This window comes from Ranitomeya variabilis, chromosome 4, assembly GCF_051348905.1.
Source record: "Ranitomeya variabilis isolate aRanVar5 chromosome 4, aRanVar5.hap1, whole genome shotgun sequence".
NCBI classification, from domain to species: domain Eukaryota; kingdom Metazoa; phylum Chordata; class Amphibia; order Anura; family Dendrobatidae; genus Ranitomeya; species Ranitomeya variabilis.
The window spans coordinates 200,634,127-200,868,377 of NC_135235.1; the positions used below are offsets into that span (position 1 = coordinate 200,634,127).

Below are 234,251 nucleotides of genomic sequence, written 5' to 3' on the forward strand. Positions count from 1 at the left end.
AAGGTCAGAGGGAGAGGAACCAGCAAAAGATACAGTGAAGGAGCGGTCAGGGAGATAGAAGGAGAACCAGGAGAGAACGGTGTCCTTGAGGCCGATGGAGCGGAGCATAGTGAGGAGGAGCTGATGATCCACAGTGTCGAATGCTGCGGAGAGATCCAAGAGAATTAGCATGGAGTAGTGACCCTTAGATTTAGCTTGTTAGTAGATCATTAGAGACTACAAATTAGATGTACTGTATGTCCAAAATCATATGGATTTGCCATAAATGTTTAGTAATGTGCAAAAGTTTTAGGTAGGTGTGTAGAAAATGCTCCAAAGTAAGCATGCTTTCATAATAGAAGTGTCAATGGTTTATTTTTATCAATTAACAAAGTGCAAAGTGAATGAGTGAATAGAGAAATCTAAATCAAATCAATCTTTGGTGTGACCTGGATCTAGGAACGTCAGGTCAGGTGAAGTGATATTTTAGCTTGCTTAAAAAATCATCATCATGCAATAACAGTCTAAGCACAGAGATCTACTACTGATTGCTTTGTACTCATGGTAGAAGCGGTCGGCCTGTCTAAATGGACAATAAAAGGTCCACCAAGTGGCCACAGACTGTTGAGTGCGATTCGCCCTTTTAAAATTAGACATTATAAGTGGGTCAAATTTATTATAGTGGCTTGAGATGGTTGAAAAATATTAGACTAATGACACACAGATACTGATTGATCCGGTAGGTGGTCTAATTTGTATGTTGGCACCGGCCAACTAATGGTATGGGGAATTGTCAATTGGGCATGTCAGATTTTGGATTGACGATCACATTGTACCTCCACAGATAAGCCGTTGGTTGACGTGTGAGATGGCGGCTTTCTCATAGAAAACACAGGATCACTTGGATGATTGAGAGCTCTTGTTTATGTGAACGTCAGCCGAGAATGATATCGGTCGAAGAACCGATTAATTGTTCGATTGACAGTCATCTAATTTGCATGGGGACCTTCATTTCACATCGTCTTTTTTACTGGCTCATTTAATTTAGCTTAAAAACTTTTATTTTCATATATACTGATCATAAAGAAGTTAAAGAATAAATAGAAATATATGTTTAGACACTGCCTAAATAACTATGATCAATTGATTGTAACTAGACATTGCAGGTCCAGTGGCCACGGCTGCCAGACAGGACCTGTGCGAAATACGAATGACTGCCTACCTGCTTGAATCCCCAGCACTTCTTCTGATTTGCAGACTTGGCGTAGCGCCATTGTTGCACATGACCTTGCGACGGACCATCAAATCAAAGACGCCCCGGGATTCCAATAGATAGGAGTTGGTTCTCACGGCTCCTGTCCGGTGCCCACGGACACCTGATGTTGCAGCTGGACCAATATCCTGTGAATCGATTTGCTCACTTCTAATAGTAACCTGTTACTCTCCTGTCACACCTTCCAAATTATATGTCTTCTGTTGTGAATTCTGCTCTTGGGCTCCCTCCGGTGGTTGTAAGTGGTAGCGCTGCTGTCTCTGAATCGCAGCATTTATCAGGTGTGTTCACTTGCTGCAATTGTGACTGGGCTATTTAGTCTTGCTTCACCCTTTAGTCAGTGCCAGTTGTCCATTGTTCCTGGAGGATTCACATCCCTGCCTGGTGTCTTCTGCTTTGCAGTTCATTTCAACAAAGATAAGTCTTGGCCTTGATTTTGCTGTCCACATGCTGTGGCCTTATTGTTCAGTTTTTTTCTATGTTTTGTCTTGTCCAGCTTGGCCTGTAAAAGGATTTGTTTTGCCAAGCTGGTATCTCTGGAGATGCAGATATGCCCTCCATATCTTTAGTTAGCTGTGGAGTTTTTGTATTTTCTGTGGTGGATATTTTCTAGTGTTTTAATACTGACCGCATAGTACTCTGTCCTATCCTTTCTATTTAGATAGAAGTGACCTCCTTTACTAAATTCTGATTTCAGTCTGTGTATGTTTTTTCCCTCTCCTCTCACAGTCAATATTTGTGGGGGGCTGCCTATCCTTTGGGGATTTTCTCTGAGGCAAGATAGTTTTCCCTTTTCTATCTCTAGGGGTAATTAGTCCTCCGGCTGTGTCGAGATGTCTAGGGAGCGCTAGGTACATTCCACGGCTACTTCTAGTTGCGGTGTTAGGTTTAGGGTCTGCGGTCAGTACAGGTCCCACCTTCTCCAGAGTACGTCTCATGCTGCTCTTAGGCCACCAGATCATAACAGTCTTCATAGAATTCAAAATCTCCCACCAAAAAAATAATTATAAACATGTATTTGAAAAATTATATCTTAAAATATTTAATTTTTCCAATTAAAGGCAATAAGTTTTTTCTCGTGTTATTTTCTCCATATCAAAGCTGCCCTCTACTGGTGCAATGTACTAACTCATTTATCTTCTTAATTCATTTAGTTACCATAAACGTTTTTGTTAAAAAGTTTGTACATTATTGTACTAAAATCTAAATATTAGTTTAGGAGTTAGCATACCGGTTGCCCAAACTATTGTACAGAGAATCTACCTTGTAGGTAAAGAGAAAAGGTCTCTAAACGGTTTACCCCCTTTGGTAGAAAATCTCCGCGTAGGGTCAGGGCTGAAAGAACAAACAAAACTGAGCTCTTACTAACTTTCCTGGAATCAAATACTGTGTCTCCACCACCACTCCGGTCTTTGTTGAATTGCCACAGCACTGCAGCCAATCACTGAGTCTAGGAACAAATTGTTGAGGTCAGTGATTGGCTGCAGTGTTTTTTACTTAAGTCACTGCTGCAGCTGACTAATAAAGACTAAAGCGGCAGTAGTAGGCAACACTGGACCCCGGGAAAGTGAGCAAAAATTAAGTTTGTTTGCTTTTGTGACCATGGGTTTGGGCAGAAATAATCTTTGATAAATGGGCAATCCTTTTAATACAGTCTTTGATTAAGGTGTGGTGATCCGCCTAAGCTCCAATATCTCTGGCAGAACAATAGGAATGGCTTAGAGTTCGTGGTCTTCACGTATGGGCCAAAATGACCTTTTGGGCCACTCAACGGTCCAGGAGTGACTGCAACCCTGCACCGACTATTGTCACAGTATGGTCTTTGGTGGCTCTATCCAAAACCTATTGTAGGTCTAAACGAGACCATCCCTTACCACATCATACCCCACCTGGGCATTACTAGTGGAATTACTTAGTGGAATTAATCCATTCACTTGTCTAAAGTTGGCCATACACATGGCTGTAGGCCAAATGATGATTCAGCCGGTTGTTCAGCCAACAGCTATCCAACTGACTCTTCCATATGAAGGGACGCTCTATGAGAAAGTTGGCAACTTATCTCTGGGAGAACAATAAAATCGGCAGCCCAAAATTGGGAAAAGTGGCTTGAGCCAAGATTTTCACTTTACCTTTGAATGTCTACTTTAACTCCTTGGAGAAGGAGGGCAGCTGCAGACTCTGATTTATGGATCAATTTGTTGATTCTTTTCTTCCTCTCGAAAGCTTGCAATTTGTTACCATCTTTTCAGTTAGCCATTAAAAGGTATCAACCACCGAGGACTCTCAATTCTTAATATTTTTCTTCCTCTAGTGAGTGCATATTCTCTTTCATGGTCTTTACTTAGCCCAGTGCTAGACCATGGAACAATAAGTTCTAAACGCCTATGTACAGAGATGTCAGCCAAGTTGATTTGTAAGCAGCAGGTTACGGCAATATTAAGGAAGAGACTTTTTTTAAGTCATGGCTTATATACATTAAAAGATCTTTATCTATATGTATACACATTAGAAAAAAGTTGACCACAGCTACAGATTTTGGTGGGATTGGCTGACAATTGATTGTGTATGGAAGCCTCCCTATCCTCGAAATTCAAGAGCTGATCTTTTTGTTCAGAGGGGAGATAAACCGTTATTACAGGAACCCTCGTTCCTACACACGGGAAAGGTTGGGTGACATAGCTGCTGACCTGAACAATCGTTCAGCCGACAGCTATCTAATATGAATGAGCATCTTTAATTAAGACCTACAAGATGCCCCTGAATGTGATAATATAATAGCTGATTGGGGGGAATGCTAGGTGTTGGACTCAGACCGATCTAATATTGATGACCAATCCAGACGATAAAATTATTGGAAATCCCCTTTAACTAGCATTCAGTTAGCAATAATAATAAAAAAAAAATCTGTTATGTCTAAAAGACGGAACCTGGTTTTTAAATGTCATACACAACGCTAATCATTAACCATCATCTTCATAGTTACTTGTAAGGACTCTTTTAGAATAGACATTTAGGAGGTCACGTTGCTCCTTCTTGCATTAAATCCCCTATACACATTGCATTAATGTTGGCTGAACCCGCCAATATCAATGGGTTTGGACGATGGTCTACTGTGTATGGGGGCACCGGCCGACTGAGTGGCATAACTAGATTCTAATGAGCCCCAATGCGACATTTGGACCTGCCTCCCCTGCATGTTTGTCAGATGTATGGGCTCTTTTAATATTCTAGATCCTATGAAGACATATGTGTTCACCCTCTCATGCAACAATGTCCCCTTTTCTATAAAAAGGTTCCTTATCCTGTGCCGCTTTCCTGTAAAAATGTCCTGTATCCTGGCCCCTTCCATGTATAATGTCCTTCATCTAGGACCATGTTTTGGTATAATTTTCACAATCCAGTAATAATGTACCGCATCTTCAGACAAACTCCTAGTCCACTCTCTGTAACCACGATCATTATGTCCTTGGTTGGGGGAGATGTTGATTGCGCGTGCCCTATTTCAGACTGAAGAACGCATTGTTCTTCCTGAGATATGCCTCCAACCGACGTGTTGTCAAAAACAACATAGGAGCATTTGGCCAAAGGAATTCTCCTGTGTATGGGAGAGTCAACTGAGAGGTCTGTCAACTGAGCAATCGGCCGAAGCATTGTTCGACCTACAGACATCTAATCTCAATGTCCAGCCGTACACAAAATTTTCTAGACTCTAGATTTTGTTTTTTTTGCCTTTGGGCTTTTGATGAGTAGATTTGTTTGTGCTAGATAAGACCCAACACAGGTGAAATAGGACATCTTCCCCCAACGCCATACTTTATCAAGAAACCCCCAAGGCACAGCAATTGCACACTTCAATGATCAATTGTTTTGTTCTCACATGCCTTTGCCCTAAAGGTAGGGTTGGTTCATTTGTCTTCAGCCAGTTTGCCACTTTCTTCCCCTCTCTGAAATTTAGATTGTCTCGGCCTGGCCCCAGGCACCAGTGTAATGTCAGTCACAAGCAAAATGTGAGTATTTTCAAAGTATTATTTTTTTCTGTAGATGAAGGGTGGAAAACAATCTCTCTTTTCTTCTAATTGAAGAAAACAAATTTTACGTGTTGAAAAATTCTTTTTATCACAACGTTGGTAATGACCATAAAGTATGATACAGATGTGTTTCTTGAAGTTACTGTAATGACTGACATTGGAAGTGATTGCAATTAAATAGTTGTAAATTCGGGGGATGAAAACATTCCAGAACTTATGCAGTCGACTACATAAGCAAACAGTCAGACAATATATTAGAACTGTATGAAAAATACAATAAAAAAAAAAAAAACAGAGGTATTTCCTCACTAAGATTTTTTTATCGATCAAATACATTTTAAGTAATCAAAAACACTATTTCTTCTATAATTATGAATGAATAAAATCCTCACCGTGTGCCTCTTAGAAAATAGGCAAATCTTACCCCAGCACTGCCTTCAATAAGACTGGTGTACTAAACCACAGTCTTAATGAATTGGGCCCACAGGACCTTAACACCTGTGCCCGCTATTAAGGAAACTGAATATTCACTGCTCTTCACTTCCATAGTCACACCCACCTCCCAATGTTGGCTTCAGTGCAGAGAGGTAGGTGGGATTATGGGTGTGGGGATCAGTGAATATTCATTTTCCTTAATACCGGGCACACATGTTAGCCGCCACCACTGGCTTCCTAAAGCAACTGGATGATCAGTGTCAGCCAGAGCCGTCAGCTTCCTGCCTTCTGTCACCCTGCTCCTCCTCCACTGCCGCCGCCCCTTCCTCCCCCCACAGCCACAGCTGGACTATCTTTTTTGCTGCCAAAGTGTGCCCCCTCAGGGAGGCAGGAGGTAGCACCCTAGGTGAGTACATACCTTGCCTACCACTCATCTTGGCACTGTCTGTAACTGAGCACTTCCGGCAGCCACCGGCACTGAGAACGGTTGATCAGCGAGGGTGCCAGTTGTCGCACCTCCACTCATCATCGTAAAGATAGGTCATCAATTTTAAAGTAGTGGACAACCTCTTTAAGTGCTTGTATTTGGGGCAAAAAGTAATTTTTGCAATTGAGGTTTATTAAAAGTTTGGCTTTTACAGGATCTTTGTTTTGTTGCACATTCAACTTTGCTGTGGTCTGTAGTCATAAAAGTCAGCTGACAAGAGCTCAGAAAAAGACATATAAGAGTTACAAACTCTCCTGTCAGACGTCAGAACGACCACAGTAAAGCTGGTTGTGGTTTGGCTTTTATCCTAAGTCATGTGGCAGGCTCGTAAAAGGGTCGATATTAACTTTTAGGATTGCTACATCCAATAGGTGACATTAGAGTTTAAGACCTCTTCCTCTGTAAAGAGACAATTTCCATATTTAATTTCCCAGAGGAGCATTACATGGCCTATAAGTCTCCTTACACAAGCATACCAGGCATGCCACTCTCTACAAGGACAAATGTTACCCTTTAGACCTTAGATAAAAATGGACATGTCTATGTGATTTTTTTGAGTATTTGAACAAAAGTGGGCATATTTTATCCAGGAAAAAAAAGACATCTGAATGAGGCCTACTAGATCAAGGTTCTAAATGGAAGATACCCCTTCTAAATGGTTCATATGCTGCAATAAAGACAAGCCCTAGAATTGAGACTTTGAACAGAATGCATGTCTCAAGTTTCTAAACCAATTATCTTTTTTACACTCTCAAACATTTCCATCTCATAAGTATGAAGGATCAGGAGAGCAAATATCAGCAACGTAATAGAAGAAATTCTATTTAAATTGTCCTGCAATACAGTCAAGCAGTGCATCTTGAAATTCCTGACCTTCATCAAAGGAAACCTGATGCCATGTATTTCTCTTACCAGTATACCAGGAAATGACAAGGTGAAAAATGTTTGATTTACTGCTTTCTGGAAACATCTTGGGGCTATGACTACACAGTAGGTGCTAAGAACATTTTATCATCAGCTGTTAGGAGATACAACTTAACTCTAAATATTACCATAAATGAGATCTTAAATCTCAAGATTGGGATCAATGCAGTTCATGAAAACAAATCCCTAGAAGGATGGTTGTATTGTAGCTAACACAGATGGCCAAAGCAAGGAATTGTCACTTTTACAGTGGGTGCTCTTGAACATCTTCTGGTGAACATATATTCATATGACCAGTGCACCTAAACTGCTAAAAGAACTTGTGGCAAAATATGGTTCCTAAAACAGACCTATTAAAGGCCCCAATGCCGATCCTCTTTGCCAAAGCCATCACTTGGGTTCCTGATGAGAAACTGGCAAAGAAGAAATCCGTTCAACCATCCTGCTAAGTTTTCAGACAACACTTATGGCCAATCGTAAGATCTGACTGGCCCACAAACCAGGAGAGCAGGTAGCAGACCATTAGCAGGTGCTTTAGAGGCCAATCGGGGCCGGAGTGCTCTATATAACAACCTCAAAAATGTAAGACTGTTTCAGCTATCGGATGTTTTATATTTGCCTTTTTTACACTAGGGTTCTCCTTGACCGTTCATCTGGATTAAAACCTTGATGTCCACTCTGGTTGGACATTAGGCTTCCTAACGACTGTGTCTATCCATTTATTCTTCCTGTCTGGACTCTGACATTGCTATCCCTGACCATGGAAGTCTGCATTGAGCTGATGGATTGTTATAAGACTGAAACCGTGCCACAGATGGAAAAGTCATGGAATGCTGCAAAAGCGCTGACACTACACTTAAGATTTATTTCTGAGTGTTTAGTATGTTCTGGAAGCTATTACAAGAAGATTACACCAGAATTGCACAAGTTACTTGGCAGTTTGCTCTGCCAGTATCAAAAGATGCTCTGAAAAACCTGTTAGTGTTCAAGGAACAGAAAAAGAAGGGGGCTCCTATGGTTACATAATATCACTGTATATACCGGTATGTATTTTACCTGGATTAAAGTGTTTTTGCAGTGAAAAAAGTTATCACTCATCCAGAGACTACAGAAAGTGATAACTTGTTGATCTGTGGGCGTCCGACTGCTGGGACTCACACCGACTGGAAGAACGAAGAACTTTTATCCACGCTAGAATGGAGCCGCAATGTGCTGTTCCATCCGCTTTTATTTTCTGGAAGCCTGATAAAGAATGAATGGAGCGAGGATCGGACATCTACCTTCATTTTGGACGACACTCAGATCTACTTCTCTGGCCCACATGTCACCTCTCTGCTGTCCAGAATCCCGAAGTGTCTGTCAGCCATATCCTCCTTCTTCACCTCTCGCTTCCTAAAACTCAATGTAGACAGAAACCGAACTCATCATCTTTCCCCCATCTCACATATCCCCCCTACCTGACCTATCTATTATGGTAAACGGCATCACGCTCTCTCCCGCACCTGAAATCTGCTGCCTCGGGGTAACGCTCGACTCTGCACTGTCCTTCAAACCGCACGTCCAAACTCTTGCCACCTCCTGTCGCCTCCAACTCAAAAAATATTGCCAGAATCCGTCCCTTCCTCAGCCCACAATCTACCAAAACTCTTGTGCATGCCCTCATCATCTCCCGCCTCGACTACTGCAACACCCTCCTCTGTGACCTCCCCGCTAACTCTCTTGCACCACTCCAGTCTGTCCTCAACTCTGCTGCCCGGCTAATCCACCTCTCTGCTCGCTACTCCCCTGCTTCTCCCCTCTGCAAATTTCTCCACTGGCTCCCAATTCCCCAACGAATCCAGTTCAAACTACTAACACTGATCTACAAAGCAATCCACAACCTGTCCCCTCCCTATATCTCTGAACTAATCTCCCAATACCTTCCCTCACGTAATCTCCGATCCTCCCAAGACCTCCTACTCTCCTCCACACTTATTCGTTCCTCACACAACCGCCTCCAAGATTTCTCCCGAATATCCCCCATCCTCTGGAATTCCATGCCTCAACACGTCCGACTATCCACCACCCTCGGATCCTTCAGACGGAGCCTGAAAACCCATCTCTTCAAGAAAGCCTACAGCCTGCAATAACCATTCTGCCGCCTCGCCATCGCCAGAGCAGCCGCCTCACCACCACCAGAGCTGCAGCACCTCTGACCTTCTGTCTCTTCCCCACTATCCCATAGAATGTAAGTCCGCAAGGACAGGGTCCTCTCTCCCCTCTGTACCAGTCTGTCACTGTAAACGTGTTTACTGTAAATGATATCTGTAACTCTGTTTGTAACCCCTTTCTCATACAGCACCATGGAATTAATGGTGCTATATAAATAAATAATAATAATAATAATAATAATAATAATAATAATTTTGTAAGAGGGATACAAATGATTTTACTAGGGATAAAAATTCCCAGTTTGCAGATTGTTATCTATCTATGATTGGTGGAGTTCATATGTCTGGAACTTCCACCAATCTTCAAAATGAAGGGGATGGAGTTCCAGAATTAGTACTTTCCCCTTGTCCCATTTTTCCGTATAGCATCATCCTGCCTACAAACTGCCGGGGGCCGGCATCAAAGCCCTACTCAACTAAATGGCGCTGACTGTAACTCTATAGAAGGCTGGCGGGACACCATGCAGATAACAGTGGTGGTCCAAAATATCTCCCAGGGGTTGTTGTCACTTTGTTGCCCTCTTGGAATGGGATTTAGCCCTTCTTTGGGCTGGTTGTTAAACTGACAGCCGGTTCAGAGAACAGGTAAAAGCCTTACTCCTTGCAATTAATTGCACCTGTATCTTTAAAATGCAAGAACAATTGAAGCTTTGAATCACTGGCACTTTTGGGGTCAAGGTGACTTGTAGCAGCGTGATGAGGTTACATAATCACACTGCTGATGTCACTCCTAAGCCACAGAGGAGGAGGGCGACAATAAGGCAAGTTCTCCAAAGAAGCAGTCTTTCTTTCATAGAGGGGTATCTGTAGCAGCTACAGTCACCACTCAGTATGTAAGGAGATGGACACACTGTCCGCTTTGAAGACACGTGTATAGGTGTAAATTTACCTTGATATGTAACGTGTATTATGATATGCGTTATTAGCAGTAGCGTAGCTACCAGGGGGGCAGAGGGGGCCATCACCCCGGGCCCAGCGCTCTGATGGGGCCCATCCAGAGCTACACTACTGTAACTGTATCGGCGCGCGCAGCACGCTGATAGTTACATTCTGCGGCAGAGCAGGGAGAATTGATCTCCCTGCTCTGCCGCTATGGGAGCCCCTGAACAGGCGGGGGGCCCCCTGCCATCATCACATGGTGAGCTGTATCGGCAACTAGCCGATACAGCTCTCCGCATTAATGAGGGAATGAGTGTCTGACATCACTCGCAGACGCCTACACTGACGGTGGGCGTGGTGACGTCACTGCCCTGCGCCCGCTGTCAGGACATGAGCGGGAGCAGGGAGCGCCACTGGAACAAGGAGGAAGAGAGGTGAGTATTGTGTTTTTTTTATGAGGGCTGACTTATACACTACAGGATCTGCCTATGGGGGGGTACTGCATTATACACTACAGGGTCTGCCTATAGGGGTACTGCCTTATACTACAGGGTCTGCCTATGGGGGGTACTGCCTTATACTACAGGATCTGCCTATGGGGGGGCGCTGCCTTATACACTACAGGGTCTGCCTATAGGGGTACTGCCTTATACTACAGGGTCTGCCTATATGGGTACTGTCTTGTACTATATTGAGGACTGTCTGGCACATTATACTACATGGAGGTTATCTATGGGGCCATCATACAGTGTGGGGATTACAGTGAAGGGACCATCATACAGTGTTGGAACCATCAAACAGTGTGGAGGCTACTAAGGAGTCAGTATACAGTACTGTGTGGGTGGTGCTATACAGTGAGGGGGCATTATACTGTGTATAGGGGAGCTGTACAGGGGGAGACTTGGGACATTATTAAATGTAAAGTGGGCACCTATTGTTATAGGGGAACTCGGGTTACTGACTATCAAAGGGGCACACAGGGCAATATTACTTTCTAGGGGCAAAATATGGGCAGTGTTTTCTAGGGCACTTGCACCTGGCATTACTATATTATAGAGGGGGTGCTTTAGAATTTACACAGCAGGTGCAGCAACATATGGCAGCATATGGCAGCAGCGGCTCAGTATTGGGGTATAAGGTGCAGTAATAGGGACACATATGACAGCAGCGGCTCAGTATTGGGGTATCAGGTGCAGTAATAGGGACACATATGGCAGCAGCGGCTCAGTATTGGGGTATCAGGTGCAGTAATAGGGACACATACGGCAGCAGTGGCTCAGTATTGGGGTATCAGGTGCAGTAATAGGGACACATATGGCAGCAGCAGCTCAGTATTGGGGTATCAGGTGCAGTAATAGGGACACATACGGCAGCAGCGGCTCAGTATTGGGGTATCAGGTGCAGTAATAGGGACACATACGGCAGCAGCGGCTCAGTATTGGGGTATCAGGGGCTGTAATAGGGACACATACGGCAGCGGCAGCTCAGTATTGGGGTATCAGGTGCAGTAATAGGGTCATATACGGCAGCAGCGGCTCAGTATTGGGGTATCAGCCGGATGAGGAGTTTGTGCAGGTTGGGAATAGATGGTGATGGGGCTGGAATGTGAGAAGTGAAATGTGTCTTTGTTGTATTCTCTGCAGACCAGTTGTAGCTGGAAGAAGTTTTCATGATGGTCTGGGCCAGATGGAAAAGATGGGAAAAGTGAACGATTCCATCAGAAAACATAAGCGGTAAGACATTATCTGTAACTGTGCTGTGATCTCTTATATGTTCTGTAGGACTGCATTTACCACTGACTGTATGGTGGTAATATCTATGTTGGTTCTCCTCCACTCCTCCACTATTAGGGAGCGTCACCGAATTGTAATCAAGGTTACCTGTTTAGGGGCCCACTCAGAAGCTTCGCCCCCCCTGAACCAAAACCCTAGCTACGCCTCTGGTTATTAGTGATGGTGTTATATTTTGACCGACAGTAGGGAGAGTTAGGGTTAATGTTTGGGACTAGCCCAGATTGGGAGGGCTAGAAGGAAGGGAAAGAGACAGTTTCCTGTCAGGAATTTAGATAGGCCTTCTTCTGGCACATGCTGGGCCCTAAGTTATGACAAGTCAGCAGAGACATGGGTGTCCCTGACGTGAGTGGAGACCAAGACTGTAGATAGTGAGATCCAGAATAAAAAAAGGAGAAGTAACAGAAGGACAGAGTGATGTGCGTGAGACAGGTCCTGGCACAGGACACCTAGCAGAACAGCCCCGAGTTTATAACTCAAAGAGGTAACATTTTAGGACAGATCAGAGGACGTGAGACGAAGCGAGTGCCCCATATGGTAGTTCCAAGGCATCGGCAAGCTGAGAAGCTAAGTACCGGCCATATTGGCCTTAAGATGGAAGAGGACATGGTACCACAGGTTGAGAATAAGAGTCTTGTTATCTGGACTGTAGCAGTGTGCTGGGTGGTGGTGAAGACAGAGAAATGTGAGGCAGGAACATGTAAACTTGAAGTGGTAGAGAGACTGTGTGTGAAGAGGTTTCACATTGTAAAAGAAACGTTTGTGAAGTTATGCCCCCTCTATCTATTGTACATAATTCCCACCAAGTTAATGTTAAGTAAGAGACTGTTTATTTTTGGGTGGTGGTCTCTCAACTTCCGCTCCTGGCCAGCCGAAATCACTGGCATTATGCGGCTTTGCAAGAGCATAGTGCCCCTTTAGATGAAGTCCACACACCCAGCCAGAACATTCATGTAACATGTTGGGGCGTAAGAGATGAGTACCTCGCCCACACCTACCGTCCCACGCCATGTTACAAGTACAGTGAGCAGCATCTGTATGCAATCTCTGGCACTTTAATTGACATCTATGCAGAGCAACCTGTCAACCAAAGTGCTAGCGCATGCTTCCTGCTGACACTCACAGGCAGCCTCTATGACTGAAAGCTAGTGGCTCCCGGTAGGAATAAAGCTAATTTCCTCCCATTATTGTGCTTTCAGTAAGGTGACCGGACAGCATTGTAATGCTATTAACCTGCGGATTAACCCAACATCTGCAATTTAGCAGCATTTGTTTACATGTTTCCTTAAAGCAGTGTATATAACTGGGCACAGGGCCGTATTTAGGGTTTCTGCTGCCCTAGGCACTTTTAGTGCTGCCTCCCCCTTTGGTGAGTATGACACTATCGGCAGTGACTTTAGCAAGAATCGCTGATGTGAAAGTCGCCTTTTGCAGCAGATCCGTCAGTTTTTCTGCATCTGCCGCGTAACGGATCACTTACAGCAACACTGCGTTCGGCCTCATTCATTCCCTATGGGATTTGCGGCAGTTGCCATGATCTGGCAAATGCGGTACCATACCTCCCAACTTTTGAAGAAGGGAAGGAGGTATAAAGTGTGCGGCGCCCGTAGTGCGCCGCGGCAAATTTTAGGCCACGCCTCTGACCACACCTATTTCACAACTAGTCACACCCATATCCACGTCCCAACCACAGCCATTTAGCACTGCTGATCACACTGTTTTATATACAATAATTATAAATGGAACAATATGGCCACAGTGCTCCATACTGTATAATGGCCACACATGATGCTCCATACTGTATAATGACCACACATGATGCTCCATACTGTATAATGGCCACACATGATGCTCAATACTGTATAATGGCCACACGTGATGCTCAATACTGTATAATGGCCACACGTGATGCTCCATACTGTATAATGGCCATTGGCCACACATGATGCTCCATACTGTATAACGGCCACACATGATGCTCCATACTGTATAATGACCACACATGATGCTCCATACTGTATAACGGCCACACATGATGCTCAATACTGTATAATGGCCACACATGATGCTCCATACTGTATAACGGCCACACATGATGCTCAATACTGTATAATGGCCACACATGATGCTCAATACTGTATAACGGCCACACATGATATTCATTACTGTATAACGGCCATACATGATGCTCAATACTGTATAACGGCCACACATGATGCTCAATACTGTATAATGGCCACACATGATGCTCCATACTGTATAATGGCCACACACAGTTCTCCATACTGTATAATGACCCCCCTCCTGTATGCATGGCTCATATTCCCCCCCTGTATGCATGGCTCATACTCCCCCCCCCTGTATGCATGGCTCATACTCCCCCCCTGTATGCATGGCTCATATTCACCCCCCCTGTATGCATGGCTCATATTCCACCTCCCCCTGTATGCATGGCTCATCTCTCCACCCCCCGTATGCATGGCTCATCTCTCCACCCCCCCAGTATGCATGGCTCATAATTCCCCCCCCCCCCGTATGTATGGCTGATGGCTCATATTCCCCCGTATGCATGACTCACAATTCCCCCCCCCTGTATGCATGGCTGATGGCTCATAATTCCCCCCCTGTATGTATGGCTGATGGCTCATATTCCCCCGTATGCATGGCTCACAATTCCCCCCCTGTATGCATGGCTGATGGCTCATAATCCCCCCCTGTATGCATGGCTGATGGCTCATATTCCCCTGTATGCATGGCTCATAATTCCCCCCCTGTATGCATGGCTGACGGCTCATTCCCCCCCCCCGTATGCATGGCTGATGGCTCATATTCCCCTGTATGCATGTCTCATAATTCCCCCCCCCATATGCATGGCTGATAGCTCATATTCCCCTGTATGCATGGCTCATAATTCCCCCCCCCCCTGTATGCATGGCTGATGGCTCATAATTCCCCCCCCTGTATGCATGGCTGATGGCTCATATTCCCCTGTATGCATGGCTCATAATTCCCCCCCCCTGTATGCATGGCTGATGGCTCATACTCCCCGTATGCATGGCTCATCTCTCCACCCCCTCCCCCGCTCCTTCTCCCATCTTGCATGGCTCGGGCGGCTTACCTTCCTCCTTCATCCCCCCACCCCCCGTCCCCCGTCTCCCATCCCCCATACTCACCTGTCAGCTGTCCCACACACTGAGTGGCTGCGCCGACATCCTCCCTCTGGCTCTGTCCCGCCGCAGCGCCTTCTTCCTGAGTGAGCGGTCATGTGGTACCGCTGATTAAGGTCATGAATATGCGCATATTCATGACCTTAATCAGCGGTACCACATGACCGCTCACTCAGGACGCACTACAGACGCTGAGACCAGGCATTGCTGGAGCAGGGTGAGTATCGTCTTCAAGGAGGGTGGATGGGACTCGGAGGCGGGTGGGGGCGGGAGGTGGGGGGGCGGGGCGGTCGATCGCGTTTGTGACCCGGGACTTAAAAAAAAAAAAACCTTGCTCAGGTGCCGCCCCCCGCAATGTCGCCGCCCTAGGCACATGCCCTCGAGTGCCTAGTGGCAAATACGGCCCTGACTGGGCATCAAACTGAAATTTTGCCTCCTGGGACAGGAACACCTAGAGTTACCTCTGCTTATATCCCCTTTATTCACAGGATTGGTCCCAGCAGTTGGACAAACAGAAATCATACAGTGATTACATACCCCAGAGATTTGCCATTACTTCCCAAGGTGAAGTACTACTGATTAACCCCTTCCCGACATGCGACGTACATGTACTGCTCTGCAGGAGCTACATTCTGCAAACAGCAGTACAGGTACGGTGCACTGATTGCGCGGTGGCGATCGTGTGCAAGTGTCAGCTCTGTGTGATAGCTGACACCCCGCAGCAACGCCAATGATCGGTGCTAGCACCGATCGCAGGCATTCAACTCCTCTGATGCTGCTGTCAGTAGTGACAGCGACAGAGGAGCATCGCGCAAGGAGGGGGCTCCCCCCGTGCTTCCATCAGGACAACGCGATGCAATCGCTGATGGTCTCCATGGAGATACCCGGCCCCAAGATGGCCGTGGGGTCCTTCCGGGTCCTGCAGTGAAGGTGGCTTGTGAGCGCCTGCTGAGAGCATTAGCAGACATACCTCCTTCCCTGCCTGTCAGATGCTGATGTGATACTCTGCAGTGCATGTTGGGTATCAGCAGGTTCAGGATAAATTGCACAACAAATTATATGGTCAATTTTCTCCTGTTACCCTTGTGAAAGTAAAAAAAATACTAGGTCTAAAGGAAAATTTTTGCGAAAGAAAAGTAAATGTTTAGTTTTTCCTTCCACATTCCAAAAATTCCTGTGAAGCACCTGAGGGGTTAATAAACTTCTTGAATGTGGTTTTGAGCACATTGAGGGGTGCAGTTTTTAGAACTGTGTCACTTTTGGGTATTTTCAGCAATGTACACCCCTCAAAGTCACTTCAAATGTGAGATGGTCCCTAAAAAAAATGGTTTTGCAAATTTTGTTTTGTAAAAAATGAGAAATCGCTGGTCAACTTTTAACCCTTATAACTTCCTAAAGGAAAAAAAAAATATTTCAAAAACTGTGCTGATATAAAGTAGACATGCGGGAAATGTTATTTATTAACTATTTTGTGAGATATGACTCTCTGATTTAAGGGCATGAAAATTCAAAGTTGGAAAATTGCGAAATTTTCAAATATTTTGCCAAATTTCCATTTGTTTCACAAACAACCGCAAGTCATATCAAAGAAATGTTACCACTATTATGAAGTACAATATGTCACAAGAAAACAGGCTCAGAATCACCGGGATCCATTGAAGCGTTTCAGAGTTATGACTTCTTAAAGTGACAGTGGTCAGAATTGTAAAAATTGGTCTGGTCAGGAAGGTGAAAACAGACTACGGGGTGAAGGGGTTAAAAAAATAAATCACAAAAGTTTTTGTCCAGCATCAAATACTTCATAAAATCCACAAAACTGCTTTATAATGTGAACTTTTACCAGATGCAAAATACTGAACACAGAGAACAGAAGAGATTAAAAATAAAGTCACATGTAGCAGATTTTTAAAAGTAAAAAAATAATAATAATAATTTAGGCTTTGTTACGTTCTCTAATCTAATAAATGCATTTTATACAATTTTTTTTTATTGTCCAGCAATCCAAAATAGTTATTAATCCAACTGACTCATAATTGTTTCAATTTTATTGGCCAGATTGACGCTGAGCCACTGTGTGTAGGGTGAAATGAATGAGCATGTGCACTGATAACTGATGGCCAGCAGGGGGGGCTCTACCGGAGAAGCCGCTCATTCATGCATCCTCCATTGGAGAGAATTGCTTGCAGAACAGCTGTGCACTAGAAACACTGACATCCCCCATAGACCGGCTGAGGATTCAGCTGCCAGATTATTGTTCCTATGCGTTTACATTATACTTATACATATATGGCCTATGATTAAGCATCGTGCTGTATCCCCCACTGCCTGCTGGAGGACATGCCTCTCCTGCTGCCTGCCTTCCTCCTCATCATTCTGAGCACTGCATTTATTGCATCTTCCCCGTCTCCCCTGGACCACAGCCAGTATGATGGGGACAGAAATGGGAAGACGGAAAAGGTAAGGAGCATGGCAAACACTGAACCCGGGAACGTAGATGAATCATCCAATTGTATAACCCAATTATATAAAAATAATACAAAATAAACCTAATAATATGTCTAATTTATTGCATCAATGATGGTGATGGTCATAATATATTAGAATTCCTTTAATCCGACACTAACAGGACCAGACAAGTTGCAGATTTTCAATGCTGGGACTGAGGTGCCAGAAGACCACCGGCAACCTTGACTCTGGTGGCCGACTCTTCAACTACACGCAAATATCACATTAACCTAATTCGCAAATTTGATGTGTTTCTAAAGAATAATAAACGGGGTAGTTTGTTAAATGAATGTTGAGATGATTTCTGAAACAAATGTATTGTGCCAATTACTTCTCATATAGGTGGAATAGAGAGCCTATTCCTGCAGGGCGGCCCACCGGAGGATTCTCCTGCTCTCCAGTGGGCCAGTCCGAGCCTGATTATATAATGTAATGCAAAGATAAAATATACCAATGTAACCTAATATTTATGCTGTTTGAACTTTATCTTTAAGGGAATGTGTCAGCAGAAAATGAGCGATAAGTTTAAAATGAACCGGTCACCAGGTTTTCCCAATATAAAATACTGCCAGCGCCTTTAAGCCCTCTGTAATATACTAGAATGCTGTATATATGTCTCCAAAAAAAAGAGCTTTGATTATACTCAGATGGGGCGGTCCGGTCCGATGGGCGCCTCTGGTCTTGATCCGGCGCCTTATCTCTTCTTACGATTGGCGTCCTCCTTCCCTACTTCATGTGGATGATGTGTCCTACGTCGTCCACACAGTGTCCCCCATCGCTCTCTGCACTGTGGGGGGCAGAGCAAAGCACTGTAGTGCGCATGCACATGGAAAGGCCAAAGTTCACCGATGACCCGTAGGTAAAGCCGGCGCATGTGCACTACAATACTTTCCTCTGCTCTCGGCAGGGCAGACAGAAGTATGGACGTGTAGGACGTGTGATCTACATGAAGCAAGGAAGGAGGACAGCAATTGCAAGAAGACAGGAGGCGCTGGATCAAGACCAAAGATGCCCGTCACACCGGACCGCCCAATCTTTGAGTATTATTAAAGGTCTTTGTGCCTTGTAGAGGGGATTGGGGACATACAGACAGCATACTAGTACAGTATTCTGTAAAACAGGGCTTAAAGGGGCTGACCGTACTTCATACTGGGAAAACATTGCGAAAAGTTCCCCTTTAAATCAGGTTTCTTTGATAAAAGTATTAAACATTTTTAATAGGCATTATAAAACATTTTTAGGCGAGATAAAATTTTTAACACCTTTCCAAAATTGTGGGTAAACAACTAATGTTTCAATCATGTGATGCTCGTTCAAACTCACTCATGTCAAGTAACAGGTGTAGGCAATATAAAAAAAAAAAATCACACTTGAAGCAGATAAAAAGGGGAGAAATTGACTCAATCTTTGTGTGTGTGTGCCACACTAAGCATGGAGAACAGAAAGAGGAGAATAAAACTGTCTTGAGGACTTGAGAACAAAAATGGTTGAAAAAAAAAAATCCACAACTCCAAGGTTACAAGTCCATCTCCAGAGAACTTGATGTTCCTTTGTCCTCAGCGTGCAGCATAGTCAAGAACATTAAAACCCATGGCACTGTTACTCATCTCCCTGGAAGTGAAACTCAGAGAAAAATTGATGAAAGGTTGCGCTCATGATAGTCTGGAGGGTAGATAAGTAGCCCTAATCAAGCTGTCCTGCAGGCCAGGGTGCATCAGTGTCAGTGCGAACCATCCGTCGATATTTGAATGAAATGAAACTGTATGGCAGGGAACCCAGGAGGACCCCACACAGACAAAAAAAAGCTAGACTGCAGTTTGCTAAAATGTACGTGAGTAATCTGAAATCCTTTTGTGAAAGCATCTTGGGGACAGATGAGACCAAGATAGGGCTTTTTGGTAAAGCACATCATTCTACTGTTTACTGAAAATGTAATGAAGCCTACAAAAAAAAGCAGTACCTATAGTCAAATATGATGAAGGTTCAAAGATGTTTTGGGGTCATCTTGCTGCCTTTGGCATTGGATGCCATGACGTTGGATCGCCCCCACATCAGGGCAATGGGGTACTCGGCACCGGGTCCTTCGGTTCGGGGGATGTCACGGTGGCCTGACCCGGTCCGTGGCCCTTAGAGAGGCGTCCAATGAAAGGGAGAGTTTGTATAAAGTTCGTGACGCCACCTGTGGTATTCGGTCAGGGTGACCGACGCTGCTTAGGGGTCCGCTGGAGTGATGTGATGGCAGCTAGATTGTATACCTTCCCACAGGTGAAGTGTATCCCCAGGGCTTCCCAGAAGTGTGTATGGTGATGGTGGGTGATGTAAGGCGCAGAGAATACCGAGGACACAAGGTTGCAGTCTCTTTGCCTACCCTGTGGTCTGTGCCCTGGACTGTGGATGCTGAAGCCTCCAGTAAAAGGTAGAGTCCAGCCGGTCCGAAGGCAAATCCAGAGTCCCCTTATCCAGGAGGAAATCAGTAGCCTTCCTACTGTGTGTTGTAGTACCTCCCTGCTGAGCTTCCCGGTAAGGTCCTCACAACTCTTGTAGATGTTCTAGATGTTATTTCTTCCACTCTGTCCCCAGATCGTGTGGATAGGACAAACCCGTATGACTGATGGCCTGAGGCTTGTTTATAGGGACCCTAGAGACACCCCGACCCCCACAAGTTGCCACTGTGTCTTCTTAGGTATTAAGGTCGGGCAGCCAACTTGGAATTGACTGTCCTGCCGGTCTCTGAAGTAAAGCGTAGAGACAATTACTCCCTCGGTGTTCCAGCCACCGGCTACGCGCCTCAGAAGGAGGCAGCCTTTACAGGGCAGAACTCCTCCTTGTGCTTTCTCCTTGTGCTGTGACTTCATTTCTCACCCTCTACAATACAATTCTCTTCGTGTCCTTTCTTAGGATGCTGCCGCACGTGGGGCAGGCGCAGCTCCGTAACTTTCTGTCCCGCTAGGCCTCTGTCAGGATCCCACCCCTGACAGGGACCCTCTGTCTGCAGTTCAGATGTTCCTCCTTTCCCCCTGTCTGCCTGACAGGTGTTGCCTGGGCAAAGCCCAGTCAGCATCTCTCTAACTTTCTATCCAAACCACCAGTTTTACCCTTCTGTGAGGAGTGCCCTAGTAGATAGGAGCAAGGCTCCCCCTGGTGGTCTGGAGTGTGAAGTGTGGTGTATGGTTTGTGATACCTGGTAGGAAGATCTCCTTTATTACCTTCAGACGTAATATCACTCCCCCTGATGGAGGAATGATATTACTGCAACGACCAGGACTCTTGGGGCGCTGCAACTGTATACAAGGCATCATGAAATATGGAGATTACCAAAGGAATGTAGGTCGCAATGTAGTGCCCAGCGTTAAAACCTGGGTTTGCGTTCTAGGTCATGGTTCTTCCAGCAGGACAATGACCCCAAACGTACTTCAAGAAGCCCCCAGAAATGGATAGAAACCAAACGCTGGAGAGTTTTGAAGCAGCAATGAGTCTGGATCTAAGTCCTATTGAACACCTGTGGAGAGATTTTAAAATTGCTGTTGGGAGAAGGTGCCTTCACATATGAGAGACCTGGAGCAGTTTGCAAAAGAAGAGTGGGCAAAAATTCAAGTTGAAAGGTGTAAGAAGCGATTGATTGCAGTTATTTATCCCAAAGGGTGTGCACCTCAAATACAGGTGCTTCTCATAAAATTAGAAGATTATCAAAAAGTTAATTTATTTCAGTTCTTCAATACAAAAAGTGAAGCTCATATATTATACTAGATGGTGGCCCGATTCTAACGCATCGGGTATCCTAGAATATGCATGTCCATGTAGTATATTGCACATCCCATGTAGTATATTGCCCAACCACGTAGTATATTGCCCAACCACGTAGTATATTGCCCAGTCACGCAGTATATTGCCCAGCTACGTAGTATATTGCCCAGCCACGTAGTATATTGCCCAGCCACGTAGTATATTGCCCAGCCACGTAGTATATTGCCCAGCTACGTAGTATATTGCCCAGCCACATAGTATATTGCCCAGCCACGTAGTATATTGCCCAGCCACGTAGTATATTGCCCAGCTACGTAGTATATTGCCCAGCCACATAGTATATTGCCCAGCCACATAGTATATTGCCCAGCCACGTAGTATATTGCCCAGCTACGTAGTATATTGCCCAGCCACATAGTATATTGCCCAGCCACATAGTATACAACACAGAGCCACGTAGTATATTGCCCAGTCACATAGTATACAGCACAGAGCCACGTAGTATACAGCACAGAGCCACGTAGTATACAGCACAGACACGTAGTATACTGCACAGATACGTAGTAATTGGCCAGTCACGTAGTATACACCATATCCCTGTTTAAAAAAAGAATTAAAATAAAAAATAGCTACATACTCACCTTCCGGAGCCTCCGGATCGAAGCGTCTGGTTACCGATGCTCCTCGCGCGCTCCGGTCTGAAGAGTCATTGCGGTCTCGCGAGATGATGACATTGCGGGTCTCGCGAGACCGCACGTCATCATCTTGCGAGACCGCAATGCATTCCGGAGGCTCCGGAAGGTGAGTATGTAACTATTTTTTATTTTTTTATTATTTTTAACATTAGATATGTTTACTATTCATGCTGCATAGGCAGCATGAAAAGTAAAAAGTTGGTCACAAAGGGTTAAAAGCAGCGTTAACCGAGTGCGTTACACCGCGGTCAACGCTGCCATTAACCCTGTGTGAGCGCTGACCGGAGGGGAGTATGCAGGCGCCAGGCACTGACTGTGGGGAGTAAGGAGCGGCCATTTTCTTCCGGACTGTGCCCGTCGCTGATTGGTCATGGCTGTTTTGCCGCGACCAATCAGCGACTTGGATTTCCATGACAGACAGAGGCCGCGACCAATGAATATCCGTGACAGACAGACAGAAGGACAGACAGACAGACGGAAGTGATCCTTAGACAATTACATAGTAGACTATCACATCGGGTATTCTAGAATATGCATGTCCACGTAGTATATTGCCCAGCCATGTAGTATATTGCCCAGTCACGTAGTATATTGCCCAGTCACGTAGTATTTTGCCCAGTCACGTAGTATTTTGCCCAGTCACGTAGTATTTTGCCCAGTCACGTAGTATAATGCTCCATGCAGTTATGGCCCCATAGATGCCCCATATAATGCTCCATGCAGTTATGGCCCCATAGATGCCCCATATAATGCTCCATGCAGTTATGGCCCCATAGAAGTGCAGCGCCCCAGAGTCCTGGTCGTTGCAGTATCATGGCTCAGCCACTATGGGGGGCCATGGTGCGTTCGATGGCACTGAAGGAGTTCTCTGAGCAGGTATCACAGTCACCAATACATTTCACAGCTGGGCCTCCGGGGGGAGCTAAGGGTGCTATTCATTAGGCCACTCCCCACCATAGTGGGTAAACTGGGGGTCAGGCAGGAAGTTAGAGAGAACGCTGACGGGATTGAACGGAGCAACACCCTGTGGCAGGGGGTGTTGTGAAGGGAGAGACTGTAGGGTCTCTGCCAGGGGTGGGATCCTGGCAGAGGCTTGGCATTGAGAGAACGTAACGGGTCCGCGCAGGCTCCTGGAAGCGGCGGGACTCAAGAAAGGACTAGAAGCGAGATAGATTGTGCTGAGTGAGAAACGAAATCAAGCGAAAGGAGATACCAGTGAGGGTTGTGCTGAAAGAGGCAGCACCTTACTGAGGCGCACTACCGGTGGCCGGAACGCCGAGGAGGTAAAGAGTTTCAAGCCATACCTCAGACCTACGGCAGGGCAGTTAGCTTTAGGCGGACTGTCTCACGCATCACCCAGGAAGGCAAAGGGGGGGTACCAACAGGAGAGGGGCGCAGATAGAGTCCCGGAAGATCTCCGAGCCTCCCCGTCATACGGGTGCGTTCCTACCATAGTATCTGGAGGGACGAGGAAGATCATTGCGAATTAAGTTGTTGTGAGGGAACACGAGAAACAGACACAACAGTTGTGGGGTACTTTCCGTAAGCACAGCAGGGAAGGACTGCAACACATAGCGCTAGAAGGAAGGCACCGATTTCCACCTGCAAGGAGAGCTCTGGAAGTGCCATTGGACCGGCCGGACTTGCGCAGCCTGGTGAGCCGTATTCTGGACTGAGGACCCAGAGAGCTTCAGTAAAGAGGTAAAGAGACTGCAACCTGGTGTCCTCGTTATTTACCGCGACCTGCACCCCACAACTGCACCGCTACACCGTTACTACACCACTTATTGCACCGGACGTCCCCCACTGACAGGCAGGGCCACGGACCGGGTCTAGCCACCGTGACAACCCCAGGACTGAGACCTAGAGGCCCGGCTCCGGGTACCCCTCGGCCCTGCGGCGGTGTGGGGGCGCTCCAACTTGGCGTCACGAACAGGATCTACTTAAGCCTGAGGAATCAGGTCATGTGTGCCTAGAGACTGTGATTTACTGTGCTTGGACTGTACTTTATTGCAAGACTGTGTGCTGTGCCATTTGCCGCCAAAATCCGCCGCCATTGCAGCGCTGAGGAGAGCGCAGGAAGAGAAGAGGGGCGTGGAGTGGGCGTAGCCGAGCTGGAGAGCGCGAACAGTAATGGCCGCCCAGTCTAAATATTTCTGTGCAGTGAGGACGTGTCCGTCAGCAGCAGAGATCCGCCTCCTGATCCTTAATGGGGGGCGGAGGCAGAGAAAACGAAACTGCTCACGTAGGAGAGAGCGGGAAAAAGACCAGGAAGCGACCCACGTGGAGGACGCTATGGCCAGCAGCTCCGAACCCGACAGCGGGGTTGAAGTGGAAGTCTCCCCTGACTACCCGGACGAGCCCAGCAACCTGTCCTCTGTGGATAACACCAAATTCCTGAGAGCCGAGATGGAGGATTTATATACCCGGCTCCTCCAACTGAATGTGAGAATCCAGGCCCCGCATCAGGCGGTGCCGGCAGCGGGTTCCCGGACATCGGAGGAACCAGCGGGACCTGTTGCGGAAAGTGGATTCGTACCGGTGGGTGAGTCCTCCGGTCCTGCCCCACCAGCCGAGGGTGTGTTAGTGGGTCCCGTAGCAGCACCGCCTCTCCCGGGGACCCATAGACTTCAGCGCCTGTTACCATGGGAGGAAGCCACGGGCATGGAACACCGTATGCGAGCCCCTATCACCCCTACTCCCTTGCCGTGTGAGGTCAGTGCGGAGCGCACGGTGTGCCGCTGGGTGAACCCTGGATCCAATCTCATGGGGTTCCCCGGGGTGGAGACCCAGAAGGGAGAAATGGTACAGGCCCTAAGCTGGGAAGAATATCAGACCCAGCTAGAACAGCGGTGGCAAGAGGAAGAGAGAATACATCAGGCCAAACGGGAGGCCTACCATCAAAAAGATTTGGCGGTTAAGGATCGGGCCCGCAAGGACCCCACCACCCATCAGGCCCCGCGCAGGCAGGGCATTGTCACCATCTTCAAGCTCCGAGGAGGCTGGGGCTTTATCAAGGAACCGGGGCTGTATGCGGAGGTCTTTGTCAATCGCCGGGATGTGGAGTCGCACCTCAGAGAAGGTCACCCGGATCGGGACCTCTACCCGGGGGACAGCGTTACCTACACCCGGCACTTTGGAGAGAAGGGGTGGTTTGCTCTGAATGTGTACAAGCAGGAGAGGCCAGCCCCTGTAGCCAAGGTGTCACCGTGTGATCGATCTGAAGCCACTCCGGTCGCCTCCACCTGCCTGGCTGCGGAACCTGGAGCCCGCAGGTTGATCACCGCCACCACAGCAGTGGCCAAAGGAGTGCCTCTTCGGGTGGTTGAGACTCCTGAGGAGCCAGCGCAGAGAGCAGTGGGAACCCAGACCTTCATCGCTGCGCACGATCTGGTCATACAACAGACCCGAACACATGGGGTGTACCTGGCAGTAGGAGTGGATCTGAACCCTGAACTGCAGGGATCCACCTGCCGGGTGGTGCCTCGTGGAAAGTTTTGAAAGTACTATCATTGGATGGAAAATGTAAATAGTTAACTGTTCATTCCTTTAACTGTTCCTGTTTGCTACTAAACCCGTCTAGGGTTAAAGGTGACCCCTTGTTGACCCGGGGCCACTATTGTTGTTCTCAAAGTTTTGCACAAGTTTAAAGAACTGCAGAAATCATGGACTGTGCATGATTCGAACTTCCCTTGTAAATAGTTGCACCTTCTTAAAGGTGCTCCCTACTGGTTTTAGCCAAAGACACTTTGCGAAGATATTTGCCCTATTGGTTTGAGCCAAAAGACACTTTGCGAAGATTCCTTCTCTACTGGGTTTAGTTAAAGACACTTTGCGAAGAAACCTTTCCTACTAGTCCTAGTTAAAGACACTTTGTGAAGATCCCGGGCTGGAACTTTGCATAAGACTGGTAGGCTGAGAAGACGAGCTACCTCAGAAAGACTTGGTCCCCTCTTAAAGGGGATGTGACGAAGTAAATTTGAAAGAGATACTGTTACCGAACAGTAATGTGATAATGATGCCTTGAAAAAGAAAATGTAACTGTTTTACATGCCGAGTTATATGTGTTGAAGTTGTTGAAATGTGAAATCTGAATAATGTTTTGTAGAAAGGAAAGATGCAGAGAGCCCGTAGGGGTAGATGTAGAAGCCTGCATAGTTGAAAGTAAAAGAAGTAATAATGAAGGTGAGGATAGAAGGTAAACCCCGCGTCCCCATTGAAAAGTTACTTTGTTACTAAGGACAGAGAGTGAACCCGTAGGGGTTAGAGAGTGAGTCCTTAAAGGAGCCGAGTAGAGCGGGCTCAGAGTTCTTTAAATGAAAGGAATGTTATGTCTATACTGTGTATAGTAGCAAAAGGCAGTAGGCCCTGGCTGAACAGGGCGGTCCTGTAGAAGAAAGGAGAGGCAGTAGGCCTGGTGCCGTAGGGACAGGCGGTCCTGCAGGTTCACAAGAAGGAGAATGTAAAGTTGATATGCCTTATAATGTGATTATAGGAAGGCCTTTGATAGACTAAGAGTGTGAGTTTCTTAAAGGCAATGTTAAGTTATTGTTCCAAAAATTGCACTAAGTAGAATACCCGGTTGGGTAACAGAAGTTATTTATGCTCTGTAATTTATAATGTTGATTATGTTTGTAACGTTAAAAGTGTCCTCACCTCCCATAAAGGGAAGCTTACTTAAGTATACTTACTGTTATTTGCACTCAACAAAATTGTATGTCTTTTTGCTAACCTGTATTGTTGTTTTTCTTCCCAGTCCCGGAGTACTGTGTTTAACCAGGGGGGAGTGCAGCGCCCCAGAGTCCTGGTCGTTGCAGTATCATGGCTCAGCCACTAAGGGGGGCCATGGTGCGTTCGATGGCACTGAAGGAGTTCTCTGAGCAGGTATCACAGTCACCAATACATTTCACAGCTGGGCCTCCGGGGGGAGCTAAGGGTGCTATTCATTAGGCCACTCCCCACCATAGTGGGTAAACTGGGGGTCAGGCAGGAAGTTAGAGAGAACGCTGACGGGATTGAACGGAGCAACACCCTGTGGCAGGGGGTGTTGTGAAGGGAGAGACTGTAGGGTCTCTGCCAGGGGTGGGATCCTGGCAGAGGCTTGGCATTGAGAGAACGTAACGGGTCCGCGCAGGCTCCTGGAAGCGGCGGGACTCAAGAAAGGACTAGAAGCGAGATAGATTGTGCTGAGTGAGAAACGAAATCAAGCGAAAGGAGATACCAGTGAGGGTTGTGCTGAAAGAGGCAGCACCTTACTGAGGCGCACTACCGGTGGCCGGAACGCCGAGGAGGTAAAGAGTTTCAAGCCATACCTCAGACCTACGGCAGGGCAGTTAGCTTTAGGCGGACTGTCTCACGCATCACCCAGGAAGGCAAAGGGGGGGTACCAACAGGAGAGGGGCGCAGATAGAGTCCCGGAAGATCTCCGAGCCTCCCCGTCATACGGGTGCGTTCCTACCATAGTATCTGGAGGGACGAGGAAGATCATTGCGAATTAAGTTGTTGTGAGGGAACACGAGAAACAGACACAACAGTTGTGGGGTACTTTCCGTAAGCACAGCAGGGAAGGACTGCAACACATAGCGCTAGAAGGAAGGCACCGATTTCCACCTGCAAGGAGAGCTCTGGAAGTGCCATTGGACCGGCCGGACTTGCGCAGCCTGGTGAGCCGTATTCTGGACTGAGGACCCAGAGAGCTTCAGTAAAGAGGTAAAGAGACTGCAACCTGGTGTCCTCATTATTTACCGCGACCTGCACCCCACAACTGCCCCGCTACACCGTTACTACACCACTTATTGCACCGGACGTCCCCCACTGACAGGCAGGGCCACGGACCGGGTCTAGCCACCGTGACAACCCCAGGACTGAGACCTAGAGGCCCGGCTCCGGGTACCCCTCGGCCCTGCGGCGGTGTGGGGGCGCTCCAGATGCCCCATATAATGCTCCATGCAGTTATGGCCCCATAGATGCCCCATATAATGCTCCATGCAGTTATGGCCCCATAGATGCCCCATATAATGCTCCATGCAGTTGTTTATGGCCCCATAGACGCTCCATACAGCATTGTACCAGATGTAATGCTGCTGCTGCAATAAAAAAAAAAATTAAAAAAAATTACATACTCACCTCTCATCGCTGCTCCTCAGCGTCCCGTCTCTCCGCACTGACTGTTCAGGCAGAGGGCGGCGCGCACACTAATACGTCATCGCGCCCTCTGACCTGCACAGTCAGTGCAAGAGGACGGGAAGACGGAGCGGCGCCCGGCGGATGGAACGCGGACAGGTGAATATGAAATACTCACCTGCTCCTGACGCTGTCCCTGCCTGTCCCATGGTACCGCAGCTTCTTCGTGCAAGGCCTGTGGTGACGTCGCAGTCACATGACCATGACGTCATGGCAGGTCCTTGCCGCACACCAAACTTAGCACCGGAACCTGCCGCTTGCATGGACCGGTCACCGGAGCGTCGGAAAGGCGGCGGAAGGTGAGTATATAATGATTTGTTATTTTTTTGTTATTATTTTTCACATTACATGTTTTTACTATTGAAGCTGCATAGGCAGCCTCAATAGTAAAAACTTGGTCACACAGGGTTAATAGCGGCGGTCACGGAGTGAGTTACCCGCGGCATAACGCGGTCTGTTACCGCTGGCATTAACCCTGTGTGAGCCGTGACTGCGGGGAGTATGGAGCGGGCGCCGGGCAGTGACTGCAGGGGAGTAGGGAGGGACTAATCGGACTGTGCCCGTCGCTGATTGGTCGCAGCAGCCATGACAGGCAGCTGGCGAGACCAATCAGCGAATGAATAACCGTCACGGAAGTTGCCGACAGACAGACAGAAGGACAGACAGAAAGACAGAAGTACCCCTTAGACAATTCTATATATAGATAGAGTCATTAAAGAGTGATCTATTTCACATGTTTATTTCTGTTAATGTTGATGATTATGGCTTACAGCCAATGAAAATCCAAAAGTCATTATCTCAGTAAATTAGAATAATTAACAAAAAACAACTGCAAAGGCTTCCTAAGCATTTATAAAGGTCCCTTAGTCTATTTCAGTAGCTCCACAATCATGGGGAAGACTGCTGACCTGACAGATGTCCAGAAGGCAGTCATTAACACACTCCACAAGGAGGGTGAGCCACAAAAGGTCATTGCTAAAGAAGCCGGCTGTTCACAGAGTGCTGTATCCAAGCATAATGATGGAAAGTTGAGTGGAAGGAAAAAGTGTGGTAGAAAAAGGGGCACAAGCAACCGGGATAACCGCAGTCTTGAAAGGATTGTTAAGAAAAAGCCATTCAAAAATTTGGAGGAGATTCACAAGGAGTGGACTGCTGCTGGAGTCATTGCTTCAAGAGCGTATCCAGGACATGGTCTACAAGTGCGCAAACTCTGTCAATGCCAGTGAGTTGAGTGAGGCTGGACACGTCTAGTCGGAATGTGACTGGAATTATGCAAATCGTATACTTCCGATCACATGACCACTCACTAGAGATTATTGTGAGTGCTGTGAGGGTTCACAAGTCTACGGTCACATGAAATGACCCCAGACTTGAGCCTCGACAGCCCCTTTAATAAATCTTTAAGAACTGTTTTTCATGGGGTTTGGGTCAGGACTCAGGAGACCTCATCGGTTATAAGACTGCCATGGTTTATCTTCTAAAGTGCACTATTCCCACTCTATGTAAAACCATATTAACCCTACATTGCCAGGTGCTTTTTAACATTCGTGCATTTTGTATAGACAAATATTATGGGACCTGTAATTAAAATTCTTACCAAGGAGGTAAAAAAGGGTGAGAATATTATTACAAAGTCTCATTGTCCCCGAGTCATTCATGAGTCATCGTATCCTCGGAATAGTCGTGTGTTGTGCATACCGTATCATTATGTAAATGGGGAGTTGTCATTTTTTCTATATAACAGTTGTCAGGTGGCAGGAATTATAGTAGTCATGTGACTTCACTATCGGGCTCCCAAGAAGAACCGGCGGAGCTTGTTTAACAAGGGCAGTGGTGAATCAGAAGGATCCTGTCACCATATGGATCCTCACGTGCATATTTTCATTTACGTATGAAGGGAGATGTAAATAAAAATAAATTCAGAATTAAATTTAATTTGTGAAATTATACCTGTGCCTTAAAGGAAAAATCCACAATAGTCAGAGAGGTAGCGAAATAGAAATCCTAAAAGTCAATAGTGATCTTGCCCTTTGTCTTACCATTTCATTAATGCACCATTAGACATTCTAAAAGTCAATAGTGACCCTTTGTCTTGGACCATTAGACATTCTAAAAGTCAATAGTGACCCTTTGTCTTGGACCATTAGACATTCTAAAAGTCAATAGTGACCCTTTGTCTTGCCGATTAATTACTGAACTATTAAGATGGGAAAAGTAGAGAAGACTTTTCAGCACTCTCATTTTCATCACAGACTATGACTGATATCACAGCATATAACAAAGTCCATCATTGACACTGGGTGAAGTCACAGGTTCACCTCCTCTCTCCCTTTACAATGACTTTTGCACACACTCATTAGATGCTTCAATAGAATAGATAGGGTATGAGTCAGTCTGTTGCTGCTAATTTACATGTGACTTCTCTAAAATAACAAGGTGTATTACTGTAATATAAATCAGGTGTCAATGTGAAAATTTCAAGCTTTTTTTTAAATTTAGATTGCTATATGAAAATAAAAAAATATGAAAAAAAAATACCAAAAATGATTAAAAAAACCCATAAAAATCTGATTTTAACAATTTTTTTATTACATTTTTCCAAAACGTGTTGATGGCACAGTGGACCAAAGCATCAGCGGGTACACTTAGATGCCGGCATGTGGGACTTTACAGTCATCTCCAGGGACCACAGTATAGTCTCAAACTATACATATGTTTGAGTGTGTGTGTGTGTGTGTGTGTGTGTGTGTGTGTGTGTGTGTGTGTGTGTGTGTATAGGTGCCAATGGTCCTAGGAAGCCAAAAATACTTGGCTTCCTAATTTTCCCAGCAGTCCTTCAAATGTATCAATCTCATTAAAGACTTATATTACTCTGTGAAATTGTTTTTTTCTCTTTACATTCACGCTACAGGGGTGCAATGATTCACGGGACTGCCCAGAGAACCAGTACTGCCATTTTTCACCTTCTATGTCAACGTGCCAAGACTGCAAAACCAAAGAAATGGTAAGAAACTAATTTTGCTATACTGCCTTAAAATGAACAAGAAACCCGACATTTTATTTTAACTTGGGTAAGTTATATTCAGTATGGGCGCAGTCAGACAATTGTATAAATCGGACCAAGATCGGAACGAAGCGCATGGACTGGCCGGCGGCTATTCTGACCCAACTATGACAGCTACATAGAAATACCTGCTGCCAGGCTTAGATATGGAAAGCCGCCAGCCAGTGCGAGCAATGGGTTATTATTATTTATTTATATAGCACCATTAATTCCATGGTGCTGTACATGAGAAAGGGGTTACATACAGAGTTATAGATATCGTTTACAGTAAACAAATTTACAATGACAGACTGGTACAGAGGGGAGAGGACCCTGTCCTTGCGGACTTACAATCTATGGCATAATGGGGAAGAGACAGAAGGCCAGGGGTGCTGCAGCTCTGGTGGTGGTGAGGCGACAGCTCTGGTGGTGGTGAGGCGGCAGCTCTGGTGGTGGTGAGGCTGCAGCTTGGGTGGTGGTGAGGTGGCAGCTGGAGTGGTGGTGGGGCGGCAGCTCTGGTGGTGGTGAGGCGGCAGCTCTGGTGGTGGTGAGGCGGCAGCTCTGGTGGTGGTGAGGCTGCAGCTCTGGTGGTGGTGAGGCGGCAGCTCTGGTGGTGGGGAGGCTGCAGCTCTGGTGGTGGTGAGGCGGCAGCTCTGGTGGTGGGGAGGCGGCAGCTCGGGTGGTGGTGAGGTGGCAGCTAGGGTGGTGGCGAGGCAGCAGAATGGTTATTGCAGGCTTTAGGCTTTCCTGGAGAAATGGGTTCTCAGGTTCTGATGGGTTCTGATCTCGGTTCGATTTAAACTGCCGTCTAAGTGGGCCGTAATAAGGCGAGTATACATACTTTGGGGATAGGTCTCCTGAGGAAACACACGATTAGGAACTTCGAAATCCCAACATAGCATAATAGAAATACGTCAACAATTTTGCATTTTTCACCCCATCCTAGTTTTGGCTTATAAATACTGATGTAAAATACTCACCAAACACTGGCCATAAGACCCCATTTACCAGACATAGGCCAAAAATGTGTTCTTTCAGCCTCCGCCTGGCCAATAGGAAACTGTGTACTATTTGCTCACCTTGGCATCCATCTTGAAAGTGGCTAGCATTGGGCACATTCCTCCTGAATGTATGCCCCCAATAATGGCCTCAAAAGTAGTGTGTACCTAGCTTAAGGCTGTGCTTGTGTTACGAAGTTTGAAAGGGGTTGGCTGCAGTCCTAATAGACCTCAGAGTATTACACATGCTTTTTGAGGGCATCTGTCATTTCCATTTCCTTCACAATTTATTGTAGACCCCCTAGTTCATCTTTTTCCTCTCCCCTTTCTTGGAAGACACCATATTCTACGTTAGAGCTGTATCTTGAATTTACCGGTAAATAATATTAATTTGTCAAGATGACATGTCGCCGGTTTTGCTATGTTGGAATGTCACCCTGCCAGTAAATATTCTGCCTCTGAGCATTTCATATAATGTATAAACCATATAATATTGTTCTTTTATCTCCGTATCAGCCTTGTCAGCAAGAAGAAGAGTGCTGTCATGGGTGGGTCTGTGCCCTGGGCAAATGTACTGAACGTCTGAGCACCGAAAGTAGCAGAGCAAGGTGTGATCTGGCAGAAGATCAGTGCGCTCTTGGCTTCTGCTGCTCCAAAACGGCGAGTAAGTTAACCCAGTCATATCTGGAGTGTAGTAAGTAAGGTGAAGGAAGCCAATAAGGCAAACCCTAATGATAAAGGGCTTGTCCAGTGAAAAAAAGACATCATCTTTCCAAAGAATAGGTGATAACTTACTGATCAGTGGGGGTCTGACTGCTGGGACCTCCACCGGTTGGTAGGCTAGAGAACTTTTATCCCATTTACAAAACGCAGCAGCAGGTTGGACACCTTACTGTTTAGAGCGAGCGCAACGCTCCACAGCTCCATAGGGAATGAATGGGGCAGCAGTGAAATGAGTGCACTGCCACTCCTGTCTCTAACAGGGATATAAAGCTTCTTGTTCGGCCAATCAGTGTGGATCTCAGCGTCTGGACACCCCCTGAGCAACAAATTATTTCCTATGTCTCGGATAGGTGGCAACGAGTTTTTAACATACAACCGCTTTAAATTTGGTTTCCGTTAGCTTGTCAGAAGTGCAAATTCTTTTTTTTTTATCCTTTTCCAGCTTTCCTAAAAATTGTTTTCCCCAAGATGGGGAATATTTTTGCCACAGACCCTTGAATATTTTTCTGGATCACAGGACTTTGCCTAGGTCTTAGTCATGAGTCAGATTTTTTACACAGCCGAGAAAAATCGATTATTGTGATCAGTAATAAATGGAGTTTCATCAAGGCTTCATTAAAGTGTGGTCCCAGTTTCTTTTTTTTTCTCATACGTGGAGAAATGAAAAAAAAAAAAAGTTTCTTAATTTTCTCCATTCTGATAATCCATGAAAAATCGGGCAGCACTCTGAAAAAAATCAGACCGCCCTTGGATGACATCAAACACTCATTGACTTGTATTGCCGATTTTGATCCAACCCTCAGATCAAAATCGGATGTGTCTCTGCGAAATCATGGACATGTGAATGGTCACAGACTGTCACAGGTATGAGCGCTATCAGTGAAAAACACAGAAAGCAATCGTGACAATCGGATATGTGAATGAGTCCATATAGCAATAAAAATGGATGGGTAAACCTTGCTTTTCAGGAGGTTCGCCTTAGAGAATTGTCAGCTCTTTAGGGGGTGAGAGGAGTCTGGGAGGATGCCCCTTTTTCTGGAGGCCTGAATAACTTTTTTCATATATGGAGCATTATATGGGAATCATTCTGTATAGAACATTATATGGGATCCATACTGTATGGAGCTATATATGTAGGGCCCTTTCTGTATGGAGCATTATATGAAGCCCATTCTGTATGGAGCTATATATATGGCCCATACTGTATGGAGCATTATATGGGATCCATACTGTATGGAGCTATATATGTAGGGCCCTTTCTGTATGGAGCATTATATGGAGCCCATTCTGTATGGAGCTATATATGTGGCCCATACTGTGGGAGCATTATATGGGGCCCATTCTGTATGGAGCATTATATGGGGCCTTTCTGTATGGAGCATTATATGGGGCCTTTCTGTATGGAGCATTATATGGGGCTCATTCTGTATGGAGCATTATATGGAGCCCATTCTGAATGGAGCTATATATGTGGCCCATACTGTATGGAACATTATATGGGGCCCATACTGTATGGATGGAGCATTATATGGGGCTCATTCTGTATGAAGCAATATACGTAGCCCATACTGTATGGAGCATTATATGGGGCCCATTCTGAATGGAGCAATATATGGGGCCCATACTGTATGGAGCATTATATGGGGCCCATACTATATGGAGCATTAAATGGGGCGCATTCTGTTTGGATCATTACATGGCGCCCATAATGTATGGAGCATTATATGGGGCCCATACTGTATAGAGCAATATATGTGGCCCATTATTTTGTATGCAGCATTATATGGGGCCTATTATTCTGTACAGAGCATTACATGGGGCTCATTCTGTATGGAGCATTATATGTGGCCCATTCTGTATGGAGCATTATATGTGGTCCATTATACTGTATGGAGCATTATATGGAGCCCATTATTCTGTATGGTGCAACACATGGAGTCCATTATACTGTATGCAGCATTATATGGGGACCATTATTTTTTGTGCAGCATTATATGGGGCCCATTATTCTGTATTCAGCACTATATGGGGCCCATTATACTGTATGGAGCAATATATGGGGCTCATTATACTGTATGGAGCAATATATGGGGCTTATTATACTGTATGGAGCATTCTATATATTATGTCTTTCTTCTTGCGTGCTGCTTCGTTTGCTTCCAACACGTCCATTTCCACCTTCTTGTGCACTGCGCTTGTTTCCATCTCTGCCTTCTCATGCACAAAGGCAGTTTATATCTTAGTAACCTTGGCTTTTGCACATGCCCTTATAAGCTGCTCAATGAGAGTTGAAGATTTCGAAGAGCGTGGCTTAGATGATCGTTTTGACTGATTAAGATGACATCTCTGGAATGTATGCAATTCTTACTTCTGTATCTGACTTAACATTATGTATTTTGCAGCATCTCTCATAATTAAGCTGTTGGAAATCTCATAGTTCCTCAAGAGAATTATGTGTATTAAGCTTCTGCAGAGTTATAATGTATTCATTCGCCTTTCTGGTATAGATCTCAGAACTGAACATAGTTGTCCTAGGGCTCCCTCTAGTGGTACTTCATGAGAAGCTGCCTGAGAGATGAGATGATGTTGATGTGACTCAGCAATTTTTGCCATAAGTCTGATACATTGCCAAGAAAGTTCATATTTAACATGTTCGAGGCTTCCTCTGACTTTCTATGTTAGTTTAGTAGCGTGCTTAGTCTTCTCACTGGATGGTTGATTAAACTCTACAGATTCTTCATCGGATTGTGGGTCTTGCAGAGACTATAGTGTTCCCCTCAGCCATTGTACTTCACAGGCAGAATGGATCTGTATTGTGATGTGAGCTGCTGGATTCTAGCAGGGTGAAAGCTGGGGGAGGAGGCTGTGCTGTGAGCTTTACACACGCTGATAATTCCTATATGCTGTGAGCAGACATTATGATCCCTGTGCCGTATCTCTATAGTACCTGTAATATGGCTTTATAAATGTATCGGAGAAAAGTTATTTTTATTGTTCTGACTCCATAACTAGGCTGAGTGTGGGGGGCACTTGACAGACTGTTTCTGTGGCTGTCTCTATGTACCGATCATCACAAAGTGATTTCATCAGATAGCTTGAACTCGACTGCAGGAGGCACGTATGAAGATTCGAGCAGAAGGTTTATTTTCCAGATGAATTCTTGAAGTTATGCACAATTACAGTAGATAAAAATAACTTATTCTGAACCAAAGATGGTGACACGTATGCTTTTTAACAAGGCTTACATACAGAAAGAGAAAGAAGAAGGGAGGGATTCCTGACATCAGCACTACATCAGAGTCACATGGAGAGAGGGAGGGCAACTTCTAAAAAGGGCAAACCCTATTGCAAGGCAGCATTGTTGTGAATTTGGTTTCTGGGCTCCCCCGGTGGTTTCTGGTGGTACTGCACTTATGTGCTTCATCTCCTCTGTTCACCTGTTTCCATCAGGATGTGGGAGTTGTCTATTTAGCCTTGCTCCTCAGTCATTTCTATGCCGGCCAACAATGTTACCAGAAGCCTTTCTGTTGCATGTTCCTGCTCCTAGACTACTATCAGCTAAGTTGGACCTTGAGTCCTAAGTTTGTTTTGCATTTTTGTTCCAGTTCTCTGTGTTTGAATTTTTCTGAGGCTGGAAGCTCTTGTGAGCTGAAATTGCCACTCTGGTGTCATGAGTTGATATTAGAGTCTTAAAGTAATTTCAGGATGGTGTTTTGAAAGGGTTTTTCAGCTGACTGTGTAGTTCCCTTTTCTGTCTTCCTACTATCTAGTAAGCGGACCTCAATTTGCTAAACCTATCTTCATACTTCGTATGTCAATTTCCTCTAAAATCACCGACATTATATGTGGGGGCTACTGTCTGCCTTTTGGGGAAAATTTCTCTAGAGGTAAGCCAGGTCTGTATTTTCCTCTGCTAGGGTCAGTCAGTTCTCCGGCTGGCGCTGGGCGTCTAGGGATAAAACATAGGCACGCTACCCGGCCACTGTTAGTTGTGCGGTAGGTTTAGCTCACAGTCAGCTCGAGTTCCCATCTTCCAAGAGCTAGTCCTTTGTATGCTTTACTACGGTCTCTTGCCATTGAGAACCATGATACAGCATAATAGAAACACAATGATAATACAATACTGCCTGTATGATTCCTGAATGATGGGACATGACAAAGAATGACCCGACAAGGTCAATGTTATAGAAAGAAATGTCAATGGTATAGTTTTATCAATTGAAATATGTCAAAGTGAATGAACACCATCTAAATCAAATCAATATTTTGTGTAATCATCCTTTGCCTTCAAAACATCATCAAAGCATCAATTCTTCTAAGTACACTTGTAATCGGCAGGGAGATTGTACCAAACATCTTGGAGAACCAACTACAGATCTTCTGCAGTTCTCGCTTGTAGAAATTCTTGAGTGTCTTCACTTAATCCCAGACAGACGCAATGATGTTGAGATCAGGGCTTTGTGGGGCCATATCTTCATTTCCAGTGTTTCTGGTTCTTCTTTATGCTGATGAAATAGGGCGCCTGCAAGTGTTAGGGACATGGAAGGAGCCCCTGGTCCCGGTCACCCAACAGCTGTGTTGTGACACCATAAGTCATCGAAGGCATACAATTCCCGGACGCTAGCTGCTTGGATTGTTCATAAATGCCACAAAATCATTGTTGTTGACAGTGCATCATCTTGTGTAATCCTGGGATATGCTGCCAACAACATACGTGCTGTTTGGGACCCCATATAGTTTTGTCGGCCCTTGTGAATTGGCCATTAAATGAGCGCTGCTCTTGTACAGGTCTTTCTCAAAAAATTAGCATATAGTGTTAAATTTCATTATTTACCATAATGTAATGATTACAATTAAACTTTCATATACTATAGATTCATTATCCACCAACTGAAATTTGTCAGGTCTTTTATTGTTTTAATACTGATGATTTTGGCATACAACTCCTGATAACCCAAAAAACCTGTCTCAATAAATTAGCATATTTCACCCGACCAATCAAATAAAAGTGTTTTTTAATAACAAACAAAAAAACCATCAAATAATAATGTTCAGTTATGCACTCAATACTTGGTCGGGAATCCTTTGGCAGAAATGACTGCTTCAATGCGGCGTGGCATGGAGGCAATCAGCCTGTGACACTGCTGAGATGTTATGGAGGCCCAGGATGCTTCAATAGCGGCCTTAAGCTCATCCAGAGTGTTGGGTCTTGCGTCTCTCAACTTTCTCTTCACAATATCCCACAGATTCTCTATGGGGTTCAGGTCAGGAGAGTTGGCAGGCCAATTGAGCACAGTAATACCATGGTCAGTAAACCATTTACCAGTGGTTTTGGCACTGTGAGCAGGTGCCAGGTCGTGCTGAAAAATGAAATCTTCATCTCCATAAAGCATTTCAGCCGATGGAAGCATGAAGTGCTCCAAAATCTCCTGATAGCTAGCTGCATTGACCCTGCCCTTGATGAAACACAGTGGACCAACACCAGCAGCTGACATGGCACCCCACACCATCACTGACTGTGGGTACTTGACACTGGACTTCAGGCATTTTGGCATTTCCTTCTCCCCAGTCTTCCTCCAGACTCTGGCACCTTGATTTCCGAATGACATGCAAAATTTGCTTTCATCAGAAAAAAGTACTTGGGACCACTTAGCAACAGTCCAGTGCTGCTTCTCTGTAGCCCAGGTCAGGCGCTTCTGCCGCTGTTTATGGTTCAAAAGTGGCTTTACCTGGGGAATGCGGCACCTGTAGCCCATTTCCTGCACACGCCTGTGCACGGTGGCTCTGGATGTTTCCACACCAGACTCAGTCCACTGCTTCCTCAGGTTCTGGTCACCTCTTCTCGTTGTACAGCGTTTTCTGCCACATTGTTTCCTTCCAACAGACTTACCATTGAGGTGCCTTGATACAGCACTCTGGGAACAGCCTATTTGTTGAGAAATTTCTTTCTGGGTCTTACCCTCTTGCTTGAGGGTGTCAATGATGGCCTTCTTGACATCTGTCAGGTCGCTAGTCTTAAGGTACCGTCACACTAGGCGATATCGCCAGCGATCCGTGACGTTGCAGCGACCTGGATAGCGATATCGCTGTATTTGACACGCAGCAGCGATCTGGATCCCGCTGTGAAATTGCTGGTCGCTGCTAGAAGGTCTGCACTTTATTTGGTCGCTAGGTCGCCGTGTATCGCCGTGTTTGACAGCAAAAGCAAGGATACCAGCGATATTTTACACTGGTAACCAAGGTAAACATCGGGTTACTAAGCGCAGGGCCGCGCTTAGTAACCCGATGTTTACCCTGGTTACCAGCGTAAAAGTTAAAAAAACAAACAGCACATACTCACCAGTGCGTCCCCCAGCCTCTGCTTCCTGACACTGACTGAGCGCCGGCCCTAAACTGAAAGTGAAAGCACAGCGGTGACCTGTGCTGTTAGGGCCGGAGCTCAGTCAGTGTCAGGAAGCAGAGGCTGGGGGACGCGCTGGTGAGTATGTACTGTTTGTTTTTTTAACTTTTACGCTGGTAACCAGGGTAAACATCGGGTTACTAAGCGCGGCCCTGCGCTTAGCAACCCGATGCTTACCCTGGTTACCCGGGGACCTCGGCATCGTTGGTCGCTGGAGAGCGGTCTGTGTGACAGCTCTCCAGCGACCAAACAGCGACGCTGCAGCGATCGGCATCGCTGTCGCTATCGCTGCAGCGTCGCTTAATGTGACGGTACCTTTACCCATGATGGGGGTTTTGAGTAATGAACCAGGCAGGGAGTTTTTAAAAGCCTCAGGTATCTTTTGCATGTGTTTAGAGTTAATTAGTTGATTCAGAAGATTAGGGTAATAGGTCATTTAGAGAACCTTTTCTTGATATGCTAATTTATTGAGACAGGTTTTTTGGGTTATCAGGAGTTGTATGCCAAAATCATCAGTATTAAAACAATAAAAGACCTGACAAATTTCAGTTGGTGGATAATGAATCTATAATATATGAAAGTTTAATTGTAATCATTACATTATGGTAAATAATGAAATGTAACACTATATGCTAATTTTTTGAGAAGGACCTGTATAGTCAATCAGCGCTCACTTATTGGCAGAAATCAACCGGTGTATAAATGGGCCTTTCCAGTGACGTCCTAGTGATTATTTTAGTCCGGCAGGAACATTTATCACCTTAGGACATAACACTCCTCATTGTGTTCGCCTGTTTTGACAGGAAATAAAACCACGTTTGTAAGATGTGAGCTTTGCAAACAGAGAAATCTGATATCTTAACTTGTCGCTCTGTTGTTTCTTTTGCTCTGTTTACAAGTCAAATGCAACAAAACCTGATGTATCACCTGAGATTAGGATCTGTCCATTGTGGGTGCGGAATATCAGGGATATTTAGTTTCATTGCCTCCATTATTTACTGACACACTTAAAAGATTTGTTTCTGAAACATGAGAATCGGATTCTTATAGGAAACTGTCCCTACTCAAACAAGTGACCTAGCGAGCTGACAGGCATCAGCCCCACTGCCCCTAATATAAAGCATGTAATATTAGGTCTATGGTGACTACAAGACGAGGCTCCAATGTGATCACTCCTCTATTTAGAATAGAACCTTTACTCCTGCTCATTCACAGCTTCTTTGTGCATGGTTAGGATAAATACTACAGAATTTGTAGACTTATGTGCCCATTGATATCGGATTAAACCAGTATTTAATGTTGGTGTCCAAACTTTCCATCCCAAACAGTGAAAAAAGGATTGGGCTTGTAGGATCCTTTGTTTCCTTTATTCCGATCTCCCTAATGAAAAAGCTGTGCATTCATCTACCTAAAGGGGTTGTCCAGCCACCTTAAAAAAATAGCTTAAAATGCTGTAAAATAATGGAACAGGTAATATTTGCATAACAGATCTCCCGCTGGTCTTCACAGATTTCCCTCTGGGGCCAACACTTCTTGGATCCCACTGTTTTATTGTTCTCTCTTTTCCTGCACTAACACGTTGATGGTTGTAGTCAATCACTTGTTCAAGTGGTAACATGTCACCCATGCAGCCAGTGATTGGTCATATATCAGTATCAACATCATCGCTGGATCAAGAAGGACAGACCGGCGATAGACCCTGGAAATAGTGGAATGGGAGCAATCGGTAAAGTGGTTATTACTCCTATTCTAGTTGTCACATCTCCACCAGGATCTGCTCCTGCGACGTCTTCTTCTGCCGCCAGGTTCCACCACATTCATTCTTCCGGTAGTGCTGGCGACAAGCTCTATACAGACATTTAGATTAGGGGCAGGCTCTATCTGACCATGTAGATTAGGGTGGCTAGGACCTTAAGTGCCACCCAGTCAGACAGTATGGGTGTGTGCTCTCCAGCTGGAGTTATCAGCTCCCTGCTCCAGCCAATTGGAGAGCACCACACCCTACTGAAGCTTCCAGCTTACTGCTGGAAGCTGCCAAATATAGCCTTATGCTCCCCTGGTTTATTCCGGTCTGTTTTGTTTCTTGTTTTGATCTTGGCTTGTTTCTGACTAATCTTACGGATTCTGATTTTGTACCTTTGGTGCCTTCTTGGTTCTGTTCCGGGTACCTGACTATTCCTTCCAGCCTGCTCCACCCAAGAGCAGTTTATTCCATGGCCCCATCCCAGGGGCCCCCATTTAAGCCCAGGTCCTTGCACAGGGCAACCCCTGGTACATAGTCAGTGGAGTAGCTTACATGAAGCCAGTCGATGGTAGCCATTTTAATGCTGCCAGGCGACCACTGACAGAACTCCATTACAATAGCATTCTAAACGTGGTTTGAACATATATTTTTTATAGGTGACTGGACAATTTCTTTAAAAATATTCCATACAATTTATCAATGACAGTAGATCAATATTGTAATTTTTCATTCCTGCTTATGATTGCATACGTTACATTTACTTGTAATTCTTCTGCTATTCTCTATGCATTAACTCTAGAATTTTTTCTTTTCACAGCACTTCCATTCCCAATATGTTTACCGTTTCCATCTGAAGGAGAACAGTGTCGTACCCAGACCAGTAGCCTTTTAAAGTTTATAACCTTTGGGGCAGATTATGATTTGGGTTTGCCACGCTGTCCTTGCGCTGAAGGTCTGGTGTGCACCAGAAAAGGGTATGCTTACTAATAAGGCTTCTGTAACACAGACATTTGTGAAAATATACATTAACTTAGCATTATCATTACTAGGTACTAGAGACTTTGGTATTCACATGCAAAATATGTAAATTATCATACTATTGTTTTCATATGTGACAGAAAGGCACTTAGATTCCTCAAACACCAGAGTTGCTTATGTCACGGTAAAATTTGGTCTGTTACTTCCACTAGGGGGAGCTGGTGTGCTTACCATTCATTTACATATTGAACTCAACAATGTGCTCCCTCTAGGGGAACTCAACAATGTGCTCCCTCTGGGGGAACTCAACAATGTGCTCCCTCTGGGGGAACTCAACAATGTGCTCCCTCTGGGGGAACTCAACAATGTGCTCCCTCTGGGGGAACTCAACAATGTGCTCCCTCTAGGGGAACTCAACAATGTGCTCCCTCTAGGGGAACTCAACAATGTGCTCCCTCTAGGGGAACTCAACAATGTGCTCCCTCTAGGGGAACTCAACAATGTGCTCCCTCTAGGGGAACTCAACAATGTGCTCCCTCTAGGGGAACTCAACAATGTGCTCCCTCTAGGGGAACTCAACAATGTGCTCCCTCTAGGGGAACTCAACAATGTGCTCCCTCTAGGGGAACTCAATAATGTGCTCCCTCTAGTAGAACTCAATAATGTGTTCCCTCTAGGGGAACTCAACAATGTGCTCCTTCTAGGGGAACTCAACAATGTGCTCCCTCTAGGGGAACTCAATAATGTGCTCCCTCTAGGGGAACTCAACAATGTGCTCCCTCTAGGGGAACTCAACAATGTGCTCCCTCTAGGGGAACTCAACAATGTGCTCCCTCTAGTGGAACTCAATAATGTGCTCCCTCTAGTGGAACGCAATGTGCTTGTAACCTTTTTTGCTTCATGGGGCAGAAATGGTGCGGGAAAATCTGCAACATCAAAAACTCATCAAAAGCGCATCGTGAGAACATAATCTTATTCTACAAAGATGCATGGTTGCATTTTTTATTGCTTTCTATGGATGCAAGAATTGACATGCCACAGATTTAAAAAAACTCTGCAGTTTTCCTGTTAAGTTGGGCAAAAAAACAAGTATGTGCTTTAGATTTCTGATTTTTTTTTTTGCTGTCTTTAAAAAGTAGCTTTTAATTTGCATTAAAAAAACACTGGGGAAATAAAACACTACAAAAACGCAACTTATGAACATAGCCTTAACTCCTGTAGCCTGATGCACGGCCCTGCGTCAGGTGCGATCCCGCAAACCGCCCATACATATATTGCGTGACAATAGCACAGGCTCACAGCGAGCTCCTAAATGATCAAATGAGGGTGTCAGCTCTATATGAGGGCTGACCTTCTGGGGCAATGCCCACGAACAGTGCTAGCGCCTATCACAAGTGTTTAACCCCTCTGATGCCTCTGTCAATGGTGATAGCGAATATCGATCAGCATAGCAGAGGGAGGGAGCTCTGTCTCTGCTTCCATCTGCACAATTGCAATCGCGTTGTGCCAATGGTCTTCATGGTGACAACTGGCCAAAAGGTGGCTACAGGGTCACCCAGGGACAGTGGCCTGTAAGCTCCTGCTTAGGGCAGGAGCTGACATGCCTCCTTTCTGCCTGTGATGCACTGAGCTAATGCCCTGCAACGCAAAAGCATTGCATATTATTAGGGTATGTGTCAACGTTCAGGAAACGCTGCATAGAGCCGCAGCGTCAAACATGCAGCATCCAGATGTTACAGCATAGTGGAGGGGATTTCATAAAATCCCTTCTCCACTATGCAGTAAAACACGCAGGCGGCAGACCCGCATAAACGGACATGCGGCGTGTCTTTTCAGAACGCAGCATGTCTGTTTACAATTCGGCGACGCTCCGTCACCGCACCATAAATTTACCATAGACTATCATTAGATGCGGTTAAACCGCATCTAATGATTAGTGAAATGCGTAGAAACTGTGTTAATGCAGCTGACTACCCATGTCACATGCGGTCTTACCTGTCCCGCCGCCGGAAGCCCCACATCCACTGCAGTTCTCATGGTAACATAAGTTCTCACGATAACTTAGCTTACCGTGAGAACTGCGGTGCACGTGACCGGGGGTTATCTCCGGTCACACTAGGCTGGTTCTCACGATCAGCTGACTGTGAGTGCTAGAATGTAGGTGATCGCTGGACAGTTATCTCCAGCGATCATCTACAAGCTCTGCTATGTCTGGATGTCAGGCATCTACATGTAGCAGAGCTGGACCTGTCGTGGGACACTTGTTATGGGATATATGCGGACAGGGAGTATGAATTTGTTTTTTTTGTTTTTTTTTTGCTTTTCTGCAGGACAAGGGTCTTCAAGAGGATTGAGCGTACAATAAAGATATGGTCAAAAAGTGTGTGTAATCATTTCATTAAAATACTTTTTTCTAGTGTTTTATTTACACTTTACTAGGATTAATAATGGATAGGCGTCTTATTGACGCCTCGCCATTATTAACCGGGCTTAATGTCACCTAAGGTGTCATTAACCCCTTATTACCCCATATTCCAAGTCTACTCGGGAGTGGGAAGAGAGGCTAAGTGCCGGAATTGGTGCATCTTATAGATGCGCCATTTCTGGGGTGGCTGGGGGCTGGTATTTGTAGCTGGGAGGGCCACAATATCCATGGTCCCTCTCTAGGCTATGAATATCAGCCCGCAGCTGTCTGCGTAGCCTTTCTGGCTATAAATTTTAGGGGGACCCCGCATCATTTTATTTTTGGGGTCCCCCTATTTTTTATAGCCAGTAAAGACTACGCAGACAGCTGTGGGCTGATATTCATAGCCTGGGAAGCTTCATGGGTATTAACCCCTTCCCAGGCTACAAATATCAGTCCCCCAGGCACTGGCTTTCCCTCTCTGGCGCAGAAAATTGCGCGGGAGACCACGACATTTTTTTCAATTTTTATTTATTTATTTATTTATTTTAATTAAACATATTGCATTTAAGGCCAGAGTAAATACCCGACACTGCTGCGGGCACTCAGGACCAGAGCGTTCAGCTGCATAGAAATACATGCAGCCACACACTCCGGTCCCGAGTGCCCGCGGCAGTGCCGGGTATTGAAGCGAGAGACTTGTGTGAGTTTCTCGCGAGTGTGACCCCAGCCTAATGCAGATTTCATGGATGTATGTGTCTTTACTTAAGGCGGGGATCACACATGTGAGAAACTCAGACGAGTCTCGCATCTTAATACCCGGCACTGGCGCCGGCACTCGGGACCGGAGCGTGCGGCTGCATAGAAATACATGCAACTGCAAGCTCCGCTCCTGAGTGCCGGCGGCAGTGCCGGGTATTAAGATGTGAGACTCGTCCGAATTTCTCGCATGTGTGATCCATCTATCGTATCCATCCATCTATCGTATCCATCTATCTATCGTATCCATCTATCGTATCTATTAATCTATTATCTATCTATTATCTATCTATCAATGTATCTATCTATATATCTATATATAGATAGATATATCAGTAGATAATAGATAGATATATCGATAGATTAGATTAGATTAGATAGATATACATCTATCATATCTATCTATCTAATCTAATCTATCAATATATCTATCTATTATCTACTGATATATCTATCTATATATAGATATATCGATAAAGTCCAAAAAAGAAGGCAGCACTCCATTTTCCATATAACTGTGCAGACTCAGAGTTTAATCAGACCACATGTCTGTGCAGCTACGTTTCGGCTCTGATTGAGCCTTTCTCAAGCAGTGGTTACATCAGCTGTGTGCATATTTATACCTTTTTAACATGATCCTTAATAGGTGCCATTTGTGTTCAATAAAATGCAATACAATTCTAAAATCCTTCACATGTTCAATTTGCCCTCTAGTGGTATCTTTGTAAAGTGCATATGTGCTTTTGTGTAAAATAGGTTATATATTAGTAAACTAATCCATCCAAACATTGTACTGTATATATTATGTTCATATTCCACTTGTTCTTACCCCCAGTGTGACCCGCTACTAATGGAGGACAGCATTTTTCTCAGCGTTCCTACAATTCAACTGCGCATGTCCAGCGCGTCAGATAACTATGTCGGGCTGCCGGCCAATCCAAGTATCAGAATACCGGCGCATGCGCAAATGCGCTATATGTCGCCATCTTTGTAGTGGATTATGGATTAGCATAGGATGATATGCCACTACAAAGATGGCGACATATAGCGCGTTTGCGCATGCGCCGGTATTCTGATACTTGGATTGGCCGGCAGCCCGACAGTTATATGACGCGCTTTTTGGACTTTATGCATTTGAGTTAACCGGTGAACAGGTTACCTGGAGGAAATTGCACCCGGAGATAAGTTTAAAGTTTGTGCTGTTCCTTTTTTGTGAATAGATATATCGATAGATACATTGATAGATAGATAATAGATTAATAGATACGATAGATGGCTACGATAGATAGATATGATAGATATCTATCTAGCTATGTGTGTAAACATTATTCTTCAATGGAGTATGTAAATGAAGAGGTTGGACAAGAAATGACATCACAATTTTTTTTTGTATATCTTTATTTAGCTTACAAAAACACACACAAATCCGCATGAAAAACGCAGGTGACCTGCCAGTGACCTCAGGTGCAGATTTGGTGCAGATTTTACCTGTGTCAAATCCAGAGCAAATCCTGATGCAATCCTGAACGTGGACATATACCCTTAGATCAGCGTTGATGTCCCATCCTGGGACAAGGTAAAAAAGTAAACTAAAAAGTTTAAAAAATATTAAAAAAAATAAAAATCACAAGATAAATCAACAAAAAAAAAGTGAAACAATATTAACCAAATAAATACATTTATGTAAAAACAAAAAACTAACAGACATATTTGGTACTGACATGTCTGGAACAACCTGACCTATAAAACTGTCCTACTAGTTAACCCATTTAGTGAACACTGTAAAAAAAAAAAAAAAAACTATGCTTTTTCATCATTTCACCACACAAAAAGTGGAATAAAAAGCGATCAAAAAGACAAAGGTAAATAAAAATTGAATCTCTGAAAACGTCATCTTGTTCCGCAAAAAATAAGCAGCTCCATCAGCGGAAAAATAAAAAGTTAAGTTATAGCTCTCAGAATAAAGTGATGCAAAAAAGTTTTTTTTTTTTTATAAAATAGTTTTTATTGTGTAAAAGCGCCAAAACATTAAACATTTCTATAAATGTGGTATCGCTGGAATTGTACTGACCCGAAGAATAAAACTGTCATGAATTTTACCATAAGTGGAACAGCATGAAAAAATAAACAAATAAAATATATCCTGAATTGCTAGTTTTTGTTCATTCTGCCTCCAAAAATTGGAATAGAAAGTGATCAAAATATTATGTGACCAAAAATGGTACCAATAAAAATGTCAACTAGTCCAGCTAAAAAAAAAAGCCGTTGTATGACTGTCAGGAAAAATTTGGAAAAATTCTAGCTCTCAAAATATGGCGATACAAAAACTTTATTTTGCAATAAAAAAAAAAATCTTTTAGGCCGGCCTCACACTAGCGAGTTTTACGGACGTATGAGCGCATAAACTACGTCCGTAAAACTCGCAAAATAAACGGCACAATTATTCTCAATGGGGCTGCTCCTATTAGCCGTATATTACGGTTCAGTATTATACGGCTTTCTACGGCCGTACAAAATCGCAGCATGCTGCGTGTCACCGTATTGCGCAAAAAAAATCGCCAATGAAAGTCTATGGGGGCGAGAAAAATACGGATTCCACACTGACCACCAGTGTGACTTGCGAGAAATACGCACCGGTGTTAGTGAAAAGTCGGTAATTCAATTGCCAGCTTTTCATTTCTCCTTCCCAAACCCGACAGGATATGAGACATGGTTTACATACAGTAAACCATCTCATATCCCTTTTTTTTTTGCATATTCCACACTACTAATGTTAGTAGTGTGTATAGTTACATAGTTACATAGTTATTAAGGTTGAAGGAAGACTGTAAGTCCATCTAGTTCAACCCATAGCCTAACCTAACATGCCCTAACATGTTGATCCAGGGGAAGGCAAAAAAACCCCATGTGGCAAAGAGTAAGCTCCACCATGGGGAAAAAAATTCCTTCCCGACTCCACATACGGCAATCAGACTAGTTCCCTGGATCAACGCCATATCAAGGAATCTAGTGTATATACCCTGTAACATTATACTTTTCCAGAAAGGTATCCAGTCCCCTCTTAAATTTAATTAATGAATCACTCATTACAACATCATACGGCAGAGAGTTCCATAGTCTCACTGCTCTTACAGTAAAGAATCCGCGTCTGTTATTATGCTTAAACCTTCTTTCCTCCAGACGTAGAGGATGCCCCCTTGTCCCTGTCTCAGGTCTATGATTAAAAAGATCATCAGAAAGGTCTTTGTACTGTCCCCTCATATATTTATACATTAACATAAGATCACCCCTTAGTCTTCGTTTTTCCAAACTAAATAGCCCCAAGTGTAATAACCTATCTTGGTATTGCAGACCCCCCAGTCCTCTAATAACCTTGGTCGCTCTTCTCTGCACCCGCTCCAGTTCAGCTATGTCTTTCTTATACACCGGAGACCAGAACTGTGCACAGTATTCTAAGTGTGGTCGAACTAGTGACTTGTATAGAGGTAAAATTATGTTCTCCTCATGAGCATCTATGCCTCTTTTAATACATCCCATTATTTTATTTGCCTTTGTAGCAGCTGCCTGACACTGGCCACTGAATATGAGTTTGTCATCCACCCATACACCCAGGTCTTTTTCATTGACGGTTTTGCCCAGAGTTTTAGAATTAAGCACATAGTTATACATCTTATTACTTCTACCCAAGTGCATGACCTTACATTTATCCCCATTAAAGCTCATTTGCCATTTATCAGCCCAAGCTTCTAGTTTACATAAATCATCCTGTAATATAAAATTGTCCTCCCCTGTATTGATTACCCTGCAGAGTTTAGTGTCATCTGCAAATATTGAAATTCTACTCTGAATGCCCCCTACAAGGTCATTAATAAATATGTTAAAAAGAAGAGGGCCCAATACTGACCCCTGTGGTACCCCACTGCTACCCGTGACCCAGTCCGAGTGTGCTCCATTAATAACCACCCTTTGTTTCCTATCCCTGAGCCAGCTCTCAACCCACTTACACATATTTTCCCCTATCCCCATTACTCTCATTTTATGTAACAACCTTTTGTGTGGCACCGTATCAAAAGCTTTGGAAAAGTCCATATATACTACGTCCACTGGGTTCCCTTGGTCCAGTCCTGAACTTACCTCTTCATAGAAGCTGATCAAATTAGTCTGACATGAACGGTCCCTAGTAAACCCGTGCTGATACTGGGTCATGAGGTTATTCCTCTTCAGATACTCCAGCATAGCATCCCTTAGAATGCCCTCCAGGATTTTACCCACAGTAGAGGTTAAACTTACTGGCCTATAATTACCGAGTTCAGTTTTTGCCCCTTTTTTGAATATTGGCACCACATTTGCTATACGCCAGTCCTGTGGTACAGACCCTGTTATTATGGAGTCTTTAAAGATTAAAAATAATGGTCTATCAATGACTGTACTTAGTTCCTGCAGTACTCGGGGGTGTATCCCATCCGGGCCCGGAGATTTGTCAATTTTAGTTATTTTTAGACGCCGCTGTACTTCCTGCTGGGTTAAGCAGGTGACATTTAATGGGGAATTTTTATCACTAGTCATTTTGTCTGCCATGGGATTTTCTTTTGTAAATACTGATGAAAAAAAGTCATTTAGCATATTGGCTTTTTCCTCATCCTCATCCACCATTTCACCCAGACTATTTTTAAGGGGGCCAACACTGTCATTTTTTAGTTTCTTACTATTTATATAGTTAAAGAATATTTTGGGATTATTTTTACTCTCTCTGGCAATGAGTCTCTCGGTCTCAATCTTTGCTGCCTTGATTTGCTTTTTACAGAATGTATTTAATTTTCTGTATTTATTTAATGCCTCCTCACTACCTACTTCCTTTAATTCTCTAAATGCTTTCTTTTTGTCCCTTATTGCGCCCCTTACAGCTCTATTTAGCCATATTGGTTTCCTCCTATTTCTAGTATGTTTATTCCCATACGGTATATACTGTGCACAGGTCCTATCCAGGATGCTAATAAATGTCTCCCATTTTCTTTGTGTATTTTTGTGTCTCAGGATATCGTCCCAGTTAATTGCACCAAGATCCTCTCTCATCCGTTGGAAATTTGCCCTCCTGAAGTTTAGTGTCCTTGTCACCCCCCTACTACCCATCTTATTAAAGGTTACATGAAAACTTATTATTTTGTGATCACTATTCCCCAAGTGACCCCCAACCCTTATATTTGATATGCGGTCTGGCCTGTTGGTTAATATTAGGTCTAGCAGTGCCCCCCTCCTTGTTGGGTCCTGAACCAGTTGTGAAAGGTAATTGTCTCTCATAGTTGTCAAAAACCGATTACCTTTGCTGGAACTGCAGGTTTCTGTTCCCCAATCTATTTCAGGGTAGTTGAAGTCCCCCATAATAATGACTTCTCCTTGAGTCGCAGCTTCATCTATTTGCTTTACGAGGATATTCTCCATTGCTTCCATTAGTTTTGGAGATTTATAACAAACCCCTATCAGTAATTTATTATTTTTTCCCCCTCCCCTTATCTCCACCCACAGAGACTCTACATTTTCATTAGATTCACCTATATTATCACGCAGGATGGGTTTTAAGGTCGATTTTACATACAGACACACCCCACCCCCTCGCTTATCTGTACGGTCATTTCTGAACAGGCTATAGCCCTGCAAGTTAACAGCCCAGTCATGGCTCTCATCCAGCCACGTCTCAGATATCCCCACCATGTCATAATTATGCTCCAACAACATTAGTTCTAATTCATCCATTTTGTTGGCTGGGAACTTTTTCCCACGCTCCAGGTCATATGAGGACATCCACCAGGGGGCGCATCACCGCGACTGAAGGAAATGTAGGTCAATGACCTACATTTCATTCATTCGCTGGGGAATTACAAGCACGGAGCACAGCTGCATTTAGCAGGGCTCCTGCCTGTAATATTAGTTAACCCCTTCAGATGGATTACTTCGTGGGACGAGACGGTTCACCAGAAGGTATGTATCTTGTGCGTTTATTATTTTTCCAAGCGAGGGTGTTCCTGATGGATTGAGAGAACAATAAATTATTACAACAACCGCTGTGTTTATTTCATTAAAAAATGGTACCAATAAAAATGTCAACTAGTCCAGCTAAAAAAAAAAGCCGTTGTATGACTGTCAGGAAAAATTTGGAAAAATTCTAGCTCTCAAAATATGGCGATACAAAAACTTTATTTTGCAATAAAAAAAAAAATCTTTTAGGCCGGCCTCACACTAGCGAGTTTTACGGACGTATGAGCGCATAAACTACGTCCGTAAAACTCGCAAAATAAACGGCACAATTATTCTCAATGGGGCTGCTCCTATTAGCCGTATATTACGGTTCAGTATTATACGGCTTTCTACGGCCGTACAAAATCGCAGCATGCTGCGTGTCACCGTATTGCGCAAAAAAATCGCCAATGAAAGTCTATGGGGGCGAGAAAAATACGGATTCCACACTGACCAGCAGTGTGACTTGCGAGAAATACGCACCGGTGTTAGTGAAAAGTCGGTAATTCAATTGCCAGCTTTTCATTTCTCCTTCCCAAACCCGACAGGATATGAGACATGGTTTACATACAGTAAACCATCTCATATCCCTTTTTTTTTTGCATATTCCACACTACTAATGTTAGTAGTGTGTATAGTTACATAGTTACATAGTTATTAAGGTTGAAGGAAGACTGTAAGTCCATCTAGTTCAACCCATAGCCTAACCTAACATGCCCTAACATGTTGATCCAGGGGAAGGCAAAAAAACCCCATGTGGCAAAGAGTAAGCTCCACCATGGGGAAAAAAATTCCTTCCCGACTCCACATACGGCAATCAGACTAGTTCCCTGGATCAACGCCATATCAAGGAATCTAGTGTATATACCCTGTAACATTATACTTTTCCAGAAAGGTATCCAGTCCCCTCTTAAATTTAATTAATGAATCACTCATTACAACATCATACGGCAGAGAGTTCCATAGTCTCACTGCTCTTACAGTAAAGAATCCGCGTCTGTTATTATGCTTAAACCTTCTTTCCTCCAGACGTAGAGGATGCCCCCTTGTCCCTGTCTCAGGTCTATGATTAAAAAGATCATCAGAAAGGTCTTTGTACTGTCCCCTCATATATTTATACATTAACATAAGATCACCCCTTAGTCTTCGTTTTTCCAAACTAAATAGCCCCAAGTGTAATAACCTATCTTGGTATTGCAGACCCCCCAGTCCTCTAATAACCTTGGTCGCTCTTCTCTGCACCCGCTCCAGTTCAGCTATGTCTTTCTTATACACCGGAGACCAGAACTGTGCACAGTATTCTAAGTGTGGTCGAACTAGTGACTTGTATAGAGGTAAAATTATGTTCTCCTCATGAGCATCTATGCCTCTTTTAATACATCCCATTATTTTATTTGCCTTTGTAGCAGCTGCCTGACACTGGCCACTGAATATGAGTTTGTCATCCACCCATACACCCAGGTCTTTTTCATTGACGGTTTTGCCCAGAGTTTTAGAATTAAGCACATAGTTATACATCTTATTACTTCTACCCAAGTGCATGACCTTACATTTATCCCCATTAAAGCTCATTTGCCATTTATCAGCCCAAGCTTCTAGTTTACATAAATCATCCTGTAATATAAAATTGTCCTCCCCTGTATTGATTACCCTGCAGAGTTTAGTGTCATCTGCAAATATTGAAATTCTACTCTGAATGCCCCCTACAAGGTCATTAATAAATATGTTAAAAAGAAGAGGGCCCAATACTGACCCCTGTGGTACCCCACTGCTACCCGTGACCCAGTCCGAGTGTGCTCCATTAATAACCACCCTTTGTTTCCTATCTCTGAGCCAGCTCTCAACCCACTTACACATATTTTCCCCTATCCCCATTACTCTCATTTTATGTAACAACCTTTTGTGTGGCACCGTATCAAAAGCTTTGGAAAAGTCCATATATACTACGTCCACTGGGTTCCCTTGGTCCAGTCCTGAACTTACCTCTTCATAGAAGCTGATCAAATTAGTCTGACATGAACGGTCCCTAGTAAACCCGTGCTGATACTGGGTCATGAGGTTATTCCTCTTCAGATACTCCAGCATAGCATCCCTTAGAATGCCCTCCAGGATTTTACCCACAGTAGAGGTTAAACTTACTGGCCTATAATTACCGAGTTCAGTTTTTGCCCCTTTTTTGAATATTGGCACCACATTTGCTATACGCCAGTCCTGTGGTACAGACCCTGTTATTATGGAGTCTTTAAAGATTAAAAATAATGGTCTATCAATGACTGTACTTAGTTCCTGCAGTACTCGGGGGTGTATCCCATCCGGGCCCGGAGATTTGTCAATTTTAGTTATTTTTAGACGCCGCTGTACTTCCTGCTGGGTTAAGCAGGTGACATTTAATGGGGAATTTTTATCACTAGTCATTTTGTCTGCCATGGGATTTTCTTTTGTAAATACTGATGAAAAAAAGTCATTTAGCATATTGGCTTTTTCCTCATCCTCATCCACCATTTCACCCAGACTATTTTTAAGGGGGCCAACACTGTCATTTTTTAGTTTCTTACTATTTATATAGTTAAAGAATATTTTGGGATTATTTTTACTCTCTCTGGCAATGAGTCTCTCGGTCTCAATCTTTGCTGCCTTGATTTGCTTTTTACAGAATGTATTTAATTTTCTGTATTTATTTAATGCCTCCTCACTACCTACTTCCTTTAATTCTCTAAATGCTTTCTTTTTGTCCCTTATTGCGCCCCTTACAGCTCTATTTAGCCATATTGGTTTCCTCCTATTTCTAGTATGTTTATTCCCATACGGTATATACTGTGCACAGGTCCTATCCAGGATGCTAATAAATGTCTCCCATTTTCTTTGTGTATTTTTGTGTCTCAGGATATCGTCCCAGTTAATTGCACCAAGATCCTCTCTCATCCGTTGGAAATTTGCCCTCCTGAAGTTTAGTGTCCTTGTCACCCCCCTACTACCCATCTTATTAAAGGTTACATGAAAACTTATTATTTTGTGATCACTATTCCCCAAGTGACCCCCAACCCTTATATTTGATATGCGGTCTGGCCTGTTGGTTAATATTAGGTCTAGCAGTGCCCCCCTCCTTGTTGGGTCCTGAACCAGTTGTGAAAGGTAATTGTCTCTCATAGTTGTCAAAAACCGATTACCTTTGCTGGAACTGCAGGTTTCTGTTCCCCAATCTATTTCAGGGTAGTTGAAGTCCCCCATAATAATGACTTCTCCTTGAGTCGCAGCTTCATCTATTTGCTTTACGAGGATATTCTCCATTGCTTCCATTAGTTTTGGAGATTTATAACAAACCCCTATCAGTAATTTATTATTTTTTCCCCCTCCCCTTATCTCCACCCACAGGGACTCTACATTTTCATTAGATTCACCTATATTATCACGCAGGATGGGTTTTAAGGTCGATTTTACATACAGACACACCCCACCCCCTCGCTTATCTGTACGGTCATTTCTGAACAGGCTATAGCCCTGCAAGTTAACAGCCCAGTCATGGCTCTCATCCAGCCACGTCTCAGATATCCCCACCATGTCATAATTATGCTCCAACAACATTAGTTCTAATTCATCCATTTTGTTGGCTGGGAACTTTTTCCCACGCTCCAGGTCATATGAGGACATCCACCAGGGGGCGCATCACCGCGACTGAAGGAAATGTAGGTCAATGACCTACATTTCATTCATTCGCTGGGGAATTACAAGCACGGAGCACAGCTGCATTTAGCAGGGCTCCTGCCTGTAATATTAGTTAACCCCTTCAGATGGATTACTTCGTGGGACGAGACGGTTCACCAGAAGGTATGTATCTTGTGCGTTTATTATTTTTCCAAGCGAGGGTGTTCCTGATGGATTGAGAGAACAATAAATTATTACAACAACCGCTGTGTTTATTTCATTAAAATACTTTTAAATCATGTGTGTGTGTGTTTTTTAACCCTTTCGTACTATTGGATTAATAATGGATAGGTGACATAATTGACGCCTCTCCATTATTAATCTGGCTTAATGTCACCTTACAATAGCAAGGTGGCATTAACCCTTCATTACCCCATATCCCACCGCTACAGGGAGTGGGAAGAGAGTGGCCAAGTGCCAGAATAGGCGCATGTTCCAGATGTGCCTTTTCTGGGGTGGCTGGGGGCAGATGTTTTTAGCCACGGGGGGGCCAATAACCATGGACCCTCTCCTGGCTATTAATATCTGCCCTCGGTCACTGGCTTTACCATTCTGGCGGAGAAAATTGCGCGGGAGCCCACGCCAATTTTTTCCGCCATTTAACCCTTTATTTCAGCAGCTACAGCGCTGAAATTTTGCACATACACACTACTAACATTAGTAGTGTGGAATATGCAAAAAAAAAGGGGATATGAGATGGTTTACTGTATGTAAACCATGTCTCATATCCTGTCGGGTTTGTGCAGGAGAAATGAGAAGCCGGCAATTGAATTACCGGCTTTTAACACATATCGCGCTGAATGAAATCTAAATACAGAATATATATATATGTGTCTCAATGACATATATATATATATATACTGTATATATGTTTTCCCGAACATTTGAGCACATAAATCCATTAGATGTCGGTTTTGCAAGCCTGCGCGAAAATCTCGCAGTACGGATGCCATACGGATTACATACGGAGGATGCCATGCGCAAAATACGCTGACACACCCTGACTACGGATCAATATTTTGGGAACATTTCTCCGTATTACGGCCGTAGTACGGACGTATAATACGTGGCGTATTGTCTTACGCCCAGTGTGAGGCCGGCCTTAGTGTGTGACAGCTGCCAAACAGAAAATCTGTAATCGCAGCGACCTGATGAATAGTCGCCTAATCACTTACACCCATGAGAAATGGTCTCCCAAAGATTGCAGTAAGGCTAGGCGCACATTTATCCTGCGCTCTGCGCTGAGCACTTACTTTGGTGTTTCCGTGTTAATCTCTGAAATACGTGATTCAGACAGAACCTCTGGCGGAAGATTCCCTATAATGAGGCAGATGGAGGCAATGTGGACGCTGTCTGGCCGCTTATGATCCAGCGGTTTCTGTCTTTTTAGGCGTGCATAAAAGCAAAGTCTGCCACAGATTTGTGCACTTCTGAAAAGGACACCACTGACCAGAGGTCAGACGGCATACAGAGTAGCTCTGCTTCCTCATTATAGTGAATGGATCCCTCAGGGGTTTCATCTGAATCACATAATTTGGAGATTTATTTGGAAACCAAGATGTAAGTGCTCAGCGTAGAGCGCAGGATAACTGTGATCCTAAATGTTGTCTAAAATGTTCAGAACAAAAGCTTCAACTCAATCCGCAAAAAATAAGCAAGTCCCCACTCAGGTCTGTTATCTGTTAACAGAAATATAGGGGCTTCTATGTTACTGGTAGTACAAAGGCTCTGAAAAAGTTCTAAGGCTCCACTCCCCCAAAAGAAATCCAGTTAATTTTGCTTTCCCAAATCCTTCTCTCCCTTATGGACTCCACAGTGTGCCTAAACCGCAGTTAGCATCCACGTTTGGCATTTCTGTAGTAATGAGAGCCCGCCTAATTTACGAGTGCATGTCTCCAGAAGCATGGGCTGGGCACAACGTGCTGGTCATTACATTGGCAGATTTGCAATTTTCACTCAGCAATATTTATTACTGCTTGCTGCTGGTAAATACACGTGGAGTCACCTGTAGATAAATTCCTAGAGTGATGTAATTTCTAAAATGGAGTCACTTGAGGGGGCTTCTGCTCTTCTGGCACTTAGGGGCTACAATAACGTGTTTAAGAGTCAGATAGCCCTCCTTCCCTCCAGAGCCTTGTCGTACGATTAAGTAGCACTGTACAGCCATTTATGGAGTATTGCCACATTCAGCAGAAATTGTGTGACAAATTTTGGTGCAATTTTTACCCATTTACTTATAAGACAATGTAAAATCAGGAGCTAAAACAACATTTTTATGGTAAAAATGTAATTATTATTTTTTCACTGCCCAATTGGGTCTATGACACACCTGTGGTGTCAATGTGATCACTGCACCCCTAGATGAATTAATTGAGGTATAGTTTATGACATGAGGCAATTTATTTTTTCTGGGGGGGGTTCTTCTGTTCTGGCTCTTCAGGGGCTCTGTCAATATAACATGGCACCTGCAAATCATTCCAACAACATGTACACTACAATATGTTGCTCCTTCCCTTCTGAGCTTTGCACTGTGCCTTAAAAGTAGTTTTTAACCACATATGAGGTATTGGCGTACTCAGGAAAAATTGCGTAGCATATGTTGAGGTCTATTTTATCTTATTATCTCTTTTGAAAATTGAAAATTTGGGGCCAAAGTAAAATTTTAGTGTAAAAAATGCTAATTTTCCATGGACTCTTTATACTAACAATTGCTCATTTTGCCCTTCTACCCAAATAATTCTTCTCTTTTCAATTTAGTCTATGACATCACGTGATTAAAAAGTGATGAGCTGGATCCTTGTGAGCTCTATCCTTGTGAGCTCTATGTAGAAACAGGAGGTCAATTTTCCCTGTATGAGTCACTGCAAAAGTCAATGGCAGGGAGAGGAAGGAGAAGCTGGGTCAGGAGTTGAAGCGGGGAATGATAAAGGCAGGGACAAGAAACTTCCTGTTTCTACATAGAGCAGAGAAAAGAGAAGAATCAACTGGGTAGAAAGACAAAACGAGCAATTGTAATTACACAATGCTATAGAATATGATGACTGCAATATATTAAGAGGATACAAACGTTGATGGGAAGAGGAGGATGAGGGCTTCTTTAACTGTAATAGTGTTCTTATCATTAACAGAACCATGTTCAGTCTGCCAATTTTATTTCTTTTTTGCCTTCTACCATGTCACATCAGTGTTCCTCATGTTTCCATTTCCAGAAACCTAATATCTACTTGCGAGAAGCCAGATGAAGTTCTAGACTTCACAAACTACAGCGAAGACTCTTTATTTCAACCGATGGTCCGAAGAGATGAGGAGTTGAACTACTATGACGCAGATCTTGTCCCTTGGCCCTCCCAAGATGACCAGATAGCTTTTGCTGACTTTCCAAAGACAGGTGACGTGAACAAGAGATACATAAGAAGTAACTTTCAAATATTCAATACTGACTCGGGTGACGACTTGAAGGAAGAAAATCTTAATTTCGATGATCGTGTAGATGAACCAGGTGATCCAAGTGAAGCGGATTTCCAAGAGCTCAAACAACTTGCTAGTGAAATGGGACAATATTTCAGTCCTGGTTTCTATTAGTTATATTTTTAATTTTAGTTTATGGTGTTATTATGCTGCTGTTTTGTCACAATTTTGTTTTAATTTTATAAAATTGATACATTTGCAATAATTTGTTGTATGTCATGTGGGCTGAATAAAATGTTTCCATCACATCAAAAGATATGAGTAATGTAATTTTTTTAAATCAGAATGTTACTGGCTCATTGGGTGGAAAAAATGCATTGAAATACAGGGTCGGACTGGCCATCCTGCATTTCTGGCAAATGCCAGAAGGGCCTGTCTGGTCGTGGGCTGCCTTGTCTGCTATGTTGTTAACAGAATCGGTGTTCTCAAGACACCCATACTGTTAAGAGTTGGGATGGAGCACAAAGTCAATGCCTCCGTCACTTACCCCAGCAGGCCATTCTTGCTTTCCTCGATCCATGATAATATTAGTAATATATCCCATCTGGTGCTTGGAAACGGGAACAACATCGGCCTGTATGATTGCAAATGCCAGGGCTGAATTTCAGTCCCAGTCTGTACCTGTTAACTTAACTCCTGGCACACCCACAGATCAACAGCTAGGTAGTTTCCACTGGCTCCGGACCGGTGTCTGCTCCATTTGGAAGTCCCAGCACCACTGCTGCCTTTTATTGACCGCAAAGGTCAAGTGACTATAAAAGCGCGTCACCAGAGAGACAACTAATAATGCCATCCTGTACTCACTCACTTGACTGCTATTATAGGCCACTGCACTGCTTTGACAACGCTTCCGGCTCGAATACCTCGAGAGCAGTTTGCGCTTGATTCAACGGGGCACCAGAAAATGGCCATGTTCGCGATTTTCAATAAAACCATTGATATTTTTTTCTGTTGGATAACCCTTTCAATTCAATTGATGGAACTGTATGAGGATCTTCTGCTTACTACTACTTCCAGACCACACAAAAGCGATAAACATCTGGCCGGTCCACGTTTTACTCTGCGGTGACATTCTAAAATGTCCCTGCACAGAAAAGCTTCTGCACACAATTGTGTAGCTGCAGGAGCTGGCTGTCATAGCTGAGCTCCCCATAGAGAAGGCAAGGAGGGTTTGTTACCATCTCTCCCTTCCCTATTGCTGTATACAAAGCGCTAAACAAGCATTGCATACACAGCATACAGGAAGCACTGACAGTGCTTCCTCTTCAGGACCCAGTGGTCATGTAATTACTGGGTTTAGGATGGAAGCAGGAGCTGCTGAATCCTAAGAGACTCAGTCAGCTCTGTTATGCAGCCAGGAGGCTGCATTTCCACTATGGCTGATGCTAATGTACTTTTCCCAGTTAGAGTAAATCAAATTTAAGAATGATTGTTACACAAAGAGGAACACGTTTTAAATTGTGGTTTAGTGGTTGTTTGTGGTTATAAAAGAAAAATGTGAGACCAAGAGGAAAAGGTTGCTATATTATGTGAGCACTGCTGTGAAGGAGGAGGAGAGGCCGGTTCCAAGTACAAAAGGAGTTATTGAACTATGCATTTCACGGACAGTCCATCTCCTTCATTAGGTGTGGTCAAACAGGAAGTCATTCCTGACCCCAATAAACGGCGAAGATGATGTGACATTTACATCTAGGCCACTACTCCCTTGCTTGGACAAACTTCCAATATGGTGTGTATGTATATGTATGTGTATATGTATGTATGTATGTATGTATGTATGTATGTATTATATATATACATAGTGAAAAATAAAGTAAATGTCTATTTTTCCTTAAACATCTGATAAAAATCAAAAAGAGGGTATGAAAATAACAAAACTTGTGCTCCACGTATCATAAAAAAATTATTTGAGTATCTAAATGAGAAAAAAAATGTTTTAGCTTTTTAAAACTGCATGAATGAAAAAAAAAACCCTGAAAATGTGTCTGGCCAGGAATGGGGGTAGACATAATTTCTCATGAATAATCTTAATGTAATCACAAGCAGGATTATAGATTAGAAATAAGCAAAAAGTATTGCATTGTCCTGGTCCTACATCCCGTCCAATCCTCCGTGGCAGCCTGAAAAGGGCAGTTTTCAGTTCTGTGGCTCCCATCATGAGCCAGGGATCCTGGGTTCCTCTGCCATTCACCAGACCTCATCAGTCATCATGATGTGCGTCACACAGTAAGTGCCAGTGGCGCCCAGGATGCCGGGTCGGAGAAGCTGGCCGCAAAAATGAAGATTGCCCTCATCCTGCTACCACTTAGGACGGGACCACAAGCCACGACTGGACCACAAGCCAGGCCAGCACAAGTGTTTTGCTGAACTCTAAAATATATACCAGCTGAAGAGCCCGGCGATGTCCGGACATAGTAACCAACTGTGGGTAGTTATAACAAATTATAATGATTATCCTCCATCCCATAGTCCAGTGCCCATATACCCATTCTGACATCGTCACCATGGCAACTTATTATGACGTCACCATGGCAACCTATTATGACATCACCATGGCAACCTATTATGACATCACCATGGCAACCTATTATGACAGTTACCATGGCAACCATTATGACATCATTGTTACCATGGCAACCTAGGACATCACCGTCACCATGACAACATATTATGACACCACCGTCACCATGGCAACCTATCATGATGTCACCATGGCAACCTATTATGACATCACGTCACCAAGGCAACCTATTATGACATCACGTCACCAAGGCAACCTATTATGACATCACCAAGGCAACCTATTATGACAACTTTAGTTTCAATGGCTGCCAGGGGCCTAATGGGGGGCCCTGTCGGTATTATCTTTGTACTTCTATGAAGCCCAAACTATGGAGATTACTATATAGTGCAGTATAGTAATGCAGTATAATAAAAGCAATCAATTATAGACAGGGGTGGGATTCAAATTTTTAACAACAGGTCCTCTAAGTCGCGGCGGCCGGAATTTTGGCCACGCCCATTTTCAATAACCCCGCCCATACTAATAAGCCATGCCCAGTGGCACGATTCATATTTTTTGAAGCAGTTTGTCTCCCTTAATGACAAGAATACGTTGTGACATACGGTATTAAAGTCATTCAAAGAAACAAACGACTAAAGCAAATGTACTGCACAGGACAATTGTCCGTGTACAAGCTCTATAGAGCGCCTGTTCTCGAGATCATGGGGGTCCCAGCGGTCAGACTCCAGCGACTACAAAGCTCTCGGGAATGGGGATTACTTGGCATAATCCATTTAAATGGGTTTTCCAATATAAACCAATATTAACCCTCCCAAAGATCAATGTCGCCTCTCCAAGAACAGGACAGGAGGAGTGGTACTGTGCAGTGTATATATACAGGACAGGAGGAGTGGTACTGTGCAGTGTATATATATAGGACAGGAGGAGTGGTACTGTGCAGGGTATATATACAGGACAGGAGGAGTGGTACTGTGCAGTGTATATATACAGGACAGGAGGAGTGGTACTGTGCAGTGTATATATACAGGACAGGGGGAGTGGTGCTGTGCAGTGTATATATACAGGACAGGAGGAGTGGTACTGTGCAGGGTATATATACAGGAGGAGTGGTACTGTGCAGTGTATATATACAGGACAGGGGGAGTGGTGCTGTGCAGTGTATATATACAGGACAGGAGGAATGGTACTGTGCAGTGTATATATACAGGAGGAGTGGTACTGTGCAGTGTACATATACAGGAGGAGTGGTACTGTGCAGTGTATATATACACAGGAACGGAGGAGCGGTACTGTGTAGTGTATATACACAGGACAGGAGGAGTGGTACTGTGCAGTGTATATATACAGGACAGGAGGAGTGGTACTCTGCAGTGTATATGGACAGGAGGAGTGGTACTTTGTAGTGTATATATACAGGACAGGAGGAGTGGTACTGTGCATTGTATATATACAGGACAGGAGGAGTGGTACTGTGCAGTGTATATATACAGGACAGGAGGAGTGGTACTGTGCAGTGTATATATACAGGACAGGAGGAGTGGTACTGTGCAGTGTATATATACAGGACAGGAGAAGCAGTACTGTGCAGTGTATATATACAGGACAGGAGGAGTGGTACTGTGCATTGTATATATACAGGACAGGAGGAGTGGTACTGTGCAGTGTATATATACAGGACAGGAGGAGTGGTACTGTGCAGTGTATATATACAGGACAGGAGGAGTGGTACTGTGCAGTGTATATATACAGGACAGGAGAAGCAGTACTGTGCAGTGTATATATACAGGGCAGGAGGAGTGGTACTGTGCAGTGTATATATACAGGACAGGAGGAGGAGTATTGTACAGTGTACATATACAGGAGGAGTGGTACTGTGCAGTGTATATATACACAGGAACGGAGGAGCGGTACTGTGTAGTGTATATACACAGGACAGGAGGAGTGGTACTGTGCAGTGTATATATACAGGACAGGAGAAGCAGTACTGTGCAGTGTATATATACAGGGCAGGAGGAGTGGTACTGTGCAGTGTATGTATACAGGACAGGAGGAGTGGTACTGTGCAGTGTATATATACAGGACAGGAGGAGTGGTACTGTGTAGTGTATATATATACAGGACAGGAGGAGTGGTACTTTGCAGTGTATATATACAGATACTTAGATTTACAGATTTACACCACGCAGGCAATATATACAGTCATATGAAAAAGTTTGGGCACCCCTATTAATCTTAAGCTTAATGTTTTATAAAAATTGTTTTTTTTGCAACAGCTATTTCAGTTTCATATATCTAATAACTGTTGGACACAGTAATGTTTCTGCCTTGAAATGAGGTTTATTGTACTAACATAGAATGTGCACTCTGCATTCAAACACAATTTGACAGGTGCATAAGTATGGGCACCCTTATCATTTTCTTGTTTTAAATACTCCTACCTACTTTTTACTGACTTACTAAAGCATTTTTTTTTGTTTTGTAACCTCATTGAGCTTTGAACTTCATAGCTAGGTGTATGCAATCGTGAGAAAAGCTACTTAAAGTGGCCACTTGCAAGTTGTTCTCCTGTTTGAATCTCCTCTGAAGAGTGGCATCATCGGCTCCTCAAAACAACTGTCAAATGATCTGAAAACAAAGATTATTCAACATAGTTGTTCAGGGGAAGGATACAAAAAGCTGTCTCAGAGGTTTAACCTGTCAATTTCCACTGTGAGGAACATAGTAAGGAAATGGAAGAACACAGGTACAGTTCTTGTTAAGGCCAGAAGTGGCAGGCCAAGAAAAACATCAGAAAGGCAGAGAAGAAGAATGGTGAGATCAGTCAAGGACAATCCTCAGGCCACCTCCAGAGATCTGCAGCATCAACTTGCTGCAGATGGTGTCACTGTGCATCGGTCAACTATACAACGCACTTTGCACAAGGAGAAGCTGTATGGGAGAGTGATGGGAAAGAAGCCGTTTCTGCAAGCACGCCACAAACAGAGTCGGCTGAGGTATGCAAAAGCACATTTGGAGAAGCCAATTTCTTTTTGGAAGAAGGTCCTGTGGACTGATGAAACCAAGATTGAGTTGTTTGGTAATACAAAAAGGCGTTATGCATGGCGGCAAAAAAACACAGTGCGTTGTATAGTTGACCGATGCACAGTGACACCATCTGCAGCAAGTTGATGCTGCAGCTCTCTGGAGATGGTCTGAGGATTGTCCTTGACTGATCTCACCATTCTTCTTCTCTGCCTTTCTGATGTTTTTCTTGGCCTGTCACTTCTGGCCTTAACAAGAACTGTACCTGTGTTCTTCCATTTCCTTACTATGTTCCTCACAGTGGAAATTGACAGGTTAAATCTCTGAGACAGCTTTTTGTATCCTTCCCCTGAACAACTATGTTGAATAATCTTTGTTTTCAGATCATTTGACAGTTGTTTTGAGGAGCCGATGATGCCACTCTTCAGAGGAGATTCAAACAGGGGAACAACTTGCAAGTGGCCACTTTAAGTAGCTTTTCTCACGATTGCATACACCTAGCTATGAAGTTCAAAGCTCAATGAGGTTACAAAACAAAAAAAAATGCTTTAATAAGTCAGTAAAAAGTAGGTAGGAGTATTTAAAACAAGAAAATGATAAGGGTGCCCATACTTATGCACCTGTCAAATTTTGTTTGAATGCAGATTGCACATTTTCTGTTAGTACAATAAACCTCATTTCAAGGCAGAATCATTACTGTGTCCAACAGTTATTAGATATATGAAACTGAAATAGCTGTTGCAAAAAAAAAAATTTTTATGAAACATTAAGCTTAAGATTTATAGGGGTGCCCAAACTTTTTCATATGACTGTATATATATCATAACTGAGCAGCACCAAATCTTTAAGGGGTTGTCTGCTACTAGGACAACCCCTAAATGTTTGGCCCTGATAAAATTATAAAGCCTACACTTGCCTCCCGTGCCAGCGTCCAGGATCAAGCAGCTCATCCTGGACTTCCTCTTCATGTTCAGTTTGTCTGAAGGCAGAGACAGTGACACCAGCGCTGATTGGCGCCGGGCATCACGTGTCACAACACATCACAGCCACTGTGGGAACGGCGCTGGCAAAGGAGGTGAGTATAGGCTTTAGTTTAAGAAGAGGTTGTCCTAGTGGGAGACAATCCCTTAAAGCAGTGGACGCTTTATTGGCCCATGTGGCAACATTTCAGTTCCATATCAGAGAAATGCTCTGTTATTGATCCGAAACATTGCCATTTGGGCCAATAAAGAGTCCGCACTTTTTTCACGATTAATCAGAGTGGTGTGTGTCTGTGTATGTATGGGTATAATATACACACACACACATAGACACACACTCACACACACATTACATAGGTGAAACTGCGACTATGGTATGTACGTTATATAGGTTATACCACTAATATACTGCGACCGCTGTGTATAGCCCATATAGGGCAGCTACAGAGAGTGTGTGTGTGTGTGTGTCTGTGTATATATATGCATACACACACTGCGGCTGGCCTATATGGGCTATACACAGCGGTCGCAGTATATTACAGTGGTATAACCTATATAACGTACATACCGTAGTCGCAGTTTCACCTATGTAATGTGTATAGACTGATAGACTGCTGTACATACATTATATAGGTGATACTGCTACTGCGGTATATAATGGCAGTATCACTTATATACTGTATATACAACAGTCAATATACATTAGACAGGTCAAACTGCAAATGCTGCATATACAATATATAGGTGATACTATGATTGCAGTGTATAGTTCCAGTATATATATACAGCAGTATCACTTATATAATGTATATACACATCAGCTGCAGTATCACCTATATAATGGATCGGATGCCGGCCGGGGATTGGTGAGGAGAGCGCTGTTCTCTTACACTGGCTCTGGCCAGCGTCAGATACAGTGAGGCTCGGGCGTCTGTGCACGCAGTGGCGGCCTTTTCAATCTTCTGCACAGGTCCAGGTGCGTGCGCTTTCCTGTTTTCCCTCACTGACAAAGGCCGCAGCTACATACGCAAGCACGAATGAGGGCTGCCATGGCCTTGGTCAGCGTGGGCACCGAGAGAGTGCGCACAAAGGCCTGTGCAGAGGATTTGAGGGGCAGGCGACCCATTTTGTAGCTCAGAGTGCTCCAGGCCCTTGATAGTTGTATACTATGGGCACAGATACACAACATTATATACACTGGATGGATCCATCCTGCACCTGGCCCTGGACATACATGCACTGTATATATACAGGGCCATGTATACAGCATGTGATGTCCAGTCACCAGGTTCAGGAGTGATCACTCCAGTGCTGGATTCTGCAGACAGTCTCTGCTCACTCTCAGTATAGGGAGATTTATTGCAGGAGACTGAACTTTCCTGGAGCCGATGACCTGGCACTGACAGGGTGACCCTGAAAGTTCAGACTCCTGCAATAAATCTGTGAGCATCAGCAGAGCGCCCGCTAATACTATAGAGGGACCGGCCCTGGACTTATCACCGGGAGGTGAGCAGCAGCGTCCATCTCCTCACCGCACACAGAGCTGAAGCTCCCCCTGATGTCAGTCTGAGTCATCCACTAGATCCTCTCCTGCAGGTAGATGCAGCCATGTTCCCTCTTCAGGAGGCCGCACACAGGGAGCAGGAGGGGGCGTGTCAGCTCCACTGTGAGTGTGATGATGCAGCTGGCCGGACATAGAGAACAGCGCCGGCCACCAGCAGCCCGAATCGCTGCTAAGTGACCGGCCCGGGGGGCACATGCCCCTTTGCCACCCCGCGCCTGGCGCCGCGCTACCCCGCATTATTAAAAAAAAAAAAACAAAAAAAAAACACACCTTGCTCAGGCGCCGCCCCCCCGCATCCTCCCGCGGCCCTGATTACCGGAACGCTGGCAGATAGAAATGTTAGTAAACGGCTGCCCCGTACCGGGTCGTACCGGCTGAATCCCACCCCTGAATAGATTCACGTTCCCTAGAAGGAACTAAACGTGATAAAAATTCTTAAAATATGAAAAGTTTGTGATGAGATTGTGGCTTCTTCCTGACATGCGCAATTGACCTCTTAGGACGCTGGTAACAGCGTTATTAAAAATGGGGCGAGTCGGGTGGCATTATAATCCCTCACAGCTGTGCAGATTATAATCAATTGACTTATTTATTAATTTTTTATCTTAATATATATATATATATATATATATATATATATATATATATATATATACCGTATATATGTGTATGTATGTATGTATGTATGTGTATATATATATATATATATATATATATATATATATATATATATATATATATATCTACACACACATAGGGATGGGGGCCTCGTCCAAAGTTTGCACTGGGGACCAATTGGATTCTAGATGCGTCGCTGCAGGACAATATATGCCATAGCAATAGAAAAAAAAATCAATGCGTTTTTTCCCCCAATTTCACCCCATTTAGGGAATTTTAGATCACCTTTTTCAATACATTATATGATAAAATAAATGGTGTGAAAACTACAACTGGTCCTGGAATAAAGCAACAGCTCCCGCTATGCCAACTTAATAAAAAAGATTGTATGTGTATTGGAAGAAGGAGGAAAAAAAGAAAATTGTCCGTGTCATGAATGGGTTACGTGACACAGATTGTTCTGGGTAGAAATTAATAAAGTTTTTACAAAAAACAAAAAAAAAGATCCTTATGTACTGTGTGCAGTGCTGTGAGGTTGTCCTTGCGCTGTCTCTCCTGAGGTAATTCTCGCCCTTCTTAGTGATACGTGTATGTCTGGTAATATCTGTCCCTGTGGAGACCTATTTCCTCTCAGCCCCAGAACGTACACAAATCTACACTCTAATGGCGGCTTTACAGACAAGGGCCGGCGGCCATCTTGCTCAGTGAAATATGAGGCCCATTATCACTGGTTACCACATAGCCTGTTGCTAGGCAACTAGCCAGTATTACACGGATGCGGCCTACAGATATGTCTAAAATAAAAAATATGAAATTATTAGATTTACACGTAGAAAGACTTGGATGAGATTTGTTCAGGCCTCGTCTGCTTTTATAATTGGCAGCAGATTCTTCAAATAAACATCAGAAAATTTGCAGCATTTCCAAATCATTAGGATATCCATTTTCCGGGTTGAAAAGGGGCTACTTTTTCCTAAATTCTAGCATTTGGGGGCTAAAAAAAATAATGTTTGCTAGCTTTTTATTAAATGTTTAGCTCCTTCTTCCATCTATAGTCTCCGTGCTGCGCTGGGTAAATTTTATATATATATATATATATATATATATATATATATATATATATATATTTTTTTTTTTTTTTTTAATTAAGTCCATATATATTTGGACAGAGGCAACATTTTTCTAATTTTGGTTGTAGACATTACCACAATGAATTTTAAATAAAGCAATTCAGATGCAGTTGAAGTTCAGACTTTCAGCTTTCATTTGAGGGTATCCACATTAAAATTGGATGAAGGGTTTAGGCGGTTCAGCTCCTTAACATGTGCCACCCTGTTTTTAAAGGGACCAAAAGTAGTTGGACAGATTAAATAATTGTAAATAAAATGTTCATTTCTAGTACTTGGTTGAAAGCCCTTTGTTGGCAATGACTGCCTGAAGTCTTGAACTCATGGACATCACCAGACGCTGTGTTTCCTCCTTTTTGATGCTCTGCCAGGCCTTCACTGCGGTGGTTTTCAGTTGCTGTTTGCTTGTGGGCCTTTCTGTCTGAAGTTTAGTCTTTAACAAGTGAAATGCTGCTCAATTGGGTTGAGATTAGGTGACTGACTTGGCCATTCAAGAATATTCCACTTCTTTGCTTTAATAAACTCCTGGGTTGCTTTGGCTTTATGTTTTGGGTCATTGTCCATCTGTAGTATGAAACGGCGATCAATCAGATTGGCTGCATTTGGCTGGATCTGAGCACACAGTCCAAATATAATATATTTATATATATATATATATATATATATATATATATATATATATATATATATATATATATATATATATATATATATATATATATATATATATATATATATTCCAAACATACATATCCTAATCATACTAACAAAGAGAACCATAATGCCGGGTCATATTTTTGACACACGATAAATGTTGTAAAATACAATAGAATAAAAAACATTCCTCTTGTAAAAAAAATAATAAAATAAAATTAAAAGCTACATTAGCGGAAAACAAACAAACAAAAAATCGCCCTGTTACAAAGGCGTTAAGATGGAGATGGAGAAATATCACGTTTTCTTCAGTATGCTATGTTAAAGTAAAGAAAGTACACTTGTAATGATGGAGAAAAAAATAAATAAATCAGTCCCCTTCTCACTCTGGCAGCTGAAAATCTGTTCCAATCACACTCCCTGACTGAACAAGTCAGTACTTTACTGTCTTATACAGCATATGCTCCCCTCCTTCATTGACAAAAAGGGTAGAAGGCGATCCCTATAGGATACTTTGCAGTAAGCGCTGTCTGTATGTCAGGAGAGCGACTGAGCAGGTGTGTCCCTCCAGCACTGGATCAATTGGTGGACATACTTTGAACAACAGGTGGTGTCATACTATTTAATGTCATAAGTAGGGATGAGCAGACCAATGGAAGTTTGGGTTCGTCATGAACTTTAACCCGAACTTTAACCAGAACCCGAACCCCACAGAAGTCAATAGGACCTAAACTTTGGTGTTGTAAAATGGTTGCAGTGAGTGCTAGATGGATGCCAATGCTCTCTCTCTCCTCCCGGACTTCCCCCAGAACTACGAACACCAAAATGGACCTTTCAGAGTTCACCATCAGCCATTAGGTGACCGGTATGAAACCCCAAACTTTAAAGTTCGGGTTCGCTCATCTCTAGTCATAAGCTTTCACTCAACTGTTTCTTTATCATGTAAATGGAAAACATGGCTTAATTTTTTTATGATCTTTGAAAATAGAATTTAATGGTGTACTTCATGAATGGGTTTTGTCGGACAGTGATTGAGCACTTCTGCGATTTGTCGCTTGTTAAAATTTTTTTGAGATATTAACACTTTTCTTTTGTTTACAAGTAGTTGCCTAGGAGACCGACCACTGCTGCTGTCTGGCACTGCGATGAAGCTTGCCAGCATTAGGAGGGAACAGCGAGCTCCAGTGATCCCGGACAACTTCAAAACTGTGCTTTTAGGCTTAATAGAAAAGAGTGTGCAACCACTCGGCATTTTCTGCTGTCTAGCAGCAGTGGTCGGTCTCCAAGGCAACAAGATGTGAACAAAAGAAAAGTGTTAATAGTATGGTTGAGCGACTTTTACTTTTTCAGGATCGAGTCGGGTTTCGCGAAACCCGACTTTGTCAAAAGTCGGGTCGGGTGAAATCGACCGATCATTGCGAAAAGTCGGGGGCCGACTGAAACACGAAACCCAATGCAAGTCAATGGGGAATAAAAGTCGGCAGTGAGTGGAGGACAGGAAAACACCTACAGAGCCCATTTTAATGTCAAAAACATCAATTATTGTTACTTAAGCTTGTCAATCTTAATTAACCTTATAATAATAGTTAGGTTTTGAAAATTGGGGGTCATTTGGTTAAAGTTGTGGGGGGGGGAGGGCTGGCTCAATTTTTTCTTGGGCCCAGGAAATGTGGAATACGTCATGGCGGTGGAGCAGGGAGAGGTAAGTATTTCAACTTTGCAGGTGCTGTGATCCAGAGCAAGCAGGGGGGCCCACTCGTTCGCATTGGCACTGGCACAGGGCCCCTCAAAGTACGGCGTTGTGTTTGACGGCGAGGCGCCTCCCACCGGCAGTGACACTTTTGCGTACTATGACGGGCCCTGTGACAGTGACGTCGCCAACGAGTATGCCCCCCCACCTGATGAAGGAACCTGCACTTTCATATGCACCTTCCTCTTTGTCCCCGTGTAAGGTGGTATAGTATGCGGGAAGGGGGACCTGACTTTCAGCAGGGTCAGATTCTGGCTGTGTAGAGTGCAAGGGGAATGTAGTGGTCTGGGTCAATGTACCAGCAGACCCATCAAGCAGTGGCTGGGTAATAGGCAGGATGAGGAGGAAACACAGATATAGGCCCAAAATAAAAAAGGAGGCTTAAAGCAGAAAAAAATTGGTAACAGGAGTAAACAGGCAGCATTGCTTTGTTCAGTGGAGGACAACAACAAGCAGCAGCAGACACTGTTAGTAAGGCCCAACCAAACTAGTAGGGCAAATACAGTTTCAAATTCTAAATACAGGCCGAAAGCCTGTAGATTGAAACTCAGCTTTGTTTCTTTGAGGAAACCAAGAGGCAGCAGCAGACGTCACTAGGCCCAAACCAAGAACCAGGCCAAATGCAGTTTCATATTGTTGATAGAGGCCGAAAGCCTGTAGATTGAAACTCAGCTTTGTTTCTTTGCGGAAACCAAGAGGCAGCAGCAGACGTCACTAGGCCCAAACCAAGAACCAGGCCAAATGCAGTTTCATATTATTGATAGAGGCCGAAAGCCTGTAGATTGAAACTCAGCTTTGTTTCTTTGAGGAAACCAAGAGGCAGCAGCAGACGTCACTAGGCCCAAACCAAGAACCAGGCCAAATGCAGTTTCATATTGTTGATAGAGGCCGAAAGCCTGTATATTCAAACTCAGCTTTGTTTAGTAGAGGTAGAGTGGGCGCACCCACCTGTCCAGGCTAACGGCACTTGCACGGGTGCTTGCGCCAAGTGGTGACCACGGTCCTGTGGGGGGAGTCAGCCCATTTAGGGAGGTATAAAAATGGCCTACGGTGGACATTCAGCAGCTGCAAATGGAGGAATTGGCAAAGTCAGTAAGAGGAGGGCAAAAGCGAGTCATTTATCACCCAAGCTACGTGTCAGCAGGGGAAGGTGGGGCAAAAGAATTGGCACTCCATTATTGGTTCATTTTAATGAAGGTTAGATCATCTACATTTTGGGTAGCCAGACGTGTCCTTTTTTCAGTCAGTATTGAACCAGCAGCACTGAAGACTCTTTCTGAAAGCACACTGGCAGCAGGGCAAGCGAGCTCCTGTAATGCATATTCTGCCAATTCGGGCCAGGTGTCTAGTTTAGATGCCCAGTAATCAAAGGGGAATGACCTGTGAGGGAGAACATCGATAAGGGATGAAAAATAGTTTGTAACCATACTGGACAAATGCTGTCTCCTGTCACTTTGAATAGATGCAGCAGTCCCTGTTGTGTCAGCGGTCATTGAAAAATCACTCCACAACCTTGTCAAACAAACCCCTCTGTCCAACGCCACTTCGGATTTCGGCACCTCTAGCACCTCTGTCATGTTGCCCCCTACGGCAAGTGTGAGGACCATTACCGCCTCTGTGTGCTGGGAATGCCTGAACCAAACGGTCTACAAGAGTTGCTTGTTTGGTAGCCAATATTTGCTCAAGGTTCTCATGTGGCATGATGTTTTGCATTTTCCCTTTATAGCGTGGATCCAGGAGGCAGGCCAACCAGTAATCGTCATCGATCATCATTTTGACAATGCGGAGGTCCCATTTTAGAATACGCAAGGCATACTCAGCCATGTGGGCCAATGTTCCTGGTGTCAATTCACTGGTCCTGCTGGGTTGAGGAGCACTTTCTTGGAAATCCACATCACAAGTGTCCCGCAAGAAACCTGTACCTGACCTTGCAACGCCACCAGTTTCAAGTGGCCCCTGAGAAGCATCCTCCTCCCATACATAGTCATCCCCATCATCCTTCTCCTCATCCTCTTCGACCGCCACCTCGTCCTGGACAGTTCCCTGACCAGACAATGGCTGACAGTCATCAAGGATTCCCTCCTCATCGGCTGCAGACGCCAGCTCCTTGATGTGCGTCAAACTTTGCATCAGCAGACGCATAAGTGGGATGCTCATGCTTATGATGGCGTCGTCTGCACTTGCCAGCCATGTGCATTCCTCGAAACACTGAAGGACTTGACAGAGGTCTTGTAGCTTGGACCACTGCACACCAGACAACTCCATGTCTGCCATCCAACTGCCTGCCCGTGTATGCGTATCCTCCCACAAATACATGACAGCACGCCTCTGTTCACACAGCCTCTGAACCATGTGCAGTGTGGAGTTCCACCTTGTTGCAACGTCGATAATTAGGCGGTGCTGTGGAAGATTGAGCGATCGCTGATGGTTCAGCATACGGCTGGAGTGTACGGGCGACCGGCGGATGTGCGAGCAAAGTCTTCGCACCTTCAGGAGCAGGGCTGGTAACTCCGGATAATTTTTAACAAAGCACTGTACCACCAGGTTCAAAGTGTGAGCCAGGCAAGGTATGTGTTTGAGTTGTGAAAGGGCTATGGCAGCCATAAAATTCCTTCCATTATCACTGACTACCTTGCCTGCCTCAAGATGTACACTGCCCAGCCATGACTGAGTTTCTTGCTGCAAGAACTCGGCCAGAACTTCCGCGGTGTGTCTGTTGTCGCCCAAACACTTCATTTCAAACACGGCCTGCTGACGCTTCCCACTAGCTGTTCCGTAATGGGACACCTCATGTGCAACACTGGCAGCTGCGGATGGAGTGGTCGTGCGACAGCGCTCTGTGGATGAGCTTTCGCTTCTGGAGGAGGAGGAGGAGGAGGAGGAGGAGGTGGGGTGGCGAACGTCTACAGCCAACTGTTTCCTAGATCATGGGCTAGGCAGAACTGTCCCACTATTGCTGTCCCCTGTGGACCCTGCATCCACGACATTAACCCAGTGCGCCGTGATGGACACGTAATGTCCCTGGCCATGCCTACTGGTCCATGCATCTGTTGTAAGGTGCACCTTCCCACTGACAGACTGCCTCAGTGCATGGACAATGCGGTCTTTGACATGCTGGTGGAGGGCTGGGATGGCTTTTCTCGCAAAGAAGTGGTGACTGGGTAGGTCATAGCGTGGTACTGCGTAGGCCATCAGGGCTTTGAAAGCTTCGCTTTCAACCAACCGGTAGGGCATCATCTCTAACGAGATAAGTCTGGCAATGTGGGCGTTCAAACCCTGTGTACGCGGATGACAGGATGAGTACTTTCGTTTCCTAACAAGAGTCTCTTCTAGGGTGAGCTGGACTGGAGAGCTGCCTATGGTGGAACTAGCGGTGGTGGTGGTTGTGGACATGGCAGATTGAGAGTGAGTTGGTGATGTTGGCCTACATACAGTGTTTCCTACCAATAACCTTCTGACTCCCTGACTGCTTTGGCCTAGCGACGATCCCTCTACATTTGCTGCTGGTGTCCTAACCGGTGGGCCTACAGTGAGGGAAGCAATGTTGTGGTGCTGACTACCTTCATTCAGACCTGGTGCACCAACGGTATGGGACGTTAGGTAGTTAGTCCAGGCTTGCAAGTGCATGCTGTTTAAATGTCTACGCATGCACGTTGTATTTAAATTGTTAAGAATCTTCCCTCTGCTAAAGGTCTTTGAGCATTTTTTACAGATCACTTTTGACTGATCATTGGGATCTTGGTCAAAAAAATGCCACACTGCACTCTTCCTACTATGGAATTCCTTTTCAGGCATTGCACGCTGTGCAACTTTCACATGATGGCCACGCTGTCCTAAAACTGGTTTTGTCAAACGTTTTTTGCCTGATACGGGCCTGCCAGATGACAGCTGTTGCAATGTAGATTGGTGCTGCTGTGGATAACCCTCCTCCGCTTCTGAGCTACTGGCAGCGCCACCCTCTTCCCCCAATGGCTGCCAATCTGGGTCAACAACTGGGTCATCTATCACTTCCTCCTCCTCAATGTCATATGCACCTTCCTCAGTGTCACCGTGTAAGGTGCTATAGCGTTCGGGACAGGGCACCATAGTCTCATCAGGGTCAGATTCTGGCTCAGCAAACTGCGAGGGCAATGTAGTGATCTGACTCAATGGAACAGCATCATAATCTAGCTGTGGCTGTGCATCAGTGCACTCCATGTCCGATTCTTCTAGTAATGGGCAGGGTACAATTTCCCTTTCTAACCCAGGCACGGTATGTGTAAAGAGCTCCATGGAGTAACCTGTTGTGTCGCCTGACGCATCCTTCACTTTTGGTTTGGGAGAAGGACACAAGGAAGCGTCTTGTTCCTGACCGGGAGCATCCACTGACGACTGGCTGCTGTGACATTTTGAACTTTGGGAAGAGGAGGCCAAAGAGCTAGAGGCTGAGTCAGCAAGGAAAGCCAAAACTTTTTCCTGCTGCTCCGGCTTTAAAAGCTGTTTTCCTACTCCCAGGTAAGGGAGCCTTCGAGGCCTTGTGTAGCCAGACGATGATGCAGGCTCAACACCTCCAGCCTTAGGTGCTACTGTGCTTTTGCCACTACCACCAGATGCAGCACCACCATCAGTACCAGGTGACAACCCCCGCCCACGGCCTCTTCCACCAGACTTCCTCATTTTTTGGGGGGAGACACAGAACCACAACTCTGGCCCTGTGGTATAACAGTAAACTATGAACGTGGCAGAAAGTGGCTGCCTGATATATATGACACACTAGCAGTACAGCAGAATATACACTGTGTGCGAATTTTAATCTCCCTTTTTTGGGGGGGGAGACACAGAACCACAACTCTGGCCCAGTGGTATAACAGTAAACTATGAATGTGGCAGAAAGTGGCTGCCTGATATATACGACACACTAGCAGTACAGCAGAATATACACTGTGTGCGAATTTTAATCTCCCTTTTTTTTTGGGGGGGACACAGAACCACAACTCTGGCCCAGTGGTATAACAGTAAACTATGAACGTGGCAGAAAGTGGCTGCCTGATATATACGACACACTAGCAGTACAGCAGAATATACACTGTGTGCAAATTTTATTCTCCCTCTTTTTTGGGGGGAGACACAGAACCACAACTCTGGCCCAGTGGTATAACACAACACTATGAACGTGCCAGAAAGTGGCTGGAATTATTATTTTAAAAAAAACAAAAAACAACAAGCTCCCTACAATGAGCTCAGGACAAGTATGGCAGCAATAAAAAGGACTGCTGAACACAAAAATGTGGACAAATAAACAAGATAGGTAACTGTGCAGAAAGGAGCAACAGGAATTTTGCTTTTAAAAAAGCAGTTGGTTTGCACAGCACCGTGCACACAGCTATGCAGGTGATGCACTAAAATACGACCTCCACTGTCCCTGCACAAAAAGGTGGTGTGGGACAGTGAAAATCGCTCCAGCACAAGCGATTTGGGGGTTTATATTTCCTCCCTAACTCTGTCCCTGCTTCTGACTAACTGCAGCAACACCTCTCCCTATGCTCAGATCGGCAGAAGTAAGATGGCGGTCGGCGTGCATGCCCCTTTATAGCCCCTGTGACGCCACAGACAGCAAGCCAATCACTGCCATGCCCTTCTCTAAGATGGTGGGGACCGAGACCTATGTCATCACGCTGCCCACACTCTGCGTCCTCCTTCATTGGATGAAAAACGGCGGTGACAGCGTAATATGAAACGCGACTTTGGCGCTCTGATCGTGTACCGCATGGCCGATCCCACACTAGGATCGGTTCGGGTTTCATGAAACCCGACTTTACCTAAAAGTCACCGATTTATGAAAATGACCGATCCGTTTCGCTCAACCCTAGTTAATAGCTCAGGAATGGTTGATAATTTTAATAAGCAGTAAATTGCAAAATTGCTTGTATTTACAAGAACTATCCAGCAATACTCTTATGGAGATGGAAATTACCCTTTAAGGCTTAATCTAATTAAAACAAGAAAAGCTTAACCGACAATGTACTGTAGACCGCTGTACGTCTTACTGGTCCGAGAGGCAACTGAACTTATTATATGTAATAGGTTTTGTTTTTCAGGATTATACCATTATAAGGAACAATGACTGAGGAAATTATTGACAGCGAGACCACCATGAACATAGCAGCATCATCTAGAAATCATAGTGAGCTGACTGTACTGGAGTCTGAATGCTGGGGTACAGACGATTCCTCAAAGCTCGGTATGAAGCCCATCAGTGAAGATGGAATATATTACACATATTTATAATCATCATTAACAGGACTTAATATATGAAGAATAAGAAGTTGGCAAATAAAACTTGTTTTTAAGCATAAAGCACTGAAAGTGATTGAAAGGATACTTCACATCTTGTACATTTATGTATACCTCCCAACCATCCTGAATCTAGCAGGACAGTCCTGAATTTGGGAAGCTGTTTCGCTGTCCTATGGGGTCAGGGGTACGTGCAGTCTTCAACTGCATCTTAATATGGCTATGGGGACATCATATTGTGTGGAAGGGACTGTGGGAACATACAGTAAGACTGTGTGGGAGGAACTATGGGGAAATCATCCTGTGTGGGGAGGAACTGTAGGGGCATCATACTATGTGAGAGACGTGTGAGGCACTATGGGGACATTTTACTATTACTGGATGTGGGGGAATCATACTGTGTGGGAGTGCTGCGGTGACATCATACTTTGGGGGCATCATGAGTGATTGACTTTGGGGACATCATAATGAGTGTGGTGGACTCTGGGAACATCATTCTGTGGAGGGGAGATTCAGGGGAATAATACTTTGGCTGGGGAACTGTGGGGACTTCATACTGTGTGGGTGGGACTGTGGAGACATCATATTCTATGGAGGGGAGATATGGGGACATACTGTGTAGAGGGAAAATGTGGAGGCATCATATTTTGCTTTTGAGTATGAGGGAGCATCATACAGTGGGTGGGGGAGGCTTTGGGTGCATCATACTATGTGAAGGGGCTGTAAGGACATCATATTGTGGGGGCAGCATACTATGTGTCCCTCCTTCATGACTTTTAATGTTGGATGGTATGCTTTTATGGTCTATCCAGCAGAGCAGTGGTCAGAGATAACTATTTGACATTGCATTTTGGCATTGAAGCTATGCTGTTCACGTTCAGTCAGATAGTTCCCCGCTAGGGAGTCTCATTTTTAATCTCTTCTTTTGGTGGATGCAAAATATTTGCTCTCTTCCTTTGGTCCCTGGCTGGATCTTCAAACTAACAGTCTTGCATCCAATAACTGATTCTTGCTGACACTGGTTTTGGCAGTATGGATCTACTGACAGGTTCCCTTTAAACAGATGAACAGTTCCACTGCATCTTCAGATCATATAGATGTGTTCCTCCTACGCAGTGGTTGAGTCTCTCCCCATTCATTACAAATATGACTCTATAACATAATCTGCACCAGTGTGACATGTGTATAATCTAATGCCCTTTTGTAAGGAAATTGCTCCTGTTATCTTGTTGTAGAGGTCCAGTAATGAAGGATCTTCTTCAACTCTCCTTATAGATGCTTCCCAGAAATACCTTGGGCAAACAAGCAATTTCAATTTATCCTTTATTTATGAAGAGGAGATACTTGACAGTGTTTTTCAAGCGTGTGATGTAGAGGAAAGAGGTAAGAGATTCATATCCAGGCCAGAGATGTTTCCACGACCTTCATATCATGAATAATCTACACTATATGTAGGAAAGGTAAACTGGGATGACACAATATACAGGTCCTTCTCAAAAAATTAGCATATAGTGTTAAATTTCATTATTTACCATAATGTAATGATTACAATTAAACTTTCATATATTATAGATTCATTATCCACCAACTGAAATTTGTCAGGTCTTTTATTGTTTTAATACTGATGATTTTGGCCTACAACTCCTGATAACCCAAAAAACCTGTCTCAATAAATTAGCATATCAAGAAAAGGTTCTCTAAATGACCTATTACCCTAATCTTCTGAATCAACTAATTAACTCTAAACACATGCAAAAGATACCTGAGGCTTTTAAAAACTCCCTGCCTGGTTCATTACTCAAAACCCCCATCATGGGTAAGACTAGCGACCTGACAGATGTCAAGAAGGCCATCATTGACACCCTCAAGCAAGAGGGTAAGACCCAGAAAGAAATTTCTCAACAAATAGGCTGTTCCCAGAGTGCTGTATCAAGGCACCTCAATGGTAAGTCTGTTGGAAGGAAACAATGTGGCAGAAAACGCTGTACAACGAGAAGAGGTGACCGGACCCTGAGGAAGATTGTGGAGAAGGACCGATTCCAGACCTTGGGGAACCTGAGGAAGCAGTGGACTGAGTCTGGTGTGGCTACAGGTGCCGCATTCCCCAGGTAAAGCCACTTTTGAACCATAAACAGCGGCAGAAGCGCCTGACCTGGGCTACAGAGAAGCAGCACTGGACTGTTGCTAAGTGGTCCCAAGTACTTTTTTCTGATGAAAGCAAATTTTGCATGTCATTCGGAAATCAAGGTGCCAGAGTCTGGAGGAAGACTGGGGAGAAGGAAATGCCAAAATGCCTGAAGTCCAGTGTCAAGTACCCACAGTCAGTGATGGTGTGGGGTGCCATGTCAGCTGCTGGTGTTGGTCCACTGTGTTTCATCAAGGGCAGGGTCAATGCAGCTAGCTATCAGGAGATTTTGGAGCACTTCATGCTTCCATCGGCTGAAATGCTTTATGGAGATGAAGATTTCATTTTTCAGCACGACCTGGCACCTGCTCACAGTGCCAAAACCACTGGTAAATGGTTTACTGACCATGGTATTACTGTGCTCAATTGGCCTGCCAACTCTCCTGACCTGAACCCCATAGAGAATCTGTGGGATATTGTGAAGAGAAAGTTGAGAGACGCAAGACCCAACACTCTGGATGAGCTTAAGGCCGCTATTGAAGCATCCTGGGCCGCCATAACATCTCAGCAGTGTCACAGGCTGATTGCCTCCATGCCACGCCGCATTGAAGCAGTCATTTCTGCCAAAGGATTCCCGACAAAGTATTGAGTGCATAACTGAACATTATTATTTGATGTTTTTTTTGTTTGTTATTAAAAAACACTTTTATTTGATTGGACGGGTGAAATATGCTAATTTATTGAGACAGGTTTTTTGGGTTATCAGGAGTTGTAGGCCAAAATCATCAGTACTAAAACAATAAAAGACCTGACAAATTTCAGTTGGTGGATAATGAATCTATAATATATGAAAGTTTAATTGTAATCATTACATTATGGTAAATAATGAAATTTAACACTATATGCTAATTTTTTGAGAAGGACCTGTATGTTCTGTTAAAGTTCTATATAATCTTGTAAAAGTAACAAAACTTTTTTTAATCTACAATTCATTACAATTTCTGCCTTTGAATGTGATTTTCTGAGTTTTATACCTAGAACGAAGGCCATCTTCCCTGCGTAAATGCAAGGAGTGTAGCAATATCCGACAACACAACACCAGTCATGTCAACCTCCATTACAGTAATAAGCAACCTCAATGCACTTACCACACGTGATGACAATATACACATCTAGGCCACGTTCACACTATCAGTATTTTACATCACTATCTGTAAGGCTTCTTTGACACTTCTGTTTCTACAATCTGCACAAGATCCGTTAAAATGTTGAAGTGACGGATCCTGTGCAGATTGTAAAAAAAAGGGTGCACTGGGCACGTTTTTCTGACGGACCCGTCGAGGCTATGTGCACCTGTTGTGTATGCGTCTTCGCAGCGGTTTTCCAACGCGAAAACGCATACACAACACAACCCAGGTAAAAAAAACAAAAAAAACCCCTCAATATTCTTACCTTCCAGCGTCCTGCGCATGGTTACCGATGCTCGCGGCAGCTGGTGTTCCCAGTAATGCCTTGCGTTACAATGACCTCTGTTGACGTTGCGGTCTCACCAGCTGTGGGAAGGCCAGCTGCCGCGAGCATCGGTAACGCTGCGCGGGACGCCGGAAGGTAAGAATATTGCGATTTTTTTATTTTTAACAGTATATCTTGATACTATTGATGCTGCATAGGCAGCATCAACAGTAAAAAGAGAGAGAAAGCGAGAATTTCCCTGACTGGAAATTCTTCCACACATGCTCAGTTTCAAAAGACGAAACCAGTCACTGGATTCCTGCTTTTGACAGTCAGCGACGGATCCTGTGTCCATAGGTTTCCATTATAACCAATGACGGGCAGTGCAGGATCCGTCGCTGAGCGATTTTCCGACATCCAGTGCATGACTGATGAAACGGATGGCCATCTGTCACAATCCGTCGCTAATACAAGTCTATGGGAAAAAACAGGATCCAGCAGAAAAATTTGCTGGATCCTGTGTTTTGAAAAATCGACGGATTTCGAGGGGAGCTCAAAGACGGAAGTGTGAAAGAGGCCTAAGACAAAACCAGGAGTGGAACAATCAGAGGAAAAATGTAATAGAAACAAGTCACCACTTCTGCATTTTTCACCCACTCCTGATTTTGGCTTACAAATTCTGATGTAAAATACTGACCAAATACTGAACGTGTGAACATGGTCTTAGTTTGGGACTACAGGGTAACTTTATCCCAAAGGTTTCAATTTCTGGCAACTTGCATTTTGCAGTCACCACACAACGTGAACAGAATTCCTTTCACTATGTGGAATTGCAATACCGTGATCTTTCATTAAATGTCATACTGTGATCCTTGGCCAAAGTCGTTGGGTAGCTCTGGCCATTATTTTATGTTGAAATGAAATATAATCCGACATACAAACCAATCAAATCTTTAAAGGGTTTTTTCCGACATTGGACAAATATAAACCTAGAACCAGAATAGTTGCTAAAAGTCTGATGACTGAGATCTCTTCTGCTATGCCCCTTTTGATCACCAAGATGGGGCTCAAGCTTCAGTTTCCTCCTCACTGTACTCATTTGAACACTGCTCTGGACAAGCAATGTGACCTGCTCAAGATACAATGCTAAGCAATGGACAAAAAAGAAAGGAGTGAATGCAAGAAAAAAAAAATAAAAAAAATAAATAAATAAAAAAATAATAATATAGAACTGCAGAACTGGGCCGACTTCTCAGTGGGCTACAGGCTCTACGCTAGGGACGGGCTGCACCTCAATGGGGAAGGTGCAGCTGTGCTGGGGGAGAAAATGGCTAGAAGGTTGGAGGAGTGTTTAAACTAGGGATTGGGGGGGAGGGTATTCAATTTATAGGAGGGGAAGATAGGGCAGATAGAGACCTGGGTACAAATAAGGAAGTTGGGGGTGGCGGTGGCATGGGGGGGTGGGGTTAGAACAGTTAATAATTTAAGAAAGAATAGAGGTACAGAGAGGAACATCAAGTGCATGTATACTAATGCGAGAAGCATCGCCAACAAAATGGATGAATTAGAATTAATGTTGGAGCATAATTATGACATGGTGGGGATATCTGAAACATGGCTGGATGAGAGCCATGACTGGGCTGTTAAATTGCAGGGCTATAGCCTTTTCAGAAATGACCGTACAGATAAGTGAGGGGGAGGGGTGTGTCTGTATGTAAAATCGTCCTTAAAACCCATCCGGCATGATAATATAGGTGAATTTAATGAAAATGTAGAGTCTCTGTGGGTGGAGATAAGGGGAGGGGGAAAAAATAATAAATTACTGATAGGGGTTTGTTATAAATCTCCAAAAGTAATGGAAGCAATGGAGAATATCCTCGTAAAGCAAATAGATGAAGCTGCGACTCAAGGAGAAGTCATTATTATGGGGGACTTCAACTACCCTGAAATAGATTGGGGAACAGAAACCTGCAATTCCAGCAAAGGTAATCGGTTTTTGACAACTATGAGAGACAATTACCTTTCACAACTGGTTCAGGACCCAACAAGAAGGGGGGCACTGCTAGACCTAATATTAACAACCAGGCCAGACCGCATATCAAATATAAGGGTTGGGGGTCACTTGGGGAATAGTGATCACAAAATAATACGTTTTCATGTATCCTTTAATAAGATGTGTAGTAGAGGGGTGACAAGGACACTAAACTTCAGGAGGGCAAATTTCCAACGGATGAGAGAGGATCTTGGTGCAATTAACTGGGACGATATCCTGAGACATAAAAAATATACAAAGAAAATGGGAGACGTTTATTAGCATCCTGGATAGGACCTGTGCACAGTATATACCGTATGGGAATAAACATACTAGAAATAGGAGGAAACCAATATGGCTAAATAGAGCTGTAAGGGGCGCAATAAGTGACAAAAGGAAAACATTTAGAGAATTAAAGGAAGTAGGTAGTGATGAGGCATTAAATAAATACAGAAAATTAAATAAATTCTGTAAAAAGCAAATCAAGGCAGCAAAAATTGAGACAGAGAGACTCATTGCCAGAGAGAGTAAAAATAATCCCAAAATATTCTTTAACTACATAAATAGTAAGAAACTAAAAAATGAAAGTGTTGGCCCCCTTAAAAATAGTCTGGGGGAAATGGTGGATGAGGAAAAAGCCAATATGCTAAATGACTTTTTTTCATCAGTATTTACACAAGAAAATCCCATGGCAGACAATATGATCAGTGATAACAAAAATTCCCCATTAAGTGTCACCTGCTTAACCCAGCAGGAAGTACGGCGGCGTCTAAAAATCACTAAAATTGACAAATCTCCGGGCCCGGATGGGATACACCCCCGAGTACTGCAGGAATTAAGTACAGTCATTGATAGACCATTACTGTATTTTTAATTTTTAAAGACTCCATAATAACAGGGTCTGTACCACAGGACTGGTGTATAGCAAATGTGGTGCCAATATTCAAAAAGGGGACAAAAACTGAACTCGGTAATTATAGGCCTGTAAGCTTAACCTCTACTGTGGGTAAAATCCTGGAGGGCATTCTAAGGGATGCTATACTGGAGTATCTGAAGAGGAATAACCTCATGACCCAGTATCAGCACGGGTTTACTAGGGACCGTTCATGTCAGACTAATTTGATCAGCTTCTATGAAGAGGTAAGTTCCGGACTGGACCAAGGGAACCCAGGAGATGTAGTGTATATGGACTTTTCAAAAGCTTTTGATACGGTGCCACACAAAAGGTTGATACATAAAATGAGAATAATGGGGATAGGGGAAAATATGTGTAAGTGGGTTGAGAGCTGGCTCAGGGATAGGAAACAAAGGGTGGTTATTAATGGAGCACACTCGGAATGGGTCGCGGTTAGCTGTGGGGTACAACAGGGGTCAGTATTGGGCCCTCTTCTTTTTAACATATTTATTAATGACCTTGTAGGGGGCATTCAGAGTAGAATTTCAATATTTGCAGATGACACTAAACTCTGCAGGGTAATCAATACAGGGGAGGACAATTTTATATTACAGGACGATTTATGTAAACTAGAAGCTTGGGCTGATAAATGGCAAATGAGCTTTAATGGGGATAAATGTAAGGTCATGCACTTGGGTAGAAGTAATAAGATGTATAACTATGTGCTTAATTCTAAAACTCTGGGCAAAACCGTCAATGAAAAAGACCTGGGTGTATGGGTGAATGACAAACTCATATTCAGTGGCCAGTGTCAGGCAGCTGCTACAAAGGCAAATAAAATAATGGGATGTATTAAAAGAGGCATAGATGCTCATGAGGAGAACATCATTTTACCTCTATACAAGTCACTAGTTCGACCACACTTAGAATACTGTGCACAGTTCTGGTCTCTGGTGTATAAGAAAGACATAGCTGAACTAGAGCGGGTGCAGAGAAGAGCGACCAAGGTTATTAGAGGACTGGGGGGTCTGCAATACCAAGATAGGTTATTACACTTGGGGCTGTTTAGTTTGGAAAAACGAAGGCTAAGGGTTGATCTTATGTTAATGTATAAATATATGAGGGGACAGTACAAAGACCTTTCTGATGATCTTTTTAATCATAGACCTGAGACAGGGACAAGGGGGCATCCTCTACGTCTGGAGGAAAAAAGGTTTAAGCATAATAACAGAGGCGGATTCTTTACTGTAAGAGCAGTGAGACTATGGAACTCTCTGCTGTATGATGTTGTAATGAGTGATTCATTACTTAAATTTAAGAGGGGACTGGATACCTTTCTGGAAAAGTATAATGGTACAGGGTATATACACTAGATTCCTTGATAGGGCGTTGATCCAGGGAACTAGTCTGATTGCCGTATGTGGAGTCGGGAAGGAATTTTTTTCCCCAATGTGGAGCTTACTCTTTGCCACATGGGGTTTTTTTTGCCTTCCACTGGATCAACATGTTGGGGCATGTTAGGTTAGGCTATGGGTTGAACTAGATGGACTTAAAGTCTTCCTTCAACCTTAATAACTATGTAACTATGTATATATATATATATATATATATATATATATATAATATATGTAATAAAAAAATAAATATATAATATATAAAATGAGATTGTCAGCTCACCTCCTCCTCTGATTAATGTGTCCTCCAGGCTACACGGATCCACTGGGTGAAGGTTGAGGAGACTCTCCTCCAGGCCCTGGGAACCATATTTGGGGTAAAAAAAAGAATAAAAATAAAAAATCATGTTATACTCACCTCTCAGCGCTGCACGCGGCCGGCCGGTCAGAGTTGCTGTGCGAACAGGACCTGTGGTGACGCCAGGGTCACATGACCGTGACGTCACGAAGGTCCTTCTCGGCACAGCATCTTTGGAACCGGAGCGCTGCGTGCAGCGCCGAGGAGATCCGGACATCGGAGGGTGAGTATAACCAATTTTTATTATTTTTAACATTACTATTGATGCTGCATATGCAGCATCAATAGTATAGGAGTAAACCCGCAGCGGAAACCGCAAAACAAACCGCGATAAATCTGCAGGGATAACTGCAGCGGTTTTGTCCTGCAGATTTATCAATTCCGCTGCGGGAGAACCCGCAGAGGGACGCCGCAAAGTGTGAATGTGGCTTTACAAAGAAGTCAAGGTTTCACAGTTTGTTTTTTTTCCTTTTTCTTCCAGGGAAAAGGAACCACCTCTTTCCATTCCAATTGAACTCCTCATCATCTGAGTTTCATCAGTCCCTATTCTCATTAGTTTAGGCAGTCCTCCTATTCTTTTACACAGTTTCATGAATCACCTCTGTACAAAAATATAGAAACCGAATTATTATCATTCACACCATGAATGGAAAATTTATATATGCGTGCCCTCAGTTTCTCATCTTTTTTTTATTTCTTAACCACTAGGGAATAAGAAACACATATTCAAGCATCCACATTTAACTCTTTTAGGATTTAATATCACAAATACTCTATAAATATACGCAGTGTTTCAATGCTATTTGCTATTACATTCATTATATCTAGCATATTATGTGTCTGCCTGTCTATCACTGTCAGATGCATTCAATTTCACAAAAAAACAAAAACGCCCTTTTATTTCATTAAGCTAAGAGTAGCAAATGTGAACGTGGTCCTAGCATTTCTATATTTTATTTATCCATCTATCACTTTCAAACACATACTGATGATATAAAATACCCCACATTTTTTAGCTCAACATAGCAAATATGAACATGATCCTAGCGTTTTCTCTGAGTGATTATATTCTTAATCATATCTGATGTTAAGCCCTACAGGCACCCTTGTATTGAGTTTAAGGGTATGTGCACACGCTGCGGATTATGCTGCGGATCCGCAGCGGTTTCCCATGCATTTACAGTACCATGTAAACCTATGGGAAATGCAATCCGCAGTGCATATGTTGCAGAAAAAAACGCGCAGAAACGCAGCAGTTTATTTTCCGCAGCATGTCAATTCTTTGTGCGGAATCCGCAGCGGTTTTACACCTGCTCCAATAGAAAACTGCAGGTGAAAACCCGCAGCGGAATCCACAATAAAAACCACGATAAAACCGCAGGAAAAACCGCAGCGGTTTTGCACTGCGGATTTATCAAAACCACTGCGGAAAATTCCGCAATGGAATCCACAGCGTGTGCACATGGCCTAAAGATCCAGAAACTTTCCCTGTTCAGGATTTTTCTCTTATGATCCCCTCCTCTCTGCGGTTTAAAAACCTTTTCTATAGCACACAATTTCAAGGCAGATGTATCCCCCCCATGGACATTAGCAAAGTGCTTAGATACAGCCAAGGTGTTTACAACCCCTGGCAAAAATTATGGAATCACCGGCCTTGGAGGATGTTCATTCAGTTGTTTAATTTTGTAGAAAAAAAGCAGATCACAGACATGGCATAAAACTAAAGTCATTTCAAATGGCAACTTTCTGGCTCTAAGAAAGACTAAAAGAAATCAAGAACAAAAAATGTGGTAGTCAGTAATGGTTACTTTTTGTAACCAAGCATAGGGAAAAAATTATGGAGTCACTCAATTCTGAGGAAAAAATTATGGAATCACCCTGTAAATTTTCATACCCAAAAATAACATCTGCATGAAATTAGATCTGCTCGTTAGTCTGCATCTAAAAAGGAGTGATCACACCTTGGAGAGTTGTTGCACCAAGTGGACTGACATGAATCATGGCTCCAACATGAGAGATGTCAATTGAAACAAAGGAGATGATTATCAAACTCTTAAAAGAGGATAAATGTTGCAAAAGATGTTGGTTGTTCACAGTTAGCTGTGTCTAAAATCTGAACCAAATACCAACAACATGGGAAGGTTGTTAAAGGCAAACATACTGGAAGACCAAGGAAGACCTCAAAGTGTCAAGACCGGAAACTTAAAGCAATATGTCTCCAAAACAGGAAATGCACAACAAAACAAATATGGAACGAATGGGTGGAAGCTGGAGTCAATGTCTGTGACCGAACTGTAAGAAACCGCCTATAGGAAATGGGATTTACATACAGAAAAGCTAAATGAAAGCCATCGTTAACACCTAAACAGAAAAAAAACAAGGTTACAATGGGCTAAGGAAAAGCAGTCGTGGATGACTGGATGAAAGTCATATTCAGTGATGAATCACGAATCAGCATTGGGCAAGGTGATGATGCTGTAACTTTTGTTTGGTGCCGTTCCAATGAGATTTATAAAGATGACTGCCTGAAGAGAACATGCAAATTTCCACAGTCATTGATGATATGGGGCTGCATGTCAGGTAAAGGCACTGGGGAGATGGCTGTCATTGCATCTTCAATAAATGCACAAGTTTATGTTGATATTTTGGACACTTTTCTTATCCCATCAATTGAAAGGATGTTTGGGGATGATGCAATAATTTTTCAAGATGATAATGCATCCTGCCATAGAGCAAAAACTGAAAACATTCCTTGAAAAAAGACACATAAGGTCAATGTCATGGCCTGCAAATAGTCCGGATCTCCAAGGCTCCAACCTGCAAAGCTGATCTGGCAACAGCAATCAGAGAAAGTTGGAGCCAGATTGATGAAGAGTACTGTTTACACGCATTAAGTCCATGCCTCAGAGACTGCAAGCTGTTATAAAAGCCAGAGGTGGTGCAACAAAATACTAGTGATGTTTTGGAGAGTTTTTTTATTTGTTTGTTTTTCATGATTCCATAATTTTTTCCCACATAATTGAGTGATTGCATAGTTTTTCCCCTATGCGTGGTTAAAAAAAAGTAACCAATACCATTACTGACTACCACATTATTTGTTCTCAATTTTTTTTAGTGTTTCTTAAAGCCAGAAAGTTTCCATTTGAAATGACTTTAGTTTTGTGCCATGTCTGTGATCTGCTTTGTTTCTACAAAATTAAACAATTGAATGAACATCCTCCAAGGCCGGTGATTCCATATTTTTTGCCAGGGGTTGTAGCTTCAAATGGCCTGTAGAGTCAGAAATGTACCTATGTATTCTTTTTTTCAAGTGGCCCGAGGTACATCCCACATATTGGACATTACACGTGCAGCATTCCTTCTATGCCTTTTTAAAAAAAAATCATGAGTGTATCCAATCTGCCTGACCTTTTTTGTTACCTGTTTTTAATATGAAGAAATAAAATAGATATTTCAAGAAACCTTGGATTTCCTGGGATCATTCGTCCAAAGAGGCGCTGGATGTTAACTATTTGATAAATGCATGAATAAACTCCTTTCATGTCACAAAAAATGCAATAAAAAGAGATCAAAACATTGTATGTAGTGATGAGCGAATATACTCGTTACTCGAGATTTCCCGAGCACGCTCAGCTGTCCTCCGAGTATTTTTTAGTGTTAGGAGATTTAGTTTTCTTCGCCACAGCTGAATGATTTACATCTGTTAGCCAGCATAAGTACATGTGGGGGTTGCCTGGTTGCTAGGGAATCCCCACAAGTAATCAAGATGGCTAATAGATGTAAATCATTCAGCTGCGGTGAAGAAAACTAAATCTCCGAGCACTAAAACATACTCGGAGGACAGCCAAGCATGCTCGGGAAATCTCGAGTTACGAATATATTCGCTCATCACTAATTGTATGCATGCCAAATCTTGTAAAGGAAAAAATGTAAACTTAGGGCACAAAAAAAAGCAAGCTCTGATACAGCTCCATTGATGGTAAAATAATGCCACAGTGGGTACAGAAAATATTCAGACCCCTTTCAAATTTTTCACTCGTTGTTTCATTGCAGCCATTTAGTAAATTCAAAAAAGTTCATTTTTTTCACATTAATGTACACTCTAAACCCCATCTTGACTGAAAAAAACAGAAATGTAGAAATTTTTGAAAATTTATTAAAAAAGAAAAACTGAAATATCACATGGTCATAATCATTCAGACCCTTTGCTCAGTATTGAGGAGAAGCACCCTTTTGAGCTAGTACAGCCATGAGTCTTCTTGGGAATGATGCAACAAGTTTTTCACACTTGGATTTGGGGATCCTTTGCCATTCTTCCTTGCAGATCCTCTCTAGTTCCATCAGGTTGGATGGTGAACGTTGGTGGACAGACATTTTCAGGTATCTCCAGAGATGCTCAATTGGGTTTAGGTCAGGGCTCTGGCTGGGCCAGTCAAGAATGGTCACAGAGTTGTCCTGAAGCCCCTCCTTTGTTATTTTAGCTGTGTGGTTAAGGTCATTGTCTTGTTGGACGGTGAACCTTCGGCCAAGTCTGAGGTCCAGAGCACTCTGGAACAGGTTTTCATAAAGGATATCTCTGTACTTGGCCGCATACATGCTTCCTTCAATGACAACCAGTCATCCTGTCCCTGCAGCTGGAAAACACCCCCATAGCATGATGCTGCCACCACGTTTCACTGTTGGGATTGTATTGGGCAGGTGATGAGCAGTGCCTGGTTTTCTCCACACATACCGCTTGGAATTGAATTGCCACCAAAATGGTCTATGTTCGTCTCAACAGACCAGAGAATCTTATTTCTCATAGTCTGGGAGTCCTTCATGTGTTTTTTAGCAAACTCTATGCTGGCTTTCATATGTCTTGCACTGAGGAGAGGCTTCCGTCGGGCCACTCTGCCATAAAGGCCTGACTTGTGGGGGGCTGCAGTGATAGCTGACTTTGTGGAACTTTCTCCCATCTCCCTACTACATCTCTGGAGCTCAGCCAGTGATCTTGGGGCTCTTCTTTACCTCTCTCACCAAGGCTCTTCTCCCACGATTGCTCAGTTTGGCTGGACGGCCAGGTCTAGGAAGACTTCTGGTGGTCCCAAACTTCTTCCATTTAAGGATTATGGAGGCCACTGTGCTCTTAGGAACCTTGAGTACTGCAGAAATTCTGTTGCAACCTTTGCCAGATCTGTGCCTTGCCACAATTCTGTCTCTGAGCTCATTGGCCAGTTCCTTTGACCTCATGATTCTGAGCAAAGGTCTGAATACTTATGACCATGTAATATTTCAGTTTTTCTTTTTTAATAAATTTGCAAACATTTCTACATTTTTGTATTTTTTCAGTCAAGATGGGGTGCAGAGTGTACATTATTGAGAAAAAAAATGAACTTTTTTGAATTTATCAAATGGCTGCAATGAAACAATGAGTGCAAAATTTAAATGGGTCTAAATACTTTCCATACTTACTGTATGTTCCCCAGATGAGCGTCAGGTGAGTTTTTGATGCTGCAGAATTTCTGCACCTATTATTTAAATTTTGAGAAAGTTCAGATTCTGGTACCCAACCGAATTTTTGTCAAAAGTTTGGTTTGCGACCCAGAACTGTACCGAAACTTCAATCTGAATCTGTACCCAATTGAAATCTATGGGGACCTAAACTTTGGAGCAGGAAGATCTCCCTCTCTCTTGGGTTTGCTCATCTCTAGTTACTTGCATTTTTTTTCATTGCATTTTCTGTGCATTTTTTAATATGCGATTCTAGGGTATGTGCACATGCTGCGGAAAGGTATGCGGATATTTCCGCATTGATTTTGGTAAATCCGCGGGAAAACCACACTGCGGATTTACTGCAGAATTACCATGGATTTACCAAGGTTTTTCTGCGTTTTTTGTGCGGATTCCACCTGCAGTTTTACACCTGTGGATTCCTATTGAGGAGCAGGTGTAAACCGCTGCGGAATCCGCACAAAGAATTGACATGCTGTGAAATGTAAACTGCTGCGTTTCCGCGTGTTTTTTTCCGGAGCATGTGCAGTGCAGATTTTGTTTTCCATAGGTTTACATGGTACTGTACACTCATGGAAAACTGCTGCGAATCCGCAGCAAAATCCGCAACGTGTGCACATAGCCTTATAGTTTTTATCTCTTTTTGGCGTGTCATGCTTTAAATAAAGCTGCCTTGTTTTTTATATTTCCTGGTATTTGGCTTTGGCAGAACTTTATTGACATACTTAGGTGCCGATTATATGTGTTTTTGAGTCATTTCCCCTGCACACATGCACTAAAAACACATTTGCGTTTTTTACCTGCAAGTTTATGGGGAACTGCTGTCCACCCTCTCTATCTGATCTAATACTTGAGATACTAGGGATGCTGAGGTAAGACTAGGCTGCCCACACTGCTGTCCACCCTGTCTATCTGATCTAATACTGGAGATGCTAGGGGTGCTGAGGTAAGACTAGGCTGCCCACACTGCTGTCCACCCTCTCTATCTGATCTAATACTGGACATACTAGGGGTGATGAGGTAAGACTAGGCTGCCCACACTGCTGTCCACCCTGTCTATCTGATCTAATACTGGAGATACTAGAGGTGCTGAGGTAAGACTAGGCTGCCCACACTGCTGTCCACCCTATCTCTCTGATCTAATACTGGACATACTAGGGGTGCTGAGGTAAGATGAGACTGCTCACACTGCTGTCCACCCTGTCTATCTGATCTAATACTGGAGATACTAGGGGTGCTGAGGTAAGACTAGGCTGCCCACACTGCTGTCCACTCTGTCTATCTGATCTAATATTGGAGATGCTAGGGGTGCTGAGGTAAGACTAGGCTGCCCACACTGCTGTCCACCCTCTTTATCTGATCTAATACTGGACATACTAGGGGTGATGAGGTAAGACTAGGCTGCCCACACTGCTGTCCAACCTGTCTATCTGATCTAATACTGGAGATACTAGGGGAGCTGAGGTAAGACTAGGCTGCCCACACTGCTGTCCACCCTATCTATCTGATCTAATACTAGACATACTAGGGGTGCTGAGGTAAGATGAGACTGCTCACACTGCTGTCCACCCTGTCTATCTGATCTAATACTGGAGATACTAGGGGTGCTGAGGTAAGACTAGGCTGCCCACACTGCTGTCCACCCTGTCTATCTGATCTAATACTGGAGATCCTAGGGGTGCTGAGGTAAGTCTAGGCTGCTCACACTGCTGTCCACCCTGTCTATCTGATCTAATACTGGAGATATTAGGGGTGCTGAGGTAAGACTAGGCTGCTCACACTGCTGTCCACCCTGTCTATCTGATCTAATACTGGAGATATTAGGTGTACTGAGGTAAGTCTAGACTGCTCACACTGCTGTCCACCCTGTCTATCTGATCTAATACTGGAGATATTAGGGGTGCTGAGGTAAGAATAGGCTGCCCACACCGCTGTCCACCCTGTCTATCTGATCTAATACTGGAGATACTAGGGGTGCTGAGGTAAGACTAGGCTGCTCACACTGCTGTCCACCCTATCCATCTGATCTAATACTGGACGTACTAGGGGTGCTGAGGTAAGATGTGACTGCTCACACTGCTGTCCACCCTGTCTATCTGATCTAATACTGGAGACACTAGGGGTGCTGAGCTAAGATGAGACTGCTCACACTGCTGTTCACCCTGTCTATCTGATCTAATACTGGAGATACTAGGGGTGCTGAGGTAAGTCTAGGCTGCTCACACTGTTGTCCACCCTGTCTATCTGATCTAATACTGGAGATATTAGGGGTGCTGAGGTAAGAATAGGCTGCCCACACCGCTGTCCACCCTGTCTATCTGATCTAATACTGGAGATACTAGGGGTGCTGAGGTAAGACTAGGCTGCTCACACTGCTGTCCACCCTATCCATCTGATCTAATACTGGACGTACTAGGGGTGCTGAGGTAAGATGTGACTGCTCACACTGCTGTCCACCCTGTCTATCTGATCTAATACTGGAGACACTAGGGGTACTGAGCTAAGATGAGACTGTTCACACTGCTGTCCACCCTGTCTATCTGATCTAATACTGGAGATATTAGGGGTGCTGAGATAAGTCTAGGCTGCTCACACTGCTGTCCACCCTGTCTATCTGATCTAATACTGGAGATACTAGGGGTGCTGAGGTAAGATGAGACTGCTCACACTGCTGTCCACCCTGTCTATCTGATCTAATACTGGAGATACTAGGGGTGCTGAGGTAAGTCTAGGCTGCTCACACTGTTGTCCACACTGTCTATCTGATCTAATACTGGAGATATTAGGGGTGCTGAGGTAAGAATAGGCTGCCCACACCGCTGTCCACCCTGTCTATCTGATCTAATACTGGAGATACTAGGGGTGCTGAGGTAAGACTAGGCTGCTCACACTGCTGTCCACCCTATCCATCTGATCTAATACTGGACGTACTAGGGGTGCTGAGGTAAGATGTGACTGCTCACACTGCTGTCCACCCTGTCTATCTTATCTAATACTGGAGATACTAGGGGTCCTAAGGTAAGATGAGAATGCTCACACTGCTGTCCACCCTGTCTATCTGATCTAATACTTGAGATACTAGGGATGCTGAGGTAAGACTAGGCTGCCCACACTGCTGTCCACCCTCTTTATCTGATCTAATACTGCAGATGCTAGGGGTACTGAGGTAAGACTAGGCTGCCCACACTGCTGTCCACCCTGTCTATCTGATCTAATACTGGAGATGCTAGGGGTGCTGAGGTAAGACTAGGCTGCCCACACTGCTGTCCACCCTCTCTATCTGATCTAATACTGGACATGCTAGGGGTGATGAGGTAAGACTAGGCTGCCCACACTGCTGTCCACCCTGTCTATCTGATCTAATACTGGAGATACTAGGGGTGCTGAGGTAAGACTAGGCTGCCCACACTGCTGTCCACCCTATCTATCTGATCTAATACTGGACATACTAGCGGTGCTGAGGTAAGATGAGACTGCTCACACTGCTGTCCACCCTGTCTATCTGATCTAATACTGGAGATACTAGGGGTGCTGAGGTAAGACTAGGCTGCCCACACTGCTGTCCACCCTCTCTATCTGATCTAATACTGGAGATGCTAGGGGTGCTGAGGTAAGACTAGGCTGCCCACACTGCTGTCCACCCTCTCTATCTGATCTAATACTGGACATACTAGGGGTGATGAGGTAAGACTAGGCTGCCCACACTGCTGTCCACCCTGTCTATCTGATCTAATACTGGAGATACTAGGGGTGCTGAGGTAAGACTAGGCTGCCCACACTGCTGTCCACCCTGTCTATCTGATCTAATATTGGAGATACTAGTGGTGCTGAGGTAAGTCTAGGCTGCTCACACTGCTGTCCACCCTGTCTATCTGATCTAATACTGGAGATATTAGGGGTGCTGAGGTAAGACTAGGCTGCTCACACTGCTGTCCACCCTGTCTATCTGATCTAATACTGGAGATATTAGGGGTGCTGAGGTAAGACTAGGCTGCCCACACTGCTGTCCACCCTCTCTATCTGATCTAATACTGGACATACTAGGGGTGATGAGGTAAGACTAGGCTGCCCACACTGCTGTCCACCCTGTCTATCTGATCTAATACTGGAGATACTAGGGGTGCTGAGGTAAGACTAGGCTGCCCACACTGCTGTCCACCCTGTCTATCTGATCTAATATTGGAGATACTAGGGGTGCTGAGGTAAGTCTAGGCTGCTCACACTGCTGTCCACCCTGTCTATCTGATCTAATACTGGAGATATTAGGGGTGCTGAGGTAAGACTAGGCTGCTCACACTGCTGTCCACCCTGTCTATCTGATCTAATACTGGAGATATTAGGTGTGCTGAGGTAAGTCTAGGCTGCTCACACTGCTGTCCACCCTGTCTATCTGATCTAATACTGGAGATATTAGGGGTGTTGAGGTAAGAATAGGCTGCCCACACCGCTGTCCACCCTGTCTATCTGATCTAATACTGGAGATACTAGGGGTGCGGAGGTAAGACTAGGCTGCTCACACTGCTGTCCACCCTATCCATCTGATCTAATACTGGACGTACTAGGGGTGCTGAGGTAAGATGTGACTGCTCACACTGCTGTCCACCCTGTCTATCTGATCTAATACTGGAGACACTAGGGGTGCTGAGCTAAGATGAGACTGCTCACACTGCTGTCCACCCTGTCTATCTGATCTAATACTGGAGATATTAGGGGTGCTGAGATAAGTCTAGGCTGCTCACACTGCTGTCCACCCTGTCTATCTGATCTAATACTGGAGATACTAGGGGTGCTGAGGTAAGATGAGACTGCTCACACTGCTGTCCACCCTGTCTATCTGATCTAATACTGGAGATACTAGGGGTGCGGAGGTAAGTCTAGGCTGCTCACACTGTTGTCCACCCTGTCTATCTGATCTAATACTGGAGATATTAGGGGTGCTGAGGTAAGAATAGGCTGCCCACACCGCTGTCCACCCTGTCCATCTGATCTAATACTGGAGATACTAGGGGTGCTGAGGTAAGACTAGGCTGCTCACACTGCTGTCCACCCTATCCATCTGATCTAATACTGGACGTACTAGGGGTGCTGAGTTAAGATGTGACTGCTCACACTGCTGTCCACCCTGTCTATCTGATCTAATACTGGAGATACTAGGGGTCCTAAGGTAAGATGAGACTGCTCACACTGCTGTCCACCCTGTCTATCTGATCTAATACTGGAGATACTAGGGGTGCTGAGGTAAGTCTAGGCTGCTCACACTGCTGTCCACCCTGTCTATCTGATCTAATACTGGAGATATTAGGTGTGCTGAGGTAAGTCTAGGCTGCTCACACTGCTGTCCACCCTGTCTATCTGATCGAATACTGGAGATAATAGGGGTGCTGAGGTAAGTGTAGGCTGCTCACACTGCTGTCCACCCTGTCTATCTGATCTAATACTGGAGATACTAGGGGTGCTGAGGTAAGTCTAGGCTGCTCACACTGCTCTCCACCCTGTCTATCTGATCTAATACTGGAGATACTAAGGGTGCTGAGGTAAGTCTAGGCTGCTCGCACTGCTGTCCACCCTGTCTATTTGATCTAATACTGGAGATATTAGGAGTGCTGAGATAAGATGAGACTGCTCACACTGCTGTCCACCCGGTCTATCTGATCTAATACTGGAGATATTAGGGGTGCTGAGGTAAGATGAGACTGCTCATACTGCTGTCCACCCTGTCTATCTGATCTAATACTGGAGATATTAGGGGTGCTGAGGTAAGATGAGACTGCTCACACTGCTATCCACCCTGTCTATCTGATCTAATTCTGGAGATATTAGGGGTGCTGAGGTAAGATGAGACTGCTCACACTGCTGTCCACCCTGTCTATCTGATCTAATACTGGACATACTAGGGGTGCTGAGGTAAGATGAGACTGCTCACACTGCTGTCCACCCTGTCTATCTGATCTAATACTGGACATACTAGGAGTGCTGAGGTAAGATGAGACTGCTCACACTGCTGTCCACCCTATCTGATCTAATACTGGAGATACTAGGGATGCTGAGGTAAGACTAGGCTGCCCACACTGCTGTCCACCCTGTCTATCTGATCTAATACTGGAGATATTAGTGGTGCTAAGGTAAGACTAGGCTGCCCACACTGCTGTCCACCCTGTCTATCTGATCTAATACTGGAGATACTAGGGGTCCTGAGGTAAGATGAGGCTGCTCACACTGCTGTCCACCCTGTCTATCTGATCTAATACTGGAGATATTAGGTGTGCTGAGGTAAGTCTAGGCTGCTCACACTGCTGTCCACCCTGTCTATCTGATCTAATACTGGAGATATTAGGGGTGCTGAGGTAAGTGTAGGCTGCTCACACTGCTGTCCACCTTGTCTATCTGATCTAATACTGGAAATACTAGGGGTGCTGAGGTAAGTCTAGGCTGCCTACACTGCTGTCCACCCTGTCTATCTGATCTAATACTGGAGATACTAGGGGTGCTGAGGTAAGTCTAGGCTGCCCGCACTGCTGTCCACCCTGTTTATTTGATCTAATACTGGAGATATTAGGGGTGCTGAGGTAAGATGAGACTGCTCACACTGCTGTCCACCCTGTCTATCTGATCTAATGCTGGAGATATTAGGGGTGCTGAGGTAAGATGAGACTGCTCACATTGCTGTCCACCCTGTCTATCTGATCTAATACTGGAGATATTAGGGGTGCTGAGGTAAGATGAGGCTGCTCACACTGCTGTCCACCCTGTCTATCTGATCTAATACTGGAGATATTAGGGGTGCTGAGGTAAGTCTAGGCTGCTCACACTGCTGTGCACCCTGTCTATCTGATCTAATACTGGAAATACTAGGGTTGCTGAGGTAAGTTGAGGCTGCTCACACTGATGTCCACCCTTGTCTATCTGATCTAATACTGGACCTACCACAGTAAAAGAGGCGGCTCGCAATATTGTTCACCATGTCACACTGAATCTGTTGTATATGTATCTTCAGGTCACAGCAGTGGATTTGTAAATACATATACCCCTGCTAGCAGGCTCCTGTCCTCTTAGTCGCCTAGGGATGGTTTCTGTCAGTGTAACAAGACAGTATTCATTTTAATCTTACAGTGATTATCTCCCTGAACAAAATGATTGTGATTTACTAATTAAAAGTATTTAGAAATGTAATTATAATGACATTTCTTTTAGCTGTTTATTTTTTTCTATCCCTGAAGAAAAATACTATATATCAGAGTAATCCAACAAGTATGGTGGCATCCTGACTGTCCCTTCTTCATGAAAAGACCCTTCTATTAAGGAATGAGCCAATGTCAGATAGTTGCGGCAGTCATTCTGTTTGTATGGCCAACTCCAGAGTGTGGAAATTTCCTGCACAGAACCAATGAGTCCAAAGTTAAATCTTTAGTTTGGATTGTAAATTCCAGCAGTGAGACCCTGCAGAACCTCAATTAAGTTATTTTTGTAGTGGTTTACACAGATAACTCATGTATTCTTTCTCTGGATGGAAAGTACATGTAACTTTCTATGATGTTTTATAAACTTTGGTTAATGTTGCTCATCTGGAAATTATCAACCTGATTGTGCTTGATGTGCAGCCGACATGGTTAGCCGCAGGCACAATCCTGTATTGGAGGCACAACAAAGACATTAGAACATGTATAGCTTATATTCTAAATGCTTGAGGTACATAGATATAATAAATGTTAATGTAATAGATTGGAAAACAACACCTGTTACTATATTAATATGTTCAGATTAGAGTTGAGTGAATACATTTTCAAGACCTTCATCCATCGGTAAGGAGGCTTGCGAACTGCCTCCTACCTGCCAGTATCCCAGGCTTCTCTTTTTAAGGGAACCTGTCAAGTCAGATAACACTATTAACCTACAGATATAGGGTTAATCTGCAGGTTAAAAGTGGGAGAAAGGTGCCCGGCCACTGTTCTGAAAGCACAGCTCCTGGGAGAAAATGAACTTTGCTCCTCCCAGGAGCCGACGACTTAAAGTCAGAGGTTAGTCGGGAGGCGCAGCGGTAAGCACAACCTGGCACTTTGACTGAAGCGCGGCGGTAAGCACAACCTGGCACTTTGACTGACAGCTCGTTCTGCAGTGTATCAATGCAGAGTTGGCAGTCATTCTGAATGTCGGGGTGTGCTTACAGCTACCGCACTCAATGCTGTGAGCGGATTGGTGACTGTAGCCAAATCGGCATGCCTGTATGACTGAAAGCCGGCTGCTCTTGAGACCAATAAACTTAATTTTCTCCCGACGGCCACGCTATCTGCAGGTTAATAGTCTTATCCGATGTGACAGGTTTAATTTGCCTTCCTGGTGCAACATTGTGTGTGTATCACACTTCAACTATGATGATTTGCTCATCTCTACCATCTTAGATAATTACCGCAGATTTTGTTGCGTAAAGTTCTGCAACTCTCCAATTCATAAGCCACAACCCCATTCAGAATCTGCAGCATGGGATTCAACCCTAAGCTTCTTTCAATTAGTTTGTTTTGCAACCTTTTCATTTTTACACTGTTAAAAATGCCTAACTTATACTTTTAAAAATGGCAAAACCTTTGTTTGAGCGCTTTTCCATGATGTGTTCTTTTTTTAATGCATTTTTCATGGTTTGTCCTATAGAGAAGCTGGTAGGAAAATGCTTGAACTATCGATCTGATAGACTTTTTTTTAACAACTACCATATCTATGCCTGCTCATAGCAGGTGTATAAGTCATTATTTATCTTTAGTGACTCCATGATTCTCCACAATGGCGTGTGCGTGTGGGTTGGGTCCCTATGGACTATCCTAACTATAGGCCATCAATTTTTGGATCCATGTTTTATTTTAGAATTTGCACCTCTAGCTTACAGCTGTAAATATAAATTTGAGATGGTCGTGTACTCAAGATGAAAATCGACTCCTGACTATGGTGCTGGGTTTTGGCACCCTGAATAAAGAGCTCTGTTTATTTCCTATTATCTTTCCTATCCATTATCCAATATCAGATCCCGTGTTTGCAAACCTGTACATGATTGGCATTATTTAAGTTGGTAAGGGGGGTGAGTATTGACTTGCACCTACACAAGGGTAGACAGTGGTCATAGGGTGTGGCGAAATGGGGTCAGTGGGTGCTCTCGTCCGCTGGCCCGGCTGTCTTTAGCAAGACTGCATGGACCACGGCTCATACCACTGAACGCCCGCTCTATCTCCCCGTGGGCAATACACTATACAGTCAACACAGGGTTAAGGTAAAACAGTGTGGCAATACTTTATTGAACCACAACACACAATAGCAAACAGAAAAATCCCACCATGGCTGGAATTGTTTGGTTACATGGGCGCATATAAAATATCACTGCGTCTCCACGTATTTCCAGTATGACACGATGTCAGAGCTCCCAGGGTCACATGGCGCATATAAAAGATCACTGCGTCTCCATGTATTTCCAGTATGACATGATGTCAGAGCTCCCAGGGTCGCTACTCCATCTGTGGTTGAACGCACAGAGAAGGGGTAACAACAAGCATAGGGAGATGACCAAGAATTGTCCATAGAGTCCATACAAGATCCAAAGCCAGTTGACATGATGTCAAAGCTCCCAGGGTCGCTACTCCATCTGTGGATGAACGCACAGAGAAGGGGTAACGACAAGCATAGGGAGATGACCAAGAACTGTCCATAAAGTCCATACAAGGTCCAAAGCCAGTTGACACAAGAGTCACCACCTGGCTTATCTGACCATCTCCATGGAACTAGGCGACCAGCAGGTCCCCAACCTGGCTTTCTCCAAACATATCCATGGTTCAGAGATGGTTACTGGATCAGATCTGTGTCCTTCCAACTGGAGCCGACAACCCCTAGGTTGTTTCCTATAGAATCATAGATCATTGTCCCTCGTGATGGTGCCATGATGAATTGGCTGCAGTCCTTTCTCTTGTCTCTTGCGTGGTTTGCAGAATGTCTGGCTGGTAGCTCTGTGTTACTTCCAACTCCCAGGATGTGATCTCTGAGTCTTTTTATACCCAAGGCATGTAAGCTATTTTTAGAATTACCCAGGGTCTTTCAGTCCAACATCAAGATAAGGTAAACAATGGTGATGGGATTAAGTAGCACTATTAGTATATAAGCACACATCAATAAACAAAGCTTAGCACACTCAATGTACAGTCACTATTACAGACTTAAGGTACCTTCACACTAAACGACGCTGCAGCGATACAGACAACGATGCCGATCACTGCAGCGTCGCTGTTTGGTCGCTGGAGAGCTGTCACACAGACAGCTCTCCAGCGACCAACGATGCCGAGGTCCCCGGGTAACCAGGGTAAACATCGGGTTGCTAAGCGCAGGGCCGCGCTTAGTAACCCGATGTTTACCCTGGTTACCAGTGTAAAATGTAAAAAACAAACACTACATACTCACCTTCATGTCCCCCGGCGTCCGCTTCCCTGCACTGACTGAGCGCCGGCCCTAACAGCAGAGCGGTGACGTCACCGCTGTGCTGTACTTTTACTTTACGGCCGGCACTCAGTCAGTGCAGGAAGCGGACGGCGAGGGACGTGTGACAGACATCAGAAGGTGAGTATGTACTCTTTGTTTTTTTTACTTTTACGATGGTAACCAGGGTAAACATCGGGTTACTAAGCGCGGCCCTGCGCTTAGTAACCCGATATTTACCCTGGTTACCATTGTAAAACATCGCTGGCATAGTTGCTTTTGCTGTCAAACACAACGATACACGGCGATCTGACGACCAAATAAAGTTCTGAACTTTAACCAACGACCAGCGATATCACAGCAGGATCCTGATCGCTGCTGCGTGTCAAACTCAACGATATCGCTATCCAGGATGCTGCAACGTCACGGATCGCTAGCGATATCGTTTAGTGTGAAGGTACCTTTACACAGTATGTTAGACAGTATATGAGCCGGCAAGTCTGTCCTCCCGACCCACCAGACATAAACACTTAAATTCACAAGCCAATATACAGATAAAAAGCCAGTTCTTTTGGATTTGCAAAAACATGGTTGTCTGGGAAATTAAGATACAATCTGGTTTCTTCACATTCCTCCCCCATCTTAATTAACCAGACATGATAGGCTTCCGATCATCCAGTTTCCTTAGAGCATATTCCATATGCTCCTTACAAAAATAAACTCCATACGTAATTGAAGAGTAACTACTGGTATCCATTGGATCCACGCATGGCTTCCTCCACATTCCGTAGTTCCTGTATTAAATTCTATTCAATATGTTGAAGCTGGAACATCTCCTGTAGTTTCCATTTCTTGTTGAGGTAATAAAGCCACTCTGGTCCTCTTCCGAAGGCCGATTTGGCGGGGTTGGATATAGTGGCATCCAAAACCTGCTGTGCATGCCTCATCAATGGTCTGCTGGGTCTGTCTGTATACCTCCCTTGTTGTGGAGCCCTGGATGAGGGGTGAGAACACCAGTCCCCTGCAGCTCCCCCAGTTCCGCCGGGGTGAGTAGTATCCCACTGCTGCCACCAATTGTGGAGAAACAGGGTCAGTGGGTGCTCTCGTCCGCTGGCCCGGCTGTCTTTAGCAAGACTGCATGGACCACGGCTCATACCACTGAACGCCCGCTCTATCTCCCCGTGGGCAATACACTACACAGACAACACAGGGTTAAAGTAAAACAGTGTGGCAATACTTTATTGAACCACAACACACAATAGCAAACAGAAAAATCCCACCATGGCTGGAATTGTTTGGTTACATGGGCGCATATAAAATATCACTGCGTCTCCACGTATTTCCAGTATGACACGATGTCAGAGATCCCAGGCTCACATGGGCGCATATAAAAGATCACTGCGTCTCCATGTATTTCCAGTATGACACGATGTCAGAGCTCCCAGGGTCACATGGGCGCATATAAAAGATCACTGCGTCTCCATGTATTTCCAGTATGACATGATGTCAGAGCTCCCAGGGTCGCTACTCCATCTGTGGATGAACGCACAGAGAAGGGGTAACGACAAGCATAGGGAGATGACCAAGAACTGTCCATAGAGTCCATACAAGGTCCAAAGCCAGTTGACACGAGAGTCACCACCTGGCTTATCTGACCATCTCCATGGAACAAGGCAACCAGCGGGTCCCCAATCTGGCTTTCTTCAAACATATCCATGGTTCAGAGATGGTCACTGGATCAGATCTGTGTCCTTCCAACCGGAGCCAAAAACCCCTGGGTTGTTTCCTATAGAATCATAGATCAGTGTCCCTCGTGATGGTGCCATGATGAATTGGCTGCAGTCCTTTCTCTTGTCTGTTAGGTGGTTTGCAGAATGTCTGGCTGATAGCTCTGTGTTACTTCAGTCTCCCAGGATGTGATCTCTGAGTCTTTTTATACCCAAGGCATGTAAGCTATTTTTAGAATTACCCAGGGTCTTTCAGTCCAACATCAAGATAAGGTAAACAATGGTGATGGGATTAAGTAGCACTATTAAGGTACTGTCACACTCAGCAACTTTGCAACAAGAACGACAACAATCCGTGACGTTGCAGCGTCCTGGATAGCGATCTCGTTGTGTTTGACACGCAGCAGCGATCTGGATCCCGCTGTGCCATCGCTGGTCAGAGCTAGAAGTCCAGAACTTTATTTCGTCGCCAGGTCGGCGAGTATCGTCATGTTTGACATTAAAAGCAACGACGCTAACAATGGATGTAATGGAGCTAACAACCAGCGAGAACGAGAAGTGAGTCGCCGTTACGTCACTGGATCGCTCCTGCATCGTTCTGGAGTTGCTGTGTTTGACGTCTCTACAGCGACCTAAACAGCGACGCTCCAGCGATCTAGTTTAGTTCGGCTCGTTGTCTATATCGCCACAGCGTCGCCGAGTGTGACGGTACCTTTAGCATATAAGCACACATCAATAAACAAAGCTTAACACACTCAATGTACAGTCACTATTACAGACTTATATTTAAAAAATGGAGCGCACTCAGCTCACTAGGTGGTGCAAACAGCCGCACTCTCTCAGGATAAGTCTTGCAAAAGGTGAAATTTTTATTCACACGTGTTGAAACATATATATATATATATATATATATATATATATATATATATATATATATATATATATACACACACACACACACACAGCAGGATAAGGTAAATAAATGGAGTACAAATGTACATATAACCCTATCTACTATCAAAATTAAGAATCTTATGGATCCCGTTATCAAGGAAAAGTTAATGAAATACAATAAATACATTGAAATCCTCTCCTTGGTCTCTGTTTAGTCAGGTAATACTTAATAGCGATTAAAGAGGCTTGGAACGGAAACATAATGGTAAAGTAATTTAGATGGCAGATTCAAGGTCTTTACCTGCAGCCCTTAAAGGGACCACACTTCATTTTTGTCTACTACCCATTACACAGGTCAGTGCTTATGTGGTATTATATACCAGTACACATCATGTCCACCACTAGGTGTCATTGAATCTGCCATCTAAATTACTTTACCATTATGTTTTCGTTCCAAGCCTCTTTAATCGCTATTAAGAATTACCTGACTAAACAGAGACCAAGGAGAGGATTTCAATGTATTTATTGTATTTCATTAACTTTTCCTTGATAACGGGATCCATAAGATTCTTAATTTTGATAGTAGATAGGGTTATATGTACATTTGTAAATTTTGATTTATATGCTTTATTATATGTACATAGCACTAATTGTAGTTTGTGTTTGCTTGCAGTTTGAGAAAGACCCGGAATAGGGTCGAAACGTTACTCCATTTACCTTATCCTGCTGTGTGTATATATATATATATTTATTTATGTTTCAACACGTGTGACTATTACAGACTTACACAGTATGTTAGACAGTATATCAGCCGGCAAGTCTGTCCTCCCGACCCACCAGACATAAACACTTAAATCCACAAGCCAATATACAGATAAAAAGCCAGTTCTTTTGGATTTGCAAAAACATGGTTGTCTGGGAAATTAAGATACAATCTGGTTTCTTCACATAGGGTATCATAGGAACCTAGCAGTAATGTACCCTCAGCCTCAATCACAGATAAGGTGACTCTGAATGATAGGTCTCCTTTATTGTCCTCTAGGTAGGAGTAGAGGATCAATGACTAAATGGAAGACTATGCCATGTACTTATGCAATAAGTCTCTTTATCTGAAGGAATAGTGCCAGCTTTCCAGATCATTGATTACTTGAAGAGTGTGACAGACCCCAGCCGTGATGAAAATCGCCTTCAATCCCTGAGTAACCTGTTGGACCCACAAGGTCAGAATACCCTGGTAGATCTAATGACATTTCGGAAGACCATGTCCAGGTGGATTGAAAGCTGCTGGATGGAAAGGTACAACATAAAGCACTTATTGAGAGGACAACATGATAACATTTCACCACACCACCACCTTTTACAACATCTACATTCTGTCACTGGAGAGAAGCTTCTATGATCACGGTGGCCTTTTTCGTGCTCTTCCTCAGTACAGAATTCGTTTTTGCCTGTAAAGGTTAATGCACATTTTTCCCTTTGCACTTTTGATTCAGTTTTTCTCACGTGCTTTTCTTAACCAAAGCTAAGAATTCTATTGGGAGGAATCAAGATAGATGAAGTTTCTGCTTGTCATCATTGGCCCTTGATTCATCAAAACTGTAATTTTGTATTATAGCCTTGATCAAGTGTGTGCGGGAGTAAGATGCTCCAAATTCATTAATAGACTTGCACCTCCTAAACATTTTTGAGCATCTCCCAGCTGTATCCCAACAGTTCCATGGCTTTTGTATATTCTTGCTACAATTTATGACACTTTCGGGGCTTTAAATTACAATCATCACCTCAGCCGTGCCTGACCTTGTCTCCTTCCCACTAAGGTCCATCAATTTAAAGAAAAACACTGTCAGGACTAGCGTAATTTGCCACATTTGAAAAAGCTTTACTCCAGAATTCTAATAAAATCTGTCTCTTTTATAAGAAGTCATCTATTTATTTGCTACCTTTAGGTTAGTTTTATGTGAGATCTAATGATAACACTCAGCTTTCAGTGCACCCTGTCAAAATGTGGTCACCGGACAACAGGTAACATCAACCACTGAAAACGTAATATTTAACATTATTTTAAATTTTAAAAAATCACCAAGGTTCATTTAGATAAAAAATAGTTTATACTGCTTGTACTGATACAGGTCAAGTCCAAAAGCCCATAAAACAATTGCTAGTAATGTAGAGTATCCCAAAACAGTAACAATATTCCAAAACTAGAAAAACAATACAAAAATGGCAAAAAAATTTAAACATAATATAAAAATAAGATAATTTGTAGTTAAGATAAAATATAACATGCCACTTGAAATAGGATAAAGTGTCAAAAAGATCACATTGCAAAACAGCCATTATCGAAAAAATGTATACATACACCCACCTATGGGAACACATCTGATGCAGGTTTCGCTGATGTTTCATCTGGAGTCACGAACAAGTCAAATACAGATAACGGTAAAGGATAAAAGAGCTCCCTTAGCCTAGTTGATTATTTATTAAAAAGTAAACTTATAAAAAAAATTAAATATGTTGTATTCACTGTTTAGTAATTTTGATCAGTGGGGGGTCTGGGTCTTGACACTCAATGATTGCTCAAAGGAAATGTCAGAAGCATTCAGATGATCATTGTAGCAGAGTGCTATAGAGATCTATAGACTTCTTATTTAATCGTACATATTTATGATCGCACTCAAGAAGCTGAGCTGCTGAGCTCTAAATCCCATTTTATTTAATTATTAATGCTACGAAACAGTGGCTAAAACATAACAAAAGTTTTTAAAAAGGATATAACAAGACACATTTATTAATATTTCAACATACACTCCTCAACATTGATATTATAACAAGGAAAAGTTGTGGAATTATGGAAATCACAGGATTAAAAGACATGTTAATAATATATAAATTATGAAAAAATTGAAAAACAATTCAAAACGTCTCATTTATTCAGTGTGGAAAGAGCTGAAATCCACACACTTGCAACCTTGGCTACTATCAATGAGGTTATTAATGGCTGTCTAATGTTCTGCCATGCCAAATGCACTATGGCAAATCATCAAGAACCTTGAGCACATCTGGGACATCATTGGTCAGGAATTGCAAAGGTAGCTGCCAGCCGCGGATCTTGATGATTTTCTTAAGTGCATTCAGTGCAGTAGAATATTCCTAAAATGACCATTAATGACCTCACCAGCGAAGGCTGTAAGTGCCGTGATTTCTGCACGATTTATCAAAGTGGTTATACATTTGGTAAATCTTTAGGCTGTCTATTCTAAATTAATGTACAACACCTATTAATTGCTTCACTATATGCTAGAAATTTGTCAAAATTTTGGAAAAAATGTTTGGTGCACAGTATCACATTTAGGTCATTCTACCTTTCTGCTAGACCATGCTGTCTTTTAAGTGATGTCACGTACCTTATTGGATAAGTCATGGAAGATAATTTTTCATGCAAATTGCTACAGAATTCTGGCACATTAAGTGTAATAATTGTCCTCCAGTGTTTTTTTTTTTTCGGGCATAACAGTTCAACAATACAAACAGAATTTGTACAGTACCCACTACAGTCCTTGTTTTCAAGTTACACATGTACAGTGATACTCTCTGAATCTTCCCAACTGGTTGATCTCTTCTAAAGCAAAACATTTGTTATACGTTCCTTCCAGATTGATCAGTCAGGTTGTTTAGACTCAATAACTAAAGTGCTATCTTTTGGTAATTAGGGATGAAAAAGGTACAACTGAAGATGACATTTTTATAAAAGATTTACAGTCTACTGGTAAGTAAAATTGCAGAGAAAATTAATTTAATTTCTGATTTTATAGCAACAAAATATACCTATTATCCAAGAAGAATTGTTTCTCCTTGCGGAGAGTGACATGTTAAACATGTTGAGATGAGGAGACTTAAAACCGCAATGCTCCTCTGGAAAATATGCAAATTGTCTCTTCAGAGAGGAAGAGGACTAGAACTCTAGTGCCACCTATTGGAAGTAGCAAAACTAACAGTCAATGTAGACCCTTTAATGAAACTTGTCACATGACTTAGGATAAGAACCAAACCAGAATCTCAATTTGCAGGCACTGTGTTTTGGGGTACTGCCCCTCGTCAGTGCAAAGTGGAGATCTGGTTTTGGCTTGGTGAGAGGCGTCCGACCGGGATCCAAGAAGTATCTTTTTTCCTTACGGAGAGTGACATGTTAAGCATGTCGAGATGAGGAGACTTAAAGCCGCAATGGATTGCTACTTCCAATAGGTGGCACTAGAGTTCTAGTCCTCATCCTCTCTGAAGAGACAATTTGCATATTTCCCAGAGGAGCATTGCGGCTTTAAGTCTCCTCATCTCGACATGCTTAACATGTCACTCTCCGCAAGGAGAAACAATACTTCTTGGATCCCGGTCAGACACCTCTCACTCAGCCAAAACCAGATCTCCACTTGGCACTGATGAGGGGCAGTACCCCGAAACACAGAGTCTGCAAATTGAGATTCTAGTTTGGTTTTATCCTAAGTTATGTGACAAGGCTCGTTGAAGGGTCAACATTGACTGTTAGGATTGCTACTTCCAATAGGTGGCACTAGAGTTCTAGTCCTCTTCCTCTCTGAAGAGACAATTTGCAATATACCTATTAAAATGACAAGACACAACATATACAGACGAACGTGTGCATTAACCAACAGTTAATCAGACAACAAGCTGATTATAAGTCAAGAGACCAAAAAATATTAATTCAGACAGACTGGTTCTCTGTACTCCCGGGGCAATCATTCAACCTTATTGGTTACTCAGGCACCGCAAAGAAGCCAAATGCATAAATCCATAAAGGTATTACTGCTACTGTCAATGCCAGCATAATTTTTCTCAAATATGTGAAGCAGATCAGTACCACTGATGATCACCCATAATATGCTGGCAAGAATAAGTGGGGGTACATAATAAAATAATATAGAACGATCTCACCAAATGATGAAGAAACCACATGGAAGATGCACCCTCCTGTTATGTTAGTCAGAAATCCAACGGATCAATACATGATTCCATGGACCATTCCTGCTAAGGACCACCTCCCTACACGTTTCATCCCAAGAGGGGAATCATCAGGGGAAAGGGCAGTCAAATAGTGGTCTTGATGATAAAGTGCTCCACCATCATTGGTATTCACATATAGCCTATCATAGATGGATTCCATAGAGACATCTCTTAAATAAGGAACTCATATCAGAAGTACTGCCCACTCATCAATTACCTGCCGATCCGCAACCTATCAAAACTCAGCATCCCAGCAGGTTTCCAGTAATTAAACTCACCTCATTGGTAGCTCCGAGGATTAATCGATTAATCAACTGATAGAGGTTTCGGACACAGAGGGTCATCTTAAAACACAGAGGGAGACAAAGGGGACGTGGGGGTAGTCGCAGTAGAGGTAGGGATTGTAGACAACCTCCCCCACTCCTTTTTTAGATCAGTCTTACCCCCTATGAAACAGACTGAATCTAGGGGGGGACACTGAATCCAGGTGCAGTCCCCAGGTCCTGAATCTATCATCTCAGACTTTAACAGGAATGGTCTATGGAATCATGTATTGATCCGTTGGATTTCTGACTAACATAACGGGAGGGTGCATCTTCCATGTGGTATATTCATCATTTGGTGAGATCGTTCTATATTATTTTATTATGTACCCCAATTTATTCTTGCCAGCATATTATGGGTGATCATCAGTGGTACTGATCCGCTTCACATATTTGAGAAAAATTATGCTGGCATTAACAGTAGCAGTAATACCTTTATGAATTTATGCATTTGGCTTCTTTGTGGTGCCTGAGTAACACTTATTGGTCAAATGATTGCCCCGGGAGTACAGAGAACCAGTCTGTCTGAATTAATATTTGTTGGTCTCTTGACTTATAATCAGCTTGTTGTCTGATTAACTGTTGGTTAATGCACACGTTCGTCTGTATATGTTGTGTCTTGTCATTTTAATAGGTATATTAAATACTATGTTTTAGGTCCCCTTTTTTGCTATTTCTAAAAAATATTTTGTGGGTACCATTCCTTTCTAAATATTGGTTGGTAATCAACCCTTTGATTTTTTCATTACTAAATAGCAAAAACTTTACATTTTGAAACCTTAAATTCTTTATGTTCCTCGTAAAGACTAAGCATGGTGTTGAAAAACTTTAATGCCTTCTCTACCACCCAAAAAAAGGACTAATTGTTTGGTTACATAGTAATTGTATTGGTGTATTGGAACAGGGGAAGACATGGACAGCAAAGGGCCCCAGGACAAGTGTTTGCCCCTCTTCCCCATTCCTTATACCCCACCTATGTATGCAGCTGTAGACAGGGCTGTTAGCAGATATGTTCAGCCAAGATGCAAGTGCTCTATGATTCTATGCTCACCCTCCCCCTAGAAAGTGTATGCAAAATTCATTCAGACCCCATAATCAATTCTAATTAATTCCATACATCTCTTCACTTCAAGCACCATATCAGCATCAGGTTGTTTGGTGAACTTAAAGGTGGTTGTCCGGTCAGAACTGATAAGTCTGCAGTCACTGTGTGTGACTGCAGATTTAAGAATCCCCCCAGCGTATGCAATATGTTATGTGGGGACCGGAGGGTATGTATGCATTATACATACTCCCAGCCAGTTAGCATGGCCTCGCTCAATATACTTGTATTGAGCAAGACCTAGCCCCATCTAGTGACAGGGCCTAGTGTATATAATGCATACACATACACTCCGGTCCTGGGTCTGAAATCGGCGAATCCCCGCACAGTGCGTTCGCTGGGGGAATTCATAAGTCTGCAGTCACATAGATTATCTGCAGACTTATTGGTTCTGACCGGACAACCCTTTAATCACACTGTGATACATAACTGCTTAGATCTTCACTTTTGGGGCAGCAGGTCTACAGTTTACCAGAGGACTACCCCCGTGGAGCCACTAAGCACAGCCCCCAATTTAATGCCAGGAAGGCCCCATTAATTCTCAGCTATAACTTTTGTATTTTTTTTATAAACATCTATATATGACGTCTTGTTTTTTTGCATTCACGTTATTGTATGGGTTGTTATTATTACTAGGACACCAAGTATGTCCTTGTTATTTACTAGTTTGTGGCTTTCATTTAAAAAAGTGTATAAAAATGCAATTATTGTAATAGTTTTTGTGCCATTTTTATTAGTAAGTTTATGTGATAAAAATCTCTGACTTATTTTTCTTTGACCCATTATGTACTCGTATTTTAAGACATGACTCTATATACTAGTGCATCATTCCTATGTCAAAGAAGATTGCTACTTAGGTTTTTATATAGAGTAAATTAGGAAGCCTAAGATAGAGGCCTTTAGATAGAAGCCTTTAGACAGAGTAAATTAGGAAGTTCACTGTTAGAGTTTCTGCCTTCCATATCAGAGGTCCTTAGTCTGATCCTTAATTTATAAAGGTATCCATTGATTACAGTCAGATGCCAGTGGTGACCCTCTCCCCCAGTGTTCTGTTTCCTAGGCGGAGAATGTACATTGGAAGCCGATGCACCATGTACGTGGTGTGGGTCTTTTTTGATTGTTTATGGGGTTTTTTTTATCCTCCATTGAAAACCACTCTATGACTATTTCCTGGGGCTCTTCCAGCAGGGTTGATATTATACTTCTCTTTCTGCAAATTGAAAAATTGTATTTTCTAAGAACTGTCTATTTTTTCCACCGCAAGAGACCCAAGGAACATCACTGCTCAATGAATATGGAGGTGAATGCAATCGAAACACGTAAGTGCCCTGCAAATAATGTAATGTTTCAGCTGGTGCATCTAGATGGGATATGAGACCCCAGATCACTTCTAACTGGTTAATCTCACCACCTGTGGAAACAATATCATTTTTAGACCCTCCAAAGCCTCAGCAGTCTCTCTTTTTCCTAACCATGTGACTTCCACACTCTCTTCCTACTTTGCTATTCTATTGTCTCCAGGTCGAAAAAAAGAAACAAGGGATTCTAGAAGCTACATTACAACACAATTCAGTAAAAGTAATAATGCCTAGTGTTGTAAATCCCTGGCATAAGATGTGAATTAATAGTGACAATATTACCACTTTTCCTGTTGTCAATTTTGCTGAGCTCCGATCGCTGCTGTTAACCATTTAGATGCTGCTGTAAATCTCTCACATTGGCTCCCATGATGAGTTCTCAACTCGACCGTGGAGTACTGCTTGGTTACCAAAATCATTAGCGATTAGAGAGTATGACTTTCTCTATATAGTGCAATACTGTGGTATTATAGTATATAGTAAAATCAATTAGATGATTCCAGGTTCCAGTAAATGCAAAAACTAAGTATTTAAAAATCTAAAAAATGTTTTACATCTATAAAAATTTTAATCACCCCTTTTTCACCGTTAAAAAATAAAGAACTTATAAAACAAAAAATTATACACGTATATGTTATACTAACAGTATCCATAAAAGTCAGGTCTATTAAAATATAAATTAATTAACCTGTAGCGAAAGCGACATAAAGATAAAAAAAATTTAAAAAGCCAAAATTGCGGGTTTTTGGGGCGTCACCACATCTCCCTAAGAAATCAAAACATTGTAAAAACACAAACATGGTATCACTGTAAACTATAGCTTGCCATGCAAGAAAAAAACGTCCTCTGACAACTCAATCTATGGAGAAAGAAAAACATTATGGGTCTCAGAAAATGGCAACATACACCCCAATCAATTAATTAATTAATTAAATTATTTTAATTTATGCATTTTTTTCCACCACCTACATAAAAATAACTCTATGTAAGTCTGTACTGCCAAAATCATACTGACCTGGAGAATCATGTTTCCAGATCATTTATACTATAGAATGAATACCATAAAAAAACAAAACCCCAAATGACAATTGCGGAATTGCATTTTTTTTTCAGCATTTTACCGCATTTGGAATTTTTTTCCCGTTTTTTGGTACATTGTAAGGTAAAGTGAATGATGTAATTCAATGTTACTACTCATCCCTCCAAAAACAAGCCCTCATACAGCTATGTCTATGGAAAAATAAAAAAGATTCTTGGAAGAAGGGGAGGAAAAGATGGAAACACAAAAAATGTGAAATCACTCCCTCATGAGATGGTTAAAGAGGACCTTTCACCAAATGTTTCTTGCTGATCCGTACACACAATAGAATAGTGCCTACAGAGCAGATTTTTTTTTTTTCACCTCTCCATTGTGGAGATATTCACAGTAAAAGTAATTTGTATCTAATGAGTTAAGTCCAAGTGGGCATTATTAGAGTGTTTTCACTGGGGGCGTGAAATTTCTCCCCCTGCATGACATTGGCAAATCATATGCAGGCAGCATCAAACAGGAGAAAAAGAACACACCCCACAATATCTTAGAGCAAGTTTCTCAGTTTGTGTAATGTAATGACAGACAACTCTGATTTCCTGGACTAACCTTGTGGATAATTAGAAAGTGCTGTGATTAGAGCAAAGATAATTTACCCCTTTTAGATTAGGCCCAGCAGTCAGTGTGGAGGAGGGGCAACACAGCTGAGTTTAGCTGTGTCACATTACAAACCCGTCGAGTAGCTCCCCTTCTCTTATAGACTGTTAGTTCTGCTGTACTTCCCCCTCCCCCACACTGCCTGTCCAAAGATGATAGCTCCAGCAGGAGTAGCGTGCTCTAAGCTCTGGTGGGGGCATTTTTTTCCCATTTCTGCCTTATTATGATTTTGTAAGGCAGGGATTTGGCCAACTTCAGTTTCCTCCTCCCAAAACACCCTGCTATGGTAGCCCTATGTGGGCATGTGCTTTTTGGGGACTTGTGGCTTACCCTTTTTTGGCCACAAGTGGTATGATGGTATGGATACTTTATGCTTTTGCAACAAATCAGGAGAGCAAGAGTCAACTGTTAAAACATTTTTGCTGTGAAGTTTTGAACATAGTAACACCTCTTGTTAGAAAACATGGTAAATCGTCAACATTTCTTCTGCTTTACGAAGAGGCTCATACTCAGTTGCAGTCACAGGTGGCATATCTTGATGTTATAAGACATGACAGCTGTCCAGCTCTGACTTCCCACTCTCAGTATCCTCCACGATGGTGCAGTAGCCCGTGCTCCTCTCTGGCCAGAATAGGTTTCCAACTTTCCATCTCTAAACCTCCAGAGCTGGTTTCACACATCTGTAGCTCACTCCTTACTAGCTGCTTACGGGAACACACCTCTGTCAGCTCTATTTATTGCCACTGCAAGTACTCACTGCCAATGAAGAATCTCCTCTCTATTAGTCACATGGCTCAATGTGACTTCTGTTGTGAATCCGCTTTTGGGCTCCCCTGGTGGTTGCTGGTGGTACTGGTGACTTGTGTGTCTTTGCTGTCTCAGTTCACCTGCTCCCATCAGTGTTTGGGAGTTTCCTATTTAGCCTTGCTCTCCAGTCATTTCCTTGCCGGTCATCATTGTAACCAGAGCCTTCGGTTGCATGTTCCTGCTACTAGTCTGCTGATCAGCTAAGTGGACTTTGTCCTTTTGTTTTGTATCTTTTGTCCAGTTTGCAGTTTTGTTATTCTCTGTAGCTGGAAGCTCTTGTGGGCTGAAATTGCCACTCCTGTGTCATGAGTTGACACAGGAGTCTTAAAGTAATTTCAGGATGGTTTTTTGATAGGGTTTTCAGTTGACCGTGAAGTCCTCTTTTGTATCCTTCTGCTATCTAGTAAGTGGACCTCTCTTTGCTAAATCTACCTTCATACTGTGTATGTCTTTTCCTCTAAACTCACCGTCATTACATGTGGGGGGCTGCTATCATCTTTTGGGGTATTTCCCTAGAGGTAAGCCAGGTCTGTTCCTTCCTCTACCAGGGGTAGTTAGTCCTCCGGCTGGCGCGTGGCATCTAGGGTTAATCAGGTATGCTCCCTGGCTACTATTAGTTGTGTGGTAGATTTAGCTCACGGTCAGCTCGAGATTCCATCACCCAGAGCTCGTCCGTTATCTTTGTGTTTTGATGTTTCCCTGCCATTGGGAATCATGACAGACTTCCCTACTTGTCGCTGTGCTCCGGCCATAACGATGGTAGCAGTTTTCTTTGGTATTGGTCTGAACGCTGTTCTTGACTCCTACTTGCTGCATACTCCTCACTTGTGGTCAGCTGTCCTATAGTAGCTCTTATTTCCTACAAAATCTCTCCATAAACTCACTAACAGGAACTAACGCTCTGTATAAAATGTCTCAGTATCTCCTCCCCACCTGGGCTGACATTGGCTGTTAACCCTGTCACAGCCTACCAATTGTGGCAGAGTACAGTACACATAACAGGGTGTTTGGACGACTCCTCCACCTTTACAATTGGACAACATCATACAGGGTGAAAAAGAACACGCCCCCATTGAAAAATCTGATAATGTCCACTTGGACTTAACTCACTGGGTGCCAAATACTTTGACTGCTAATACAAAAAAGCAAACATTTTATTCTGCTGTGCAGCCAATATCACATCATGTGTCCAGTCCGATAAGCAACATTTAGTAAAAGGTTCTCCTTAATGCTAACACATCAATAACAGGTAAATGGGGTATGACTCCCACACCAGTCACTGGTCTGTGCGTTTGTTAGTGGTTGTGCCTGGTTTGGCAGCTCAGACCCATTTCAGTCAGTTGTTCGGTTGCAGTGTCAAAAGTTGGATATGTGGTTAATATGACAGTCCCAGATAACTCCGTTAACATGGTAACTTGAGAAACCTCAGTACCTTCTTGTTCTAAAGGGGAGAAATTACAGATCTAAGCATCAAAATGGCTGAGCTCGTCTGTTCTAACAAAAAGTTGACTGACCAGAAAACAAAACTACAAAGGAATCTTGATTTAGCAGAAGAAACCAACACTCTTCTGGCCGAAGAGATATCTGACCTAAAAGGCAAGTTAAAAAGGTGAGTATTTATTTTTGTTGTGACCAGTTATTATATAGTCAGGTTTTCATGTGTACGTAAAGAATCAAAACAATTAAAGAAAGGAGGTATTGTTAACTCCTTAAAGGGAGCCTGTCAGCACAAAATGACTCTTCAAACCAAGCACAGCTGCTCAGTTCACCCTTGGCGTGACCAAACCGTGCAGTGCAGCTTGTCACTTACTCGTTTTTCATGAATTTCTGCCCAAACTTCCTTCATTGACAGCTTTGGCTTTGCAAGATCCAGAGAAAGGTGGAGAATTGATGGAAAAAAAAGTAGTTGGGTAGGTGCACTAGACTGTATGGCCACTCCAATTGTGTACCGTGCGCCTTTGCTGGGTTTGAAAAGTCACTTTGTGCTTTCAAAGCATCATGTAATGCCTTTAGTCAAGGCACCAAGATCTACTATATCACTGTGATCTGATTGGTTCAGAGACTGATGGCGATTGGCAGCTGTCTATTTAACCATTTTGATACCGCACCATTTAGGTAGTTAGACGGAGGTAGGGTGCTCCTTCCAGCACTTAATTAGCCCCAAAGTATATTCATGTGTTGCTGTTCCAACCAAAGCCTAACAATGGCCTCCCAACTAACAATGGTGTGCTAGCTATGGAAATCTACTAGGCTCTGACATTTTTTTCCCAAGAAATGAAATTTATAAAATTATCAAAAATGTATATTTACCCAAACATAGAATTCAGCAAAAATCAAGCCCTCACACAGATCTGTCAACCACAAAAACAGTATGCAGCTAAGAATATGGGGACACAAAAACATTTTTTTTTAAGTGGAAACATCTACAGACTGAATAATTTACAAATTAGACCTCTTACACCTGATGAGGCTGTTATATTTACTTTTATCTACGTGAAAACCTCTGTGAAACACCTGGGGGGTTCAAGGTGCTCAACACACATCTAGATACATTCCTTGGGGGGTCTAGTTTCCAAAATGGCATTACTTTTGGGGTTTCCACTGTTAACACACACCAAGAGCTTGGCATCTGCTTACAATTCCAGCCAATTTTGCGTTTAAAGGATTATAAGGAGCTCCTTCTCTCCGAGCATTGCTGTGCATCCAAACAGTAGTTTTCCTCAAGATATGGGATATCAGCAGTATCAGAAGAAATTGAACAACAAATTTTGGGGTCCATCTTCTCCTGTTACCCTTGTGAACATAAAAAAATGGGTCTAAATTACAATTTTTGTGAAAAAAAATGAAATGTTCATTTTCTCCTTCCACATTCCATTAATTCCTGTGAAGAACCTGAAGGGTTAATAAACGTCTTGAATGTGGTTTTGAGCACCTTTTAGGGTTAGTTCTTGAATGGTGTCACATTTGGGTATTTTCTGTCATATAGACCTCTCAAAATCACTTCAAATGTGAGGTGGTTCCTAAAAAAACTGGTTTTGTAAATTTTGCTGCAAAAATGAGAAATCGCTAGTCAACTTTTAACCCTTATAACTTCCTAACAAAAAAAAATGGTGTTTTAAAAATTGTGCTGATGCAAAGTAGACATGTGGGAAATGTTATTTATTTACGGTACTATTTTGTGTGATATAACTCTCTGGTTTAAGGGCACAATAATTCTAAGTTTGAAAATTGCAAAATTTTAAAAATTTTCCCCAAATTTCTGATTTTTTTTACAAATAAACACACGTCATATTGAACAAAATTAACAACCAGTATGAAGTACAATATGTCATGAAAAAAATTGTAAAATTTGGCCTGGTCATTAAGGTGAAAACAGGTTGGGTGGTGAAGGGGTGAAAGGAGTTGTCCAGGCTTGAAGTGCTCAAATCTGCAGCTACTCCATGTGAATGCAGACTTGTGAATCCGTACAGCGTCCACTGTCAGAATTCGTCAGTGCTGGTCCAAGCTTGGACAACCCCTTTAAGTTAATTTTGAGGCTGGAAAATGAGTTTTAAGGGGTTAATGTATATAGGATGAAGTCTGAAGCAATTAGGTTATGATAACCCATACCTGTACTGTTGTACTACTTGCATGTTTGATGGTGTGTTGTATGTTTAGTTCCCAGCAGGCCGTGCAGCACGCCCGCTCTGTTTGCAATGAACTTGAAGATACGAAGATATTTGTGACAAATCTAGAAGACAAAATGAGTGTTGTGATTGCTCAGAAAAAGCAGCTGGTTAGTAAACCTCAGTAGCAAATCACATACTTTCATACTGTATTGTTTGTATATACTCTCCTGCTAGACTTTCACTCTTTAACCTCCTCTTCCCCAATTTTCGTTTTTGCGCTTTTGGCTGTCCTTCAGGAACCATACCTATTGTATCTCAGTGTCAGCATAGCCGTAGGAGGGCTTTGTTTTTGGGGAACGAGTCGTAGTTTTGAACGTCACCATTCAATTTACTGTATACTGTACTGGAAATAGGAAAAATTCAGAGAAAGGAGAAATAAAAAAAAAATTCTGCCATTGTTTTCAGGGTTTTGTTTTTACTGAGTTCATTGTGCGGTAAAAATGATGTGGCAGCATGATTACCCCATTCAGTACAATTACAGAAATATCAAACTTACATGATTATTTTTTATTTTAGTGGTGAAAAAAAAATTGAAATTAAAAACAAAAAAAAAATTGTTTCTGAGACGCATAACTTTTTAAAATTTTGCATTGATGGAACTACGGATCTGTGTGAGGGTTTGTAATCTGCGTGGTGAACTGATTTTTATTGATACCATATTGGGGTGAACACAATGTTGTGATTGCTTTTTATTGCTTTTTTGTGAGAGCTGCAGCAAGTGAAAAATTGAATTCTGGAGTTTCTATTTTGTTTTGCATTACAGCATTTATCAACGGGTTAAATAATTAATCATATTTTACAGGCATGGCGATAATGAATATAATCTTTATTTTCAATTTTCTAATATATTTATTTTTAATGGGAGAAAAATAGGGTTATTCACATTTTTATGATTTTTTTTCTTTTTAATATATTTTTATACAATTTTTAAATTTTTTTTTACTAGCTTTTATTTTCCGTCCACTGAGGGGACTTGATTCTACAATTATCCAATCGCTTGTTGTATATACTTCAATAAATATGTATTGCAGTATATAGGTACAGTCAATGTCTCCTGTGAAGCCCTGTGTATGGCTTGGGGCTTGGCTTCACAGGTGTATCAACATTGCAGGCTTTCAGCAGACGCTTGGCTGCCATGGCAAACCATCGGCACTCCAAAATAAAGTCTCGGTGTCAACGGACAGCTCTTTGGACAGATGAAACCAAGATCAACCTCTACCAGAATGATGGAAAGATAAAAGTATGGCAAAGGCGTGGTACAGCTCATGATCCAAAGCATACCACATCATCTGTAAAACACGGCGGAGGCAGTGTGATGGCTTGGGCATGCATGGCTGCCAGTGGCACTGGGTCACTAGTGTTTATTGATGATGTGACACAGGACAGAAGCAGCCGAATTAATTCTGAGGTATTCAGATCCATACTGTGTGCTCAGATCCAGCCAAATGCAGCCAAACTGATTGGTCGTCGTTTCATACTACAGATGGACAATGACCCAAAACATAAAGCCAAAGCAACCCAGGAGTTTATTAGAGCAAAGAAGTGGAATATTCTTGAATGGCCAAGTCAGTCACCTGATCTCAACCCAATTGAGCACGCATTTCACTTGTTAAAGACTAAACTTCAGACAGAAAGGCCCACAAACAAACAGCAACTGAAAACCACCGCAGTGAAGGCCTGGCAGAGCATCAAAAAGGAGGAAACACAGCGTCTGGTGATGTCCATGAGTTCAAGACTTCAGGCAGTCATTGCCAACAAAGGGCTTTCAACCAAGTACTAAAAATGAACATTTTATTTAAAATTATTGAATCTGTCCAATTACTTTTGGTCCCTTTAAAAACAGAGTGGCACATGTTAAGGAGCTGAAACTCCTCAAATGAAAGCTGAAAGTCTGAACTTCAACTGCATCTGAATTGTTTTGTTTAAAATTCATTGTGGTAATGTCTATAACCAAAATTAGAAAAATGTTGTCTCTGTCCAAATATATATGGACCTAACTGTATGTTGTGGCAGACAGTTCCAGAGTAGGGGTGATGCACGGGAGAAGTCTTATATGCGATTGTGGGAAGAGGAGATAAGAGGGGAGTAGAGAAGGAGATCTTGTGAGGATCGGAGGTTGCGTGCAGGAAAGTATCGGGAGACGAGGTCACAGATGTATGGAGGAGACAGGTTGTGGATGGCTTTGTATGTCATGGTTAGGCTTTTGTACTGGAGTCTCTGGGTAATGAGGAGCCAGTGAAAGGATTGACAGAGGGGAGAGGTCGAGGAATAGCGGGAGGACAGGTGGATTAGTCGGGCAGCAGAGTTTAGAATAAATTGGAGGGGTGTGAGAGTGTTCGAGGGGAGGCCACAGAGCAGGAGGTTGCAGTATTCAAGGCGGGAGATGATGAGCACATGGACTAGGGTTTTTGCAGATTCTTGGTTTAGGAATGTACGGATTCGTGAAATATTTTTGAGTTGAAGGCGGCAGGAAGTGGAGAGGGCTTGGATATGTGGTTTGAAGGAGAGATCAGTGTCAAGGATTACCCCGAGGCAGCGAGCTGGTGGGACTGGGGAGAGTGGGCAGCCGTTTACTGTAATGGATAGGTTCGTTGGGGGGGTTGCATGAGATGGGGGAAATATATGAATTCTGTTTTGTCCATGTTAAGTTTTAGAAATCTAGTGGAGAAGGATGAAATAGCAGACAGACAGTGTGGGATTCTGGTTAGTAGGGTGGTGATATCTGGTCCAGAGATGTAGATCTGTGTGTCATCAGCATAGAGGTGATACTGAAAGCCGTGAGATTCTATGAGCTGTCCCAGGCCAAAGGTGTAAATGGAGAAGAGCAGGGGCCCTAGAACTGATCCTTGCGGGACTCCGACAGATAGGGGGCGAGGTGAGGAGGTGGTGTGTGAGTGGGAGACGCTGAATGTTCTGTCTGTTAGGTATGACGAGATCCAGGATAGGGCCAAGTCTGTGATGACAAGGGATGAGAGGGTCTGTAATAATAGGGAATGGTCCACTGTGTCAAAGGCAGCCGACAGGAGGAGGACAGAGTAGTGTCGCTTGCTCTTGGCGGTTAATAGGTCATTGGTGACCTTAGTTAGGGCAGTTTCAGTGGAGTGGTGTGACCGGAAGCCTGATTGTAAGCGGTCGAAGAGGGAGCATGAAGAGAGATGGGAGGACAGTTTAAGATGGACGTGTTTTTCCAGTAGTTTTGAGGCAGAAGGGAGAAGTGATATAGGGCGATAGCTAGATACAGAGGATGGGTCAAGAGAGGGCTTTTTGAGGATAGGTGTGATTGAGGCATGTTTAAAGCTTGAGGGGAAAACACCAGCTGTTACTGATAGGTTGAAGAGATGGGTTAGGGTTGGAATGAAGACTGTAGTGAGGTTTGGGATGTAGTGGGAAGGGATCGGGTCAAGTGCACAGGTGGTGAGATGCGATCTTGAGAGTAGAGTGGAGAGTCCATCTTCTGTAATGGTGGAGAAGTTGGTTTTCGAGGTGGAGGGCTGGGAAGTTGGGAGGAAAGACTCTGGGGGTTGTCGACCAAAACTGTCTCTGATGTATCAAACTATTTAGACTTTCCTGCCCTACCGCATATCAATAATAAATTACAAACAGTGTGAATAGATCCTAAGTCGGGGGATTCACATCACATCTGTGTCGCCATTCATGAGTCCATCTGGGGCTTGCATCAATCCCACCCATCCATCTGCGAGAAATAAGATTCAGACATACCCCCAATGAAAGGCAAACAGGCTCCAAAATATGGGACGTCTTTCTGGCAGTGTTAGACTTTTTAGCCCAACATAATAGACAAGATCACCTTCTTATCAAGATTAAAATAAATTATATTTTTTTACATACATCTACAGGAAAAAGATGAATTTTTGCTAAGTAACCAGAAGAAGAAATTACAGGAGGAGGTAATGTAAAAGAGCATGGAAAGAAACAATGCCAAAATGTTTGGTACAGATGTAAAAAATCTAGAACGGCATTTTCTTGAAAAATTTGGCACCAAAAGCTGCTATTTGGTGCAGATTTTGACAGAGTATTTCACAACTGATTATTTGCTTCATCTTAGGAGGATACTTGGCGCATAAATTTGATGTGTGTCCAACAGCCATGATAATTTGATTGTCGTTGGCTGCTCGGTAATCATAAATTGTCCAATTTATGGGCTAAGTACCTTTGTATTTTATAGATCAGTAATGCAATAAACATTTTCTATATCCCCTGTTTGTATAGTGTTACAGAGTGCTACTTTATTTGTTAGTTACATATGGAGGTGGCAACTCTTAGCTCGCACCTGTTCACACCTGTTCTCTGTTTGGAAGTGACGGTCAGTCTTTGATATTGGTATGAACAGCTGTCCTGAGTAGAGATAAATGAATTTGCTTTTAATTTTCTTGAGATTTGCTTTGCGCCAATCCAACAAAAAGACAAATAGCTAGCTGGCATTTTGCTGGATTCTAGAGGGGCAGGAATAGATTGAAAAAAATTTAAAAATCATACTCACACAACTCTAGTCCGGTCGTCTTCTTCAATCAACAATGACATCTTTGGTGCCTCCATCGCGGACTAGTCCCAGGGTCTAATCCAGTATTCCCCAACTCTGGTTCTCAAGAGCCACCAACAGGTCATGTTTTCAGGATTTCCTTAGTATTACACAGGTGATAATTGCATCACCTGGACAGGCAAGCATTCAATCACCTGTGCAATACTAAGGAAATCCTGAAAACATGACCTGTTGGTGGCACTTGAAGACCGGAGTTGGGGAACACTGGTCTAAGCAATTCCAGAGTCTCCAAAATTGAATTGGACTGTGGAACAAGACAGGGCCTGTCGTATGTACATTTTTGGGGGGCTATGTTTGTAATGCTCTGGGGTCTGGAAAGACCTGAGAATATAATAACTTACATTTTATTTGTATTTCCTGACCGAATTCAAGCAAATTTGCCGATTTCAAATTTTGGCAAATCCATTAATTTTTAGTACTGAGTAGCGATGAGCGAATACGCTCGGATAAGGTGTTATCCCACCATGCTTGTGTGCCAAGAGTGTCTTGGGCGTGCTCGAAAAATATGCTTAAGTCACTGCAGCTGCATTTCTCATGGTAGTTAGCCACAATATGCAGGGATCACCTGTTTGTTAGACAATCTCTGCATGTGTTGCGGTTGCCTAATATCATGAGACATGTAGCCGCGGGGAGTCGAACATATTTTTCAAGCATGCCCAAGACACTCCTGGCACATGAGCATGGTTGGATAATACCTAATCCGAGCACGTTCGCTCATCACTAGTCTTCCTGAGCATTGTTTTTCTGTAAAATATGGGGTGCGCTTTTTTAATAAAAACAAATATGTCTTGTAGAATGATAAGCTGCTTTCACAAAATGAAAAGGTCAAAGAGAAGCTGGATAGTCTCAGAATGGAAAACGCCAAGTTACTGGTGAGTGTACACTGCAGAAGTGGATGGTGGAGTTTATCTATGGAAGCTCTGCATGCTGTGACTATCTTATTTGTGTCTATTTTATTAACAGCAACAACTAGACGAATATGAAAACCTACTAGTACAGAAAGATGAAATACTGACGCAGGTGAGTTCATCAGGAATCATGTTTATACAGTATCTGGACTTTAGCAACCATTTTTTTATTATTATTGGTCTGATGCATCTAATATACAGTAAAAAGTGAAACAACTTCAGACTCAAGCCATTGTACGACCTTTCATCTGTCACCTTCTTTTGCAGTTTATATGGAGTATTGGTCACCATCAGTGGCCTAACTAAAGTCCGAGGGGCTCCAGTGCAAAACTTGGACCTGGGCCCATACCTCCATGTTGATCAGATATATGGGCTCTTGTAGCGTCCTATATCCTATAAAGACATACATGTCCACTCTCCATGAAATAATATCCCCATCCTGGCCCCTTTCTGTAATAATGTCCCCATCATGGGCCCCGTCCTGGTGTAATGTCCCTCTTTCTGATCCACTTCCAGCAATATTGTTTCCCATCATGGGCCCCTTCTTAGTATAATGCCCCCCATCCTGAACCCCTTCTAATAATAATGTCCCCATCCTAGCCCCTTCCTGTAACAATGTCTCCCTTCCTGGTATAATGACCCTCATCCTGGTGTAATGTCCCCCATCCTGGACCCCTTCCTGGTGTAATGTCCCCCATCCTGGACCCCTTCCTGGTGTAATGTCCTCCATCCTGGACCCCTTTCTGGTGTAATGTCCCCATCCTGGATCCCTTCCTGGTGTAATGTCCCCCATCCTGGACCCCTTCCTGGTGTAATGTCCCCCATCCTGGTGTAATGTCCTCCATCCTGGACCCCTTCCTGGTGTAATGTCCCCCATCCTGGACTTCCTGGTGTAATGTCCCCCATCCTGGACCCCTTCCTGGTGTAATGTCCCCCATCCTGGACCCCTTCCTGGTGTAATGTCCCCCATCCTGGACCCATTCCTGGTGTAATGTACCCATCTTGGACCCCTTCCTGGTGTAATGTCCTCCATCCTGGAACCTTTTCTGGTGTAATGTCCCCTATCCTGGACCCCTTCCTGGTGTAATGTCCCCAACCTGGACCCCTTCCTGGTGTAATGTTCCCCATCCTGGACTCCTTCCTGGTGTAATGTCCCCAATCCTGGACCCCTTTCTGGTGTAATGTCATCCATCCTGGACCCCTTCCTGGTGTAATGTCCTCCATCCTGGACCCCTTTCTGGTGTAATGTCCCCATCCTGGATCCCTTCCAGGTGTAATGTCCCCCATCCTGGATCCCTTCCTGGTGTAATGTCCCCCATCCTGGACCCCTTCCTGGTGTAATGTCCTCCATCCTGGACCCCTTTCTGGTGTAATGTCCCGATCCTGGATCCCTTCCTGGTGTAATGTCCCCCATCCTGGACCCCTTCCTGGTGTAATGTGCCCCATCCTGGACCCCTTCCTGGTGTAATGTCCTCCATCCTGGACCCCTTCCTGGTGTAATGTCCCCCATCCTGGACTCCTTCCAGGTGTAATGTCCCCCATCCTGGACCCCTTCCTGGTGTAATGTCCCCCATCCTGGACCCCTTCCTGGTGTAATGTGCCCCATTCTGGACCCCTTCCTGGTGTAATGTCCTCCATCCTGGACCCCTTCCTAGTGTAATGTCCCCCATCCTGGACTCCTTCCAGGTGTAATGTCCCCCATCCTGGACCCCTTCCTGGTGTAATGTCCCCATCTTGGACTCCTTCCTGGTATAATGACCCCATCCTGGTGTAATGTCCCCCATCCTTGACCCCCTTCCTGGTGTAATGTTCTCTATCCTGGACCCCTTCCTGGTGTAATGTCCTCCATCCTGGACCCCTTTCTGGTGTAATGTCCCCTATCATGGACTCCTTCCTGGTGTAATGTCCCCATCCTGGACCCCTTCCTGGTGTAATGTCCCCCATCCTGGACCCCTTACTGGCATAATGTCCTCCATCCTGGACCCCTTTCTGGTGTAATATCCCCATCTTGGACCCCTTTCTGGTGTAATGTCCTCCATCCTGGACCCCTTTCTGGTGTAATGTCCCCTATCCTGGACTCCTTCCTGGTGTAATGTTACCGTCCTGGCGTAATGTCCTCCATCCTGGATCCCTTTCTGGTGTACTATCCCCATCTTGGACCCCTTCCTGGTGTAATGTCCTCCATCCTGGACTCCTTCCTGGTGTAATGTCAACTATCATGGACTCCTTCCTGGTGTAATGTCCCCATCCTGGACCCCTTCCTGGTGTAATGTCCCCCATCCTGGACCCCTTACTGGCATAATGTCCTCCATCCTGGACCCCTTTCTGGTGTAATATCCCCATCTTGGACCCCTTTCTGGTGTAATGTCCTCCATCCTGGACCCCTTTCTGGTGTAATGTCCCCTATCCTGGACCCCTTCCTGGTGTAATGTCCCCATCCTGGCGTAATGTCCTCCATCCTGGATCCCTTTCTGGTGTAATATCCCCATCTTGGACCCCTTCCTGGTGTAATGTCCTCCATCCTGGACTCCTTCCTGGTGTAATATCCCCTTCCTGGACCCCTTCCTGGTGTAATGTCCCCCATCCTGGACCCCTTTCTGGTGTAATGTCCCCATCCTGGACCCCTTCCTGGTGTAATGTCCCCCATCCTGGACCCCTTCCTGGTGTAATGTCCCCCATCCTGGACCCCTTTCTGGTGTAATGTCATCCATCCTGGACCCCTTCCTGGTATAATAACCCCATCCTGGTGTAATGTCCCCCATCCTGGACCCCTTCCTGGTGTAATGTCCTCTATCCTGGACCCCTTCCTGGTGTAATGTCCTCCATCCTGGACCCCTTCCTGGTGTAATGTCCTTCATCCTGGACCCTTCCTGGTGTAATATCCATTCTGGACCCCTTCCTGGTGTAATGTCTTCCATCCTGGACCCCTTCCTGGTGTAATGTCTTCCATCCTGGACCCCTTCCTGGTGTAATGTCCCCCATCCTGAACCCCTTCCTGGTGTAATGTCCTCCATCCTGGACCCCTTCCTGGTGTAATGTCCCCCATCCTGGACCCCTTTCTGGTGTAATGTCCCCTATCCTGGACCCCTTCCTGGTGTAGTGTCCCCATCCTGGACCCCTTCCTGGTGTAATATCCCTATCCTGGAACCCTTCCTGTCGTAATGTCCTTTATCCTGGACACCTTTCTGGTGTAATATCCCCATCTTGGACCCCTTCCTGGTGTAATGTCCTCCATCCTGGACCCCTTTCTGGTGTAATGTCCCCATCCTGGACCCTTTTCTGGTGTAATGTCCCCATCTTGGACCCCTTCCTGGTGTAATGTCCTCCATCCTGGACCCCTTTCTGGTGTAATTTCCCAATCTTGGACCCCTTCCTGGTGTAATGTCCTCCATCCTGGATCCCTTCCTGATGTAATGTCCTCCATCCTGGATCCCCTCCTGATGTAATGTCCTCCATCCTGGACCCCTTCCTGGTGTAATGTCCCCCATTTTGGACCCTTTCTTAGTATATTACCTCCCATCCCGGTATAATCTAGAGGTCTGTTTGAAGGCCAGAACACTAGATCATTTTATTTTTCTGTTGGTAAATTAAAATAAGGGAGCCAAACCCTTTTTAAAAATGTAATGAAAACATAATTAAGTATGCATAATCCCCGTTATATAAAACTAAAAATATATGATTAAAGATTTAAGTCTGCCTTTTAATGAGTTTTCCAAAATGTCCTCCCCTTTTCCTTAAAAAACTTGTAAAAACTTGCTTATGCTAAGCATGAGTGTTATGACCCCAATGGCGAGGGTCTCAGAGAAACAAGTAAGTCTGCGACGTACAAAAATCCAGCTCATAGGGCAGTGGTAACTGGGTTGACCATATATCTACTCCTAACGCCAACACTAGAAGTAGCCGGGGAACATGCCTACGTTGGTCGCTAGATGTCTCGCGCCAGCCGGAGGACTAACTACCCCCTAGAAGAGGAAAACAAAGACCTCTCTTGCCTCCAGAGAATAGACCCCAAAAGTAGGATAGTAGCCCCCCACAAATAGTAACGGTGAGGTAAGAGGAAATGACAAACACAGAGATGAACTAGATTTTAGCAAAGAGAGGCCCACTTACTAATAGCAGAATGTAGTAAGATAACTTATATGGTCAACAAAAACCCTATCAAAATCCACGCTGGAGATTCAAGAACCCCCGAACCGTCTAACGGCCCGGGGGGAGAACACCAGCCACCCTAGAGCTTCCAGCAAGGTCAGGAAACAGATTATATACAAGCTGGACAAAAATGCAAACCAAAACAAATAGCAAAAAGCAAGAAAGCAGACTTAGCTTAATCAAGCAGGAACCAGGATCAGTAGACAAGAGCACTACAGATTAGCTCTGATATCAACGTTGCCAGGCATTGAACTGAAGGTCCAGGGAGCTTATATAGCAACACCCCTGACCTAACGACCCAGGTGAGCATACAAGGGATGAATGACATACCCAGAGTCAAATCACTAGTAGCCACTAGAGGGAGCCAAAAGGTAAATTCACAACAGTACCCCCCCCTTAGTGAGGGGTCACCGAACCCTCACCAAGACCACCAGGGCGATCAGGATGAGCGGCGTGAAAGGCACGAACTAAATCGGCCGCATGCACATCAGAGGCGACCACCCAGGAATTATCCTCCTGACCATAGCCCTTCCACTTGACCAGGTACTGAAGCCTCCGCCTGGAGAGACGAGAATCTAAGATCTTCTCCACCACGTACTCCAACTCGCCCTCAACCAACACCGGAGCAGGAGGCTCAGCAGAAGGAACCACAGGCACAACGTACCGCCGCAACAAGGACCTATGAAATACGTTGTGGATGGCAAACGACACCGGAAGATCCAGGCGAAAGGATACAGGATTAATGATTTCCAATATCTTGTAAGGACCAATGAAGCGAGGCTTAAATTTGGGAGAGGAGACCTTCATAGGAACAAATCGAGAAGACAGCCATACCAAATCCCCAACGCGAAGTCGGGGACCCACACCGCGGCGGCGGTTGGCAAAACGCTGAGCCTTCTCCTGTGACAACTTCAAGTTGTCCACCACATGACCCCAGATCCGCTGCAACCTATCCACCACGGAATCCACCCCAGGACAGTCAGAAGGCTCCACATGTCCCGAGGAAAAACGAGGATGGAAACCAGAGTTGCAGAAAAATGGCGAAACCAAGGTGGCGGAACTAGCCCGATTATTAAGGGCAAATTCAGCCAACGGCAAGAAGGTCACCCAATCATCCTGATCAGAAGAGACAAAACACCTCAAATAAGCCTCCAGAGTCTGATTAGTTCGCTCCGTTTGTCCGTTAGTCTGGGGATGGAAAGCGGATGAAAACGACAACTCAATGCCCATCCTACCACAAAAGGATCGCCAGAACCTGGAAACAAACTGGGATCCTCTGTCCGACACAATATTCTCAGGAATGCCATGCAAACGAACCACGTTCTGGAAGAACACAGGAACCAGATCAGAAGAGGAGGGCAGCTTAGGCAAAGGAACCAAATGGACCATCTTGGAGAAACGATCACATATCACCCAGATGACAGACATGCCCTGAGACACCGGAAGATCAGAAATGAAATCCATAGAGATGTGTGTCCAAGGTCTCTTCGGGACAGGCAAGGGCAAGAGCAACCCGCTGGCACGAGAGCAGCAAGGCTTCGCTCGAGCACAAGTACCACAGGACTGCACAAATGACCGCACATCCCTTGACAAGGAAGGCCACCAAAAGGACCTGGCCACCAGATCTCTGGTGCCAAAAATTCCCGGGTGCCCTGCCAACACCGAGGAATGAACCTCGGAAATGACTCTGCTGGTCCATCTAGCAGGCACAAACAATCTGTCAGGTGGACAAGAGTCAGGCCTACCAGCCTGAAATCTCTGCAACACGCGTCGCAGATCTGGAGAAATAGCAGACACAATAACTCCTTCCTTAAGAATACCCACAGGTTCAGCGACTCCAGGAGCATCAGGCACAAAGCTCCTAGACAGAGCATCGGCCTTCACATTCTTAGAACCTGGTAAATACGAGACCACAAAGTCAAAACGGGAGAAAAACAACGACCAGCGGGCCTGTCTAGGATTCAGGCGTTTAGCAGACTCGAGATACATCAGATTTTTGTGATCAGTCAAGATCACCACACGATGCTTAGCACCCTCGAGCCAATGACGCCACTCCTCAAATGCCCACTTCATGGCCAACAACTCCCGATTGCCCACATCATAATTTCGCTCCGCCGGCGAAAACTTCCTAGAGAAAAAGGCACAAGGTCTCATAGTAGAGCAACCAGGGCCTCTCTGCGACAAAACGGCCCCTGCCCCAATCTCCGAAGCATCCACCTCAACCTGAAAGGGAAGTGAGATGTCAGGCTGGCACAAAACAGGCGCCGAAGTAAACCGGCGTTTTAACTCCTGGAAAGCCTCCACGGCAGCAGGAGCCCAGTTAGCTACATCAGAGCCTTTCTTGGTCATATCCGTCAGCGGTTTAACAACGCTAGAGAAATTTGCGATAAAACGACGGTAGAAGTTAGCAAAACCCAAGAACTTCTGAAGACTCTTAACTGACGAGGGTTGAGTCCAATCATGAATAGCTCGGACCTTGACTGGATCCATCTCCACAGCAGAAGGGGAAAAAATGAACCCCAAAAAGGGAACCTTCTGTACACCAAAGAGACACTTTGAGCCTTTTACAAACAAAGAATTTTCACACAGAATCTCAAAAACCATCCTGACCTGCTCCACATGCGAGTCCCAATCATCAGAAAAAAACAGAATATCATCCAGATAAACAATCAAAAATCTATCCAGATACTTCCGGAAAATGTCATGCATGAAGGACTGAAAAACTGAAGGTGCATTAGAGAGCCCAAATGGCATCACCAAGTACTCAAAATGACCTTCGGGCGTATTGAATGCGGTTTTCCATTCATCGCCCTGCCTAATGCGCACAAGGTTGTACGCACCACGAAGGTCTATCTTGGTGAACCACTTGGCACCTTTAATCCAGGCAAACAAATCTGACAACAGCGGCAAAGGATACTGAAATTTGACAGTGATCTTATTTAAAAGCCGATAGTCAATACAAGGCCTCAAAGATCCGTCCTTTTTGGCCACAAAAAAGAATCCCGCACCAAGAGGGGAAGAAGAAGGACGGATATGCCCCTTCTCAAGAGACTCCTTGATATATGAACGCATCGCGGTATGTTCAGGTACCGACAGATTAAACAGTCTCCCCTTAGGAAACTTACTGCCAGGAATCAAATCTATTGCACAGTCACATTCCCTATGAGGAGGCAGTGCACTGGACTTAGACTCGCTGAAGACATCCTGATAATCAGACAAATACGCCGGAACTTCCGAAGGCGTAGAAGAAGCAATAGACAAGGGCAGGGAATCTCCATGAATTCCATGGCAGCCCCAACTTGACACTGACATAGCCTTCCAGTCCAAGACTGGATTATGGGTCTGTAACCATGGCAAACCCAAAACAACCAAATCATGCATTTTATGCAGAACAAGAAAACGTATTACCTCCCGATGTTCGGGAGTCATGCACATGGTAACCTGTGTCCAAAACTGCGGTTTATTTTTTGCCAATGGCGTAGAATCAATACCCCTAAGAGGGATAGGATTTTCCAATGGCTCAAGAACAAATCCGCAGCGCTTGGCAAATGACAGATCCATAAGGCTCAGGGCAGCACCCGAGTCCACAAACGCCATGACAGGATACGATGACAGTGAGCAAATCAAAGTTACAGATAGAATAAATTTAGGTTGCAAATTACCAATGGCGACCGGACTAACAACCTTAGTAAGACGTTTAGAGCATGCTGAGATAACATGTGTAGAATCACCACAGTAGTAACACAAGCCATTCTGGCGTCTATGAATTTTCCGCTCATTTCTAGTCAGGATTCTATCACATTGCATTAAATCAGGTGTCTGTTCAGACAACACCATGAGGGTATTAGCGGTTTTGCGCTCCCGCAACCGCCGGTCGATTTGAATAGCCAGGGCCATAGAATCATTCAGACCTGTGGGAATGGGAAAACCCACCATCACATTCTTAATGGCTTCAGAAAGGCCATTTCTAAAATTAGCAGCCAATGCACACTCGTTCCACTGGGTCAGCACGGACCATTTCCGAAATTTTTGGCAATACACTTCAGCCTCGTCCTGGCCCTGAGACATAGCCAGCAAGGCCTTTTCTGCCTGAATCTCAAGATTGGGTTCCTCATAAAGCAAACCGAGCGCCAGAAAAAACGCATCAATGTCAGCCAATGCCGGATCTCCTGGCGCCAGCGAGAAGGCCCAATCCTGAGGGTCGCCCCGTAAAAAAGAAATAACAATTTTTACTTGCTGAGCGGAGTCTCCAGATGAACAGGGTTTCAGGGACAAAAACAATTTACAATTATTCCTGAAATTTCTAAATTTAAATCGGTCTCCGGAAAACGGTTCAGGAATCAGTATCTTAGGTTCTGACATAGGACTTCTGATAACATAATCTTGTATGCCCTGCACACGAGCAGCAAGCTGGTCCACACTTGTAATCAAGGTCTGGACATTCATGTCTGCAGCAAACACAAGCCACTCAGAGGTAAAGGGGAAAAGAAAAAAAAATGAGAGAGAGAAAAAAAACCTCAGAACTTTCTTTCTTATAATCCCGCTTCTGCAATGCATTTAACATTTAATACTGGCCTGGCAAACTGTTATGACCCCAATGGCGAGGGTCTCAGAGAAACAAGTAAGTCTGCGACGTACAAAAATCCAGCTCATAGGGCAGTGGTAACTGGGTTGACCATATATCTACTCCTAACACCAACACTAGAAGTAGCCGGGGAACATGCCTACGTTGGTCGCTAGATGTCTCGCGCCAGCCGGAGGACTAACTACCCCCTAGAAGAGGAAAACAAAGACCTCTCTTGCCTCCAGAGAATAGACCCCAAAAGTAGGATAGTAGCCCCCCACAAATAATAACGGTGAGGTAAGAGGAAATGACAAACACAGAGATGAACTAGATTTTAGCAAAGAGAGGCCCACTTACTAATAGCAGAATGTAGTAAGATAACTTATATGGTCAACAAAAACCCTATCAAAATCCACGCTGGAGATTCAAGAACCCCCGAACCGTCTAACGGCCCGGGGGGAGAACACCAGCCACCCTAGAGCTTCCAGCAAGGTCAGGAAACAGATTATATACAAGCTGGACAAAAATGCAAACCAAAACAAATAGCAAAAAGCAAGAAAGCAGACTTAGCTTAATCAAGCAGGAACCAGGATCAGTAGACAAGAGCACTACAGATTAGCTCTGATATCAACGTTGCCAGGCATTGAACTGAAGGTCCAGGGAGCTTATATAGCAACACCCCTGACCTAACGACCCAGGTGAGCATACAAGGGATGAATGACATACCCAGAGTCAAATCACTAGTAGCCACTAGAGGGAGCCAAAAGGTAAATTCACAACAGTACCCCCCCCTTAGTGAGGGGTCACCGAACCCTCACCAAGACCACCAGGGCGATCAGGATGAGCGGCGTGAAAGGCACGAACTAAATCGGCCGCATGCACATCAGAGGCGACCACCCAGGAATTATCCTCCTGACCATAGCCCTTCCACTTGACCAGGTACTGAAGCCTCCGCCTGGAGAGACGAGAATCTAAGATCTTCTCCACCACGTACTCCAACTCGCCCTCAACCAACACCGGAGCAGGAGGCTCAGCAGAAGGAACCACAGGCACAACGTACCGCCGCAACAAGGACCTATGAAATACGTTGTGGATGGCAAACGACACAGGAAGATCCAGGCGAAAGGATACAGGATTAATGATTTCCAATATCTTGTAAGGACCAATGAAGCGAGGCTTAAATTTGGGAGAGGAGACCTTCATAGGAACAAATCGAGAAGACAGCCATACCAAATCCCCAACGCGAAGTCGGGGACCCACACCGCGGCGGCGGTTGGCAAAACGCTGAGCCTTCTCCTGTGACAACTTCAAGTTGTCCACCACATGACCCCAGATCCGCTGCAACCTATCCACCACGGAATCCACCCCAGGACAGTCAGAAGGCTCCACATGTCCCGAGGAAAAACAAGGATGGAAACCAGAGTTGCAGAAAAATGGCGAAACCAAGGTGGCGGAACTAGCCCGATTATTAAGGGCAAATTCAGCCAACGGCAAGAAGGTCACCCAATCATCCTGATCAGAAGAGACAAAACACCTCAAATAAGCCTCCAGAGTCTGATTAGTTCGCTCCGTTTGTCCGTTAGTCTGGGGATGGAAAGCGGATGAAAACGACAACTCAATGCCCATCCTACCACAAAAGGATCGCCAGAACCTGGAAACAAACTGGGATCCTCTGTCCGACACAATATTCTCAGGAATGCCGTGCAAACGAACCACGTTCTGGAAGAACACAGGAACCAGATCAGAAGAGGAGGGCAGCTTAGGCAAAGGAACCAAATGGACCATCTTGGAGAAACGATCACATATCACCCAGATGACAGACATGCCCTGAGACACCGGAAGATCAGAAATGAAATCCATAGAGATGTGTGTCCAAGGTCTCTTCGGGACAGGCAAGGGCAAGAGCAACCCGCTGGCACGAGAGCAGCAAGGCTTCGCTCGAGCACAAGTACCACAGGACTGCACAAATGACCGCACATCCCTTGACAAGGAAGGCCACCAAAAGGACCTGGCCACCAGATCTCTGGTGCCAAAAATTCCCGGGTGCCCTGCCAACACCGAGGAATGAACCTCGGAAATGACTCTGCTGGTCCATCTAGCAGGCACAAACAATCTGTCAGGTGGACAAGAGTCAGGCCTACCAGCCTGAAATCTCTGCAACACGCGTCGCAGATCTGGAGAAATAGCAGACACGATAACTCCTTCCTTAAGAATACCCACAGGTTCAGCGACTCCAGGAGCATCAGGCACAAAGCTCCTAGACAGAGCATCGGCCTTCACATTCTTAGAACCTGGTAAATACGAGACCACAAAGTCAAAACGGGAGAAAAACAACGACCAGCGGGCCTGTCTAGGATTCAGGCGTTTAGCAGACTCGAGATACATCAGATTTTTGTGATCAGTCAAGACCACCACACGATGCTTAGCACCCTCGAGCCAATGACGCCACTCCTCAAATGCCCACTTCATGGCCAACAACTCCCGATTGCCCACATCATAATTTCGCTCCGCCGGCGAAAACTTCCTAGAGAAAAAGGCACAAGGTCTCATAGTAGAGCAACCAGGGCCTCTCTGCGACAAAACGGCCCCTGCCCCAATCTCCGAAGCATCCACCTCAACCTGAAAGGGAAGTGAGATGTCAGGCTGGCACAAAACAGGTGCCGAAGTAAACCGGCGTTTTAACTCCTGGAAAGCCTCCACGGCAGCAGGAGCCCAGTTAGCTACATCAGAGCCTTTCTTGGTCATATCCGTCAGCGGTTTAACAACGCTAGAGAAATTTGCGATAAAACGACGGTAGAAGTTAGCAAAACCCAAGAACTTCTGAAGACTCTTAACTGACGAGGGTTGAGTCCAATCATGAATAGCTCGGACCTTGACTGGATCCATCTCCACAGCAGAAGGGGAAAAAATGAACCCCAAAAAGGGAACCTTCTGTACACCAAAGAGACACTTTGAGCCTTTTACAAACAAAGAATTTTCACGCAGAATCTCAAAAACCATCCTGACCTGCTCCACATGCGAGTCCCAATCATCAGAAAAAAACAGAATATCATCCAGATAAACAATCAAAAATCTATCCAGATACTTCCGGAAAATGTCATGCATGAAGGACTGAAAAACTGAAGGTGCATTAGAGAGCCCAAATGGCATCACCAAGTACTCAAAATGACCTTCGGGCGTATTGAATGCGGTTTTCCATTCATCGCCCTGCCTAATGCGCACAAGGTTGTACGCACCACGAAGGTCTATCTTGGTGAACCACTTGGCACCTTTAATCCAGGCAAACAAATCTGACAACAGCGGCAAAGGATACTGAAATTTGACAGTGATCTTATTTAAAAGCCGATAGTCAATACAAGGCCTCAAAGATCCGTCCTTTTTGGCCACAAAAAAGAATCCCGCACCAAGAGGGGAAGAAGAAGGACGGATATGCCCCTTCTCAAGAGACTCCTTGATATATGAACGCATCGCGGTATGTTCAGGTACCGACAGATTAAACAGTCTCCCCTTAGGAAACTTACTGCCAGGAATCAAATCTATTGCACAGTCACATTCCCTATGAGGAGGCAGTGCACTGGACTTAGACTCGCTGAAGACATCCTGATAATCAGACAAATACGCCGGAACTTCCGAAGGCGTAGAAGAAGCAATAGACAAGGGCAGGGAATCTCCATGAATTCCATGGCAGCCCCAACTTGACACTGACATAGCCTTCCAGTCCAAGACTGGATTATGGGTCTGTAACCATGGCAAACCCAAAACAACCAAATCATGCATTTTATGCAGAACAAGAAAACGTATTACCTCCCGATGTTCGGGAGTCATGCACATGGTAACCTGTGTCCAAAACTGCGGTTTATTTTTTGCCAATGGCGTAGAATCAATACCCCTAAGAGGGATAGGATTTTCCAATGGCTCAAGAACAAATCCGCAGCGCTTGGCAAATGACAGATCCATAAGGCTCAGGGCAGCACCCGAGTCCACAAACGCCATGACAGGATACGATGACAGTGAGCAAATCAAAGTTACAGATAGAATAAATTTAGGTTGCAAATTACCAATGGCGACCGGACTAACAACCTTAGTAAGACGTTTAGAGCATGCTGAGATAACATGTGTAGAATCACCACAGTAGTAACACAAGCCATTCTGGCGTCTATGAATTTTCCGCTCATTTCTAGTCAGGATTCTATCACATTGCATTAAATCAGGTGTCTGTTCAGACAACACCATGAGGGTATTAGCGGTTTTGCGCTCCCGCAACCGCCGGTCGATTTGAATAGCCAGGGCCATAGAATCATTCAGACCTGTGGGAATGGGAAAACCCACCATCACATTCTTAATGGCTTCAGAAAGGCCATTTCTAAAATTAGCAGCCAATGCACACTCGTTCCACTGGGTCAGCACGGACCATTTCCGAAATTTTTGGCAATACACTTCAGCCTCGTCCTGGCCCTGAGACATAGCCAGCAAGGCCTTTTCTGCCTGAATCTCAAGATTGGGTTCCTCATAAAGCAAACCGAGCGCCAGAAAAAACGCATCAATGTCAGCCAATGCCGGATCTCCTGGCGCCAGCGAGAAGGCCCAATCCTGAGGGTCGCCCCGTAAAAAAGAAATAACAATTTTTACTTGCTGAGCGGAGTCTCCAGATGAACAGGGTTTCAGGGACAAAAACAATTTACAATTATTCCTGAAATTTCTAAATTTAAATCGGTCTCCGGAAAACGGTTCAGGAATCAGTATCTTAGGTTCTGACATAGGACTTCTGATAACATAATCTTGTATGCCCTGCACACGAGCAGCAAGCTGGTCCACACTTGTAATCAAGGTCTGGACATTCATGTCTGCAGCAAACACAAGCCACTCAGAGGTAAAGGGGAAAAGAAAAAAAAATGAGAGAGAGAAAAAAAACCTCAGAACTTTCTTTCTTATAATCCCGCTTCTGCAATGCATTTAACATTTAATACTGGCCTGGCAAACTGTTATGACCCCAATGGCGAGGGTCTCAGAGAAACAAGTAAGTCTGCGACGTACAAAAATCCAGCTCATAGGGCAGTGGTAACTGGGTTGACCATATATCTACTCCTAACACCAACACTAGAAGTAGCCGGGGAACATGCCTACGTTGGTCGCTAGATGTCTCGCGCCAGCCGGAGGACTAACTACCCCCTAGAAGAGGAAAACAAAGACCTCTCTTGCCTCCAGAGAATAGACCCCAAAAGTAGGATAGTAGCCCCCCACAAATAATAACGGTGAGGTAAGAGGAAATGACAAACACAGAGATGAACTAGATTTTAGCAAAGAGAGGCCCACTTACTAATAGCAGAATGTAGTAAGATAACTTATATGGTCAACAAAAACCCTATCAAAATCCACGCTGGAGATTCAAGAACCCCCGAACCGTCTAACGGCCCGGGGGGAGAACACCAGCCACCCTAGAGCTTCCAGCAAGGTCAGGAAACAGATTATATACAAGCTGGACAAAAATGCAAACCAAAACAAATAGCAAAAAGCAAGAAAGCAGACTTAGCTTAATCAAGCAGGAACCAGGATCAGTAGACAAGAGCACTACAGATTAGCTCTGATATCAACGTTGCCAGGCATTGAACTGAAGGTCCAGGGAGCTTATATAGCAACACCCCTGACCTAACGACCCAGGTGAGCATACAAGGGATGAATGACATACCCAGAGTCAAATCACTAGTAGCCACTAGAGGGAGCCAAAAGGTAAATTCACAACACATGAGCCTCAGTCAACAGAATTCTCTTACAATGAAAAATTATAAAATAATACAAGTTACAAATGCCCCCTGAAAGAATAATACTGCCCTAAGTGCCCCTTACAAAGTAATAATTTATAAGGCTTCTTCCCCTTAAAAAGTAGCACTGACCTGATTGCCACTTAAAAAGTAATAATGACTCCATGTTTCTTAAGTGCTCTCATAATTATGCCGGTAGTGCCTGTTATTATGTAATATGTAAGATGTAGCTCGCGAGACACTTGTTATGGAATCCTGGTCTAGAAGTTCACCATTCCCTGTAAGAAATGTGATGAAGAAAGAATAGGCCGGATCTCCTAAATGCAGAACAGGCCCTGGCTGGATATTCCCTAATCAGGGGAGCGAGAAAGGAAAGACAACTAACCGTCTCCGCTGCGCTCTGCTTTTACTTTACAGCCGGCACTCACATTCAGTGCGGGAAGCAGACGCCGGGGGACGTTACACCGGAATGTGAGTATGTAGTGTTTGGTTTTTTTTACATTTACGATGGTAACCAGGGTAAACATCGGGTTACTAAGCGAGGCCCTGCGCTTAGTAACCCGATGTTTACCCTGGTTACCCGGGGACCGGCATCGTTGGTCGCTGGAGAGCTGTCTGTGTGACAGCTCTCCAGCGACCACACAACGACTTACCAACGATCACGGCCAGGTCGTATCGCTGGTCGTGATCGTTGGTAAATCGTTTAGTGTAACGGTACCCTTATGTCAACTTTTATCAGTCTTGACTTTTTTCTCATGAGCCATTCCTTTCCAGCTGCTCTCTCATTCTCGATGGTGCTTCTCACCCTCACTGTCTCAAACTGGCCTCGCTAGTGTCTGCCTCACTCAGGTCCCTTGCCCCATCTCTTCAACCTCACGGTCCTTCAGTTAGCACCACGTTGTACATCACCCATTCTGTCATTGTGGATGGCTCCTCATCCAATAATGGATGGACATTTGTCATTTGTTTTAAAGTTATATTGTTTGTAAAGATCCGGGGACCAAAGCCAGAGACAAAACTAGTCCAGCCCCGCCTCTGACCGACTCCTCCGCAGGTGATTGACAGGTCTGTCCCACAGCAAGAAGCCTGTCAAATCACCTATGGCGGTGCTGAGAAAAGCCATCTGGGGCAGCACCGGACTAGTGTCATTTCTACCTATAGTCTTCAAAGTATACACTATCTGAAACACAGGAGCGTTTCACGGAATAATTATACCTGGCTGCCGCTATGCAAGATGGGATCTGACAACCAAAAGTAGGGAAAGTCGGGTAGTAAAGAGCCTGATAACTGTCAGTTTTATTAGTTTTTATAAACAGTATCATTTAGAAAACTATTTAGTCTGGGGCTAGGTAATAAGGGTTGTAGTGATAGACAGGAGGTATGTACTCTATATCGCCACGTTCAGTATTTGGTCAGTATTTTACATCAGTATTTGTAAGCCAAAACCAGGAGTGGGTGATAAATACAGAAGTGGTGCATATGTTTCTATTATACTTTTCCTCTAATTGTTCCACTCCTGGTTTTGTCTTACAAATGCTGATGTAAAATACTGACCAAATACTGAACTCCTGTATGTAAGGAAATCTCAAGATACATAGAATATAACCAGTAGATGTCACTGGAGCCTCAAAAGACTTGCTCTGCACTTCAAAATCCTTCAGAAATAATGAGTCTTGAAATCATATTTCTTTTCACAATATGTCCAAGTTAACATAAGATTTAACAACCTGCATTCTTATTATTGAAGAAGAAGAAAAAGCCATTGTTAGGTGCTAGACTTTGTACTGTGTATAAATTAGGGGGTATTCTCATCTCCAAGCTCCTATCCCAATATGAAATACAATTATAAAGACAAAGGTACATTCCAAACAGCGCTCAGAGTATACAGAGTAAACAGCACTGAGTGAGTATACAACAATACTCCCGCTGAGTTTAAAACCCCGCTGCGAGAGGGTGTCCTTAATTTCACAAAAGTGGCAGTGTATATAGGTCAAGATACCACCGACCTCACATAAATTGATCCAAATGCATAAGCATGTAGTTCTGTACAACAACCTGCAAATATGCCCAGAATTTAGGTTGTTAGGAAAGCTGGGTGCACTGATCTTAACAGGAAAGCTGGGTGCCTTGTGTCCAGGACCGCAGTGTATTTAAACAATACATACAGCAGACTGCCAGCACATGTGTATAAATGCTGCTAATTAAACATATAAGCGGGGTTTTAAACTCAGCGGGAGTATTCTTGTATACTCACCGCAAAACCCTACAGGGGGACATATCTTCTCCCTTTTTTTCTTTTTCCCCCAATTCTCAGCGCTGTTTGGAATATACCTTTGTCTTTTTTCTACTTTATCTGATAGCAGGTGGTTACTGTCACCCAAACTTAACAGCTAGAAACCCAGGAGTTTGTCAAAGCGACAAATATATGTATATTTATAAAATTTGCAAATATCTTCAATTAGAAATGTATAGTGTTTCTGATTCACTATGTCATTCCTCATGTGCAGGCATTGCAGGACCTTATGTATACATGGTTACGACCACTGATGTAGTGACAGTTAGTTTGCTAGTTGCTTGTGGTCATAACCATGGATACCTGTCATGCTGTAATGGTCTTTGGTTAAGAAAGGGAGCCTCAAACTGTCTCTGGAACTGGAACTCTAACTATCCCTGTCCTGGGGGTACACTTGAAGGTAGAGACGCCTGAGACTCTGACCTTACTATGCTCTTGTTAAACCCTGATCTGTCCCTCCCCAACCTCAGAAATGTAAGGTAAACATGACACAAAAACAAAACAGGGATAATAGAAAACCTCTATCATACAAAAGCACTAACCAACAATAGGGAGGAGGATAGGGACAGGGAGGAATAAACTAAATGGGAACAGGGAACAGGAAATAAACGCACACGTACTACAGCAAACCACAGATAAGTACTACAATAGCTCTACTCCAATCACTTAACTTTAGCACACAGCACAGGAAGACAAATATTTCACCGGCAGGGACAAGAATCCTGGCCAATTTTTATAGGAAGAGGTAATGACCAGATCAGAAGCAGCGTAAATGGAGCTGCATGTTTCTGACCAGCTGGGTTTCAGGGTGGGTGATAGCGAGTAACTTTGCCTGGTTCAAGATATTTAGATACAGGGTGGGGGCAGCATATTGACCGTTGCCCGAGGTGACGGACAGCGTAGCCACGGCTCAGGATAACAAAATATGCATATGAAAACTATTAATTTCAACTATGTAAATTTTTATAGAAAATTATCCAATTAGAAGAACTAATGGGACTAGTGGAAGAACAAAAAACATTGTTACAGGTAGGTCAGCTCATTTTTTGCAAATATTTACGTCTGTCTGTTTAGTTACAATGGTTTCAAGTAGTGATGAGCGAATATGCTCGTTACTTGAGTTTTCCGAGCATGCTAGTGTTGTCTCCGAGTATTTTGTGTGTGCTCGTAGATTATGTTTTTGTCTTCGCAGCTGCATGATTTGCGTCTGTTAGACAACCTGAACACATGCAGGGATTGCCTATTTGCTAGGGAATCCCCACATGTATTCAGGCTGTCTAGCAGCCGCAAATCATGCAGCTGCGGGGACTCAAACATAATCTCCGAGCACTCCCAAAATACTCGGAGAGCACCCGAGCATGCTCGGAAAACCCAAATAACGAGCATATTTGCTCATCACTATTGTCAAGTTATCATTTCTGCATAAATACACATATTGTCTGTCTAGTGTTGCCCATCGACAGCCCAGGCGATTTCACATGTTCTGTTCTGTTTACCTGTGACAAGATGAGTTGCTCCAACGGACGTCAAGTTAATAACATTTTCACTTTGTCTTCTTCTGTAAAGCTAAATGAAATGTGTGTAGTTTCTATCCTGTACTTGGACAATATTAAAGACAAATCACATCACTCTGGACCCATTGACCCACTTTTGTTGGACAATTAGTCACCACAAACTCACCTTCTTCCAGTCTTCCATCTTTTTTTCAGCATGGCAGAGCTTCAGGCTTGTATCTGAGATCCCTCAAAGGACAGATCCCTCAAAGGAGAGACCCCTCTATTTGGTTCTACCATCATTTGGCCTCTAAATCAGCTGCGTGCACCTTACAAGGATTGCCTCATGTAGCTCATCTTTATTATCACCCCACACCACCATGAGACATCAGTTTGGTCCTTAAAGTACTGCAGTCAACTCCTTTTGAGCTCCTTCGCTGTATCTCTTTACGCCTGCTTTACTATAAGTTTCCTTTTGGTGGTCATTACTTCCATTACTCCCCTTTCATGGTTTTTCACCCACAGAAGGTAGTTCCCCATGACACGATCCCATCTATTTTGCCCAAGGTTGTATTGACATTCCATCTCAATGAGGATATCATCCTGCCCTCCTTTTGGCCTTCTCTTTTCTATCCCTCATAATTTGGATACAGTCTGAACATTGCGCATCTACCTCTCCCAAACCACCTCTTTTGCTTGGGCAGATTTCCTTCTTTTATTCTTCCAGATGGTCCCAGGAATGGGTCCACCAGAATTAAATGCCAGAGTGGACTGTTGGTGCTGGTCAACCATTAAAGAGGCTAACCAATTGGAGGGCAAAGTACCACCCTCCCATCCTGGCAGAAGGAGCATCATAGCCTTTCCATTGGAAAGCCTTTGCCTTACAGGTGTGTAAAGTAGTCATATGCTGTTGCATCAAATTTTATAGCATGCATACACTATGCTATAATTTGCCGATGAATTTCTAGATCGCCTTTTCATGCAGGTAGCTGTTTTAAAGATCTGCCTGACTTCTCTGTTGTTGTCTCATGCCTAAAGACGTCTCTGGATCATCCTAAAGTCCTCTGTCCTCCAATGCCTTGGATGAAAACATTGGCTTTTTGTTACTGGCAAAAGCCGATTCTTGTATCATACATTGAGAGACATAGCACACATCAATGAAAAGTCTTTCTTTCTACAGTTTTGCTCTTTCTTTACAACATGTTTCACATTTCTTAGGCTCATTTATGGTTATTGTTTATTATGTTTAATACATATGTATTTTAATTAGGTATAGCTTCTCATTCGGTTCTACGAAATTATTTAAAGTTTGCGCTTTTCTAACGTTTATTATTGGTCTTGATGGATTTATAGTTTTTTAATATAGAACCTGATTTCGAGCTCTCCCAATGTTTATTAAGATTTTTTCCCAGTCTAAATCCCCTTAAAAAGCTGCTCCTATAGCATGCTTGCAGATTAATTTTTCTTAATTCTTCCACGTTCGTTGTCTATTTGATAGAGTGTGGGTGTGAGCTACAATATATTGGCAGAACAACTCAAATTCTCAGGAAAAGATTGAACAACCATTTTTTTTTTAGAATTTTTAAATCACAGGCTATCTTCTCAATTTGGAAAGTCTGTGATTAAAGGGGTTATCCTGAACTATTACATTTTTTCACTATAAGTGTAAGAAGTAAGTTGGTAACTACCTGTCTGTTGTGCCCAGCGCCAATTTCTGCTGGCACAGAGGAGTCACAGACCGCTCCTGCCAGGGATTCAATGGCTTCCGCTGACATCACGTTCTCATCCGCACTGCTCTGACAAGGCATGTGTCATGCTTCCACTTGCCTCGCCGCCTGTATCCTGCTATACTTACCACTCTGCGGCGTCCCGGCGCATTCCTGCTCGTTCCCGGGCTTCTGTTCCTCTCGCGCGGCTGGCTCCTGGTCCTCGTCGGGTGCGCCCCCGCGCTGGGTTCTGCGACGCACGCGTACACCTCTCTTGCTGATCCTGGCCGCTCCTTCTTCTCCCCTCTGTGCCCCAGGAGGACTCTGACCCGGAAGGTATGCTGCCGCTCTCCTTATCAGGCGGCCTCTTCCACCTGGCGGTGCCTGATTGTCATTTGTGTTTCGCATTTGATTCTGGCCCCACGTCCTTCTCACACCTCGTCCTCCAGCCTGTCCTTTTAGCCTGTAGTCCTTTGCTTGCTCCCTTGCCTATTTCCTCTCCTGCCCTTTCTCCGTTTCTTTATAGTGTCAGTCTCCCAGTGTCTCCTGATTGTCCTTGCTGCCGTGCCTCCTTCATACCAGTCAGTCTGCGTCTCAATCCTCTCCTGCCAGCCTCCCAGTGTCTCCTGATTGTCCGTGCTGCCGTGCCTCCTTCATACCAGTCAGTCTGCGTCTCAATCCTCTCCTGCCAGCCTCCCAGTGTCTCCTGATTGTCCGTGCTGCCGTGCCTTCATCATACCAGTCAGTCTGCGTCTCTATCCTGTCCGTGTGTCCTGTATCCCTGCCGTCCCCTCCATTAATACCTTCGTCTCTGTTCTTCCCGTCTACCCTGTGCTCTTTCCGAGTCTACCTGCATCTCTGTCCTGTCCATATTCCTGTGCTCCAGCCGTGTTACTTTCACTCCTGTACTTCTTCTGTAGATACTAGCTGCCGTGGCAGTAGTCTCCCTTGGGCCTGCCCCCAACGCCCCCTGTATAGGGGTGGTCCATCGGGTCTACTCGACCTAGGAAGGTTTACTGTCGCGGTACAGCGGGTCCACCTTTGGAGTTCCTCAAGCGTTCTCACAGCATGATTGCCAACATTATACTGATTTTATCCGGCTCTCCGCTGCCTAACTGCGGGGAGCCAGCTGCTGTCAATCACAATGACATTAGCAGGCACACCCCATCGACTGAGCAGCCTGGAAGAAGAGCTGATTTGTTGACGTGGAGTAGTTGAATTGCCGGCAGGAATAGTGAGAGACTGCTCTGAGCCGGTGCTGGGTAGAACAGGCTGAAAACCTAAACAAAATAATATAAGTACGATTGGTGAGGAGCTGACCATTGGAACCCTCACTATTACAGGACCATGATCTTTGGTTCCAGAACACTGCACTACTGCTATATATGAATGCCGTCAAGAGATACAACAAGTGTCATTCATCTACGACAGGCAATGTTCGGTTCAGGACCCATTATAGTAGAATACAATATTCTACAAATAAATAAAATCCAAAGCACTAGAATTCACTCTTCTATAAGCCTATATGTTTTTATAAAACTTTATATCACCAAAAAAGCTCTTACCCATTGAGTAATGTAATCCACAAGACCCCTAGGAGTGTCCTGTGGTTGTTTAGTTGTGACTCTGTGGATTGGAGACATATCAAAGATTCTTCAAGGGTCTAGAACCTGTTACTGTTCCGGACTTGTCCCTCCTTGGACCAGTTTTGGTAGGAATTAATCACTGAACAACAGGAAGCGTTCACAAGACCTGCCGTGTTGGGGATGTTCTACCACATTTCATTTGGGACATCGTCTTAGTTGCTCAGATTTTTACATTTGCCCTTTTGTCCTACACCTTTTTTTCATTTTCTTTCCTGAAATATTTCTGTAATACATCTTTTCTATTTAACTGGATTGTGTAATAACATAGCTATATTCTGTCACCATGTGCCTTTCGCAGTAGGAAGATGAGTTTTGCAAAGACTCTTCTAGTTCGTTTTCGATGCTGACCATGGTGTTCTTAAAAGTCTTAACACAAAACAAAGTTCAAAGCCATAGACACTCTTCTCATACGTTTTATCTAGTTTAGCCTTCATATGCCTTAAAAACATGGATCACAATTGTCATTGCTGGATTCTTTTTTGTTTCTTTACATCATTACTTCTGAAGATCTTTTCTATTTTTTTCATCTTGGCTCGACCAAGTGTCAGTCTGTGTCACTTTTCTGGTTAATCACTAAGCCAAGTAATCAAGAATCTTCTTATTCGCACTTCATTAGTATTCTCAAAGCCACATAAGTGTTCTATTATCATGATCTTTGCTTTATTCAGAACTAAAGCGGTTCTCTGCTTCAGACGATTCCTCTTTTGTTAGAAGGGTCTATCTTTGATAAGCAGATCACATGGTAGATGGGGACAGGTGTACAGTTGTCATCCGTAGTACAAGTGTTAGGTTTCCATATGGCACCAAGACATGAAAAATGGAGAATGACATACAGTAATTCCTATTGAAATTAATTTGTTGTGTTTCCATGTACCTTACCCATTCTCTTGTATTAGCTCTACATATTTCCTTTTTAGTCTCTTTGGCCAGAACATAGCCAGAAACCTCACCCAGCCTGAAAAATATTCCGCAGACTCACAAATCGGAGAAATGGGGAAATTTTGTTCTCCATCTTCTCCTGACAGTGTGCTCTGTTTGACTAAGGTTACACTATATTGACACTTGGGACACTCTGACCAGCGTTTCATTCATTCATCAGAGTTTAATTTGTATAATTGGCCTGATTCTCTCAGACAACCATAGTCTGGCTGTGGCCAATACTCACTTTCCCACAGCTGGCCAAAGGCTGCAGGTTAAGACATCAAGATCATGCGGCCTTTGGCGACCAAGCGTGAGCAAGGCTTTGGCCCCAGCCATGGCCAAACTGTCACTATGGCTAGAACCCTGGCCAAACGCAGTTGCACCAGTAGGTAAACCATTTTATGTGCATGCCATGAAGAGAAACATGAGCCACTTGACAGCTGAGCCAACAATTTTAAACGTCTACCTTTGGTCTAAAAATTTCCACAGAAAGATAATAAATCTGGGTGATTTTTAGATTCTTCAAAGCCAAACCCTCTTTTTTAGTTTCTTTCGAAATTGATTTGCATCAAACATAAAGTGAAAATTATGTGAGATGAATTTATGGAGATGTTTGTACATTTTTCTACAAACCGATGTTCCTTTATTTCTCTTTTCTTTCTTTGTAAGGAACTTAAAAATGAAAAGAATGATCTACAAGAAGAACTTTTACAGACCCATGCAGACATTGCCACGTAAGTTACCAGAATGCTATTGATGAAAGTTATAAGGAATACAGTGATAACATAACAGTACGGTAAACCTTGGAAATAGCCCAGGTAAGCATTGATGAGGATGCAGAGGAAAATCTGAGAACAGCGTGTCTAAATGGACTTTCATAAGTTCACTTACAACTTTTTTACAACATTTTACATTGCTGTATAGCCCCCTTAAAGGTAATTTGATAAATGGTTTTTGCAGCATGCTGTCAACAAAGAGACCCTGAATCCAATGATGTATCATTTAGTTTACTAGGTGCAGCCGTTCTGACACAATCAGAGTTCTTACATTTAGCAATATAGCAGAGCTAAGAAAGTCTATAGACAGTGAGCTTCTTATAACAGGAGGGGTGGAGTCAGACTAACATGCATGGGCTGCTGTAGCTGCTGTAGTCCAGGCAATGATAATCACCAGGTGATAAAACTTTCAGTGTAAGTAAACTACATTACACAGCCTGACATGTGACACATCATTGAAATCTGTGTTTAAACCCCTACCTCATGCTGTCCTCGGATTACATAGCAAAAACCTTCTGAGAGACTCCCTTTAACCCCTTTCCGACATCGGGCGCAGTAGTACGCCAATGTCGGACCCCCCCTCAGTGCCGGAGCCCGACCCTTTCTGGGCACATGTTTGCTAATATATAAAGCTGACATGTGCCCACAACAGCCGCAGGTGGAATCGCGATCCACCCACAGCTGTTAACTAGTTAAATGCAACTGTCAATTTCTGACAGCAGCATTTAACTACCCCCATAACTGACCCCATCACATGATCGCGGGTCACCAATAGGTCCGCATGACAACCAAAGGTCTCCAGCAGACCTCTATGGTTGTCAGTGCACTCAACTATTTTGTGCTATTTTCTGAACTCTTCATTTACAGCCGCATAAGACAGTCCCAGTTTAAGGGTATGTGCACACGCTGCGGATTTTGCTGCGGATCTGCAGCGGATTTGACGCTGCGGATCCGCAGCAGTTTTCCCAAAGTTTACAGTACCATGTAAACCTATGGGGAAAAAAACCCGCTGTGCACATGCCGCGGAAAAATCCGCGAGGAAACGCAGCGGATTATTTTCCGCAGCATGTCAATTCTTTGTGCGGATTCCGCAGCGGTTTTCAACCTGCACCAATAGGAAAGTGCAGTTGAAAATCCGCAGAGGAATCCGCAGAAGAAACCGCGAGAAAATCCACAGTGAAAACCGCAGTGGTTTTGCACTGCGGATTTTCCAAATCCGCTGCGGAAAAATCCGCAGCAGAATCCGCAACGTGTGCACATACCCTAATAGGTAGCAGGTCTTGAAGATGTCTCAGAGATATTCAGTGCATATACCATAAATGTCTGAGACGGAAGAACCCCATTAAATATTTAATTTCTACATGCATCACACACAATAGCTGCTTTTTTTCCCGAAGAACTTAGCTTTTTCTACTAAAATGACCATATTGCTTTGTTTTGACGGAAAGACACAGGATCTGGTTCTATTCTGCAACCTTACCATTGAGTCAAGAGGATACCTGTAACATGGCACAGGGTGGTAGCCAGTGGCTTATCTAGAGTCCGATGGGCCCCAGTGCCATATTTGGACTACCCACCCCATCTTGGTATATATAAATGTCCTCCATCCTGGTATATATCTCGCTCATGCTGGCCCTATCCCATTATACAGTATATACAGTAAGGAAAATGAAAATCACACACAGGAAGAAACAACAGTATACTGTGCTATAAAAAGAATAACCTTTATTAAACAAATACTACAGAATGTAGCCAAATCATTTACATTGATATCGATTACCAACAGGTATTAGTACATGACACTACTTGATAAATTAGGAAAATACATCAACGTAGGTCTGGTCTACCCTCCATGAAAAAAGTGCACCATGCTACTCTCATTGCTAACCCTGGTGGTGTCCTCGCAAGATAGACACCTAAATCCCTAGAGGGTTAAATAAAGACATTAGGGTAAGCACTTACTGGAGATGTGACCTGATAAACGTGGTTTTCCACAGCGGCGCTGTGGAAAACCACGTTTATCAGGTCACATCTCCAGTAAGTGCTTACCCTAATGTCTTTATTTAACCCTCTAGGGATTTAGGTGTCTATCTTGCGAGGACACCACCAGGGTTAGCAATGAGAGTAGCATGGTGCACTTTTTTCATGGAGGGTAGACCAGACCTACGTTGATGTATTTTCCTAATTTATCAAGTAGTGTCATGTCATGTACTAATACCTGTTGGTAATCGATATCAATGTAAATGATTTGGCTACATTCTGTAGTATTTGTTTAATAAAGGTTATTCTTTTTATAGCACAGTATACTGTTGTTTCTTCCTGTGTGTGATTTGCATCTTGGTCAGTTATATGTGCCACTATATGTTAAGGGGATTTTGTATTGTAGTAAGGAAAATGAGTATTTAATTTGCTGCTTATTTTGCAAGTTTTCCCACCTACTAAGAATGGAAGAGGTCTGTAATTTTTATCGTAGATACAATTCAAGTGAGAGAGACAGAATCTAAAAGTAAAATCCAGAAAAGCACATTGTATTGCATTGCATTTCTTGCATTAAATAAGTATTTGATACAATAGTGAAACAGAACTTAATATTTGGTACAGAAACCTTTGTTTGCAATTACAGAGGTCAGACATTTCCTGTAGTTCTTGACCAAGTTTGCACACACTGCAGCAGGGATTTTGGACCACTCCTCCATACAGATCTTCTAGGTTTTCAGGTCCCTCCAAAGATTATTTATTGGGTTCAAATCTGGAAACTAGCTAGGCCACTCCAGGACTCATGTGACCACATAACCTTCTCCCATGCGTCCTCCGGATCATCCAGATGCTCACTGGCGAACTTCAAATGGCCTGGGCATGTGCCGGCGTGAGCAGGAGGACCTTGCATGACCTGCAGAGTTTAATCTATGATGGCATAGTGTGTTACTAATGGTAATGTTTGACACTGTGGTCCCAGCTCTCCTCAGGTCATTGACCAGGTCCTTCCGTGTAGTTCTGGGTGGATTCCTGACCTTTCTCAAAAGCATAATTACCCTACGAGGTGAGATCTTGCTTGAAGCCCCAGATCAAGGAAGATTGACAGTCATCTTTTGTTTCTTCTATTTTCTAATAATTGTGCCAACAGTTGTTGCCTTCTCACAAAGCTGCTTGCCTATTGTCCTGTAGACCATCTAAGCCTTGTGCAGGTCTACAATTTTGTTCCTGGTGTCCTTAAGACAGCTCTTTGGTCTTGGCCATGGTCGAGAGGTTGGAGTGCGGTTGATTGAGTGTGTGGACAGGTGTCTTTAATACAGGTAATGAGTGCAGAGTAGGAGGCTTCTTAAAGAAAAACTAAGAGGTCTGTGAGAGCCAGAATTCTTACTTTTTATTTATAGGTTCTATCTCTCACAGTTGTAGTGTACCTACAATAAAAATTACAGACCTCTCCATTCTTTAGTAGTAGGAAAACTTGCAAAATTGGCAGTGTATCAGATACTTATTTTCCCCACTGTACAGATGTACTCTATCCTGGTATATATGTATGCTTTCCTGACCCCATTCTGATATATCTATATATATAATTGTCTAAGGGTTTTTCCGTCTGTCTGTCTGTCTGTCCCGTTTATTCATTCTCTGATTGGTCAGCGACGGGCATAGCATGGCGACGATGATGTCATAATGGAAATCCCGCGTCTCTGATTGGTCGAGGCCGCCAGGCCTCGACTAATCAGCGACGGGCACAGTATCGACGTAGATGTCATAATGGTTGCCATGGCGACGATGATGTCAAAAAGGTTGCCTCGACCAATCAGCGACGGGCACAGTTGGAATCATCATTGTCCATATACTACGGGGACATGCATATTCTAGAATACCCGATGCGTTAGAATCGGGCCACAATCTAGCGACGGGCACAGCATGGCGACGATGATGTCATAAAGGTTGCCTCGACCAATCAGCGACGGGCACAGTCTGCCGCGAATTTGCCTCGACCAATCAGCGACGGGCACAGTATCGACGTAGATGTCATAATGGTTGCCATGGCGACGACGATGTCATAAAGGTTGCCTCGACCAATCAGCGACGGGCACAGTCTGCCGCGAATTCTGGAATCATCATTGTCCATATACTACGAGGACATGCATATTCTAGAATACCCGATGCGTTAGAATCGGGCCACAATCTAGTATATATATATATATATATATATATCCCCCATCCTGGTATATATGTCTCTTATCCTAGGTCCCATCCTGGTATATACAGTATATCCCCCTTATGTCCATTATCCTGGGCCGCATCCTAGTAGATATATCCCCCATCCAGGACCTCGTCCTGATATATCCCCCATCCATGAATATATGTCTCTTATCCTGGGCCCCATACTGGTATGTGTCCCCATTCTTCTCTGTTCTTTAATGCATAGAAAGAAATAAACCATTTTACTCACCTCTCATCCGCTCCCATGCCGTGCGGCGTCCACTTCTGAAGCCGGCAGCTGACTTCAGCATGCAAGTGACGGGAGCGCATGATGTCACTGCTATAGGCCCCAGTCATGTGCACGTCAGCATCAGCTGCTGGCCTATGATTGACCAGCAGTGTATATTGACACACACAGTCCCGACGGGTCTCTGCACCACATACACTTCAGCTGAATGTGCATCTGAGGATGCACATCCGGTTGAAGATCGTGTTGTTATCGGCGAGCCCGGTAGAAGGCCGTTGCTCCCCACCTTTTCTATGCAGCCATTGTGATTTTTACACGTTTTAATGGATTTAAATTAAAGAAAGAACTAATTTTACCTGATGCTGGAACAACAACCCTTTTTATTTTCTTTGAGAAGGCCCTAGGGGGTAGCCATCGGTGAGGCACTTGTCTGTGACAGTCTTGGCTGGGTGTGTGGACTTGTGATGTGAGGGCACTACAACCGTGCAGACTGCATGTAACCAATGTTGCTGGTTTGCCAGGACCAGATGTTTCACAGTTCAGTGAGGGAGACCATCATTCAAAAATAAACTTTTTACTGAATGGAATCTTGGTAGGGAATATATACAAGAAATATTGGGTACACACAGTCTTATGAACGTTTCCTTTTCAACGTGAAGCATTTTCCACACAGTTTCCTTCCTTTGTTTCTCTATTGCTCTCTATGTCCACTGTTTCTCACTACTCCACCACAACCCAGCTTTAATGTTACAGTGATGCTTAGAAAGTGTCCTTTACTCACCCCGCAGTTCGGCGTCTTTTTTACCTTAAGGGTGCTAGTATGGCCGGACTTAGCTTCAACCTCCCTGTTGCTCTGGAACTCCCACCTGAGACAAACTATTTGTCTCTTGTACTCAGTCCTGCCAGGCCCATTACCTTGAGAGCTCTAAACTGTAAGCCTTTCTTCAAGGCGTCCTCTCCCATGATCTGTCTCCAGAAGGTCAGTCTGTCTCTTAGTCATTTCTGCTCTGGATCTCGCTATCTCTTTCCTTCGGTCTCCTCTCATTTAGGGTCACCCCAGCATGCGGCACCTTTAGGTCCACTTGCTAGGCACTCCAGGCCCTATCTGACTCTCGGACAGGAAATTGTCACTTTCCCTGCAACTCACCCCTCTCACTCTGGGCTAGTCCGAAGCAGTAACTTGAACTGTCACTACGGTCAAACTACACACACTATCAGCAACGCCATTGACGCACATCACAAGTCATACTGAGGATCACTGTTAGCATCGCATTGTATAACATTTTATAACAATAAACATGTTTCTTTTAGAAGGAAACGTGGGCAGCATGCCCATCTCCTTACATATACATGAAATAAATGTGAATGTGACTGAAGGCCATGTCTTTATACAGGGAATTAAAAGGAGTTATGCATGGTGGGCAGTTCAGAACAGCGAGGGAACACATTTGTCCTTTTCTGTGTCTTTACAGACATTCAAGTCTCTCCCACAAGCATCCTTCCAGCTTGCTATCCGTATGGTCTGTGCGTAACGAAATAGAGGAGATTCAAGAGGTAATGCAATATCATTTACTACATCCGGGGCTCGCTTTAGAAACATCTATACTTTAACCTTGAAAGTCATATTGAAAAAGAAAATCCGATATGGAAAAGAATTCACGTAAAGAGATTTGTGTGAATGGTCTCCAAGGCGACTCCAAAGGCAGTAATGTAAAGTCCAGATACAAAAAATGGAGCCGGAAGTATTTATTGGAAAAGGTTAACGAGTTTAGAGGAATTTAATTGTGTTTTCTTTTTATGCGGTATTGTCTGTACGGAGGCAGCATCTCATCACGTCTTTAGGACTAATGCAAACAGTCTCTTGAGAGGGGAAGAAGGCAGGAACACTAGTGCCAACTATTAGGTATTAAAGGTATTAAAAGTCAAAATACGCCCTATAAAGGGCCTTATAACATGACTTTGGATAAGAAGCCAAACCAGAAACTCCATTACCAGACACATGTTTTGTGGTGTTTGCCCCTCATTAGTGCAAAGCAGGAGAACTGGTGTGGCTGGGTGAGGGGCTTCTGGCAGGGCTTCTAAGACATAACGTTACTCCTTGTGCAGAGGTCCAGGTTGCTACAGGGAGACTTATAGGCAAAGCAGTGCTTGCTCCCTTACTCCATCTGTCAGAGGCCTCTCACCCAGCCAAATTAGTTCTCCTGCTTTGTACCTCAAAACATATGTCTAAAACTTGAGTTTCTGATTATTCTAAGACATGTGGCAAGGTCCTTTAAAGGGTATAGAATACAGAATACAGCGTGTCGCTTCAAAGCATTTATTCAAGCTTTCATATAAAACAAGGCTATGTATTGTGGCACTGAACTAGTGTCTGCCTTCCTGATGGCCTGAGGAAGGGACTGATTCATTGCTGAAACGTAGACCTATTTTATAAAGATGTTTGACTTAATGCTTTGAAGTGCACTCTGGATTCTTCCGATTCTTCAACAGCACCAAGTTACTCCCGAGCTTCTTCCTTCTCAATTATTATTGGAATCAAAAGCAGCATCTTCTAACTGACTGGTGTAGACAGGAAGAGCTGCTGCTGATTCTTACATATCTCAAGGTATCGAAACAGAGTTGTGTCTGGTAGAGATGAGCATCACACTTCTAGCAAACTGTTTGTCCGCATATTTGTAACACATCCTTTTAGGTACGGTTCTGCAGTATGCAGCACCCTGAGTTTTTTGTATTTCTTTTTTCGGTAATATTGACTTTTACGATTGCTTCATAAATAAGTGGCACAAAAGTTACTGTTTTCTTCGTCTCTGATGAATCTATTTGCACATTTACTGTATATTCCCAGGGGAACCTTGAATGGCTTATAAGTCTCCCTACACCAACTTGGCTCTCTCTACAATCTTTCCCTATAATGTCTACTGTATATACAACTTTTCGTACCAAGCCAAGAAACAAGCAGGGATATCACTCGGGAGGAGGGGGGGATCACTCTAAATAAAACCAAGTCCAGGTTTCTACTTCAATAATATTAAAACGTGTATTCCAACAAGAGCAGACAACACAATTCAAGCTCAAGAGCTGAGCCCACTCCATCCCGAGCAGACACGGACATCATTATACAGCCAGCATCTGCCTTTAAGCTAGCTCCAATCGCTGCTGCTTAACCACTTAACTGCTGCTGTCAATTGGTCTGTATACACCAGCATCTCATCCTGTCTGCCCGTCTATATATGCCGACATCTTATCCTGTCTGCCAGTCCATATACACCGGCATCTCATCATGTCAGCCAGTCGATATACACCGGCATCTCATCATGTCAGCCAGTCGATATACACCGGCATCTCATCCTATCTCCTGGTCTATATACACCGGCATCTCATCTTATCTCCTGGTCTATAGGCACCGGCTTCTCATCCTATCTCCTGGTCTATATACACCGGCATCTCATCCTATCTCCTGGTCTATATACACCAGCATCTCATCTTATCTCCTGGTCTATATTTACCGGCATCTCATCCTTTCTCCTGGTCTATAGACACCGACATATCATCCTATCACCTGGTCTATATACACCGGCATTTCATCCTATCTCCTGGTCTATAGACACCGACATCTCATCGTATCTCCTGATCTATAGACACCGGCATCTCATCCTATCTCCTAGTCTATAGACACCGGCATCTCATCCTATCTCCTGGTCTATAGACACCGGCATCTCATCTTATCTCCTAGTCTATAGACACCGGCATCTCATCTTATCTCCTAGTCTATAGACACCGGCATCTCATCCTATCTCCTAGTCTATATACACCGGCATCTCATCTTATCTCCTGGTCTATATACACCGGCATCTCATCCTATCTCCTGATCAATAGACACCGGCATCTCATCCTATCTCCTAGTCTATATACACCAGCATCTCATGTCTGCTGGTCTATATACACCGGCATCTCATGTCTGCCAGTCTATATACACAGGCATCTCATCCTATCTCCTGGTCTATATACACCAGCATCTAATGTCTGCCCGTCTATATACATCGGCATCTCATCCTATCTCCTAGTCTATAGACACCGGCATCTCATCCTATCTCCTAGTCTATAGACACCGGCATCTCATCCTATCTCCTAGTCTATAGACACCGGCATCTCATCCTATCTCCTAGTCTATAGACACCGGCATCTCATCCTATCTCCTAGTCTATATACACCAGCATCTGATGTCTGCCCGTCTATATACATCGGCATCTCATCCTATCTCCTAGTCTATAGACACCGGCATCTCATCCTATCTCCTAGTCTATAGACACCGGCATCTCATCCTATCTCCTAGTCTATATACACCAGCATCTGATGTCTGCCCGTCTATATACACCGGCATCTCATCCTATCTCCTGATCAATAGACACCGGCATCTCATCCTATCTCCTAGTCTATAGACACCGGCATCTCATCTTATCTCCTAGTCTATAGACACCGGCATCTCATCCTATCTCCTAGTCTATATACACCGGCATCTCATCTTATCTCCTGGTCTATATACACCGGCATCTCATCCTATCTCCTGATCAATAGACACCGGAATCTCATCCTATCTCCTAGTCTATATACACCAGCATCTCATGTCTGCCGGTCTATATACACCGGCATCTCATGTCTGCCAGTCTATATACACCGGCATCTCATCCTATCTCCTGGTCTATATACACCGGCATCTCATCCTATCTCCTGGTCTATATACACCGGCATCTCATCTTATCTCCTGGTCTATAGGCACCGGCTTCTCATCCTATCTCCTGGTCTATATACACCGGCAAATCTCATCCTATCTCCTGGTCTATATACACCAGCATCTCATCTTATCTCCTGGTCTATATTTACCGGCATCTCATCCTTTCTCCTGGTCTATAGACACCGACATATCATCCTATCACCTGGTCTATATACACCGGCATCTCATCCTATCTCCTAGTCCAGTGATGGCGAACCTATGACACGCGTGTCAGTGCTGACACGCGTAGTCATTTTCAGTGACACGCCGGCCGCGGCCCCATAGAAATTGCTTCTTTCCCAGGGTCTGAAGGAGAGGAAACTCTCCTTCAGGCCCTGGGAACCATATTAATATGTAAAATAAAGAATTAAAATAAAAAATATTGCTATACTCACCTCTCCGACGCAGCCTGGACGTCCGCGAGGGAACTGGCAGCGTTGTTTGCTTAAAAATCGCGGTTTTCCTTCCTTACTTGAAGTCCCGGCTTGTGATTGGTTGCGTGCCGCCCATGTGACCGAGACGCGACCAATCACAGCAAGCCGTGACGTAATTTTAGGTCCTTCAGGATTTTAAAATTACGTTCCGGCGTTGTGATTGGTTGCGTCGCCCATGTGACCGCACGCAACCAATCACAACGCCGGAACGTAATTTTAAAATCCTGAAGGACCTAAAATTACGTCACGGCTTGCTGTGATTGGTCGCGTCTCGGTCACATGGGCGGCACGCAACCAATCACAAGCCGGGACTTCAAGTAAGGAAGGAAAACCGCGATTTTTAAGCAAACAACGCTGCCGGTTCCCTCGCGGACGTCCAGGCTGCGTCGGAGAGGTGAGTATAGCAATATTTTTTATTTTAATTCTTTATTTTACACACATTAATGTTGTTTCGATACCGATACCCGATACCACAAAAGTATCGGATCTCGGTATCGGAATTCCGATACAGCAAATATCGGCCGATACCCGATACTTGCGGTATCGGAATGCTAAAGTAAACAGTGGCATCCGATCCGATTTTTTATCGGATCGGATGCCATGCAGGAGGTCTGTGGGTCCAAACAACAGAGCTCCGGTGCAGAGCGTCTAGGCCTGGGACTTCCGGTAGGCCAGGCGCAGCTCCCGGAAGTCCCAGGCCTCTGCGTCGGATCTGTGTTGTTTGGGCGACATTGCGCTGCTCCCTGCTGCGCCGACCAGAAGTCCCAGGCTGCACCGACCAGAAGTCCCAGGCTGCACTTCTGAGGCCTGAGGAGATAGCTGTCTGGAGGCCCTGTGATAGCTGTCTGGACTCAGGCCCTGTGATAGCTGTCTGGACTCAGGCCCTGTGATTGCTGTCTGGACTCAGGCCCTGTGATTGCTGTCTGGACTCAGGCCCTGTGATAGCTGTCTGGACTCAGGCCCTGTGATTGCTGTCTGGAGGCCCTGTGATAGCTGTCTGGACTCAGGCCCTGTGATAGCTGTCTGGACTCAGGCCCTGTGATAGCTGTCTGGACTCAGGCCCTGTGATAGCTGTCTGGACTCAGGCCCTGTGATTGCTGTCTGGACTCAGGCCCTGTGATTGCTGTCTGGACTCAGGCCCTGTGATTGCTGTCTGGAGGCCCTGTGACTACTACAGCAACCATCATCCAGTGAACTGTGGGGTGTCATTGGCCATTACTGAGATAAGTGAGAGGGAGGCATCAGTGATGGCGAACCTGTGGCAGTCCAGCTGTTGCAAAACTACAATTCCCATCATGGCTGGACATTCAAAGCAAAGGCTTTGGCTGTGAAGACATGATGGGAATTGTAGTTTTGCAACAGCTGGAGTGCCACAGGTTCGCCATCACTGGAAGAATTCCCCCTCCCCCTCACTTATCTTAGTTCACGGCACCCCACACAAGTTAAATAATAGCAAGACCAACAAAAGAAACCAACTGACAGATGAACAAAGAAGTCACTAAGCAGGTAAGTTAATTCTAATTATACATATTTGTTATTTAAACTATACATGTCGCAAAATTATGTTTTTTTATCAAGGTGACACACCACCCAAGTTATGCTCGGTTTTTTGGCGAATTTTGACACACCGAGCTCAAAAGGTTGCCCATCACTGTCCTAGTCTATAGACACCGGCATCTCATCCTATCTCCTGGTCTATAGACACCGGCATCTCATCTTATCTCCTAGTCTATAGACACCGGCATCTCATCTTATCTCCTAGTCTATAGACACCGGCATCTCATCCTATCTCCTAGTCTATATACACCGGCATCTCATCTTATCTCCTGGTCTATATACACCGGCATCTCATCCTATCTCCTGATCAATAGACACCGGAATCTCATCCTATCTCCTAGTCTATATACACCAGCATCTCATGTCTGCTGGTCTATATACACCGGCATCTCATGTCTGCCAGTCTATATACACCGGCATCTCATCCTATCTCCTAGTCTATATACACAAGCATCTCATGTCTGCCGGTCTATATACACCGGCATCTCATCATATCTGCTGGTCAAGATACACATAAGGGAGACCTCTAGCAGGCGGCTCTTTGGATGGAGTTTTGGGGATCAAACAATGTAATGTTTAAATAAATTGATTTGCTGATTGTTTATTTATCATATTATCAAATAAAGTCAAGTTGTCATAAAGTCCAGATATTTAACAATGATTTATTCGCATTATTTTATCATGTACATCAGGATATGTGGGTTTTAGAGGAGATAGTGTTCTGGTGATTTCACCATTAAATCCCTTTCGATGCATTACTGTAGCTGAAATCCCATAAAGTCTAAATGTATGACTGCATTAGGAATTAACAAATTCTGTACAACTAATAGCTGTGATAAAAAAACAAAGGACATTTCATTGAATTTTGAGTTTTTCCAGTCTAGCTCCAATCCAGACTTACAGCTGCCTGATCCTGTGTATCGTACATCTGATTGTTCTATTGAGATGGACAAAATTGACGAGGATATCTGGACAGACACGGAAACAGAGGTAAAGGAATCCTTTTTTCTTGCTATCTACAAGAATTTAAAGCAGTACTGGCAATGATATGTTCCAATAGAGAAGGCAGCACTTCAAAGCTTCTTAGTTAAAAAAAACATTTTTCTTTTATTGTATGCCCATTGTCAAATCTCTATCCGGACCTGCACAATGAGCATCTACTTCCATCACCAGATTCATTCTGGAGATGTCATGGCCTGGGAGGTGCAGGTGCTGACTAGTTTGGAATATTGGTGTGGTTGGGATTTATCATGCAGATAAGCCAGGCAGAAGGGAAGGGGATGTGTTGCTGTCCAGCAACTAAGCAGGAATAATCAGCTGGCCAAAAGGGGTGTACCACACTCTACTTAACCTCCCAGCTTACTGCTGGGAAATCTAGATATGGTGCTTGGCTTACTCATTGTACTCTATTCTACCGTTGTGTAAGCCTGACCTTGCCCCGGCTTGTGATCCTGACTACATCTGACTTCATGATCTCCCAATAGTGGATTTCCCTTGAGGGAAGACAAAGAAAAAATAGCACTTTCTGAGTAGTATAATAAAAAATGTTAAAATTAAAGAAAGGGTCATTTCCCACCTGATGAAATTTTGCATATTAGGGCACAACTACAAAAATACATAAGCTAGATTCAACAGGTGTAGCCAACCTGGTGTGCTGCTGGAAAATCCTCAAGTGCAAATAGCGGATGAAAATTATACCAAAAAATAAAATGTATTAAAAAAACACGACACATTTTAGCTTTATGAAGCCTACCTCAGTTGTCTTAAGCTTTAGGCACCGGAGGAAGGTAGGGTACAGCCAGAACGTGTTGTGTTTTTTTTTTTAATAAATTATTTTATTTAATTTTAAAGTTTTACACATTTTTCAACCGCTATATCCGCTCCACAGGAGCGCCGTTCACCTGGTATCTGCATCATATTCAAGACCTCCCTTGTGTTTAAAGTGAACCTGTCACCAGGTGTGACCAATATGAGATAAGGCCTCCACGTTTCAGGCCTGATATACAGCAATCTAATATGCTATGTATATGCCCCCAACCCGACCTCCAAGACAAGAAAAAGATCTTTTATTATATTCACCTGCGGGATGGTCCGGTCTGAGGGGTGTCAATGGTCTTGGTCTTAAATCTAAATATTGGCCTGCACTCTATGGTAGGTCGGGGTGCTGGTATGACAGACCGTGAGGTCTAATAACAGGGTGACATCACACAGCAGGACGCAGGAGCGCCGCTCATTCATCTCACAAGGCTTTCATTTCTATAAGCAAGACGCAGATGCGCCGCTTAGACCAAAGGCTATCTATTAAGGTTTTCATTTTGAACGGATCACCAACCAGGTCGCACATTCAATCAGCTATAACCGCCCCTGGATATTACAGGGACACCTTGCTCCAAAAAGAGTCACTCACAGTACCTGGATTAAGCGACCTTAGACTAAGACCCGGGAGGGTCGAAACGACACCATTTTGTGTTGCATGTACATATTGTATTAGCTACCCTTTGTTTGATCCGATGTATATGATTGATTCTATTTGTATTTGAATAAATTAGCATTTCAAAATCTACATTTCTGCATAAGATATTCCACTTAGGGAGTGCGGTAAATTTACTATACAATGGTCTTGGTCTGGCACCTCCCTTCTTCTTGCGATGCTATCCTCCTTCGTGCTTCGCGCGGATAACACATCCTTACTAGTGATGAGCGAGTGTACTCATTGCTCGGGTTTTCCAGAGCACGCTCGGGTGACCTCCGAGTATTTATGACTGCTCAGATTTAGTTTTCCTTGCCGCAGCTGGATGATTTGCGGTTGCTACACAGCTTGATTACAAGTGGGGATTCCCTAGCAACCAGGCATCCCACACATGTATTCAGCCTGCCTAGCAGCCGTAAATCATGCAGCTGAGGTGACAAAAACTAAATCTCCGAGCAGTCATAAATACTCGGGAGACCACTAGAAAACCCAAGCAACGAGTATACTCGCTCATCACTAGTCCTTACGTCATCTACACAATTTCCCCAGCATCGCGCTCCTGGGCAGGCGTACTTCTCTGCCCTGACTAGGGCAAAATAAAGCACTGCAGTGCCCATGTACCGGGACAGGTCGAAGAGCGCCTTCACATGTGCACTATCTATTCTATCTATTATCTATGTGTTATCTATTTCATATCTATTATCTATCTATCTATCTATCTATCTCATATCTATCATCTATTTCATATCTATTATCTATCTATCATCTATCTATTAACTATCTATCTAAAGCATGATTTAACCCTGAAGATCTTAATGAAGTATCATCATTTACAAATAGAAATATTTAGATTTATTTTTTTTATTTCTTATAGCTTATTCAACTAAAGCAAGAAGTTGATCTATTACTGACCAACTTGCATCAAATCACTTCTTCTGGTCAGCAAGCTACATACGTAAGTTTATATAAAAAGAAAAAGCTGCCACAAGTAAGGGCTGGAGTAAATGATCTAGGCCAGACAGAAAACTACATGAAACATTTTCAACAATTAACAGCACCCCATGTTTGTTAACCCTCAGTAGGGATGTATGCAAGTGTTATGGGGTCAATACAACAAGCCCTTCTTCTACATCTTAGTCATTGTTGGATAAGCAGGAGAAAATAATAAGGCAGTGTAACCAAAACTCCGTCCGAGAACACAACAGTGACTGTCTTTCTCTTATTTCTAATCTGTGATGAGACTTTAGGCTAGGCCTTAATTTATAAACTGCCATCTACGGAGATCATGGCACAATGACATGCTCCTTCCATTTTAGCTCCACACCTTTTTAAAAAAAAGTTGGTGAGGCGGTTCTAAAAACACCAAAAGTTGCATCGTTTTTGTGTTACTACAAGATTCACAACAGTTGAAACAGTTTTAGGGTCTTTTAAACCCAAGTGAACCCGATGAGTTTCTCAAGCAGGACACGCTTTAGGAAACTTTGTTTTTTCCCTGAAGAATCTTTTGTGTTCTTCTTTTTTGTCGTTTCTCGGGCATTTTTCCGTTAATTTTGCCAATCTTTGCAGTAGTTTGTTTTATTCCTATAAATGAAAAAGAAACCGCTAGAGTCTTTTGGAGCGTTTTTACTTAAGAAAAACATCTAGGCATCCATTGATCTTTCCCGTTGACTAGTATTGTGTTTTGAGCAAAAAATGCTTCTTTTAAATGCTTGGTGTTTTTAGAAACCTGAAGTGATTAAAAGACACTCAAAAGCCTGAACATGTGCACCGCAAGTTGTTCTTACATAGAAATGGATATGTTTATTCTTTTGAGTGTTTTCTGATCTTTCATGGGTTTTCATGGCTGCTTCTGTAGTGGAATTCGTCTCGGCAAAAGCCACATATCGGTTTGTCACGGTCTGATCACGGACAGTGATGCACGGAGCAACCGGGGGTTTACTGACCTGGACGCAGCAACCTCATATATACTTATGAAGCTGCTGCCATAATAACGTTTGTGGCTATTTCTAGCCTGTAAAAAGAACATTTTGCACTAGAAACTGGCAAAAAATAAGTTAAAGACAAAAATAAAGAGCAATTTTGAACCAGGTGTGCCATTTCGAAGAAGTGAATGAATACCACAAGACAAACAAAAAGTGACTTGGAAAAAAAACCCCGCAAATGAGGATTCAGGCCCTCTGTCTTTATTACCAGACTATGTGTTATGTGATGATATAGTAGTGCTAACAGTATACTTGTTTCTAGGCTGTGTTTTACTGTGTTTGTCATCAGTTATAGGCTGTGTTTTTGTTTTTTTTATGGTGTCACTATACACTGCGTCTTTTTTGATTTATTGTTTGGAGTAGACTTCGGGGTCCGTGAAAAGCTTTAAAGGTCCATTTACACCGCACAATTATTGCGAAACAGAAAAACTTGTTTCACAATAATGGTGCAATCCAAAAATAAATAATGCACTGATGTTTGGTGCTGAACAAAAGATCTTCATTCTCAACAGTGCATCGTCTCGTGTAAACAGGATGACAGCGTATTGAACAAACCGTTCAGCACCCTTCGGATGCACGGTCGGCCTGTGTAAACAGGTTATTAAATGATCACCAACCAGAAGGCACGTTGCTAGATGACGGTCGTTTAACAGTGCGCGTTGTGCGGTGTAAACGCTCCTTGGGCCCGCGCAGACATGTTTGCCCACAGGTCTCTACAATCCTGTTAGAAAACTTAACCTGGATTGTTTTGTAAGTTTAGGGTCAAGATCAGTAAGATCTTGCAAATAAGAAAGAATTGTCCTTATGGAATAAAGAGATTTTGTGGGTTGCAAGATAAATGATCTGTGGAATAATGTAAGTACAATAAGTGACTATTGCACTGGCTGAGTATTTATGGAGAATATATCAGTATAATATGGTCAGTAGCTCAATGAATTGTTCATGTTCATGCCTCTTTTTCTGAAAGTGCAGCTGGAAGAGGACAGCGCTATCTTGCTAAAAGGCCTCAGCTGCTTGACCCATCTTAAGTGTGCGTGGGAAACCTACGTAAGCAAGATAAATGGAGCAAAGAAGATCAACACTAAAAACAAGCTGTCCCTCCCGCAGAACACAAGGTATCATCTCCAACGTTCTTCATTCTGGTTCATTAGGTTCTTTAAAAGGAAATGTAGTGGCTAGATTTGTTTCTTTACTAATTAAATATGCAAATTGTCTCTTCAGAGAGGAAGAGGACTAGAACTCTATTGTCGCCTATTGGAAGTAGCGATCCTAAAAGTCAATACTGACTCTATAACAAGCCTCGCGATATGTGTTAGGAAAAAAGCCAAACCAAAAACTCAATTTGCAGACACTGTGTTTCGGGGTATTGCCCCTCTTCAGTTCAAAGTATGAGATTTGATTTGGCTAGGTGAGAGGCTCTGGACTTGGACTAAGGAGTAACGTTTCTCCTTGTGGAGAGTGACAAGCCGAGCCTGGCATGTTAGAGTGAGGAGACTTATACGCCATGCAAATTGTATCTTTAGAGAGAAAAAGGACTAGAACTGTAGCGCCACCTATTGGAAGCAGCAATCCTAATAGTCAATATGGACTATATAACAAGTCTTACAACACCAAGAAGGAAAAGCTATGGTATGATGGAAATCACAGGATGGATACATTACTGATCGGCAATTAATGAAAAAACTAAAACAAAATTTACCAAACATTTTGATTTATTCATTATGGAGTATGAGCGCCACCAAGTTCCCACAGTTACAGTTACGCTATCAAAGAGGTTATTAATCATTGTCAGAGGAATGTTTAGCCTCTCTGAATGCAATTGGGCAAATTATTAATATTTGCTGCTGGCAGCTCCTGTGCACTTGCTGACCAATGATGTCTCATATGTACTTGAAGAGAAACAAGTCCAGATCCTCCTCAAGCCATGGGAGCACGTGTAGTCCACGCAGGCTGCTCACAGTAACACGAGCAACATGGACATGGCGTTCTTGTGTTGAAAAACAGCTCCTGGAACACTTTGGAGAAATGACCGCACCACTAGTTCCACAACCAAACCAATGTAACGCCGAGCTGTTACAGTACCTGGAATGAAGACTAGAGGGGTTTGACTACCGTACATTATGCCACCTTACTCCATAATCCCGGGAGTAGGACCTTTGTGATGCTCCCTCATGAAAGTTTCTTCAAGACGTTCTGCTAAAGCTCTCAAAGCCTCTGTCACATTTCCTGCACCTGCTCGTGCGATGTATGCTTCTGTCACCAGGCACCACTATATTCATTCTGTGGACGGAGATGGTAATGGAGACGATGTTAAGACTCTGGGTGTTAAGTCTTGGTCCAGCCTCATAGACTAGTGGTGCAAGCCAGTCTGGTAGTATGGGTGTGTGTGAAATGGTTGGAGTAATTCTCTCCCAACTGTTGTTAATGGAACATTGCTGCTCATCTCCTGTTCTGCTTATTTCATTCCCGTTCTGACCTCGGCCTGTTTTCTGACAATTCTTCTGACTTTAAATTTTGTTTCTCACTTTGACTTCCTGGTAATGACCTTTCTTTCGACCAGCTTGCTCCATCAGCCATTAGCCTATTACTTGGCCCCAACCCAAGGATCCTATGTAAGTCTAGATCCCTATACAGGGATGAAAGGTTGAAGGCCAGGGCAGCCCCTGGAATCCAGTAGATGGACTGACTGGGTGCCAAGCTTGTCCATGCAAACACTCTTAACAGTGCCCACGTCAGTGCAGAGGTTGGAATAGAGGTTGATTCTCTTCAGCGATTAATCTTGCTTTTGTCTTGAATGCAATATTAACTGTAGATTGGTCTGGAGACCATGTGGGCAATGCCATAAAAAGGCCTTAAAGGGAACCTGTCATCGGGTCTGACCGAGCTGATGTACAGCCACCACTTTTCAGGCCTGATATACAGCTTTCTATAATGTTGTATATATGCCCTCAACCCAACCTGCAAGAGAAGAGAAAGACCTTTCATTATACTCACATGCGGGCAGGTCCGGTTTGAGGGGTGTCACTCTTCTTGGTCCGGTGCCTCCCTTCTTCTTGCGATACTGTCCTCCTTCTTGCTTCGTGTGGATGACGCGTCCCTATGTCATCCAGACCGTGTTTCCCGACAAGTGTGCTTCTATTCCCTGACCAGGTCAGAGCAAAGTCCAGTGGGGCGGAGGCTCCGGTGCTCTTTGACCTTTCCTGGCATCTGCATCCTGGAAGACACCGTTTCGCTCAGTCCCTTTCTATACTTTACCATCCTGCAGTAGATCACTCCTCTCTTCTCAAGCCCTCTATATATGATATCATCCTGCAGGACATCGCTCCCTTTAGCCAATCTCTATAGGGTACCATTCATTTTTGGATATTTGAGTAGAAGTCAATACCACTCAAATAAATTTGAATATCTCTACTGCTAAAGTAATTAGAGAGCAGCATGATGCTGGGGCTGAGAGTCATATCCCAGCGATGTGTCACTTACTGGGCTGTATGTCGCTGTTTCAATACAAACAATGTTTTATCAGGAGATTATCACTACAGGACAAGCTGTATAAAATTCACCTAGGAAATGTGTGAACTGGCATGTACCCAACAATAAATCTAGTTCTAGCACCTTTAGGCCTTTTGTAAGGAGAAGTATTAGGGCAGATATATGACCTCCATTGTACCTTCACATGCCCCAGATTCTTTTTATGGAGGATTTTTCTATTAGTCTGTACCACACAATAGAACATACATATATGTGGCAGGCAACACGTGCAGTATTTGTTGGAATCCAGAAATTGAGTATTGTGAAATCTGTTTGCATTTCATATACCGCGTCCGCTTCTATACTTTCTAGTGCATCAGTGACAACTGAGAACTAAATTGATATCGTCAACATCCATTGTTAAAGGAAAAGTGTATGCATGCAGTAAACCATTCTATTAACAAACAGGTTGTCTACCGAGTGGTCATTGCTGCCTGTGAACAACCAGCTTGCTGTGCCCCAGAGACATCGGCAGAGAACACAAGATGGTGTATCATCTGGAGACTGTATCACCTGGTAAGTGAACGTTTACATTCAGAGTTGTGATACGTCAGCTTCCATGTAAGGATTGAATTTTTTTTGTTCATTTTTAACTTACTGGGTGTTTTTTGGAAAACACTTTACAGTCGTAGTTGCAGTTTTCAGCAAGCAATGATCATTAAGGAGATACCCCGTGACAAACTTTCCACAGGATGTAAAAGTTTGGGCACCCCTGATCAAAATTACTGTTATTGTGAACAGTTATACAAGTTAAAGATGAAATGATCTCGGGAATGCTTAAAGTTAAAGATCACACATTTCCTTTTATCTTAGGCAAAAAGTAAAAAATATGCATACAGTGGCGAAAATAAGTATTTGATACACTGTTAATTTTGCAAGTTTTGCCACCTACAAAGAATGGAGAGGCCTGTAATTTTTATCGTAGATACACTTCAACTGTGAGAGACAGAATCTAAAAATAAAAAACAGAAGATCACATTGTATGATTTTTACATAATGAATTTGCATTTTTGCTACAATAGAAAAACAGAACTTAATATTTGGTACAGAAACCTTTGTTTGCAATTACAGAGGTCACACGCTTCCTGTAGTTCTTGGCCAAGTTTGCACACACTGCAGCAGGGATTTTGGCCCACTCCTCCATACCGATCTTCTCCAGATCTTTCAGGTTTTCAGGCAGTCACTGGGCAACATTGAGTTTCAGCTCCCTGGAAAGATTTTCTACTGGGTTCAGGTCTGGAGACTCGCTATGCCACTCCAGGACCTGGAAATGTTTCTTACGGAGCTACTCCTTAGTTGCCCTGGCTGTGTGTTTTGGGTCATTGTCTTGAGGAAGACCCAGCCATGACCCATCTTCAATGCTCTTACTGAGAGAAGGAGTTTGTTGGCCTAAATCTCTCAATATATGACTGCATCCATCCTCCCTTCTATACAGTGCAGTCGTTCCTGTCCCCTTTGCAGAAAAGCAACCTCAAAGTAGGTTTCCCCCACCATGCTTCACGTTTGGGATGATGTTGTTGGGGTTGTACTCATCCTTCTTCTAAACACGGCGAGAGGAGTTGATGCCAAAAAGTGCTATTTGGGTCTCATCTGACCACATGACCTTTTCCCATGCCTCTTCTGGATCATCCAGATGGTCATTGGTGAACTTCAAACGGGCCTGGACATGTGCTGGCGTGAGCAGGGGGACCTTTGTGCCCTGCAGGATATTAATCCATGACGGCGTAGTGTGCTACTAACGGTAATGTTTGATACTGTGGTCCCAGATCTCTTCAGGTCATTGACCAGGTTCTCCTTTGTAGTTCTGGGCGGATTCCTGACCTGTCTCAGAATCATCCTTACCACACAAGGCGAGAACTTCATTGGAGCCCCAGACCAAGAAAGATTGACAGTCATCTTGTGTTTCTTCCATTTTCTAATAATTGTGCCAACAGTTGTGGCCTTCTCACCAAGCTGCTTGCACATTGTCCTGTAGCCCATCCCAGCCTTGTGGGGGTCTACAATTTTGTCCCTGGTGTCCTTAGACAGATCTTTGGTCTTGCCCATGGTGGAGAGGCAGGAGTGTGATTGAGTGTGTGGACAGGTGTCTTTTATACAGGTAATGAGTGCAGAGTAAGGGTATGTGTCCACGTTCAGGAAACGCTGCGTTTTTGACGCAGCGTTGAGCCGCAGCGTCAAAAACGCAGCGTCCAGATGTTACAGCATAGTGGAGGGGATTTAATGAAATCCCGTCTCCACTGTGCATTAAACAACACATGCGTTATTCCCGCAAAAACGCACATGCGGTGCGCTTTTTCAGAACGCAGCATGTTGCTACAATGAGCAAAACACGCAGGAACACCGCAGGTGACCTGCCAGTGACCTCAGGTGCATTTTTGGTCAGGATTTTACCTGCATAAAATCCTGACCAAAGCCTGAAGCAAACCTGAACGTGGACACATACCCTAAGAGGGATTTTTAAAGAAAAAATAACAGGTCTGTGAGGGCCAGACTTCTTGCTGGTTGGTAGGTAATCAAATACTTATTTCAGGCAATAAAATGCAAATTCATTATGTAAACATCATACAATGTGATTTTCTGTTTTTTATTTTTAGATTCTGTATCTCACAGTTAAAGTGCTCCTACGATAAAAATTACAGACCTCTCCATTGTTTGTAGTTAGGAAAACTTGCAAAATCGGCAGTGTATTAAATACTTATTCTTCCCCTGTATCACGGTAAATGGAAGGTACTGCTTCTTCATTGCTGTGCTGTCACACACGATCTGTAATATTTATTCAGTATTTTATAGCTTTCTCTCCATATCTCTGTTATAAGCTTTATGAACAATGATTTAGTATCCAATTAGAAACTTCCCCACATGGAGCTTGATGGGAAGTTTAAGGGTATGTGCACACGCTGCGGATTTTGCTGCGGATCCGCAGTGGATTTGACGCTGCGAATCCGCACCAGTTTTCCCAAAGTTTACAGTACCATGTAAACCTATGGAAAAAAAAAAACACTGTGCACATGCTGCGGAAAAATCCACACAGAAACGCAGCGGATTATTTTCTGCAGCATGTCAATTCTTTGTGCGGATTCCGCAGCGGTTTTCAACCTGCACCAATAGGAAAGTGCAGTTGAAAAACCGCAGAGGAATCCGCAGAAGAAACTGCGAGAATATCCGCAGTGGTTTTGCACTGCGGATTTTCCAAATCTGCTGCGGAAAAATCCGCAGCAGAATCCGCAAAGTGTGCACATACCCTAACTCTCCAAAAGACTTCAATGGTAAATTGCCATGCAACATAATCAACTGTGTTCCAGAAATGGTGGTCCAGGCTACATGGGTAGGTAGCATAGTGGTTAGTCATTTCCCAATCATTTATCACACATAGAATTGCATGTGTATTCACTTAAAATCCTGTGTCAATATATCAGCTAATAGAGATAGCAGTATCCTGTGTACACACAGTGCTCACATCCAGCCTAAAGGCCCCGTCTCACATAGCGAGATCGCTAGCGAGATCGCTGCTGAGTCACTAGTTTTGTGACGCAACAGCGACCTCCATAGCGATCTCGCTATGTGTGACACGTACCAGCGATCAGGCCCCTGCTGTGAGATCGCTGGTCGTGTCGGAATGGCCTGGACCTTTTTTTGGTCGTTGAGGCCCCGCTGACATCGCTGAATCGGTGTGTGTGACACCGATCCAGCGATGTCTTCACTGGTAACCAGGGTAAACATCGGGTTACTAAGCGCAGGGCCGCGCTTAGTAACCCGATGTTTACCCTGGTTACCAGCGTAAATGTAAAAAAAACCAAACAGTACATACTCGCCTTTCGGTGTCCAGGTCCCTTGCCGTCTGCTTCCTGCTCTGACTGAGCAGCCGTACAGCGAGAGCGCAGCGGTGACGTCACTGCTGCGCTCTGCTCTCACTGTACGGCCGGATCTCAGTCAGAGCAGGAAGCAGACGGCAAGGGACCTGGACACCGAAAGGCGAGTATGTACTGTTTGTTTTTTTTGGTAACCAGGGTAAACATCGGGTTACTAAGCGCGGCCCTGCGCTTAGTAACCCGATGTTTACCCTGGTTACCCGGGTGCTGCAGGGGGACTTCGGCATCGTTGAAGACAGTTTCAACGATGCCGAAGTCGTTCCCCTGATCGTTGGTCGCTGGGGAGAGCGGTCTGTGTGACAGCTCCCCAGCGACCACACAGCGACTTACCAACGATCACGGCCAGGTCATATCGCTGGTCGTGATCGTTGGTAAATCGCTTAGTGAGACGGGGCCTTAAAGGTACCTTCACACGAAACGACATCGCTAGCGATCCGTGACGTTGCAGCGTCCTCGCTAGCGATATCGTTTCGTTTGACACGCAGCAGCGATCAGGATCCTGCTGTGATGTCGCTGGTCGCTGAATAAAGTCCAGAACTTTATTTGGTCGTCCCATCGCTGTGTATCGTTGTGTTTGAAAGCAAAAGCAACGATACCAGCGATGTTTTACACTGGTAACCAGGGTAAACATCGGGTTACCAAGCGCAGGGCCGCGCTTAGTAACCCGATGTTTACCCTGGTTACCAGCGTAAAAGTAAAAAAAACAAACAGTACATGCTCACCTGCGCGTCCCCCAGCCTCTGCTTCCTGACACTTACTGAGCGCCGGCCCTAAACTGAAAGTGAAAGCACAGCGGTGACGTCACCGCTGTGCTGTTAGGGCCGGAGCTCAGTCAGTGTCAGGAAGCGGAGGCTGGGGGACGCGCAGGTGAGCATGTACTGTTTGTTTTTTTTACTTTTACGCTGGTAACCAGGGTAAACATCGGGTTACTAAGCGCGGCCCTGCGCTTAGCAACCCGATGTTTACCCTGGTTACCCGGGGACCTCGGCATCGTTGGTCGCTGGAGAGCGGTCTGTGTGACAGCTCCCCAGCGATCAAACAGCGACGCTGCAGCGATCGGCATCGTTGTCGCTATCGCTGCAGCGTCGCTTCGTGTGAAGGTACCTTAAGACACTCCCGCAAAAGATTGAAGTTAAGATCAGACTGCAAACTGCATTTAAAAAAAAACAGAATGAAGATTGCAGTCAGAAACCTAATAAAATTGCATTAACTAAAGCTAACTGCTAACATATGTAACAGAAAGGTGTCCATAGCCTTCAAGACAGTTTTAGCGAATTTACCCCACTGTTCCCATATGGCAGCATAAACACATTAACAATACATTCTGTGATGTGTCCTGTGACAGCACGCAGCTCTCCAATACACTCTGAGGAGGCGGTCAGACGGCCGTACAAATCGGGCCGAGATCAGAATGCAATGCTTGGACTGGCCGACAGCTCTCCAGACCAGAGTGTGAAAGCTGCATAGAAATACAGGTGCTTCTCACAAAATTAGAATATCATCAAGAAGTTAATTTATTTCAGTTCTTCAATACAAAAAGTGAAACTCATTATAGAGTCATTACAAACAGAGTGATCTATTTCACGTGTTTAAAACCAGCAAGAAAAAATGGAACGCACTCACCGACCTGTTGATTCTGATCCTTTATTCAAACATGGACAAACTCGGCAGGGAGGGGTGTGTAGGATGAAGGACAACGGCCGTTTCGCGCACACAAGCGCTTCTACGGGTCCTAATGACGACAGGAAGTGGGGAGGTCTTTTTACCTGTCCAGGTTCATAGTGAACTCCCACACAATCAGCGTTGTAGCAATGAACACCGCCCAACAGAATGACAAAGAAAATACCGTGAAACAATTGAAAAACTCTAAAAACAATAAGCACATTCAACATGTCACAGAATACAGATAAATCGTTTACATGCCGCATCATAAAAAGACTGCCATATCAATTTTATCATTGAAACCCGTGGGTCCTGTTGCGCATGCGCGTAGGATCCATCTGGCCTCCCTTCTCAGGAGGAGTCTATGCCAATCTCCTCCGTGTTGCGGTGAGTCGATTCTTTCCAACCCTGCAAAGCGTAATAGTTTTGCATTACCCTCGTGTATCTCTCTTACGTGTTGAATTAATCGGGGGACCCCCTTTCCTGTGCATATAGAATTGAGGTGTTCCCTTATTCTTACAAATAAAGGCCGAATCGTTTTGCCTATGTAAAAGAAACCGCACGGGCAGATAATTGTGTATACGACATGTGTGGTCCTACATGAAATAAAATCACGTACCTGGTGAAGGATAGAGCCAACTTGTACTGTATCCCTTATGAGATGAAGTGAACAAAAATTGCATTGGCCACACTTAAAGTTGCCCTTAGGGGTACCAGTTCTCAACCAATTTTCTCGTTTTGTCTCAAAACTGTTACGTACCAGACAATCTTTTATGTTTTTGCCGCGCCTGCAAGCAAACAAAGGACCCCTATCTACTACCTCCTTTAAGTCCGCATCTTTTCCCAATATGTGCCAATTTCTTCTGACAGCTGACCTAATTTGAGCATCCATTGGTCCATATTTAAAACAGAAAACAAACTTTTTTCCATCATTGTCCATTTTTGTTCTATTCCCCACGCTACTAGAAAACTCCTTGTCATTATTCTGAGTGGCCCTGTCTAGCGCATGATCCAGTACCAGTACCGACCGAGTATAACCACGTCTTACGAATCTCTTGTATAATTCCTGGGATTGCTCTCTGAACCCAACAACACTGCTATTAATTCTTTTGACTCTCAAAAACTGGCTGTATGGGAGAGCATGCTTAGTGTACACCGGATGTGCACTGTCATAGTATAGTAACGAATTCGAGGCCGATGGTTTTCGGTATATCTCAGTGTGGATCCCATTGGGCCCTACCTTAAGTTTGACATCTAAAAACTCCAATTCAGAGCCCCCGAAATGCGACGTGAACTTCATGTTCATGGTGTTGGATGTCCCCAGGCAGTCGATGAAGGCTGAAAAAATCCGTATTGGATCATGGGCTAGACAGGGCCACTCAGAATAATGACAAGGAGTTTCTTAGTAGCGTGGGAAATAGAACAAAAATGGTCAATGATGGTAAAAAGTTTGTTTTCTGTTTTAAATATGGACCAATGGATGCTCAAATTAGGTCAGCTGTCAGAAGAAATTGGCACATATTAGGAAAAGATGCGGACTTAAAGGAGGTAGTAGATAGGGGTCCTTTGTTTGCTTGCAGGCACGGCAAAAACATAAAAGATTGTCTGGTATAGACTCCTCCTGAGAAGGGAGGTCAGATGGATCCTACGCGCATGCGCAACAGGACCCACGGGTTTCAATGATAAAATTGATATGGCAGTCTTTTTACGAGTATGATGCGGCATGTAAACGATTTATCTGTATTCTGTGACATGTTGAATGTGCTTATTGTTTTTAGAGTTTTTAATTGTGTTTCACGGTATTTTCTTTATGTCATTCTGCTGGGCGGTGTTCATTGCTATGACGCTGATTGTGTGGGAGTTCACTATGAACCTGGACAGGTAAAAAGACCTCCCCACTTCCTGTCGTCATTAGGACCCGTAGAAGCGCTTGTGTGCGCGAAACGGCCATCGTCCTTCATCCTCCACACCCCTCCCTGCCGAGTTTGTCCATGTTTGAATAAAGGATCAGAATCATCAGGTCGGTGAGTGCGTTCCATTTTTTTCTTGCTGGTTTTGGACATTTCATGTTTGCATCCTCTCGGATACTGCACCCGACCCTGTTGCTGCACAGGGTATTCCACTATAGTGCAGCACTGTTCAGCAATAAGATATGGTGGTCTGAGCTACACGCAGCTGTGCGGAGGTGCTGTTCTGATATATTGCACTATTTCACGTGTTTACTTCTGTTAATGTTGATGATTATGGCTTACAGCCAATGAAATCCCAAAAGTCATTAACTCAGTAATATAGAATACTTTATAACACCAGCTTGAAAAATGATTTTAAAATCCGAAATGTTGGCCTACTGAAATGTATGTTCAGTAAATGCACTCAATACTTGGTCGGGGCTCCTTTTGCATCAATTACTGTATTAATGCGGCGTGGCATGGAGGCGATCAGACTGTGGCCCTGCTGAGGGGTTATGGAAGCCCAGGTTGCTTTGACAGCAACCTTCAGCTCATCTGCATTGTTGGGTCTGGTGTCTCATCTTCCTCTTGACAATACTCCATAGATTCTCTATAGGGTTAAGGTCAGGCGAGTTTGCTGTTGTTTGTACCAGGTATTGGTACTTTTGGCAGTGTGGACAGGTGCCAAGTCCTGCTGGACAATGAAATTTACATCTCCAGAAAGCTTGTCGGCAGAGGGAAGCATGAAGTGCTCTTAACATTTCCTGGCGGACGACTGCGCTGACTTTATCAGAAAGATCTGTGTTAATTGGTGGGTGGTACTTTGTGTATGTAATGGTGGTTAGAACGCTGTTTAGTGTGCTTGAAAAAGGTCTCCTGACCGAAACGTCGCCACAAGAGGCAGAATAAATGTAAGATTGATCTTTCACCATTTGTGAGGCGCTGTCTTTTGATCTTTCTGATATGGAATACGCTCTGGGATGAACTCCCCGGTTTTGACGTGCGCCTTTTGTCCTTAAAGGACATAGTTAGTTTGTGGGGTGCGGTTTAACTTTTTTTGTTTAGACTGCGCTGACTTTAGTCTTGATGAAATGCAGTAGACCTACACCAGCAGATGACATGGCTCTCAAAACCATCACTGATTGTGGTGGAAACTTCACACTAGACCTCCAGCAGCTTGGATTGTGGCCTCTCCGCTCTTCCTCCAGACTCTGGGACCTTGATTTCCAAATGAAATGCTAAACTTACTTTCCTTGTGGAGTGTGTCGATGGCTGCCTACTGGACATCTGTCGAGTCGGCAGTCTTCTCCAGGATTGTGGAACTACTGAAACAGACTAAGGGACCTTTTTAAACACTTAGGAAGCCTTTGCAGGTGTTTTTGTTAATTGTTCTGATTTACTGAGATGACTTTTAGGTTCTCATTGGCTGTAAGCCATAATCATCAACATTAACAGAAATAAACACTTGAAATAGATCACTGTTCGTAATTTCTCTATATAGGAGTTTCACTTTTTGTATTGAAGAACTGAAATAAATTAACTTTTTGATGATATTCTAATTTTGAGAGAAGCGCCTGTACATGAAGCTTTCATGGTCGGGAGAGCTGCCAGCCAGTCTGCACCGTGTTACGATCTCGAACTGATTTATACGGCTAACTCTGCCCTTACTCATAGCTATGCCGTTCGTTATTATAGTGGATTGCTTTACCCTGGTTCTCATCTTTTTTCCCTTATGCCATTACATTTAGGTTATTTCCAGAGATAGGCTGCTTGTTGGCTACACTCTTGAGAAAGCTAAGCCCTTACTTCTCCACTCGGAAACTTCTCCTGACGATTTTTCTCAACATCTTGATCGTTTTCATGTGGTCTGGAGGAAACATCGGCCCTATTGTACCAACGACTCTATGGCTTCACTTCAAACTGCTACATCTGGAGCCTCCACCAATGTAGAGTCTTGATCTAGATTGTATGAAGAGGGATAAATACTATAAAAGGGTACGTCCAGGGATCAACAAACCTAACGGTAGGATAGGTCATCAATATGAGATCAGTGGGAATCTGACTCCCAGCACCACCTCCGGTGAACTGAAATCTATCCCGCAGCTCCGTACATTGTTTGGAGTCTGCTGCTGTTTATCTCCCATTACTTATATCCGGCCACTACAAGAGCAGATTTCAGCTTATCAGTGATTGCCAACGATCTTATACCAATGGCTTATCATACCATCGTTCACGGACAACCTCTCTATCTAATGTACTGCACTTAGATCCTAAATGGTAGAAGATAAACTAAAATAAATGTGGTACTTGATGTTTAAATATGTTCCTGTTCCATAGCGTTTCATGTGTAATCTCTAGTATCTTCTTAATTTCCTCTTTCATATTACCTGGATTTGAAGTTTTCCCAATATTAACAGATTAGAGATTTCGTTCCAGAGGGTATAGTGTTTACCGCAAAACATTTTAACTAAAAGGGTGCAATAAAATGGAAAAAAAACAACTTTTACTCACCTTCGTAAGGAGCTCCACTCTCAGTGCAGTGTCCTCTATTGCTGGACTTCCAGCACCATGATCGCGTGGCAGGCATCACATGGCAGCTGTAGTCACCGTCTGTACACAGTTTTTTTTATTTTATTTTTTTTGAAGTGATAAAAAAAAAGATGAGTTTTCTAGTGGAAACTCCTTCAGAAAACAGTTTTTATGGTGTTGTGTGAGTTTTTACAGTTCTTCAGGTGCTTTTGGAGAGTTCCCCCCCAGAGCATTTTCTTAAGCCTTTTGATTAGACACTAGTTTGAAATAGATCCTGATAGAATCTGCTCCTAAGAAGTGACATGCATGTCCTTTATTACCAGCCGTAATTTTTCAAAACTTTGGAAACAGAGAGAAGAAAATAAAAAAACAATGCTCAAAAGATTTAATTTATGAGCAGCAAAGCGGTTTAAAAAGCATTTTTTAAGCGATTTTTGAGGCTTTTCCTTTTGGAGAACCCAAAAATTCGGTCCACATACCCTCAAGAATTTATGAATGTATGAGAAGGCTGTGGCTGCATCAGTCACGTGACGCCTCCTGCCAGATTTCGGCAGTGACAGTGCACTTCTCAGAAAGTAGAGTACATGATTTATTTTTTTTTCTTCGCAATCAGGCCAGACAAGCTTCTACATGCATTGAAAATAATCACTTTAAAGGGGCTCAGATTGCTTACGAAACCATAAATAACACCAATCTTACAGTCTGTGTTTCAAGAGTGATTGCCCACAATCGTGATACACCTCAACCGGAGTTTGGCTGAGTGGGGATTTCATTTCTGGAGTGCAGAGACCTGCGGACCTGAGGACAGTCCCAGTCCTGTGAGCTCATTCCTTACCCATGCACGTCCATCAGCAAAATGTATGGAACCTACTATGAAGCTCCAGTGCGGCCATAGAGGTTGCACAGTATATTGTAAGGGACTACATTTTCAAAGTAAAATAAGTCCCATCCAACTCCGAAAACTCATCAGAAAGCTGAAATATAAGTGCAGCAAAGAGCGCTGTGCAGAAAGGGAAGGGGCTACATAAAGGGGGGCATTCATAATCAGAATGAATGATGACGAGTAGGGTTGAGCGAAACGGATCGTTCATTTTCATAAGTCGCCGACTTTTGGTAAAGTCGGCGTCTCATGAAACCCGACCCGATCCCTGTGTGGGGTCGGCCATGCGGTACGCGATCTTGGCGCCAAAGTCGCGTTTCGCGCCATTTTTACAGCCAATGAAGGAGCGTGGGCAGAGTGATGACATAGGGGTTAGGGCGTGCACACCTATCATCATTTTATCGCTTGTGCGCAGTAGCGATTTGGAATGTGTAAAACGAGAGAGAGAGAGAGAGAGAGAGAGAGAGAGAGAGAGAGAGAGAGAGAGAGAGAGAGAGAGAGAGAGAGAGAGAGAGAGAGAGAGAGAGAGAGAGAGAGAGAGAGAGAGAGAGAGAGAGAGAGAGAGAGAGAGATTAAAAAAGGAAAAAAAAAAAAAAAGAACCCCATTGACGTGCATAGGGTTTCGTGTTCCGGCCGATCCTCGACTTTGCGCAGCAATCGGCCGATTTCGCCCGACTCGACTTTTCCAACAGTCGGGTTTCGTGAAACATGACTCGACCCTAAAAAAGTCAAGGTCGCTCAACCCTAATGATACATTTAGGAGGCTCAGTGCTCCGAAGAACATACAAGCTTGTTTGGGGATTGACAATTTTTTTTTTCTCTTTAACATTACATTAAGTTTAAAATATTTTCAGGAGTGTCCAATGATTTTTATTACACCAGTGATATCAATTTACCCTTTTTTTTATTTTTACTTATGGCAAATGACACATTACGCAACGTATGGGCATTGTCAGTCCGCTGGGGATCTCTATGGGAATCTTTATGGGAATATCCAGTCTTGAGTGCAGAGCTTTTCAACTTAGGCAAGTAGGAAAAACCTGTATATTAAAATATCAGTGCAACTCAAGCAAAAGTTATACGTGGAATATTCTGCAAAAGAATTAATGATTTCGGTGATTTACCGCTAGAGTAGTCGGCTTCGAAAATAATCCCCAAAATTATGTGAAATATATTTTTTCAATTTTTCGTTCACAGTGAGAGAAACTTTGGGTGAAGAAGCCATGTCCTCAAGGTGAATGGTACACAAGACCAGAACATGATAAAAAAAAAAAAAGTAATCTTTAACTACTTCCTTCATTTGTATCTGTCAAATTCCTTTTACGACGGTGTTCAAGACTACAGTTAGGCTACGTTCACACAAATGTATTCGGTCTGTCGTTGGTCAGTGGCCCACGTATCCTCCCAACAAAATATTTTGGGGTTTTTTTGCACTTTCATTTTTTTCCCTCCCTTTCCTCCAAGGGCCTTTTTTTTTTTTTAAATTTCTCCCTCGACATAGCTATGTGAGGGCTTGCTTTTTTTCGTGGGGCAAGCTGTAGCTTTGAATTAAATAACTTATTTTATCATGTGATGTACTGGAAAAAGGGGAAAAAAAAAATCCAAATATGCTGAAATTACGGAAAAAAAATATAAAATCGGCAATTGTGTTTTGATTTTACAGCATTCATTACACAGTAATAATTACGATTCTCCCGGTCAGTGCGACCGCGGCGATTCCAAACAAGCATAGTTTTGCTTTTAAAGTAGTGGGAAAAAAAATTGAAAGAAAATTCTGAAAAAAAAAACAAAAAGTTGACATTTTCCAAGACTTGGAACATTTTAATTTTCCAAGACTTGGAGCTGTGTGACGGATTGTTTTTTTTTTTTTTCTTTTTTTAACTCCTTGAGATGACATTTTCATTGATACCATTTTGTGATACATAAGTTTTGATTGCTTCTCGTATTTTCATTAGTGGTATTGCAGATGCTGAAACATCGAAATTCTGGTATTTTGATTTTTTTCTCATTACGACATTCACTAATTAGGCTAATTTTATATTTTGATAGATTAGACCTTTATGGAGTTAGCGATACCACAAAGGAAAAAAAAAAATATATATATTATATATATATATATATATATATATATATATATATATATATATATATATATATATATATATTTTTTTTTTAAATGGGGGGTGAAGGGTGATAAAACAGTTTTTTTTTTTTACTGTATTCTATAGTTTCCCGATATATAGCAATACCAAAGTATTGCTATAAATGCCAAAAATCCCATCTTAAAAGTCTACTATGAATTTCAGCCAAAGGCATGACAGATACTGGGGTCTTCGGCAGACCTCCAGCTGTCATTGTACTCATCAGCGCCCCGCTAAGGTGTTGCCGTCAACACGTACTTACAAAGGCACAACCCCCCGGGCCACACGCCGTAAATGCCACTGTTAAAAGCAGCATTTAACAGGTTAACAGTTGCAGGTGGTGATGCACTCCACTCGCGGCTTTTAGAGGCAGATGATGGCTGAATAACACAGCAATCATCTGCCGGGAAAACCGTAGGCTCAGCTGCTGAGTAGGACACCAGACATATGATGTTGGGAAGTGGTTAAACTGTCAGTAGTTTTCCAAAACTGGAGAACCCCTTTAACATGACAAGGTGAAATCCAACGCTATCCTCATAACTAAAGTAAAAAGGCAAAATAAAAACTCACACCTCAGTTTTGAAAGACGTTCTTCCTTTATTTCATTCTAGCACGTTTCCCCATTGTCAGACTATGTTCACGACTAAGGCTTCACTCCTCATAGTAACTTTCTAGGTTTTCCTCCGTTTAGATGAGTTTTACATTACTGCTGAGCAGATTACGGACTGGTTTACTCTCAAAGCCAAGGCAGATCTGACACACTAACTTCTCCCAGGGGGTAAAAACAAAAAAAAAGAAAAATGAGAATCTGGTGGCAGAGGTCCTTGGTGGTGGAGATTCCCGTGGGTGCCGCAATAGTCTTCATGAAAAGTTTAAGGTTTTTTTTAATTTAATTTCTATACAAGAGAGCGGGCTTCGAAAAGTAGTATCTTTGAAGATAGCCGTCCCAACATTTTGTGTGAATGTGCTTCCTATAATAAAAAGACAAAAATGTACGAAGGGAATTTGGAATTTCCTTGCAATCGCTTCCCATCCACTGCAATACTAAAGTCCACGCAATCTGCTGGGTATGAGTTGGCACACAGGCTGTGGCTTTGCTGGCGTTCCTCGGGAAAGATGGCACTTGTCTTAAAGAATCACGCACTTCCTTTTGGAGGATTTCTTCTTTTTCCCGTTGTTGATCTTCTCTTTGTGCTTGCGGATTTCACGGACGAGGGTGTAGAACGCGTCTTCAACTCCCTTGGGTGTTAAAGAAATAAAATCATGAAAAATTGGGAGGAAAGAAGCAGAATGAAGAGTAGGTTAACCATGGATAGGAATTCCCCCCAGACTAGTAAAAACAGGATGGGAAAGTCATGTCTGCTTACAGAATCCTTTCCCTTTCTATAAACACTTGAAGCCACCAAACAATGCAGAGCCATTCGTCACGCCTTGTAGCGTTCTTGCACAGTACAAAAGTGAGCCTAGCATGATGGAAATTGATCAGGGGGGGCAATATAGCTCTGCTTATAGGTTACACCATTAATACAAATTATACAACAAAGTGTGAATGTACAGTTTATATACTGGACAGTTTCCGTTGCCCCACCTGTTGCCTCTACGATCTTCTGATGGGGCCGCTGCTACAGGTACCACGATATGCAAGTCACTAAAAATCCAAGTGATTCCGATATTTTGCAACTTGATTGTCAAGGACCTTTCCAAGTATCATTGTGACCACTTTCACTAGAATTTACGCTGCAATGTAGCAGCCCTTTGGGCAGGAGCGTAATGTTTGCGTTCAAAGAGGGTGCGACTGTGACTGAGCCTGTGTAGGAGACCGCCAAGTGACTTTCACCTGGATGTGCTTCCTTGGACGCACATTCAGCTGAAATATATTGCAACACAGAAACCCACTGCTGGCCAATCAGAAGCCAGTAGCAAACTGCTTTCCCGTGTCATGCGCTGCCCATGCCGGCAAGCCGAAGTCAGCTGCCGGCTATGGAGGAGAAAGGTGCGCGTCAAGGGAGCAAGGTAAGGTAAAAATAAATGGTTTGTTTCTTTTTAAAATGTGCTGGAGAAGAACAGAAGGGGTCCCGGAATAAGAATTCTAATACCAGGAAGGGGCCCAGGAAGTATGCATTAGGTCTAGAAGGGGGCATTATACTAAGCAGGGGCACATTACATGATGGGGAACATTATGCCAGGAAGGGGCCTAGCATGGAGGACATTGTTGTACCAGATTGGGAGGCATTATTACTGGAAGGGCCCAGGATCTGGATATTATTACATAGGGGGTGAACAAGCATGTCTTCATAGGATCTACAACGCTTCAAGGGCCAATACATCTGACCAACATGTAGGAGGGGGCCCACGTCCAAATTTTGCACCAGGGCCCATCAAACAATAGTTACGCCACTGAAAGTAACTGTGAAGCCCCAGCCAAATTCCTGTCTCAGCCATAAGTCAGAGGTGGGAATAACCCTGTAAGCGATGGCAAAAAAACAAACATTGACTCATATGAGCAAGAAATAAAATAAAAATGTGCAGCTATCAGAAGGCAGAAATTATAAAATTGTTTTAGGATCAGATCAGAATGGGGTTTACTGGCCAAATTTCATAGGCTTTCTAAACATTTGGGCCCTGGGCTAAATTAGTAAAAGATTTACTAATGCCCCCAAGGACAAATATCTACGAATGTTCTAAAACCTCCAGAAAACTGATGAGAAAATGTGCTGGGATAAGGTGTTATCAGAGCATTCTCGGATGCCAAAAGTGTCTTCGGCGTGCACGAATAATATGTTCCAGTCGCAGCGGCTGCATGTCTCGTGGCTGTTCGACAGACGCAACACTTGCAAGGACTGCGTAACAAACAGGAAAATCCCTGCATGTATTGCGGATGTCGAACAGCCACAGGGGACTCAAACACATTACGAGCACGCAGACACTCGGTTAGCACCCAGGCATGCACAGATAGCATCTTATCCCAGCATGGTCACTCATCACTAGCAATAATTAAAGTTGCTGATCCACAATCCACAAGCTATGCAGCCAGATCCTCCTAGTCCAGAAAAAAAAAAGATAATATGGCAGCACATTTCAGATAACATGTACATGTGGACAGCAAGCATAAATCCTAGCAGTTCCTCCAAGTACAAACCATTACTTCCACACTACACGTCTGCACGCAGGCTTACCTGTCTTGTTTTGGCAGACGTTTCTATGAAGGGAATCCCATAACTCTTTGCTAGATCCTGTGCCTGCTTTGTGTCCACTGTCCGTGAAGGGAGGTCACATTTGTTACCAACTAAAACCATGGGGACATCATCCGAATCTTTTACCCTGTTAATCTGTTCTCTAGAGAAATAGAAAGGAGACATGCAATTTTTGATAAATATTAAGATATTTAAATAATGTAACAAGGTGCAAAATATAAAATATATACAGTTATATGAAAAAGTTTGGGCACACCTATTAATCTTAAGGTTTTATAAAAATTGTTTTTTTTGCAACAGCTATTTCAGTTTCATATATCTAATAATTGTTGGACACAGTAATGTTTATGCCTTGAAATGAGGTTTATTGTACTAACAGAAAATGTGCAATCTGCATTCAAACAAAATTTGACAGGTGCATAAGTATGGGCACCCTTATCATTTTCTTGTTTTAAATACTCCTACCTACTTTTTACTGACTTACTAAAGCACTTTTTTGGTTTTGTAACCTCATTGAGCTTTGAACTTCATAGCCAGGTGTATGCAATCATGAGAAAAGCTACTTAAAGTGGCCACTTGCAAGTTGTTCTGTTTGAATCTCCTCTGAAGAGTGGCATCATGGGCTCCTGAAAACAACTGTCAAATGATCTGAAAACAAAGATTATTCAACATAGTTGTTCAGGGGAAGGATACAAAAAGCTGTCTCAGAGGTTTAACCTGTCAATTTCCACTGTGAGGAACATAGTAAGGAAATGGAAGAACACAGGTACAGTTCTTGTTAAGGCCAGAAGTGGCAGGCCAAGAAAAACATCAGAAAGGCAGAGAAGAATGGTGAGATCAGTCAAGGACAATCCTCAGACCACCTCCAGAGAGCTGCAGCATCAACTTGCTGGAGATGGTATCACTGTGCATCGGTCAACTATACAACGCACTTTGCACAAGGAGCTGTATGGGAGAGTGATGCGAAAGAAGCAGTTTCTGCAAGAACGCCACAAACAGAGTCGGCTGAGGTATGCAAAAGCACATTTGGAGAAGCCAATTTCTTTTTGGAAGAAGGTCCTGTGGACTGACGAAACCAAGACTGAGTTGTTTGGTCATACAAAAAGGCGTTATGCATGGCGGCCAAAAAACACAGCATTCCAAGAAAAACACTTGCTACCCACAGTAAAATTTGGTGGAGGTTCCATCATGCTTTGGGGCTATGTGGCCAATACCGGCACCGGGAATCTTGTTAAAGTTGAAGGACGCATGGATTCCTCTCAGTATCAGCAGATTCTTGACAATGTTCATGAATCAGTGACAAAGTTGAAGTTACGCAGGGGATTGATCTTTCAGCAAGACAATGATCCAGAACACCGCTCCAAATCTACTCAGGCATTCATGCAGAGGAACAATTACACTGTTCTGGAATGGCCATCCCAGTCCCCAGACCTGAATATCATTGAACATCTGTGGGATCATTTGAAGAGGGCTGTCCATGCTCGGCGACCATCAAACTTAACTGAACTGGAATTGTTTTGTAAAGAGGAATGGTCAAAAATACCTTCATCCAGGATCCAGGAACTCATTAAAAGCTACAGGAAGCGACTAGAGGCTGTTATTTTTGCAAAAGGAGGATCTACTAAATATAATGTCACTTTTCTGGTGAGGTGCCCATACTTATGCACCTGTCAAATTTTGTTTGAATGCAGATTGCACATTTTCTGATAGTACAATAAACCTCATTTCAAGGCAGAAACATTACTGTGTCCAACAGTTATTAGATATATGAAACTGAAATAGCTGTTGCAAAAAAACAATTTTTATAAAACATTAAGCTTAAGATTAATAGGGGTGCCCAAACTTTTTCATATAACTGTAATACACAGTACAGACCAAAAGTTTGGACAGACCTTCTCATTTAAAGATTTTTCTGTATTTTCATGACTATGAAAATTGTACATTCACACTGAAGGCATCAAAACTATGAATTAACACGTGGAATTATATACTTAACAAAAAAGTGTGAAACAACTGAAATTATGTCTTATATTCTAGGTTCTTCAAAGTAGCCACCTTTTGCTTTGATGACTGCTTTGCACACTCTTGGCATTCTCTTGATGAGCTTCAAGAGGTAGTCACCGGGAATGGTCTTCCAACAATCTTGAAGGAGTTCCCAGAGATGCTTAGCAATTGTTGGCCCTTTTGCCTTCACTCTGCGGTCCAGCTCACCCCATACCATCTCGATTGGGTTCAGGTCTGGTGACTGTGGAGGCCAGGTCATCTGGCGTAGCACCCCATCACTCTCCTTCTTGGTCAAATAGCCCTTACACAGCCTGGAGGTGTGTTTGGGGTCATTGTCCTGTTGAAAAATAAATGATGGTCCAACTAAACGCAAACCGGATGGAATAGCATGCCGCTGCAAGATGCTGTGGTAGCCATGCTGGTTCAGTATGCCTTCAATTTTGACTAAATCCCCAACAGTGTCAGCAGCAAAGCACCCCCACACCATCACACCTCCTCCTCCATGCTTCACGGTGGGAACCAGGCATGTAGAGTCCATCCGTTCACCTTTTCTGCGTCGCACAAAGACACTGTGGTTGGAACCAAAGATCTCAAATTTGGACTCATCAGACCAAAGCACAGATTTCCACTGGTCTAATGTCCATTCCTTGTGTTCTTTAGCCCAAACAAGTCTCTTCTGCTTGTTGCCTGTCCTTAGCAGTGGTTTTCTAAGCAGCTATTTTACCATGAAGGCCTGCTGCACAAAGTCTCCTCTTAACAGTTGTTGTAGAGATGTGTCTGCTGCTAGAACTCTGTGTGGCATTGACCTGGTCTCTAATCTGAGCTGCTGTTAACCTGCGATTTCTGAGGCTGGTGACTCGGATAAACATCCTCAGAAGCAGAGGTGACTCTTGGTCTTCCTTTCCTGGGGCGGTCCTCATGTGAGCCAGTTTCTTTGTAGCGTTTGATGGTTTTTGCCACTGCACTTTCAAAGTTTTCCCAATTTTTCGGAGTGACTGACCTTCATTTCTTAAAGTAATGATGGCCACTCGTTTTTCTTTACTTATGGCAAGAAAAAAGCAGCTAATACAAATTGTAACTGTCTATTCAGTAGGACTATCAGCTGTGTATCCACCAGACTTCTGCACAACACAACTGATGGTCCCAACCCCATTTATAAGGCAAGAAATCCCACTTATTAAACCTGACAGGGCACACCTGTGAAGTGAAAACCATTCCCGGTGACTACCTCTTGAAGCTTATCAAGAGAATGCCAAGAGTGTGCAAAGCAGTCATCAAAGCAAAAGGTGGCTACTTTGAAGAACCTAGAATATAAGACATAATTTCAGTTGTTTCACACTTTTTTGTTAAGTATATAATTCCACGTGTTAATTCATAGTTTTGATGCCTTCAGTGTGAATTTACAATTTTCTTAGTCATGAAAATACAGAAAAATCTTTAAATGAGAAGGTGTGTCCAAACTTTTGGTCTGTACTGTACATACACACACACACACTGCTACTCATTAAACATTGAAGTTGCACCACCAAGAAGCCAAAGTCGTCGCAACGGTCCTACTCCCGGGATTATGGAGTGGGGTGGTTTAATGTACAGTAGCCGAACCCCTCTAGTCTTAATTCCAGGTGCACTAACAACTCTGTCACTTTAATTTGATTGTGGAAACAGTGGTGCTGCCATTTCTCCAAAAGTGTCCCAGGTGACGCTTTTCATCACGACCACGCCAGGTCGCATATTGCTTTTGCTACTGTGATTATCATGTGTGGTCTAAACGTGCTCCCATGGCTGCTGCGTCGAGAACTTCTCGGACGTCATTGGTCGGTGATTACACAGGAGCTGCCAGCAGCGGATCTTGATGATTTGCCCAAGAGTATTCAGTGGTAGAACCTTCCTCAGACGACCATTAGTATCCCAAAGGCTCTAAGTGCGCTCATACTCCAGACTGAATAAAATCAAGAGGTTTGGAAAATTTTGCTTCCATTTTGTCATCAGTAACCTGTCTATCCACCCTATGATTTCCATAATTTCACAACTTTTCCTTCTTGGTGATGCTGCAATAAATTTAAAACCGACTCTCTACAATCAATGTCATGTGCAATGGAAACCAGAATGCCGAACAACAGGAAGAAATCTGTGGACTGAAACCGGTGCAGGAATCTGAAACATGAGCAACAATTCTTTTTTGATCCTTTGATCCTCAAATTCAAAGAGCTATACCTTTATCTTGTGGTGAATGTAGCTAAAAGAGGGCTTGTTAAGGGTCAAGGTTTTTTTTAATTCAATTTGTACCATTTTGGGGCAGGAATATTTCATTAATTTTTTGGGGTGAAGACAGAAAAAAAATTCTATTTTTTAAGCCACTTAGACTAAGGTATAAATAACATTTATAGGTTTTCGCTTTAGCAGGCATTTCTTTATTGTGAAAGAAAAAAAAGGCACCAGAGGCATAGATTTATTTTATTGTTTGACCACATAGCTCGTTGCTATACTTTTGAACCAGAACCATTTTGGGGTACGCATACGCTTTCCTTTTTTTTTTTTGGATAATTTTTCGCTATAAATAACAATTTTTGCACTATGTTGGGATTTTAATAGAGGAAAAAAATACAAACTACCGTACATAGCACCGGCTCCGGTAAAGGTGACCAAAGGGGATTAAAGGAAAAGGTGTCCCAAAAATCTGTCTTCTGGTTCTTGTGTAGTCAGTGTCCCGCTTTGGTCCACAGGCTTTGTCTGGCAGCTCAGCCCCATTTAAGAAATACATAATTAACCACGTTAGACACGGGCTTGCATTAATAAGGCCTCTGACCTGTAATGGTGGACATCCTCAAAGGATTTTGTATTGTTAATTGCAAAAACACACAGAAAGCCTTCTCCGGTCCGCATGTACTGATCCCTCATGGCACTATACTCTTCTTGACCTGCAGTGTCGAGAATGTCCAAGAGACATGTTTCACCATCTATGACAACCTGCTTCCTGTACGAGTCCTGTAGTAACGGGAGAGATCAACACAAAGTACACGGTGAAATAGTGAGATACTCAGGCGTGCCCTGTCCACAATTCCTATAGGACATGTGCCATTCTGATCTAAAGGGCACACACTTAGGGCTCATTCACACTTCCAATTTTCTTGTACGAGTGCAATCCAGAGTATTCGCAGATAGTACTCATATCTATGATATTTTATGACCAATTTCTTCCTCGGACTGGGTGGTCCACAGATAACATCAGAGACATGTCGGATCAAAATTGACAGTGGAAGTCTATGGGTGCGTGAAAATACCAGCCTGCACATTGATGACATCCGAGAACGGTCCGATTTTCACGGACTGTCAAAAAGAAGGTGGTAGAGAAACGTTTTTTTTTTTTTTTTTCCAGGTATGAGAAAACCAAACCACACTCCCCCCGACCAGACCAAACCACACTCCCCCGACCAGACCAAACCACACTCCCCCGACCAGACCAAACCACACTCCCCCGACCAGACCAAACCACACTCCCCCGACCAGACCAAACCACACTCCCCCGACCAGACCAAACCACACTCCCCCGACCAGACCAAACCACACTCCCCCGACCAGACCAAACCACACTCCCCCGACCAGACCAAACCACACTCCCCCACCCGACCAAACCACACTCCCCCCCACAATGATCTAACTAAAATAATTGTCTCGTACGTTGACAAATTGGATGTATGAATGAGCCATCAGATGTGTATAATCTGTCTGTGTATAATCTGCCTGTGTGCTGTACTCATGCAAAACAGAGATTATACGGAGAACAAAAAAAAAAATAATAATAAAGAAGTGGCATGTGCTGCTTTGATCCATTTTTCCTCAATGAGTGCATTAAAGAATACTAATGCCATTTGGACACCATCGGTATGGCAGTTTTTTATGGATCAATCACGATTAACGTAGAAGTTTGTATTTGGACTATTAGTTTTAAAATTGCTGATGTATAAAACGTATGCCATGGATGTAAAACAAAACGAAATAAAAAAAATAATAGAAATAAGGATGACAAAAAGGAAAAAAAAAAAAATCATCTGTTGGAAAGGAGTGTCGAGGAAGTGGCGGACACAGCCCTATGCCATGATCCATAGGCAGCAGGGGTCTTTGAAATGCAGCGCAGAGTTAAGTTGTGGCGGTAATGTGGTACATGCACACTGCGCTTTTTTTTTTTTATTTGTTTTTTAGGAGGTCAACACAGAAAACACTTGGAAGAATCTTCCTATTAAATTCAATTAAAAATTAGCTTTTTGTTGTTTTTAAGCCACCTCAGTCTTCCATAGACGTCAAGCATTTAAAACAAGTGATGTGACCATTCTTCAGGAGATTTCCTCCATGAAGACACTCCACACTTTATAATACAAATCAATGGGAAGAAAAATAAATAAATAAATTAAATTAGAAGATGATCTTTTCAGCATTTTCTCAGCGTTTTCTCCTAAAAAAAGAAAAAAAAAATCTATCATTTTATTCATTGTATAAAGGGTTTAAAAAAAAAAAAAAAAAAAAAAAAAAGAGAAAAAGTGCCAAAAAAGCTTAAGAAAATTGCTAAAAACTATCTATATCTATATCCATACTAGATGGTGGCCCGATTCTAACACATCGGGTATTCTAGAATATGAATGTATGTATATAGCAGCCACATAGTATATATCACAGGCCACATAGTATATAGGAGCCATGTAGTATATATCAGACAAATAGTACGTGGCCTGTGCTATATACTATGTGGCTGCTATATACATACATACATACTGTAGAATACCCGATGCGTTAATACAGGCCACGCAATATATAACAGTGGCCACGCAGTATATAACAGCCCACGTACTATATAATACAGCCCACGTACTATATAACACAGCCCACGCAGCATATAGCAGCCACGCAGTATATAACACAGGCAACATAGTATCTAACACTGGCTACGTAGTATATAGCAGCCACACAGTATATAACACAGCCCACGTAGTATACAGCAGTGTGGGCACCATATCCCTGTTTAAAAAAATAATTAAAATAAAAAATAGTTATATACTAACCTGCCGAGATCCAGCGAAGCTCTCGCGATGAGCGCGCGGCTGCTGCCATTTTCCGTTCCCAGGATGCATTGCGAAATTACCCACATGACTTAGCGGTCTTGCGAGACCGCTAAGTCTTCTGGGTAATTTTGCAATGCATCTCTGGGAACGGAAGATGGCGGCAGCCGTGTGCGGCTCGGCGGACTACGGAGGGTAAGAATAGCAGGTTTTTTGTTTTTTTTTTATTATTTTTAACATTACATCTTTTTACAATTGATGCTGCATAGGCAGCATCAATAATAAAAAGTTGGGGACACAGGGTTAATAGCAGCGATACCGGAGTGCGTTACCCGCGGCATAACGCGGTCCGTTACCGCTGGCATTAACCCTGTGTTAGCGGTGACTGGAGATATATATATATATATATATATATATATATATATATATATATAATTGTCTAAGGGTCACTTCCGTGTGTCACTGATATTCATTGGTCGCGGCCTCTGTCTGTCTTGGAATCCAAGTCGCTGATTGGTCTCGCCAGCTGCCTGTCATGGCTGCCGCGACCAATCAGCGACGGCCACAGTCCGATTAGTCCCTCCCTACTCCCCTGCAGTCAGTGCCCGACGCCCGCTCCATACTCCCCGCAGTCACCGCTCACACAGGGTTAATGCCAGCGGTAACGGACCGCGTCATGCCGCGGGTAACGCACTCTGTAACCGCTGCTATTAACCCTGTGTCACCAAGTGTTTACTATTGATGCTGCCTATGCAGCGTCAATAGTAAAAAGATCTAATGTTAAAGGATGGTTTGCAAGAAGGACCTGCCATGACGTCATCACAGGTCCTGCGAGAAGTACCTGCCATGACGTCACGGTCATGTGACCGCGACATCATCACAGGTCCTGCGCTCATACCAACCGTGGGACCGGAAGCTGCCGCGTGCACCGCACACAGGCCAGGACTTCAAAGGGCCTTCGGAAGGTGAGTATATGTTTATTTTTTATTTTAAGTCTGTATACTACATGGCTCTGTGCCGTATACTCCATCGCTGTGCAATATACTACGTGGCCGGGCAATATACGTGGCCATGCACATTCTAGAATACCCGATACATTAGAATCGGGTATATATATATATATATATATATATATATATATATATATATATATATATATATATATATATATATATATACGCAGTACAGACCAAAAGTTTGGACACACCTTCTCATTTAATGATTTTTCTGTATTTTCATGACTATGAAAATTGTACATTCACACTGAAGCATCAAAACTATGAATTAACACATGTGGAATTATATACTTAACAAAAAAGTGTGAAACAACTGAAGTTATGTCTTATATTCTAGGTTCTTCAAAGTAGCCACCTTTTGCTTTGATGACTGCTTTGCACACTCTTAGCATTCTCTTGATGAGCTTCAAGAGGTAGTCACCGGGAATGGTTGAATTGTACATTCAGTGTGAATGTACAATTTTCATAGTCATGAAAATACAGAAAAATCTTTAAAAATGAGAAGGTGTCCAAACTTTTGGTCTGGTCTGGATGTATGTAATACATATGTATATGTATATATATATATATATATATATATATATATATATATATATATATATATATATATATATATATATATATATATATATATATATATATATATATATATACATATATACACACGCATGTACGTATGTGCGTATGTACACACACATATATATATATATATATATAATTTATTATTATTTAAACCGCTAACAGAGATGGCCAAGAAAATATTAAAATGCTTTCGGAAGAAAAAAAAACAAACCTATAAACTAAACAAAAAGTATAAAACATGGTGGCTACAAGACTCACCCCTCCGTTCCTTCCTAACATAAGTGGTGAACGGTGTTTTTCAGCTTATTACTCTCTTCTAAAAATTACTTAAAAGCCCAATGCCCACAATCTGGAAATAGCAGCGCATGTTCGCAGCACCGAAAGCACCGCCGTCTATTGAATGCAGGTAAATCCGAACCCGTCAGCAGGATTCTGCTAAGTAAACTACAGGCATTGTCATGTTGCCTCTGTTACACTGATTAATACCTGATTAATATTAATATATTAATATATGATACCTGGGGTGAATAAATCTGTCTTGTGGTTCTTGTGTAGTCAGTGTTAATGAGATTAATTAGACTACTCTTAAGGTACCTTCACACTGAACAACTTAACAACGATAACGATAGCGATCCGTGACGTTGCAGCGTCCTGGATAGCGATATCGTTGTGTTTGACACACAGCAGCGATCAGGATCCTGCTGTGACATCGTTGGTCGGAGCTAGAAGGCCAGCACCTTATTTCGTCGCTGGCTCACCCGCTGACATCGCTGAGTCGGCGTGTGTAACGCGGATTCAGCGATGTCTTCACTTGTAACCAGGGTAAACATCGGGTTACTAAGCGCAGGGCCGCGCTTAGTAACCCGATATTTACCCTGGTTACCATTGTAAATGTAAAAAAAACCAAACACTACATACTTACATTCCAGTGTCTGTCGCGTCCCCCGGCGGTGACGTCACTGCTCTGCTTTCCGGCGGCGCTTACACAGGATGCAGGAGGAGTGCAGGGAAGCGGACGCCGGGGGACGTGACAGGCACCGGAATGTGAATATGTGTTTTTTTTTTTTTTTACATTTACAATGGTAACCAGGGTAAACATCGGGTTACTAAGCGCGGCCCTGCGCTTAGTAACCCGATGTTTACCCTGGTTACCCGGGGACTTCGACATCGTTGGTCGCTGGAGAGCTGTCTGTGTGACAGCTCTCCAGCGACCACACAACGATGAAACAGCGACGCTGCAGCGATCGGCATCGTTGTCTATATCGCTGCAGCGTCGCTTAATGTGACGGTACCTTAAGGCAGAGAAACCAAGGAAAGATCTGCTCACAGGACGCCCCGAAGCACAAACATGTTCCTCATCATAGACACAGAGCGAGAGAGACTGTTTGTGCTTTTCCTTTAAATAAATGATGTCAAGAATAAAGGTGTAATACAAACGCCCCCCCATGACATATTTTGAATTGCAATCCATTCTAGTCACATGGCAGGACGGGTTGCAGACTGGAGAAACATAGCTTGAGAAATCTGTCTCAACTGACAGAAGAGCAGTATCATAAATCACACACAAACTCACTCAGCCTTCAGAGCAGGGCTGCGAGAAGAAATAAATCTCCTTGCTGACTGAGCACAAAAGAGGTTTTTCTTTTCTCCAGCTTCCTTTTTCTCCTCCATGCTTATTTCTGTACATGCTCTGCTCTGTCAGACTGCTTTATAACAGGGTAGAGAGAATGACTTAGTAGAATGAGTACAGAAATAGGCATGCAGGTGGATGATAAAAAAAAAATCTCCAGAGAAGATTTATTTCTTCTCACGTCACAGCCCTGCTCCAGAGGCTGAGAGGTATGTGTACGATGCTGCTCCTCTGTTAGGCTACGTTCACATTTGCGTCGGGCGCAGGTTCGGCGACGCATAGCGGCGCATGCGTCATGCGCCCCTATATTTAACATGGGGGCGCATGGACATGCGTTGTCTTGCGTTTTGTGACGCATGCGTCATTTTTGGCGCAAGCATCAGGGCGCACAGGACGCTGCATGTTGCATTTTTTTTGCGCCGAAAATCATGCCAAAATTGGACGCATGCGTCACAAAAAGCTGCTTTTTGCATGCGTTGTGTACTGCGTCGCCAACGCTGCGCCGCACAACGCAAATGTGAACGTAGCCTTAGGCGAGACTCATCCAAAGCTGTTTCTTCAGTCCACAACCTGTAAAAGATGGGCTTCAGTTGGAAATATGTCATGAAGGCCATAGAGAACCCTCTCTAAGCCACATTGTTATATAAAATATTTTATCAAGACTGACAGATGTCTGGCTTCTTTAACTTCAAACAATCAGCTGTTATGGCCAGGGACGCCTGCCTGCCCTCCCACTTGTCCTGACGTCTGCTGGGTAACTCCGTTTTGGCTCAGAGGGACCTGAAAGGACATCTTGAAGAGACAACCCTCTTAAGGTCCTATAGTGACTGGCGGGAGGCGATGTCAGGCACTACTCTGCATACACCATAAAATCTAAGCTGTTCCAATGTAACCTCCACTACTGATCGGACAACAGAGAGCAAGCGATGGCACCCAGTGTCAAAAGATAGCTGTTGGTTCCAAAAGATAGTGAGGTCTTCTGACAAAAGCCAGAAGGATCCCAACTATTTACAAGGCTGAGAAATAATAAGGAGGGCATTATGGGGAGGCCGAGGTGTCCTTTTAATAAACCCTGATGTAACAGCCACATTACATGCTGCGTACCTCAATGGTGGGATCGTATTCGTCTACAAAGTGGTTCTGGATGAGTTGGATGGTCAGAGCGCTCTTGCCCACGCCTCCAGCACCGACCACGACAAGCTTATATTCAGTCATTTCACTTGCACAGATCCTGCCTGGAAAAACAAGTAAGGAAAGATGAGCCACGAAAAAAGGAGACCAATCTAAGCCCCAAGATCAGGGGCGAACGCACCATTGGTGCCACCAGTGCAGCCAAACAGGGGTCCAATTGCTAAAGGGGCCAAAGCAGGAGGAACTGTGCATTCTAGGCCTTGTTCACATCACACGTACAGCCTGCTGAAGATCACCGGACTGTAGCGTCCATCAACTATACATTTCCATGGTAAAGGAAAATGGCAGTGTAGGTTTAACCTTTACTTACGGTACTTTTTGTTTTCCATATTTTGCAGTACACGATGTAGATGGAGGTTGTCCAGTGAAAACAAGTCATGACATGTCCGTGGGATAGATAACCTAATCGGTGAGGGTCCAATAAACGGAACACTTGCTGATCAGCAAAACTGGGAATTTTTATCCCCCTTAGAATGAGGTGGCATATTGGATGCCCGGCCGCCACTCCACTCATTCTCTTTGGGTCTGACAAAAAAAAAAAAAACGGCCGCAGGACTCTGCAGCCCTGTAGAGAGTGAACAGATCGGCAGTCGAGCTTCCAACCTACCACATGACAACCCAGCACCTTAACTGATCAGCCGTTACTAGTCCTGCCGCCAAGAGCCCACAGAGGCCCCTGCCAAGAGCTGAAACACCATCAATACGAGAGGTAAGGAGATATATATATATATATATATATATATATATTTCACAAAAGCAGGCAGCACTCCATAGTCTTTGAGACAAAGTGTAGGTGTTTATTGGACCCACATCTCCATATGCAACGTTTCGGCTCTGCTGAGCCTTTCTCAAGCTTCTCAAGCTCAGGCTTGAGAAAGGCTCAGCAGAGCCGAAACGTTGCATATGGAGATGTGGGTCCAATAAACACCTACACTTTGTCTCAAAGACTATGGAGTGCTGCCTGCTTTTGTGAAATATACTGACAGGAAACAACCAAGGACGGGTTGTCTGGGCTTTGCACCCGAAGATAAGTAGTGTATTTCTGCTGTTCCAAATTTTTTCTTCATTATATATATATTATATATAGTTTTTAAATGGGGGGGGGGGGAGAAGTAGAAAAACCCTTTAACAATAATAGTGGCACCCTCTCTGGAGGATTTGATATGACCATGTAACATAACCATTAGTGATGAGTGAATGTGCTGGGATAAGGTGTTATCAGAGCATGCTCGGGTGCTAACAGTGTCTTCGGCGTGCTCGAATACTATTTTCCAGTCCTCGTCGCTGAATGTCTCAAGGTTGTTCGACAGACGCAACACATGCAGGGATTTCCTGTTTGGTAGATAATCCGTGCATGTGTTGCACCTGTCGAACAGCCTCGAGACATGCAGCTGCGGGCACTGGAACATATTATTCGAGCACGCTGAAGACACTCGGTTAGCACCCTAGCATGCTCAGATAATACCTTATACCAACACGCTCGCTCATCACCAATAACCGTGTAATATTCCCACTGAGTTAAAGGGATTGTGACATAGAATAAAAACACTTTTAGTTATCTAAATCACTGCCTCCATCCTGTAGAAAATGAGGTGTATTCTAATATGTTGATTAGGTTTTCAGTGCACCCTGGGTGTGGCCAAGAGACTGAGTGGATAGTTCCACCCACTGGCTTACAAGCTCCGCCTCCCTCATTGGGGCTTCCCTGAAATTTCCCTACAAACAGTGGTCGCTACAAACAGGAAGTAAGGCTATGTGCACACGTTGCGGATTAGGCTTAGGAATTTCTGGTGCGGATTCTGTCTCTCCTGGCAGAAAAAGCACCTGCGGTTTTTTGTGCGGTTCCGCAGCGTTTTTTTATGCGTTTTTGCTGCGGTTTTCTTGCGGATTTGCTGCGTTTTTTACCCCTGCGGTTTTCTATAACTGAATGGGTACAAAAACGCTGCAGATTCACAAAAAAGAAGTGACATGCTACTTCTTTTAAGCCGCAGCGTTTCCGCAGCAGATTTTCCGCAAAGTGTGCACAGCATTTTTTTTTCTCATTGATTTACATTGTACTGTAAATCAATTGCGGATCTGCAGCGTTTCTGCACTGCAAAAAACGCTGCGGATCCGCAGAGAATCCGCAACGTGTGCACATACCCTAAAGCCAGTGGGCAGACAGGTGCACCGAGCTTCCTAATTATCATATCGACTGCAGCCTTCAGTTTAGCCCATGAAGAAGAACCGCTATGGACGCTGCAGCCGATCAGTGGTCGCCGATTGGCTGCAGCCATCATGTGACATGGTTTATGTCAGGGTCTGGGAAGCAATTATACTTTTTTTTTTTTTTTTTTTATTGCTTTATCCAGCTGCCTGGGGCTTGTCCAGTTGTAGACAACCCCTTTAATCATTCATTTTTTCAGAGTCTCTGCTGATGTCACCGATCTTCCTTAGACTGCAATACTAGCAATTGTCTCCCCTGAACCCCTACAAGAACACAACAGGTCGGGGGTCCACGTGCCCCTCGCTCGTTTTACCCCAAACTAAGTACCGATTGTCATAGATGTAGGATACAACTGCTAACAATGCAATTCCCTTAAATCCATGTAATACAAGAGGCGCCTGACATTACTCCATGTATATACGTGCCCCCCCCCCCCCCGCAGTCAGGCGGGTATATACGTGCCCCCCCCCCGCAGTCAGGCGGGTATATACGTGCCCCCCCCCCCGCAGTCAGGCGGGTATATACGTCCCCCCCCCGCAGTCAGGCGGGTATATACGTGCCCCCCCCCCGCAGTCAGGCGGGTATATACGTGCCCCCAGCAGTCAGGCGGGTATATACGTGCCCCCAGCAGTCAGGCGGGTATATACGTGCCCCCAGCAGTCAGGCGGGTATATACGTGCCCCCAGCAGTCAGGCGGGTATATACGTGCCCCCAGCAGTCAGGCGGGTATACACGTGCCCCCAGCAGTCAGGCGGGTATACACGTGCACCCAGCAGTCAGGCGGGTACATACGTGCACCCAGCAGTCAGGCGGGTACATACGTGCACCCAGCAGTCAGGCGGGTACATACGTGCACCCAGCAGTCAGGTGGGTGTAGGGGCATCACCCAGCTAATTCCCAGCAGGCACTTCGGTCCTCCCCTCTCTCTCTCCCACAATGGTACGTCCCAGGAGAAGATGATCCAGGGAACAGCTGATGGTCAGGTGACTGAGTTAGGACTATGGAGACTGGAGTGGGGGAGTCCTCCCAGCGCAGAGAGGGCGGCTCTTACCGGACATCTGCCGTCCCGGGGGCCTCTGTCCGTCCGCTTCCGCTTATGCTCCCCTCAGTCGCCGCACTCCCAGCGCCTATCCTCCCGGGGTCAGAGCGTCTCAGGAACTCCCTCTCCCATCATTGTACCTCTCCTCCCGCAGAGCTGACGCCCAGGGATCCGGAAGTGCCCACAGCCCCGACTGCAGGGAGTGGGACGCGCCCAATCACAGGCTGACGCTAGCTGCCACTTCCTGTTAGTCGCGGCAGCCAATCAGCGGCGGTATATCTATTGAGTGACATCCCTTGGCCCCGCCCCTGTTAGAGAGTCGGCAGCGCACAGTCACCTACCGGGCAGAGCCGCAGAGCAGAGGGGGGAGGATGTAATCTATTGTCTGCTGTTATCAGCCAGTGCAGGAAAATCACGCTGAGAACTGGAACTTTAACCCCTTCTCTTCTGATGCATTTGTCATTTTTGCACTTTCTTTTTGTTTTGTTTTTTTTTTCATCTCTTTTTTCCTGAAGCCATAATTGTTTTTTAGTATTTTTCCGTCAATATTTTTTACGCCATTTTTTATATTATGAGACAAGTTGTAGTTTTGAACCATTCAGGTTACCTTTAAAAAAAACTAGGGCTGCGAATGTTAGGCCTCCTGCGCAGGATGGATCCCGGGCCTTGTCGGGTGCTGTGCCCTCCCATGCGGTCCCAGTGTCTCGCTCAGGCTCCTGGTATACACTTGGTCACTGCTGGATCTCCAGCCAAGTCTATGGTAACCAGTGTATTGCACGCACCGCATTGCCTACTGGAGTCTAAGTCCAGAAATCACCTTACTGGGCATGTCCGTGATATGGTGCCTTCTCATTGGTGCCCAGACGTCAGCTGCTCTGGTGATGTGGCAGCTCTGGATTGGCCCGCGGGCGATGTCAGCTTTTGGGGCGGAGCTTTGGTATGAAAGGCTCCTAGTGATGCCCGCGGGTGTCAGGTATTAAGCTCAGAGCATCTCTTTCGTTTCTGTGTGCGAGTGACACAGTTCTGTGCAGAGCATCTTTCCTTTCTTTGTGCGAGTGACACAGTTCTGTGCAGAGCATCTTTCCTTTCTTTGTGCGAGTGACACAGTTCTGTGCAGAGCATCTTTCCTTTCTTTGTGCGAGTGACACAGTTCTGTGCAGAGCATCTTTCCTTTCTGTGTGCGAGTGACAGCTCTGTGCAGAGCATCTTTCCTTTGTACGAGTGACACAGCTCTGTGCAGAGCATCTTTCCTTTCTGTGTGCGAGTGACACAGCTCTGTGCAGAGCATCTTTCCTTTCTTTGTGCGAGTGACACAGCTCTGTGCAGAGCATCTTTCCTTTCTTTGTGCGAGTGACAGCTCTGTGCAGAGCATCTTTCCTTTGTACGAGTGACACAGCTCTGTGCAGAGCATCTTTCCTTTGTGCGAGTGACACAGCTCTGTGCAGAGCATCTTTCCTTTCTTTGTGCGAGTGACACAGCTCTGTGCAGAGCATCTTTCCTTTCTTTGTGCGAGTGACAGCTCTGTGCAGAGCATCTTTCCTTTGTGCGAGTGACACAGCTCTGTGCAGAGCATCTTTTCTTTGTGCGAGTGACACAGCTCTGTGCAGAGCATCTTTCCTTTGTGCGAGTGACACAGCTCTGTGCAGAGCATCTTTCCTTTCTTTGTGCGAGTGACACAGCTCTGTGCAGAGCATCTTTCCTTTCTTTGTGCGAGTGACAGCTCTGTGCAGAGCATCTTTCCTTTGTGCGAGTGACACAGCTCTGTGCAGAGCATCTTTTCTTTGTGCGAGTGACACAGCTCTGTGCAGAGCATCTTTCCTTTCTTTGTGTGAGTGACACAGCTCTGTGCAGAGCATCTTTCCTTTGTGCGAGTGACACAGCTCTGTGCAGAGCATCTTTCCTTTCTTTGTGCGAGTGACACAGCTCTGTGCAGAGCATCTTTCCTTTGTGCGAGTGACACAGCTCTGTGCAGAGCATCTTTCCTTTGTGCGAGTGACACAGCTCTGTGCAGAGCATCTTTCCTTTCTTTGTGCGAGTGACACAGCTCAGTTGCAGAGCATCTCTTGTTTCTTTGTGCGAGTGACAGCTCAGTTGCAGAGCATCTTTTGTTTCTTTGCGAGTGACACAGCTCAGTTGCAGAGCAGTTCTTCCGTTTCTGTGTGTTCTAGTAAATCGCTCACCATGTGTTCCGTCATTGTACACTAGCAGCAGTTTTCCACCTCGGTGGACCCGGGGTTACGATTGCACTTTATTATTTATCTTATTTAGCTCAATTCGCCAACCCTAACGGCGAAAGTGCGGGAAAAAAGCAATTCCGACATTTTTTAAATTTTTTATTTATTTTTTTACGCCGTTCATTGTGCTGTAAAAATAACGAGGAAATCTGATTCTCCCGTCAGTGTGATTTACGGCGATGCCAAACATTTATTTATTTTTTAATGATTTTTGTGTGTGTGTGTGTAAATACTTCTCCTAAAAAAAAAAAAAATGGTTTGTCGCAATTTTCTGAGACCCGTAACTTTTTACTTATTCCATTTTTTGTAGGCTTTTTTTTTAGTGCATGGCTAAGGTTTTAGAGGTACCATTTAGGGGTACAATGAATGAATGAATGAATCAATAGAAATAAAATGGGAAGTCTTACATTTTTTTTATTGATTATATTGTTAATTTTAGAATTTAGTAGTTTTTAGTATTTTTCATTTTATTTTTTTGAAGTGAGAAAAGGGAGTGATTCAAGCCTTTTAATTTTTATTTTTTTTTAAATATATTTTATATAATTATTTTTAGAATTTTATTTCCTATTTTTAGTCACATTCAGGGACATGAATCTGATGGATTGTGCTGAATGCGGCGGCAATACTGAAAATGACATTCTGCTTGGCTTGGCCTATGGCCCAGTTTCGCAGGAGGACCAAGAAGGCTGCGATGGACGTCCCTTGATCGCCAGAAAAGATCCCTCATTGGGATTGTGGCATTTAAATAGTTAAAGGGAACCTGTCACCAGGTTTTCCCTATATATATACTAATGGCACCACCTTTATCTGCTCTTTTACTGCAGTTCTTCAACCTGTACATAAGTCCCCAGCATACGTTTTCGAAGTCTTCCGCGCCGGAAGGGGCCCAGGACAAGGATTATTTTTAAAGGATTGAGGACATTGTTACAAGAAGGAACCCAGGACAGGGAACATTATTATTACAGAAAAGGGCCCAGGACAGAGGACATTATTACAGGAAGGAACACAGGACAGAGGACATTATTACAGGAAGGGGCCCAGGACAGAGGACATTATTACAGGTAGGGGCACAGGACAGGGGAAATTATTACAGTAAAGGGCCCAGGACATTACAGAAAGGGGCCCAGGATAGGGGACATTATTACAGGAAGGGCCCCAGGACAGGGTACATTATTACAGGATGAGGACATTATTACAGGAAGGGGCCCAGGACAGGGGACATTATTAATCCCATATGACGTACTATTCCATCAAGGTGACCTGGGACTTAATTCCCAGTGATGGGATAGTACGTCATATGCGATCGGCCGCACTCATGGGGGGATCGCGGCCGGGTGTCAGCTGACTATTGCAGCTGACATCCGGCACTATGTGCCAGGAGCAGTCACGGACCGCCCCTGGCACATTAACCCCCGGTACACTGCGATCAAACATGATCGCAGTGTTCCAGCGGTATAGGGAAGCATCGCGCAGGGAGGGGGCTCCCTGCGGGCTTCCCTGAGACCCCCGGAGCAACGCGATGTGATCGCGTTGCTCTGAGGGTCTCTTACCTCCTCCTCGTTGCAGGTGCCCAGATCCAAGATGGCCGCAGCATCCGAGTCCTGCAGGGAGGTGGCTTCACAGCGCCTGCTCAGAGCAGGCATCGGGAAGCCAGGAGCTGTGCATGTCAGATCGCCGATCTGACACAGTGCACAGCAAAGTGTCAGATCAACGATCTTACACTATAACATGATGCCCCCCCCTTGGGGCAATGTTATAGTGTAAAAAAAAAAATATTCACATGTGTAAAAAAAAAATACAAAAAAATTACCCCCCCCACAAAAAAAAATATTGTTCCTATAAATACATTTCTTTATCTAAATAAAAAAATAAAATAAAAGTACACATATTTAGTATCGCCGCGTCCGTAACAACCCAACCTATAAAACTGTCCCACTAGTTAACCCCTTCAGTGAACACCGTAAAAAAAAAAAACGAGGCAAAAAACAACGCTTTATTATCATACCGCCAAACAAAAAGTGGAATAACACGCGATCAAAAAGACGAATCTAAATAACCATGGTACCGCTGAAAACGTCATCTTGTCCCGCAAAAAACGAGCTGCCACATAGCATCATCAGCGAAAAAATAAAAAAGTTATAGTCCTCAGAATAAAGCGATGCAAAAATAATTATTTTTTCTATAAAATAGTTTTTATCGTATAAAAGAGCCAAAACATAAAAAAATGATATAAATGCGGTATCGCTGTAATCGTACTGACCCAAAGAATAAAACTGCTTTATCCATTTTACCAAGGGCGGAACAGTATAAACGACTCCCCAAAAAGAAATTCATGAATAGCTGGTTTTTGGTCATTCTGCCTCACAAAAATCGGAATAAAAAGCGATCAAAAAATGTCAAGTGCCCGAAAATGTTACCAATAAAATCGTCAACTCGTCCCGCAAAAAATAAGACCTCACATGACTCTGTGGACCAAAATATGGAAAAATTATAGCTCTCAAAATGTGGTAACGCAAAAAATATTTTTTGCAATAAAAAGTGTCTTTCGGTGTGTGACAGCTGCCAATCACAAAAATCCGCTAAAAAACCCGCTATAAAAGTAAATCAAACCCCCCTTCATCACCCCCTTAGTTAGCAAAAAATTAAAAAAAATGTATTTATTTCCATTTTCCCATTAGGGCTAGGGTTAGAGTTAGGTCTAGGGTTAGGGCTAGGGTTAGGGCAAGGGTTAGGGCTAGGGTTGGGGCTAGGGTTAGGGCTAGGGTTGGGGCTAGGGTTAAGGCTACAGTTAGGGTTGGGGCTAAAGTTAGGGTTAGGGTTGGGGCTAAAGTTAGGGTTAGGGTTTGGATTACATTTACCGTTGGGAATAAGGTTGGGATTAGGTTTAGGGGTGTGTCAGGGTTAGGGGTGTGGTTAGGGTTACCGTTGGGATTAGGGTTAGGGATGTGTTTGGATTAGGGTTTCAGTTATAATTGGGGGGTTTCCACTGTTTCGGCACATCAGGGGCTCTTCAAACGCGACATGGCGTCCGATCTCAATTCCAGCCAATTCTGCGTTGAAAAAGTAAAACAGTGCTCCTTCCCTTCCGAGCTCTCCCGTGCGCCCAAACAGGGGTTTACCCCAACATATGGGGTATCAGCGTACTCAGGACACATTGGACAACAGCTTTTGGGGTCCAATTTCTCCTGTTACCCTTGGGAAAATACAAAACTGGGGGCTAAAAAATAATTTTTGTGGAAAAAAAAAAGATTTTTTATTTTCACAGCTCTGCGTTATAAACTGTAGTGAAACACTTGGGGGTTCAAAGTTCTCACAACACATCTAGATAAGTTCCTTGGGGGGTTTAGTTTCCAATATGGGGTCACTTGTGGGGGATTTCTACTGTTTAAGTACATTAGGGGCTCTGCAAACCAATCCATCTAAGTCAGCATTCCAAATGACGCTCCTTCCCTTCCGAGCTCTGCCAGGCGCTCAAACGGTGGTTCCCCCCCACATATGGGGTATCAGCGTACTCAGGACAAATTGGACAACAACTTTTGGGGTCCAATTTCAACTGTTACCCTTGGAAAAATACAAAACTGGGGGCTAAAAAATAATTTTTGTGGAAAAAAAGGATTTTTTATTTTCATGGCTCTGCTTTATAAACTGTAGTGAAACACTTGGGGGTTCAAAGCTCTCACAACACATCTAGATGAGTTCCTTAGGGGGTCTGCTTTTCAAAATGGTGTCACTTGTGGGGGGTTTCAATGTTTAGGCACATCAGGGGCTCTCCAAACGCAACATGGGGTCCAATTTCTTCTCTTACCTTTGGGAAAATAAAAAATTGGGGGCGAAAAGATCATTTTTGTGAAAAAAAATATGATTTTTTTATTTTTACGGCTCTGCATGATAAACTTCTGTGAATCACTTAATGGGTGAAAGTGCTCACCACACATCTAGATAAGTTCCTTAGGGGGGTCTACTTTCCTAAATGGTGTCACTTGTGGGAGGTTTCAATGTTTAGGCACTTCAGTGGTTCTCCAATTGCAACATGGCGTCCCATCTCAATTCCTGTCAATTTTGCATTGAAAAGTCAAATGGCGCTCCTTTCCTTACGAGCTCTGCCATGCGCCCAAACAGTGGTTTACCCCCACATATGGGGTATCAGCGTACTCAGGACAAATTGTACAACAACTTTTTGGGTCCATTTTCTCCTGTTACCCTTGGTAAAATAAAACAAATTGGAGTTGAAGTAAATTTTTTGTGAAAAAAAGTTAAATGTTCATTTTTATTTAAACATTCCAAAAATTCCTGTGAAACACCTAAAGGGTTAATAAACTTCTTGAATATGGTTTTGAGCACTTTGAAGGGTGCAGTTTTTAGAATGGTGTCACACTTAGTTATTTTCTATCATATAGACCCCTCAAAATGACTTCAAATGAGATGTGGAAATTGCTGGTCAACTTTTAACCCTTATAACTCCCTAACAAAAAAAAAGTTTGGTTCCAAAATTGTGCTGATGTAAATTAGACATGTGGGAAATGTTACTTATTAAGTATTTTGTGTGACATATCTCTGTGATTTAATTGCATAAAAATTCAAAGTTGGAAAATTGCGAAATTTTCAAAATTTTCGCTAAATTTCTGTGTTTTTTTCACAAATAAACGCAGGTAATATCAAAGAAATTTTACCACTATCATGAAGTACGATATGTCATGAGAAAACAATGTCAGAATCACTGGGATCTGTTGAAGCGTTCCAGAGTTATAACCTCATAAAGGGACAGTGGTCAGAATTGTAAAAATTGGCCCGGTCATTAACGTGCAAACCACCCTTGGGGCTTAAGGGGTTAAAGAATGAAGGACATTATTACAGGATTAGGGATATAATTAATTAAAGGTCCCAGGACAGAGGCGATTATTATATGGTGGAGAGCATTATTGAATAAAGTGGACAGGATATTGTTATAGGAAGGGGGGACATTATTACACTATGTGTGACATAAATAAGGCCCATAGATTTGACCAGTATGCTGGTAGGGGCCCTGGTCTAAATTTTACTATATTTTACTCCGAGGCCCATAGGACTCTAGTTATGCCACTGTTTCTAGTAAGAACTTGAATTAAATTTCTCAATTTCAAGATCTTGTCTTGCTGCAAGTAAATGGAAAATGTCTGTTTGTATGTAGAGGCTAATAAAATATTCTTCACCAAGTATTTTTTCTAATGCTGAGGGTTTGTAACTACATGATAACTACATGATAACTAAGAAGATAAATCCCATCTCTGCCTTCCATGGTCAAGACTGAATTACACTGCTAATAAAGGGAACACTAAAATCCCACATCCTAGATATCTCTGAAATATTCCAGTTGTAAATTTTTATTCATTGCATAGTGGAATGTGTTCAGAACAATAAAACATAACAATTATCAATGTAAATCAAAATGAATTTCCCATGGAGGTCTGGATTTGGAATGATACTCAAAATCAAAGTGGAAAATCAAATTACAGGCTGATCCAACGTCAGTGGAAATGCTTCATGACAAGGAAAAGATGCTCAGTATTGTGTGTGGCCTCCACGTGCCTTTATGACCTCCCTACTGTACAACACCTGGGCATGCTCCTGATAAGGCGGAGGATGGTCTGAGGGATCTCCTCCCAGACCTGGACTAAAGCATCCACCAACTCCTGGTCAGTCTGTGGTACAACGTGACGTTGGTGGATGGTGCGAGACATGATGTCCCAGATGTGTTCAATCAGATTCAGGTCTGGGGAATGGGCTGGCCGGTCCACAGCTTCAATGCCTTCATCTTGCAGGAACTGCTGACACACTCCAGCCACATGAGGTCTGGCATTGTCCTGCATTAGGGGAACCCAGGGCCAACCGCACCAGCATATGGTCTCACAAGGGGCCTGAGGATCTCATCTCAGTATCTAATGGCAGTCAGGCTACCTCTGACGAGCACATGGAGGGCGGTGCGGTCCTCCAAAGAAATGTCACCCCACACCATTACTGTCCCACTGCCAAACCAGTCATGCTGAAGGATGGTGCTGGCAGCATATCGCTCTCCACAGCATTTTCAGACTCTGTCGCGTTTGTCACATGTGCTCAGTATGAACCTGCTTTCATCTGTGAAGAGCACAGGGCTCCAGTGGCGAACTTGCCAATCCTGGTGTTCTGTGGCAAATGCCAAGCGTCCTGCACGGTGTTGGGCTGTGAGCACAACCCCCATCTGTGGACGTCGGGCACTCAGACCATCCTCATGGAGTCGGTTTCTAACCGTTTGTGCAGACATGCACATTTGTGGCCTGCTGAAGGTCATTTTGCAGGGCTCTGGTAGTGCTCCTCCTGTTCCTCCTTGCACAAAGGCGGAGGTAGCAGTCCTGCTGCTGGGTTGTTGTCCTCCTATGGCCCCCTCCACGTCTCCTGGTGTACTGGTCTGTCTCATGGTAGTGCCTACAGCCTCTGGACACTACGCTGACAGACACAGCAAACCAGCTCGCATTCATGTGCCATCCTGGATGAGCTGCACTACCTAAGCCACTTGTGTGGGTTGTAGAGTCCGTCTCATGCTACCACGAGTGTGAAAGCACAACCAACATTCAAAAGTGACCAAAACAACAACCAGAAAGCATTGGTACTGAGATGTGGTCTGTGGTCCCCACCTGCAGGACCACTCCTTTTTTGATGGTGTCTTGATAATTGCCAATAATTTCCATGGGACCAAATAACTAAAAATTGGCATGTGCATATGTATTCCTCCTTTTGTGATGAAGTCCCTAAAATATCTGGTGCAAGCAATTACCTTCATAGGTCACATGCTTAGTAACAAGAAGTCCACCTGTGTGCTATCTGTCACATGTCTATCAGTGTATACACTTTATGTTTTCTGAAAGGCCACAGTGGCTGCAACACCATGAAGACCAAGGAGATATACAAACTACACCATGAAGACAAAGGAGATCTCCAAACACCACCATGAAGACCAAGGAGATCTCCAAACAAGTCAGAGACAAAGTTGTTGAGAAGTCAGGGTTGGATTATAAAAAAATATCCCAATCTCTGATGATCCCCCGGAGCACCATCAAATCTATTATCATCAAATGGAAAGAACATGGTACTACAAACCTTCCAAGAGAGGGCTGCCCACCAAAACTCTCAGCCCGGGCAAGGAGGGCATTAATCAGGCAAGCAGAACAAAGACCAAAGGCAACCCTGAAGGAGCTGCAGAGTTCCCAAGCAGAAACTAGGATATTTGTCCTTGCGACCACAATAAGCCCTGAACTCCATAGAGGTGGCCTTTATGGAAGAGTGGGCAGAAAAAACCCTTTACTTACACACAAAAATTGTAAGGCTCATTTTCAGTTTGCCCACATACATGTGGGAGTTTCCACAAATGTATGGAGGAAGGTTGTGTGGTCAGATGAGATCAAAATAGAACTTTTGGGCCACCACGGTAAGTATTATGTCTGGATCCAAACCAACCCAGCTCATTACCACAATAGCGATGAACACTGATGCAGTATGTCTGTTTGCATAGCCAGTACGGTCGTGCTGCAAATCACGCTTGCGGAGTAGGCACAGATGAAGGACTTCTGAACCCTTCTGCACAGTTTTGAAATGGCTGCTAAGATGGATAGCTCTGACGATGCCATCATCAGCATCACTATTCCGGTCATCTACATGCTAGAGCACTCTTTGAATAGTTTGCGTGAGGAGTTGGTGGTCCCAGAGGAAGAGGAGGAAGCAGAGGAGGATGTGGAAGGCATAACAATGTATCTAAGTTTCGGACTGTCGTCGCACAGGGGAGTGCCATGATAGGGTGGACTACAGCGATCGAGGGGGACTCATGGTACCAGACAAACTGTTAGTGAAGGTGCAGGAGCTGAGGGAAAAAAATCGAGGAGGAAGAGGTGATGGGCACGCAACAGTCAGGAGATGAAGAGAATAATGATCCCCTCTCTGTTGTCCGTGGTTGGCAGAAGGGGACAGAGGAAGCAACCTTGAGCTTTAACTCCAACACACCGTGGACTTGGACACATGAGCGCTTTCTCGCTGCACTATCTTCAAAATTATGCCCGTATTCTTAGGGTTAGAAATATTGCTGAGTACTGGGTTGTCACTCTGTTAGACCCACAGTACAAGAGTAAATGTTGCCAGATGCTTTCCTCCCCTGGAAAGGAATGCGAGAATCGCAGTTCTAGACTTCCAACCCTGGGAACGTCAAGGTGTAATCGTAAAACATTAGCAGCCTGTGCACCAGCAGAACAGAGTACAAGTCTGAAACTCTGTGAACGACTGTAGAGGATAGTGCAGGAGTATCATGAGCTCAATATTAATGCCATCAAGGGGGTTTGACCCTTTTGCATTTTGGTCTTCAGAAATGGAAAAGTGGCTTGAGCTCACCTGTCACACCTTGGAGGTTTTGTAATGCCGGGCAGCCAGCGTTCTCTCACAATGTGTCTTCAGTTCTGCTGGTGGTGTCCTGACGGATAGGTGCATCTGGTTATCCCCTGAAAGTCTAGACTGCCTAACTTTCTTCAAAATGAGCAAGTCAATGATCTCCAATGACTTTTGCACCCCAGTCACAGACTGTGCAGACTAGGCGATGGTGTTGTTTTTAGTGTCGTTCATTGATCTTGCGTTATTGCAGTCTGTGCCACGTTTGTCTTAGCTTCTGTGCCTGCTGTTGCTGCTGCTGCTGATGTTTCAAACACATTTCAGAAATATGGAGACTCCAAGTTGGGTCTCCATCAGGTGAGTAACCTGTCGTAGAAGGGGAGTCAGAGGCATATTATACTTTTTCTACTCTGTGGAAATTGATGCCACTTTAGTGGTGTGTGAAAATATATTTTTAAATGTGGAGAATTCAAGTTGGGTCTCTATCTGGTGAGTTGCCTGTGTAAGTAGGGCTTCCTGACCGGCAGGCCTGCACTTACTTTCACTCAACTACCTGAGATACTATTCTTAGATTTTTCTACCAATAGTAGTCTTTCAAACTGAAGCTTGTGCCATCTGAGTGTTAGCTGGAAAAAAAAAACAGTTGCATGAGACATCAGCGCTCCCAGCAAAGAAGGCTTACACCGCTCCCTTAACCATCAGGTCTTCGTTGAAACCTCAATGCAAAGCTGTGAATGCTGGCCCAGACCATGATACCTCATGCATGGGCCGTGACTGACTGCTTCTGTACCATTATAAAATGTTCTACTGTGGGTCAATTGATGACAATTTTCATGGTGTCTGCCCCTAATTTTAGCTGTTTGGGAAGCTCTTTTTGTCATCCCTTAAGGTGTTGTATATACGTTTGGTTTGGCCTCCCATTGAATTTAATGGGGTTTGGGTACGTTTGTCAAACTGTTCGGCGGACATCGAGACGTTCGTCGAACCGAACCTTGAAAGATTCGCTCATCTCTAGTAATAAGTAGAAGAAAATCATTGTATTCTTTTTGTTCAATAGCTACCAGACTAAAGAATACTACAATATAGCCTAATAATCTAAATAGCCAAGTCAATACTTAAAGAGGCTGTCTGGTACTTTATTGATAGTCTATTCTTAGGATAGGTCATGAATACCAGATCATAGGGATGCATCACCTGGCACTGCCGCCAATCAACTGGTGCTGATGGCGGGCTGATATGATGAGCTGCACAGCTCCCTCAACGGTATAGGTTGTGGCTGAGTATTGCACATCTGCCTCCATTATTATGTAGATTAATTTGTCAATAAATTGACAACTGTGTGCTACCATTACATTTGTCAAAGGAGTGTGTCCCTACACGTTCAAACATTGATAATACTGGCTGGACAGTGTCTGACTAGAAGGGCATGCCACCAATGGATAACACCCAGGATACAATGTATTCATACATTTTTAGGAGGAATAAGAGAATAATAGCATGACAAAGAGGTCTAAGAACAAATTCTCAAGTTCCTTACGAGGACATGTACCTGTAATCATCTGATCGCTTATAATGTAACATAATATCGCAGTACATACTAAAAATTACGTTGAAGAGAAGGGGCAACCTGTGCAATGACTGGAACATAGTGGAGGCATCAGTGTTGTGGCTGGACAGAAAAACCATGCTGTTGCATTCAGGATTAATAGGGGAGGAGAGTTTTGTGGGGACAGGGCAGATTAGTAGTGACTTGCCGTGATGAAGAAGACAAGAATGAATTAGGCTAACAATAAGAGTTTTGGCAAATTTACAGGTTACTTATAGCTGTGATTCAATATTAGGAGCAAATGGTAGATCGAAGTCAAATATAACCCAAAAATAGTGGGTTTGCTAACTAGAAGATATAGCAGTAACACACACTGAAATGAAAATATCAGGTTTAGTTAGGAAGGTAAAAGATGGAAATACAAGTATTTGAAAAATTCAGTTTCTGATAAGTAAAGGACAAGGTTACAGACAGCTGAGAGACAATCATTAAGGCTACTTTCACACTAGCGTTAACTGCATTCCGTCACAATGCGTCGTTTTGCCGAAAAAACGCATCCTGCAAAAGTGTTTGCAGGATGCTTTTTTCACCATTGATTAACATTAAGCGATGCATTGTGACGGATTGCCACACGTCGCACCCGTCGTGCGACGGATGCGTCGTGCAGTGGCGGACCGTCGGGAGCAAAAAACGCTACATGTAACGTTTTTTGCTCACGACGGTCCGCTTTTTCCGACCGCGCATGCACGGCCGGAACTCCGCCCCCACCTCCCCGCACTTCCCCGCACCTCACAATGGGGCAGCAGATGCGCTGGAAAAATGCATCCGCTGCCCCCGTTGTGCGGCGGAGACAACGCTAGCGTCGGGAACGTCGGCCCGACGCACAGCGACGGGCCGAGCCCGACGCTAGTGTGAAAGTAGCCTAAGACTAAAAGTTATAAATGATCCTTATTCGTCTCCAACATAAATATTTGTGTTGGAGCGTTTTACATATGCTGGTTCTAATGTAGGATCTATTTAATTGCATACATTATTACCGGCCATTGAGTTTTGAAGTTCTTTTATACATTTTTCTTTCTCTCCGAATAATGTAAGTTCTTTTCTCATATTGTTCCACTTTTCTTTACTAACGACTCTTCATCTTCTCTTCTCAATGGCTAAAGAAATATAATGTTCTATCAAATTAACTGAATTAGTGCAGATAGAATAAATGGCCTACTCTTAATACATAAGTGCTCTCAGGGCTGAGAATTGCCTAATTGTAGTGCAGATACATATGCGTAGTTTGATGTAAACGACTGGAATAGAAATTTCTGTTCTTCTTCAGAATGGTTTTACAATTATGCTCAAAATTGATCTTTACTAAAGCCCCTAAATAACCTTGGAACTACAACTGCTTACAAATCTGATTTTTCAGATACTTATTAAGATTATTTCCAACAAATGTGTTTGTAAATTCTGTCATCTCTTTAATTTGCGAATTGTCTATCCAGAAAAATGTGTGTCTTGTGTGTCTTTCCATTTGTATCTTTCTTTTTCCTAATGAAAATTTCAATTAGTTCTTATGAGAAGCCTGAAGTAGAAAAATACTTAACAATGAACCGGTTAGATGTAAAGGACCCAAATCTTTGATAAAACAGGAAGCTGGGGAGATGTGTGAAAAACTAAACCCCAATATTAACCCCTTAATCCCATATGACGTACTATCCCGTCGAGGTGACCTGGGACTTAATTCCCAGTGACGGGATAGTACGTCATATGCGATCGGCCGCGCTTACGGGGGGAGCGCGGCCGATCGCGGCCGGGTGTCAGCTGACTATCGCAGCTGACATCCGGCACTATGTGCCAGGAGCGATCACGGACCGCCCCCAGCACATTAACCCCCGGCACACTGCGATCAAACATGATCGCAGTGTACCGGCGGTACAGGGAAGCATCGCGCAGGGAGGAGGCTCCCTGCGTGCTTCCCTGAGATGATCGGTACAAGGCGATGTACTCACCTTGTACGTCTCCTCCCTGCAGTCCCCGGATCCAAAATGGCCGCGAGGCTGCATCGTGGTCCTGCAGGGAGTACTTCCGGGTCCACAGCAGGCGCTGGTAAGCCTGCACGGCTGTATGTCAGATCGCTGATCTGACAGAGTGCTGTGCAAACTGTCAGATCAGCGATCTGTGATGTCCCCCCCGGGACAAAGTAAAAAAGTTTTAAAATTTTTTTCCACATGTGTAAAAAAAAACAAACAAAAAAATTCCTAAATAAAGAAAAAAAATATATATTATTCCCATAAATACATTTCTTTATCTAAAAAGAAAAAAAAAACAATAAAAGTACACATATTTAGTATCGCCGCGTCCGTAACGACCCGACCTATAAAACTGTCCCACTAGTTAACCCCTTCATTGAACACCGTAAGAAAAAAAAAAACCGAGCCAAAAAAACAATGCTTTATTATCATACCGCCGAACAAAAAGTGGAATAACACGCGATCAAAAAGACGGATATAAATAACCATGGTACCGCTGAAAACGTCATCTTGTCCCGCAAAAAACGAGCCGCAATACAGCATCATAAGCAAAAAAATAAAAAAGTTATAGTCCTCAGAATAAAGCGATGCCAAAATAATTATTTTTTCTATAAAATAGCTTTTATCGTATAAAAGCGCCAAAACATAAAAAAATGATATCAATGAGATATCGCTGTAATCGTACTGACCCGAAGAATAAAACTGCTTTATCAATTTTACCAAACATGGAACGGTATAAACGCCTCCCCCAAAAGAAATTCATGAATAGCTGTTTTTTGGTCATTCTGCTTCACAAAAATCGGAATAAAAAGTGATCAAAAACTGTCACGTGTCCGAAAATGTTATCAATAAAAACGTCAACTCGTCCCGCAAAAAACAAGACCTCACATGACTCTGTGGACCAAAATATGGAAAAATTATAGGTCTCAAAATGTGGAGACGCAAAAACTTTTTTGCTATAAAAAGCGTCTTTTAGTGTGTGACAGCTGCCAATCATAAAAATCCGATATAAAAAACGCTATAAAAGTAAATCAAACCCCCCTTCATCACCCCCTTAGTTAGGGAAAAATAATAAAATTGAAAAAATGTATTTATTTCCATTTTCCCATTAGGGTTAGGGTTATGGTTAGGGCTAGGGTTAGGGCTAGGGTTAGGGTTAGGGCTAGGGTTAGGGTTAGGGCTAGGGTTAGGACTAGGGCTAGGGCTAAGGTTAGGGCTAGGGTTAGGGCTAGGGTTAGGGCTAGGGTTGGAGCTAAAGTTAGGGTTAGGGTTGGGGCTAAAGTTAGGGTTAGGGTTGGGGCTAAAGTTAGGGTTAGGGTTGGGGCTAAAGTTAGGGTTAGGGTTGGGGCTAAAGTTAGGATTAGGGTTGGGGCTAAAGTTAGGTTTAGGGATGGGGCTAAAGTTAGGGTTAGGGTTTGGATTACATTTACTGTTGGGATTAGGGTTGGGATTAGAGTTAGGGGTGTGTCAGGGTTAGGGGTGTGGTTAGGGTTACCGTTGGGATTAGGGTTAGGGGTGTGTTTGGATTAGGGTTTCAGGTAGAATTGGGGAGTTTCCACTGTTCAGGCACATCAGGGGCTCTCCAAACGCGACATGGCATCCGATCTCAATTCCAGCCAATTCTGAGTTGAAAAGTAAAACAGTGCTCCTTCCCTTCCGAGCTCTCCCGTGCGCCCAAACAGGGGTTTACCCCAACATATGGGGTAACAGCGTACTCGGGACAAATTGCACAACAACTTTTGGGGTCGAAGTTCTCTTGTTATCCTTGGGAAAATAAAAATTTGGGGGGCTAAAAATCATTTTTGTGGGAAAAAAAAGGATTTTTTATTTTCACGGCTCTGCGTTGTAAACTGTAGTGAAACACTTGGGGGTTCAAAGTTCTCACAACACATCTAGATAAGTTCCTTGGGAGGTCTAGTTTCCAATATGCGGTCACTTGTGGGGGGTTTCTACTGTTTGGGTACATCAGGGGCTCTGCAAATGCAACGTGATGCCTGCAGACCAATCCATCTAAGTCTGCATTCCAAATGGCGCTCCTTCCCTTCCGAGCTCTGCCATGCGCCCAAACAGTGGTTCCCCCCACATATGGGGTATCAGCGTACTCAGGACAAATTGGACAACAACTTTTGGGGTCCAATTTATCCTGTTACCCTTGTGAAAATACAAAACTGGGGGGCTAAAAAAATCATTTTTCTGAAAAAAAAAAATAATTTTCATTTTCACGGCTCTGCGTTATAAACTGTAGTGAAACACTTGGGGGTTCAAAGTTCTCACTACACATCTAGATAAGTTCCTTGGGAGGTCTAGTTTCCAATATGGGGTCACTTGTGGGGGGTTTGTACTGTTTGGGTACATCAGGGGCTCTGCAAATGCAACGTGACGCCTGCAGACCAATCCATCTAAGTCTACATTCCAAATGTTGCTGCTTCCCTTCCGAGCTCTGCCATGCGCCCAAACAGTGGTTCCCCCCCACATATGGGGTATCAGCGTACTCAGGACAAATTTGACAACAACTTTTGGGGTCCAATTTATCCTGTTACCCTTGTGAAAATACAAAACTGGGGGCTAAAAAATCATTTTTCTAAAAAAAAAAAAGAATTTTTTTTTTCACGGCTCTGCGTTATAAACTGTAGTGAAACACTTGGGGCTTTAAAGCTCTCACAACACATCTAGATAAGTTCCTTCGGAGGTCTAGTTTCCAATATGGGGTCACTTGTGGGGGGTTTGTACTGTTTGGGTACATCAGGGGCTCTGCAAATGCAATGTGACGCCTGCAGACCAATCCATCTAAGTCTGCATTCCAAATGGCGCTCCTTCCCTTCCGAGCTCTGCCATGCGCCCAAACAGTGGTTCCCCCCCACATATGGGGTATCAGCGTACTCAGGACAAATTGAACAACAATTTTGGCATCCAATTTATCCTGTTACAACTTTTGGGGTCCATTTTCTCCTGTTACCCTTGGTAAAATAAAACAAATTGGAGCTGAAATAAATTTTGTGTTAAAAAAAGTTAAATGTTCATTTTTATTTAAACATTCCAAAAATTCCTGTGAAACACCTGAAGGGTTAATAAACTTCTTGAATGTGGTTTTGAGCACCTTGAGGGGTGCAGTTTTTAGAATGGTGTCACACTTGGGTATTTTCTATCATATAGACTGCTCAAACATCATAGCACCTGCATCTATGCATTGATGGTTCTTATATTGACTGCCTCCTGATGAACCGTAATTCGGGGAAACGCGTCGAGGCGACTGCTGGGAAGCTAAGTGTTTCATTTGGGGGCCATTATCCCCTCTTTGCTGCCCATAAAGCTTTATATTGATATTAGACTGTGCTGGTACTGTCAATTATCTGTATTTTGAAGGTATTAGTTTTCAGCCATGTGCCCCTGGGCTATAATTTTGCACCTATTGTGTCATTAAACTGAATATAGAGGGTATTTTGCCCTAGGTTTGGTAAGGCTGTTGTGTACAGTCTAGTATTTTTTCTTTTTTGAACCAGATTTTTAATATTTGGATAAGTTTATCTCCCCTTGGTATCTTTAATAAGATTGATGACACCTATGTATTTGGTGATCAGTAGATAAGATGCTATGAGCGAATCTAGGGATATGTTTACAACAGTGCTCATTCGCAATATTTATGCAATTATTTGATATAGGACAATACATGGGGTTACATTCTGTGCACCTAGTTTGGTTTCTCTACACTGTACCTCATCTCTTTTATATGCTTATTGTTTTCCCATCTTTAGCGTATTAGCTGGTTACTAGGGTGAGCAGTGGATAGCCGCCGTTGAGTGGGGGCGCCAGAACCGTTTCTATCAGGGTGCCAACCTCCACTGCTAGGAAGGGATAGCAGCCAAGTGTAGGGCTATATGTGAGGCTAGGTGCACAGTCTGGATCCTGTTTTGTTTTTTCTGTTTTTTCACTGGGAAATTGGTATTTTTAGAGTATTTAATATTAAAAAGACTTTTAAAGGGAATACATGTTTACACAATATTTTCTATCATATAGACCCCTCAAAATGACTTCAAATGAGATGTGGTCCCTAAAAAAAATGGTGTTGTAAAAATGAGAAATTGCTGGTCAACTTTTAACCCTTATAACTCCCTAACAAAAAAAAAATTTTGGTTCCAAAATTGTGCTGATGTAAAGTAGACATGTGGGAAATGTTACTTATTAAGTATTTTGCATGACATATCTCTGTGATTTAAGGGCATAAAAATTCAAAGTTGGAAAATTGCGAAATTTTCAAAATTTTTGCCAAATTTCCATTTTTTTCACAAATAAACGCTAGTTATATCGAATAAATTTTACCACTATCATGAAGTACAATATGTCACGAGAAAACAATGTCAGAATCGCCAAGATCCGTTGAAGCATTCTAGAGTTATAACCTTATAAATAGACAGTGGTCAGAATTGTAAAAATTGGCCCGGTCATTAACGTGCAAACCACCCTCGGGGCTTAAGGGGTTAAAGAGGTTGCCTGTGACTTTAGCATTGATGGCCTACCGTTAGTATAGGTCATTAATGTCTGATGAGTAAGGGTCTGTCACCCAGCACTCCCTCCAATCAGCTGTTCCCAGTGTTGGCGGGAACTGTTCAGTTGTACAGCTTTGTTGAATGTATATTGGTCGCGGCTGGGTACTCAACATCCACTCCCTCTTCAAATCAATTGGTGGCGGAACCCGACCGAAGCCACCATTCCGTCAACGGAGCTGTGCAGCTAGGCAACTGAGTAGTTCAGGACAACACCGTGAACAACTGAGTGTAAAGGTGCCAGGTGTCAACCCCCCATCGATCAGACATTGATGACCTATCCAAAGGATAGGCCATCTCTGTCAATGTCCCGGACAATGCCTTAAAGAAGAAACTCCAGTCAATATATATATTAAATATATATAATGTTTGCTAAAAGCTTGTAATGCAATAAAAGATAGACAAAGTAGCAGTGCATGCACCCAGGAACAGGTAGCCATGGAAGAGGTCAACTTGGTAAATTATATAGCGAATGCTATTTAGAGAAGCAAGGATGAAATCTAATCTGATCTGAGGGTAACAAGAGCCCTTAAAAATGCAGCTCAGCAAATTAAGTACTCAGGTATGACAGCTATGGTGGCAGTTATGGGGGTTAAGCAAATGAAGAACACCATCTAGAATGGCATGAGTGGGACTGTGCACTCTTTACAAATCTGATCCAAAAAGGTGTCGTAAAAAATGTAGGTCAACCAACGAAGTTTCTTCTGTGCATGACAGCCATGGAGGCTTGAAGCTGAGTTGACCAATGCCCTTCAGACTAATGAGTAAGATCCTTAGCCAGAGTTCACTATTTGCAAATTCTGGGGCAGAAGGGTAAGTAAAAATACAGTCCAACAAACTAAGTATCCGTGAATGTGCTGAAGAGCAGACCGACATAGTGGCAGTCATGTGCGTAAATCAAATGACCAACACCATCGAGAATGGCTGTCCATTGTATATAAATCTGATCAACGGGCCTTAAAATAACTGCAACAAATCAAGTATTGTTCCATTGGAACAACACCATTCAGAGATGTGGATGAGATTCAAGACACTGTCCATTGATTGCAGATATGATCCAGGTGCAACAGGAAGGGGAAAATTTCAGTGCAGCAACCTAAGAATCCTCGCATGCCCTCAAGAGCAGACAATTTTGGAGGTGGTCATGCCGATAAATAACCCAGCCACCTCCTTTAATGCCATGTTGCACATGCTCCAGGAGGTATCATTGACACCATGTTCCTACATACAAATCACTATAATGAAAGTATTTGAGCACTATAGTCAACATGTTCAGCAAACTGGTGGTGATAGGAGCTGCTGGACCCACCCAAATGATATCGTCTGACATTGAAAAGAGATTTCATTAAATAACTTCAACTGTGTATTTTCCTTAAATTATAGCTGAAATGAGAAAAAGAAAAATGCGAATTACTACCAGAGCAAAAAGATTATCAAAAATTGCATCCAAATGACAAATAACATCAGTGAATGCTCCATCTTTCTTCTCTCTAAGAAACCTTCTATATTTAACAAAAAAAGAACATAGCTTCCATAAGAAAAGACCTGTTAATGATAGATCTATGATTTACCACTAGAGAAAATAACATACTATCAGATATATGTCATCCAAACTGCAAGACCTTTAATAGCATTTGTAAGGTACAGTCTGTTATCTAAGATTCCTCCTGCTACAGTGGGTACAGAAAGTTTTCAGACCCCTTTAAATTTGTCACTCTTTGTTTCATTGCAGCCATTTGGTAAATTCAAAAAAGTTCATTTTTTTTCTCATTAATGTACACTCTGCACCCCATCTTGACTGAAAAAAACAGAAATGTAGAAATTTTTGCAAATTTAATAAAAAATAAAGACTGAAATATCCCATGATCATAAGTATTCAGACCCTTTGCTCAGACACTCATATTTAAGTCACATGCTGTCCATTTCCTTGTGATCCTCCTTGAGATAGTTCTACTCCTTCATTGGAGTCCAGCTGTGTTTAATTAAATTGATAGGACTTGATTTGGAAAGGCGCACACCTGTCTATATAAGACCTCACAGCTCACAGTGCATGTTAGACCAAATGAGAATCATGAGGTCAAAGGAACTGGCCAAGGAGCTCAGAAACAGAATTGTGGCAAGGCACAGATCTGGCCAAGGTTACACCAGAATTTCTGCAGTACTCAAGGTTCCTAAGAGCACACTGGCCTCCATAATCCTTAAATGGAAGAAGTTTGGGACTACCAGAAGTCTTCCTAGACCTGGCCGTCCAGCCGAACTGAGCAATAATAGGAGAAGAGCCTTAGTGAGAGAGGTAAAGAAGAACCCCAAGATCACTTTGGCTGAGCTCCAGAGATGCAGTAGGGGGATGGGAGAAAGTTCCACAAAGTCAACTATCACTGAAGCCCTCCACCAGTTGGGCCTTTATGGCAGAGTCACCCGATGGAAACCTCTCCTCAGTGCAAGACATATGAAAGCCCGCATAGAGTTTGCTAAAAAAACACACGAAGGACTCCCAGACTATGAGAAATAAGATTCTCTGGGCTGATGAGACGAAGATAGACCTTTTTGGTGATAATTCTAAGCGATATGTGTAGAGAAAACCAAGCACTGCTCATCAACTGCCCAATACAGTCCCAACAGTGAAACACGGTGTTGGCAGCATCATGCTGTGGGGGTATTTTTCAGCTGCAGGGACAGAGCAACTGGTTGTCATTGAAGGAAACATGAATGTGGCCAAGTACAGAGATATCCTGTATGAAAACCTCTTCCAAACTGTTCTGGACCTCAGACTTGGCCAAAGGTTCACCTTCCAACAAGACAATGACCCTAAGCACACAGCTAAAATAACAAAGGAGTGGCTTCAGAACAACTCTGTGACCATTCTTGACTGGCCCAGCCAGAGCCTTGACCTAAACCCAATTGAGCATCTCTGGAGAAACCCGAAAATGGCTGTCCACCAACGTTCACCATCCAACCTGACGGAACTGGAGAGGATCTGCAAGGAAGAATGGCAGAGGATCCCCAAATGCAGGTGTGAAAAACTTGTTGCATCATTCCCAAGAAGACTCATGGCTGTACTAGCTCAGAAGGTGCTTCTACTCAATACTGAGCCAAGGGTCTGAATACTTATAAGTTATAACTATGTGATATTTCAGTTTTTCTTTTTTAATAAATTTGCAAAAATTTCTACATTTCTGTTTTTTTCAGTCAAGATGGGGTTTAGAGTGTACATTAATGAGAAAAAAATGAACTTTTTTGAATTTACCAAATGGCTGCAATGAAATAAAGAGTGAAAAATTTAAAGGAGTCTGAATACTTTACGTACCCACTGTACATCAGATTCCTGAAGCTGGATTTACCTTTTTCCTCTATTGATTAATCTTCCTGCTGCTCTGCTGGATTTTCCTTGCTCTGGACTCTGCTATGGTTGAGCTGACATAATCCCTTTTCTTGTCTTTATCAATACATCTGTCACTGAAGCGTAATCGCAAAATGCATGACTACAAAAACATGGGGTAGAGAAACTATTGCTGGTTTTCCCACAAGTGTTTAATTACTCCTCTATTGTCTCTTCAACCTATACCACCACTTCCATCTCTTCCTCCACTTGAACCTGCATCTCCTGGTTTTAGATGGCAAGTTTGAGTTTTGTTAATTGTTTTAAGGCTGTTTTAAGTCCGTTCCATTTAAAAAATATCCCCCTCCCAAAAAAAACAATGAAAAATAGAAAATCAAAATACAAACCGTACAAGAAAAAACAAAAAACAGTGTTGGCTTACTCCACCTTTGCCTCTTCCACCTTTATCGCCATTTCTACCTTTTCCTCCTCTTGGATCTACGCCTGCTGGATCTAGATTGCTAGTTTTATTTTTGTTATTTCTAGGTTGTTTTAAGTCAGTTCCATGAAAAAATATATAAAAACTATGAAAAAAATACAAAAAGTACCCCTCCAAAAAAAATGTAATTACGCCTCCCTTGCATCTTCATTATTAGAAATAACAGCGTGTGCACTACTGGGATAGGTGCCAAGGTAGGATCCCACACCTTGTGAAACTTAAAGAAGAAACCTGGCACTCAACTTAATGCTCGTGTCAATTTAATGTAGTACACAAAACGTTTCGGTCCTATGTCCGGACCTTCATCAGTTACGTACTGCAAGAATGGAGAGGTGACTGATGACAACACGTGTCAGAGATACACGGTGGACTGCGCCTGTCATATGCGCAGGGAGGGCATGGACGGATGGCTACCGGGGGGCTAGCAGGGGATACCGCGTCTGGATACCGATACACGCTACCACGGCCATTACTTACAGCCATCCGTCCACGTTCTTTTTGACGTGTATATCGGTGCACATTCTTCACATGCAGATAACTGCTTCAAGTCACACCAAAAAATGATCCAAAAAAACCTTTTTTGGGGATATTGATTTTTCAACCAGAAAAATCCGTGTAAAAAACTTTGTATGTGTATATCCCAATTATAATTCAAAATTGTCAAAAAAAGATAGCCCCTTTAAAGATTAATAATTATTATGATCATCACATTTGCCTTATAAGATACCCAAGACTGAGTCCTGTTTTTTCGTGATCCAGGATCCATGTTACAACCCACCAATAATCGTTAGGCATCAAAACTATGAATTAACACATGTGGAATTATATACTTAACAAAAAAGTGTGAAACAACTGAAATTATGTCTTATATTCTAGGTTCTTCAAAGTAGCCACCTTTTGCTTTGATGACTGCATTGCACACTCTTGGCATTCTTTTGATGAGCTTCAAGAGGTAGTCACTGGGAATGGTCTTCCAACAATCTTGAAGGAGTTCCCAGAGATGCTTAGCACTTGTTGGCCCTTTTGCCTTCACTCTGCGGTCCAGCTCACCCCAAACCATCTCGAATGGGTTCAGGTCTGGTGACTGTGGGGCCAGGTCATCTGGCGTAGCACCCAATCAGGGCCGGACTGGCCATCGGGCATTTCTGGCAAATGCCAGAAGGGCTGGTCCCTCCAGTGGGCTGCTCAGTCTGTTGACCCCCTTCAAGCTGTCAGCCGGCGTTCTGTTTTCTGCAGCCAGCACACTAGGCAGCATCAGCTTGCCTTGTGCACACGATCCTGCCGACAGGATGAAGTTGATGGCCGCGGTCTGATGACCTGATCACCAGCTGTGATGAGGTAACAGCCACAGGGCATGAGGAGGGGGAGAGGCGCGCTCTGTTCTTCTGTGCTGCCCCGACCCTGCCACTTAATGCAGCCGCTTGTTGTCAGGAGTCAGGACATCAGACCGCCCACTTCCTCCTTTCCAGCAAGGCGGCAGGGACAGAACGGATTTACGAGCTGCTGATAACCTTGCCCTGCGTGCACGAAGCAAAAGCACAATAGCCCAGGAGTTGTACCTGGAGCTAGCAAAGAAGTTACAGGCAAGCAATAGAATTAAGAAAAAAAAAGCTGTGTCCACTCTTCTTCCATGGCACTATCTCAAAAGAAAACCACCATTCCTGTGAACTATAACTCCCAGCATGCCATAGGAGCTGCTGTACATGCTGGGAGTTATAGTTCTCCTCAAAAGCAGGGATAATAGTCAACTATGAGATCTTAAAGGAAATCTGATGGCTGAGGGTATGTTTCCATGTGGCGTATTTGCTGTGGATTGGATGCAGCGTCCAAATGTTACAGCATAGTAGAGGGGATTTTATGAAATCCCGTCTCCACTATGCGTGTAGGGGTACCTACGGCTTTCCTGCGGGGACGAACATGCGGCGCGTCTCTCCAGACCGCATGTCTATTTATCTTACGGAGACGCTCAGTCTCCACAAGATAAATATCACAGTCTATGTTACAGGATGCGGTGATTCTGCACGGTTAATGAACATTTGCGGAATCACCGTGAGTACAAAAGCTGGCAGCGCTTTGGACGGGGCGGGTGTCCACTGCGTCCAAAGTGCTCGGAATACACCACGTGGAAACATAGCCTTATGCATCCACAGGCCGCATGTATCAGATATTGGCTGCATGATTCCAGAAAGGTATGGTTGACTCTGAAATGCTGCTGTGTTTCAGGGTAAACGCTGCCGAGGACCAAGGCATACGGGCTTAGATTATACAGACGGTGCCGAATATGTGCTGCCCATGGGTCACTCAGCAAGTATCAGCGGTCAAGTTCACTTTAAAGGGTTTGCTCAGCACTGCTTACTTCTGCATTGGGAGGCGAGCAGTGGTGAAGACATAGTGTACAAATACCCAACGGGACAGATGCCTGAATGGCAGCTATCATGGCTGTGTCTTGGTGGGTATGGTTTCACCGCAGGGTATCAGCACCACTCAGTTCCCAATGTAGAAATAAATGATGCCGGAGTAAACCTTTAATTCAATTGTATATTAATGACAACTCCAAACAGAAAAATTACTGTTAGTGGTCAATGATTTTTTTTGAGGAAAAGAAAAATGTAAAAAAAAAAATAATAATTAAATTTGATATCTTTCTAATCATATCAAGAGCCAGAATTAAGTTATCTTGTCATTTATATTTCAGTGAGCTTAAAAAAACTAAATTTAGATATACATACATATATCAAATATGTACAATTGAAGACTTACCCCTGTTCCTCCTCTGCAGTTTGTTGTAAAAGAATACCCACTGCTGCTGCGCCCGGCGTCTGTTATTGTCTGTAACTCTGACATCACGGCAATAGCGATGCAGAGAATTAGCTTCTGAGCTCCTGATTGGCTGCAGCGTTAATGACGTGACATGAGAACTGTAGACACTGGATCTGCGGAGTGTGGATAAAGCGCAGTTTGTTTGGGTGTAGTGCTATGTGATGTATCGGATAGCACTCGGCCCAGTGTTATTCTATGGGGCAGAGCAGCTCAGCGATTATTTTCTCATGCTGAATTGGCATGAGAGAACAATGGCAGCATGCCGTAATTGGCAGCGAGATTTGGCTCACTCACACCCCCATACAAGTGTATGGGTGCGAGTCACACAACGCACTGCACTCAGATATCATACCAGTGCAGTCAAAGATATGCCAAGTGTATGACCCCGGCCTCAGAGCAATAAATAATTCTGAGCTGTAATACTGGGCCGTCTGTGACTGTATGTTATATAGTCGTGTTACACTCACCCCATGTCTTGTAACCTACAGGTGCACAAAGATATTATACAGTCACCATGTGACAAGTGGGCCTGTGTGACTTCAAATGCCAGGGCTGAATTTTAGTCCCAGTCCGGCCCTGCACCCAATCACTCTCCTTCTTGGTCAAATAGCCCTTACACAGCCTGGAGGTGTGTTTGGGGTCATTGTCCTGTTGAAAAATAAATGATGGTCCAACTAAACGCAAACAGGATGGAATAGCATGCCGCTGCAAGATGCTGTGGTAGCCATGCTGGTTCAGTATGCCTTCAATTTTGAATAAAAACAGTGTCACCAGCAAAGCACCCCCACACCATCATACCTCCTCCTCCATGCTTCACGGTGGGAACCAGGCATGTAGAGTCCATCCGTTCACCTTTTCTATGTCGCACAAAGACACGGTGGTTAGAACCAAAGATCTCAAATTTGGACTCATCAGACCAAAGCACAGATTTCCACTGGTCTAATGTCCATTCCTTGTGTTCTTTATCCCAAACAAGTCTCTTCTGTTTGCTGCCTGTCCTTAGCAGTGATTTCCTAGCAGCTATTTTACCATGAATGTCTGCTGCACAAAGTCTCCTCTTAACAGTTGTTGTAGAGATGTGTCTGCTGCTAGAACTCTGGGTCGCATTGACCTGGTCTCTAATCTGAGCTGCTGTTAACCTTCGATTTCTGAGGCTGGTGACTCGAATAAACTTATCCTCAGAAGCAGAGGTGACTCTTGGTCTTCCTTTCCTGGGGTGGTCCTCATGTGAGCCAGTTTCTTTGTAGCGCTTGATGGTTTTTGCAACTGCACTTGGGGACACTTTCAAAGTTTTCCCAATTTTTCAGACTGACTGACCTTCATTTCTTAAAGTAATGATGGCCACTCGTTTTTCTTTACTTAGCTGCTTTTTTCTTGCCATAATACAAATTCTAACAGTCTATTCAGTAGGACTATCAACTGTGTATCCACCAGACTTCTGCACAACACAACTGATGGTCCTAACCCCATTTATAAGGCAAGAAATCCCACTTATTAAACCTGACAGGGCACACCTGTGAAGTGAAAACCATTCCCGGTGACTACCTCTTGAAGCTCATCAAGAGAATGCCAAGAGTGTGAAAAGCAGTCATCAAAGCAAAAGGTGGCTACTTTGAAGAACCTAGAATATAAGACATAATTTCAGTTGTTTCACACTTTTTTGTTAAGTATATAATTCCACATGTGTTAATTCATAGTTTTGATGCCTTCAGTGTGAATGTACAATTTTCAGTCATGAAAATACAGATCTATCTATCTATCTATCTATCTATCTATCTATCTATCTATCTATCTATCTAGATAAAAAAGAACACAGCAGCACATGTACATGAATCTAGGCCATGTGAAAACACAGACAAATATTCAATATGAATTATACTTCTCAAAAATATTTTTTTTTTCACAAATTTTTTCAAAAAATTTTTTTTTCATAAAACTTACAGTAATAGATGGAATGAAGATTCTTAGCGCATAAATTGGCCAATTCATGTGTGCCCATCAACCACGGCGGCAAGGTGATCTCCCTCTGATGGGTCCTACTCTACCGTACATGCCACTTTTGGGCCACCAGCCTACAACTATGGACTAAGCATGTCACTCTGGGCTAAACCTACAATTTATGGGCAGGTAGAGTTGATTACCGCCACCTGCAAGGTCAATGGGAGAAGTGCAAGATCAGTCTGGATGCAGCCACATCCAATAACTAAATAGAGAAAAAAAGCCAACCAGCACTCCTAATGTGAACACGTGCAAAGCTGCAAACTGCATCATATAGATAAAAAAGAGTGATATGTTTTGTCCATAGTTGTAGGCTGGTGGCCCAAAAGTTGCATGTACGGTAGAGTAGGACCTATCAGAGGGAGATCACCTTGCCGTGGTTGATGGGCACACATGAATTGGCCAATTTATGCGCTAAGAATCTTCATTCCATCTATTACTGTAAGTTTTATGAAAAAAAAATTTTTTGAAAAAATTTGTGAAAAAAAAATATTTTTGAGAAGTATAATTCATATTGAATATTTGTCTGTGTTTTCACATGGCCTAGATTCATGTACATGTGCTGCTGTGTTCTTTTTTATCTATATGATGCAGTTTGCAGCTTTGCACGTGTTCACATTGGGAGTGCTGGTTGGCTTTTTTTCTCTATCTATCTATCTATCTATCTATCTATCTATCTATCTATCTATCTATCTATCTATCTATCGTATTTGTGGACCTACAGAGGAAAAATCTAATTTATTCCTTCCAATTACCTTTAGAGGTTATATTTGGGGTGGGGGGTATATGGACAATTTTGTCCTCGTCCATGGTTATGTTATCCTGGATCCAGGAATATACAGTACTGTGCAAAAGTTTTAGGCAGGTGTGAAGACAATGCTGCAAAGTAAGAATAGTTTCAACAATAAAAGTGTTAAAGAGTTTATTTTTATCAATTAACAAAATGCAAAGTGAATGAACAATAGAGAAATCTATATAGCATCAATGTTTGGCGTGATCTTAATTTGCCTTCAAAGCATCAAATAAATAATCTAAGTCAGGAATGTTGTAAAATGTTGTAAAATAATAGGCAGTTGTATGAATAACAAATTATACCAATCAGATGATAATAATCATTATATTCATAGTAGGTTGAGAAACAGTCATTAACGGCTGTGTTGGAGGTTTTAAACTGGGCGAAGAACATCCAAACGTTTGCTGCAAAGGTGAAGTTGTGAAAGAAAGTTGCATGTCACAAGTAATATATCATGGCAAGACAAAAGGTAGTTATACTGCATCAGCAATGTCTCTCCCAGGCAAATATTTCAAGGCAGACAGGGGTATCAGGTATCAAGATGTCAGGTATCAAGATGCTCTTCTGATGAAACACCAAGAAAATTACAACATTGAGGACCGTAGTGGTCGTCCATGGATAAATAGTGCAGCAGATAAAACATTTGTTCATGTTTTTTTTCCTACAACATCAGTAGTTGTCCAGCAGTGCCATCAACTCAGAACTGGCAGCAACCAGTGGGACTCATCTACACCCATCTACAGTTCAGAAAAGTCTGAGCAGAAGTGGTCTTCATGGAGGAACTGCGGCCAAAAGCCTTACATTTTACATGGAAACAATGCCACGTCTCACAACTATGTAGGAACTGGGGTGCAGAAAGTGGCAGTAGGTGCTTTGGACTGATTAGTCAAAATGTGAAATATTTGATCGTAACAGAAGGAAGTTTGTTCTTCGAATGGCTGGAAAGCGGAACAAGTATGAATGTCTGCAGGAACAATGAAGCATTGTGGAGGATCCTGCACATTTAGGGTTCTATTTCAGCAAATTGAATTGGGGGTAGATCAAGGGATCCTGAAAGTGATGATCCGGCCCCCACAGAGCCCCTCATGCAGTCTGTCTGGAATTACATGAAGAGACGGAAGGATTTGCACAAGCGACATCTACAGAAGATCTGTCGTTAGTTCTCCAAGATGTCAGGAATAACCTCACTGCTGAGTTCCTTCAAAAACTATGTGCCTACAAATTTTTATGACAAAGGGCAGTCACACCAAAAATGTATGTAATTTAGATTTTTCTTTTGTTCATTTGCTTTGCATTTTGTTGACTGATAAAAACAAACTATTAACACTTCTTATTTTAAAAACAGTCAGCTTTTATCACACCTGCCTAAAACTTTTGCACAGTTACCTGGAATCTGCCTGATTCTTTGCTGTACTTTGTACCTTGGGCACTTATGGATTGTACCTTGCATCTTCTTTCATAACAGTCGATGTAGGATTTTCTGTCCTTACATGTTTTTAAACAGATTTATCTACTTAGTTAATCATCATTACTAGCCATTGGGGAAATTACCTGGATAATTATGTCCTTCATTTGTGTTTGTTTCTTTTTCTAGGCTTACAAGATGCCTTTAATTGAACAGAGTGGCCACTTATTGAAAAAGCAGCATTACGATAAAAGATCTTAGTGAAGAATGGACCCAATTAATTCATTCTATGGCTCTCCTACTTCTTACTCTTTTCAGTAGCCTCTAATAAAAGGCCAATGATGGATTGAGGAACCATTGACCGTTTGTTCAAAGACCATCATGAATCAAACTTCTACTACCTTTGCTCTAAAATATCCAGACGTGAATTGTCATAGGTACTTCATTTCGATAGTCCTCTAATGGTCCATCATTTATTTCTCCATCTTCTAATGACTTTAGAGGAATTGTATTTTTTGCTGAATGTTGTAAGTTCTCCATTTTGACAACTCCAATACCAACTTTGCTGTATAATGTTCTCATTTTATTGCAAGCATTTATAGACCCCCGTTCCCAACATTGATTATCGGTTTCAGGAATAGGAAATTATCTAAACTCAATGTTTTAGACAACTGAAGTGACTAGGGCAGGGGTCTCAAACACGCTGCCCCTTGGGCTGCTTCATGCAGCCCACAAGCACTGTAGACCCCTTGGCGATCCCTGCGAGTGACAACGGCCGTCTAGCCCTTTTTCGCTTTTACACAACCAGAGATAATGGCTGACTCGTAAAAGCGCGAAACGGCCGTTTTCACTCGCATACTCCATCTCCCATTGAAGATGTTTTAACCATTTTTTTCTTCAATAAAGCATGGATTTTCAAGACTGGTGAGTGCCACCTCTGCTTTCTACATATTGGGTCAGATATGTCTCTATGATGACTGGCCAGTTAGGGTGTGAAAGGATCCAGAAGTCTCAGGTTCTGGGACAATAATGGGTCCCAAATAGGCATCAGATGATAACTACTGTTAATGCTGATTTTCGGTTTATATATTGTGATGCAGCGGTAGGACCATACACAGTGAAACGGCAGTGACCCAAGCAAGTTCAAACAAAATGTTCTTTTATTGTGTTACTTCACACAGTCAATATAGTATTCGGCTTCTTCATACAGTCCATTAATAATGCATGGCTATATGATGCAGTCAATACACAGGCCGAACTTCCCTCTGTCCAGTCTCCCTGGGTGACTGCACGCCGGTAACAATTCTCTGTACTCACTCAGCGCACTGCACTCTTTATCCTCTGGAGTGCAGCCGGGTTCACATAAGACCGCCCAAGATGCAGGGTGTCAGTCTCTCTGGTTCCTTTCGCCTCTGTGTTGCTCCAAACAGAGAGAGCTCTGCAGACAACTGACCTGTCTGCTTCCATGAACACACTGGCACACCTCCCCCACTACTACAGGGCTTCTTAATCAGTCACTGCTTCACTATTCTAATTACAGCCACACCTGTGTCTGTAGTACGCCCTCATGGCCTCACTACGCTTCCATGCACATTCTGGAGAGCACACACAGCGCTCCCTAGCTGTAACAGGGGTCACTGCCACACAATATATCTATCTATATATATATATACATATATATATATACATACATATATAGTACATGAAATAAGTATTGAACACGTCACCAAAATTTCTTTTAAACAATTGTACCTGCTGATTCCAGGTATTTCTGTAGCTCTCCACAGGTGGTCCTTGGCTCTTAGACAACTCTTCTGATAAATCTTTTCATACCGCTGTCTGAAATCTTGCGTGGAGCACCTGGTCATGTGTGGTTTATGGTGAAATTATGTTCCTTCCACTTCCGGATTATGTAATTAATGGCATCAGTATGTTTTGCAACAATAAGGTTGTAAAGGTCTTGAGACAGCTCACTTGCTTTACCCATAATGAGAAATTTCTTGTGCGACACCTTGGTAATGATACTTCTTTTAATAGGCTTCAGTTGAACCAGCTGATATTATTTTTCACTAAGTGGCAGGATTGCTTTCTAATTACTGATAGATCTCAGCTGGTGTCATAACTTTTTGCACCTCTTTTTCTTCATGTGCTCAATACTTTTTCCCTCCGTTATTTTTCATTATTACACATAACATGTAACACATCTATAACATATGTAATGTTTGTTTTATTTCCCTGTGTGGATTGGATGGGTTGTTACCGACATCTGGTGAGAATTTCATGTCAATCGCACCTTCAGAAATTATATTTAGAACATTAGTGATGTGTTCAATACTTATGTCACCCACTTTGTGTGTGTATATATATATATATATATATATATATATATATATATATATATATATATATATATATATATATATATATATATACAGTACAGAGTAAAAGTTTGGACACACTTTCTCATTTAAAGATTTTTCTGTATTTTCATGACTATGAAAATTGTACATTCACACTGAAGCATCAAAACTATGAATTGACACATGTGGAATTATATACTTAACAAAAAAGTGTGAAACAACTGAAATTATGTCTTATATTCTAGGTTCTTTAAAGTAGCCACCTTTTGCTTTGATGACTGCTGTGCACACTCTTGGCATTATCTTGATGAGCTTCAAGAAGTAGTCTCCGGGAATGGTCTTCCAACAATCTTGAAGGAGTTCCCAGAGATGCTTAGCACTTGTTGGCCCTTTTGCCTTCACTCTGCGGTCCAGCTCACCCCAAACCATCTCGATTGGGTTCAGGTCTGGTGACTGTGGAGGCCAGGTCATCTGGCGTAGCACCCCATCACTCTCCCTCTTGGTCAAATAGCCCTTACACAGCCTGGAGGTGTGTTTGGGGTCATTTTACTGTTGAAAAATAAATGATGGTCCAACTAAACGCAAACCGGATGGAATAGCATGCCGCTGCAAGATGCTGTGGTAGCCATGCTAGTTCATTACGCCTTCAATTTTGAATAAATCCCGAACAGTGTCACCAGCAAAGCACCCCCACACCATCACACCTCCTCCTCCATGCTTCACGGTGGAAACCATGCATGTAGAGTCCATCCGTTCACCTTTTCTGCGTCGCACAAAGACACGGTGGTTGGAACCAAAGATCTCAAATTTCGACTCATTAGACCAAAGCACAGATTTCCACTGGTCTAATGTCCATTCCTTGTGTTCTTTATCCCAAACAAGTCTCTTCTGCTTGTTGCCTGTCCTTAGCAGTGATTTCCTAGCAGCTATTTTACCATGAAGGTCTGCTGCACAAAGTTTCCTCTTAACAGTTGTTGTAGAGATGTGTCTACTGCTAGAACTCTGTGTGGCATTGACCTGGTCTCTAATCTGAGCTGCTGTTAACCTGCGATTTCTGAGGCTGGTGACTCGGATAAACTTATCCTCAGAAGCAGAGATGACTCTTGGTGTTCCTTTCCTGGGGCGGTCCTCATGTGAGCCAGTTTCTTTGTAGCGCTTGATGGTTTTTGCAACTGCACTTGGGGACACTTTCAAAGTTTTCCCAATTTTTCAGACTGACTAACTTTCATTTCTTAAAGTAATGATGGCCTCTCGTTTTTCTTTACTTAGCTGCTTTTTTCTTGCCATAATACAAATTCTAACAGTCTATTCAGTAGGACTATCAGCTGTGTATCCACCAGACCTGCACAACACAACTGATGGTCCCAACCCCATTTATAAGGCAAGAAACCCCACTTATTAAACCTGACAGGGCACACCTGTGAAGTGAAAACAAATCCCAGTGACTACCTCTTGAAGCTCCTCAAGAGAATGCCAAGAGTGTGCAAAGCAGTCATCAAAGCAAAAGGTGGCTACTTTGAAGAACCTAGAATATCAGACATAATTTCAGTTGTTTCACACTTTTTTGTTATGTATATAATTCCACGTGGTAATTCATAGTTTTGATGCCTTCAGTGTGCATGTACAATTTTCAGTCATGAAAATACAGAAAAATCTTTAAATGAGAAGGTGTTTATATATATACTGTATATACATGTATATTTTGAGAGTATCCTCTAGCAATTCTGTCCTCTGGTCGACTCTATTAGCATTGTACAATAGTAGCCCTCAATTATATCAGTTGCAAAGTTGGATTTCCGCACAATGGTAGTGCATTAATGATAGATCTCATGCAAGGCAGTTCTTATAATTAAGTTCTTGACTAATGATAACAGCCACAATGCTATTGAACTACAGTAAAATGATAGTAATTTAGTAGATTGACTAATCAGGATGTAATGTGTATAATCAATTAGGGGTATCCTCCCCCAAAATGCTTCATAGTGTGACTAGGATAGCTCAAGTATTGTTGGCCAATAGCCATTTGCTTTGGTCGGTTGTACACGTGGAGCTCATGGTTACCGAAAGTGCAACAAGTTGGGAATTTTGTGTCACCAGATGGATTAAAGGTTATCATGACTTACAACGCCACATCCTCAAAACTTGTCATGGAAGAGTATCTCTCTTAAGAGGAATAATATATCATAAACATTGCCTGATGTCAAGGTTAGTGTCAAATTAAGCTTTTCTGTGCTGTTTTATTCCAATGCTGTTTTTTTTGAGTCAGGTAAAGTTTTCCTAGATCTGCATAATCTGTAGTTAATATAAAATCCACCATATCTTTATCATCTAATTCATTAGGGATATTCTGAACTTCGGAAGTTATCTGCTATTTATTGGATAACTTCTCAATTGCTGGAGGTCTGACTAATGGGACCCCCGCTGGTCCCGAGATCCGGGACTTTGAAGAGGCTGTTGTGAATGGAGCAATGGTCGGTCATGCTCACTGCGGTTATATTAATGAGGTTGTCCATGACTTTAACATTGATGGCCTATCCTTAGGGTAGATTATCAATGCCTGATCAGTGCGGGTGCAATACCCTACACTCCCGCCGATCAGCTGTTCCCTGTGTCGGCAGTGACTGCAACTGCTCAGTTTTGGAGCCATACAGCTACATTGTGGGGGTCGGATTTAGCATACATGGTTGAGACCACTATTCCATCAACTGACCCGTGCAACTAAGCAGTTCTGGCCGACATTGGAAAATCTGATCGGCGGGGTACTGGGTGTCGCACCCCCACCGATCAGAAATTAATGACCTATCATAAGGATTGGCCATTAATGTTAACCCCCTTAACTCTTTAGGGATTGCTGAAGACCAGCCGATCACAGAGCTCAGCTATTTCCCATAAAAAATCAAAGGAGTGTCGGAGAGTATGATCAACCACTACTGCATTCACATGGGGCCACTCAAAGCTAGAAGTTCTCAGGAACTCGGCCAACACCTGGTATCTGACTATGCGTCATGTTTGTAGCAGGTCACAACAGCCAGAGAAGCGCTACTTTACTGCGCCTGTCATGAAAGGGGTGAATAATCCTGACACCATGTTTATAGCAGGTCACAACAGCCAGAGAAGCTCTACTCTACTACACCTGTCATGAAAGAGGTAAATAATCCTGATGTCATGTTTGTAGCAGGTCACAACAGCCAGAGAAGCTCTACTCTCTTACGCCTGTCATGAAAGTGGTGAATAATCCTGACGTCATGTTTGTAGCAGGTCACAAAAGCCAGAGAAGCTCTACTCTGTTATGCCTGTCATGAAAGGGGAGAATTATCCTGACGTCATGTTTGTAGCAGGTCACAACAGCCAGAGAAGCTCTACTCTCTTACGCCTGTCATGAAAGGGGTGAATTATCCTGACGTCTTGCTTGTTGCAGGTCACAACAGCCAGAGAAGCTCTATTCTACTATGCCTGTCATGAAAGGGGTGAATAATCCTGACGTCATGTTGGTAGCAGGTCACAACAGCTAGAGAAGCTCTACTCTACTACACCTGTCATGAAAGGGGTGAATTATCCTGACGTCATGTTTGTAGCAGGTCACAACAGCCAGAGAAGCTCTACTCTCTTACGCCTGTCATGAAAGGGGTGAATAATCCTGACGTCATGTTTGTAGCACGTCACAACAGCCAGAGAAGCTCTACTCTACTACTCTTGTTATAAAAGGGGTGAATAATCCTGACGTCATGTTTGTAGCAGGTCACAACAGCCAGAGAAGCTCTACTCTACTATGCCTGTCATGAAAGGGTTGAATAATCCTGACATCATGTTTGTAGCAGGTTACAACAGCCTGAGAAGCACTACTCTACTACGCCTGTCATGAAAGGGGTGATTAATCTTGACGTCATGTTGGTAGCAGGTCACAACAGCCAGAGAAGCTCTACTCTACTACGCCTGTCATGAAAGGGGTGAATTATCCTGACGTCTTGCTTGTTGCAGGTCACAACAGCCAGAGAAGCTCTACTCTACTACACCTGTCATGAAAGGGGTGAATAATCCTGATGTCATGTTTGTAGCAGGTCACAACAGCCAGAGAAGCTCTGCTCTACTATGCCTGTCATGAAAGGGGTGAATTATCCTGATGTCATGCTTGTTGCAGGTCACAAAAGCCAGAGAAGCTCTACTCTACTACGCCTGTCATGAAAGGGGTGAATAATCCTGACATCATGTTTTAGCAGGTTACAACAGCCTGAGAAGCTCTACTCTACTACGCCTGTCATGAAAGGGGTGAATAATCCTGACGTCATGTTGGTAGCAGGTCACAACAGCCAGAGAAGCTCTACTCTACTACGCCTGTCATGAAAGGGGTGAATTATCCTGATGTCTTGCTTGTTGCAGGTCACAACAGCCAGAGAAGCTCTACTCTCTTACGCCTGTCATGAAATGGGTGAATAATCCTGACATCATGTTTGTAGCAGGTCACAACAGCCAGAGAACCCCTGCTCTACTACACCTGTCATGAAAGGGGTGAATTATCCTGATGTCATGCTTGTTGCAGGTCACAACAGCCAGAGAAGCTCTACTCTACTACGCCTGTCATGAAAGGGGTGAATTATCCTGACGTCATGTTTGTAGCAGGTCACAACAGCCAGAGAAGCTCTACTCTACTACGCCTGTCATGAAAGGGGTGAATAATCCTGACATCATGTTTTAGCAGGTTACAACAGCCTGAGAAGCTCTACTCTACTACGCCTGTCATGAAAGGGGTGAATAATCCTGACGTCATGTTGGTAGCAGGTCACAACAGCCAGAGAAGCTCTACTCTACTACGCCTGTCATGAAAGGGGTGAATTATCCTGATGTCTTGCTTGTTGCAGGTCACAATAGCCAGAGAAGCTCTACTCTCTTACGCCTGTCATGAAATGGGTGAATAATCCTGACATCATGTTTGTAGCAGGTCACAACAGCCAGAGAAGCCCTGCTCTACTACACCTGTCATGAAAGGGGTGAATTATCCTGATGTCATGCTTGTTGCAGGTCACAACAGCCAGAGAAGCTCTACTCTACTACGCCTGTCATGAAAGGGGTGAATTATCCTGACGTCATGTTTGTAGCAGGTCACAACAGCCAGAGAAGCTCTACTCTACTACGCCTGTCATGAAAGGGGTGAATAATCCTGACGTCATGTTGGTAGCAGGTCACAACAGCTAGAGAAGCTCTACTATACTACACCTGTCATGAAAGGGGTGAATTATCCTGACGTCATGTTTGTTGCAGGTCACAACAGCCAGAGAAGCTCTACTCTCTTACGCCTGTCATGAAAGGGGTGAATAATCCTGACGTCATGTTTGTAGCAGGTCACAACAGCCAGAGAAGCTCTACTGTACTACTCTTGTCATAAAAGGGGTGAATAATCCTGACGTCATGTTTGTAGCAGGTCACAACAGCCAGAGAAGCTCTACTCTACTATGCCTGTCATGAAAGTGGTGAATAATCCTGACGTCATGTTTTTAGCAGGTTACAACAGCCTGAGAAGCTCTACTCTACTACGTCTGTCATGAAAGGGGTGAATAATCCTGACGTCATGTTTGTAGAAGGTTACAACAGCCTGAGAAGCACTACTCTACTACGCCTGTCATGAAAGGGGTGATTAAT

At 43.6% G+C, this 234,251-nt stretch overlaps 3 protein-coding genes across 6 annotated transcripts; 2 read left to right on the forward strand and 1 right to left on the reverse strand.

Annotated features, from left to right (window-relative positions):
• Positions 1–17,341: 17,341 nt before the first annotated feature.
• Positions 17,342–58,778, forward strand: LOC143768591 (dickkopf-related protein 3-like). The gene is made up of 5 exons (XM_077257228.1): positions 17,342–17,629; positions 31,211–31,303; positions 32,857–33,004; positions 42,025–42,181; positions 58,272–58,778. The coding sequence occupies exons 1-5, from the start codon at positions 17,510–17,512 to the stop codon at positions 58,642–58,644; spliced, it is 891 nt and encodes a 296-aa protein (XP_077113343.1). The 5' UTR covers positions 17,342–17,509; the 3' UTR covers positions 58,645–58,778.
• Positions 58,779–67,478: 8,700 nt separating this feature from the next.
• Positions 67,479–176,167, forward strand: KASH5 (KASH domain containing 5). 4 transcript variants are annotated; one of them, XM_077259641.1, is made up of 19 exons: positions 67,495–67,797; positions 76,832–76,988; positions 78,317–78,424; positions 104,967–105,147; positions 107,562–107,617; positions 111,557–111,611; positions 115,592–115,753; positions 117,802–117,919; positions 121,670–121,720; positions 123,168–123,245; positions 123,337–123,393; positions 141,016–141,075; positions 146,482–146,546; positions 152,487–152,568; positions 158,656–158,766; positions 161,121–161,201; positions 163,201–163,343; positions 166,165–166,272; positions 174,985–176,166. In XM_077259641.1, the coding sequence occupies exons 2-19, from the start codon at positions 76,868–76,870 to the stop codon at positions 175,184–175,186; spliced, it is 1,839 nt and encodes a 612-aa protein (XP_077115756.1). In that variant the 5' UTR covers positions 67,495–67,797; positions 76,832–76,867; the 3' UTR covers positions 175,187–176,166. The 4 variants fall into 4 exon arrangements, 3 of the variants coding, with proteins under 3 accessions (XP_077115757.1, XP_077115756.1, XP_077115755.1); XM_077259640.1 differs by having other exon boundaries at positions 67,501–67,797; positions 76,846–76,988; XR_013214571.1 differs by lacking the exon at positions 174,985–176,166 and having other exon boundaries at positions 67,479–67,797; positions 76,846–76,988; positions 163,196–163,343.
• A 3,196-nt stretch (positions 176,168–179,363) lies between these two features.
• On the reverse strand, positions 179,364–196,961 carry LOC143770223 (GTPase KRas-like). Its single transcript, XM_077259643.1, has 5 exons — positions 196,712–196,961; positions 193,368–193,498; positions 186,791–186,969; positions 181,963–182,122; positions 179,364–180,025 (listed from the first exon to the last, which is right to left on the reverse strand). Exons 1-5 carry the CDS (start codon positions 196,716–196,718, stop codon positions 179,915–179,917), a joined length of 588 nt encoding a protein of 195 aa, XP_077115758.1. The 5' UTR covers positions 196,719–196,961; the 3' UTR covers positions 179,364–179,914.
• Positions 196,962–234,251: the final 37,290 nt, after the last annotated feature.

Excerpts from the sequence above, each read along its gene's own strand:
- LOC143768591 (XM_077257228.1), top strand. The coding sequence starts at position 17,510 with ATGCCTCTCCTGCTGCCTGCCTTCCTCCTCATCATTCTGAGCACTGCA. Across the intron at positions 17,630-31,210 it reads GAAATGGGAAGACGGAAAAG|GGGTGCAATGATTCACGGGA; the intron begins GTAAGGAGCATG and ends TTCACGCTACAG. Across the intron at positions 42,182-58,271 it reads CTGGTGTGCACCAGAAAAGG|AAACCTAATATCTACTTGCG; the intron begins GTATGCTTACTA and ends TTCCATTTCCAG.
- KASH5 (XM_077259641.1), top strand. The coding sequence starts at position 76,868 with ATGACTGAGGAAATTATTGACAGCGAGACCACCATGAACATAGCAGCA. Across the intron at positions 152,569-158,655 it reads AAATAGAGGAGATTCAAGAG|TCTAGCTCCAATCCAGACTT; the intron begins GTAATGCAATAT and ends GAGTTTTTCCAG. Across the intron at positions 158,767-161,120 it reads GGACAGACACGGAAACAGAG|CTTATTCAACTAAAGCAAGA; the intron begins GTAAAGGAATCC and ends TATTTCTTATAG.
- LOC143770223 (XM_077259643.1), bottom strand. Across the intron at positions 186,970-193,367 it reads AATACGATCCCACCATTGAG|GACTCGTACAGGAAGCAGGT; the intron begins GTACGCAGCATG and ends CCGTTACTACAG. Across the intron at positions 180,026-181,962 it reads CGTCTGCCAAAACAAGACAG|GGAGTTGAAGACGCGTTCTA; the intron begins GTAAGCCTGCGT and ends TTAACACCCAAG.